The sequence below is a fragment of the Homarus americanus genome, unplaced genomic scaffold (assembly GCF_018991925.1).
Source record: "Homarus americanus isolate GMGI-L3 unplaced genomic scaffold, GMGI_Hamer_2.0 scaffold34360, whole genome shotgun sequence".
NCBI classification, from domain to species: Eukaryota; Metazoa; Arthropoda; class Malacostraca; order Decapoda; family Nephropidae; genus Homarus; species Homarus americanus.
In genome coordinates, this window is record NW_024739403.1 from 3,324,367 (window position 1) to 3,574,900 (window position 250,534).

Genomic DNA, 250,534 nt, shown 5'->3' on the forward strand with positions numbered 1-250,534 from the left:
GAGTGGACAACTACGTCATCAACATGGCGGCAAACAAACGCTATCATTGATGCGCTCGGACGCTTCCCGCAAAATTTCCGTTATTTAAGAGAATCCAGACGTTATTATCGAAAATGGGTATCCCTTGTAACTTACCGTTATTGTCGAAAACGTTATTGTGGAAGTCGTTATTGGTGAGAGCCTACTGTATTAATAAAGGAAGAAATTGCCCAACTATATAAAAATAGACCGGATTTTGCACAAAATCAAACCTTAATGTTAGATGTCAATATGAGATGCACAGAAATTAAAAAGAGGTTTAACATCAATGATCCCTTTCTTAAAAATAGTCTCTTTTCTTAATCCCCAGAAAGCTCTATATCCAATGATTCCAAGAACATCATTGTCAGACTTGATTGAATTGGTACCAAGGATATTTAATGGAACCCTTCAGGAGTTAAAGGATCAGTGGCAAAGGCTATGCTAGGAGACAATAGATGATGAAACAAAAAGTTTGAATATTTAAAAATTTTAAAAGAAAGTAATGAAAATGAAAGGTGATGATAGGAACCTTAAATATGATGTAATTGAAAGATTTGCGTTGGACGTCTTGCATTGCCAACGTCTAACGCAGAAAGACTATTTTCAAAATTGAACCTTACCAAAACAAAGCGTAGAAGCTCCTTGCAAATGCAAAACGTATTGCCCTTATCACTATGGAAGAATATGCTCAGTGTAAAGGAGTCGTGTGAATATCAATATCGCGGATGTACTTCAACTGATTGATGTAATTAATAAATAAATACTGATTTTTACATATTTATATGTATTCATTAAACAACATTAATTCAATTATTGCAGGGGGGCAGATCCAGGAATATCAAAAGGGGGGTTCAAGAAGTTGTGGGTGGGTGAACATGGCAAACACAGTGCGACCACCCAGCTGGGGAGAGTTTTTTTAAATCTGCCTAATATCATGGACATTTTGAGGGCATGTGTGCTTGATATTTGGAAATATTATGAAGTTAATAGTAATTACATTTCACTATACAAAAATGCCTGAAGACATTACTGCAATACTGCCCCTGCATTGCGTTTTCTCTTTGCATTTTATTGGACGTGTGTATAGTGCTCAAAATATCGAAGTTATACCTCGTCATTTTAAAGTTTTGTACAAAGAACTACTAATTACTTTCAAGAAAACTCGATTGGATACAGACAGTCGGATGAGTGGCAGCCCTGACTTGGTCTACGTGGAGAAAGTCTTGTGAGACTTCTTGGTGCTTGGGTACTGTTACATGTGGTTGAAAATTATGGAGAGGCAAGGCAAGTGTCCATACGGTAGGGCAGTTTAGTGGATAAGAGCAAGCAAGGGACCACTAGGTGGTCCTTGCTCTCCACCTAGTGAGATACAGGGGAAACTTTTGCCTGTAGTCAGCTTATACTGGGCAGTAAAGCTCGAGTTATGACGTTAATGTGTCCTCCAATATGCGGTGTAAGGTGAATTGTCATATAGTGAATCATTAATTACCATTAAAATAAAGCAATGATAATGAGATGTGTTCCCTAGTGTGTCTTTTTCACATATTTTGGGTGGCTTCTTACCCCCCTTTTTCTGCAGAACAGTAAGATTATTGGAAAATAAAATTTATACTATACGTATACAGTACTATAATGTTTTTAGAATATAATTCAATTTGTTTTCGTGATAAAGAACTCAATTGTAAGTGGAAGCCCAGAGTATGAATGAATGCAAAAACAAATCTTCACTTTTTTTTATTAAGAATACAAAACATTCATTATTGTTTATTACTAAATGTCTATACAGGCATACCCCAATAACCCCTGAATGGGGTCCTGAATATTGCATTCATTTGCTGATTTTTATAATGCTATGGTATATTGCTTTCTTCTGTTTTGGCAGTATGTTGTCATTACTTAGGCCTGCTTCACATGAGGATTTTTGTCTCACGCGTGTTCAGATGGGCGTGTTTTTCCCACTTCAGTTCTCCTGCACCTGAGAAAAACAATCACAGGCACTTCCAGCCCCTACCAGAGATGCACCACAACTGACATGTGGGAAAAACATGCTCATCTGAAGTACTCCGTTGCCATATGAATAATTCTAGAATGCTCAATGTGTTTTTTCATGCCACGGTTTAGAAGTACACTCGTTGGATGAGCGTCTCCCATGTGTGCTTAGTGTGAATGGTTCCACTGAACTCCATTAATTTCTAAACCAACACACCCGGAAAAAATATGCTTGTATGAAGCGGGCCTTTAGGGAGCCATTTGGTTTTTCAGTCAACAAACTGGGCCAGCATACCTATTACTATACTTCTATACATCACTTCCACCTTCTTTTTCCTGAGCCACTCATTTCCTTCAAACCGTCATTTTCCTGATCTTAGTTTTCCGCTGATACTTGTTCAAATGCATTGATATCTATAAAATTATTAGCACAACTATTATTCTTCAAAAGAAGGCTCAGATTTTTTTGAGATATTCATTTTTTATATTGCAAATATTTTTGCATTTTTTAAGATAAATATTCTGTCAATAATATATCTCGCAACATATGAAAAATAAAAGTGCTTACTTTTATAGATCTTAGCTTTATCATTTCCTTGGTTTTTGTTTCATTGAATTCGGTGAATAAATGGCTGAGTAATATAACTTGGCATTTAAAGTAAACATAGTTTTGAGTAATGGCCTCCCAAAGTTTTTCATGTTTCCTACCCTTTGTACAGTTCAGTACATGTACAGTCTTGTTCAAGATTCTTCGAACACTGCTGGAGGCAGCTAGCAACTCAAGGCTGTTTGTTTACTATAGTAAGTAGTAAAAATTATGAATAAATGTAAAAGTGATCAGTGATTGGTTACGTAGTTCCCCGTTGCTTAATTTAATGGTTGGGCTTTGTTGTTTCGTATTATATTATACTATAGTAAACAAACGGCCTTGAGTTGCCAGTTGTCTCCAGCAGTGTTCGAAGAATCTTGAACAAGACTGTACATGGTTATATTTTGAATGCATTTCACATGTTTTATTTTGCTTACACCAAGAATAGTCGACAAAACCATCAGATGCTTATTTTATGTAATGGTCCTTTAAATAAAAGTACAATATAATAATAAATATGTCGAATAACACAAAAGAAAAATAAAAAAAAAGTAGAAGAAATATATACCACTGCAAAGCCAACACCCCTCACCCCAATTTAGAAGTTTGTAAGCATTCTCAAGGTTATTTACATAAACTTAAAAAAAAAATATTAGCTCTAAAAAAAAAAACTGGCCATGCATTAGCAAGAAGACATACACGGCATTTTAGGTACAGTAGGCCTAGCAGGCAGTAATGCCCATGGGACCCACTTTCACGGTCCTGCTTAACAAGTGAGGTACATTCCTGAAAAAACTTTGTTTGTTGAATTACCATTCAGCGGGTCCCAGTTTCCCCACAAGATCTCGTGTTAAAAGTTGGGATTCTTTCCAGTCAAAATAAATTTGGACCCAAAACTCCATGGTATAAATGTAGATGCATTCTAGCCCAAAGAATTTCAACCCAGCAATCACTCGCTACCACACCAGCGACCTATCACAGGGTCATGATACTAGAAGAAATGAAAGGAGGAAAGACAGAAGGGATGATATGGTGACTTTAAAAAAATGAGAATGGGAAAAATCTCATCCTTAGGATAATATGGCAATAAAGAATATGTGTGGTGCTGGGAGGGGAGCATCTTGAAGTACAGTAGTCGCTGTGATGACGAACCTATCACAAACTTATTAATGAATTCGTGTTTACCAGTGCATTCTTAAATTCATAATTTTATTGGCGTGGAAGCAGCACGAGTGAACTGCATATCGAAGATGAATGTCTGTTTAAATCACAGTGCCCTGTGGTTGTGACAGCCTGCAGGAAACATAAAAGTGCATAATTATACAGTAATATCGGCAATTTACCTCATATAATACAGGTAGCTGTACTTTACTGTACAAGGGTAATTTAATTTACCTTTAGTATATCCTAAATATTCACAAGTGCTGCACAGTAATTACAGTACATTCATTCTTTGAGCTGTTGCCAATGTATACAATGTTAATCATGCACCTTACCACCCACTGCTAGTCAGACCACAAAACTACGAGATGATCCAGTTTTTCCAAATTTTAGAAACAAAATGTGAAAGCACGAATCTAAAGGTATCTTCTTATTTTTTATCTGTATGTGCTAATTACGGTAACTTAGAGCTGAAGTTATGAAAGATGAACAGGTATGACAACAATCATCTCGGAAGCAAAACCATTTTTAATAGTAAGCACTTTGGACCTATGATGACAAGTAACAGATATTGCAGGATAAAATGCACAAAAATCTCAAGATACATTGTTTACAGCACAAAAGCCAAACAAACACTGATGCAGGTGCATAACTACAGTTACAGTATTGTACTACTGTATACAGTATAGCTACAGAAGATGGTGCTTTGGTTCACTTCTTTACATCATAATTACAATGCACACAAAACAAGTACAAAATAATGAATGAGTTGTCGGTTCTGAGTAAACACAAGAAATACACTCTGCCACGTTCGTAGAGTGATACGGCAAATATAATTTGTAATAAAAGTTTAAAGTCCTGCTATAATAGTTGAGATAAATTTATTTCTTTAGAAACAGGACCGCCATTTGCAATGACGTCACCAGTTTCCCTGCTAACAACGTTCTCCAACAAACTCAACGCTGCAGCCGTAGGTAGTACAAAGGATGTCCTCTTCAGACCCCCAAATGCCACATTCAAGTACTTAATCCCATAGTTAGAATCTTAAGGTTCCCCAGATGACCAAAACCAAAAATAATATCAATATTGTTTGGAATGTTTATACTATGAAATTTGTAATAGGGACAGCTAATATCCATTGAATTAGTTTACAGTGATCCCTCGGTTAACGAGCGCCTCGGTTAACAATTACCTTCCATAAGATTCTTAACTTCAGTTAACGAGCATTCCCTCGATTAACGAATTCCTTACGAGCGCCCCTCAACATGTTTTAGCTTGCACACTAGCTGTCATATTAGTCCGCCAATACAGTAATCGGTTCTAGGGCTTAAATTCCTTACTCTTTTGGTAAATATCAAGAAGTTTGTACTATTCAATAATTTTAAAAGTCTTATATTAAAATTTTTAGTCATTTTAACAATTATTTAACATAATTTAAGTACAGTACAGGGAAACTAGTTTTTAGCGCGCCAAACAGCCTGTCAACACACCATACAGGCGTCAGTCTGTGTCTTTTCAGTGGAGGTAACATCTTGTTTCAGACTCTCTTCAACATAAATGCTTTTTTTCTGTGTTTCCAGTCAAATTATTGGCCATTTTGAAATTTATTTTACATATTGACAATATATAATGCAGTGCAGTGTTGATTTAAAGAAAATAATCTTGAATTACACCAAGTGAACTAAAATGTTATGGGTGAAATGGCACCATGGGGTGACTTCTCTTCCACCCCCAATGCCTTCTCTTCTCCCTTCTCCACCCCCATTCTAATTCCCATCATCATCATCCAGGAGCCTTCTACATACACACCTCAAAGTAAGTGTAATTTATTACCTTTTTTGTTGACTTTAGGCAATTTTCGGTGAGCTGGAACCAATTACCCAAAAACCCATTGAAACAATGGTTTCAGTTAACGAGCAACCTTTTAGAACGAATTGTGCTCGTTAACCGAGGGACCACTGTATGTGCTTAGTAATATTTATATATTCAATATGGCATTACTGTGTTGCACAGTAAAGCACAATTAATTATCTAATAATATTTACTTACAGAGCCGATCAACTGAGAAGGTTGGACACCTACTTCCAGGGCTCATCAAAGCAGATGAAAGAAATTTACCAAAAGTACATGTCTTTATGATTGTAGAGTATTATCAAGAACTATGCCATCCAGCTATGAAGCACATTAAATTATATCTGTGCGGGGAGATATGATAGAAGTATTCAAGTGGGTGAAAGGAATCAATAAAGGTGATATAGGTAAAGTTCTTATAATATCCGAGCAAGATAGGACTCGGAACAACGGATTCAAGTTGGATAAGTTTAGGTTTAGGAGGGAGATAGGAAGGAACTGGTTTACAAATAGGGTGGTGGACGAGTGGAACAAGCTTAGCAACCTTGTAGTAAGTGCTGGAACGCTGGAAAGTTTCAAAGGGAGGCTGGATAGGTTCATGGATGATAGAGAGTGGTAGTAACTCTCGACATGAGCTGCCATGCACAGGCCAACCGGCCTATTGCAGACTCCTTATTTTCTTATGTTCTTATGATCATCTCAAACCCATCCCCTGGTCATGGTCATTCCTAGTCCTTCTACAACATTAAATATAAACATCAGTGACGAAAACTTACATTTTCCAGACATGAAATAGAGAACAGTGGTGAAAACTTCCATGTTGGAGTTATCGGTCTTTTGCATCATTTTAGCACCCAGCAAGTAAATACAAACGATGATACTTGAGCAGTAATTTATTTTACCCTAAATATAAGGTATGCCTGTGTATATCAACATTGTACATGGCCACAAGTCCTGTATTTCTGCTGGTAACAACACATTCACCACAGCTGGCTTCCTCCAGGCCCCTGCTCGGCTGCCATCCTGTGACGTCACAACCAATCCCAGAGCTTTTCGCAGTCACGTGACTTTTTATCTACTTTAACCCTTATTTTTTACACTTTTTGGTCCAATTTATTTAAAAATATCATTACCATAGCAAATTTAAGAGTTTTCTTTACCCATTGACTTGCCATCTTATGAAAAAATTCCAATCGACAACTCGTCCATTGTCAACATGGTACGTATTTTCATTTTCAGTAACCTAAATTTTTACCCAGAATAAATAAAATAGACGGTAAAGTAATAATACTGTACTGTAAAATATTGTATAAAGTGCTGACTTGTTACTCTGCCATGACAAGTAGTCTGAATGACGAATATGTGTGATATAAACTGAATAATAGCAAAGTGTTCCTTGTTTATGAGCAACAAATATGTGAAATGATAAATAAAAGGAAGATGAATACAGTGTAATGTTGATCACCACTTCCTCAGGTACAACAGGAGGAATTATTGTGTTGTAATTGTGATTTACTGCAGTTACAATACCCAAATTTGACTTGGGGTGTTTTGTGCTGAGCTGAATAGGTCGTGTATGTTTTACTGTTATATGCTGAGAGCTGATTACTACCCTGTTCCTCCTGTACCATCCAAAGGCCAAACTAGTCAACCTGTTTATTCCAGAGAGGAGGCTACTCATGTTATCCCTTTAACCTACTCATGCATTATGACGCAAATGATGTCAAATCATTAGGTAGCACTACAGCTCCTCCCCGACTTACGACGGGGTTAGGGACCCAAATCTAGGTCGTAAGTCGAAAATGCTTAAATAATACATAGAAAATCTAATATGGGTGTCTCTTTTTCTTCTCAGCACCACAAAACTCTCACATTTAAGCTTGCCAGCCATTTTAAAGTGAATTACAAACGAAAATTTTGTCAGTACACAGCGCAATCACTGACGTTGGGACTCGAAAATACGTAATTTGACAAAATTTTGGTAGGACTGAGGCAGGTCGTAAGTGTGGGTGGTCGTAAGTCGAGTAGGTCGTAAGTCGGGGAGGAGCTGTATTTGCATTGCTGTCATGAATTGCGTCATTAAACTTTAAAAAAATTGCCCCCAAAACGTTTTCAAGATAATTGTAAAAAATTTTCGTGCATCATAGATAATTGCATGATTTTGCAGGGAAGCTTCCAGTACTTTCTGGAAGCTTCCCTTGCATGGGTGGAGTTTCACTGTCCATCAGTTTCCTCCTTTTAGCCATGCTGGTAGGTTGCACTTGTCTCTTTCCTCTTCCACCCTCCCTGCAATTATCATAATTTTAAACCCACCATTGGAAAGCTCCTAAAATTCTACTTCTATAACTATATAATTCATTGGTAGGTTTGTGAGATATGATGCTGGGAACACAAATATTTTTTTCTTTCCCTGGAGTGAAAAATATCTTATTTTTTCTGTTTATGTTAAAGCCAAGTGATGTATAATCATGCAAAAAAACAACAACTGTTTCTTGTGGGATAAATTGACCACAGGAAGAAAATGATCAGACCTCATGGTGTGGTCATGGAAGTTTAAAAAGTTATTGCGTGCGTGATTTAATTGGGAAAATATCCCTCTTTCCACACCCTTGATTTCTCATTTCTTTTCTAAAAAGACTTGAGGTTGACCATGTTTGGAGTTTCTCCACATATTTCAGCAACAATTGAAGCATTTTTTGAAGATTAAGTTTGTTAGGTTATCTGTTTAATAAATCAAATGATTACTACTGTCTCAGAATATAAAACATGGATGAGGGTTGTCTGTACAGGCATCCTCAAACATGAAACTAGAAGAAAGGAAGCGAAGAAAGGCAGAAAAGATGCTATGGACACAATAAAAAACTGAGAATGGCAAAACTTATCTAAAGGGTAGTATGGTGTTTGAACGTTTTTGTATTAGGCCTGTAGGTACAATTGAGGTAAAAAAAAGGTGGCCAGAGAGAATCACCACCAATGGAAGATAGGGAGACTTCTCACGATAGTGCTTCCATGAGTGGCTAAGGACAGTAGTCCATTACACTGGATTGGCATATTAACAATTGATTGCCAAGCAGTTAATGGTTCTTTGTATTCATGCAATAAGGTGGTTCCTCGGCCAACGAACACAATTCGTTCCACAGAGTCGTTTGTTAACCGAATCTATTATTTCAATGGGATATTGGGTAATTGGTTCCAACTCACAGAAAAAGTATACAGACAAAGTACTGTATACCAGTAATAGAATATACAAAACATTAAACATAAACTAAATACTGTACTGTACTGTACAGTATACTGTACAATAATAAATAAAAAACAATAGAATACTGTATTTTAACTTACTTTGAGGTGTGTATGTCGTATTCCCGGCAGCTTTGTTACATGTCAAACAGCTGATTGTAGAGGCAGTCGATGATGACATGCCATATTCTTTACAGAGTGCAATGGTTCTAATGCCTTCTTCGAGTTTCATAATAATTTCTGCACTGTATATTATCAATATGTGAACTAAATTTCAGAATGATCAATAATTTTAATGTAAAAATGCAAAAATATTCAAGAGACCAACAAACTGGATGTTCACTCCACTGTAAACAGAGTTAAACTGAGAAGTGTTGTTGGGTGATTCAATCAGCTGATTGGCACACAAAAACTGTTCCCTGTTCTGTATATATTATCAATATGTTAACTAAATTTCAGAATGACCAATAATTTTAATATAAAAAATGCAGAAATATTCAAGATACCAACTTTCTTGATATTTACTCCACTGGAATTGAATGTAAACATAGAACTGATTACTGTATTGGTGGACTGGCCGATGAGCTGATCAGCTGATGCGCACAACAAAACGTGTTTGTCGTAAGGAATTCGTTAATTGAAGTTTTGTACGTTAATCGAACTGAAAATCCTTATGGGAGCTAATTCGTCAACCGAAATTTCGTTAATTGAACCGTTCGTTAGCCGAGGGACCACTGTATTTAGGTTTGTGTAGTATTTTGAAGACAAAGTGAAAATTGTCATTTCAGTACAGAAAAAGTAATAAATTTGATGTCAAAATGTAAAAGGTGATTTTCATGTATATATCTGGTCCTGGAAGGGCTAAGTGAGTTTTAGCCCCTCTAACTATTAGATATTTTTTTATCTTCCAAGAAACAAGGTGACTAAGTTATGTGATGTGGATCTCTTTAATGATATTAGATTATTGTAAGTTTTACCTCATGATATTTACTATGATAGATTGGCCTCGGTGTCCTTGGTTCTATGACTTAGATGCTGATGCTATCATACATACGAAGTTAACTACATTTATTTGATTATTTATGTCAGCAGATATGTTAAACATGTAATAATTTAATACAGTATTACCCCGCTTTACGCGGTTTCACTTAACGCGATTTCTCATATACGCGGTGCCTCGCCAGAACCGAACTTTCACTTAACGCGGTTCATCTACTCATATACGCGGGAAACGGCGCGGGCACGATGCGCACAAGGTCGCCCAGTCATCAAAACATTACCGAGTTCTTCACCCGCCACCCACCACAGCCGGCCCAAGTCAGTGATAGTGATAATTATAGTGAGGATATGGACTTTGAGGGGTTTGACAAAGAGGCTCTGCAAGCCTCTGTGGTGGATAGTGATACAATTGATACAAGTGATACAGGTGAGGGCCAATAATTATCTGCCCTCTGCCTCGGAACCAACCCCCCATCCCCGTGTGCCCAGCCATCTTTTCTACTAATGTAAGTGTTAAAAAACCTAATATTATTGATATTTCTCTTAATTATTAATTGTGTGTGCATACCATCATAAAGTTAAGATAATATTTTTACTACAACATAGTTGTGTGTCGTCAAAAAGTGGAGTTTGGGGGTCGGGCCAGTCTCTATTGGAATTAATCCCATATGTTCTGTTGTTCATTTAACGCGGTTTTCACTTAACGCGGTACCCTGTGGGTTCAATTGACCGCGTAAAGCGGGGTACAACTGTATATAGCTTTGTTTTACCTCCTCTCATGGGAATAGCTTGTTTCTCTTTCAGAACCTGTGCCAAGTGAAGGTTTTCTTAGTTTAAGTGTCTCCATAATGTTTGCTCATGTCTTGCCAGTATTGTAAGTTTAATCCTTGTCATTTGTATCCCTTTTTTTTTGTATATATCACACAACTGTACATGTGAAATTTGTTTTTATTACAGACCCTGTGAATTATTTTTTAAGTTTTAAGTATGTGTTTACAGTTTTTTAAGGTTACCCAATCTTTTAAAATAGTCATATGGCAGAAATTTGGGCTTTTGATTGAATGCTAAAATATTCTTACTCACATGGTACAATCTATACTATTTACTGTTATTTCATGAAGAAATCTTTATTGGCCATATGATGTAACTATCTATAAAAGTTATACTGTAGGTTATTCAGGTTATGTAATATGGGTATAATTAATTCAGAACTAAGATAACTTTATATTGTTTGCTTTGTTGTAAATTTTTTTGGGAAAAAATTAAGTTATAGGCATATAGCATTTATTCACTATCAGTTGATAGGTGCTGCTATAATTAAATTAAAATTATGACATTGAAAAACCTTAAAATAAAAATGTTATAACTTTTACCAATCATTTTGAACTGAAACAACCTGGTGGGGGGAGAACTGATATTTGTGTTCATTGTTTGTGTTAATGCTATGCTTATTTTATTTGTGGATGTTACAAGTATTTGGATTATGAGATTACAGGTGTTGATTGTTATACGATTAATCAGTTTTATGATAGTCGCGGCCACTGATTTTTTTGCAAAATGTGCGTTTGTCTGCTAGTAAGGAAAACAAATGAACATTGGTGACGTTTTTGGAATGTTACATCACTCCTCTACCTATCAGGAATACAGTAATTCTGAATTTTCTTATTATGACAATATAACATAAAATTGTAAAGTAAGAAAAATGCAAAAATGCAACATGCTTTCCAGACATTTCCAAATTTACACTGCTCACTTCAGTCACAAAAACAGACTAGAAGCACTTCAGTCACAAAAAAAGAACAAAAGCACTTTACAATCACAAAAAAATGAGTACAATCTGAACATTAGTGATGTCCTATAACTGTACGGGAAAAAAACACCGATGATAACAAAAACAATGATAGAGGCCAACTCTGCTCACATCATGTTCAGAACAACAGAGGCAAAGCAGTTTACAGTAACAAAAAACAGCAAAAATCACTTCAGTCACCAAAACAGAGTTCAATGTCAATGTTAGTGATGTCCTCTCAATGTATGGTAAAATAAACAAAATAAACACTGATGAAAAGTACAGTAATAAACCCTCGATAACTCGGCACATGTGGAGCTCTGGCCTTGCCGAGTTATCCCAAATTCTGACTTAATGATGCACTCCCCCCTCCTACCAAAAAATAAAAAAATAAATAAAAGATGATCGGCCCATATATATGTACGGTACATGTAATTACTAAATGTAAAAAGTAACACTTACCAGCACCGCAGGCAAAGAATGAAGCATCATAGTAGGAGACACAGATGCATGGTAGGTGACACAGAGGCATGGTAGGTGACACAGAGGCATGTTAGGTGATGCAGAGATTTTCCCATATAATTTTATATATCTCGGCATTTCCCGAGTTATACTAATACATTCCGAGACCATATCCATGCCGAGTTATCGAGGGTTTATTGTAACAACACCGAATACTGACCGATAATCGTTGAACTACACGGTCACGGGCAGATTCAATCACTATGGAACAATGCGCTGAACTGTAGTGTACCAATTGGCCACATGGCGGCGCGCAGATAGATAACGCTGCAGCTGACAAGTGCACTGAGAAATGCATTCCACATTCCGTGACGGCCGGATGATGACCATTGTTCATGCGGATTGTTTACATCGTAAATAGGGGATGGTCTTAATACATCACCATCATTAAAGCTGAATATTTTAAATAAGGAGATCATAAATTTGGGGATACCTCCACAAAAAAGGAAATTGCATTTTGACAAATGGTAGGAACATTGTCACTGATAGTTCCATATATTCCCTTCATGTGGCCAACATACCCAGTGTGTTTCAGTTAAGAGAAAGCTTGTTAATGGATAACTACTGTAAGAAGCTCATGAGTGAGCAGTCAGAACATTGCCTAAATGGAAATTTGAACAAGATCATAAATGAAATGAATACTTAAATGATAATTTAATTAGTTTTAACCAATTATTGAAACTCTTGATGAAAGTGAGAAATCATGAGGCAACACCAATGATACAGTACAGTACTTCACAGTCAACATTTCTGATACAAAAACTTTGAACTGATGTCGATTTAATTGAATTAATCAACTACAGTACCTGTAGTTTAAAGTTCAATTTTCAAACATCTAATGTACTTCTGCAAACTAGGTATTATCATGGCAGACACCCAATACATTAAAATTCTAAAAGTAGGTAAACATTTAGTAATTGTACAAAATAAATTTTTCAATACTAATTCGTATCAAAGAATTTAGGACTTAAGGAGAAAGTTGTGTAGTGTTGTAGGTTGGCCAGTTTGTGGGAGCTTCAGGGATGGTAGTGAGGGGGATCACTCGTAAAATATATTACTACTGTAAACATAAATCAAATCTAATTCCCCTCAAAAAAGTATTTAAGACTTTCTGTACAACATGGGATTGAGGAAATAAGTGAAATAATATTCAGGGCATATTTTATTAATTTCTTTTAGGTTAACAAACTGGGAAAACATCACAGGTATGGAATAAATTTCTTCACCTTTTAGCTAAGTATGATGTTGATCTACCCTGCAGTATGATTATTGTGCCTACTGTAAAGAAGTACAAACTGTTCACCCACACAAACACAATTATGCCTTATATAAAAAAAAAAAAAAAAATATATATATACAGGGTATATATACAGTATATATATATATATATATATATATATATATATATATATATATATATATATATATATATATATATATATATATATATATATATATATATATATATATATATATATATATATATATATATATATATATATATATATATATATATACAGTTGAATTACTTATCTGTAGGCCATCATATTAAAAACTAAAAATGAAGTCAAAAGTGTTCTTCACTGTTTCATCTGATTAATTTCCTATACCTCTTTCAGAACACAAGTGTAAATATAAAACACCTGTATTTACCTATGTACTGTATTATCTTTATCATTCAGTTACCAGTCATTATCTGTCCTCTATAAAGCAGAGATAAGAAAGTCAATACAAACCTAACTGTACACTACCAGTAACTGGTCTACAAATGAAAAAGGGTGTTGTGTAATGTGTAAGAGCCTGAGCCAAAGTACAGTATCTTATAAATTTTTTACTTGAGAATCCAACATCCAAGGTAGAGTGAAGTTAACCATTTCCTTGAGGCTAAAAGTGTTATAAATAGAAAGTGTGTTGCTTCAATACACAAGGACATTATTAAATAAAAACAATGGTTCTGTACCTTAGATAATGAATTAGATTCAATTACAGCAGATACATCACCCATTAACGAATACAGTACTTATCATACATAGTTAATAAATAAAAAAGGAAAAAATAATACTGAGTAAAAGAGAAATGGAAAGGTTGGTGGTTTTAAATATTTTGCAGGTGTGGTAAATTTAGACAGGTTGGGAAGGCAAACAAATTTGGTGACAATGACGAATTAATGATTCTTGATGAGCATTTTCAAAAATAACTTGTGAATAATGTTGTATATAGATGTAGAAGAACTGATGGATCAGTGCATGGCACTGAAATGTATGTGTTCAATAATAATAAAACTTAGAGCAGATATATTACATTAGTCTTTGTATATTGTGGGCTATACAGTAGATAGCTGGGGTTTCAAGATAAGGAATGTTCAAGGACTCAAAGAGGGTAACTTAGAAACTGTTGCAAGATAAGGTGCTAAAAATAATTATGTTTGAAGAGTTTGACTAGATGACATTTTACTGAGATCAGTTATGTAAATCATAAAGACTTTCCAAAGAGCAGAATGGGAATATACTCTATGCTGAATGTGAGATTGGCTATACTGTACTGTACAGTATACTGTAGTAAGAACTTGTCAGAAAGTTTTATTTTAAAGAATATTCTCGGAGTGAAACCACATACAGTAAAACCCTCTCAATCCGGATTTCCACTTTATCTGGACTGGCAAACCAATCCGGGCTAATTTCTGTTAATTTGGATTGAGTCCAGATTAACATGAAATAGTCCAGATCTACCCACATGGTGGAAAAAAAAAAAATAAAATAAATAAATAAAATAAATAAATAAATAAATAGATAAATAAATAAAATCATCATCACCAACCTGCAGTATAATATATATAATTCTTGTACAGTACATGCTGGACATACAGTATTTACGATAAAGTTGGTGATGTTGCTGATGGTTGAATTTTTCAAGGCACATTTCTCCGTCAAAGCTTTTGCAGGCACCTTTCTCATGATCTTCCAGAATTGCTAACTTGTCCTTCAAGCTAAACTCCTTTCTGGCACTCTTCTGACCTCCTTTTGAAGTTTCTTGCCTTTGGAAGCCAAGGTAATTAGTCCAAAAAGTCACAAATAATCCACAGGAGTTAAGAGATGCACAAACGAGGGCTATAGCAGCATGACTGGCTTGTAAACAAAGCGGCTGGGGCTGGTGTTCGTGTGCGCCAGACGGCAATCAAGATTTTTCTCGGTTAATCTAGACTTTATCTGGATTAAATAAACCCCCTCGTAATTGCTTAATATGGACAGGATTCTCTCCAATTAGTCTGGATTAAGAGGGCATTACTTATATTGTACAGTACAGTAAAGGATAAAAGTAATTTTGAGTGTTTCATTTAACAATCCTAGCAAACCTATCTTGCAACCACCAAAATTCTAGTCTTATAGGGTTCATTGTCAGCAGACTTTAACATCATGTGGGGGGTACAATTCGGATCTATATACTGTACTGTACTGTATTTGGTCCACTTTATCAGCTTTCAGAAGTTATAAGTGTTTTGATGTGTACTGTGCCTCAAAAACCACTGGAGAAAAAACTACTGCACTGTCAATAAATATTTAGTGATGTGCTTTTTTCTGTATTGTTGATCAACAGTTAAACTCCAGAAAGTATAGCATTCAGTAAATACTGTACATCCATTTCTTAATTCTAATAACATGGCAGAATATTAGTGCATAATCTTTTACCTTTCTTTGCCAACATAAATAATTATATAATTTGTGAATGGAACTTTATTTAATGACTCTTAATTAATCCATCATCCAACTTCTCATAGGAGCAAGGGTTTATATGTAACTTAGTAAAGTGAACTGAGCAATTGTGCTGAATGGATACAAGCTGATCATTCAAAGATAAATAACTAATATTGAGTAAAAAAGATATGATATATGAGAATGGATGGCGCACACATACGCACCTAACTTACCCATTAAAATTAAGACTAATTAGATTAAAGCTAATTAGGACTGGGTAGGAGCAAAACTATCAGTACAGTCAGTTACTAATATGTGCTACAAGTGTTGTAATTTAAAAATTTTCTGGTAAATTCTTAATTGAATACAAGCTTGAGCATCATTTACTGTATAGAAAATATATTGAGAACATCTGAATTAAGCAAAAAAATTGAGGAGCAAATTTTATTTTTATATCTTTACACACTGGATAATTCATAGGCTGGCAAAATTTTTATGAAATAAAAATAGTGTGTTTTGCTATTTTTCATCAGGAGAACTCCAAGTGGAAATGCAGCAAGAAAATTAATTCTTTAAAGAAAATACCAGTAGGTCGACTTCATTTATCAAATATCAGCTTGACTGTAAAAATGTAAAGCCAATCGTGATTTTTTTCTTTTACCATATCGTAAGACGATTACAGTAAATATAGAGCATCCAAGTGCTGTCTCAGTTGACGAGGAGAGTAATATACAGTATATAACCCTTAAATTGATGTTAGTTGTAGGGATGGCAACCAACATCAATAGATGTTTCAAGTTCCTTGCAATCTAGTTGTGAATCACTTGTTAGATGTCTTACAGCTTATTAAAGTTTTATTCCAAGGAATCTGGTGTGATTGGGGGAGGATAATATATTTGTCAAAATCAAGCTAGTGAAATCTAATTCCACTCAACAAGTTAGGTCATGGGACATGGAGTTTAACCTTTTAGACCTGTCTGGCTATACTTGAGCTGCTCGAGACTTGGGACAAGTACTGTACTGTAATAAAAAAGTGGGTTATAATTTGCAATATAAGTGACGTATTCTGAATTTTACGTCACCCCTTTCCTTATTAAGAATAATTCAGAATTTTCTAATTATGAAATTTTTTTACATCAAACACTTAATAAATATTTAGAAAATTAATTTATAAGATATTTTTATTAATTTCCTTATCTAAACTATTGTGTATTATGAATTTATGTGTGACAGTGATATTTATATAAAAATACTGCTTTTGACTGTTAAATGATTCTGCTTGCTGAAAGACAATCAGTAAAATTCTTAATATACTTCTCGAAGTACAGAAAGATATACAGTACTGGACATTATAATTTGCAACAACTATGTATCTTATAAGCAGAATAACTAAAATAAAATTTATTATACCAATACCGTATTTTTTTACAAACTATATTACGATCACCAGAGAAAATGTACAGAATTGTGACGTCACATAGGTCCACAGAATAATGGCAGCCTTGGTACAGCAGTGACCATAAAGAGCGCATTATTTTCAACATGTATCTTGTCATTTGCAATTACAGGTGTTGACTGTTATACGATGGGGTTAGGGACCTCAAAGTGATGGATCGCATGTTGATATTACCAACTTATAGGGAAAAATAATTTCTGTTCCTGAGACCCTGAAGAGCCCAAACAAGTTTTATATCCTGCTGCTATATTGATTTACATTATGTTTAAATAACTCAAATACAGCATTTTATAATTAGATACAAAAATTAATAAATTTATACAAATTGAAAACATAAAAACAATGAATTTACACAAACTAAAGACATAAAAACAATAAATTTATACAAAATAAAGATTTATTTTTATTTACCTTACATGATGTACGTGTACAGTAGTAAGTTGCGATCCTCCAGCTGTCACTGTAAGTAATTTCGGGTAGACATACGTAATTTTCTTCAATTATGTTAAGCTTTGTGTTACATGCACAGACAATCTTTCATACTGAATGTCCAAAAAATAAAAATTAAAATGAATAAATAATTATTATAAGGTCAAAAACATAAAGGGAATACGATAAACATTTCTTATAAGCGCAGGACTTATCAGAGAGAGGGTATAGACATACTAAAGTTCCTTATTTTTGTTTACTGTTGTAAGCACACAAAAAGCTTTCATACAGAATGAAAAAATAAATAAATAAAATAAGGTCAAAACATAAAGAAAATAAAAATTTCTTCTGCTCCTGGGAGTTAGTGTGGATCGTAGGAGGGGAAGGGAGGAACGAGAGGAGGGTGGTGCATTGGGATCTCGGCCCCCCCCTACCAGGCCAAGCTGAGCTGTGTTATTGTTATGTTTCAGCTCATAATTTGGGATTGATATACGTATTTTTTGTTCAATTATTTTTGTTACTGTTACACGCACAATTGTTCATACAGAATGTGCAAAAATTCATTGTAAGGTCAAACACATAATGGGAATAAGCATTGATTACATGTGTGTGTGTGTGTGTGTGGGGGGGGGGGGACTTTTGACATATAGCAGGGGATCCTGTGTGTAGTGACAAGATTGTCAAATGGCAACATTTTTTTCTTTTCCTTTATTTATTCCTCACATTTACTGGTACAATATACAGTATAGTCTTCATTTACGCGGTCAATTGAACCCGTGAAGGTCCGTGTAACATGAGAAACGCGTAAACGAAATAACAGAACATATGGGATTAATTGAAATAGAGACTGGGCCGACCCCCAAACTACACTTTTTCCGACACAATACGTACGTTGTAGTAAAAATAACATCTTAATTTTATGATGGTATTCACACACAATTAATATTTAAGAGAAATATCAATAATATTAGGTTTTTTAACACTTACGTTAGTAGAAAAGATGGCTGGGCACACGGGGCAGAGGGCAGATTATTGGCCCTCACCTGTATCAACTGTATCACTATCTGCCACAGAGGCTTGCAGGGCCTCTTTGTCAAACCCCTCAAAGTCCATATCCTCACTATCACTGACTTGGGCCGGCTGTGGTGGGTGGCGGGTGAAGAACTCGGTAATGTTTTGTTGACTAGGCGACCTTGTGCGCACCCTGCCTGCGCCGCTTCCTGCGTAAATGATGGAATGAACCGTGTAAATAAAAATTGTCGGTCTGGCAAGGTGCATCGTAAATGACCAAACGCGTAAATTGAGATTATACTGTATACTATTTTAAGTACAAAGAATAGCTTTTTCCACACACAAACCATTCTCTGGGTGATGTGACACAGTTCAACTGCTTAACCTAAAAGTCACCGTGTAGGAAAAGCTTCCGGGTAGCAACCATTGTAAAACTGATCTTAGTCATCGCATAGCGGTAAATGGTGTTAATTTTTTAACATCATAAAAGTGATCGATCATCTATAGATCCATCGTATAACGGTCATTACCTGTAATTCCAACTATTTTAAAGCGAGGTTCATCTTGTTGAATTTAACAAAATTAATGAGAAAAACTTACATCTTATTGAAATGACACTTATATACATACACACAGAAAATTATGCATGCTCAAATACACCAACCCATGTACAGTACACACACACTCACATTTACTCAACGTTTTTAATCAACCCCAATCTCATACACAATATCTATACTGTACTGAAAAAAAAATGTACCCCAGTACATTATATATTTTATAGCCATCATTTGTCTTGATTAACAGCTCCCACAACTGACTAACAACAATTGCATCCTTTTCTAAGTTTACCATTGATGATACTACCGTAATTTTTGACAGATGTATTGTAATTTACCTATTAAATTTGGGCTCTATAACTAACTATAGCTTACCGGTATAGAGCAATTCACCAGGTTTGATGTTTAATGCATAATGTCATCCATGATCATCATTCACAGGAGACAGGATCCACAGTAATACACAGAACCCCAAAAAAATAAAAAGATGTGGATTATTGAGTCAGAACAGGAAAAGGAAATAATTTCTTTATCAAGTTTATTTAAGTGATTTTTTCCAACCTCTTTTACTATAATTAGGTGGTGGTTCATAAAACAAGAGGGTCGTCCAAAAGTGAGGTGCTATAAACATTCACAAACCTCAGCATGAATTAAGGATTAAGGATTTTAGATACTGTATATCTTTCTCTTTCGGGGTTTTGTTACCCAAAATTGTCATACAAAATATGCTAACGACGTTATTCTCACTATAGCTAACACCATTCAGCTTGGTTGATGAATCAACTGAGGCTCTAATTGCCTCTGTTGGGGGCCTACTGGCGGTGGACTTAGCTGAAAGATCCTAAAATGACCCACTATCCTATAAAATCTGTAATTGAGGTAACAGAATCTCAGTTCACATGTGAACTTCAAATTTTCAGAAACTAACAAAGAATGTGAAGCAAGTTAGAGACAGTATGAATGTGACTTACAGGGCACATTAACATTTAAATCCAAAAAAAGTGGGAATTTACTCACTTTAAGTTTACTTATGAGCCAAAAATTACGGTAACATATAGTTCCTTTGTTTCATTTACCTATAATATACAGAATGAGTATTGTCTGTCATGAACAACTACTAACACTTCAATGCATGGTTCTTACAAGTTAATCACAAACAAAATTACAAACAAATACTTATGTACATTTATGTCTTGATACAAAAAATTCCATTATTTACAAATACAATAACCAACAGCAAAAACAACATGACAACATATCTCACTATGAGTGTGATGGGAGATATTTACAGTTGCGTGAAGGTCTGTGCCAACCCTAACTGCATCACAATACTGTACAGTCATATTCCATTTACATTAATTCATATCAGTACATTTGGTCACGAAATTCTCTTCCAATCATGAGAGAAAATTTTCACTTAAATTATTTTATCTTACTTGTAGTTACATAATGTACAAATGCTTAATTATGTCAAGGGCATGTGAATTATCCCCCCAAAAAGTAAAAAAAATTATAATTAAGTTGAAATTCTCATAGAGGTATAATCAACTAGATTATATCAATCATACAGATAAAACCATTAATGATCTGCTGAGGATGAACAGTAACAAGTATTTTCTCAGACCACAACTTTAAAATAAAAGAGCAATAACAATGCAGTAATGATAATGGACACAATCTGGGAATGTAGGCTGTAATGCTCAAGTAACATACTGTACTGTAATACATCTCAAACCTTCTCCTAAACTGGCTACAGTATATGAATATTATAATATTCATTCCAAAAACAAAACAGTATAAATAAAGCCTAAATACTCAAACTCATAAGTAGTCACTGTCCTCAACACGGACAGTAGCATGCATTGTAAAAATAAAATATACAATTTTGAGAACTGTGTAAGAAAGTGGAAAAGTATATGAAGATAGAAGTGTTGGATGAAACAACTTATCAAAGTAAACTGTTGCAAAGCTTTCAAGCGGTAATAAACCTTAATTCACTATGTCTAACACCATGAATTGGAGAAGAAGATATCCCTAGAATTTTCTTCATTCTAGCCTCTGATAATTCCTTTTTCTAAGATTTAGCATACCTGTTCCATTAAATACAGTACCGTATATTTAATTGGGATTGGAATACTGTATTGCCGAAGTTTCGAATGGCTGGGTAAAAAGAACCCAGAGTTCACATACTGTACAGTATCTGAACATAGGATTCTCACTAAAAATATATAACCCTTACATACCATACACTTGGTGCATATCAGCCAACAGTACAAGATGTAATGGGAAATTATGCTTGGAGAACACTCTGTAATATTGGTCAAACTTTTTGGTTCAAAATTGGCCATAATGAGTAGAATACTGAAATTATATACAGGTTACTAGTACTTTAAGGACACAGCAATAGTGTAAAATACACCCAAGAATCCTGTGCCTTGTCTTTATCTGGCTCTCAAGATTTTTTTGAAATTAGAAATAATTCACATGATAGTTCAGTAACCAACAACCTGAAGACTCCCGTATGGTTACAAGCATCCAATTATTTGTGGATATAAATGAGCACTGAAATATGATGTGGACTATCTTGGCCACAAAAACACGCTTTTATTACCACCCTAACCCTAAACTTTATATGAACCCATCCATTATCAGAGAATGATTCATGTTATGAGTAAAGTTAAAAGAGAAAGAACATTTTGTATGACTGATACTAAGAACATTTATTGTGTAGGAGAAGTAATTACAGAAATGTAACACTTAAAATTTAATAACTGCTTGTATAAAAGATTTATATCTGATATTCTAAAAAAACTAAAAACAAAAACAAAACTGATCCAGCCAAATTCCTCAGGGTAAAGTGACTACCATTAGCTTAAATATAATCTCTGGTAGCTCATAAAGTGGCTTCTTGCCAGTAATGTTGTCATCTTGGTTACTGTGGCTGGTCATCTACCATACTTGGTGTCCATAGACGCACTATGTAGGCAGCATCACCACTGGTCCTGCAGGGGGCTACAGGTGTGTCTGTGAAGAAAGTGGTAATGTTACAGTACTGTATCTGGAAAGTAAAGGAATGTGGTAGTGTAATGGGCAGTTTTTAAAAAAATATAAGAAATAATTCTAGCAGTATCACTTAAGTACAGTATTGGCTCTTCTCTTAAGATTCTATTACAGCAGTGGTTCCCAAATACAGGGTCGCAACCCCAAATGGGGTTGCAAGATACATCATAAGGGGTCGCATAGAGGTCATGGGGTGTTTTTTCTTTTTGTCCAGATGTCAAGGACTGAAGGCTGTGGCCGACAGGTGCGGTCTCAATAATTCAGGACCATAAATTATTGTCAAAGGATTAATGCAGTTACTTACCTTGTGTCAGATCAGGCTGGCTCTGATGACACGTTTCACAATAGAAGTTCCACACTCCTACCTCTGAACTGTTCTTAGCTCAGTTCACTCTGTACTTCCCATAGATGCAGACAGAAAATGGCAGCAAATTTCAATGATAGATTCCATGAATTGCTTACTGTGTCTTCTGATTTTGTTCAGTTTCCGTTGAAGACATGTAAAACAGTGTGCCTCGTTTACACTCAAAATGTCAGAATTACAGGATGACAACGAGACAAGGGTGAGTTTAGATGTCTATGATAACATAGCAAAGTTCTGGATCACTTTATCAAAGAGACCTTCAGTATAGTTAAAATTGAGCTATCAAGGTTCTGATACAATTTGGAACAATCTAAGTCTGTGAGGCAGCTTTCTCTGTTAATGGTGTACAGGTATATAATTATTTTTTACCGTAACTGAATTTCAAACGTCAACTTGGAAGATCGAATGTTATATTACCTAACCTCATATACCCCGATGTATAGAAAATTAATTAAATGATGATCTACATATGGGAGACAGATATGAAATATGAGCACAGTTGTAGCATACGACATATGATAGTTGTAACTTAGAAAATAGCATGTTATGGTGTTTAACCCTTAGGCTTTAGGTCACGTCATATGATGTGCATCTGTAAACCTTCAGGTCACGTCATATGAAGTGCAGCTGTAGACCTGCGGGCCATGTCATATTGACGTTTTGATCTTTCATGGTCCTTATTTGAATAAAAAGGGTGGGCTTGGCTAGATTATGTTGCCAAGTAGGTATTTATCTTTCACTCACTCACACATGAGAGCTTCACAATCTCTTCTCAGCTTTTATGATGTAGGAATCTAGCCCTTGGACTTGACTCACTTCACCACATGTTTCTACCCTCAACCCCCAGCACAAGTCTGGTACCGTGATCAATTACTGGAGCAGTAATAATTATTGTTAATAGAGTAAATAGTAATAACATAGTAAAACAAGTGTCCTATACCTTATACTACTGTACCTACAAATTAGTGTTGTTTACCTCGTTACACTTGCGTCACACATAACGCCACCTCACAAACATCCTAGCACTGTGTTGCTAACCTGTGGTAAAGACATGTGTTTACTTCCTGTTTATATAATGCATGGCCAGTTCCTGAATATACCTATGGTGGGGGAGGGGGGTGGATGCCGACCATAGCCAGAAGCCTAGGGATTACTCACATGATTATAACCCCACTTAATAGAAAATTTATTAAATAATAATGCATGCATGTCACATATGAATTATGACCGATGTGACTTGTACTAAAATTTAATAAAAAGATGATGCACACATATCACAAACAAAAGATGAAAGACTTGTAACACACAAAATTTTATGTTATGTTGGGAACAGACCCATTATCTGCCTCAGTGCAGGAGGCAATGATATTGGCCGGTGTAGAAGTGAGGAGCTTCTTGATAAGTTCAAGACAGCTATAAAACGTATTAGGTCGAAGGGAGGGATCCCTATCATATGTGGTGTCCTGCCTAGGAGAAGAATTGGCAATGAATGGTTGTCAAGGGCAGTTGGTGTCAACGGCCGTCTTGACAGATATTACAAGTCAATATCAGTCCCATTCATTAACAACTGGGACAACTTCTACGGCAGAAGGGACCCTTATGCATCTGTCTAGGGATAGGTTGGCAACCCTGGCTGGCTCTCTCGAAAGGGCAGTTCAAAAGATGTCGAAGTCTTTAAACTGCTAGGAGAACATATAAGCACGGGGATGGAGGAGACTGCAGTGGGAGCGGGTAAACAAAGTGAAAAGGTTACAGGGAAATAGTGCTAGGAATTATGACAAAACTAAATTAGGCAGAGTTAAAACCGTGACAAAGAGGGGACTCGGAACACGACTAACTTAAATGTCTACTACGCAAGCAGTAGAGGTATGAGAAACAAAATGGATAAAATCAGGGAGTTGGTATGTACCGAAAAAATCTATTTAATAACATTCACCGAAACATGGATAAACTTACTCGCGAGAGTTACCTGTCGAATACCAAATTGCAGGTTACAAATTATTCCTTACTGATAGGCAGATTAGGAAAGGAGGCAGAGTATCAATCTATGTCAGGGCTAATCTGAAGTGTGAAATAAATACGGAAATAAAAACTGAGCAGAATACAGAACCAATTTGGATAGAATTAATCGATGGTAGGGAAAAATTAATCACAGGAGTAATATATAGACCTCCTAATCTTGATAGAATTAATGAGCGACTTATTTGGGATTAAATGCGCAGGGCTTCCATACATAGCAAAGTCTGTATAGTAGGTGACTTTAACTTTAGCCAAATAGATTGGATTGACCTTACGGGTAACTCAGAATCAGAGGATTTTCTTGAAACAATCCAGGACTGTTTCCTAAGCCAACACATAACCGAACCCACCCGGGGTAATAATATACTCGACTTAGTTCTGTCAAACAGAGAAAGCCTCATTAGTAATGTTGAGGTAGGGAACGAACTTGCTAACAGCGATCACAAAGAAATTAGATTCCAGTTAAAATTTCAGGGCAGACGCAAGGAAAATTCCACTAAAGTCCAGATTTCAGAAGGGCAAACTTTGATAGTTTGAAGAGGCAGCTGAAAAGGGGTATCACACTTGGGGGGTGAATTACATGACCTCACATGAGGTGACCTCACACAATGTACCCACAGAGGGCGACCTCACCTTACCTGGAGACCTGACGGTTGAGGATAACCTGATAACGAGATCTGAGGTTGACGAGTTCCACAACAATTTAAATAATGAGTTGCTTAATGCATAAAGGCAAAACATACCATACAGAAAACTCAGATCAAACAACAATGACCCTAAATGGATAAATAATTATTTAAAGAATATTATTGGACACAGGAAGGCTACAGGTAGGAGAATAAATCATGGTGAAGTTTACCTCCGAGATTATTCTAAGGTATTGGCCAGTAGGGTAAAGACCGAGATAAGAAAAGCAAAGAGGAATAATGAACTGAAGGTAGCAAGGGAAGCGAAGTCAAACCCCAAGGGATTCTATCAAATGTATCAAACTAAAACACGAGAAAAGATTGGACCAATACAGTCAGATACCAATGAGCTAACTGATAACGACGGAGAAATGAGCAATAATCTGAATAAATATTTTTCAACAGTTTTCACCACCGAAAATTTAAACATGATACCCGAGACACTGACTGTATACAGAGATAGTGAAAAAAATAAATTAAGCGAGATAGTAATGACTAGTAACGATGTTAGTAAGCAAATAGACAAACTAAAGCCTAATAAGTTACCAGGTCCCAATGAGATATTTGCCAGAGTATTAAAGGAATGTAAGGAAGAGCTTAGTATGCCCTTAGCAAAGTTGTTTAACATGTCCTTAAAAATGGGTGTGGTACCAGAATCCTGGAGGATAGCAAATGTAATACTGATTTTCAAGAAGGGAGATAGATCACTATCCTCTAACTATCGTCCAATCAGTCTAACATCAATTGTAGGCAAATTACTGGAAGCAATCATTTCAAACTATTCGAAATCACCTGGAGAAGCACAAGTTGATCAATAATTCCCAACATGGCTTCACAAGTGGGCGTTCATGTCTAACTAATCTATTAACACTCTTTTCATCCGTTTTCGAATCAGTGGGTGAGGGACACAATTATGATGAGGTATATCTCGACTTCAACAAAGCCTTTGACAGAGTCCCCCACGAAAGACTAATAAGAAAAGTGGAGGCTCACGGCATTAAAGGAGATATTCTAAAATGGATTAGGGCGTGGCTACAGGACAGGAAACAGCGAGTGAGCTTCAACGGCACTAAATCCGATTGGAGCAACGTCACTAGTGGAGCTCCCCAAGGCTCAGTACTTGAACCATTATTATCTAATACTGCATATACATAAACGACATAGATATCGGCGTAGACAGCAACATAAGAAAATTTGCTGATGACACTAAAATAGGGCGTGTAATTAAATCTGATGAGGACTCCACAAAACTACAAGAAGATCTAAACAAATTTTTCGAATGGTCTGAAAAATGGCAGATGAAATTCAATGTGGAAAATGTAAAGTACTCAGTATAGGAGATGTAAACAGGGAAACCAGATACCAGATGAACAACAAAGTTATTGAGAAATCCAATTGCAAGAAAAATTTAGGAGTAATGATAAGAAGGAATCTTAAGCCAAGTAAACAATGTGTATTTGCTCAAAACAAGGCTAATAAAGTACTTGGGTCCATACAAAGGAGTGTGAGTTACAAGACTAGCGAGATCATCCTAAAACTATATCTTGCGCTTGTGAGACGTCACTTGGATTACGCAGTTCAATTCTGGTCACCGTATTACAGAATGGATATAGAATCCTTGGAAAGAATTCAGAGGAGAATGACAAGACTAATCCCAGGCATTAGGAACCTTGAGTACAGAGACAGGTTAAAGCATCTTAATTTGCACTCCCTCGAGAGACGTAGAGTGAGAGGCGATATGATAGAGGTGTATAAATGGAAGTCAGGGCTGAACAAAGGGGACATTTCAAAGGTACTCAAACTATCCAACCAGGAGCGAACTCGTAACACTGGTTTTAAATTAGACAAATTTAAATCTAGGCGCGAAATAAGTAAACATTGGTTTGGAAATAGAGTACCGGTAGTGGACAAGTGGGACAAGTTACCAAATATCATCATTAACTCAAATACGCTGGATAGCTTCAAACATAGGTTGGATGGATATATGAGCAATAGGGATTGGGTGTAAATGGGACTACCCAGTATGGGCCAATAGGCCTGCTGCAGTTTCCTCCATTCTTATGTTCTTATGTATACTGTATTAACCAATAAAAAAAAGGCAAAACTTTTACAATATTAATTTTTAAGCATTCCTACTGAACAATTTGGCAAAGTAAAACCACATTTTTCAGCACAGTAAATGGTAATGACTAAATTTTGTTATTTGCCAAATAATTTATTTTGACAAAATAAAATCATATCTTTAATTTTACTCCTATGATTAAATAACAAATTAGGCCTTGGATATTTTCCCTGTTCCAAAATATGGAAAACAAATAAAAGTAACTCTATATCAAGTTATAACTTTTGTATTTTATTTATTGACAAGAGTGAAGAATGTGGTCTCTTGCAGCACAAACATGCAAGAAATTCTGAAGACAAAGAGCACTTAAAACCAAAGAAAATGTGACACTCACCAGGTGTAGACTGATACTGTATGGCGGCATCAACGAGAGATGGGGAAAAGGACAATCCTAATTTCCCTTTACGAACTAAAACATTTCAATATTTAATATATTGTCTGTTGATAAACATATACAGACATGTACAGATGTATGAATGTTTCCTGTGTGTGGGCAGCATGTACTGTACATATTATTACAATACCGTATTGGATAAAGTCATAGGCTGGAATAAATCAGTACAGTACTGTACGTACAGTACACAATTTCCTTAGGTCCAAAGTCAAATACAGTATTACAGTAAATATAAACCATATTTCAGATGATTTTGTTTAACTACGTATTTCATCACTAGTATTTCATGGGGCTTTAACCGTTAGCTACACTATTTGCGTCGAAGACCATGAGGGGTTGAGATTTCCAACCATGGCCAGCATTAAATGTTTTATTTAATATATTTACTTTATTACAGTATTTTACTTTATTACAAGAGTGCTTATAGTTTGTATGTGATATATATGTTGAAATGGGATTGGGGGCAGTAGTGTATAGATTGTGGAATGCATTTCTATTTTTCTAAATACAGTAAATTGGTACAGTATTTCTTTTATGATATTTCACGTTATATATAAATATACAGTACTGTATATATATATATATATATATATATATATATATATATATATATATATATATATATATATATATATATATATATATATATATATATATATATATATATATATAATTTATATATATATCCCCCCATATTTATGTAAGGGTTCTGTTCCTGAAAAACTAACTGTAGACTGAGGGATAACAGTACAGTAGTACTGTAGTTATACAGTATAACTGTATAGTATTCTCTGAAATATGAATTAAAAGAGCAACAGATCAACAGCAACAGTGGAGGAAAGTGAAGCTGATCTGTTGTAAACTGCTCAGTTACTATATCCAAACCTGCCACAGCTATAACCTCGACTTGACCACAAATAATATTTGCAGTAGTAATGCATTTACTGTACTGTATCAGTTTCTTGTGCTTGTACAGTCCAAAACACTTACAAGCCACACAGACTGGCACCCTCAAAATTCCTAACCGGCAACTTCGCTGGGTTCATCCCTTCCTCACCTCCTGAAACATACAAACCAGGCAATAAATTGGTGGCCAGCCAAGGTATAAAGTCAACGCTTATCCTCGAATATATTACCATGGATAGGTTTTAGGAACGGAAGGAAAATAAAAATTTTCAAATTATTTAATCATGCTAAAATGTTTAAGAGTAAGTGTTGACTTTATACCTTGGCTGACCACCAATTAATTGCCTGGTTTGTATGTTTCAGGAGGTGAGGAAGGGATGGACCCAGCGAAGTTGCCGGTTAGGAATTTTGAGGCTGCCAGTCTATGTGGCTTATACAGCAAGTGGAGTGGACTGTACAGTACCAATATTTTGGTTTGCAATAAATACGAGATAAATGATCAAATTTGCTGCCATTTTAGGAATTCCTTGGTCATTTCCTTTACAATAACAATGAATACGAGGTCAAAATTTCCAGCTATACGAGGATTGTTCTTGTGGAATAGTATCAAATTTTGCTGCTGAATCAGCTAAATACAGTTCGATCATTTATTCATGGTCACAGTACACTGAATACCAACACTCACTTATAAACAGGTTCGAGTAGTGGGTCAGTAATTTTTTTCTCCATTGGCATCGTGACCCTCAAGCTTAATTACAAAAGCTGAAAGAGAAGACTTCTTTTTCTTGATGTATGAACATGTCAAATATAAAAAAAAAATCCTAGTTACACATTCAAGAACAGCTGAGTAAAACATGAGCAAAAAGGAATAAAAACATGTGGACTTAACCGGGTGAAGGTGACTGAGTACAAGCTCGTGGGTTATGACACAGCATGCACATCATAATATAGAAGTTACATGCACTCACATTTTCTTGCATTTTGTATGTATAGTGGTCCCTCGGTTAACGAACACGATTCGTTCCACAGAGTCGTTTGTTAACCGAAAATTTCGTTAACCGAATCCATTGTTTCAATAGGATATTGGGTAATTGGTTCCAGCTCACAGAAAAATGCATACAATGCAAAAAAAAAAAAAAAATGCAGTAAAGTACACTTACTTTGAGGTGTGTATGTAGAAGGTTCCTGGTTGATGATGATGATGGGAATTAGAAGTGGAGATGGAGGAGAAGGGAGAAGAGAAGGAAGTGGGGATGGAAGAGAAATCACCATTCAGGGGACCCATGCTTGATGCAGCAATTTTCACCAATAAAATTTTAAGTTCACTAGGTGTAATTCAAGATTATTTTATTTAAATCAACACTGCACTGCACTATATATTATCAATATGTTAACTAAATTTCAGAATGACCAATACTTTTAATGTATAAATGCAAAAAAATATTCAAGACATCAACAAAATCGATGTTCGCTCCACTGTCAACAAAGCCAAACTAATGCCTGGTGGCTGAGTCAAGCGGCTGATGGGCACACAAAAAACTAGTTCCCTGTACTGCATATATTATAAATATGTTAACTAAATTTTAAAATGACTAATAATTTTAATATGAAAAATGCGCAAATATTAAAGAGCACAACTTTCTTGATATTTACTCCACTGGAAACGAATGTAAACATAGAACAGATTACTGAATTGGCAGACTAGCCCATCAGCTGAAATTTAGTTAACATATTGATAATATATAGCGCAGTGAAGTGTTGATTTAAATAAAATTATCTTGAATTACACCTAGTGAACTTAAAATTTTATTGGTGAAATTACTGCATCAAGCATGGGTCCCCTGAAAGGTGATTTCTCTTCCATTCCCATTTCCTTCTCTTCTCCCTTCTCCTCCACCTCCACTTCTAATTCCCATCATCATCAACCAGGAACCTTCTACATAGACACCTCAAAGTAAGTGTACTTTACTGCATTTTTTTTTACTTTGTATGCACTTTTCTGTGAGCTGGAACCAATTACCCAATATCCCATTGAAACAATGGATTCAGTTAACAAACGACTCTGTGGAATGAATTGTGTTCGTTAACCACATTATTGCTATAAGAGAGAGAGAGAGAGAGAGAGATATTCCTTTACAAAGTACGATCAAAGTAAACAAACTACAGCAATAGCCTTTAAGGTATGCCACCATAAAATCCAGTTATAAAAATAGCTGCCCTTTGGCTATCAAATAATAATAGCTTCCAGTAATAACAAATGCATCATAATTAATATAAAAAATTTATCCTAGTCACAATGCTTGTAATGGACCATGACTACAAACAAGTGATATTTTACACAGAGAAATGCAATTCCTAAATTTGAAGTACTCTGTAGTGTGTAAATATTACACACCTGTACCAGCCAACTAATAAATTCATACAAGATTTTAAATTATTTGCATATTAGATACCCATTTATGTCAATCATCCACAGTTTTTTGGTTATTTTAGCACAATTAATAAATCTATTGACTATTGACAGTCCAAAATAGCCTATCTGCAGCAAATACCCATTGAATGCCTATGAAACGGTGAGGATTATGACCAATCAAGTGAAGTGTAAAAAAACAGTCACATCAGCTTTGTCAATCTGCAATGAAACCAAGACACTGTTTGATTGATATTAGAATACAGTACTGTACACATATTGTACTATACTTCCCAAACATTATGTACCTCAGGCTTACAGACTCTCCTACATTTGTACAATATGAACAATTTATGTAGAATAGTTAAATATACTTTCAGAAATATAAGAGGCTCGATCAATATGAACGTACAGTACCTACAAACCAGAGCCACTAATGAAAGCAATGGTCTGAAGAGTAATTATCTTGGTGTGAATGACCCTAATCTCATAATACTGTAGTGTTAGTTCACTACCTAAGTATACACTGAGTTTTCTCATGTGATATCACTTCCAAAGCTGTAACTATATAAAGAAACGGGTATGGGACCGTTTATCTGGCATCCTGGTATTCGGAACACTGCAAAAACCGGTTATGTTCGGTTACAAATTATTTAAAATGAGCGTCAAACGTCATTCCTGGGCCGACCAAGGATATTTCCAACCATTCCCCCTGTGAGCTATATGTAATGAAAAAAATAAATAATAATCATCATAAGGTATAAAGTATTTTTCAACTCGTAATTTTGGGTAGATAAAAGTAATTTTTATAATTATTTTTTACCCATTTACATGGACAAACAATGCTACTGCACAACAGTACAGAAAGTACAAAATAAATAATTATCATGAGGTATAAAGTTTTATGTATCTATGGGTTTACATCCGTGAAGCTAGGTGGGTCCGTGGTGGAGATCATTGTATTGCTAAGGTGATTATCAGGGACAACTGCAAATCAGTTTGAACACTAACTTGTATCATTTTTGCTCTCTTTATGCTTTCATTATTACTGTATTATTTATGTGCTTTTGTTATTGCTGTTTATGTGCCTACAATTAAAATTTTTAATGTTACAATGTACAGTAGAGTTAAAGCTACCTTTAAGGGTAGATATAGTGATCTGAACAGAGGCTTCACACTCGGTTATAGATGGTTTACTTATGTCTTAGGCCTGGCACTCCAAATTTTATAAAAAACCTATCCTGCAACCTCTAGGTCACAAGCAAGCTGTATAAATGGTCCCATACCTGTATTTCTGGTGCATGTGTGGTCTACATAGCCTCACTTATGTACTGAGAAGTGAAGGAGTTCCACAGAAATTGTGTATTATTGAGGCTTATTAGTTTTGTTAAGTAAGATAACACACAGTACTTTAAGTGTCACCATGATGTTTTTATTTCTTTAAGTATCACTATACAGTAACATCTTTACAGCATATTTCTTTCACTTTTGGGAGAAAAATTACCGTTCCTGAGTATTTCTATGACAGCGGTTTTAACACCGAGATTTAAACAGAAAAAACACATCATCACCATCTTGTGTGTAATTTGTAAGCTTTGGCATCTATTAATTGACTGGGTTGAGAAACATAAATGTCCTTCCTGTGAATTATGTTGCAAATAAAATACTTTGAATGATGCAGAGTGGAATGATGATAATTTTACTGTGGGGGTGATGGAATATTTTCAAGGTTAAGTAATGTGGGTTATTAATATGTATGTATGTGTGTGTGTGTGTGTGTGTGTGTGTGTGTGTGTGTGTGTGTGTGTGTGTGTGTTGAATTCAGGTTTTTTTGTGTTTCTAGTTGAGCACTACATGGTGTTACTTATCCATAAAAAACTGATGACATGCAAAAGGTCTATTTCCAACATCTGTGGATAATTGAGCATATACAGTATATATAATTCCCCAATCCTACAAGTTTCACAAGATTGTTAGATAATGGCAAAGTTAAATACAGTTATCTAACTACATTCCAAATGAACCACCCACTAGTCATATCCTCCTACCCTTTGCATAATCCCAAAAGATCTTCGCAATTTTAAATTTTCTTAAAAAATTGTATGCTGTGGTCACTTTCCACAATATACAGATGACATGGTAATCATCCGGGGAGTGTCCTGCTTATTCAAACTGACACGTTACCTACATGCCTACAAAAGTTATCTAATGAACATAATTGCCTATTTTTATATTTCAGATACAGATACTGTACCATGGTTCTAGAAAGAAAAAATATTGATCATACAAGAATATTAAGACAATATTTAGCAATAACAGTCATTAAAGTTTCCATAAAATATAATAAAAACTTTTACACAACAGCAAATGCAAACTATAGACACAGTTATATAAAAACACACAGCTTTAAGCACAAATAAAGACAAGGCCATATAATACAAGAGTCAATGTGCACCTCCCACAAACCTACATGTTGCCTGTTGTTCCACTCATTAAAGTAACCTACATTTTACTTTCTAGGGTCTGAGTTTGGCTAAAAAGTAGTCTTATCACAAAATTTTCAACTTCTACAATTCAATGTTCATTTGATGCCCTTGAACCCAGCCATCCATAAACACAAGTCACACTAGAGTTCCTGATTTACTGAGATCATGTAAATGTAAGAGGTATTAAAGTGTTTGGGCAAATTCACTTAGACGATCCCATAACACACTCAATATGACAAGAGATATAAGGACTCACAATATTCATGTCACTTTTCCTGATGAGGTTTAATGTTGGTTGACTTCATAATTTAGGACTAATGTAAAGGTAAACATAACACAATAAAGGATGGTACGGCATACTGTGATCAAGATAAGAAAAAATACTTTGCATTGCCAATGATTTGTTGTTCTTTGAGACCATCACCATAAGGATGATAAATTTAGTAAAATAGTAAAATGCAAAACTGATTCAAGTACAAATACCTTCTTTCAGAAAAAACACATACTGTACCCAGTAAACCAGATTTTTCACAATCTAAACTTAATTTTTTCCAATCTTGCCATTAATAATAATAACAATACACCTGTAATACTGTAATAACAAAACAACCTTCATCCAGATTTTCAGATATAGTATAGTTCTTCTTTCCCCTTATAACCACTAATAAAATATTAAAAATTTTAGTTCCTATAATTTTCTTGAGACTGTCTCAAAGAACAACAACCATATCTACTCAGTGATTTTATGTATTTATACATAACCCAACAAGTGGGCTCAGGGGAGGTGCACAGATAACCCCTCATCAAAGACTTAAACTTAGTGTCCTAGCAAAGCCTTTAACAACATTTGCATAATCGTAAAATAATAGCAAAAACTCCATCACAACAATGCGTTGGCTAGCTATGCACATGACAATCTTGCACACACAAAGCTGAGTAGGCAGGAGCACAAAGACGGGGAGGCGAGTCAGGTTGATGGACATGCATGTGCACACACAGTTGGGTAGGTGGCGCAGTTGGACAAACAGGCATGCGTACACACAACACGCAGTGACCAGTGTGAAGTGCAAGACGAATCACCAGAGATTTGAGCTGAAGGCACTCAGTGTGATTATGAATTGTATCCCTGTAAGGTGCTATTAGGGCTATTAAAGAAACTCTATCTACACTTTACTAAAGTGCTCTAAGCAGATACTCTCAAACAAATACTGATTGTGTTTAACAAAAAAGAAAGAAAATAAAAAAGAAGGTATTTTGGCAACTCTGTGTTTAAAATGTATAAGAAATTATTAAACTATATTCTTACTATGTTTACTTGTACTGTACTTTGCATAGCTAAAATTTAATGTTACTATAATTATGATTGCATATGTGACTACAATATCTCTAGTTAAGGACTGAATTTAACATTACCAATATGGTAAATAAATAAATAATAAAAAATGAGGAAGAGTAAAGGATGAATATGTTAGCCTCTATAATGTAGCCTCAGTGATCGAAGAAACAGCAACTACATAATATAAAGATAAGCAACCAACAGATTAAAACCACAAGTAAACTGTGATGGGATATGAGAGCTCAACTCATTTCTGGCCTTTATAACAAGTACACAAGAGGCCTTAACGAGTTGATTTGTCATGTGATTGAACACTTCATATTCTGCTCTCCATCTACTGATTATGCTATCTTATTGAGACAATAATTGAGCCCTTCCATGTGTGTTCGACATCCATGAGATGTTTGTACCTCACACATACTCCAGTGACTCGTCATGCACTTCCATGGTCAGGGTGAAGTGGGTATACGAACTCTGGCGCTTGTGCAGTCGCTTCTGTAAAATAATAAGTACCATAGTGATATTCATGGGCAACAAATCTTGTGGTAGCCATTATCCCTTCCTTACCACAAGCTCTAACAGCTCCAGTTAGCATGATTTATTATCATCATCTATGGATATGCCAGTTCACCAATGCAGTAAGGAATGGGTTAAGTTCCTTATTAAGTTCACTGCACCATTCAAAATTTATAATTATGCAGTAAATAAAAATCAACAATCTTTATCAGCAAGAATCTAAAAAAATCAAACAAAAATAGAAAGACAGAGCAACATAATATTTAGCACAAAAAACGAAAACAAACACAGTACAGTACAGTATTCACTCAAAACAGATTTCAGATTCAAGAAAAAATCATAAATACAGGGTGTCCCCCAAAATAATGTACACACTGTTTTACACATTCTTATGGAGATAACATAAATGCCTGTACAGTATTACAGTACAACAATAACATTGTCCCCACACATCAGTAAGGAGGGACTATGAAAGGTAGTGTGGGTACAGTAATTTTTTTTCTGAAACACCCTGTATGTGATGTAAAAATAAAATTTACAAAATTAAATATATTTACATATCCTTCAACAAGCTTGTTATAAGAGGGTGAACTAGGGAAATCTCCATACACCCCAGCACCTACTTGTCAGGGCTTTATCTAAAAATGGAGGTTGTGTTACGCAATCTAGATCACACCAGTTCTCATGAGTGACAGCATAATGGCACTAAGTGTACAGTACAGGTACTCCTCAACTTACGACCACCCGGAAATACGACCGCCGCAGTCGTACCAAAATTTTGTCAAATTACGTATTTTTGAGTCCCGGCGTTAGTGATTGCGCTATGTACTGACAAAATTTTCGTTTGTAATTCTCTTTAAAATGGCTGGCAAGCATAAAAGTGAGAGTTTCATGGTGCTGAGAAGAAAAAGAGACATCCATTTTAGATTTTCTATGTATTATTTTCGCATTTTCGACTTACGACCAATTCGACTTACAACCTGGAATTGGGTCCCTAACCCTGTCCTAAGTCGGGGACTGTCTGTACAGGGTACCTAATAACATTCACTCTCTAATTACAAACGGTAGTGATTTATTTAAGCTAGTTTCTTGTAGAGTAATTAAAATATGTACAGTACAAATGGTAGATTAAAGTGTGAAATCCCATTTTATGATAAGAGAAATGAATCACCTGTGATATCCATATCTGCCTTTAACGAGAGGACTTATTTTATATTTAAAGGCAGGATACATTATCTTGGCAGACAAGCTCAAGTAACATTTTTCCCTATAAATACCATAACATTTTCCAATACAAAACAGTCAAATCACTGTCAAAGACTTAATTCCCCTTTGATTCTGTAATTAACTAGTCCAATGATGCTAAAAGTCAGGGCTCAAGAAACTTTCAATTCCTGCCAATTTATAATTCCACCAAGGAAGGAGGAGGGGAATCCAGGTCACTAGTTTCTTCCCTTCACTTACAAATTAGAAATTTCTCACTTCAATCCTTTCTTTATGATCTGTTCATCATTAATAAGTAAACCTACAAGATTCTAAACCATTAAGGAGCACAAAGGAGCAGCTCTTGTGATGATACAACCTACTGCATACACTTCAATTAACCCATTAAGTGTCCCTGCCGCTTTAAAACGGTAGGACGGCATCGGCACAACAGCGTCACTGCCGTTTTTAATCGCTGTTGTATTTACGAACATTCCGCACTCTCTAGTATCATCTCGCAGCCTAAATAAGCGAAAATAAGACTAATTCCAACTTCAGAGCTGGCCTCCCTGCCTAATCCCATATTTATTCCTCCCTTGTTCACTGTCACCTTGACACCAAGACACTAACATACCACAGTACATAACTAAGAGATCCCAACAACTTTTAATCAAGTGTCTTTCCATTGCAACATATTTTTTTTGTATCTAACTTACAGAAAACATCATATTGTTTTGGCGACGTGAGGTAGAGTGTAGCGACACGTGTAGAGGGTAGAGGTGTTGTCATTACTCATATGTTATTTTTTGATCAAGTGTTTACGTAAATAATTTGTTATACAGTGGGGTATGCTATAACGAACGGATCCTACTACGAATATTCCTATAACGAACGGTTTTACCTATAAAATTGAGATTGCTATAACGAACGAAACTCCTACAACGAACATTATTTAGAAAAAAAAATTCTTTTTTTTCTTTTTTTTTTTTACTAATTTATTGTTTTTTTATTACAAGTATTAATGATGTTCTTTATTTCAGGGGTTTAGATGCTTATTTATGCACTTTTTTACAATTTTATATTATATTTTTCAGTGTTAAGTGGTTGTATTTGGGGGCCTGGAACGAATTAATCCTATAACGAACGAATGCTATAACGAACAAGGTTCTAGAACCAATTAGATTCGTTATAGCATACCCCACTGTATTTTCATTTGTTATTAAATCAATAAAAATAAATAAAATTTATGGAAGTAGATAGAAAACATTGAAATAAAATCCAATTTATTGAAAGAAAAAAGAAGCATTGTTTATGTTCAGAGTGGCCAGACAGTCGAGGCCCGTTGTTGATGTCACGTGGTCCTTGTTATTCTATTTAAAAATATTCATCATGGCAAAATAAATTAGCAAATCCTTCTAATTTTATATTTATTACATAGTTTTCTATGAACATGCACGTAATGAGAGGAAATAAATAAAATATTTATGAATGCAAAATAAAGACAATTTTACATTCATATTTGGCTTGCTTGCCGAGAGGCTCTGGGGAATTCCCCTCGACACACGTACACAATTGATGCATAGTGGGAAGTTTAAATGCTTAACGTGCAATATTATAAAAATTTTCTGTCTTTTGACAACAAAATACACCATTATGACTCCACCCCCAAAAATGGGTTAACAGCCGACTCAACAAAATGGGATAAAATGGCCATGTTAGACCTCTGGGCAATTTAAAACAAGGGCATTTGCAATCACCATGGAATAAAGTCTAGAATTGTAGTGCACTGGGTGGCTGCGTGGTGGCACACAGGTAGACCACAGCTGACAAGTGCAGTGAGAGATGCGTTCCATATTCCGTGCATTAGCGGTTTTGGCCGGACGATGACCATTGTCAGGCCAAAATTAGGGGGTTGGTCTCGATACATCACCAATGTCCGAGCTGCTGGTATGTAATTGGACATAAATGAACCCATTCAGAGAGCTTTCAACTTCTAAAATAGACTATGTTTAATGTTTTATTTTAAGTACAGCAGTACATATAACTTTCTTAATAATTTTATTTAAGAAGTAAAACAAACATTCAACTGAGTTTCTGTGAGTGCGAGGCAAATCTTGATATATTCCCGATAGACCTTAGGTAATTCAGCACATCTGGATAACCTAGGACCCTGGGAGCTGAATAATCCTTAAAATTGGTTCAGTCATGGACCCAAGGGATATGGATTTGAGGGTCTATACCTGGAAATACACACATGTATGTATGCATGCATGCATATAACCTCCTCATGTGGTAATGATTGATAATATTTATAGAGAATATTTTCTGGGTAGTAAAAAATCTTGTCCATCCACACTTCTCTTTACTTCAATTTAGCTTCTACCATTTTACAAACAAATTGATTAACCACAAGACAAACATGGTCTCAGACAATGTATATAACAGGACAAACTTGACATCTACACAAACAATATTTCCACATATTCTTATAAAAACAAAACATGGCCAAAACAGTATCAATACACCGACCCATAAGCAGTATCCTATTGGTCTATTCCTCACTTGAAATAATAATGATAAAGATTCTTGACAACATTTCAGTTAATTTGCATATTCCAGAGAAGATTTTGGGCAAAGCATTAAATGAGGCTGACTAATTTATGATTGTTTTCAAGCACTCATGTCCTAATTTCGTAAGGAAACAATGAGAGGGAGAGAAAAAGAGAAAACTTTCATTATAAGCTGGAGATAGGATACAGAAAGTGTGGATCCAGTTGAGAGGACAAGGATAACTATAGCCATACTTTAACATAATGGCTACCTGCTAGGCAAAATGTATGCGGCAGTTAATGGTTTCAAGGTGAGGGTCTCGGTTGAATTTTATGGCTGTAGAGAGACACAACAGGCTTGAAATACAGATTGGAAAGTTTTGTGGTGATTCAAATATTACGGCAAATGCAACCGGCAATCCTCTCACGTTGAACCTTCATAGAGAACGTAAGATTTACCTAAACAACAAGCAGACCTAAAAAGTTCTTCCATTTATGATATGATGATGACTAGGACTCAATGTTCACAAGTTACCAGTTTCAGTAACTAGTAAATTTTTTTCTGATATCTCTCGTTCATTAATACAGTATAATGGTTTTAAGGTTTAGATAATAGAACTTAAGCAATTTTGAGATGCATCTTTGAATTGTTTTTTTATTTAATGTTTCTTAGTGATCATAATGATTAGCTACAGAAGCCACTTATGGTTTCAAATAAAATATACAAAAAGTATTCAGTATAAAAGTAATACACAACTGATTCTGTAACACACTACCGCTGTCTACATTAGCAATGGACATCTCGAGCACTCTTGGTTATTGAATATATCTAAAATTGGACAATGATGGACATAACCATTTACAAATGACATTTAAAAGCTACACTACTTTACATAAACTATGATACTGTTTGAAAGTAATATTGGCAACAATACCAATAGACTTAAATATCACCAGTAAAAATATGCAAAAAAATGCACTGTTCTAATTTTCAAATAATCTTTAAAACAAGAATCTGTAAAATAAGATTCTGCAACATTCACTAGTAAATACTTTTTTACATAAGGCTAGTAAATTAGCATTCACTGATACTTCTTATCAGTAACATCTTATTAATCTCAATACTGTGTTAATGTGTGGAGGAATCAGTGGGATCATTAGCTACTCATTGTAAAAGAAACTTCCCACTTTGTTCAGAGACAGACTTCAAAACTTCATATCCTGTTCACACAAAACTAGTGTAAATCTTTGTACAGTTGGTTTATTTGGCTGACACACTTTATTGAAGAAGCCTGAAATTTGTATGTGATCTTGGCTGCATTTGTATATGTGATTTCATTTCCTTCTTCTTGTGATACTGATGCACACTGTACGTCACCAAACTTGAGTTTGCTTGTTGTGTTACCAAACTTCACTGGTACAGTATATGTTTTTTCTTGCAGTATTACCACACCTCCCATGTCATATAACCTCATTCTATTACAGTTTTATTTTATAATAAACCAGAGTAAGAACTCCAAAAATGGACTAAAATAATTCTGTAATCAGTTCTTAATACTGCAGTTACAAATTCTAAATGAATATCAAATCTGGTTCTAATATATTCCAACAACATAAAGACTTCTGTGCTTAAAACATATGAAAATTTAGATAAAATTCATCTCAAATGTATAATTAAATCTAACAAAAGCAAACATAATCAATTAGTACAACAAAATGAGGTTAATGAGCACTTCAAGTAAGGTTGTACTGATAGCACCTGAGGAGAGGTGGGGGCAGCATGGTGGGGTTGAGGTGGACTATGCTAAGTTCCCTGTACCTCCCCAGCATCCTAAATCTTAATACAGAGTAATGAGATCCATGCATTCTTTATGACTTTGTGCCCTAGTTCTGATATCTTTCATGTTATAAGAAAAGTACATTGCCTTTATAAAATTTTGGGACTGAACTAAATAAACAATACTTCCATTCATGAAACAAGGAACAAACACTTTATTTTACTAATAAAGTGGTGGGTTTTCATGTCACGTGCTGCAAGTGATTTTCATTAAGAACAAAATTCATATTTTAAAAAACTTTGCCAACTGCCCCGTCATGAGATCTGACTGTATATGAGCAATGAGTAGGTAGATTAAAAAACACTAACTATTTCAATGATCTCAAGAGGTAGATCCATCCATATTTCTAAGCAACAATTATCTTCCTTATTAAGAAAAATAAAAAGCTTGTCTATTACTGTAGACAAAAATATCTTGAAATACTGGGTACTGCATTTATTTAATTTACTAAGTTCTTCTTACTAAAATAATTGCTTTTATTTATATGCTATAAACACTAGTTTGAATTTTCCCATTTATGACTTACTGGTATAGTTCTGTTATTTACTATGTAGCATTTTTAAAGTGAAAGTTAATTATTATATAGTACTTCTTCATTTTTCAACCTTAAAAGTGTATAAGTCCAAAATGTGAATTGAAATTGAAATACAGTACATTTGCCTTACAAGGTACCCAATAAGTAATTTCCACTTGGTAACCTCTAAACATGGTACAGTACTGTTCTTTATTTCACTCCAGTAAAGTATATGTATAACCATTACACCTCTCCCTTGCTTTGCACAGACTTGATCTTGCACAGTTTTTTCTAATACCAAAATTTACTGTGTAAAAGGGGTGATTTGCACATATATATGGGTAGAAGAGCTATGTTTGAGCACTGGCCTGTGCCAAATTTAAATTATAAACCTAACTAAGTACTGAGGGATGTGTGGTGCATCCTGAAAGCACAAATACCAGATGTATGATGCACTCACACACTGTCCTTAATACCCACACAGCTTTTATAGCATCAAGTGGTCCCATACTCATTCAAAAGTTCATTAGCAAGGTGTTTTACTATTTTCTATATACAGTAGTCATATAATGGCAACATTCAAACATCCTGCCAGTACTCCTCCTCAGCAAGGTATCCCGGCAAGAAACCCAAGATTATGTTTAGGTTACAGTGTACATTTTTTTTGACAACTTGATAAGAGAAGAACTTGCTGATAGTTTGTGTTCAATGTAAATGAGTAAAGGAAACATTTAATCACAAGGTGAGCTTAAAAAAACGAATACGGTCATCCAAACAACCCCAGTAGCTGCAAAGATAATGTTAAGGATACGGAACCTACAGTCGGAGAAGATGTTGTGGGTAAGTGTAGAAAAAACACATAGGAACTGGCTCCAGCTACAACTGGATGAGGTTTACTGTGAGTACTGGTGAGCACTTATAATTAATAATCATATCTTGATGTTGGACACCGCATAATGTCTTAGTACATGTAATATGAAATAAGTTTTATGTAATTATCTAAGATAATATAAATAGTAGGTACCATAAAGGGAGTGGGGAGTAGAATGTAATCCTCCATTTACTTTGCTCAGAAGGCATCCTCAGTGCAAAGCGATGGGTAGGGTATGTGACATTAGTACGTATGGAATAATCTCAATTTTCAATGTTTTCAATTTGACATTTGGTAGATGAGTAATAACCTGCATCTATCTGAGCAACACTCTGAAAAGTTTGAGTATTTAGAAACATTTTCCCCAAATTATGATTAAATGACACAACCAACCGAACTAAAGGTGGAGATGACCAGGTTAAACAGTGATTTATGAAAAGGTACCAGTAGCCAACTTACACACTGGATTAGCAACTACAGTACTAAGGTATTCAATATGGACTGTAATAGATATTCACCCAGGTAATTTGCTTCATAGTTACTGGACATGTCGCTATGAATATACTAACCACATTTCAATTAAACTTGTATGTGTCCTTACTCACATCCATTTGCAATTACCAGTTCTGATTCACGTTAGAAATGTGATAAAATAGACAAACCATTTTGATATACGTACTGTACAACCAAAAATTATTGATGACAACAATCACTACAAAAGTGAACTTCATAATTTATGTTCAGTCAATAGATATAACTGCATGGTTTACTGGCCACCCTAAAGAACAAAAAGTAGATTTTTTATTCTACCAGACAACTGGGCCATGCCAAATTTAGTTTCAAACAAAAGTGATGAGCAAGAGTGTTCAAATAGACTTTATTAGCAAGGAATGGCTGTTTATTTAATTAAGCAAGAACTGTATCCTCAATACTTAAAAGTCATGCCTGCCTATTGCAGTGTAAAATATTCATGCAATGGCATATTTTTAAATGAAAAATGTATGGAGTCAGGTGGTACATGACTTGAAAAATGTTCAATCAAGCTTTCTTCATATTTTAACAAGTGAACTCCTCAAAAAATGAATAAAAAATTTAGTTCAAAGGAAAAAGTCTGGATAGCATTACAAATAAGCAAATCTAATTTCATCAAACATAATGTATATAGTTTTATGCCACCAGTGGTAATTAATTTTCATGGTTTGAAATGCAAAATCTATTAACATATTAACAGCTTTAAAATGCTTTATTATTTCATATTCAAAGTCCTAGATGGTAACATCTTTTTAAGAAACTAACCAATAAGTTTGTTTTTCTTGTCAATATTCTTGCTACTCAATTACTACACACATTAATGTATGCTGTGAACACACACAACTATTCTGGGAGAAGTGTTGAAGGTTGGTGATCGGTCTACCTGGTGGACTGTATGGAGGGGCATAGAAACCAGCTTTGAGGGAGATGGATTCTGCTGGTTTAGATTGTATTAACATGGAAAACTATGTCGTATTAGAGAGGGAACGATTTTTTTGTTAGAAAGAGAAAAACCCAATTATTATTATTCTGATAAGTGATGTGACACTACAGTATATTTAAAGTATGTAGTTACATTCATAGTAATTTGGCCTCTCAAAGAACATGAGACATTACATTTTCTTTATACTTTCTGACATGAATAGTTACTCACTCACAAGACACTTTCAGTACAGCCTGAAGTTGATAACTTTAAAAATGCTTAAAATTTTTTTTATAGAGATAAGAGCCAAAGTCAAGGTTAAGACAAGTTGTTACATGTAGTGTACAGTACAGTCAACCCTCGCTTTACGCGGTCCCACTTTACGTGTTTCCACGTTTACGCGGTACCCTGCCGAAACCGGAATGCTTACTTTCCGCGGTGTGTGTACCCTTTTACGCGGAGAGCGGCGCGAGCAGGGTGCACACAAGGTCGCCCAGTCATCAAAACATTACCGAGTTCTTCACCCGCCACCCACCACAGCCGGCCCAAGTCAGTGATAGTGATAATGATAGCGAGGATATGGACTTATATGGACTTTGAGGGGTTTGACAAAGAGGCCCTGCAAGCCTCTGTGGTGGATAGTGATACAATTGATACAAGTGATACAGGTGAGGGCCAATAATCTGCCCTCTGCCTCGGAACCAACCCCCCATCCCGGTGTGCCCAGCCATCTTTTCTACTAATGTAAGTGTTAAAAAACCTAATATTATTGATATTTCTCTTAATTATTAATTGTGTGTGCATACCATCATAAAATTAAGAAGTTATTTTTACTACAACGTAGGTATTGTGTCTGAAAAAGTGGAGTTTGGGGGTCGGCCCGGTCTCTATTTCAATTAATCCCATATGTTATGTTGTTCACTTTACGCGTTTCTCACTTTACGCGGGCCGCAGTGGGTTCAATTGACCGCGTAAAGTGAGGGTTCACTGTATTTGAAATGCAATTGAGTTATCAATCCAACCACTTGGCCAATCTCATTTTTCAATACTGTACTGCCAAAAATTTTCCTTATCTTATTACTTTACTTCGGGTGCCATTCATTACTTCTGTCCTATATCAACATTTTCAGTGACTAAATTTTATCTATGAAAACTCTACTGTAATGAAATTCATAACCTGTGACTTCACCTCATACTGTATTTAGTAAATCTTCTTATTTGCTTGAAAAAAATAATAATGATCCACAATTCTTGTTACATTAATGCCACCACCAACTGGGTTACTGTACAGTGGTCCTTTTGGAAGAATGAAATAGTGACTAACTGCCTTTATTAATTCCCATAATAAAACCAGATTCTGGTATAGATAACAAAATGTGTATGAAAACTAGAGCCACAAATCTGTTACTTGAGGTTTAAAGCACTGAATATTAGAATATAGTCTCCAACAAAAAATTTATAAAAAATAAATAAATAAATAAATAAATTGTTAGGTGTTTCAGATGTTTTTTCCCAACTCCATAATAATAATAATAATATTGATTGATGATAATAACAATTACAATAATATAATTAATGATGACAAAAATAATAAAAAATAATAAATTTAAATAATTCTTTGCTGTAAGCGTGACCCATCCATTGGAATCTGATCAAATTTAATACTAATTTATGTATTTGTACAGTACGCAAAAAAATTATTGCGTTGTTTTCCGTACCTTTCATTGTGGAACACAGGAAGAAATGTTTAGAAACCCGGATATGCCAACCCAACACATACCATGAGTGGCTGATGTGTGTGTGTGTGTGTATATATATATATATATATATATATATATATATATATATATATATATATATATATATATATATATATATATATATATATATATATATATATATATATATATATATATATATATATATATCATATCATATCACCAGTGCACTGAATTTTTAGTGGTTTACTACAAACTTTTTGTGTTGTGATGGCTTCTCCTACCCCATCAATGTCTCATGATTCTATGTCTCTATACAGGGCCGTCCCTAGGAGGGTGCGGGGCCTGGGGCAACTCAGCCACTGTGGGGCCCCAGATTATGCGGTCAGAGGAACCCACCCCCACCAACCCCCATGGGACTGTCGCTATGGATGGTAAGGTCACGGTTGCGATGGTGGCATAAGCCATCAGGTCAGATTAACCAGTCAACAGGTAATGTGTCCGAGGTCACTGGGTCTAGTGCTGGGCCCAGCGGGGCCCCGGGCGGCCGCCCCTCCTAAAGGATGGGCCTGTCTCTATAGTAATATTAACTTTGTACAGTTAACATTAAGTATAGTATATGAAGTGAAGAAAAAAAACATATACAGTAACTAATGTTCAAGCCATAAGTAGAAATCATTACTATCCAGTTTAAAATTTAAGTGCCAAACAATTAACATACTGTACTGTAAAAGTGCCTCAAACTAAATTGTACCTGAACATCACAGTGAGTCAACCATCTACAGTGTTTTATGTAAAGTATATACCTGTATTGTCTTTAATGGGGGTGCTGTACTGTATAGTGATCAGCCTCTTATGGTGTATGTTTCATCAAAAAGTATAACATATTAAATAATAGAAAAAAATATGATACATAATTTGTAATTTAACTTCAAAATAAAAGGACAAACTTTATCAGAAGGTACGTAATCTCTTCCCTAACCATTCATCCCCTCCCGTCGTGAAGGCCAGCTTTCGACCTGACTATTATTGTATCATAATTATTATATTCTACTGTGATCAGCCTCTTATGGTGCATGATTCATCACAAATAATATAAAATTTTCAAAAACAGAAAAACTATAATACATAATTTGTATTTTCACTTGAGAATAAAAAGATGCAGTGTATCGAAGGTGACATCTCACTTTATCTTCTCTCCCTCCTCCCTCCCACCTAACACAAAAAAAAAAAAAATTATGAGAGAAGCCATTTATTTATGATGAGAAGCAAAATATTGAATCCTGTAAACATTATCATTTTCATTATAAAATATGGTAAGGGAAACCTAGACATGATAGAACTCACTTTATGAGGAATGAGGATTTGAGTCATGACTTCCCAAACGCAGGTGTCCACAGTTGGCTGTATTACTCGAGTAACCATATAAAACAGGATTATGGGTATGGGACATCAACATAGAGAGGGAAAAACAAGCAAAAATTCAATGAACACTTCGTGTACATGTTGGCAGGCCTGCTGAATCTAAAATTTTTCCGCTAGCAGTTTTCAAAATCTCTTGGGGATATTTTTCATACACCCTTAATGGCATAAACAGTGGCTCACAAAATGGATACATTTGGTGGTGATGAAGTGCAGCAGGGGTAGGTGTATGTGTGTGTGTGTGTGTGTGTGTGTGTGTGTGTGCGCGCACACACACACATGCATGCATTCATTGGGGGGGAGGGGGGGGGACTTTTACCTTCACGATTTTGTGTAAACAAAATAAGTTGGCGGAGGTACGAAGTACCAATCATAAAAATTTTATTTTAAAGAAAAATAACAAAATATGATTTTTTTTTGTAGATTGCATTTAAAATACTTTTCCAATGTATTACAAGATCAAAATTCATGAAAGACCGCACACTACGAAAAAAGCGGTATTATTCGAGTGAACGCAAGACCAGTTTGCTCTCTTAAGATACACGAGATGACTTATGTTACGTTTCCAAGATCCCAGAATCTAGCACACTTAAATTGCATTGTGCATATGGTCTTAGTTAAGACAGATGACTTAAGTGATTTAAGTAAGTTAGTGCATCTGGTCCCTGGTTGGTGACACACTCCTATCCAGTACACATGGAAAAACACTTCTACTATTTATACTACGGATGAACAATTTACAGTATGAAACTGTCATATCAGAGAAAACAGTTAACGACAACCAGACTTATATCTGATTTTCCGGAAACAGTCCAGATAAGCAGGGTTACATTCAGACCACCATGGATTCACTTTTTTCGGACCTTCACATTTTCCAGATTGGGGTCTGCCTCAATTAGTCCGGTTTATCGAGGTTCTGTTCATATATACTGCATATGAACCCTGACTGGCCCAAAATGAACAATAAAGATGTTAACATTTCAATTATGCACATTACAATAAGAAACCATGGGGGAATGTTAGCTTAACAAGACATTAAATGATAGTGAACACATTTAACAATATAACAAAGCCTCTAACCACATTCACCAAAAATTTACTTACTGGTCATCTCCACTTCTCCAAGCGTTGACAACTGAATGCCAAGACCACCCCCCCCCAAAAAAATAATAAATAAAAAAATAAAATAAATATATAAAAATAAATAAATTAAATAAATAAATAATGCAACTTTGGCTATAAAGTAACTGAGACAGTCATAATGAACATTTAGTATTTGAGGTGCTTAAGAAAGATACAAATACAAAAGCAAACAGCAACCATGGGAAAAAGTGTAAGGTCTGTGGGGGTGTCCGGACCCTCAACATGGGGGTATAGCAAGATCAAAGACTACGAAAATATATATACAGTGGGGTATGCTATAACGAATCTAATTGGTTCTAGAACCTTGTTCGTTATAGCATTCGTTCGTTATAGGATTAATCCGTTCCAGGCCCCCAAATACAACCACTTAACACTGAAAAATATAATATAAAATTGTAAAAATTGTAAAAAAGTGCATAAAGATGCATCTAAACCCCTGAAATAAAGAATATCATTAATATTTGTAATAAAAAAACAATAAATTAGAAAAAAAAAACTTAAATAATGTTCGTTGTAGGAGTTTCGTTCGTTATAGCATTCTCAATTTTATAGGTAAAACCGTTCGTTATAGGAATATTCGTAGTAGAATCCATTCGTTATAGCATACCCCACTGTAATATGAAAGAGAACCAAGTTAATTTTATAATAAAAAAAAACTACAAGGAATTATGGTAAGTCTTGTTATATTAAAACCCCAAAGTTGGCTTTAAATCTGCATAACATATGCAGACAAATTGACAGCTGGTGAACACAGAAAGCCTCTGTTGTAATAAATTCAAGAGGTTAGTTCATTTTATTCAGGTAAACCTGGTCTTCAATACCTTACCAATAAAGTCCATAACAAACCAATATAAGAGGACAAATTAAAATTTTGTGGATAAACCAATGGCAGCACTTCACAGGTGACTGGGATCAATTGTGATCACCAGTTACTAAGGCAAGAAAGTGGAATCCTTTGTTGAAAGATGTTAGTCTTAAAGACCTATAATTTCATTTCTATCGAGCATCAGTAAGTAGCTATGGGCGAACCCTGAGGTTGTTAAAAGCAAAACTTTGTGCCTCGTGGCCTATTTCTTTTGAAATAGGTGGTGCTGATTCTTTAGATGCAGGACCCATATCTAATGAATATTTCTCATATATCCACAACATAAAAGAGAGCATCTGAAATGGTTGCTGACCTTGTGGAGAGGATGCATTTTGTGTGCGACAATGAAGAGTAAATGGAGGCATTAGTCATTTATGAAGACTCAACTTTGTGTGCAAAGAGAATGGACATGAAGCAGTTTCATAAAGTGGAAGACTCATTTCCTTTCTTCTGTCATGCTGAACATGAGACGCGGATGCACAGGAACATTTTGTTAAGGCCAATATACTTGATCTACCCACTGTAAACAAAGATAAAATATGGGATAACATACATAAAACAGCTCAGAAAGAGGGTCACTGCATCATATTTTAGCAAAACCAAATGACAGAATTCTTTGGTAAACACCTGTAGCTTAAGTTGTTTCACACCGAATAACACAAAATTAAGCTATTGCCAAAGAAAATTTGAATACTCCGCATATGCCAAGTTACATGAGAATATATAAATTGTCATTAAGCAAATAATTTGTAATAATAAGATACCTAAAACCTTACTTTATGCCACTACCCACATTTTGTGGAATGACAATCCCCAGACAAGGATTTAGCTTAGTTTGGGGCCTTGACAAAAAATTTAAAAGTTCAGTCCACAGTGGACTACATACCACCTCACTAACTTGTCTGGCCATGGAACCTAACTCATCTCACTTGGATTGGGAGTTCATAGCATAACCAAATGAGCTATTACTTAGTTAAAATATATACTTATACTGCAGACCCAAAAAAGAAATAGCAATGTAACCTATGTAGGTTAATTAAAGGAAGCAAATTTGCTTACACCACGTGAGAACTTTCAGGATGGAAGAAAACAAAAGACCCCCCCCCCACAAAAAACAAAAATCAACAACTTGAACAATAAGTCAAATTTGACTATAATAATAATGTGGCAGCATTAGAAATGTTGCATACTCATCCTTTTCCAAACTTCACCCAAGGTTCAATCTACACAATTCTGAGTGTTTATTAATCATCAACCAATATAACTAACCTTTCTTAACAGTCCTCTAGGTGTACGCCACTCTTTACTATGATAATCTATGGTTGTGTACAGTGCCGGATTAACCATGAGGCACTTGAGGCACTGGCCTCAGGCCCCCCGACTCCAAGGGGCCCCCAAATCCAAACATTCTCGAAGTTGAAGCGTATAAAACATGAACTTTGTTCAACGATGTCCTAGCAACGTCTCAATTTTCTGTCTCTTATGAACATTGAATGTGTTATTTGCAGAAGCTTAATATTGATGAAATCATTGATAAATTTGGGTATATTTTGTTCTTGTTATATACTGTATATACCCGGTATATACCTTGAGGGTAGGGGGCCCCAAGTTGATCTGTGCCTCAGGCCCCTATTAAACTTTATCCAGCCCTGGTTGTGTAAAATATACATAAAAAAAAAAAATGGGGTTTGGCATTGGAGGATGGTCTAGTTCAAAGCAACATATTAATTAAAGTGTATGGGTTAATGGGTAATTATAAATAAATGATCAAGAGAAGTGATTCTTATGTCCCCCAATAATGTTAACAGTGTATAAAGAGTTCTAAACCAACATAGGGGTACAGTAATATTGCATCTGCAGGTTTTTAACATTGTGTTATGTACAGCTCACTCACCATCATGCCCCTCTATCTTCTATCCCATGTTAACATAATCGAAGAGTGCCGATAAGCAGTTATTCTCACGTACTGTACTGCACAAAAGAATAATTGACCTCTTGACTAGTCTGTGTATACCAAATTTTTGCTTTCTTAGCAACCATTAAAATTCAAAGGTCACAGGTAGTTGGTTGCTTAATGAAATAGCAATTAATGATAGATTTTTTTTCTTTTTTCAAATGCTTAATACAGTACAGTAAACAGATTCACTTAGCAACCACCTACCTATCACACCCAACAAATTTAAAAAGTTGATACAGAAGTCAAGAGTGGGCAGAGTTGGTATATCAATTCTTTATTGCCCTGGGGTTACTAGTCCAATAGTAGGAGAAATGTCCTCTTAAGACATTATTCTTTATCAGAAGCATTTATACCTTTAAAAATGTTTCACAGCCACGTCTATGGCTGTGAGTATACGGGAAAATCACTATATACTTTTTCACAGAAAAAGCTCGTAATTAAGCTACCAGTTGAACAAAACCTGTTTGAAAATACAAAACAAGACATTTACCTCACCTCGAACTTGAGACTTACACACTATCAGACAAGCTGCTTGCATATGCCATTACAGAATTTGTAATCAGTCCCTCATATTTCAAGAGAAAGACTTTCCCACAGACATACTTGGTACAGAGCTTCAACTTTAACAATCAGATGCACATCATACACGCTCTCTTTCAGTTTTATGTCTTTCTCAATACAATACAAAAATACAAACATTCTTTGACACATTGCATGAGTACATATTTGTACAAGCAACATTCATACATTTTCAAACATAAATGAATCATGTTTATAATCATCTAGATGCATCAAATTTCTGTACTTTTTTATATTTTTTCATCAATAAGCCACTTTCCACCTGAGTGGTGACACACCCTTCTGACTAAAACCATGTGAAGTAATAATAAAAATAATATAAAAACTAATATTGTGAACATTAAAGTCACACACACTTGTATCAATATTCATACATGCGCGCACACACAAAAGCAAATTGTCATGGATTTGATTCCTGACCGGAGTGAGGGACTGGGTTCTCTCCTTATGCAATAGATAAGTACACTTTTGAGTGTGCTTGCCAAAGGTGAAACAATCCTTGGGTGAAATAGCATCCCGCCAAGGCAGTGAAGTAACCCACAAGTTGCTGAATCACATGAATCAAAGAGAACAGAAACAGACTTGTATGTCTTTTTGACTGTAAGCAATCATGTGAGGGATTCAGCTGAAACATACTACACATATGCACACATAAAACATATCCTCAACTTGCTTCATGCACTCCTGAACACATCATCCTTAAGCCATTCAGTACATTCCTTTGTAACAACTTTTTCTCCTTTTTGTGTTGTACTTGGTATTCAGTGACCAAGTTTAAAGCAACAAGAAAATGTAATGTATTTCCTTTATTTCACAAAACTTTATGTATCACAAGCCTGTACTTGTCTATTATCTTCTATACACATTGGGAAGCCTAACTTTCACATAGTTCTCTACTTGTCAGCATTAATCAAAAGCTAGTTGTACAAAATTATCATAATATAAATAATAGCAATATTTTAATAAAAACCTAAGGATTTATGCTACGTCTACAGGAATTCCGCAAGTTGGGTGGCTATAACAATTTGTTGTGCAAGCCATTTGTGTGGCATTCATTTATCAAAAGAAAATATACAGTCTTTTATACGATTTTCTTATTCCAAACAGCATCCTCAGGTGAAGGACTTCAGAGCTCTTGGTATATCTCAAAGGACAATATGGATCTGTGGTTACTCTTCTGTATATGAGATCAACAACTTACTTTCCTTAAGTGTCTTTTTATATTTGGTACATAATACTTATGACCCAAACAGAAGCATTTTATACAAACTATATCCAAAGATATTTGTAGAGGTTGGGCATATTAACAATAATCTACATCTCCTTAATGATGAGGAGAAAACCCAAATAACACTCACCACTCGACACTGAGCATACCAGTTTGTGGCAAAGAAACACAAGGGTCGTAAACATAGTTGCTACTCTGGCTACTTACAGTTATCCTATCCGACACGGATATGTACGAGAACACAGCTTAGATACAGTACACTGAGATGCAACTTGTTTCATACAGTACAGCTCTATGATAAAAGCTGGCAGTCAATACGTAGTTGTGAAGAGATGGGCAAACTGAGTGTGATGGCTATTTTAAAAAGCTTACAAGCTCTTGCATTTTGTATGACATTTTTGCACGATACTCGGTCTATACTCCAAATAACTTAAGTCAAGAAAAACTACAGGTATTAAAGAACATGTAAGCACAAAGACACAACCATGGAATATTGTAGTAATTCCTCATTATGGTGGAAAAGTTCTTTGTCATTACTTGTCTCACACCACTCTCTGAGGTTCCTATTCCCTTGATCCACCACCATACACTAAAGAGGAGCAAAGATAACAGATTGACAGACTTAGAGCATTCACTACTCCCTACCATAATTAGGTGGATTTCAAGAATCTTGTGGATTTTCCCCAATTAAAATGCAGTAAAGGAAGTATACTTTCTAATGATACAGTACTATATATTTCTTGCATTACACAGTAATATTCCCACTTTGGTTTGACCCATAAGAAACTGCTATAGCAGGAACGGGCTTACTAGAGTGAAAATTTTAAGAGATCACTACTGGGAAAACTGTATAACTTCAAAACTGATAATGTTCTGTGAAATATTTAAACAGGAAAGCTGTGATCAATTTAAACAACATATCATCACTTGACTGTCATTTCAGTGCTCACATCTTTAGCTTTTTTGCAGGTTGTCTTTAATGTTTAGGCCAGGATTTTTTAAATGATACACTCTACACACACATCTTCTTTTGACACCTTGCCTAGGTGTCCATCATATGTTTGTAAGGCTAAGACCTATAACAGTATCAAAAAGCCCTTTGTTTAATATTTATAGAAAGTAAAATACTATGGTATTAGCTTAAAATGCTGATCCTTTATATACAAGATAAATGTTTTGGAGGACATAAATGTCAGACATCCATAAAAATTTAAGTTATAGGCTTATTGTTACAGTAAATTACATAGTAAGTTTTAATACAGTACAGGGTACTTTATAAAAAAATAAATAAAAAGCTTACATAAAAAAATCGAACACGGTTGCTGTTCCACTACTTCCATGATTGTGTCTTCTATTAATTTTCTCTTTTCATAAAATATGAGTCACTTGAATTGTCTTGGACATGAAACAAAAGAGAAAAGGAAAAATCCTACCATCTCCATATCATACAATAAGTTTACTATCACACAAGAGCCCAAAACTATAGCACGTCATACACCAATCTCTTCACATTTGTAACAGACACAGTACCACAGAGACGTACAAAGAAGCACACGGGAACGTTTATGGAAAAGGCTGACTGGAAAGGAGACTCTTTTACAAAATTGTGAGCTTGAGCTCCAAAAAATATTAACCACAATATTATACATTAAGAACTATAACCTTCAACCACTTGTAATATCATACTGTACAATAACAAGAGTGGCAATAAATGGAAGGTACCTTTTATGGCATTACAAAATCTCAAATTTTTTTTCAAGTGTACTGTATGTCATTAGTATCCAACCAACTCGCTGGCCTCTTGTTTATCTTTCAAAGTGAGAGAGAGAGAGATAGCAAGGGTAAGCATGAGTGTGTGTATTAATGTTTTGATGCTCTGAAGCCTAAATAAGTTTCTTCAAGTATTCTCTAGTGCTCATAATGTTAACTTTCTTCAAAATGAAGCTCGCAATACCTCACTAAAGGTAAACTGATATTATAATACAGTGTAATTCAGTCCATATTAAAGTACCTTACATCATGCCAAATACAATATCAACTGCATATAAATAACATGAAAAATATTCAACGTAATGCAGAGCTTCCTTTCTTACCTTTATAGGCCATCATTGTAAACCAAACTACAGGTATACTAAAATAAAGTGCAGATAACAACTAGTCCTAACATCTAAATTTCTTAAACAACTGCTTTGCATTTTCCAAATATTATGCATTGGTTCAGTTCTGTAGCACATGCTGAAAGCACAAAATGATTCCCTATTGTTGGGTTTTGATCATGAAGAAGTAAGACTTCTCTTCATCAGACAAAACAGCTGTAAATCTTAAGGCTGGGATACTGTCCCTTTGTCACGAGTTTCCAATAATCAATATATGGAGCACTTCCAAATATTACACTTTATTTCCCAGGAATTAAATGCTATCAAGGACTCACCAATCACTTCCTACTGCTACAGATCATAATCAATGGTCTGAATTCTTTAAGAAGCACCCTAAAGCCATGAGCGGCTCAGTACGGTCATGGCAAATGATCAACACTTGAAAATAATAATCAGTGCTACAGTATATTGTTTTGGTGTATGTAATGTCAGTAAACCAATTCATGTATTCAACACTGGCAAAGGCTATGAGTATTAGATGATTTTGAAGGTGATCCCACAGAATTCAGTTCAGTGATCTCAAGATCTACAAATTTCTTGTCACAAATATAAAGCACGCAACAAGTAAATCATGTAGATGGAAGAGGAAGAGAAGAAGACTGAGAGAGAGGAGGAGGGGGACACTACTGTGGCCCATAGAGGTGTGTATGCTAGTCACCAGTTTCTAGCCCTTGGAGGAGTGTAACTGTGACATGGAAGCCTGGTACAAGCTCACTGCAATGTAAAAATGGGGTATATTAATAACCAGCTCTTGCTACTTATTGTGGGAGTTTAAGACTGATCTACATAAAAAAGGCATGGTTGTCAATCAGCACAAATCGACTAATGACTCAATAATATGGTTAAATTTAAGCCACACATACAATTTACTAGCTAAAATATATTACAAAATGACAGGATGTTATTAATCTTTATATCTACAAGTCAGAGATGATACTTATGACCATTCTACATAATGACATGATTTATAGAGTTCTTTTTAGAGAGAAAATTGTCCCCATTTGAAATACTTTATCAAAACTTAAAAAAAATTCAGTCCCTATCCTATACAGTGTATTAATGAAATCAAACTTTACCGTAATAACTATTTTTTTAGATCTCACAATTTGGAATAATACAGTTCCTCTGGGTGTGTCGTATCAATACAGTCAACTGATATTTCTGTAACCTTAAAGCGTCAATACTGTCTACCTCTTATTAGGATAAAGGTCCTTATGAAATACCATCTGACACACATATTGTATTGCCGTTAATTTCAAAATTGTAAGACAGCATTCTATTGACTTTTTAAGACTATACCTCCTTCATTATCAAAGACTTCCGTCATAATAAATCTATACTATACTATATAGGTATTTTATCCTTATGTGGTGATTCTCATCCATTAATAGATTAGGTGAGGTTAGGTTAGCTTATTGACATAATTAATCGTCTACTTTTTTGTTTATTTATTTTTTTTATTTCCGATATATCTTTCTAATCCCAAATTGAATTAGTTTATCAAACTTTTTATTCAACAACTTATTTATCTCATGCTATCTATAACTCTATTCACCACCTGTCCTATCTCTGTGAGCAGAATAAGGTGGCACACCAAGTGTCTTCACTAAACATTTATGTAATCATTCGCATGCTGTTTTAATATTTACGATCTAAACGCAGTGCTTGTCACCTGTGATTTCTGCGTTGTGGTTTAGCTATGAAGAAAGAATGCATGAAAAGAACATGGGGTACCAAATGAAGAATGAATAAGGAGGAAAGTAAAACTGAAGCATGAAAAGATCGTGAGATACATTATGAAAAAATAAGAGAGAAGGAAAATACCAAGGGGGGAAAAAAAGGAAAGGCATACTTAAGCAGCAACTAAAAACATTGTTCTGATATGCAATTTTTAAAGATCACTGTGAAACTTAAGTGTGTAGCAGATGGATCACCTAATGATGATGCACTGTGAAATTATATACAGCTGTAGAAAGGAATCATAGAATATCTGTTGAGCAACTGAGGAGTGACTGGTCAAATGGTCCCTAACATAATCTGAACATTAGGATTGAGACTCAAGTCCTAATTGGTCTCAACCTGATGGTCTGGTAACATTAGACTATGTTGAGGCCCAACTGACCTGCAACCAATTGAGGATAACTTGTCATTCACCTAGACACCTTACAAGAAAATTTCAGAAGGTAAAACAGGTTATGGTGGTGGAATTACAGACATGATCTGATACAATGACATTCTAATGCTACAAACTTCCTAAAGCACTATAATAAATATGAAGTAATAGAGCAAACACATGCAATTTTGCACTCTATAACCACAGGTACATAATAACCGAAAAGAGGAATACAATAAAGCAATTACACCCTCTTGGCTAATTTATGTTTGCAAAAAGCTGACTACTATAACTAATCAAGGCTAAAGTGCAACAGAAATTTTTTTAAGCATCACAGCAAAACTAAAGAAATTTGGGGATACACAGTAAAACACACAAAAAACACAAGAACCATCCTCTGTACAACTGTGGCATACATTGAATAAAACAAGCTAAATGCATGTTTATTCCACAGTTGAGAACACAACTGCAAGCAAACAGTTTATATGTTTATAACAACTGCCAAGGAAACTGTCAGTATCTGTGACAACCTATACAATGACAGCATGTTGTTGCCAGCATCCTGGCTCAAGGCCTCAGTTGTTACCTAGCCAGCTTAATTTTTAATTCTGGACATCTTTCAACACATCTTAACTACAAGCAACCAAAACTTTTGTTTGTGTTTATAGCTTTCCCACAAGTTAATTCTTTCAGAAATATAACATGAAAAGCTTAGAATTTAAGCCTCATACGTACTAGGCAAGTAATGATTATATTAGGTTCATAGAGTACAGTACACTACAGTAGTAATAGGCATTCTGGCACAATGTCATTCCTAGGATTTCTCATGATCCTGCAGATATAACAAAGAAGTTAATTTGTTTCCTGTTTTATCTCAAACTTTCACAATGATGTTGTGGGTCAATGGCTTGATGACACAAAAATTACATCTTCTGCCATATGACTCAGCATGGAATTGAACCATTGCCATCCATCTATACGACAGACTACACTACCATGATAGGCAAGCCTATTTTTGTTTTCATTACCTTGCCTCAGGCACAGATAGTTTGTACAGCACCATTCAATAATTTCCAAAGTGGTTGTATTTTTACCTTAATATAAAAAATATTAATAACTCAAGTCTTCACACCCTTTTCCTGATACTGGTAAATATTCTACAACTGTGCAGGATAAAAATATTATCCATATTCCAGGAAATGATGAGATTAGATTGGGATAAAAATGTACCTTTTAACAAGACCTTTTACAGTGTGGCAGATTACCTGGTCTGGAAGCAAAATTTTCTTCTTTATAATTATTCAAGTTCCAGGGACTCTACTCCTGGACCACCAATGCTGAGAGATTCCAAGGTCAGGAACCACAAGGTAAGGTGAGTATAATATGAGAGCCACCAGGGGTCAGGTCAAACAGTATTTGAGAAGATGATTACAAAAATGACCACTGATTGATTAATTAAAAAAAATGACCCAAACCACACTTTTCAGCTGGGGCAATGAAATTTTTTTTTTTTTTTTGCATTATTATTTTACCTAAATGGTTGTTAACAATACAAGGTTTAGTGAGCTTAAATAGGGGACTGACTCTGGGATCACTAATATAAATCCTTGATCAAGTCTTCATTTTTCATGTAGCAGTGTACTGAAAGAAACATTACACATCCGAGTCATCAAACACAACTGTGCTGTACTTCCATCACACTTCCCAGTTCCACGATTTTTTTTTTTTTACTGGTCTCATTTACCTTTCAAAGAACCACACACACACACACACCCACCGCTTTGAAGTTCAACCAGAAAAACCTAATTCTTCACAACAAAAAATAAAAAAAGAACTACATCAACTAAATACAGTATCTCATACTTACACACAGGGACAATATACCAAGTAATCAATTCTCTCTCTCTGGGCACGATAGATCACCTTTTCCATGACTGGCAAGACCTTAGGCACTGAATGTGGCTGAAGCAGATGATCCTCACCCTTGAGTCTTTCCCAGTAATCTACCATCCTCCTCTTATTGAATGTTGCACAGGATATTTGTATACATTACTTTTTTTTTTGAGATCAAGCTGGTGGCTACATGTGAAGAAGGGAGGGAGTTGTTCAAGAGCACAACATTTTTCTTGGAATAGTTCCCTAAAATTTTTCCATAATATGTATGTATGTATGTATGTATGTATGTATGTATGTGTGTGTGTGTGTGTGTGTGTGTGTGTGTGTTTCTTAGAGAATAGGTTCATGTACATTTTTATAATCTAATAATAATACTGTAATAACAATAAAATAATATTAATAATAGTAATAATAATAAGAGTAGTAGTAGTAGTAGTAGTAACTCTGCCTCAGGGGAACGAGAGCTTCTGCCCCAACTCCGACAACTGCTGCAGATACTGACTATGAGGCTACTGTCACTGAATGTCGCATAGATCTGCGGCTCAACTAATTTAACACAGATAGGATAGCTTCTTATGTATTAGGATATTTAATATTAAGGTAATTAAATGGTGGCGAAGGTGTGGCTATTGGGGGAGGCTGGAGGCCACGTTTAAAAGAAAAAGAAAAAAAAAGTAGTAGTAGTAGCAATAATAATAATAATAATAATAATAATAATAATAATAATAATAATAATAATAATAATAATAATAACAACAACACTGTATACTAACAATTACAATAACAAAAATAATAATAATAATAATACTGTATACAGTTTATAATAATACTGTACTGCATTAACCCTTAAACCCCGGATGACATTCCTCGACATCCTTAGTTTCTCGGCATAGTTTGAATGCTCAGGCGGGAAGAAGTACTTTGCATTGGATATTTATTTACTTGGCAACTCAACTCGCACGTAATCTTTGTCTCGAGTCTAGTGGTCCAGTTACCTGCCCTTATCATGATGGATGCATGTCCTTTGGCATCTTGTGACCCACCTCAAACCCCTCCACACCCTCAGTAGTAATGCTATTCATCAAGAGTTGCTTGATTTGAGTGGCATTGATATAGAATTGGGTGATGAAGACAAACCCAGATAATGTTGAGTTTGTCGAGGCGGCCAGTGGTGTTTACAGTGATACAGACAATGGATTTCTCTTTTTAGTATCAACAGTGTTGGGATACTCAAGCAAAATCCATTGTCAAATCTACTGAATAAATTTTATTTGTGTCCCCCACAATTTTGTTTACTGTACTATCATAACTTGCAATACCTTTACTGTACTGCATTAGGTTACGTTACAAGTGATGCTATTCATTTATTACCTTCATTTACAAAATTATCCTTGCGTAGAAACCAGTCCGATTATGTTGAGATAGGTAATGATTTGACCTAATATGAACTAACTTCCATAAGTTAAAAGAAATAATACAAAAACTTATTCCTATTGGGCAAAAACTTCTGCTGTGTTTTAAAGCTTAATTATCTTATTATTCCTAATTAGCATAAATCACACACACACACAAAAGATGTACTGTACTGTACTCCCTCTTTATCGACGGGGGTTACGTTCTGTAGACGGCAGTCGATAAAGAAACCGTCGATACCGTGATGGTTACGTAATTTTTCTAACTATTATTAGCATATGTTGAATAAATGTACCTTTAAGCATTAATGCGTTTCCTTTACACATAACCTTAAATAATAGTGTATAAATAATAATATAATAAGTGGACAAAAATACTAGCAAACTTACGATTTCATTTATTGAAGTGAACATCGGTCCTTACAGTAAACAAAACAGTGTACAGTACAGTAAAAGTCCAAAAATCCGGATGCCCAAGGCAAATTGTTTACCATTTATTATTACAACACTTTACACTGAAACGCGGGTAGTTTCAACAAAAATATTGTATATTTCCATTCAAGTATTTATTCAAGTCAATTAGGAGGGAATATTATTGTAATACAACAGTTTTTTAACTAAACCATTCGAAAAGTGATTACGGTAACATCTTTTGAACGAAAGAAAGCGAGTCATTGTTTTCGTCACGATTTTATCCCACTTTCCACTTTAATACGTACGTCATTTCAACAAAAATATTACATTTCCGTGAATGTATTATATCAAGCACAGTATGAATAGAATATCATTGTAATATAACAGAATTTTAACCGAAAACTATTAAAAAAACGAGTAACATCTCAAGAACATCGGAAGCTTAGGTAAAGTCTTTTGTTTCCGTCATGTATTTTATCTTATTTTACATTGAAATACATCACGTTTCAGCAAAACTACTATTTATTTCCGAGAATATATTCATTCAGGCGCAGTTTAGGTAAAATATACGTGTGATGTAATAATTTTTTAACTGAAAACGATTCGAAAAACACGTGCCCTCTAGCCCTGTTCAAGGAGAGGACTGGGAGAAGCTGTTTGGTGCTGCAGACGATGACAAGGAAAATGATTTTGATGGATTTTAATGAAAATATTCAGAAATATGGTATCGTAATATTTATTCAAGTCAATTAGGATATTATTGTAATACAATAGTTTTTTAACTAAACCATTCGAAAAGTGATTACGGTAACATCTTTTGAACGAAAGAAAGCGCAAGTCATTGTTTTCGTCACGATTTGATCCCACTTTCCACTGTAATACGTACGTCATTTTAGCAAAAATATTACATTTCCGTGAATGTATTATATCAAGCACAGTATGAATAGAATATCATTGTAATATAACAGAATTTTAACCGAAAACTATTAAAAAAACGAATAACATCTCAAGAACATCGGAAGCTTAGGTAAAGTCTTTTGTTTTCGTCATGTATTTTATCCTATTTTACATTGAAATACATCACGTTTCAGCAAAACTACTATTTATTTCCGAGAATATATTCATTCAGGCGCAGTTTAGGTAAAATATACGTGTGATGTAATAATTTTTTAACTGAAAACGATTCGAAAAACACGTACCCTCTAGCCCTGTTCAAGGAGAGGACTGGGAGAAGCTGTTTGGTGCCAAAATAAAAATCCGGCTAAATAATCCGTCGATAATCGAAACCGTCGATAAAAAATCCGTCGATAAAGAGGGAGTACTGTACTGTAGTAGAAAGATTAAATACAGGTAGACATGATCTAAGACGAGTTTTTTCTATTCTGCACAAAAGCTGTCCCTATAAATATGGAGCTGGGCTCAGAGGAACAATGCCTCATATGCACTACGAACCTTTCTGAGGTGGCACGCAAAGACCAAATTAAAAATAAAATACATCTTGCACATTTACAGCACTCATCCTGTCTAACTGCATATATGACCTTCAGGGTCAGTCCATCAGTTATTACTGGGTAGCTTTCTAATGTAAAAATGTCTCACTACAGTGTGGGAAAAAATAACTTGTACGTACTGACAAAAAATATATCGAAAAACTCATTTATTCTATTGCTTTCATATTTTGGTTGTTGTGGAGGACAGGAAGCACACGAGACATTGATTATATCAAATACTGTACTAGCAAGACAAAGAATACATATAAATGCAAAAAACTATTATGCACATACCTGTGAAGCTTCAAGGAACACAGTGGCAGGCAAGCAGATAACAGCATACTTGAGAGGAATTAATTACTTACCATCTCCGTTTCATGGAAGTTGATGTTGTCGGTTGACTCTTGAGTAGTGTTAAGACTGCGTACTGGAGTAGTGGGACACCCTGTAAGGCCAGTGAGATGTTAGTATTTTATTTGATCCTTCCGTAACATGTGACTTACATGCTACAGGTAAATATTAGTAAATGAACAAACATCTTTCAATCCATAATATTTATGGAAATATTTACGGGCAGAAACACACATCACTGTGCCACTTTTTTTGCCAATGAAATACATATACAGTATATGACAACATTCCACTTTTTATATAAAATACAAATAAGGTAATCAAACCGAGTTCTCGGTGCTTGATTACTGTACTAGCAGTACTCAGGGCCCCTGACATTGGACATTCAGTTAAGACCACCTTCTCATTGGATATATATACTGTACTCTTCCTGGCAAACACATCAGTGAAAAATAATCTTTTTCAATCACACTGTTTTAATATTTCTATTATAATTTTGCAAAAAAATGGTGTTGCAATGGAGAACAACCATGAGAACTCACAATACAAAGATCAACACTGGTCAAAAGAGAAACTTCCTGTAAATATATCCCAACATTAAACATTACTACTGGTACAAAATAGGTGTTTCACTATCTTCAATTAACACAACAACGAAAAATCATGTTTCCAAAGGTTTCGTTTACATCAGCAATAAAACAATGATTTCTGATGGTAAAGAGTAATAGAGTGAAAAACAATTTGATTTGCAACCACTGTTTATAGAATCACATGAAAATATCAAACTTATGGTACTTTAGTGTTTGTAGTTTTTTTCATGAATACTGTACTGTTTGTTAAAATTTACACTCATAAACACTTAGAAAAAAAAAAAAAAAATCAGGGATATGCGAGACATTACCCTAATAAGTTTTATCATTTTTCCCTGACACTGACAGATTTTGTCACGAAACTGCATAATGGGCTTTCTTTTACACATTCTAAATATTATGTCAACTCAAGTTTCCCCCATTGTATTCTTCAGCATTTATATTCTAATAAATGCAAGGAGTAAACTTGCACAAAATTTATTACTATTTTTCATAATGCCAATAACGCAGATATGAACTACACTTTGACCTCGACAATTTCTCATATTGAATTAGAATCACTCTTGTCCATGCATGGGCTTGGGATGATACTGTTTAAGTAATTTATTAAGTACTGCATAGGCTGAATCATACTAACTATAAGAAGATTTTGTTTTTGCTTTCTTTACCTTTTTCAAGCCTTTTCCCAACTTAATGCAAGCGACCTGAAACAAAAGTAAATGCAGTGCATATATACACACACATTTTCCCTTCATATTTTGTCATCCATCTTTTCTTCCTGCTGTTAGAGATCTTCTGTTATGGTACTACCCAAGTCTTACACAACACCTGTATCAGTCATCTGTAGAACATCATCCCCAAGATAGACAGATGCCATATTCTCTACTCATCATTCATGCCCACTGCTACCTGTTGGAGATTCATTCCCTAATTTTCAAGTGCATCTTTTATCCCATCCTTCCATCTCCATCTTGGTCTTACTTTCTACCCACTATTGTCCCTCGGTGATTTATAGTTGTACTATACAGTGACCCCTCGGTTAACGAACTCAATCCGTTCCAGAAGGTAGTTCGTTAACCGAAACCATTGTTTCAATGGGTTTTTGGGTAATTGGTTCCAGCTCACCGAAAATTTCCTAAATTCAACAAAAATGGTAGAAAAGTTCACTTACTTTGAGGTGTGTATGTAGAAGACTCCTGGATGATGATGATGGAAATTAGAATGGGGGTGGAGGAGAAGGAAGAAGAGAAGGCATTGGGGTGGAAGAGAAGTCACCCCATGGCACCATTTCACCCATAAAATTTTAGTTCTCTTGGTGTATTTCAAGATTATTTTCTTTAAATCAACACTGTACTGCATTATATATTGTCAATATGTAAAATATATTTCAAAATGACCATTAATTTGCTTGGAAACACAGGAAAAAGCGTTTAGTTGAAGAGAGTCTCAAGCAAGATGTTACTCCAGTGAAAACAGAGAGAGACTAACGCCTGTTTGCTGTGTTAAGAGGCTGGATGCCGCATTAAACTAGTCACTTTACCTTCAATTATGTTCAATCATTGTTAAAATGACTAAAAAATTGAATATTAAACTTTTAAAATTATTGAATAGTATAAACTTCTTGATATTTACTAAAACAGTAAGGAATTTAAGCCCTAGAACCGATTAATGTATTGGCGGACTGATACTAAAGCTGGTTACCCGGTCAGTGCAAGCGAAAACATGTTGAGGTCGGTTCGTAAGAAATTCGTTAACCGAATTTTTGTTCGTTAACCGAATTGAAGATCCTTATGGAAGGCAGTTCGTTAACCGAAATTTCGTTAACCGAGGCGTTCGTTAAACGAGGGGTCACTGTACATTCTTTTTTACCAATCTTTCAATTTCCATAACACCTGATCTGCTCTCTGCCCCACACTTCTTTCACTTCCACTGTCTGCTCTCTTTTGCATTTCTTTTTCCCTTACATACAGTACTGTCCCCAAGCATAGAATTTCTTTCACTTCTAACTTGTTCCCTCCTTATTCATCCAGTCTACATTTTATAATCATGCACAGTACTTATGTTACGTCAACAGTCCCCTCCATACATCCATAACTATGATTCCTTGTACACTGATTTTTCTCCATACATTTCTCAGTCCACCAATTATTTTGTTTTTTCCCTTTTGCTACGCTGTGCTTCATCACTCATTGTTCTGTTTGCTGATACTGTACACTCACTCCTCAATACAGATATTCATGTTTAGCTTTGTAAAATTTTTAACATCCTTTCTTGTTTAACGATGGTAAATTTTCGACTCGGAGGAAAATTCGGGAGGGAAGTCGGAAAAACTGGGGATTCTGTGTTCCAAGTGTGCATCAATACAATACTATAATGTGGATTAGAAATAAGAAAATAGAAAATAAAACTATAATATATGAAAAATGAAGAGCATGGGTGTGTATGTGTGGGAAGTGACATAACAATTACCTGCTGTCCAGAGGCCACAACCCAATTTATCCAGCTCAGTAGGTCCCAGTACTTAACTTTACAGTTTAGGAAGTGATGGCAGTTGAGTGCAGTGTCTGCTGCACTACCGCCATGTTTACCAAAAGCTTAGAATACATTGTTCTGTATCCACACTGACCCTATGGAGCCCACTTAAGTTAAAATAATATATGGCTAAATGATTAGTTAGTATACAATATTAAGAGTAAAACATTAATAACGTAATAATGTAAAATCAGTCAGTAGTTAGAAAATTACAATAAACTGACCCAACATAAAATGGGCAAATTATTGAAATAAAAATCAGTTTGATACAATACAAAACTGAGAATTATAAAGTCCTAACATTAAAACAACTACAAAGCAAAAATATTATACTGTAAAATGTACTATACTGTACAATCAAAGTGTTAGGAGTGCTGTACAAGCTAGAGATACAGATGGACTTGAGATATACAAAACAACTGACAGCTGTAAATGTTTTATTAAAGTTCAGAAAAATTTTATTAAAAGACTTAAGGAAAATTAAACTAAAACATCTTTCATATAATGTACCATAAAGAAAATTATCAGCCAATGTGAACAAGCAATTGCATTGCTGTACAGTAGTTGAACTGCCCACTTTCTCTTTATCTTGTTTTTTTATTACAGGTATGAAGACAATTCTTACCGCTAATTTCTTTTCAATGACTGGTCACGTGTAAAAAAAAATTGTCTCGGGTAAATTCAAAACAACCAAACAAAAAATGCTTATGAAACTGAAAAAATAAAGCTTGCATGTAACCTTCAGCAATGCACCTTTTTAACTTGGGTAAGTTTTTTCATGCCAGTCTCACCCTTAGTATACTGTACTGTCTCCATCCACTGTTCACAAGCAATGAGAATTAGTTGACTCATTTAGTGGTGTTTTGGTACTAACTGCTAAATTATGCATGCTTAACCTCATTGTTATGGTCAATCCATACAAGAAGGAAGCCTCAGCTGAACAACTCAACTACAGTTGTACAATTATTCACACATTAGCTGATAATTTTCCTTTAAGATGTGTAAATTATTTTGCTTAATCCTTGAATTTACCTTTTATGAACTTTTACACAAAATTTTAACAGTTAATTGTCTTGTGAATCTCAAATTTATCTACGTATATCTCAGGCATACTTCACAAACACTTCGATTGCATGCATTTTATACTTCAATACAGTATTTTAATTTTGTAACTCTTGTTTTAACATTAGGTTACTTTTACAGTCAATTATTTATTGAAAATTTCATAATTTTCTTAATTTATGTTAACCATTTTATTATGAGTTTCTAAATTTAACCGACTGATTTCATATCATTTCATATCTTAGTACTACTCTACTGCAATAATGCATACAAACATACATATTCATAATTTTTTGCCATATACAGGTACAGTACTGTACTCTAGTATTCAAGGGCATATCCACAAGAAGAAGAAAAAAAAAAAAAAAAAAAAAAAAAAAAAAAGGAGGGGGAGCCCAAGAAGTTATGGGTAGGGGAACATGGTGAGCACAGCAAGCCCGTCCAGCTGTTTTTGCTTTGTTTTTTTCTCTGGGGGGTAGGGTACCACCACCCACTCAAATTATTATTATTTTTTTTAATCTGACCAGTATCATAAGCATTTTGAGGCCATGTGCACTTGATATTAAGAGATATTTTGTCGACCTGTGATGTAATAGTTAGCATGCTCGCCTTGCAAGCGAGTGGACCCAGTTTTGATCCCGGGGCAGGGTGAAACTATGGGCAAGTTTCTTTACACCATTTGCCGCTGTCTACCCAGCAGTAATTGGGACCTGGACGTTAAATCGATTTGCGGATCATGTTCCTGGGTAATGGTTAGCCAGTGCAGTTGGCGAGTTGTACGGTCTTCTCAGACTATTCCGTGAAACTGGATCATGCAGTTCGTTAACTTTGGGTGTGATTGTTGTGTTGGCGACAGCTTCTACATGCCTAAGTGGCCCTTGGGCCAGCCATCCTTGTTACATGAGGGGCAACCATTATTATTATTCTTATTCTTATTATTATTACTATTCAGAGGTCAATAGTAAATATTTTTTTACTATACAAAAATGCCTGAGTACAATAATGCATTAAAGAAAAAGTATTAGAATTTTCTGATGAAAAAAAAGGGGGGGGCTGGATCCGACCCTTCACCTTAAAAGAAAATAAACAAGTATGTGTACAGTAGAACGTCGATTTAAAGCGATTCAATTTAAGATTATTGATTTAAAGCAACACCCACAATTAAGGACAATGATTTAATTTAAAGCAAATCTTTCTTATTTTGCACGAGTCAATCTGAAGCATCATATTTTAAAATTCGCGCCTAATGTTTCTCTGGGCAAGCTACACAGTCCTAAGGGCAAAGCTGTACTGAAGATGTACTCAAAATAATGTACTAAATGATTACTAAAATTTTTGTCTTATGCAAACTATAACATGATTATATTCAAATCAATCATTATCTTATAAGAATTCCAGCATTGTAAATTATATTCTCCCCGGTCACTTCCGTGACATTTTATAAACAAAAAATAAAAACTCAATCTAAAGGACATAAATAAACAAATAAATACAGTGAACCCTCACTTTACGCGGTCAATTGAACCCACGGCGGCCCGCGTAAAGTGAACAACATAACATATGGGATTAATTGAAATAGAGACCGGGCCGACCCCCAAACTCCACTTTTTCAGACACAATACCTACGTTGTAGTAAAAATAACTTCTTAATTTTATGATGGTATGCACACACAATTAATAATTAAGAGAAATATCAATAATGGAGTTTTTAACTTACATTAGTAGAAAAGATGGCTGGCTGCAGGATAGGGGCTGATTCGAGCAGAGGCAGATTATTGGCCCTCACCTGTATCACTTGTATCAATTGTATCACTATCCACCACAGAGGCTTGCAGGGCCTCTTTGTCAAACCCCTCAAAGTCCATAAAGTCCATATCCATACTATCACTATCACTGACTTGGGCCGGCTGTGGTGGGTGGCGGGTGAAGAACTCGGTAATGTTTTGATGACTGGGCGACCTTGTGCGCACCCTGCTCGCGCCGCTCTCCGCGTAAAAGGGTACACACACCGCGGAAAGTGAGCATTCCGTGTTCGGCAGGGTACCGAGTAAACGTGGAAACGCGTAAAGTGGGACCGCGTAAAGCGAGGGTTGACTGTACTTTACTAGACCTTCGGCACCAACTGTCAAACATGTCACTGTCACCTCCCCTTCCTCCCTCTCTGCCAGGTTTGGTGGTTATACAGTAGGCTTTAAGTTTTTATCTTATATAATATCACAGACTAAAGTTAGGAGAATATAATTTGCATTGCTAGAATCCTTGCAAGACAGCGAATGATTTGAATTTAAACGTCATATATTTTGCACAAAAGATAAAAAAATTTGCCATTTGTAATTAGAACTAAAATTTGTATGTCTAATGCGAACTATAGCACGTATATATTCAAACTAATCACTAGCTTATAAGAATTCCAGCAATGTTAATTATATTCTCCCAGGTCAGTTCAGTGACATTTTACAGTATAAGAGAAAAACTTCAAGTCACACTTCAGGACATAAATAAATAAGCACTAGACCTTGGCATCAACTGTCAAACATATTACCTCACCTCCCTCCCTCCCATCTTCCCAGCCAGTAAACAGGCCATTTTGCATCCCTTAATTTTAGCTGTGTTGATTTATGGGTGTTTCTTTTCACATAATACTACAGAAAACAATGTTTTGTTTTTTTTCTAGGAGATGGGCTGATGTGCATCTGGGTAGACTGTCAATCTTTTTAGTATTTTGTGTTTCTCTCAACGTCTCAAGTACCAAGATAATTATTTCATTGAAACAACACTTCGATTTAGTGCGAATTTGGTTTAAAGCGACCTCTCTTGGAACGTATCTCGCTGCATCTCGCGTTATATCGACGTTCTACTGTACCATCACAAGCTCATTTAATTTATGCAATAGTTTTTTCCACATTCAGCATTGAGGATGAAATATAATCTAAAAAAAAAGTACAGTATATTCATCACAGCAGAAATACTGTGGAATCGCAATAATTTGCGGGTTAGGTACCAGAAGATAATGAATTATCAAATCGTGATTTAAAGTTTAACTGATTTTAAATGGAAATAATTATTTTGGTTCCAAAGTCCAAAAAATGCCCATAAACTGTTCCAAAACTGCTTTAATAAACACTAAACACTGTACATAATACCCCCAAAAAATACAGTAACACGTAGATATTGTACAAAAAGTTGCTCTACATTATTTAAAAAGTTCCTTCCCTTCTCATAATCATCCTGTGGATTACGCCAACTGTACACCATCGAGACAGGCAGGTGCCGGGCTGGCTGTGACCATGGGGTTGAGTGTGGGATTTTTTTTTTTTTTTTAATTTGATTACCACATTTTACGGTATATCAGCCTGCATCATGTATGTGAAGTTGTGGTCTCCCATAGGCTAATGAATCCTCCAGTTGCTGTTTCCAGAAGGCTAAATTCTACCAAACAAAATGCCTGAATTAAAAATACGTTACTGCTCGGGAGTTGGCAGATGTAGCGTCCCCGCTGGTCTGCATTGCTATGCCGGAGCAGGGAGTGTCTATGCAAATGGCGATTATGTTAAACCTTCATTTGGCTTTTCAGTAATAGTTTTAGCTACACTTGTTTTTCATCTAGATTGTATATAAAAGTTGTTTGAAGTAGCAATATTGTTAAATATAATAAGGTAGCCTCAAAGAAAATTATATATATATATATATATATATATATATATATATATATATATATATATATATATATATATATATATATATATATATATATATATATATATATATATATATATATATATATATATATATATATACTGTATATATAATGTGTGTTTGTACAACATAAGTGAACACAATGGTTCAAATGCCAGCCAACTCTTCCTTTAAACCCTAACCTGGACTGCCCAGCACCGACTGGAGAGGGATAAAGCAATTTGATAGCTCAGGCACCAGAAATCAAAACAGCTGAGGAATCAGAAAACAAGTTACAGTACATCCACTCATATTCTAGTGGGGAATCATGCTTTGAGGTACAATAGGCATGGTCTTACTGGTGGCTCTAAATACACGTTCTCGAGCACAGACTGGTACTGTACCAGCAGTTCATTTGGGTCTTGTGTGGCTTAGGGTCTACAATGATGGTAAGGCAATACTTTTGAAGAGTATACAAACATAGCTTAAAGGGTTGGTCTATTTTCAGTTGTTTTTGAAAAGTCCTAACCATCAAATCCTTTTATAACACAAAGTGCATTCTGAGTAACTTTTGTTGTATGAACCTTTGAATAATATAATGTAAAGTGCCTGACACAACCTATAATTACAATGAGTAATAACATATGCTATATCATAAGTGCACGGCAGCATATTTTCATAAATGTCTGAGATGAGAAGTATTCCAGTTTACAAGGTCTTATCTGCAGAACCTAATAATCCATAGTAGGGTCTCTCATGCAGTTTACACCACAAGGTCTTTAATTATTCATTCATACACAATTCTTACTTGCTGTGGAGGCCTGGGTGTATACCACTACTATCATCATTAGGTTCTTATGTTTTTACTTATTTTTCCTGTTCCAACTCATATGATTGTTGTATTAGTGTTAAAAGTTGTGTGAGGCAAGTTGTGCCCTTCCAACCTTTACTCTCTAACATGGCAGTAACTTGTGCCTGTACTATAAGCACTACAACAATACATACCAGGGTTTCAAACAAACATCTTTAAGAAAATGTTAAGGTTTTTAAAAAAGTTGGAATAAGCATTCTAAGAAGTTCCATGATGTCATGGTTGCAAACCTAAGCCATGAGAAAGTCAAAATGCAATAGAGAGAGAGTAATGCAAGCAGATTCTTCAAACCTGGGTGGTGGAGTCATGCTGGAACCTTAAAACACCATGGATCATTTACCAACATCTAAATTGAATAAAAAATTAATGTGTTATCTACCAAGATATTTTGAGACTCCAGAAACTTGTAGGGAACCAACCCAGCAGTGTAAAGGAAAGGTGAAGGCCTTAAGGACTATAGGAGATTTACCAAAAGCCTTGTATTAACCAGGAAATGAAGCATAACAAACTCTCTGAACAACAAGTTGCAATAAGTTCCCTAATTGCACTAATATCACACCTCCCCTTCCATTCTAACTCAGGTGAACATTTAAATTATTTCAGTATGTATTTCTTTTTATAAAATTATTACAGGATTTCAAAATTTGATGTTGCTATAATCTGAGAGTTAGCTATGCTACAAAACCTGAAGGAGTAAATAATGCTTGTAAGCAAATAAAACCTAAATAAATTGAAGATCTGATAGAAAAATGCAATGACAGAAGAATCAAATGAATAAGGTTAGAGCACATAAGGTAGGCAGAGGAGGAAAGGTGAAAAAGGATAATGGGAAGTGCAGCAAGGGCAGTGAAGCAATACCAAGCATACCTAAATCTCCACTAGAGGAGGACTCGGTAAAGCTGGGGGTTCCCTCGGTCCAGGTAGGGGTACTACCCTCTACTGAGAGCGGGGGAGTCCAGGTGAGGGTACGGACCATTGGTGTTGACCCCACGCTAGAGTCCACACTCAGCGTTGATCGCGAGTCTGTCCGAGGCTCCAGGTGCACGTCACTCACGCTGCGTACACAACACCGTCACCTGTTAGTCCACCATGCCCAGACAGCAACACCCACACTCACACAGTGTAGTGACTTTCTGCCTCACTTCTACTGTCACACTAAATAAAATTGATGATGCCATTTCCAGCTCAGAATATGACTTGTGACAGCAGACATGAGACAGGAAAGATGGTTCAGTAATTAGAAAACAAGATGTTAACAAACATGAAGAGCCCAATGCATACACCACATATCCTACTGTCGTGCTTAGTTAATTGGTCAAAGTAGATAGGAGGCCTTAGTATTAGTAGTTATTATCATATCATGCTACATACCCAAGGAAGCAGCTGTGACCGTCTGCCCACTTCATTTTCAAATTAATCGAGAGGGAAATTGAAGTTGTTTATTAAGAATGATTAGTCTATAACTATATAATTTTCTTAAATGAAGAATATATATCAACACTACCTTGGTAATTTTTATCCGACTAGGATACCTCAAATGAATAATATGAAATTAAAAAGAAACTATATTTGAGTAATAGTTTAAAAAACTATTCATCTATTGCATTTTGATCAAGAAATTGGTGCTCGTAAGACAAGTTCTCATTACCTGTCATACATTTTCCTGTAAAAGCTGTGGAATACGACTACAAATATATCTAACAGCTTAAAATTTCCTCTTCATTTAAATTTTCTATGAATGTCTCCTATCTATAAATACAATAATGACTATTGCATGGAGGAATAAATATAATTCTTCTCCACAGTAAAATTGACAATAAGAAAACTAGATGAAGGATGACCATGTTTGTAAGATACCTTATACCTGGAATACATCAACTTAAGTTACAGAATCTTACGTATGAAATTCCAGACTTTAACCAAACCAGAAAAATTAGCCTGTAGGATACATTACATGTGTCCAATGCCTACAATCACTCTTGGGTGTGTTATTCAATAAATTTAAAGTTGGTGAGCAAGAGCACCCACCTCGGAGATCAAGTGGCCAAACAAACGTTGAACATTTTGTAAACAAAAAAAGAAATGTTTCTGATTGTTATTTATACTGTAATTTCTTTTCATTACAAACATATTGCAAATTTGAACAATATCTTATTTTTTTTAATATGTTCCTATCCTTTAGAAACATTTCTGAAATTCATTATCATATATATAAAAAGGTGAGGTACAGTACTGTAGTCTCAATCTGCTAAAGAAGAAGAATTAATGCAAGACACCAGAGGACTTGCTAAGATAAGAGATACAGTACTTGTACATATAAATGCTGTACAATGGTTCACATTGCTGTAGTACTGCTTGTCTTATCTCCTACATATTATAAAAAAAGTCCAATTCCTCCATTTTTTCTTCTCATCTCCTATTTACCTGCATCATCTCACATGCTGAAAAACATCCACTTTGTAAGCATTTTACACTTCACTTTCTGATAATTCTGCAGAGGGCATTGACATCATTTAACAAACATTCACTTCTTATCAACATATTGTCAGCATTGCTTATGGTTCTACAATGTCAGAATTTGCAAAGGTTTAGTATTTTGGAACAAATATTCCCATACTCTGATAACACCAAAAAATATCAATGGCATACTTTATTAAATATAAGACTGAATATTAGTCACTAGGTGCAGTGATAGAGTACTGTAATAATACATACATCAGACAACCAAAAAGCTGCTTTGTGTTCTAAATACACAGACTGTTTACTATTAGGAGAAAAACCTTTAAACAGTGAAAACAATATTCCAGGTATAGGGACCTTCAACTTGTGCTTTTTTATAAACAGTGTTTGTTGAATCACTTTGAAACTCCTCTTTTACCGAGTTTCATAAATACACAGTTCAATATATGTACAAAACTCTAAGTATGTTTCATATTTTTTTTTAGATAATAATAATAAAAGAAAAAACATCATTATTCTGCACTATGAAGGATTCGCAAGCCATTAATGATTTTTGTTATAAAAAGAAAAGAATAAAGTGCTGGTGTCAATGTGGTGGTTATCCCATTTAACAGAATTCAGAACTGTTATTTACAATTCTGCTTTCTATTTCTAAAATATAACTTTTCAAGTCAGTTTTTCTTGGACTGATCATCAATGACTTGTGTTAATAGAGCAGAATATATACTGTGTGTATATATATATATATATATATATATATATATATATATATATATATATATATATATATATATATAGAGAGAGAGAGAGAGAGAGAGAACATGATTATATGAGACTATCTAAAGCAGTAACATACAGTACATAAAAACATATAGTTTCACACAAGTCTAATAAAACAACATGATATGAACCTAAATACTGTAAGCAATCACAAAATAGGCAACTGTATGAACAAAAAGGTCATACACAAAACATAAAAAACATACCACAACCAATTGGGTGACCACAAAATCAATCATAAAGAAAAAAAAAAAGGAAAAATTGTAAAACAAAATAAAATGCATTAGCACCTCATCGTAAATGTGGGAGGGTGAACACACACTACACAGAGCCCAACACTGATATGGTTAAGGATACTACAGTAAAGATTTGTCTTGGATCTTCTTGCTTTTAAAATAGTCACATTAGTACGGCATTACTGGTGTCTGGTTATATACTTACACAGCGATTAACTAAAACTAAATACTTTACTGCCTTTTTTCAGTGCAAAAAAACTATACTCAAACTAAAATAAGTTGAGAGGGGATGCTGTACACTTGAAAAATCACTTATATTGCCAAGATAATAAAAAATATGAATATTATCACCTAAAATTATGGTTATGTTATATTTTCAACATACTGTATTGATGGGAGGACCAAGAAGAGGTTGGAGAAGAAAATAAAAAGTGGGGAAAATGTAAGTACTACTGTACTGTAGTTTTATCTTCAATTTAGAGCCAATTCAAATACAAGGGAAACATTCATGTAGTATGGATCCCCATTCACATGTATGATCGGGCATCATATATGTATACTGTATACGTATATGAAAACTTTACAGCTCAAATTAATAATATGGCTGATTTTAAAATTTTAGAGTTAACAATTACTATAGGAACATACAATTCTAAAGCCTTAATAAAACAAAAAATGAAGGAGTCTAAGATATATGTAAGTAAACATAATTGAAGAATATTAATACATCATTAGTAAACTTTGCGACGTAATATGGCGAAAGAAATATACGGATACACCTTAAAAATTTAATCTACACACAACTACATTTGAAGTGAAGAAATTTTGAAGGAAGAGTATCAACTGGGACTAATATTTATTGAAAGGAAACACACTAATGCTTGTTTTAGGTACTGTATTTAAATTAATTACTCTGGGTAGGATCTTTAATGTAAGATAAATATAATTGTCAATTAAGCATGTACAGTAGTTGAAACCATTATGAGAACAAGATCCGGTTCTGGGGACATTTTCTAAGCAAAAGTAAGATTAAAAATGATACTGTTGCTGAATAATGGTGCACAACTCCCCCCACTGCACCATAAAGAAGTCCAAATGGCCATAACTCTGGAGAATGATGACAGACTATGCTGATTACCAAGTTTTTTGTGATGAACTCCTGTGATAGGTTTTGAATAAATCTATCAATATTTATTTGAATTCTCATATTCACAACACTAAGACCAACAGACGGACGAAAGCACGGATGGACAGGTGCACGGGCGGACAAGTGCATGGGCAGAAAGCATGCATTCCTATCCCTATTATACGACAACAATGGACAAAAAGTCTTTCAGTAAGTAGGTGCTAAAATGTCCAATCATTTAATGAGAGAATAGTAGACACCCTAAGTAGGAGTAGTCTGCTTACTAACACAGCGGCAGAAGCTACAGGAACTACCTGAATCTAAGGGTGATTCTGAACTGCTGCATTCCTTTCAAAAGGTTGTTTATATTACAGTAATTATATTTAAGAATTATTTACCAGCTGTGTGTGTAAGACAAGCACTAGAAATACAGAACTAAATCTATATTTTAGCTCTCCCTGTATGTTGTAAATACAACCAACATCGAACATCAACTGTACAAGTTTTTTTTTTCACTCTACAGAATAACTAATAAATGAGCTTAATAAAGCAGCAAAAGATAAATAATAAAAATTATTTGCAAATTTAGCTCACAGGTAAAGTAGTCATTATCCTCTCTAATACTGAAAAGTTTGTTCATGCCAGGCAAAGTGCACAAACCCAAAAATTGTGAGGGATCACTACCTTACAGCGGTGGATTTTATCTCCTTATAGCTAACAAGCACGGGTTCAGTGACACTTTGGGGGTCCTCTGCAAGGCCCTTAAAGCGCAACTTTTGACCCTTTCTGAGAAAAGAAAAACCAGGGGGATGGTTTGCATGACGACCAACACCAATCACAAAAGCTGGAGCAGTAATCATTGTCACACGTACCCTGGAGTTAACCCCAATATTAATCAAACCACACAGATTGTAGGAAAATGCCATATTCCCAATACAAAATACAAAAAGAGATAAATAAAGCTTAACAAACAATATGAATAGTGCATTGAAACTTGGACAGTGGGGAGGAATTGTCTACAGTGAGGAATAAATAATACTACAGGGATGCAGGGAACTTGACCTCAAGCAGATAGTGAAAGGTGCACTTGTAAAATATTGATTTTATGTCCAGTATAATCTGATTCTGCAATGATTGAGAATATAGCATAATGCCAAGCAGTATATGTCCATAAAGTGATAATTTGCCTCGTAAACACCTGGTAATACTAGTGAATGTATAAGAAGTTGCAAGTGACAATAAAGTAACCTAGATCAATATTTACATACAGTAATATCCACCAATATGTCTAAAGAGCACAAAAGCATGATGTTGTTTTACTTTGGATATACTGTGTAAAACAACCCACCACGAACTTCAAAATGAATTAATAATACACTGTACTCATCAGAATAATAGGCTGGGAATCAGAAGAAAAAAAATCATGCAAATACAGTATAGTAAATAAATATATATCGAACCAAAATTTTATCAAAGTTTTCAAAGTGGATAAAATTCTTGAGGGAGATGAACGAGACAAGGATGTGTTAGCACGAATGACTTTTTCAACCCAATCAAACTCTTTAAAATACTTGTACGAATAAGAGATATGTTAGCTTCATCTCCCCAATGATACTAAGTTAAGTCTCTACAATAGTTAAAGTTGTTACCACATGCTTGCACAACCAATATTATTTTCATATTCATAACTTTTACAAAGACAACCATTAAAGCTTCTGTTAAAGCCTTTGCCCTAAGCTCAGGACACTCACATTCAATAGGATTATTCACTAAGAAATAAAAGCCACAAAAAGCTATATTTTGAGCATATACATAATGCACAAGAAATACAGCTAAATAAAATGCAATAAATTTCTGAACAAATTATAACATATCCATTCTTGAAAACACATAGATAGCACTGAGATGCAATATGTATCTGCTTCAGTTATACATTTCTTTGCAGCCTTAAATAAAAACTTAAAGTGCTTCACACCACACCAATAATCATCCATACACTTTCACTTCATTTCACTTTCTACAACTCCCGATCATCACATAATATTGTTTACTGTTTCTCTTATTCATTTTTTCACCTTTTGTGCATTTCTCTCCTGTACTGTAAATCTGGTCTCTTTCTCAAAAATTCATTCTTAGCTTTCTCCGTCCATCACTGCACAATGAACATACAATATAACCATCACTTTCCTATCAGCTTTAATATAAATCTCACAGCTGATATGTATTCTAGAGCTGATGAAATAAAATTCTCTAACTTCTCTATTCTGTTCATATCTTTTTAGTTTTTAGAATGTTAAAAACCTCTTTTGACATTTAAAAAAAAAGGACAAGTCTAACAAAAACTTTTGCACAAGGTATCTACATAAAACTCCTACTCACACAATACAACCAAACATACACATACGTACATAACCTGGAATAAACTTTAAAAACTAAAAAAAACTATGATATAAATTAAAGTATGCAGTATAGTGTGCTACACTACTGAATGTGACTCTGAACAGGGTAAATGCCATTCGTTAACATTCCAACCTTATATTTGGCAAAGTATCTACAAATTTCTTTGCCTTGGCTCAGGCAATTAACCTGAAACAACACTGCAAATTTAAGTACAGTACTACTGTACCAATAATAATATAAAAACCTAATTAATTTTCTATCAATCCTTCAGGTGTGGTATCCAAACATAATGACACACATAAAATCTCAGCAAATACAATTACCATCCATCTGTATGCCTTCAAAAGTTTAAGATCATTTTAGAAGCATTAAATATTTACCCAATGACTTTGCATTTGGGTCTGGCATTTACTCAAGATAGTAAATGTACAGCAAATTATTGCATAACAAAATAATTATTTAAAACAAAAGTTACTTCAGCAAAAAAATCAATTAGCATACACTAAATGCAGTCAGTAACAAGACAGCAACTGTGTTTTAAATACATACAAATTCAAATAAAAAATCCATAAATGTAACTTTTCCCATTAAATGGCCATAGTTAAACCACGAAATGATATATGAAGCTTCACACTAACAGTATCAACATCATCTTAGCAACCTTTCCAGCCAACATACTATGTGAGAAGTGGCAGTCACACAATCCATCCCTTTAATTAATCTTGCAATATCAATAAAAAAAAAGCATAGATTCAAAGATATTACTCCAGATAAGCAACTGGTTTACTAATATTCAGATAAATCCTATTTTTTTCTATTGGTTACATGTATCCAATAAAAGTTGTATTTCAATGTTGCAAATTACCATACTTTACAGCATATAAGACAAAAAATTTTGTCTGAAAAATGGCTAAAATAAATTAGTCTGCATCCTATATGTGAACTTGCAGTCTCCCGTAAGCTAATGAATCCCCCAGTTGCTGTCTCCAGTAGGCAGTGTGGGAGGGGGGAGTATTGCTAAGGAGTCAATGGAGGTAGCGTCCCTGCTGGTCTGCGTTGTTATGGTGAAGCAGGGAATGTATGCAAATGGCGATTGTGTTAACCCACTTATTGGTATTATTTTATTCATTCCTCACATTTCCTGGTACTGTACTATATATATTGTTTTAAGAAAACTATGGCTACAGGAGGGAAACACACACACACAAAAAATCCTAAATACTCCCTGCTGAAATGAGAGGTGCGTCTTATATGCGGTAAAATACGGCAAGCACAGTATTGACTTATTTCTTCAAATTTGTCCTGTTATCAAGTGAATAAAACTTGTATATTTTGTAAGTTCTAAAAAAAAAAAATAAATAAAAAAAAAATAAAATAAAAAAAATAAAATAAATGATATGCTATTCATAGAGGGTTACCTTACCACCCTATTATTGTAATGAAAAATAAATATATTCCAAAAGCAAGTTCTATTAGCACTACACAGAATCTACCAAATTCAAGGACAAGATTTTATTGTAAATAATATGAGAGAGAGAGAGAGAGAGAGAGAGAGAGAGAGAGAGAGAGAGACACTCTCTCTCTCATGGATGTGTGTGTGTGTGTGCCAAGAACAATAATGACTCTCCCTCCTTTCATCATTTATTTTATCCATCTGTTTACTAATACACGATCTGCTATAGTTCCCCCCTTCAAACAAGGCCCGAAGATACAGCCAATCTCACCACATTAATGTGTCTCAAATACAATCTATCTCATTAGAATTTCTGACTTGTGTGAAGTGCCCATAGCCTCTATCTGACCATACCCTTTTAAGGTGCCCATTTCTCAGTCAATTCTACCATCAACATTTTATACCCTTCACCTACCTACCACCTACAAAATGTTGGAACTTTTTATTAAATGTTCACAGATAATTAAATTGTTTAAAGAAAAAAAAAAGGAAATATACAAAGCTCACTAAGATCTCTGACCATTCGGCTGGGTTTCAAGACACTATTTCCCAAAATAATCAACTCGCACATTAATGACACAGTTAACTTAATAACCACAATGAAATAAAAGTGAAGGGAGATTTTTCATGTGTTACCATCTTGGGCTGCAGAGTGGGGCTGCTTACATATTAGAACCAAATAAGAGAATTATTCCTCTTCATTATAATAAAGGCAGTAATTCACATACAGACTACATAAGAACAAAACAGTAATTACAATTTATTTTTACAGGAGGCACAACAATAAAGCTCTGCATAATCATATACTGTACTACATTACCTTTTATAATTGTTTAAATAGTAAAGATTATACAAACTGCCAATGAATGCCACTCAAAATTAAGCTATTGTTGTAAATGTTACTATACTGTACAGCATAAGGCAGCTGGAAAGCGATGTTGGTAAACTACTGATCTTTATTTTACATTATGAGATAAAATTCTAGGAAAATATTAAGAAATTACAAGGCACATCATGATGAAAGCAACGTAGCTAATGGTGGAATACTGTACATGCTTACCTGACAACATCAGTTCGATCTTCTTGGATTGCAACTGTGGTGACGTGTGTGTGCGATGACCGTACTTGAACCCGCGGAGATGAAGTGCTGACCATCATACTGCCCGTTGCCCCAGAAGCAGCATCCCATGGAGGTGGAGGAGTGGAGCTTAAAGGTGGATGGCCTGCTGAACTCCCTCCACCACTCACAGTAACTACACCGCGGCCACTACCTACGTGTCCCGGAAACAGCCGCATGTTAAGGAACTATCACTACGGGTTGCTGTCAAAGCCAGACTAAAGCAACTGGAGGGAATATCAAATTTAATAAAAAGGGAATTATACAACTACAGAACAAATTGCTTTAGCTATCTTTTGCCTCCTAGGGTCTTTATATATAATGGAAATTGTTGTTAAGATATCTCTCCATTAAAGTTAATCTTCATTAAAACAAATTATCTGTACTTTTTGGATTACTGATTAAATACCATTACATTTTCACATCACATCCTACTGAAAAAACAAAACAAAAAAAGCCTTGCTACAGAGTACAACTGTATAATAATAATAATAATAATAAAATAATAAAAATATAATGAATGCCTAAATAAGCAAGTATCTTTAAAACTACCTAAACAAACAGAACTTGGAAGACAAAATCATACCAAGATAAAAGGTAATGCATTAAGAAAGCCACAACACAGTTGACAGAGCACAATACTGTATACAGATATGGATGATGGCATGCAACATAACACACACACAAAAAAAAAAATTAGATTTCAGTGTAAAATGTTCTATGCATCACTTGGCTTGGCTGAGGCTGATCATCTGCATTATTACTATGGTGCCTGCGTAAGTCTTCAAGTAAGCCTGGTGAGGACATGTGACGTAATGAAGACTGTAATTCAGAGTTCAGAGAAGATTTCCGGCCTAAGTTTGCATCAGAGGTCATACCAAGCTGTCCAGTTGACTGATGTTTCACTGGAGAAGGAGTGTGAGAAGGTGAGTATGGCATTTGAGAATGTGATCCTCCGAACTGAGAGGGGGAATACGAGTTTCCATAAGATGAATGGGACAGATGGTCTTTAAAAGGTGAAGGAGATCTTGATCTTCCCAAGTACATGGTAAGAGCATGTTCAATATAGGCTTCCTCTTCAGCTGATGGTCTATCTACTAATGAATTTCTTTTCAGATTTTCTCCTTCCACTTGAAGTCTCTCAGTACCAGCAAAGGAATTTCTTGAAAGTGGCTTCATGTTTCCTGGAAAAAGTCGAGTCATATCTGTGTTATTGTACAGTTGGAGTTCTTGAGCCTTACCCCAACACTTTCTACCCCGAGCCACACTCTCTTGTAATGATTCCTTGGAAATAATATTATTTACTTGGGATGAAGGTGGCTTGGAAATAGCCCCGTTAATACTTGTAACTGATTCAGACAAACTATCATCAGGTAGCCTTGATTGCGATAACAATGGTATGGGAGAAAACGTTTCCCCCAATGTCAGATTTCTGTTAAGTTTGGAATGATGGGCTGCTATTTGTTCAGCAGTGTGAGAACAACTAGAAAAACTGTGCTTTGGGCTTGTCCTTGACAAGCACAGTGAAGTTTTGTTTATCACGGAATGAGATGATGGGGAGTTACCAGTAGATGTAATATGGGTATCTGGTAACACAAATTCACATTTATTTTGTTCAACAGAAGATTGGCGACTTAGGCAGGAAGGTCTGTAAGAATGAATGTGGGAATGCTGATGAGAAGGACTGAGACCCTCATCATAAGAAGGATGAGTGGAAGAAGTACTGGTGGGTGTGCCTGGTCGAGATGCTGTCTTGATGACATCATATATTCCACGCATAGCATGAATGGCAACTCCAGCATTGGTACGACGAAAAGCTCGTTTATGGGGAGTATCATCAGGCGTGGCACCGCCTGAATGCATAGGGGATAAAGCCAATACATCTTCAGTTGGCACTTGCCATACATAGTGTTGTCTTTCATAAGGGTGAGCATGCAGTATTGGCATCATGCAATCTTTATCTAATCTACACATACTGTCTGCATGCCAGATGTTATATCCAGTCATGCCAATACTAGGACTACACAGATGCGAAAAACGAGGGCTGCCTCCAGCAAAACGTGGGCTCGGAGGCATAGTGAGGTAAGCAACTCCACCTCGAGCAAGTGAGAATGAAGAGGAGGTAGAGGTGGTCTGGGTAGTTCCACCCCGAGGTGAGCGCGGAGGCACCGGCGGAGGCACACGACCACGGCCAGAGTGAGGTCGGTCTTGAAGCACGGCCGGAAGGTTGATCGGCGTGGAGGGTGTGCCTGATCCTAAGGCAGATGCAGCAGCAGAGCCTCCCCCTCCTGCTGTTACTGCTCCAGACACACTACCCGAGGCTGCCCCAGCTACTGCAGACGGAGTGCTGGTGACCGTGGTTGTGGCTCCCGAGCCTCCTGTAGCCATGGATAAGGAGATAGCCACCTCACCACTCTCACCGGGCCGGTCCTCAGCACTAACACTGCCACCTGCAAGCACCACGCACCACACCCATCACACACCCACCTGCTCATGCCTACTACACACTACACGCCCCAATTCGTAAACAGAAACACAAGGAAGAAGAGAGGTTCCAGACATTGTTAATGTATTCTAATGAGAACCAATGTGACACTTTAATTTAGAATTGCGACAGAATAATAAAATCAGCAAGATGATATGGTTAACTTTCTTAATGGAAAATGAATGTCAATTAAAGATTCTCAAACTAAAGTCCAAAACAGTAGTAGAGGAAGCTAATATAAGAATTTTTTTAAATATTGTAGATATAAATTTAGGGGTGACTGAAACGACTTCAAACACTAGCGTCCAATATCTTTCAATGTGGGCGAGCAGTCATTAAAGCTTAGCTCACTTAAGCAAAGATAAAGTGAATTTTTTTTTTATATGACGCATTGAAATCCTTGTGGAAGCTAAGAAGTTATTTTGAATATCAGTAATGTATGTACTGTACAAGTTGAATAGCAATATGAGTAAGACGAGTATGCTGGTATTTCTGTTTGTTGCCTTGGCCCTTCCTTATTGCTTCCCCCAATTATCATCAACTATTCTCCCATATTACTTTTCCACTTTGGTATTTCTCTACCCCTTGACCTAACCCACATCATGATTGGCGTGTAGTGAAAGTAATAAGATTTTTTACCATTTATACATTTGCTGAATCATGTCAGTCCAAAATTTATTCCATTCTTACCATCTATGTCCTTTTGATTCTTTTCATAACTGATGCCATTTGTACATTAGCTCTTTCACACACAATAATCTCTCCTCCTTATATCTCTTCCATACCACGCCCACTGACACTCATTTAGCAAATACGCTCTTTCATTCTGTTCTTCACATTATTAAAAACTAAACTCATCAATGGAAAATGGAGCACATAATGTGGGTTTTAGAAATGTAAACCCAAAGACAACAATAAAATTGGAGTAGCTTGTAAAACATGTCTCCACTGGTGCAAAAAAATTAATCAAACAGCTTGAAAATCCAATCAGTTAATCCTAAGATACATATAAAGAAGCCTACAATATCTTATTACTGTACTGTACTCTACTTCTTGTAATTCTGTAAACAAACACAAGAGACAGGAAAGGGTGTACATACATGTGCAAATACATCCTTACATGTGTAGTACTGTACTGTAGAGACATCAAGTGATTCACATGAAATATTACTAGAGACTGTGTGCAAAGGATATAGACTGTCTGTGAAAATGTACCAGGGAATACATGTCTCTCTGGGGGATCAATTCAATGTAAAAATTTTGTGTTTAAGTAACAATGTAGATATCCAATGACTCCTAAAGTTACATTAAATATATATTATATTGAAGACAGAAATGGATTTTCTTAAAAAATTATTTGTTAGTTTTGTTATCACTACACTAATTATCAGGAAGTGTTTTATTATTTCTTATAATTTACTTATGTGGAGTCTGTTTAGTCTCTTGAAGCTGGGAAAGGAGTAAGGTTGACCAAATTTCTTTCTTTTATATTTTTAACTAAATATCCTACCTCACAAATCAAAATTTCCTGATATACTCAACTGATTTTCCTTGAAATGTTAATTTCTTCAGATGAATTTCAAGAAACTGGAATAACCATAATCTTTATAGAAGATGGAAAATATTCAGAAAAACTGAACAATGCACATCAGTAAGTTGCTTTGTCTATCGCACAACTTAGTATAACCTTTGACTATACTGTACATGGCTTACTATTAGTTTTTCACATCTCTTTATTCAAATTTAGAATTACTTAGCAATTCAAGTACAGATTAAGGTATAAAGTACATGTACAGTAATTCACACCTGGTGCCAGTACAGTATTATAATATTGCTGCCTTAACCCATCAAAGGTATGTCTTCAAGAATTTTGTATTTTCGTTACAAACCCGTTATACTGTGGCTTTTAATTTAAGCTTAATTGTGCGAGCGTAAAGTTTTACCAAATCATCTGTCTAGATATTGAGACTAAACCACAATAGTCTAGCACTCCATGTCCCACTTATTAGAAAAAGACAATGAACTAAAGAGGTTTGAATTTGAATAAAAATTATTTGTTAATGAAACCAATATATCACCATAGAATAGTGTCTGATATAAACAAAAGTTAAGTAGGACCTTTGCTGGGATGAAGCACCAGGTAAATGAGATGTGATAAGCATACATATTTCATTTTGTATCCTATTCTCCTGTCATCATGTGTACAGTAATTTATCATTCACTGCATTTAACTCTTAATTAATCATATCTATTTGAGAATATGTAACAGTATTCAGTTCTCTAGTACTATAACTAACCTGAAAGGGGACATTACCAAGGTACTCAGACTATCCAACCAGGAGCGAACTCGTAACAATGGTTTTAAATTAGACAAATTTACATTTAGGTGCGAAATAGGTAAACATTGGTTTGGAAATAGAGTTGTAGTCGAGTGGAACAAGTTACCAAATATCATCATTAACTCGAATACGCTGGATAGCTTCAAACATAGGTTGGATGGATATATGAGCAATAGGGGTTGAGTGTAAATGGGACTGCCCAGTATGGGCCAATAGGCCTGCTGCAGTTTCCTCCATTCTTATGTTGATCAGTACTCAGCTATAAATTTACATATCTGAAGATTTTGGACTTTAAGGAAGTTATAGCGACTAGGTCTGTTAGTGTACCTAACTTGATCTTCTGGACTGAGGATGTAGAGCAGTAAATGTACAACAATTAGTCAGAAAAATGTTAGTATACTGGCAAAGGGATTTAGCATTTAAGGGTAAGAGTTGTGAGGAGGTTCTAATTTTTTATGTCACGTTAAAGGTTTTGTTAACATTTGTACATACAGTACTGTAGTTTTAGAGGAATTTGGTCAGAATTTTTTTTTTTATGAATAGTATCTTAATTTTCAATCATTCTTTAATCAAAATTTGCATAATTAATTTCAACATGTGCATACATTTTCTCTACCAAAAACTTCAATTTCAATAAGAATTTACAATTGATAGTTTATCACTTAGTATCAAAATGCTGTACTGGAAACACTTGTGCAATTATAAATTAAAATTTTTGTTGTTGTGTTCAAAGTACAGTATTAGGAATCAGGTTACTAGAAGTTGTCATGACAAATTTAGTAATGGTTTCAGTGGGCTATATGCACTTGCAGAGTTTTCTCAACTATAAAACTTTTATTCCTCACATGGCCGATCTTACTACAAATGACGTTTTTCACATCAGTCTTTTAGTATCTGGCTGGATACACATACCAAGGAAAGAAGGAGACATCAATGTAGAGAGAGAGGGAATTCCTAGAAATCTCAAATGTAAGCATCCTATGTCACACAAAAGCTCCCAATGACTCAACATAAAATTAGCAAAACATCTGTGGAGGGAATGAGTTTAACATTAGTAATTAAAAGAAAAATAACATAAAAGGAAATACTACTACACCACCATTTCTCTTGATACAGCAGTCACTTAACACTGTAGCTATATAATGTAGAGTTAACATGTACTGTATGTGCTTATCAGAGATACAGTATATGGTATATATGTATATTCAGCCAGAACCAATAAACAGATGCTGCAGCAATCTGGTGTAGTTGATACCAGCAGTTAAGAAGAAAAAGGAACCTCAGAGTGAAACTTGATCACAATGATGACTTCAAGGAACACATTCCACTTTAAAGTGTTATATTACTTGTCACTCATTCAAAATGCTCAAACTTCTCCAAATTAAGACATACCAAGGCAGTTGCTAACATAGCATCATTACTTTTAGAAATGCAGTAAGAGAGAAGCAAAGTGGACATCCCTCCACCACATTCACATAATTCTAATTCATACAAATAGCCTTATACAAAAGCCTTAAGACAGCAAATGCTTATATAACTTCCTACTATAAAGAAAACATAATAAACCTCCTGCCAGAATTAATGTTGAAATATTTACATTCTTACCACACACATTAATTAAATATTTACAGAGATAACACTATTTATAAAGCAGTTACTGAAATGTACTATTAAGACTCACCTGGCAATCTTCCACCTGACCCTGAAATAAAAACAGTTTCAATCAGTCTCATTGTAGTATATCACATAGTTGGCTTTTTTAATAATGACTAGCTTTTCAGAATGAAGCAAATGTATCTGGAAAACACATTAAAATCTTTTCAAAGAGCACAAGATTTATGTTTTTCATATTTATACAAAAAGAATAAACCTAGGCTTTAATACATAAAATCATGAAGATACTAATATAAACTACAGCACATCAAGTATTCATGTGAGAAAACTCTTGGATTGAGAAAAATAAAAAGTCATAATTCCACTACACACACACACAGTAAATGCAGCAATAAAACTCTTACATCCTATCTGGAAGAAATTGTGTAATCCACTGTTTAAGGCACACAACTTAAGGGCACACAGGAAACCCCAATACTGGACCAAGAAAAGGACAACTACTCAAGCTCAGTGATCAAGACAAGTAGGTCACACATTTAGTTCATCCAGCAATTCAGCAGGTTGAAATTCAAAGATGTGCGAGTGTGTTTTAAGTAGTGTACCACTGCAATAGCCTGCAATGCCCTTGCAGTCTAGTACAGGACGACATAAATATATATAATAAAATAATCTATTGGTTATGAAATGAGGTCTCAAATCCTTTTATGAACTTTTTTTTCTTGGAACAGTCCAACATTAGTGATGATAAATTGTTGTCTAATATTTCTCTCTTTTTTTTTCTAATTACAAATTACTATGAATTATTTGAAATAAAATAAAGCAAAACCCAAGCATATGAATCCTGAAATGAAAAGAAAACCAACAAAAATAGAAAACAAGAATCACAGTAAAAAAAACTATTGAAACCCCAATAAATCCATGACAAGGAAAGCTTCTACAGCAAAACATAAATATACCACAGGTGGATACATAACACTGTGGACATTTACACTGGGGATACTATTCCAGCTTTTCTTAGGGAATCATATCTTACAGTACTTTCTCTAGTACAGTATTACAGTATTCTCTTTAATCAGGGTAAAAGCTGAAGTGCAAAAAATAAGACAATATCACTGCCAGTATGTCCCAGGAACCAATATAACTGGTGACAGATAAATACCACAATACATATTCTTAAGCAACCAATCAGATAACAAAGGCTGGAAATAACACAGTTTAATGACTAAAATGGAGAAAAAAAAACAGCCTTAGCTGCAGGGATAGTAAATACAATGCATATATGGATGTATGAACTAGATGTAAGTACAGTATACAGTAGACCTGCAGGAGAGGTGACACTCCAAAGAATATAATGATTTCTAACTGTAAACCTTATTCAATAGGAGCTCTACTTTCCTACATATAATTCTGATTAAAAAATATATAAAACTGTAGGGCAATCACTCTTCAATAAGTATACTATATAAAAGGGGTAGTCGTATTTTACACATAATTCAATGACAATAACACAGAAGCAGAGTCCCATAGACACAAAGGATCACTCAAGTGTACATTTAGAATAAAGCTTCAGAGACTGGGGATCAGGGTTATGGACTAACAGATTACATACTTCTGCTTCGAACGCTCGCACTTCTCTTACTGCGAACAGATGATCCTTGAAGAAAGAAAGTACAGAAATGAATTTTGAGTTCATCGTCACTATTAATGACAGATGAAATGTTGTGCCGAGATTAAAAATATTTTCATTGTCTGAAAGTATTATTTTTGTTGGTAACACCTGAATGAGCAGTGTGGATATCAAAACAGTATGTGCCTTGATGAATACAGTAGTCACATACTAATTCCCAACCCAACCAAACCAAAACTAAGCAATGGGATAGGGGTCCACTTCAAATTGGCTAGAACCTAACCTAAATAGCCTCAATACTAATGGACCCCAATCATGAAGGGCCTCAATCATAAAGTTTTAATTAGGGTTGGATGGAGAGACCAGTCAGATGGAGGCTCATGTGAACGGCACCCATGTAAGTGTAACAACTTAAGTAGCAAATCTAAAACCAACATCAAAACCTTAAGTAGGACACATATATGAAAGCTTAAGGGGACCAGTTAATTATGGAAGAATATCAATTTCATTCATCTGTCTACTGTAGTTCAGTTTGTTTCCTTTTTTGAAACTTGTGCAACCCCTTTCCTACTTTGATAGTGAGTGGCCAAATTCAAGACCAACAAACACTGCCATTCAGTGACATTTCTACATTCTTGTTGCCATAAGAGATGTGTTCTGCTGTGGTGCTTCTCTTCCACAACAAGGTACTGAGGTCTCCTATCAGAAGACTTCTAATCGATAAGTAAAAACAATGTTAACCACAAAATGCTACTCATTTTAGGATTTTTCCCTGCAACTGGTTCCCTTCTTCGCTTCTTTTCATCATGCATGACACATCCCCATTAAGAGGTCTACCATTAACTTTAATACTGTACTTCAATTTACCTTGATAAAAGTGTTAGATACACCAATTATGCTAATGCAGTTACTTGTTTTTGTCTTGTATCATGGGTTATGATGTAAAAACCTGTGTATGACGGTCACTGCATTCAGTAGCATGCAGGTGCAAGGTTGGGAAGATGCGAGCAGTGTACACCCTTATTCCTTTACTGATAGTCCCTTTGCACAGGTAAATTGTTCCGCATGAAGGCAACCATAGCATTTGTTTGATAAATACCAATAAATTGAATAATATAAAGTCCGCACCTGTACGGTAAATTAAGGCCTCATTTTACATACTATATAACACTGAGAATCCAGTATGGGAAGAATATAAACTCTTACTCTACATGAGCACTTGGGCTGTTCAGTCCAAACAGGACCAGTTAATCACACAACCACCTCATTCAGTTATCCGCAACCTCGCCCACTAACAAGACCACCCGTTATCGCAATATGATTCCTCAGTTCGTGGCAGGAGCAACTGAAACAAACCTTCTCATAATGGAAGATTTCTATCAATACAAAGTATAGCCAACCAGTTGTGATATGGTTTCCGGTGTATTGTTGTTTTTCTCAATTAAGGCAATACCTCCTGTATGTTTTAGTTTGTTCTGGTTTTAGTTTTGTACCTGTACTTAGGTCTCCCATCATTTCTACTGGTTGTAAATTGCAAAGCTATGTTACTTTGAAAATTTTTGCGGAAAGTAAAGTTTAGAATAATGTTTCATCTTTCTTGTATATTACCTGTACATTATTACCCCGCTTTACACGGTTTCACTTTCCGCGATTTCTCATTTACGCGGTACCTTGCCACAACCACAACCGGACTTTCACTTTCCGTGGTGCATCTACTCATATACGCGGTGAAGTATAATTTTTTTTTTTTTTTAGCTCATAAAATTCATACAAATTACCCGGCCAGAATATAATTTGCATTGCTAGAATTCTTACAATATGATCATTTTGAATATAAACATCATGGATTTTGCATAGACATACAAATTTTAGATCTAATGTAATAATTTGGTTTACACAAAGCAAATATTTTATCCTTTGTGCAGAATATATGAAGTTTACATTAAAAATATTCCCTGACCTGCAAGGAATACAGAAATGTCAATTATATTATCCTAACTTTAGTCTGAGGTATTATATATTACTAAATGTTAAAATCTAGTGGTTTCACCCAAACATTTCTCAGAGAGGTAGGAGCTAGTGAGCTGGGAAGAGGGGGGGGGATTTGAGTCCATTATTTGAATGGACATTAACTTGGAGACTGTATTTCTCTTAAATATTAATTGTGTGAGCATACCATCATAAAATTTAGATGTTATTTTTATTACAACATAGGTATTGTGTAGGAAAAAGTGGAGTTTGGGGGTCGGGCCAGTCTCTCTTGGAATTAATCCCATTTGTTCTGTTGTTCACTTTACGCGGTTTTCACTTTCCGCGGTACCCTGTGGGTTCAATTGACCGCGTAAATCGGGGTACTACTGTATTTTTTTTAATATTTTGTCTTTTTTCTAGGCTCTAATAATGGAAAATTATTTTCCGAGACATTGAGACATTAGTGAATAAAGAAATCTAACATAATCAAGAAGTTTGTGACTATGATTTCCATGGAACAAATCAGTTACTCAAACAATTATTTGGATACAGGAGACTTTACTATACAGTACTGTACTCGGAAAACAAAACCTTCGTTATGCCAGACTTTTCGCTGTTTGGACCATCCAAAGAATAACTAGTCCAGCAGACCAATGTAGTATTGCACCTCAGAAATTGTATCTTAACAAGAGTAAAACCTTGACATTATCCTGCATAAAACTTAATATTATCCTACTTAAAACTTGACAGTATCCTTCACCAAGCTTGACACCAACTTGATTTTATCCTACTAGAAACAAGATATTATACCAAGTAAAAACTTATCATTATCATACAATAATTTAGATTATTCTACTTAAAAACTTAAAATGTTCCAGCTAATATCTGTCAATACAAGCAAACCTCGAGATACTGTACGATATCCTGAGGTGGGATATTCCGCTTTAATGATGGTTATGTAAATTAAGATCATCTCACTATATACGATCAAAACTACTCGCTTTATCGATATCCATTGAATAGCCATCGATATCCATTGGTTGGAAAAAAAAAGAATTTTCAAGAGTGCAAACTATAGGTTGTATATACTGTACTCAAATTAATTGCGGTCAGGCAAGGATTCCAGCAATGTAAATTATATTTTTCCATGTCAAGTCAGTGACATTTTATAAGGAAAGGATATTTAGCCCTCTGCACCACGCACCTCTACCTTCACTTGCCAGCCTACCCACGCGATGCCACACGGCCAACCTGTGCACTACAGCCCTCCCCTTAATTCTTTGTCGATCATAAACCCGCCATCGCACGGCTACACAATTATCGGCCAACATTGTTCATTGTACTTATCATCGGTGATATTTTCTGTGTTTTTGTGACTGTAAGGTGCGACGACTCTGTTGTTTTGAAAATGTAAGCAGTGTTGACCGCTATCCTTGTTTTCGTTATCATCATTCGCTCTGTTTTTGTGAGTGTGAAGTGTAACTTTGAAAATGCCGGGGAAGGCCAAGGCATCCAAGACAACTGTGTCTCTGAGGTGAAGTTTGACATTGTTAAGCAGCATGAGACTCCTCAGAGACTGTGTGGGAGTCAAAGTTACATCTCCATTCCACCTACAAGAATCCCCTTAGCCTCGAAGGGGACATGTGACGATGACCAGACTTGTCAAATATGATGTGACGAGTGTTGTTTAATTGTTTTGTACTGATAGTTGTATTGTAGGAATTGTTTTGTCGGTGATACATGTGTGTTTGCGGATTGGCTGGGAATATATCCCATTGAACCCCATGTTATAATGCTCCCTATTTACGATAATTCGCCTAGCGATGGGTTTTTCAGGAACGTAACTCCAGCGTATCTTGAGGTTTACCTCTATCTTCTTCAAAACTTGGCTATCATCAGACTTAAAACTGTAAATTGCCTTAATCAAAATTTGACCTTATTCTACTTAAAAGTTGGCATTAATTTAAAAAATAACCTTAAATTATACTTAAAATTGGCATTATCCTATATAAAACTTAGACTTTAGATTACTTGTAAACTTGTTATTATCTTAATTAAAACTGAATTTTTTTTACTAAAAACTTCACATAATCCTATTTGTCACTGAAACACCTTTTCTTTTTTCCTCTGATTTCTCACAGTAACTTTTTATTTACAAATTGTGTGTTCCAATGTAACAGTTGTCAAACCAACATGTACCATCTGCAGCACCTACATTAGTACAGAATCAGTGCCCATGTGTTGGAGACTATGATCAAGTACCTGCTTGAAATGTAGGAAACAATAATCATAACACAAAAAAGGAAACAGTGATTTACTTCAGTGTGTGTTAGTTAAGAGATGATGACCAGTGTTATGTATATAATAGTTCCCCTTCATCCTTATCTCACTTCTACCTTCTGTCACCAATAGATATGAAGCCACTATCACCAGCTAAGAAAATTCAAACATTTTTGCTCTGAAACTATCTACAAGTAACCCAATTTATACCATGCTGTTAAACAAACACAGTTAATAGAATTCTTCCTCAAAAGTGAAGTGAAAACCTTAATTACAAAAACAACCAGTTTCTGAAGGGAGAAACAATCCAATTCCTCAACATGACATTGCAACTAACAAACACTAGCCTCATGGACTAGTTAACCCTTGTAATTTATGTAAACATATTTAACATTACAACTTGAACATCACTGCCAATGCATCTCTTAATTATTTCTATCAGCCTAACATATGCAGACAGTATAGGATATTACCATCAACATGGTATCATCAGGGCCACCAATAGCTGGCCAGGTCCCTGGGGAAAGATAAATCTTTGGCCCCCTTTATAGATACAGTATATTGATTAATATTTATACACCCTTACCCCCCCCCCCCCATCCCAGAGGCCCGGCATTTATCCAACCTTCCTCATCCTCTCGGTGGCCCTGGGTATTATTACTGTGCTTATAGAAATAAAACAATTATTATTACAAATATCTTCTTCACATTACACTCAAGAGACCTCAGGAATCCTTAGGCAGATGAAAATGTTGCAGGATTTTGTTGAGTTTAGAGAACTGATGCACTTCTACAAAGCAATAAATCTACAGTTTACATTAAGTTGAGGCTTCCTGAGGTTATAATTACTACCACTACTTACTACATTGAAGCAATTACTAAGGTAGTCAAATAAAATCTCTACTTTATTAAACAAATAAAGAGTGTTTATTAGTCTCGATAGTATTATCCAATCAAATGTAACTGAACCAAATATCTTACTCTTTTATAACTCTGAACTGCTACAACCATGCAAAATCTCAGTCACTCACCAACAGCAACAAACTAAAAAGGCTAAATATTACCTTCTTGACTGTCATGCCCTTCAGCTGAATGCTCAGGGTCAGTCTGGGACATGGGCCGCAACATACGAAGGGATGTGCCTCTCCGCCGTGATGGCGAGTGTCTCAAAGCTGCAAAGCAAATACCAAAGCAAGGGTAATAGGAGTCTAGAGGCAGTACTGTAGTAGCAGTATAATGTATGCTCTAAAAGTACAATGTTTATTTACAGTAGAGAAATAATCAGGAAGATTATCCATAAATATCAAAGTTCAAAGAATAAGAATTGCAAATCTATATCAAGAGCAATTAATATGTAACAATCATTATTTTTGCTGATTATAATAGCAAAAAGCATTATTATGAACAGCTTCTGATTATAAAATATTTGTACAGATTACCTAGAAAGAAGAATGCAAATGCACAAATGACAATAAATGTCCATTTCAACCATCTTACTGTACATCTAAATCATTACTTCGTACTTACTAATCAAATCTACCTAAAAACAATCTGAACACTATTTTTCCTTCATAGAAAAACTCAAGTGATAGAACCAGAGAAATTATAAATTTCAATATTAGGCAACATTATCAATATGGTACAATGCAGTACAACATGATACTCTTGAAGTTAGCAAGGTTAGTATCAATGGAGTGACTAAGTGAGACAACAAAATACTCCACCAATAACCATGCACATTGGTGGTTCACCATTCCTGATCAGTTCTAGGTGTTTAACTCTGGTTCTGTCACCTCTCTACCTACGACGGCACGCTAATGACCGCTGACTACACCAATGTTACAGTGAACAGGATTACACAACCAGCAGTATATTCACATAAACCCAGAACAAAATTACAGACCTCTAAATATATTATGCAGCATGCAAGAAATGTGGTGCTGATGGTTTCACATGCAATCTGCCAAAGGCAAATATTGACCGAGCATATTTCAACACATCAAAACAACATAGTATCTCTACCTCCGTGTCAAGGCTATGACTCAAGTACAGTATATTAAAATATAGAACCACTGGATTAATGGGTACATTATCATTTTAATTTATGTTTACAGGGTGTACAAGTAAATACTGCAGAGAGGAAAGAACTAGATACAAAATCAGACGACTGAAGTTATAAACAGGTACGGAGAAAAATAATAACTTAAAATATATGTAGTACTAAAAAAATAACTTATTGGTGAAGCTTATCATTGGTAAAACAAATGGCACAGAAGAGACAGCAGTAGCTTTTAAGCAAACAGTGAAAAAAAACGGAACAAAAGTAATGCATCAGTTCAGTATTTTATACTATAATGAAGCACATACACGCCAACTACTTTTTTTTTTTCTTTTTTTTTTTTGGCCACAGAGACACAAGGACAACTGGCAGATTGTACTGGAGGGAATGTAAACTGTTTATACATAACAATCAGAATCTTTAAAAGGATAATGGTCTCACATAAAGATGGGGTAACTGTAGATGTGTTACTCTGAAATGCTAATTGGATGCAAGTAAAATACAAAATTCATTAGATAAAGATGCACTAAAATTGTTTTGATGATAAAAGTGGAATTCACAAGATTTTACTCCTAAAATTAAGGAAAAATATCACAATATTGACCTACATGAAAGTATTTATGCTCTTTGAATTACAATAATGACAAAAATTTGAGGTTTAGGAAAGCTAGAAAAATAAAAAAAACTTTATCTATGACTAGCATTTACTGAATTATATTATTAATTTTCTAAAATTTCTAAAGATGACCTGAATGGAGATGAAAGAGATAGCATTAAAAAAGCAAGCCTTAAAGAATGTAGATCAAAACCATTAAAGTTTGATGATAAAACTGTATCGGTAAATTACAGTACCAAAATACGAATTATAAAAAAGGTATAGATGTATGTAAGGGGGTTATTTGTTATGTTATACAGCATGATGAGGCAGCAGCACAAAGAGTTACACAAGACAATGTGTAGACAACTTTAGGGAGGCCCAAAGCAAGTTTGGCAGGATTGAGTTAACATACGTCTCAGCTACTGAAGCTCAGATACACAGAGGCAGATCAACATGGAAAGTACTGTGCAGTGATCAGCCCTCAAACATGACACTACACTCAAGTCAATCCCTACAGGTGACACATAAAGCAGGGTAGACCAAGTAAGAAAAACCTAAACTGGGCAAACCCATACAAATAAAAGTCTGTGGCTGCATATATTATAAGAGAATAAAAGAGCAACTATCTAAGAAAACTGTCATTCACATGCAAATACTGCATACCAGATGTGCTTACAGACTTATAATGCTGCAAAGAAATATTTCATTTTTTATTACATAACATTAATCACCATACATACTCTATTCAAAATCCATGCCATACCACAAAGCGACCAATACAACTGAACTGGTGGATGAAGGAGCCACCATAATCCCTCTACCTTCCACAATACCAAAAAAACAGAAGTAACAACGTAACAACACGTGATGCGTGAAGGTGCACTTCTTTTGTTTCTAATCCTGATCTCCATGTGAGCTGTGTCATCAGACTGGGTACTGTAGCAGGTAATGTTGTGTGGGTGGCAGATGTGGCATGCACATTCCCTGTATCCAGAGTACAAAAAAGGGACCCTGGACACACACCTTGTACTTGTATCTTTCACAAAATCATCTGAACCAAAGGACAGTCTGTGAACTACTTCACCCTTTTTCTGTTTTTCAAAGAGCCAAATTGACTTCTGACTTAAATACTAAATTAGATAAGAGAAGAATATAAACAATACAGTATTGGGATTTTTAATACATTCAGCAAGCTAATTTGATTATTCTATACAAAGCATTAAATAACCCTTATTTTTATACAAAGTTATTTGACTGCTGTCCTCAGTTTGGTCATTCAACTACGTGTCTTTGCATTATTTAAATAAAATATAGTACATAACATCTTTGGAATACTGTATGGCCCCCCTTGAAAACCATCAAAACAGGTGAATTCTAAAAAGTAGTTGGGATGCAAGCTTACAAGCATGTTGGACAGCTTTCAAATTTGTGAAACATAAGGCTGAAGGAAGAGAGCATACAAACCCACACTACATGAAGCAAGGATGACATGCAACGAAAGATCAACATAACATTTATACAGCACACAAGCCAAGCCTGTAGTGGAACATGATCAACAGCAAGTTGATAAAGTCAAAGATAATTACATACTAACACAACAACTGGTATACAAATGATATCTGAGGTCCACTGTCCATCATTATCAGAGGAAGCAGGTTAGTAATAAATTTCCTCTGGCAGTTGAGATATTTGATAAGATACAAGTATTTTACGTCCTAAGCATATCATTACACAACACAACTTGTGCATCTGCAATTTAAATCTCATTTATCATATATAAAATGACAACACATGCAAGATCCTCCCCTACATATCCAGGGGGTCCCCGAGTTATGAATGTTCAACTTACAAACACCCTCTGTGAGGCTCGGCAGCAGGTGGGGAGTAATGCGTCACCCAGCCATGTGCCTTGAGGGCGTGTCAGTACGCCTTACCCTCACCTCAGTTATGTGTGTGATCAAGATGCGAACTGTTGTTTTTTGCTTATTAACTTTATTTTTCTGCCCTCCTCATGGCTCCCACACACAAACCTGATGGCCTTCAGTCGGAACAATCGGAACAATTTTGAAAGACAAACTCTGGTTTTATTAGTACTGTACCTGACAATGCACCTGGCCATCCTGCATTTTTAGATGATGTTCATCCAAACATTAAGTTTCATCCCAATAAAGCCTCTGTTACTCCTGTTCGCACTTTATAAAGAAGCAACAGAAATTTTATACAAAGCAATACCTCATCTGGGGTTGGGTGTAGGTGTTTTTCTCAATTGATTATTTTACGATATTTTATTAACCCAGTACCACAACTTTTATAAGTTTCTCATGTAACAATGGTACGTGCACTGCCTTCTCATGGCTAACAAGTGCCCATGTGCTATGATAATTTTATACTCAATATACCCCTAAACTTTTTTTTTTTTTTATCTTTACATTACCATACAGTATACATAAGGCACACTAGCAAACTGTAATGACTTTTCTGCAAATTCTGTTTTTACACACATATAACAATGACGTAGCGCTCAATTGTGTAAGAGGTGATCGATGTATTTTGGCGTGGTAAAAATGTAACACTAGTACGTAGGGCACTTTTATTACTTATTATGGTTATTTTTATGCCTTTATCATGATTTATGTGTCATACTTGGGTACACACAAACTTAGTATAAAACCGTGGATGATGTAAACGACATATATATGTGAAACAATTGATGTATCATATCATGAATATTTCTGCCTATATTTGTTAGCGATGTACATGTGAAATGACGTAAACCTGTAAGACATATAGTGAGGACCCCCTGTGTTCACATTATCATTATTATTTTAATTTTGATATTGCCTCTTCCAGCAGGTAATAACCATGAGTTGCCGTCACTGCTATGAAAAGGTAAACTGCCATGTATTACTGTCAGACATCATCATATTCTCAAGCCAGTTCCATACTCTGGGGTATGCTATAACGAATCTAATTGGTTCTAGAACCTTGTTCGTTATAGGATTAATGCGTTCCAGGCCCCCAAATACAACCACTAAACACTGAAAAATACAATATAAAATTGTAAAACATGCATAAATATGCATCTAAACCCCTGAAATAAAGAATATCATTAATACTTGTAATAAAAAAAACAATAAATTAGTATAAAAAAAAAAAAAAAAAAAACCATGTTCGTTGTAGGAGTTTCGTTCGTTATAGCATTGTCAATTTTATAGGTAAAACCGTTCGTTATAGGAATATTCGTAGTAGAATCCGTTCGTTATAGCATACCCCACTGTATACAGTACGTTAACAGATGCATTCTACGATGATGTCTCTTTTCTAGAATACAGCCCTATGACTTCAAACTGGCTTACCCCCGTCATATCACAGTAAACAGCACCAACCATCAGCAACAAATCCATAACAGTACAGTACTGTAATTGTAAAGCCAAGAATCCTAATATAAAGTTAAATATTACATAAGTAATTTATAAGTGGTTCAGTGACCTAACTGATCCCTGCTGGATTACAGTTTACTTCAACATTTTGACTGAGAGCAAATTTACTTTCACGATGATCAGTGTCCGAAGTTCAGATAATATACATTGCCCTTGCATGATCAATTTATCATTTAATCATTTAATCATAGCATCAGGTTCCACTTAAATTAAGAGACAAAAGCTTAAACATACATGACATGACAAACAGGGACTGTCTTGTCCATCACATGAGGCAGAGAAGGCGTGCTCACCCAGGATGCAGAGACGAGATTAGACATATTTTTGACATGTTCTAAAACAACAATACACCATGCAACATGAACTAAAATATAATAAAATATTTATTCCAAAGTCCTAAATTTAGAAAACAGGACAACTTACATACTGTACAATGTAATAAAATAAAACTACATGCAAGAGAGTCCAACTTAAATAAAGTATAATAAAACTCAAATAGAACACCTGTTTCAACACCAGCCTCCTTCAAAAACAATGTTATATGCAAAATTTGCACTAATAGTTATTTACAATTACATTCCATAATAAAACTTTGGTTGAGTTTTATGAATGAGTAGTGAAAACCATTACTGTACAGGCCAACATGCCCCTTCCTACTTAAGATGAGCTGATGAAGATGGTCAGCACATGAAAAGAGCTTGTTTATTTCTATTAATACAGTAGTGTACAGTACATAAAATGTAATTGTAGTTTTCACATTAGCATAAATATGTAAACCCTTCTAGTCAAAGATCAAGAGTAACATATAAATATATATATAAAAGCATGTATTTCCTATCTATATCTTAAAGCTCAGTTCACTTGACAGATATCCACTGTCATGTTATGACGGTGTTATACGATTGCCCCTACAAAACCAACCTATTTTTTCCCAAGTGCAATCATCTTCATATTTGTTTTACTATGCAAAATCCAACTTAGTAGAAATACCATTTACTTATGGGCACCTTGTAAAAAGTTCTCACTGTTTGATAAAAGCTTCTGCTCTTATTATACCATTCAACTTGACATTATTTTCCCATCCTCTCTCCTATAATAATGTGACATCCCTTCTCTGATCAGTATACAGTACAGTATTTTATATATATATATATATATATATATATATATATATATATATATATATATATATATATATATATATTTAGTGGGTCCCTTATTTGTGACCTGACCTGACTAATCACGTCGCCCCCTTCTCTTAAGCTCTACGTGTGTTGGTGTGGGGATTAGTGGATGACATCATTATGACCTGACCTCATGTTCAATAAGGTCACCCTGTATATTCAAACCTCTCTCTGTCCATGTAATCCAGTTGCCTCTGAAGATGTCTTGAATAAAGACGAAAGCTAAGCTGCTCCGTTGTTTCCCTTTTCCCGTGTGATTTTATCAAGATGTATATATATATATATATATATATATATATATATATATATATATATATATATATATATATATATATATATATATATATATATATATATATATATATATATATATATATATATATATATATATATATATATATATATATATATATAGCTATTATTAGGACACAAAATACACCACTATCATACCAGACATAATTTTCAATAGCTGTTTAACATACAGTACCTTGATTCATAAATAAAGAAGCTTTTTTTATGAGATATACTTGAATAACCATCTCTCTCTCTTCTGGACTCTACTAAGAACTTTATATCATAAAGAAATGGTTTGGTGTGTTTACTTAATATTTAAACAGAGCAACAGGCAGTTCTAAACAACTGATCACAAGCATGTGTGATTGATTATTTGAAATAGGATGGCACTTGTAAATGAGCACACAGTGTCCAGAACATTTAACAAAAGTTTTTATGTCTAGATCACCAAAAAAAATTGAACATAAGTGAGCATCAAATAAACAAAAGAAAGTATTCAACACGGTTTAAAATAATATCCAAGAATCTACATCAGAACAAGATGCTGTCATGAGCTCAACTTGCGACATTTATATCTAGATGATACGACACATATGACATCAGGGAAGACCTAAAGATTATCTAATGATGCAAGACAAATGGGAAAAGACGTCCACATACACACGAGCCGGCTGTTCACCTCACTATATGATCATGCAAAGCACAGCAAGAAATGTATAAACTACATAATGTATACTACGTATTCTCCTACAGTAATAGTTTGGGTGGAAGAAGTCACGTGTTTTTCTGATATATATATATATATATATATATATATATATATATATATATATATATATATATATATATATATATATATATATATATATATATATATATATATATATATATATTATATATATATATATATATAATGGGTTGGGCATGGTATAACGCGAGGGATGATAAAACATGATACACGTGAAGATAAGATGTAAATGTAAATGATAATATGAAGTGGATCAAAGATATAGTGGAAAAAAATTGAGTTTGAAAAATATATATAACAATGCGGCATACCAATTAATGACAAAAAAAAGCAAGAAGAAATGACGAAAGGAAAAGTATAGAGTAGATGATAATAAAGAAATAAACTGGTGAGAAAATGAAGAACAGGATAGTGGAAAACAAATAATATAAGGCAGCAGAAAAGATAGGGCATTCAAGACACACGCATACACACACACACACACTGAAAAAATACAAAAGATCAATATATGGAAACACACACACAAACTTTGTTAAGTTACTCTGAGAAACACCCAGTGGAAAAGACAGATATTAAGGAGTGACTGGAGAAGACAAGATCAAATGACTAAGAAGAAAACATGATAAAAAAGTAAGATTATTGACCTGCAAAACACATAGTAAAGAAAAGGTAAACAATTATATCCCAATGTAAGGAAAGTGTGTAAAATAAGGGATGGTTGAAACCGAAGAAGAAAACTGCAAAATAAATGATGCCAGACATAGTAAAATGAAATTATCTTAAAAAGGATTAAAAGAGGGATAAAGTCAGGGCTAGATGAAACTGAGGACATCTGATGGAGGGGAAGGAAAAGTATAAAAGCATAGAGGGAGACTTAAAATGTATACATCCATACATCATAAGCACCATAATGAATGATAAGAAAGAGTGATAACAGTATATTATAATAAGAGGCAGGAAAGAAATAAAAAGTCAAGCAATGTAGGAGAGGAGAAGGGGGTGGGGTGGGGGGCTCAGAGATGATAAAGGGGCTATGGAGATGAAATGTAGAAGTGTCAGAGATGTGGGTCATCATACCTATGTAGCTGGAGACCAGATTTCGGAATTTGCGGTGGCCGCCTTTGATTTCTGGAAGGTCCACTAGTGGTAAGAGACCAACCACCCAACCAACCAATGAACGGGAGGGAGCACAACAGAGCAAGCAAAACAACAGTGTATGTTAGTTAGAGAACCCCTGCAGGCACCGACACAACGGCTTGTTACTCATGTTGCAGTTCTTGGTTGTCGCCACAGACAGCAACAAGCCAAGCCAATCTGAGCCCCGAGTCAAAGGTGCAAACAGGCTGTGTTCTTCCCAAAAGTTGGCACCACAAATACGAGAGAAGCAATGTAGATCTCTCCCACAATCTCCCTCTACAAGAGCCTCTAAAATGGCAGACTGTGTTCTACTTACTGTCTTACTTTGAGTGCCTTCTAGTTTAAATTAATGTTTCAATGTCACCAATCATCAACCTTGACAACATTCTGTGGCTCAATCCTTCAATGAGGACTCAAAAGATTTAAAGACTGTTTAATTTATCAAGTGACCATATGCACTCAAATATCTCAGAGTAAAGCAATGATATTTTTAACTTTAAATTTTATGTAGATTCTAAACTATTGGAAAAAGATGCCAAACACATAGTTTTCTTCATTATCATATGATGAGCTGTCATATATAAGACAAAATTTTTTGGATTGTTTATACAGTTACAAGCAAACACAGTCTCCCATCATGGCCTTCTACACTTTAATATCCTATTTACATGTTAACATCCAGAATTTTATTAGTTTTCTCCAAACTTACATCAAGATGAACTTCTATTATTTGAGACACATATACATATATGACACAAGTTTCCTTTACTAGCACAGCCTATGATAAGCACTGTTAAAAGCCTTATCCTACTTTCACATAGTTCAACATATTTCCGTCTAATCTCCTACCATCACTCACCTTTCAGTAAAATTTCTACAACTGAAAACATGTTGCAGTCTCAAAATGAACACTAAAATCAAAATATATATTATTTATTAACGGAGTATATTTCATGAAGTTATGAGATTTGATATATTCTACTATCTTAGACACAAGAAATTTTATGAATAGCACACACCTTGGGCAAATTTATTTAACAGTGTATTAGTTCACCAGAACTATCTGCTGCCCATTAACAAAAACAAAAATTGATACAACTTAAATGAGCCAAATCGATATCCTCACACCCGTGTGTAAGGAAAGACAACGAAAACACCTCAATTTGCAAGGACAGTTCGGCCTGTTCTTACTCACGCTCTAACAACAAAGAATAAACAAGAACAAAACCTGTGGGACAAAAACATAAAAACAAAGCAGTGCAAGAAATATCCAGAGGCTAAACGTGAAACAGAGCATGGACGGTGAGAAACCGATGAGTCTACAAATGCGTCCCGGGCAACATGAAAACATAATACATATGTGACGTGAAAAGACAATCTAAGGCCTCAGTTAGCGTTCTGAGCTTAGTACTTTCCCGATAAAAGGAATTAAAAATATGGAAGAAGGAAAGCCTTGCCCATGAACCAACCAATGCTTCAAATTGCCAGTCACATCACACAGACACAAGCATGAGAAAGAAAAGGCCACAGTCAATCTATGATACAGCACTGCCAACAGGTCTTCAGTAAAACAACATCTATCCCAAGTGTGCAACATTGACCCCATCAGCATTTTGGGAGAATCAATTAAGGTTTCATAAAGGAACTTTACTTACTTTCTCTCAAAGTATTCAACAAAATCACTCTGTATCTCAAGTTTTCAGGCTAAGTGTAAATCTGAACTTTTATTAGGTGCTCTGAAATACTCAGATGAAAAGTTTTACTAAAATCTAGAAATAATTCAGTAAGGTAAACTTATAAACTTCAAGGGAGATGAATTTCTACAAAGTGCAGCAAACAAAATGATCACATTTCTTTAAGTTTTGAGGTAGGCCAATTGCTAAGCTGATTAACAGTTAAAAGAACACATTTAATTAACAAACGTGATACTTCATTCAATAAGGTAGAATTAAAAATATTAATTTTATACCTTCAATTAATCCATAGTTTAGCATCCATATAATGATATTATGACTGGGACCTCTTTCATTAAATAATAATACCAGCTTCTTAGTTAACACAATTATGATAAAGTTTCAAATATAAAGATAAGAGAAGCATATTGTTCAGTGTATAGCTAGCAAATTTATGAAGTATTCCATTAACTTCTAAGTAATAATACATCCCTTCAAAAGGAAGGTCAGAGGTATGAGTGACACCTTTTCTCTTCTTGCAGAAGCAGCTTTCATCAAGTCAAACAAAGTACGTCTCAAAATATCAAAATTGCCCCACATCTTCCATTGGAAACAAAGAGGATATTACTAGAAAACTGAACAGATATCTGCATGTGTAAGACAACCTCCTTGCCTGTTTAGTCCTAAATAGTATCCAGGACATTGAGTTTCAGGGAAAATACACCAGGAAAAATAAGTTCCAGTAGATCTACATCCCCTGCCAAACATGGACCACAAAATGAAACAAAACTGGCCATGACTCCCCTAAATAAGGAGAGAAAATACTTCACAAGGCCGACAAATAGCTGAGGCAAACCTACAATCAAGACTAGCTCAGTTTTTTCTTGAGAAACTGCATTCATAACAATGATGAATAGATGGACAAAAATCATTTCCAGGCTCCTACCTGTAATGTAGCAGGTCAGAATGAGAGTGGTGGGGGCAAACATATTCTTGATTTGATCACAGCCATTTACATGAGAAGGTGATTTTTTCCCCTCAGATGTTCTCTCTCTTACAATTGCTTTGATCATGATCAATGTTTCACTAAGATCTCACTTAAAGGGAGACAGTCAAAAATGTTTACACAGTAATGAAGAGAAGCTAACCATGTTAAAACCAATTAACTGCAAATCATACACTACAGTTATTAATCTTTATGCCTCAGTTATTCTAATACTGTATACAATGAAGTTGACAGTAAGGGTCCAGGATCTCCTGTTGCCGCAAAGACAAAGATGGTGACAACTCTCCAGACTGCCAAGTAGAAATACACACTACTATCAAGCATGCACACTCGAGAAGTTGTTGGGTGACACCTACATACTAGTTTCACCATTATGTATTTCTATTTATCTGAACCATCACATTCAAGAGGTGATAAAATGCATTTTGCACAAAAGATTGTATGGGCAAATATTGCAACAGAGAATAATAATAAAACAGGCTGATATTGGTGTACATATACTTGAATAACATCATCTAAAAAAATTTGTTTTATCTCTACATCTAATTGTTAACTCTATTATATCTTAATAGTATGGAAGAGGGAGGGTTAGAACACAGTGGAATGGAATAAGGTTGGATAAAACTGGTTGGAATGGAATAGGGTAGCATGTAACAGGATTGGATCGCAGGATAGTATGAAACAGGGCGAGATGTGTCACGACCACTACTGAATAAATCTCTTCTCAGCAGATGTAACAGGATAGAATGGAAAAGGCTGGGTGAATAGGATACGATGGAAGAGGGTGGTTTGGAAAAGGGTGGGATGGACCAGCCCTTCTTCACTCCAAATTCCTTATCTATCTTCGTCAATTATCCTGATCTTTATACTGCAGCATTAGTTCCTCATTCCAATACTCTTCATGTAATCAGCTCTTCTTTGGACACTAATTTACACATCCAGATTGAAGAACTGGAACAAGCAACAATTCACACATCCTTTTGTCACTCTCCATGTTTAATTTATCTGATTTACCAAAGGTTTCTTAGGCACCTCCATTACTTCATCCTGTTAATCTTGATTGATAATGACCCCAAATATATTAAGTAATCGATCAATTGAAGTTCCTCTACATACTCTTTACACAGTCTCATTCAGTGTAACATCTTCTTCCTTATGTCACCAGAATAATTTACCACTCTGCCTAACTCATTTACAAGCTGGTACAACATGTGCCATCATCCATTCTTAGGTACATTACACATTTCTACAAAAATATTTGCCACAAATTCTCCTCCCATCCTTCCTCAAGCCATATTAAAGTTCAAGGGGCCATGAATCCCTCAAAATATGGATCATGTTACTGAACACATCTGAGATGCTGTTTGTAACTGTGTACCAAGTTTGGTTAAAAATTATTACCATTTCATTAGGTTATTGAGTTCATACAGTTGGAGGCAGGTATACACAGGGATAATGATCACCTCTATATCCTCCTTCATCAAACTGTCTGGGCAAATTAATAATAGAATTCTAAAGTTTCTGATGACCTTGATCTCCTTGACACCAAAATACATAACCAAAACCCACCAAAGAAGGCCAATGACTGGAAGAGGAAAATGCTGACCAAGCAGGTGAAAGGTATTTACAGCCACACTTGATGTAGTTTGTTTATCCAACAATAAATTGAAAACTATCTGGATAAACTTTACACACCACAACAAACAATGTCTGACCATGACCCTATTGTCAAGTTCCAAAATGTTGTAGCAAAGTTGATAACCATCAGTTTCCTAAATAAAAGGTAGATTGTCAGGTGGCTTTCCCATGCTGTGTGTGAAAAACTGAAACTGGACATCCTGGATAACATCTGGGAACACAACAAGTGAGGTTTGTGTACCAATGCTTGTTTATATTTTAAAAAAAATTTCAATTTGTTACCATAAAGAACTCTGGTCCAAATTTAGCCTTTAGGACAAACTATGACTATATTGTGATCAAAACTGTTGCAAGAAAGAAAAAAGTTAAGCAATTCAATTCAAATGAATATGCACATATGTTAGTTAGCATCATAGAAAGAGCAAGCAATTAAAATTTATTTCTGGTTAGTTTACTCAAATGTTAATGCATTAACACACCACAATATTTTACTAATTAAATTTAAGCAGAAGATTTGAACACAGTAATCTGAGCAAAGAGTAAAATCTAATCTGCCTTCAATGATAACCAATGGAAACAAACATAGCAGAATAAGATTATCCAAGATAATAAAGTAATCATTACAACACATGACAAACCAAAGCTAAAATTATTACTCTCATGACAAATCTGGATAAGCATGATCAGCATGGGTGAGACTAAATCTTGCCATATACTTGATGATTAGCAGAAAAAGCCCTGGCATGAGAATCCTCTATGATTACTCTGGTTAAATCTTCCATCTGCAGTGAAGATGATTAACTGCAATTAGGGCAAACAGTCTCCGTAATGATAAGTTCTTTAGCTTCAAGTCCCAATAAGGAGTATTCGTCGAGCTCTAGGCAAATCCTCAAACTTTAGAAAATAAGTTACTTACGCAGGACTTGGGATCTGCTGCTGCACTAACTTGTAAGCATTGGGATTATGTCTTTGTACTCGGGGTTAATGCACACACTATCCACAATATACTTCAGATGATGTGAAAAGGATATGAACATCTTTGAACATCTCTAAGATACTTCCTATACAATGTATCTTTAATAACTTACGTGATGGGATTCTCTTGAAGACAGTGTGTTCCATGAACTTTAAGAACCTCTGAGCATAGAAGGTTGGTCGATGAACTGATATAGTATCCTGTAACAAGGTGACACATTAGAATTGGGACACTTCACAATGAAAAATAGTGAAACTTTATAAAAACTTCATAATGTAACCTGTATATGTACAAGACATTATTTCTTAAACCTGTAAGGTTATGTTATTCTTCACAATGAAATTTAAAGTACAATACAGTACTGTATACTGTACCTCATATGTTTTATTTCATAACATGGTTACTAATTAAATTATTATTTTTAGTTGATTAAAAATGCATGCAAAGGGAAGAAATGAGCATGTTACAAGGTTTTCAGAATATTGGAATGATTAAAAAGGGAAAGAATGTGATGGAATTATGATCTGAGCTTTAATTTACAAGCAATAAGAAAGCCTAACATGGGCTCAGGAAGACAATATAGAAATATGAAATGGGTATATGATGAAATCTTTCAAAAGTGCAGTCATCAGCGAGGGCTCTGTACGAGTCACCTTACTGTTCAGTGGAAGAAAATATAAATGATTTTGTCATGTTTGAAGAGATGAGGGAACAAGACAGAGGAGTGATATATACAGTATATATACAGCTAGACCCCGACTTACGACTGCTTCGACTTACGACCGCCGCAGTTGTGACCATTTTTTTTTTAAATGACGCACGCATTTTCTATACCGAAACGTTTCCAGCTAATGTAGTCTCCATGTATAATTAGAAAATTATGGGGGCCCCATGTGCATTCAGGTGACTCCATTAAAGGTAAGTGCTCAGTCACACTGTATCCATTCCTCATTATGTATTACTTTCACTGTACTGTATCCATTCCTCATTATTTATTACTTTTACTGTACTGTATTTCATTGTAGATTTTTAATTTAATTTTTTTTTTTATCTATGTCGGACTTACGACCATTCGGACTTACGACCTGGATTTGGGTCCCTAACCCCGTCATAAGTCGGGGTCTAGCTGTATATGGATGGCGTGGTATGGAAAATTGCTATTACTATATTTTCTATCAATTATGACACCACCTCCAAAATTAAAGAATCTGAATCCTAGTTTCATTATCACACAGATGGGAAATTTTTATATTTTAGTTTACAATCCAAATTAGATGATTCAAGAAAGTATATAATAAGCTTACCTCTTGAATGCTAAAATATGACAAGCTCTTTGTACTCACCCCATCATGGATCATTGACTTGAATGTGTGTTCAAGTTTTTTCTTTAAACGAAAACTTTGAAGAATATCAATGATTCCCAAGAAGAGTAATAAACGCTCTCCTTTTGCATTCCTTGCAGGAATACCTCCAGGCCTGTAAAATGTGCACACAATGAGATTACTTTTGCAAGAAAACTTTGAATACTTGGTGATGTCAAATCATGGTTTGAAAACTAAACTGGCAATGAAACCGAAAAGCTTAAAGAAATACTATTGCATTAAATATTATATGAGGGTATATCAAAGAAACTATAAAAGGACTGTTACACATGTCAAAAACTGGTAACCATCTGTAGAGAGAGAGAGAGAGAGATTGTAGTTGGTATTGGCATACCCTACTACAACAATTGTGAATCTTACAATTATTGAAAAAAAATTCAATTAAAAAGGGCAGGGAGAAATTAAACATGCATTTTTGTCAAATCAATTCAATGAGGCATCCCCTTGCCAAATACTGTAGATACTTTACACAGGATGATTTGAACTGATGGAGGTTATATAACATAATCACTTTGTGGCTAAGGTTTTGGTAGGCAGAGGTTCTGCAAAGCAAAATTTCAACAGAGAAATTGTGAGCCCATTCAAGTGCTCTTGAAGGCAAACTGAGGGAGTGCACTGGTGGGATTATTGAGCGTAGTTGTTCAGAACTATGAATGGGAATATCTTTAGTACCAGGAAAGCAACGAGCTATCCACACAAATGTGCAATGATGAAAAATTTCTGGTAATATGATCTTTAATGGTTGGTTAGCTTTTTTTTTTTCCCACCACATATTCTGGGAGACGGTGTGTTCCAACACAGATTAAAACAAAAATACCATTATTTAAGAAAAAATTTTCACTAGATTCCAAATTCCAATTACTTATGGCAAATATGAAAATGAGTAACACCCCTTTCTCCTCCAAACCTTGACAATAAACTGGGTGCTGCCATGTTTTCATCACCATTATTCCTATTTTGAAAGAGGAAAGTGGTCTCTATTCCAAAACATCTTGATAAGCACTGCCCATTAATCACAGTGTGAGATGAGGTGTCTGTGGGTCCTCGGTGAATTTGTAAGATGTATTTGATTTGTGGAAGATAAAAATAAGAAGCAAATGTATGTTAATATCCACAAATGTGAGTGATGGGAGAGTGTACATTTTTGTTGTCATAACTGCAGGGACACCAAGCCTCAGTGTCTTCCATCAGAAAAGTGCCAAGTCAGTGATACAGTACCTCTAAACTTTGTCTTCCAGCAGTCAATGCTACTTATTCAGGTACAGGTATCACTGTAAATATCAGAATATTTGTCTAATAAAACTAAAATATCTAGGTAATCATAAAGAATAAAATATCTAGTACAGTACAGTACTATATTACCTCTTTTTATGAAAACAAGGCAACTCCATCAATATCATGTCTACTATAGATGAAGCCTGGACGCTAATGATATGTATGCAGCAGTACCATGGTGAGGAGTCATAGAGGGAGAGGAGCTTGATGGCTTGTCAGAGAAGACAAAATATCAATAATCATCCATGACATAACAATAAATTCACCAATTAATTTGCTGTGAAATAAAGAATCGTGAAACTAATGGCTCGAATACAACAGGAGTTTACTACATTTTCCAATTTCACAAACCATCAAGTTAACTTACGGGACTTGATCTTCCTCATCTATAGGATCGGAATCTGCCTGTATAGATTCCATGGCTGTTGAGTGAGCCACTAGCTTGTGTCTGTTGATGGATCGTGAGCGGGTAAGACTGGACCCTTCAGCACCTTCTCCACTCCCATCTTCCGCTGTACCTCCGTCACCACCATTTAACCTTCTCTCTTTTTCTTGCTGAACACGAAAAATATCAGAGTTTACACATAAAGGCCATGACGAGCAAAAGCACAATAGCAAGAAAAGCATTGAAATAGTTATATGCAGTATACATGTTTACAGTAAGACCTCACAAATTCACACTCCAGAATACAGAGGGTGAAGGTAGATAATTTGATCAAAAGGAGTCAAATTTACATGTGGAAAGATAATTCAAAGAACAAAATAATTCTTTTCCCTCAGTCTTTCAAACTATAAAACAAGGTGGCTCCAATCATGAGTAAGCCTAACCTCTCCCTTCATTCCCTGTCAATCTTATAGTTTTAATGATGTAACAACTGCACTCAGCTACATATAGAATACTAAAAAATACTACAATAGGACTAACTAAAAAAAAATAATATACATATAAATAATAATCCTTGCTCCATTAAGGGTATAGTATCTGCCGGGCCAAAGACTACTGTGCCAGGTTTCAGGTGCTTCAAAAATATTTAGCTAAATAAAGTTCTTGCTACTAAAGGTGCAAAACTTCCCTGGTACACACTGGCAAAGACCCAGAGGATTTAACTGTAGATTACAATTATGGATAAACACTGAATATTAAACATACCTGAAATCTTGTTGTGATACATCTAATTACTGTAACAAGTTCGTTTAAAATCCATTAATATTTGTTCAAGTTATTGTGTTGTAGAGAAGAACAAATGCACACACTCACAGGGACATAGAGAACATGCCTGCCAATTATATAATCTATTATGGGAATGGAGATAAATACCAATCACCGTTGAGCTGTACAATTAAATAATATAGATGACACTTACTGCTTTCTTCTTTGCTGCCTGGTCTAAATTGTGAATGCCCACCAACAAAGAGTAATCCATGATCTTGAATGATGTTAATACCTGCAAGAAATAAAGAAAGTTACATTGAATTCAACACCTATTATCTCTTTAGCTACATCCATTATGTAACCTCATAATACCCTACAGCATAACTTGTACTAAGTACAATAAAACAATAATTACCCTACAATCCCTGGCAATAGTGTTGATGAGAGCCTTGTAGGTTTCAGCCTCCAAAAGGATGCCATCAGGATGATGTTCCATAAAGTCTAGATCCTTAAACGTGGGTGAGTCTTTGCTACGCTCGTACTTACTCGCCTGTAAATAAAAAAAAATGTGATCACTAAAACATCTAACTATACATGTACAGTTTATAAGTATCCAATTTGTTTTGGTCACCTAACAAATATATAATGTATCACCATAGAATAAACTACAGAATCAAATGTTCTTTAATATTTTTGTTTTCAATTTTTAGTACCCGGTATGAATTTTGCAAACACTATTTTTTTAACCTTCAGCAAAAACATAAGCTGATGCAGTAAAGACATCCCCATCCATGAAAAGCAAGTGAAAAGAGTACAGTACATATGATCACCAAGTTCACTCACAAAACACAACAGTACAGTACATGTTTATACACAACTGTAAAGTATTTGGATTAAAATAATGGCCTCTAATGAAAACTTGCATTTACCCATGGACTTTTTTATTGCTTACTTTTATCTCTGAAAATTAATTAATAGAAAATTAACTTAACATGGCATCTAAACATGAAATAATGAAACAAAATAATACTGACATCAAGAGACCAATAAAAAACAGTAAGCTTCATGAGATATATTTTAGAATACAAATACACAACAGTACTGAACCAATGGGAATTTGGATGACAAACAAATTAGTCATCAGCTGCATCATCTTGAGTGGATCAAAACCATTTCTCAATGAGTGAGTCAAGACTAACATTCACAGCACTGAGTAATATAAGTTATGACTCACCTTCCTCTTGTAGGTGGAGCCCTTCAGATCGTACCTCTGGTGCATCTTTATTGATGACGGCAGCAAATTGTTCATAGTTATTAACCTAATATTCTTGGCATTACACTGAAACATACAAAAAATAAAACAAAAGTATTAGTAAAAGATTTTACAAATACAGTAATACTCCAGATTCCCAGGTATTTGATGAACAAATTAAGATAGAAAATGAAGAGTTTTTTGTGTAATAAACAAAGAATTAGAGACCACATGGACACCAACACTAAAAAAAAAAAAAATGAAAAATAAAATAAAATAAATAAATAAAAATAAATATAAATAAATAAAGGGGATCAAGTAGTGTCTCAAAGGTTTACCAAAATGAAGATAAGAAGATAATGTCTGTAAGCAAGGATTGGGTCATCCAAATGAAGATGAGGGAAATAATCAGTAGCTATTAAAGACGACTATAGTTCTCTAGTGTAACACATACGAGAAAAATAAAAAGTTAAGGATGCCACAGGCAACAGGATGAACAAACAGATCAAATGGAAAGTAGAATACAGAAAATATAAAGAGAAAATATGAGCACTTACGAGCCGAAGTTGGCTTGGTTGGCTTGTCGTGAGGAGGATGCATTCATGAGTACAGTACGATAATTCATATTTCGTACCAAAATCACCTTGTGTACCAATTGACAATAAAGGCGGTTCAAAATGATCAGATTTTGAAAAAATTGGTTGTCTATTTTTTACATTGTCCTTTTACATAACAGAAACCTCTAAAGAAAACTGAAATGCATGATACCCCTTTACTAACAATCACATGTATCAACTTTTCAAATCTAAGTTTTTACAACTGTCGGCATGGAAACCAGAGTTACCAAGGAAGCCAAACAAAGGTCAGTCTTAGCAAAGTTATCATAAGGAATACCCACTGTAAGCTTCAAAAGCCAAGGCTCCATGGTTCATAAGCCAAAGAAAGACCGAGGGTTGAGACACACATACAGGACCTACAGGAATATTGAGATCCAATGTAAAATGGAGCAATATTTAAAAATGCTTTTCCAGGAATCTGTATGTGCCAGTTTTAGAAATTTATACCATTCCATCCACAGAGACTGATAGATGTTCATTTCTAGTTTGCCTTTAGATGTTGTTTTTGTATTCTCTGAAAGCTTTAAATCCACTGAAAAGGGAACTGAATCACCCCAGAAGAAATTTGCTAAATAAATTGTTGGGAAATGAAAAAGATACCTTTGGGTACCCTTGATTTCCTCTCCAGAGATTAAAATTTTTCTTCGTAACAGGAAATTCCAATCCAGATAAGAGATATGAGCTTCTGCTTTGAGCTGTTGTTATAAGTAAAAAATGTCTTCACACATGGGTGTGAGAAATGAAACTGTTGCTTGAGAGGACAACTATGAATTATAATAAGGAACACCTGCATCAAGTTTAACTAAAATTCAGCCAAATTGTTCATAAGGTGAATACTGAGAAATGGATGATCAACAGAGGGTGCACAAGACATAGATCATTTACATAAAACCACTTGGCATTTCCCAATGTAAGATAAAATCAATGAGACTGAATTATTTAACTGTGAAGTTTAAGTAAACCATTGAACATAAAAGAAAAAAAAGTGATTTGGAACAGTAAATTATCTAAAGTTAAGGTAATACTGCATGTTAAAATTCACAAAATCAATAGTGTTAGAAAGCACAAATTGTTAATAAAAAATCCACTCCACGATGGCAAAAACTTATGAAAGAATCTCTCAAAAGGAAGCTCAACTGTAAAATTAAAACTTCATCTTCCTTTCATTTACATGCTGCAGTACACACCAAAACTTCATAAACGGGGGAATGGAAAAATTGGTTAGTCCGAGGCCTTTCATAAAACTGCCGAGATATAAACCTCATTGCCTAAAAACCGCATCATGGTTTACTATAGTGATGCAGGAGCTATTTTGATGCAAGTAATTATTATTATTTTTTTTTTTTTGGTGTTACACATAAGTTACAGTAACAACCTTTAATCTTGAGTGTAACATCCCTCAGACAAATGTGAAGGGCAAATAGAAGGTCCCAATTAATGAGCTCTTATACCGAGAAGAATACCCTCCCCCGGTGTATAAAATATGAGCATAAAAAAACTGATCAATCACCTGAGGCACAACACATTACCCTTTCAGTAACAACTCATGATTACTTTTTTCTTCCCAAGTTTGTATTCCACTCAATAGACCATATGGCTCAATATGCCCATGGAAGCACTAGACTGTGGGAGTAGTAAAGAGACTCCACAAGTGATGGTTATTTGATGATTAACGACACTCTAATTCATATTACAGCTTGAGCAGCCATCAATGAAAAACAAAAGATTCAACAATTGATGTTACCAGAGTGCAATAATTAAATACTATTATATCAGTAATGTATATTGAAATACATACTACGTACTAGCAGTCAACCAGAATTCAAGAATAAAAAAATATGAAATTATTTTTGGGTGAAAATACTGTCAAAGTATGAAGGCAGATTTAACTATAATGAATGCCTACTACACCTATCTGAGGCTTCCACTGGGCACACATTTCAATGGATACAACAATAATGAAGAGAAAGAACAGTTGACTTGCACATGCAACTCAAAAGGGGAGATGTATCATCTCAAAAATGCAGTAAAAGAAAGTCAAGCTGAACCTACTTAAGAATTGGTCTCGGCCATGAACAAGCAGGAAGAGGGAGCACAAGTTTCCAAATATGAGATGCAAATTTTTTTTTATTTGTAACAGTCATTTTCACCCTTTACAAATGCAAAATAAGTTCATCACAAGCTTCCAGACCGTTCCCATGCTTGATACAAATTACATGAGGGTCCCCTGGTAGTGGTAACTTAATATGAAAGCGATAATCACTGATAGATAAATCATTTACAGGCAACAAGGGTTCTCTGTGGCCAAAGTCATAAATCTGACTGATAATCTGATGGCGAGTCCTTGAGTAGTAGGCAGTATGAGGTACAGTAAATCTCATCATCCTTTACTTTCTACTAATGTGTGTCCAGTGTGAGCCTTATAAGAAACTGATTGGGTAGTCAGGTAAAAATTTGACCTGATACTTGTACTAAATTCAGAGTCAGATTTAATGTTAGTACCTATCTGTGGGCACAAAGCAAAATATAGTACAAACCAGTACATATACAATACTATAGAGTGTACAAAAATTCAGAAAACACACAATATTTAAGAAGGAGATCATTTCTACCTCTCTAAACTCAAATAAACTATAATCTTCCAAGAAAATAATAAAAATGTTGTGATGTGGGAGGATTTTGTAATAAGTGACATAATTAAATAATTTCTTTCTCTGGTTGCATTCATAATCTACTGAAACCTTTTGTCTTTAACTCATGAAGAAATTCAGGAGGATTTATGTGCAGTACTGAGAAAGAATTAAACAATTATACCATAGTGGTACATATGCTTTAGTAAGGACAAATCATACTAATGAAAAAATAAACACGGCATGTCAATCTAGAATCATATCTGGAGCACATTACCAACTCTATACCCTAAAGTACAAGAGCAAACTGTAATGGCGAAAGCAGTGCTGAGAAGGTCCTAACATTGGTAATATGAAATAATGTGTCAAAAAGGTGAGGGTTACCTTTGGTTTAAATACAGCAAATGGGATAAATAAACATAACAAAGTTGGTTGAGAACACTAGAAAAGTAGTGTACAGTACTGTATATGGAAAACAGAAAAAAAGGTGAACAGGAAAAACAGTAAATAGACAGGAAAAAGTATATAGACAGGAAAAAACTATATAGAGAACAGTTGAAAAGTACACATACACAGAAAGAAGAGAAATAAATACAGAACAGGACACAAGTTATACAGAACAAGAGGAAATTACATAGAAAACAAAAGAGTGCTACATAAAGAGACTTAAAAATAATCCCTATATGATGGACAGTGTGCATGAAGTTTGAGAATATGTGGTGGCCAGGCCTCTTGGTCAGATGTAGTATAGTGAGAATTTTGTAAAAATTATAAGAACCATCACGAGGCACAACACTACTCCTACACTTGTGCTTCCTTCCATGGGCACAATATTATCAATGATCCATTCCAGTGTGCAGTACAATACAGGGTGTCCACAAAGTCACTGTTCTGATTTCAAACATATTTTATGTGCAAACAGCATAAGATATTGAAATGCAGTTTTGTGAAGTTGCTTAGGTGAAAAACAAAACACTGCATTTCAATATTTTATGCTGTTTGCACAAAATATATGTTTGAAATCAAAACAGAACTTTATGGACACCCTGTATTTTAATTCCATTTTTCCTTTATTTATTAATAAATCTTACTAAACAGTTTAACTACAATCAAAGGTCCAGTCAAATGAAGCCCTTGGCCAAGGAATGAACATACAAACAGTAAGAATTTCTTTATCCTGTGCCTTCAGGAGTGCAGTGATATCAATAAGAACAGATAGGACTCCCACAAAAACAAAGTAATAAAAATCCACATAGGAATATAAAAGTCCTCAGAAGCTAAACTCTTCTACAGCTATTGTAGCCAAAATTATATTTGGTCCAGTCATAATTAGACTGCTCAATTTTGTCTACCTTATAATGGTGATCTGGATGACATTTCAACACACCGCAAAGTTTGGTTGCAGATTGCTTTAAAGAAAAATGATAAATGAGCTAAAATAAACCTTTGACAACTATTGTAACAACTGTGTTACTCATAATGATAATGAAACAAACACAAAAGGAACTGCATATTAGGGACAGGCATAGCCACAAGATATGACAAATATACTGTACAGTCTTAGGATACCAGCACCAGATGAAGTACTAAAACTGTCCACCTTACCTGATAATTATATAAGCCGAAAAACTTTGGTAATAACGTTCTAGGATTCTGGTTCAGATTCTGAAAAGATTATAAAATAAAAATATATAAATAAAAAAATATTGAAAAATGCATGCAACTTCACAATACATATACTGTATAACATAACCTTTCTGGAAGGATAATTTATGGCTCTAAGTTTGTCTAGTTAGAGCACAATGAAATATTTTTTTAAACCTCTCTTGTCATATTGCATGATAGGCAGAACCAAGAGCACCTGTGGAGCCTCTCTTACCTTCCTGTCATCCATTCACTCTTACTGCTTGCCTATATCCCTGTACTCTACTCCACTGTTTCCCAGATGACCATCATCCTTCCACCTCCACCTTGGTCTACTCCTCTCCTGCCTATTATCAACCTCTGAATTATATAAACATTTTACTAAAATTTCACCTCCCTTTCTCTCAAGATGTCCATACCACTTGATTAGACCCTGATCTGCTCTCTGCCCAAAATTTCTTTCACTTCTACATCATGAACTTCCTTTATTTCTTATTCACTGTTTCCTTTTTACCCTATTCTGCTACACTTGCCTTATATTAATTCAGATTAGCATTTAACTGTTTCCCATTTATCCAATACATTTTCAATGCTACCCATGCCACTTTTAATACACTCTATCATATGCTTTTTATAAACCTCCCAAAATTACAAAAATAATCTCAACTCTCATCCAGAAATTGTCCATTCATATTCTTTAATAAAAAACTTGATTCACAAATCCTCATTCTTTTCTGAACTAACACAACTCTTCCCCTCATACACTGCTCTCATGCCCATGTAACCTGTTCCCATCAAATACAGTAGAAAACCTACCATATAGTATCCTGGCAACAACTTTTGGAGGAAGTCGGCTTCCTTGTGCTGCACAGTCTTGATGATGAACTCGTCATCATTGGTGAGGTAAAAGATGCTGCCACTCGCCCCAGGGTTGCTAAGTTCTCGCAGAGGCTCCGTGCACAATGATACCTGTTGGGTGGGATGGTTTTCAAACGTAAATACAATATACTGTATATTGTACAGTACTTGGATCTCATTTGAAGTAACATTAATTTCATTTAAACTAAAATACTAAAACTTTAAGGAAATCTGAGCCTAAAGGTCCTTTATAAAATTTACACTTAAGCATTGCTAGCCCAGTAATTATGACTTAAAGCAAAGAATTAATGATGTTTTATCCATGGATTGTTGATATAACATTGCCATACCTAAGCATGTTTACAATGGAAATTAATTACTATGTCAGGTTAAGTGTTGCAGTTTTTAAAACAATTTACTCTGTTTTCATATACTGTACCACTTCCTAAAACACTGTACAGTATTGTTATTGACTGGGATGGTGTAGTTAAAAATGAAGTAGACAGGCCGGATTTTGAACAATCATAAACAAATGACCCCCTAAGCATGGAGAAACATCTGAAGTGCAGGAATAACAGTACAGGGTAATAATAATAATAAAAATAATAATAATAATAGAGATAAATAATCCTTTCTAACAAAGTTATTTTAGTATACAACATCAGGAAATTAAAATATTATAAGTAAAAGTGATTATTGTACATGTACCACATTTCAGTAGATGGAAGCAAAAACTGAACATAAGTATTTTAATGCAAGGAAAGTTCTAACAAACTTTAAAGATAAAATCAAGAGTAAGATATACAAAACTTTTTTTTTTTTTACTCATTTGTCATAGGACTAGAATACTGTACACATACAATCTACTGTATTAATAGGAATCTTAACTTTATGATTACAGATGTGAGGTCAGGCATCAACAAGGTTGGAGTTAACTAATGCATTGAACCTTACCTAAAGTCAGAAAACTGATGCGCTGGCGTTGATTGAGAACCAGCAGAAGCAAAGAATATAGTTTCTACCACATAAAAGTCTTGAATTAAAACATCTAGATCAGGTTTACCCGCCAAGCTCCCCACCGCCTGCTGGATCCCCAGCTGAATAGACCCCATCAACTGGGAAGTCCCAATCTGTGGGGTGGATTATTGCTTATTAATACCCAGTACATCTTGATGTTAATTATGGTCTTGTCTTACCCAAGTTAATCTAATGTGAGTGTTTAAGAGGAATGATTCTGTTGCTAAATGGACCCTGGGACTTACTGGCAATAATGTAATGATTAAAGGTTCTCTAGCAACTTATTTGATATATAAATGCCTATGCCTACCCGTAACTACTTTTCTACCCACAAGCTGTAGTCTACAACTTCTTAAATTTGATGACATCTGAATACTGTATATTGTACTTGTTACAGCTCATAAAAGTACAGACAACACACAAATATTTCACTTCTGCCACCAAAGAGTAATTTAATAGAAACATATAACTGTGGTAATAAAAGGTTCTAACAACATTATACATAGTACAGTGCTGTTCTGTATACTGTCCTTACAAGGGAAGTTTTGTCCTTGTTCTTTATCTGTACCTAGCTATAGATCCATACTTACTGTTAGATGTCTGATTAAAGTTACTGAATCTGAACCTCAATACTGTACAGTCTTTGGTATGTCACTGAAACCTGCAGCACTCTCCAGTACAGTACATTGCTGTATTTCTGATCACAAAGCACCCCAAATGCTTATGTTGTGCAGATCCATGTTGTTCATAATTCCAGCTACAGTATAGTATTGCACTGTAATGTACAGTGAGTCTCTGATAATCAAATTGATTTTATAATTTTATGTATTTTACAGCCTATGGCCTCTAGTGGAAAAATGCTAAATAACTGTACTACAATATTCTTGAAGAAATATTTCATTATTATTCCTTACTCTGTATATACGTACAGTACCATCTTTCTTGCAAAACAATAATTGTTAATACTTTGTACAACAGAAGTTCACAGTAACATTCTTGTAGTTCTTACACAAATTAACAGTAAAATTATTCATTTACACTATTCTATTACAGTCCTGTATAGTACAGTATTGTATGTCTATCTACTCAAATGAATTTGTTTCCTGTATCTTAAAGGAATTGCTCTTACTACAGCAAAGTACTGTATTTATTAATGAGTAGCTATTCCCTATTTACTACTGTACTGTATTAGCCCTTGTCGGCCATATTCAGTACTCAACACACACACTACTAATGATCCTTTCTTGGGAACCTCAATCAAGTGATGAATGGTTGAACCAAGCCAATAGGACATACCATCAAAAGGCTGCTAAATCCTTGTAATTACATTTTGAACATCAATATCCATCATCAGAATTAAGTTAAGGAGCATTTTCTCATTTCTTACCTTCTTGTATGTGACCACACCACCTTCTCCAACTCTTCTGTGGCCAATCTTCTTCTCCTTGTCCCGAAAGGTGTCATAACGGGAAGGGCCGGGGTGTAGTTTGGGGGTTTGGGCTGTGGGCGTTTTAATGCCCCCATCCTGACCCGCATTTTGTGCTGCTGCGATCTGTAAAATTAATCATGAGTGAGTTACATCTTTTAATAACATTGTGACCACAACACTGATAGCTATATGTTAAAAAAATACAGTATGTACAGTAACAGTATATAAACATAACCTACAAAAAAAGGTGCATAAACAGGCCTAATACTGTTCTGTACTGTAATATACAAATACCTATAATCAGAATATATTTAAATATAAAATATTACCTGTACTGTATGAGAGAACACAGGAAAACAAGACCGCTATGTTCACCCACCAGCTAATCCCTTGAATAAGATACCAACCAACTGAGTGTTATGAGTTAGCTCAAAGAGTAAAATACCAGTACCCCTCGAGTCCAAGTCTTAACCACGGAAGTATTCAGGTTTAACCTCTTGAATACAGTCAGGGGTGAGTCATACATGAAGGGGTTACGTACAGTTGAATAAACTTAAGTGGGCTATATATTATACACAAACATTTGATGAATGTTTCTCATATGAAAAATCCCTTTACTGGTGTTGAAATGATAATATTTATCTAGTGTGAGATAGAGCATATCTGAGGTTGATAAGAAAGGAATGTTCACCTCAGCTTACTCACTCCTCTGCCCGACCTGACCTGACCGTGACTCTACTCCTTAAAGGGTTACATTATAACAAACATTATTTGTACGTAGCTAACATGAGTTTGTTGTAACTAACACGAGTCAGTTATAACTAATACATTCTAGCTGTAACTAATACAGATGCAATTAACACAACTTATCTGTATCTGACAACTGTAACTGACAGCCTAACTATCTGACACAACACAACCTAACTCTGACACAACTTACCTGTAATTAACACAATTTACTTATTATTGTTATAACTACAGTACTGTATTAACAATTAAGACAATTATAGTACTATAAACAAATTGATTACATTAACACATCTTCCCATAGATATAATTACACATCATAGTTATTTTAATTAATATGCATTTGTTGGAATTAGCATCACTTAATCGTAGTTAATACGACTTAGGCGAAATTCAGAACTTTAATGAAACTACAGGTACTTGGCTTGGTTGAAAATGACAAGATGTGGCGGAAACTAACGACAGAGTTGAAACTAACAAGAATCAGTTGATAATTAAATGACTAAGCTAAAACACTACCAAGAATTTTTAAAAGTAAAATGACATTACCAAAACTAACAAACTCAAAGCACAAGTAGAGTCTACCTGGGACACACTGTGACGCTGGGCTCATAATGAACACAATGGACATTTTACTGACACTCTACTGAACAATGAACTGGACGTTTTTTTATTTCTATAACAAATAAACAGCAAGAGTTATTTCAACAGTTACACACAAATGACCCAGAAAAGTCATCACTGCAATAGCGCTATTAAAATATGGACATCATTTTACCCATGACATGAACGTTTGATATTTTGACTGACAAAATATTAGAGGCAACTACAAAATGTGATTCAATTCAATGATATACAGTATATATATATATATATATATATATATATATATATATATATATATATATATATATATATATATATATATATATATATATATATATATATATATATATATATATATATATATATATATATATATATATATATATATATATATATATATATAATTTTTAAAGCTACTACACTGTATTCGTCAAGGCAGGGCAGAGGCACAAGTACACCTTACTTTCCTTGAACAATGAATCATCTCCCACTAAAATAGTGAATTAAAGTTAATTTATCAGTACAGTGTATAAGAAAAACAAGTACGTAGTTGTAGCTTCAATGTACGCTGCCCCTCCTAAGCCATAAGAAAGGCCAAAGCACTTGGTCATTATTTTGTCCAAATTTCAGCTCCCGAGCGCAAAAAGTTCCTGAAATATCGCCCTGCCAAACACACAGTTAAACTAACTGAGCAACTACTCGGTAAGCTCCTTTCGGGAAGAGAGATAGAGAGAGGGGGGGAGGGGGTACACTATCGCATCCACAGTTCTCACTAAGGAGAAGATTCAGTAGAAGGATCGGATGAAGTGGGCATAAACTTAGTTGAAGTTGGTATGACGCGCCCTACTCTGTACTTATCACGGCGGCCATGATAACAGAGCGTTAACACAGCCTACTGCAATACCTTGCTGCGGTTGCTTGTACATACACCCATCAAAAAAGGTATCATGACCCTCGAGTCCCATGGAAATTGTAATAAGGAAGTCGTCTAACGAGGTGATGTCACTGTTTTCAGTAAGATTAGTTCAAACAGCGGTATCTGACAACTTTGCGGGAGCCCATCAAGTGACAGTAATGACCACTGACGGGACTGACCGGTGGATACTGGACACTGGGATCACGTCATTGGAGTAAGATGGAATATTAAGGAACTACCGAGCCCAAATTTCTCGCTACCTAATTTGTTTCTGGAATTGCCTCACAGATTTGCAGGTAAAAGGCTTCAAGGCGGGTAGCAAGAACTGTATCCTAATCTCATGCTTGAAAAAGGAAGAAAATTCGGGTAGGAAAAAAATAAAAAGGGCAGCCAATCGGAAATGATACAGCAACAGAATCCGATAACACTTATTATTGTGTAGAATATTCTTCATGTGGCTTATTTCCTTGTTTAGAAGTTGCTTTATTTTTAAAACAATATGAAAGGCGTTTGTTAGCCTAAAACTATCATTAGTTGAATAAGGTTTCATAGAAGTTAGCAATTTAGCCAAATTTTACTTTTCTTTTCAACCATAAAAAATGGCCGTTTTATTCTTGGGCACTAAATAATACAATGCCTTCAGAGTATAAATCACAATTAATTTTCTTATAATTACGAGGGGAAGAGGTATCAAAAGGCGTTTATTTAAACATACAGTTTGTCTAAAGATCAAAAAATTATTTTGTGAACGTTTTCCGCCTCCATCGAGGTTGTGAATACGGAATAAAGTACATTTGTTTACATATTCATTAAAGGTATGGCATAAACGTATGAATATTATTTTAATTCATATTTTTCATTAGATATTCATTTCAGCTTAACACAATTAATGTATACCTTTTAATTTTGACGTCCAATTATATCTCCACAAATTATTCCTGAATGTCCACGAGCTATCGATAACCTCATTATTTCGTTTCAAAATTTACGTACTCGAATTTTAACTACACGATTTGTTTTTACAAACTTCTTATGAAAAACTGCTTTAGCGTTTATTAATTAACTTGTTACTATTATACAGAATTGTGTTCCACCTCGAAAAATAAAAGCAAAAATACAGCGTTTTGTAGTTAACAGATATCATTATGATTAAAAATGTCTGGAAGTGTTATTCATTTAGACAACTGTAAACTGTACGTACTATTGTTTACTAACATCAACCACTATTGTTTACTAACATCAACCACTATTGTTTACTTACATCAACCACTATTGTTTACTCACATCAACCACTAATGTTTACTCACATCAACCACTATTGTTTACTTACATCAACCACTATTGTTTACTTACATCAACCACTATTGTTTACTAACATCAACCACTATTGTTTACTAACATCAACCACTATTGTTTACTTACATCAACCGCTATTGTTTACTCACATCAACCACTAATGTTTACTCACATCAACCACTATTGTTTACTAACATCAACCGCTATTGTTTACTCACATCAACCACTATTGTTTACTAACATCAACCACTATTGTTTACTAACATCAACCACTATTGTTTACTCACATCAACCGCTATTGTTTACTAACATCAACCACTATTGTTTACTAACATCAACCACTATTGTTTACTTACATCAACCACTATTGTTTACTAACATCAACCACTATTGTTTACTAACATCAACCACTATTGTTTACTCACATCAACCACTATTGTTTACTCACATCAACCACTATTGCTTACTTACATCAACTGGTGGTGGACGAGGTTTGGTGTCTTTCGTTTCTTTAGAATTATCTTTAGGGCTGCCATCTGTAGCTCCTCCATCTGTGGACAGAAGAGAACAGTCATCAACGTGTAAACGGACATCATCACACTGTAAACAATATAATTCTCTAACAGACATCAACACACGGTAAACAATACTCCGTTCACTAATAAATCCCTCCTAAACACACCCAATATAATTATGTCATTATAAGACATCATGACACATACATACCGACAGACCAAACATGTGTCATTATACTACATCATAACACACACACACAAACATGACATTAAACCAAACTTTTCTTACCTGGGTAAAAAAAAATAAATAAAAAGATGAACAAAAGTAAAAATATAACAGATAAAGACAAGATAAAACAGTCCCGACATTGAAAGGGGATTTAGCGACTCTCCAAGACGTCACAGAACTTCCTTGACACTGAGAAAACTTGCCCAGAAATTCTTTGATTGAGTAAAAAAGAAAAACAAAAAGCAATTAGAAAATTATATTACTCATTATAACAAATTCCGTCATAGTATTAGGGGAAAAAAATGAAAATTCCTTAAGACTGACAAAACACGCTAAAAAAACCCAATCTTAAACAGACAAGTAAAACAATCTTTAACAATGACAAAAACAAGTAAAAAAATTATTAACAGACCATGAAAAAATAACAGACAGACTGACAACAACAAATCCCCAACAGACTACGGTAAACAACGAGAAAAAATATACACCTTAAGCACAGACAAAGTTGCCATAGTACAGACACCTCTCTCCCTAGCTGCGGCGACATGACTTTCCCTTTCCAACAGCAATAAAAAATAAATTCCTCAGCCAGATGACAGCTTGACGCATCGAGAGTTGAATCAGTAGTCGAGGCGTCACTTGTCAGGCCGATAACTTATCGGGGGTGGGAGGAGGGGAGATGGAGAGGTAAAGGGAGGAAAGGAGGGAAAAGAAGGAAGGAGAGGGCGAGAGGAAAAAGGGGGGGGGGGGAGGGAGGGAGGGTGACAAAATTTCAATAATACTGTAATAATATTGTAGCTCAGATTCACCCATTTCAATATCCTCGACCCCTGTCCCATGTCGACCACAAGTGCCTATTCTACACCTTAATCGACCAGAGGTAAACTATTCGATGGGTAATGGATAACAACTGTCGAGTATTCATCACAGCAACATGCGGTGATCTCTGTCTATGATCTTACAGGTTATCAGAGGAGCGAGTTGAAGATAACGCTAAGTCTTAAATCTGTGAAAAAAAAAATTGTAGCGGTTGGTTAGGTTAGGAAATTTACGTGTATCAAGTAAGACGCATGACACACGACGATACCAACAACGATCACAGTACCACCACCACCACTGATCATACTTGGTGCTCTAAGTCGCACACTCTATTCCATAACTCAATCTTCTTAAGGCGCCACTTTACCTTTCCATCATACAGAGAGCGTGACGGTGCATCTGTCATGTGCTGCCACCCCACACACACTTCTCAACCCCCCACACCCCCCCCTTATTTATTCTCTATTACTGTACATTTACTATCGGTAATTTTTCTGTCTACATAGGAGCTTCAGTTTCAGTAGCAGTGGTGGGGGAGGGGTGGGGAGGGGGAGGGGATGGAGGAGAGGGGAAGGGGATGGAGGAGTGGTGGGGAGGGGGAGGGATGATGGAGAGGGGAAGGGATGGAGGAGAGGGGAAGGGATGGAGGAGGAGGAGATGGGGGGGTGGGAAATGGGGGAGGGAGGGGGGGAGAGGTTAGGATGGGAAGATCAACACGAGCTCCTCCTACCTTACCTGACGTGCCGTAATACCTTGTCTCATCTAATCTCAATGCCAAGTCAACTTTTATCATTCGTGTTTTTTTCTTTTTCTCCAGAACCAAATTCGACCACGAGAACCACTGATCTAATATTAATGTCTATCATCCGTTAATTATATACAATAGTCATTAACCCAAAATCAATATCCACGTATTATTGTTACTGATAAAGGTCTCTTGATTATTAACCACGGGAATTGGACATTTATCTGGGGTTATTTATACTGTGCATGGACGTCCATTTGGTGTCATCTTGTCAGGGCTCCACCTTAATCACTGTCTACCTGGGGTCACTGCTTTATCCTGCCTGGCCACGCTCACAGCACGAACTGGCGCAAATCTGAATCTGAAATCTGAACTGGGACAACAAACGTGTAGGCAATGACCCCCAATAACACTAACCACCAAAACAGTGATGTTATTTGCCACTCGAGTATCAAATGCAAAACTAAAATGTCGGCAGCCTCATTATTTCCTATGAGTATCTAAAGTAAGTAATGAAGTTAGTTAATTAGTTGAAAAGAAAAGTTATCACCTGTATCCAAGTTGTTATTGTACAGTATATGGTTGAGGTAAAGGGACCTAACCAGGAAAACGTCAACACTAACACGACCAGAAATAATATTACTGAAGCACCAATCATGAGACATATCAAGGGACGGTGTGTACTGTTGTATAATGACAAGTGTATACGGCTCCCTTCAAACGATAATGCGAAATAAACAAATCGTGTATGTCGCCAAAACTGAGTAACTCAAAATTTTACGTGCTTCAAATGGTAAATGTCCACTGCTATTCTACTGTAATGTGCATGTTAGTCGGGCTGTAGTTGGCTCTTGCCTTATGTGTCTACGAAACCTTTCACATGATGATACAATATGCATAAAAAACCTTTTTACTGCGCATACTTTCACTGCCCTGACCTATCTATCTACACGCTCCTGGTATGACCACCCCAGACCACCAAGTCGGTGCGGGGTGAGCGGGACCCCCAGGTGAGGCACTACTGTCCACTTGACACCAATACCTGTGTGGGAAACCTTACGGTCAGAGCTGCTGTCATTACTTAATGCTATTTAAATCTGTGATCTTCATTTACAGCTGCTTAGCATCACAACATTTATGTACTACTAACACAGATACGTGATACTCTCTATGTACGCTGTTGGTGTACTTGTAATGTCTATGTACACTGTTCGTTAACTTGTACTATCCATCTATGTAGCTACACTGTTGGTATGCCTCCAATGGCTGTATACAGTTGTGGACAAAATTCCCAGAACACTCGGCAACAACTGGGTCATACGTGATTGGTTTACATTAAGTAACTTTGCTTTTCGTCACATATGTCAGAATCACACAATGGAAAGACTGCCGAGTGTCCAGGGAAATTTGTCCCCATCTATACATTATGAACCAATACCAACCTGAATGACCACGACTTTACTGATTTTATCTATCTATCTATTATCAGACCCCAGGAGTGTGGCAGGGAGGGGAGGTACTGGTGACCACTTCCCTCACCTCACTCTCAATTTGTTTAATGGCTCGGTGGGTGGTGGTGTTGTGGGTGGCAGGAAAGGGTGACCAACACTCACCAACACCAGCCAGCCTCGACATGACGGTAACTCTGACACTTCTGCAGATGCTGGTGACCTGATTTACACACACACACACACACGCACACACGCACACACACACACACGCACACACACACACACACACACACACACACACACACACACACACACACACACACACACACACACACACACACACACACACACACACACACACACACACACACACACACACACACACACACACACACACACACACACACACACACTTCATCCTTGACCGCCGAAGGGTCAAGACGTACCTGGCGCTCCTCTCGGAGCAGCCAGGTCAACTGTTAAGTTGGCCCATACCAACTCCCTCCCCTGAACCCTCCTCCCCACCGGAATATCAACAAGTTCACGCCAGAAGTTACTATTTCATTTAGGAAAGAAATGGAACCAGTGTTAAACAGAGGTGAACAGTGCTTAAGTCAGTGAGAAAAACTCAACAGTAACAGTGGTACCCAAGTTGACCTTTCACACAGTGAGGTCCCAGGTACCCAGTGATAACGGCCCGTGAGACCCAACTACCAGCGATGTGTTAATCCGTCTACGATAGGAAGGCCTGGAACCACACCTCACTCATATAACACCATCTGTGAGGGAATTACTACACCACGTGAGGCCCCGAATAACACCATATGTGAAGGAGTTACTACACAACGTGAGGCCCCTCATAACACCATCTGTGAGGGAATTACTACACCACGTGAGGCCCTTCATAACACCATCTGTGAGGGAATTACTACACCACGAGAGGCCCCTCATAACACCATCTGTGAGGGAATTACTACACCACGTGAGGCCCCTCATAACATCATCTGTGAGGAATTTACTACACCACGTGAGGCCCCTCATAACACCATCTGTGAGGGAACTACTACGCCACGTGAGGTCCCTCCTAACACCATCTGGGAGGGAACTACTACACCACGTGAGGTCCCTCCTAACACCATCTGGGAGGGAACTACTACACCACGTGAGGCCCCTCATAACATCATCTGTGAGGGAATTACTACACCACATCAGGTCCCTCACAACACCATCTGTGAGGGAACTACTACACCACGTTTTGCTGTTCCCTACATTAATCTGTATGTTCACTGTATGTTCCTTTACCTTTCTCTAATGAAGGCTTTGTTAAACCACCAATGTATGTAATAAGTCATTTATGTCCAGTATATATTTTCAGCCTTCAGGCTGCGAACTTTCAATAAACCGTTATTATTATTATTATTATTATTATTATTACACACACACACACACACACGCACCTACCTTCCCGATTATATCACCGTCCGCTTCCGGTTCACCTGGCATAAACCTCTTCGTTTTAAGACACCCTTGTTTATCCATTAATTTCATTCTTCTTCTTACACACCCGGAAAGTTCAATTCGACTTCCTTTCTTTCTCCAAAATCCCCATCCTTTCACATTCGCCCCCATCCTCATTCACGCCCCCATCCTCCCACCACTTCTCCCATTCGTCCCCATCCTTCCATTCACGCCCCATCCTCCCATACCCTCATCCTCCCACGGCCCCATCCTCCATACACCCCATCCCCCCATACAAGCCCTCATCCTCCCATAGCCCCCATCCTCCCCACACGCCCCCATCCTCCCATACCGCCCTCATCCTCCCATACACGCCTCATCCTCCTTACACGCCCCATCCTTCTCGCCCCCATCCTTCCCCACACGCCCTCATCCTCCCATACACCCCCCATCCTCCCATTCCACCCTCCCCTTCCCACAGTACCCCACCTCTCCTCAACCCTCCCACACCAACACTTCTTCAAGCTGCTGCAAGTGACCCACTCAACACTGTCCTCCTCCCTCCAACACTGTCTCCATTACCGCACCCACCCACACCATATTACCTCCAGACCCCCCCCACCTTACCTCCCGACGCCCCCCTTCTACCCCCACAACATACACCTCTCCCAGACACCACAACACAGGCAGCCTGCATGACACCCCCCACACCATGATATCCTCCCCCCACCATGATATCCTCCCCCCTACCATTATGACACCCCACACCATGATATCTCCCCACTACCATTATGACACCACACCATGATACCTCCACCCCATCATCATTACGGCCCCACACCATGTTCCTCTTCCCACCATTATGACACCCCACACTTCCCTTCTCCCCACCATGCCCCCACCTCCCCACCATTACCACATCACACTCGCAACAACCAACACCACACTGGCAGCACCCTTACCTAGACGAAACCTTTTGGGGGAAAACACTGGTGGAGGGGAAGGGACATCTCCTGGGCCTTGCTAAACCCTGATCTAGGTGGTGGCTCACGGTCATATACCCCCCAGTTCAGTACCGGGGTGCCCATATTAGGTTACAACTCAACTTACTGTACCAAAGCCTCCTGACGCTTACACACCTTCCCTGCCCTGGTCTATTGGGTCTCTCTAACCAGGAAGTTGTTTTCTGAAGTCTCTTGAATCGTTTTCCTGACCTGTGTGTCGTCTCCCTGACCTCTGAGTCGTTCCCCTGACCTGTGAGTCGCCCCCTTGACCTGTGGGTCGTCCCATTGACCTGTGTGTCCTTCCCTTGACCTGTGAGTCGTCCTTTTAGTCTGAGTCGTCCTTTTAACCCCTGAGTCGTCTTCCTAATCTGAGAGTCGTTCCCCTCACCCGTAAGTCGTCTTCCTAATCTGGTCGTTCCTGTGAGTCGTCCTTCTGACCTGTGAGTCGTCCTTCTAACCTGTGAGTCGTTTTCCTAATCTGTGAGTCGTTCCCCTGACCTGTACAGTCGTCCTGCCCAGACCTCCCCCACCTCACCGTGGTGGTGGTGGTGGTGGTGGTGGGGCCCTGGGCTACAATCTTCTGAGAAAGGATCAATGTTGGGTTGGCTGCCCCCAGAAGGCACTGCCATCAAGCCCCCCTCAACCCCCCTCCCCAGCACTAGACGTGACCCCTCTCCTCACCCACAACACCACGCCTCATAACACTCCAAAACACACACACACACACACGTCGCTTACTCACGGGTCTACTCTGCTGGGGTGAGTCCCTCCCAAACCCACCCCTCTCCTCCTTACACAAGCTTGCAGGTCGATATGTTCTCACTGCCCCCCTCTCCCTTCTGTCTTCTCCTTCTACCCACATTCCCCCATCCTGTCTGTTTCCTCCTCGTCCTCTCCCTTTTCCTCCCTGTCTCCTTCTCTCTCTCCCCCCCTCCTCCTCCTCCTCTCTTTCTTCCTCCCTGTCTTTTCTTCCTCACCTTCTTCTGCCCCTTCCCCTTCACCCTGTTTCCTTGTTCCCATCCCCTTCTTCTACCTCCTCTTTCCCTTTCCTTTCCTCTCTTCTACTCCCCCTTTGTTTATTCCTCTATTTCCTGCCCTCATTTATTTCTCCATCTCACCGAGATCGTCTCCTTTTCCTAGCCTTGTTCTCCTTTCTTCCTCTAAACCATCCCCATTGTCTTCCCCTCTGCCTATACCCTCTCCTTGCCCTGCCCCTATCAGCACAGAAGCCAGCTAGCGGAAGCAGGAAGTGTCACCCCACCCTTCACACAGTTATCTTAAGGAATGATTTATGCTCTGGCTTATACTGTGTGTATTTTCTTCTGATAAACTGGAATAACAAGACAATACCCAGTTATCTTCTTTAATAGCAGTAGTGAAAAAATGGCTTCGGTTATAAAAAAAACAACAACAAAATCAATAACAAAAACTAACACAATAAAAATAACAACATTAATCATAAGTAACAATAACAAGAATCATAATAATAAAGCAACAAATAATAAAAATAATAGTTATCCCTAGGTACACGTTCTTAGTGATGAGTGACGTCATCCTGGGCGGCTAGACATTTCAGCCAGTAAACAAACATGACGTGCAGCTAGAGACGATAATCCCTTGTAAGTTAACGGAAGTTCAACCTTATCGCGGCAACAACCCGATATCGTGAGGCAAAACATTGCGCCGCTATTGGGACATTAAAAACTTGAAGGCATAACATGAGTACAACACCCATAGCCTTCCGATATACCGTAGTGTTAACACCTTGAGTACGACATTAACCCTGAGTACAATGCCTTTTCCCATTCCATTTCATCTCATCCCCCCATCTCTTCCCCATTCCATCTCATCCCCTCCCATTAATTAACATTCCCTCCCACTCCTTACCCATTCCATCTCATCCCTTCCCATTAATTAACATTCCCTCCCATCTCTTCCCCATTCCATCTCATCCCCTCCCATCCATTTACATCCACTCCCATCTCTTCCCCATTCCATCTCATCCCCATTCCATCTCATCCCCTCCCATCCATTAACATTCACTCTTATCCCTTCCCCATTCCACCCCCTCCCCTCCCACACGACCTAGCTCTTCCCCCACAACGCCTGGGTCATAACGCGCTCCACCGCCACCAGCCGCCGCTCCCCTGATTGCTGCTACTGTTGCTGTTATTTGTTGCTACTGCCGCTCCCTGTTGCTGCTATCTGTTGCTACTGCCGCTCCCCTGACTGCTGCCACCGTTGTTCCATGTCGCTGCTACCGCTGCTGTTAACTGTTGCTGTTAACTGTTGCTGCTATCTGTTGCTACTGCCGCTCCCCTGACTTCCGCCACTGTTGCTCCATGTTGCTACTGCCGCTCCCTGTTGCTTCTGTTAGTACTCCTACTCATGTTGCTGCTACTACTCCCTGCTGTTACTGCTGAATCCAATGTATAGAGCAGTGGGAAGGACGTGCCACGAATACTGATCATCTGATTACCTCCAGTTATGTGTATGTAGGAAAGTTCTCATCTGAGGGAGGGAGAGTAGCAGCACCCCCCAGCAGTGCCACTACCTCTACTGTAACTTTCAGAGCTACCTTACACTACACTACACTTACACTATAGCAACACACTGCTCTTTTATCGTAGTTCATACATTAATTCTAAAACCCATATAAAAATTGACATGTTAGGTTAGATTAAGTACCCATTTACAGCAGGGTGGACTAGGGGGAGTGCAACAGATACGAACCAGCGATCCTGCAAACATGAGGCGAGAGCTGAATCCACCCACCCACCCACCCGCCGTACCTCTGTATTTGTGTGGTAATGTTGCCCAAAGACTTTAAGATAGATAAGAGGACCCCACCCACTTCTCCCCCCTCCTCTCTCCCTCTCTTCTCTTCCCTCCCTCTCTCATCACTCCCTACGACTTTAAGTTTCCTATCAAGTTAACTCCAGGTGGAAAAACATACTCCACATGACCTCAAATATTTACTTCTAGTTTCATATTAGATTCAAGGCCCCCCCACCCCCCATTATAACTCACTGATGAAAAAGGTTAGTCTATCTTTAGCCTCATTAACATGTTAGAAAACTGCAACATTTAACAGGTTAACCCTACACATACCTGTTAACCCTACACATACCTGCCAAAAAGTACCAGACTCCCACTATTCCTCTATAGCCTGCAAAACTGTCGAGAGTACAAACACACCATCACATCTGTACAAACACAGCACCACACATCCTTATATTCTACCCAAACACCATGACTGTTACACACACACACACACACGTCCCTCACACGCTCCTATATCTGACTCACTGTACTGTCCTTCACCATGCCTGGAAAAACCCAACCATGACTACCATCAACCATTCTACTGTACCATGGAGAGTCAGTCAGTCAGTCCCCCACACACACACCAGGCCTTCGCATCATTCCCAAACATCGACTACCTCACCAACACATCATTAAGCACCCTAATCCAAGACATCTTCCTGAGACTTCGTTGTCAACCTCAAAACGGATTTATGTGACGGAAACACCTCATTGGTCAGCGATACAAGGACCTATCTTTAGCACTTACGTTGCCACCACGTCACCACACTGAGGCCTGAAGATTTTTAACTTTGATTTACAAGGTTAGGGCAAGTCTCTTCAGGGTGGACTGAGTGAGGGAGGAAAACAGTGTGAGGGGGAGGTGGGTAAACAGTGTGGGTGGAGGAGGGGGGGTGAAGTGAAGGCAGTGTGAGGGGGGAGGGGGGAACTACGTACAACTTACAGTGCGTGATGAGTAAGACAGCGGAATGCACGAGGTGAAACAGGGTAAATGAGACAGCAATGGGGTGCTGATGATGAGTCAGTGATGGGTATCAGTAATAGGTGCCAGGGAGTGCCAATATAGAATGGACCCGTAGTGCACAACAAGCGTCGACCACCACCATCCGTACACACCGTCAGATAGGAAGCATCGCCTCGTTACCTGCAGCTTCCGGTGGCGGCGGTGGTGGTGGTAAATTATCAAGGTCATTATCACAACACCCTCCTGCAGCTGCTGATGTCCTCTCCTGTGCTGTGCCCTGTTGCTACTGCCGAGGCTGTTGATGTTCCTTCATTTGCTGGATTGCTGCTGCTCTGTGTACCACTGTTTATTGGCGTACCGTAAGACCACTGGTATACATCTGCCTGTGACCATATTATAATCGGTTCCGGTACTGTGCTGGACCGGTATACTCACGTCACTGTTTATTGGCGCTGGTCCACACTATCTACAGGCGCGGCGCTGGACCATTTGTTTATTTACATCACGTTTATTCTGGCGGCGGGTTAAGTCTTGACACCAAGTTCTATCTAGTAGTGTGACTCTGTGCCAGTATTGATGTCTGGCTCTGACTCAGCAGGCCGGGGAGGGGGGGGGGTGTTGAAGGTGACACTGACGCCTACCTTGTCAGCTGTGTTGGTGGTGTTGTTATTTTGGTAGGTTTAAAGGACGGTAAGTAGGTTTAAGGGAAGGTAAGTAGGTTTAAGGGAAGGTAGGTAGGTTTAAAGGAAGATAGGCAGGTCAGTTTAAATGAAGGTAAAGAGGTGGGTGGGTTAAAAGGAACACAGGGAGGTTGGGTTAGATCGGATGAAAGTCGCGATAATTTCTCTTTTGGCAGCAAGCAACAAGGCTAGGAAGGGTTCACACATATTCTACTTGGGTTCATACAAAGGAATGTTAGTTACAAGACGAGTGATGTTATCCTAAAACTATATCTTGCGCTTGTTCAGTTCTGGTCACCATACTAAAGAATGGATATCGAAACTCTAGAAACCATACAGAGGAAGATGCCAAGACTTATCCCGGGCATTAGGAACCTTGAGTACGGAGACAGGTTAAAGCATCTTAATTTGCACTCCCTCCAGAGACGTTAAGTGAGGGGCGATATGATCGAGGTGTATAAATGGAAGTCAGGGCTAAACAAAGGTGATATAACAAAGGTACTCAAATTATCCAACCAACCAGGAGCGAACTCGTAACAATGGTTTTAAATTAGACACATTTAGATTTAGGCGCGAGATAGGTAAACACTGGTTGAGAAACAGAGTAGTGGATGAGTGGAACAAGTTACCAAACAACATCATTAACTCGAATACGCTGGATAGCTTCATATATAGGTTGGATGGGTATATGAGCGATAGGGGTTGGGTGTAAACGGGACTGTCTATAGCCAATAGGCCCGCTGCAGTCTAACGTTCTTATGCACTGTACACACACACAAACAACGCCCCATAATCCCGTGACAACAAAAATAAAATAAATAAATACATTAATAATTAAACTACTCTCCACATTTCATCATAACACACAAACATCACTACAGTATCTTATTAAAACTATGTATAATTCAAAGATTTAAAAACAAAAAAATTATAGAGATTATAAACTTTTAAAACTACTTAACATATTTTACCCCACTAAAAAGTTACACACTAACTTTTAATTTTTTTATTACTTTATATTGTAGAAACATTTTAACATGATGCATTGGGGTTTGTTCACCACAATAGTACACGACGGTGGAGGAGGTGAAGCTGACGATGGCTAATGGAGGGTAGTGGTAGTAGTAGTAGTGGTGGTAGTAGTAGTGGTGGTAGTAGTAGTGGTGGTAGTAGTAGTAGTGGTAGTAGTAGTAGTAATTTTACGGTAATAAAATGGCGGCGAAGGTGTGGCTATTGGGGGGAGGGAGGCCACGTAAAAAAAAATAGTTGTAGTAGTAGTTGCTGGTTTGTGTGTGGTGCTGTTGTTGATGTTGACGGTAACTAACCTAACTCCCACACCCTTCCCACACGGTCCCACCACCCCCACATTCTCCCCACCTGACCTCTGTCCTCGGGCCATTCTAGGGCGTCAATACTCCCACACGCTCACGGCTCCACTGTTGTCAATACTTCCACCACCACACTACCTCTACTACTACCACCACGCTGTCCCTGCCTCTACTACTACCACCACCACCACCACGCTGTCCCCGTCTCCTCCTTTGTCTTTCTCAAGTGTCCCCTGTTGGTGTCCCTGTATGTACCTCACACTGGTCTGTATCGCCACCTTCATTATGACTGTCAGTGTATGTATCCTCCTCTGTCTGTATGATGCAGTAATCTTGCCGTCACGTACCAACACTGACCCAGCCCATGACCCATATCAAAACAGTGACAGGGAAGCCATTATAACAGGTACGGGATAATTACAGGTACATTATTGCCCATATAGTACCATGACCAGGCTAACGGCACCGCCTCACCTAACGAGTAGATGCTCCACACACCTGCCTCGGACCTTGTGATTACCTGAGCACGCGTCACCCTGGGCACTCTACCTGCACCACTAAGAGGAACCCCCCCCTAATTAACCCCCACCCCCCTCCACACGTACATTAATAATCCTCACCTGGCGGCCACAACAGTAAACAATAATAAACACAAACAAGTACACGAACACTCCCAGGCCACCTAACACGCTAACAGACAACCAGACAACCTGATGCGGGGTAAACGAGCTGTTGTTAAAAGATGGGTGGGATGTCATCGTCGTCGTCATGAGGAAAAGTACTCAGCCACAAGACTCTCCCCCTATGTCGAGGTGTCTGTCACTCGGGTGGTCGGTGTGAGGCCCAAACTTCTTTAAGCAGTGAGCGACGGCTGGTGTGTTGAGTGTCTTGTCATAAGTTAGGCTCTGTCACTTGAGTCGTTACGAGGTGCCTGACCCCCACGTGTGCCGTTCACTCTCCTCCTCCCAGTGTAGTGCAAAGTGTCTCGTGCTGTTGATATTTTTTGTTAGTTTACTTTATTGTTAAAACTGAATATTTTTGCTGTTGACATCATTCACTTGTGTTTGTGTTAAGTGTGTTTATGCATATCTTCAGAGTGTCTTCAGTTACGTAGGTTTTTCTTATAGTAGTGTTATCTCCATAGTCGTACCGGGTCGTCCTGTGTTGCGTGTACCATAACACTCTATACTGGTCGTGCTCTCCCCCCCCCACCTCTACCCTAGGCTACATGGTCGTGGAGGGGGTGACCACTCTTCTTACAACCTAACCTAACCAACCACATCCTCCCTTTAAACCACTCCTTTACTCTCCCCCCCTTCCAAAACCCAGACAACACAGCAACAAAACACACACAAACACACTCACATCCACTAAACATAAACATAAAAATTCACAAAACACACAAAAAGAGGCTGGGAATTTCCCTCTCAGTGGCAGCCAACTAACCTGGTCTCCGAGTCGGCAATTTTCTGTGTTTTTTCCGGGGTAAATTACAGAGTTTCTGGAGCGGTGTGTGTGTGTGTGTGTGTGTGTGTTAAGAAGTGAAGGGAGCGGTGTGTGTGTGTGTAAGAAGTGAGGGGGCGGTGTGTGTGTGTGTGTGTGTGTGTGTGTGTGTGTGTGTTAAGAAGTGAGGGGGCGGTGCACTGGGTGTGTCTGCGCGTGTGTGTAGGTGTGCAGAACTCCTCCTCCCTCCCCCCACACTTCCTGCCGACCTTGGAAGGGGAGGGGACATGAGGAAGGAAGCAACGATACATGACCTCTCTACCTCAACCAACACCATTACCACCAAGTCGTCGTGAGGACAAAAACACCCCGAGGAGCCTGTTGTAGCTGTCTCTCCATTATCGTACTGCCGGCGCGTGTTTCCCCCACACCGTCTTCCTTGATAACTACTGTAGGTTTTGTCCTCCTCCTCCTCCTCCTTGTCACCGGATCTATTATTCTGGGGATTATGTGAATATTTCTCTGATAAATGCGAACACACACGTGAACACACACGTGAACACACACACACACACACACACACACACACACACACACACACACACACACACACACACACCGATAATACTGTAGAACCACCGAAAAATATGTCGCCAAAAACACACGGGGCGCCCTGAACCAAACCCAACCTGTTGCCACTACACACCCATAACCTCCTGCAACACTACCACTACACTTGAAGCCTTACCAGTTGATCACCTACGCTAATACAGGGTGTCCGTAAATGACTACCCTAAAAACAGTATGCTAGCATGCTTTGATCGGGGTAATCATTTATGGACACCCTGCATTACTACTACATCTTGAGAATAAATTGGGACTCCACGAAACAAAGGTGAATGAGAATTGTTTTTCTTGCCAGACGATGACAGAAGAGGACAGAGAACCACCTTAACGACGCCATAAAACATGTTCCCTCTTCTTCTCCCTGCAGCCTCCATTAACAGTGTCTTAGTCAACGGGTCTGGAACACGTTGGTCACGGGTGGCCTGACCGGATGCAGGTCAAATGAATCATGTATATAAATCATAACAGGCACCAGTTTTAATAGCCCCTAACCTAATTTAACCCACCAATTAGAGCAAAGACTCACCAGAATGGAGACTTAACACGCCTGGGTCCTAGCCTTGTAATCTGGGGCCTACCAAGACAGGACCCCATTTTCCCAGTAGTCAAGTAAACAACACAATTCCTCTCGAGTACCTTCCAGCGTGTCCCCTCCTTCAGACCGTCTCCCGTGAGTGTAACGAGATCCCGGGCGTCAGCTGGACACCACAAACATCCCTCCTCAGATCCCGTCCCCCGAAATAAAGAAAATGTACAGTAGATAGTGAGAGTAATTTCCTATAACTGATCTGAACGACGCTGATGTGATCCAAAACACACCTCCACGACCTCGGCAACACGTTACTACACCCCCACACCCTACAGGCCAATATCAACACCGTCACACATAAGAACTTCCACCTGTGGGTTGTTCTCAGTTCTTTACCTCGACAAAACCATCAGATATTCGACCCATGACGTATCTTGTAATGACCTCGACCTTGAAGTACCTTAGTCATGCACATTCGTTGGATTATTAACTCGTCTTGTGTGCCGCAATGACTCCTTCCACCTCCCCGTCCCCCACGTCATCAGCGTTTTTCTACTGCTTCTCTTCATTTTTTTTCATTTCCTCTTCTCCCTTCCCCTCCTCTATTCTTCCTTCAGTACACTAATCCTTCATCGCCTTCCCTCCCAAATTTCCATCGTTGTTCTCTTCCTCGTCTTCCATTTCCTCCTCATTGGTACTTTATCTCCTCCTCCTCTTCCTCACCCCCCCGGCACCGTTATCAGTTTCCGATGACTGTAGAGACACCCTAGCCGACTGGTTATCTCACTGTGACCATTAAAATGTAATTGCCAGCATAATCCAATCCGCCGCGATCACTTATCTTAATTACTGTATAAATTTCCCCCGACGCAAATGTCCTCGTCATAACCTATAGGCCGGGGGATCAGAATGGGCCCCTTACCGAATCCAACCAGAGTTCATGAGGACTGTGGTCAATCTAGACTTAATCTTCAATCCTAATGATATGGTTAGATTAGGTTAAGAGAGTACAGAGCTTTAAAGACTTGAGTAGAGACAGGTAAAAGCATCTTAATTTGCACTCCCTTGAGAGACGTAGAGTGAGGGGCGATATGATAGAGGTGTATAAATGGAAGTCAGGGCTGAACAAAGGGGACATTACAAAGGTACTCAAACTATCCAATCAGGAGCGAACTCGTAACAATGGTTTTAAATTAGACAAATTTAGATTTAGGCGCGAAATAGGTAAACACTGGTTTGGGAATAGAGTAGTGGACGAATGGAACAAGTTACCAAACATCATCATTAACTCGAATACGCTGGATAGCTTTAAACAGGTTGGATGGATATATGAGCAATAGGGGTTGGGTATAAATGGGACTGCCCAGTATGGGCCAATAGGCCCGCTGCAGTTTCCTCCATTCTTATGCACGCACGCACGCACACACACACACACACACACACACACCACACACACACACACACACACACACACACACACACACACACACACACACACACACACACACACACACACACACACACACACACACACACACACACACACACACACACACACACACACACACACACACTACTTTACGTAAGCCCTCTCGTGCCAGGCCTGAGATGAGCCGGCTACAGATGCCTCAACACTTCCAGTTCTGAATAAAAATGATCGGACAGGTTTTTTGAGAGCACCCATCTTTGTGACATTGGATTTAGGTTGGGTAAAATACGTCCACCACCTTCTCACATCTCCAAGCGGGTGGGACATACCTAAGAGCCGTTACACCGGGTGCGATGCTGTGGATGGAAAGCCACGTGGCTTTATATTCCTTCTGTTGTTTTTCAGTGAGGCTGCTCAGACCGGATGCGATGCTATGCAGCCAACGTCGCAGACGTAAGCAACGTACCTTTCCGGATTTTTCTCGACGTGGCTTCCATCATGCAAGCGCACTAGAGCGTTTTGGGAGTCTGCTGTCACAGCCTGGGTTTTTATTCCATTTATGAGTGCAATAGAGTAAGTAATTTCACTTAATTGTTAAGTTCAACTTAGTATACGGAGAAAAAAGTAATAGTAATATAATATATTAGTATTACGTCTATTTATTATGCTAATAAAATAATACTCAATATAAATTTGTTATGAATAATTAAAACACATGATGTATGGTCAATGGAAAGAATATACATTAGTAAAATTTAGTTGTCAATAACTCCTTCCCCTTCTAAATTATATGACTTGTCATATACAGTATAGGCCTAATTATAATTTAATATCTGTTCGGACAAACGCCAACATCGAGGACACCAATCATGAAGATGATGGTGAAGATAATTTCTCAACAACAGGTGAAACAACTGCACAAACAACTGAAATGCAGGCACAAATGCCTGCTTCCGCATCCACTTCAAACAAAGCAGATACCTGTTAGGCTCACGAAATAAAGGAACCCCAGTGATGTGGATACGGGACTCACTCCAACAAATCAATTGATAATGGCCAAGGTTCCGGATTTCCACAAGCATATCACAATTTAGGTTAAATGTAGCGTAATATTAATAAACTTTTCATGCAGGTATATTTTCGGTTTAACTTACCTGAAGGTAATGGCCAGCCTTTCCTTGGGGCTTATGGACTGCCTATAGTTTGTATCTTGATATCATTTCAATCATTAATACAACTTCACTGAACTGAGCGGGGGACAGTCTAAAATAGTGTCTAAATTTTTCTTCTTCATCGGAAAGGTTGGTCTCTTCACATTCTTAGAGATGGCTAGAGTGAGCAATAATAGTTCCCTTTAAGACCACTGTGCAATGCCTTCCATGGATGCAACGGCTTCAACGGGTCTATGAGAATCTATCTTTGGGTCGTCGCTATGGAATTAACCGCCGCGTGGAATAACTTATCACACCTCCAGTTAGTGGGGAAAACATCTGACGTTTGAGTCTTTGAATATCCGGGTCGTGGTGTTTAGCGTGAGTGAGTGAGTGTGGAAATGTGTGTGTGTGTGGGGGGTCGCGAGTACAGTACCAGGTATTATGAGCATCATAAGCGCTAGCTTCGTAATTATCAGTTGAATCTGTACCACTCCGGATGTTCCACTGTAGCTATACACAATACAATACAATAAAGGGATACAATTCTGAAATACAATCATCACCACCATCGTCAGCTATACAATACCACAAGCTGTAACAACACCAACGGTTCAGTTTCTGACAAAATCGAGGAACTACACAAAACCTCCCTCAACTTCTCGGTCCCAACTGGCCACCCCGAGCCGGATATGTCACTCACCAGGGAGTTTACCTGGACTTGGCTTCAGGGGATAAGAGATGGAGGGATGTGGGGTGGGGAGGGGTTGGGCAGGGTCGAGCCATGGTCTACCTAGACTCCCCATTGCACTACCACAGTGACGGCCGCCCTCAGGGACCTGTCAGAGGGCTTGTGTAAGTTGAGTGCCACGTTACCCGGAGTGTACTGTATGTGTGTTGGTCTTCTGAGCAAACTGTAAAATCCTTCTCCACAGTTTACACATTTTTTCATTATTTAGGGAAAAGTTAAAGAGGCTCACATAAGCTGCACTCTTATAAACTAAAAGCCTTCGATACAAAACAAGATGGCAGTGTGATGGACAGCACTGCACTTGACCGTCGTCCATACCCGAACTGTAATGTTAGGTTACCCACTGACAGCTGAGTGAACAGGGCGGTGCCAAGGATGCGAACCAGCGACCCTGAGGATAAAAGGCGAAGGGTGAATCCACTAGACCACCGAAACCCCCCTCTAAACTATTCAAGTCCGTAATAAAACATGAGCGGTGTAGAAGTTAACACATGATGAACAAATTCCACCACAAACAAAACACAACACAACATTTCCTTATTTATCATTACAAAACAAAAGCAGTAAGCAAAACACAAGCCGCCGCCGACCTACAACAACAAACCCCCAATACGATAACAACATAAGATGCTTATCCCTTTACCTGTGTTATCTCAGGCACCAATCATCACTTATCACTCAAATATTCAGAAGAGGTTATGGATTAGTTTTACAGGTACAGGTGTGTGGGGATGGGGGTGGTGAGATGGGGTGGTGAGATGGGGGTGGTGAGGGTTTGTGAGGTGTGGGGAAAGGTGGAGAAAGAGGTGATGATCATGTGAGGGTATGAAGATGAGTGGGGGTAGGAAGTGAGGTATGAGGTTTGCAGGTGAGGTACAGGTAGAGTGGGAGGTGGTGGTGAGGTGAGGATATAGGTAGTGAGAGATATAGGTGGTGGTGAGGTGAGTGTGAGGGTGAGGATACAGGTGAGTGAGGTACAGGTCCGTGTAAGCGCCGCTAAAACCAACAACAATTCACCTCTGGTTGGTATGTGAGACTGGAACCCGGTGAGGCTGCTCCTCCAGCCCCTTGGCCTCAACTGGTACCCCCATGTCTGCCACCGCCGCCACGTCTCCACCACTACCACCGCCCCCACGTCTACCACCACCACTCCCCCACATCTGCCACCACCACCACGCCCCACGTCTGCCATGCCCCCCCACGTCTGCCACCACCACGCCCCACGTCTGCCACCACCACGCCCCCCGTCTGACGCCCTCACGTCCTGACACCACCACCCCACTTCTGCCATCACCGCCCGTCTGCCACCACCACGCCCCCACGTCTGCCACCACCACGCCCCCCACGTCTGACACCACCACGCCCCACGTCTGACACCACCACGCCACCACGTCTGACACCACCACGCCACCACGTCTGACACCACCACGCCCCCCCACGTCTGACACCACCACGCCCCCACGTCTGCCACCACCAGCCCCCACGTCTGCGCCACCACCAACGCCGCAACGCCCCCACGTCTGTCACCACCACTTCTGCCACAACCACGCCCCACGTCTGCCCCACCATCGCCGTAACGCCCCACTTCTGCCACCACCCACCTTGGCCTCCAACTTGTACACTCAACTCAAACTGGTTAAATGGACGACACTTGAGAGACAACCTTACAAGTGCAACGAGCGAACACTGTCTTCCAGCACCCCACCTTCCACCACTCGTTATCTTCTCTTGTTCCTCCTTTATTCCCCTGTCCCTCCTCCCCATCCTTCATCTTCCAGCATTCTCCTCCTCTTTACATCCCTGTGTGTGTGCGTGTGTTCACTCGTACGTCCGTCCATCAGGGATATAACACAGGACAACACCCACCCAACTCTACCTAACACGCACGCACTCGCACGGACACGCACACACACACGCACGTCAAGGAAGCCAGACTTATCACCCTGTTATTATCCTCTACAGTCGCCTGAATTAAAGTAGACGGCAGCCAGACTCTAAAGGCGGGAGGGAGGGGGAGACACACGACGGACGGACGGAAGAAAGAAAGAAAGAAAGAAAGAAAGAAAGGAACGGGGAGAGAGAGAGAGAGAGAAAAAAATGCGCTCACGGACAAGGAATATAATGTGACGAGGAAAAAATAGAAATAATAAATCTCTAACTTAACCAGAAACTAAAGAACGAAATAAGCAACGGGGTGCAGGGTAACCTAGTCTGGGTGGGCGGTGTTGGTGTGGTATGGCGGGCAGGAGCGTGGCGGTGTGGAGTATTGATCGAGCTGGGGCACCCCATGAGGCTATCCTCCAACCCCCCTTCCAGCCCAGCCGCCCAACCCCCCTCCCAGCCCAAAGCCCCGCTACTATACCGACCGTCTTGCCCCACGCACCACACCTACACTATATACCCTGGCTGGCACAATACACCCTGCACCATTACCCAACATGCACACCACACGTATACTATATCCTGATGTACTAAACACACACACACACACACACACACACACACACACACACACACACACACACACACACACACACACACACACACACACACACACACACACACACACACACACACACACACACACACACACACTATACCTCGACACTTGTGGCAGCACTAATCACAACCACTATTAAAAGTCCCTTACCAGAAGACAGAGACAAGTATAACGTCTTGAATTTTGGGGTTGGTTAGGTTAGGTTATTAAGATCAAGAAAGAGTAGCACAAGTGTATAATTTTAGAAGAACAAACACCCAGATATTGTACCCGAATCTCCCCTCCTAAACGACTACACACGAACGCAAGACTTGGAATGCCTCGGTCGATAATGATGTACAGAAACAAGGAATAACACTATGAGACGTTACCTCATAGAGTATTGCTTTGCAGAGGACCCCCAACGGAGTGAGCGGGCCAGGGGGAAATATTATCATAAGGGTCAGACAGACAGCCATTTGCGAGATCCTATTTAAATGGTTGACAAATGGACTGTGGGTGGTGTGGTGTGGAGACCTAGGGTGCGTGAGGAAATGTCTCTCAGTGGGACAGTCAGTCAGTCAAGAGAGATGTTCACTGGGAAAAAAGAAACGCAGCTTAAGAAGAGCAGAGCGGTTCAGTATGGAATACCATATCCACACACACACACACACACACACACACACACACACACACACACACACACACACACACACACACACACACACACACACACACACACACACACACACACACACACACACACACGAGGGCAAACTATCCCCAAGTGTGTAACAACAGTCTGTCTCAACCTGTTGCCGGAACAACATGTGGGGTGGAGGGGCGTGTGTTAATGAGCCTCACATTATAAAGTCAGTTTTACAGGGAGACAACCAACACACATAACAGGTCCCTCACTACCTCACCTTACCCCTGGCTTGTGGCTCGTAATAACCAAGCCTCGAACTTCATGTCTGGGTAAGCTTGGGGCCAATTTAACTAGGGGCCCATTTGACTGGGGGCCATTTGACTGAGACCCATTTGACTGGTCTTCACAATCCCGATGCCCTCCCCCCCACCCCTCTCCGCAGGGTTCGAGAGACCTCAAGCTTCCCCCAGGCGACACTAATTGCATTATACTGGTTAAGCAACTGTGCATAAATTTACGCTACAAGGTTAAAATCCACCACATTCCACAACACCCTGGCGCACACGACCTAATTTCCGGGGGCCATGACTTCCACCGTGACCACTCCTGACCTGACCTCGATTTCTCCAAAGGTTCTAAGATAAAAGAAAATAAGTAAATCGAGTAACTGGACCTAGGAAGAACACGTCTAACTAAACAACGCATTGATGTAACTCGCACGGAGGAAAATGACGTACGTTCAAGTGTGGCGTTGAAAGAGCACATCGTGACTCCACCGTAAAAAGACGAAGGATTCTTACATTTATCTGAATCACAACAAAAAATAAATAAATAAAAATCGTAGAGAATCTGTATCCGTCCTTGCCTCCTCTCCGTCTCTCACTTTACCTATCTCGGCTATTTCCTCCCTTGATATATATGTAAACATTTTCCAGCCTGGTAGTGAAGCGTTCATCACACCTCCCCGCCACCCACTCCTTCCCCTGAGCGACTCCTAACTATCGTGGAAATATTATTATTATTATTGTTTTTTGTTATTGTTGTCGGACATTTCCAGAGCCTCTATTTCCATCCACCTGCATACAGTTCATCACCTCTTCTGTCAACACACACAGTACAGTACATACAATAGTAAACGCCTCTATACTACGTTCCTATAGGGCTTAGTTTCCCCTCTTATCTCTCTGACCATAAACACGCACACACACTTACTGACAGGATCTACAAATATTTCCTTTTTTCATGACTACGAATAAAAGTATAACATGAGATATATGAATACAAGTGAAGAACATTTGATTATTAAATTAATAAAAAAAAAAATAATAATAATCACAATAGTAATAACAATATATTCCCATAATAAACACACTATTTCTAATGGAATTTGTGATGTATTTTTGGATATAATCGTCCATGTGGGAATCATCTTTGGGAATCGCCTTTATGGGAATCGTCTTTTAGGAATCGTCTTTTTTGGGGAATCGTCTTTTAGGAATCGTCTTTTTGGGGTATCGTCATTTAGGAATCTTCTTTTTGGGGTATCGTCTTTTTGGGGAATAGTCATTTTGGGGCTCGTCCAAGTGGGATGACAAACACCACACAGAAAGGACGATCGTTCACCATAACTTATTTAAATAAATCTCGGACTAGCACTTTGTACTTCACTACCAATGTGTTCCTCCTCCTACCCCAAAATCTCCATCAGTTTAATCAGAATATCTTGCGTCATATAAACCTATAGAGATATATATGCCTGGTACTGTCTCTCCCTCCACCAATTATATGACAGCTACATCACAACCAACCAATCACCAACTGGAAAGACAAGTCAAAGAGCAACAACCAACCAATCACCAACGAGAAAGAACAAGTAAAAGAGTAACAACCAACCATTCACCAACTGCCTAAAAAAAAAAAAAAAAATATGAAAGCTTTTACCTCGACCTGTGACCTCCATTTATCTCACCTGAAGGTCTTGATTCTTGTCTGCTGGCCCTTAAAACACTAACACAGCTCAGTCTACCTCCCCTGAAAACTTCTTCCCGCTGGTGAACACACACACACACACACACACACACACACACACACAGAGAGAGAGAGGAATTGAAATGATACCTCACACCCCCACCACCCCCTCACCTTAACAAGACCGGCGAGTTTGTCTGCAATTTTCGCCAACACGTTTCCCAAGTGTCGAGAAAGATACGTAGAATACAAGGTGTTTTTTTTTTCTTCCCCCGGATCTGAACAGTATCAACCTGGCACTTCCCTAACACCACCAAGAATCAATTGTTCACACGAGTTAGTGATGGTATATTGTACACATAAAACAACAACTGATAAGAGGATCTATTAAAAAAGTGACAATCTATGAACTGTAATAATGTAAACAAACTCAAACCTATCATCTGCATAGGGGATACCTAGCTAAACAATGAATGTCTGTCTATCTGTCTGTCTGTATGTGCCTGTCTTTTACACACACACACACAAAGCAGAACGTGATAAAAACACTCAAGGCCATCCACTCGCTGCGAGGGGGGTGTGAGATACAAACACCGAAATATGTTTTTGATGTCTCGCTCGTCTCGTGTTGTCTGGTGAAGAGCTGTCATGTTAACACCAGCGGCCTGTACAGTATAACGCTTCACTGTCTATGTAACTCAAGCACACACACAGACTACACATTCATACATTCAACCTAGAAAGATCCCGACGAACAAATATAATACAGTCTACAGTCAGTCTTATATCGTCATGTACCCATTACCTCTTCCTTCTCGCCCACAATGTAACCATGACGTAGAGTGTAAACAAACAACCCAAACGTCCGTAGACCAAATATAAATTAAACGATGCAAAAAAAAAAACCACGAAACCTGACAACTAAATAAATATATGAATGAATAAATAAATAAATAAATAAATACAGCATTTGTCAACATTTCTCCTCCATCTCCTCAACCCTCCCTCCCGGACAGAGAGAGGTGCCCTAAGAGCTATATATACTGGCTAACACACCACTCCCCCCCTCTCTCACTACCTCGCCTCTACACTCGTCCACTGTACAGCACCAGTCCCCATTATCCTGCAGGCGTAGAAGTGTGTCACCAGGCGCCCTCCCTCCTTGGTAACGTGATGTACTCCTCTGCCTGCTTGACTGGGATGGTCGCCTCTGTTTAGCACGTCTCACACAGCCTACACAAGGGCCCCACTATACCATGATAAAACTGAGGTGGTAGAGTCATCGTTACCATAGACAGGTTAAGAGAGAGGTTGTACACGTGTCTTTGTGGAGGTGCGGTAATATCACTGGCAGACCTAAAATAACATTAGGTTTTTCACTGTCGACACAACATGATAACTTATACAATAACATCTACACACAGCGCTTCCCTCCCCACCCTTTCCCCACCACTCTCATCTTCCTCACTATGATCTTGATCTTAGGCCAAAAAACTGATGAAACGTTTGTGATTTTTACTCAAGATGTTTCCCTGTCTGTATGTCAAGTTTCACAAAAATAGGTCCATTACTTCTTGGGATGTTTTATTGCAATATACTTCTTCCTTATTGATCTATTAAAATTACCTCACTTTTTTTTTTGACAAATTTTCTTGGCTTGGACGTCGTGAACAAGACTCTGCCGTCAAACAAGTTACCAGGTTGGAATCCATCCCCCACGTGGTCCAGCCGAGTTGCGATCAATATCTGCCCACACCCACCACTTTGTGTTCCGCAGAGGCAGTCAACTTTAAAAGAAGAATAACCCAGCTATCTCTGTAGTGGCAGGTACCGCCCGTGTTGCTAATAGCGCAGAGTGACGCCCGCCACAGGGGTGGAGTGACGGTATCTCTCCTGTCACTGTGGTGGAGTGAGAGCATTGTGCCATTGTATGTGGTGTGGGATAGCACAATCATGCCCCGGCCTCCCACCCACACCACTATGTTACAACACTTGTAGAATGTCAGAGAAATAAAATGACGGTGACTTGTCTCAACAAGTCTGAAATCCTCCCACACGTGAGTGGAGTGACACCTAACACCAGCCAGGTAAATTGACCGAACACCTTCATGCCACTGCCGCGCCGCCCTGGGTGTGGAATAGCGCTATCATCGCCCGGGACGCCAGTGCACTCTCTACCCCCTCCAGCCAGCCACCACTTATCCCACTTTAAAAAAAAAAAAGACTGGTGCCGAGCGACGGGTCAATAATGGGATAAACCGGAAGTGTTCCTGAAGTTTTGTCACACTGTGAAGACCTCAACCAATGACACACACACACACACACACACACACACACACACACACACACAAACACACACACACACAAACACACACACACACTATTCATATATAAAATAATCACATAACATCACATAACAAACAGACACACATGCAGACGTACAAAAACCACGTGCCATATACAAGCAACGAAAACATATCAAGAATGAAAAAAAGAAACACCAAACATACACTAAAAGAAACATACATTATACACTTACAGTAAACATACCATACACCCAAAACAAGTATTAATCATTCACATACAAAACAAACTCACACCATACAGTCATACACAAACAAGACAAACAACACACACACACACCACGTTTTGTGACACTGAGGCTAACAATATGTATACACCCAGTCCACCATATGTGCACAAGTACACCACCCTAATACGCACACACACACACATACTTACATAAATACAAATCAAACATACATGCCTATGCACCGATAAAAACACGCCCAGAATTAGACACAGCAGATAGAAACCCACAAAATGTGTACACACACACACACACACACACACACCTACTCGGACACACACACGCCTACACGCTAACGCACACTTCCTTCAAGGGTTCGGCTGGTAGCGGGTCGATGTGGACGACACTCCTGCCAGCCACTCACACGCCACCCTGCCCACGCCACCCTGCCCGAGCCCTCACACGCCACCCTGCCCGCGCCCTCACACGCCACCATGCCCGCGCCCTCACACGCCACCATGCCCGCGCCCTCACACACCACCATGCCCGCGCCCTCACACGCCCAGCCATACACTATGTTTTGGACTATGAGTAGACAGAACCTTTTAGGGACAACCCAAGCTGAGTCAATCCCATTATAAAGACCTAAACACAATACCTCCCATGCAGGTGTGTGAATAACAAAGTGTGTGGCCAGGTATATTGCCTCACACTGCTGTACTCACGCAGGTGTGCTGAAGTCAACCTCTATGTACAGAACTAAACACACAACGTATACTGGAAACACACTGTAATATTCACTGCCATAATAACCTCACCACTGGGGACTGTTATACACGCCCTTTGTGACCCCGACGCTGTAATCCTGTTGCGTTGCCGCTCACAGAATGAGTATGGGGTGCGCAATGCCCATTACACAACACCCATGCCCATTACACAACACCCACGCCTATTAGACACCACCCACGCCCACTACACAACACCCACGCCTATTACACAACACCCACGCCCATTACACAACACCCACGCCCCTCACATGCCCTCTGCTTTTACCCCCCCTATGCCTATATCCATTCCACCTCCCTAAGTGTGTGTGTGTGTGTGAGTAAAACGCCACTTCTCTCTCTCTCTCTCTCAACTTTAAACCGATCATCACCTCCCTCACACGACCACCTCGAGGCCTGACACTCCTGTACGATACACCCTTTTTTTTATCCGGCCTCTGTGTTTTTTTTCCGCAGCCGCCGCCACCTTCTATTCCTGGCGTTAGTCCTACACACACACACACACACACACACACACACACACACACACACACCTCAACCCTTCCCAAACACACACCCCACCCCTAGCTTTCTCCCTCCTCCCCTACAAACACAAACTCCCCTTCCCTCACCCCTGCACGAACAGCCTTCCCTCCCCGACAACAACATCCCTTTTACCTCCTACAAACACCCTCCCTTTTCTCCCCTCTCCCACCCTGACAATACCCTCCCTTTTCTCCCCACAAACACCCTCTCCCCTTCCACACATGTATATCTCGCAACAGTGGTGAAACTCCCCCTCCCCCCACTCTCATTGTCTCTCTTGGGGCGTTCCTCCTCCTCTTTTACCTTCTCTCTCTCTCTCTCTTCCTTAACCTAATTATTCATCCATGTACATCTCCTGTCTACTTGTCCTGCCTTTTGTTTATCTTTATGTTTTACGGTTTGTATTTCTCATCATCCCCTTATTCCTGTCGGTCATTTCTCTCTCTCTCTCTCTTGTTTTCATTAATTTGTACTCTTCTCTTATTACAATTTATCTCTATCACCTTTTTCGTTCGTTTTAACTTGCTTGCTTCTCTATTCTATTACAGTTTATCATTACCGCCTTATTCAGAGAGAGAGATGGGGGCCAAAATAGGACTAAGCGTTACTGACAAAAGGTGGTCTTTCCCGTAAACACGAATTCCGACCCATACCTGGCAGTCGACCATCACTACCGCCTCGACACCCGTAGACGGACGGCGGACGGTACAGACAGACGAAGGAAGGAAGGAAGGAAGACAGGATAAGGAAGGAAGACAGATCTGTTGTTCCCAGGAGAGAGAAATACCTGTCTGACAGCCCGTCCTCAATACTGCCTCCTGAGACTCGAACACGTGTAGACGGTAGATAGACAAGTAGACGGTAAAGAGATGGGAATATAGACCGAACTGACAGACGCTTTATTTCCACCTTCACCGTTGATAAGGGGGAAGGAGGAAGGCAGGAGTGGAAGGGGGGAGGAGTGGAAGGGGGAAGGAGTGGGGGAAGGAGTGGAAGGGGAAGAAGTAGAGGGGAGGGAGGGAGTGGAAGAGAACGGATTAGAGTGAGGGAGGAGTGGAAGGGGGAGAGGATGGTATGAATGAGAGAAACGAGGAAAAGGAAGATGGTGGGGCTGAGAGACGAAGGGGGAGATGGACGGAAGGAAGGAAGGAGAGGAAAGTAGAGGTGGTGAGGCAGAGAGACAGGGTGAGGGAGGTAAGTGGTAGTAACAAGGAAGAGGGAGTTAAGTGGTAGTAGTGAGGGAGATAAGTGATCCCTACCACCACCAATACCTCACTACCACCACTTCCCCAGGTCATAAACTTCGCCTTTTATCCTCGAAAACTGACTCCTACCACCGTTAAAACCACCACTACCACCCCCTACTACCACCACACCATCAGGGGGGGAGATCTGCCACAGCTCTAATATCTACCCTTAACTAAAACAATAAACCATTATAGTCTTCCTTAAGTGTGAATTATGTAAACAACAGCATTAAAGGTTTAGATTAACACCCAGGAGGACAACATGCGTCATAGAGCAGCCAACTCATGATCATGGTGGCACACTGTAAGGGTCTCTCTCTCTCTCTCTCTCTCTCTCTCTCTCTCTCTCTCGACTATGCTACCAGTACCTTCCCTTCCTCACTCCTGCCCGCCTCACCCACCGCCCCCAACTCAGCTCCTCCTCTGCCGTTGGCTTAGCCACGACTTCCTGACGAGGTCCATTTGTCTACCAGCCTCGACAAAGCCTGCCTGAGGGTGGAGGCTCCTGCCGCTGCTGTGTCCCATCCCTGTTATTACCGCCTGATCTGAGACGAGTTCACTGACATATTGATTTATCCCGAGGGAGAGAGAGAGAGAGAGAGAGAGAGAGAGAGAGAGAGAGAGAGAGAGAGAGAGAGAGATACATTGTAAACTGAGATACTAGTATGTGCGCCCATTTCCAGTGAATAATAATAATAATAATAATAATAATAATAATAATAATAATAATAAATTCTTCTTCTTCTTCTTCTTCACCAATGTTATTATATGTTTTAAAATTCTTATCATTATTCTCTTATCACCAAGAACACTACCATCATCACCATTAATACAAACTATCACCATCATTACCACACACTAAATCACTACACTCCAGGAGCAGGACCCACAAAAGCCAGGCAGGAAATACACACCCCATCCCCCACCTCCGCTCCAGTTCGTGTCCAATGCCGGTACCTTCACGGCTGACTCATCAATTGAGGACAGGTCGACTCCTAATTGCCTGCAGTACTAACAAAAAGTACATAAACAAACAAACAAACAAACAAACAAATAACACACACACACACACAAATAACACACACACACACACACACACACACACACACACACACACTTGACACTCAGTTCACCCTTCAAAGCTCAACCTCTTGTCCTCAAAGTGTTATACCCTTAAATCCATAAATCTGTCCTCAAGGGGTTAAAGCTTAAAACATCGTCCTCCAAGAGTTAAAGCTTAAAATATCGTCCTCCAAAAGTTAAAACTTAAAACATCGTCCTCCAAAAGTTAAAACTTAAAACATCGTCCTCCAAGAGTTAAAGCTTAAAACATCGTCCCATAAGAATTAAAGCTTAAAACATCGTCAAAAGGATAAAACCTACATCGTCGTCCTCTACGAGTTAAAGCTTAAAAACCACTACACTGGTATTACTCCTCAGTACATTATATTAACGTTACACCTTTACCTTTTAAGTGTACGTGTTGTATTACCTTCACTATGGCCGTAACTACAGCCGTGTGATGTAGTCGGAACCAAGAGACTTTATGTAGAAATACCAACTTTAGTTTTAGGGGGATATATAAAGACACACGTAGCTACTGTAACTTTGGCTGTAACCTTAATATAAAACACGTAGCTACTGTCACTCAGGCTGTAACCTAAATATAAAACACGTAGCTACTGTAACTTTGGCTGTAACCTAAATATAAAACACGAAGCTACTGTCACTCAGGCTGTAACCTTAATATAAAACACGTAGCTACAGTAACTCAGGCTGTAACCTTAATATAAAACACGTAGCTACAGTAACTCAGGCTGTAACCTTAATATAAAACACGTAGCTACAGTAACTCAGGCTGTAACCTTAATATAAACAGGAAACTATATAACTATTACTCACCTGTGCCATATATAAACATACAGCGCCTTTGATTTGGTAACAAAAATGTGTCATAAATCTACAGGGTGTCTCAGAAATGTGTCACAAATCGACAGGGTGTCAGAAATGTTGGCCAATGTTTTCTTCGCCTCCAATCTACAGGGTGTCCCATAAATGTTGTGCTAAATAACTTTTTTTTCTTTTAATTGTCATGCCTTGTACAGGAACCGCGCACACCCCCCCCCACACACACACACAGAGCTGCAGTGGGCTATATACAGTAAGTACTTGTGGGAGGATACATTAATATAATCCTTCGGCCTGACTCCCTCACCTCACTTAACTCTCCCTCCTCTACCTCTCCCATACCTTACCTCACTCTCTACCTCTCTCTCCTCTACCTCTCCCATTCCTTACCTCACTCTCTACCTCTCCCATACCCCACCCCCACCCCCACCTCTCCCCATTCCCCACCCCCACCTCTACCCTCCCATACCCACCTAACTCTCACCTCCCATTCCCCACCTCACCTCTACCCTCTCCCATTCCCCACTCCCCACTCCCCACCCTCCCATTCCCCACCCTCACTCTCACCTCTCCCCACTCTCCCTTTACTCCACTCCTCTCCCACCCTTCCCCACCTCTCCCTCACCCTCCCCCTCACCCTACACTCCTATGCTCCAACCTCACCCTGCTCCTGTAATCAACAACCATCAATCTACGCCCTTACCTCTCCCTACTCTCAAGTGCTTCATCCTCTTACTCCTCGCCCCCCCCCTACCTCCCTTAATTTCCTCTGCTCACTTCTCCATGATCTCTCCCTCTCCCTCCTTTGCCTCTCTTATCACCCTCTCAACTACTCTCCCTCTCGCCTACCTTCCTTTATCACCCCTTATCTTACTTTCCCTTCCTTATCTTTCCCTCTTCCGTCCTCTACCTTCCCTTATCACCCCCTCCCCTTCTCTACCCTTAAAAACTCTCCCATTCTCCCTCACCTGTACTCTCCCTGTGCCTCGCCTCTCACATCACTACCTGGGCGGAAAACGACACTTCATCAGCTCTCACCTGTAAAGAAACAAAAAATACATTAGCATTACTTTTTATTGTCACAGGGCGAGTGAGTGAGTGAGTGAGTGAGTACCTAACCCACCCAATATAAATTTAACAAGAGGTCAGCGAGTACAGTGTGTGTGTGTGTGTGTGTGTGTACCTCCTTATGTACCCAGAGTGAGTATAAACCAGTGAAAGTCTGGCCGACGAGCATCCCCACGCCCCCTCCCCAGTCCATGAAGGTCCCTTGTACCAGGTGTTGTGAGGCTGCTACACGCCCTTACTGCACTGTAGAGCAGCTTGTGGCTTAACACCCTCCTCCTCCCCCATGCACACCCATAAGGACGGAATTTTGATGGCAACTCGAAGGTTATCTCTTGTATGACGCTAGCATCTGTGATTCAGTGGTTCATAACCCCTGGGAGGTGAATCACTTGAAGCTAAAACGACTCTAATTGACGACGAGGGTTTGAGTACGAGGGTTTGAGTAGAGTGTTTGAGTACGAGGGTTTGAGTACGAGGGTTTAAGTACGGGGAGGGGAGGACAAGATACAAAAACACTAAACCTCAAAACATTAACTCTTATTATTTATTAAAACCGGTTCATGAAATTCAGTCATCCCCCTCCCCTACCCTACCTTCCCCAATCACCCCCTCCCCTACCGTCCCTCATCACCCCTCTCCCCTCCCCTATCTTCCCTTATCACCCCCTCCTCTATCTTCCCTCATCACCCCCTCCTCTATCTTCCCTCAACACCCCTCTCCCTTCCCCTACCTAATCACCCCTATCCCCTACCCTATCTTCCCTTATCACCCCCTCCCCTCCCCTACCTTCCCTTATCACCCCCTCCCCTCCCCTACCTTATCACCCCAGTACAGTATGTTCCCGGCGGCCGTAGGTGACGTCACGGTGATGGGGTGTATACCGAGTAACAGGTTTAACACGGGGAGTTAATGACCTGTCTCACCTGCCGGGGCTGTGTGGCGCTACTCCCACGGCTCACCAGGTCAATACCCACCAGGTCACGGCCCACCAAGTCAATAACAGCATCAGGTGAACTTCCACCGGGCGAACAGCCGCCAGGTCAACACCTACCAGGTCACCAACAGCCACCAGGTCAACAGCCACCAGGTCACCACCAACCATATAAAATTGAACAACAACATACTGAGATGACTGTATTCAGATACTCGAGTGTGTTTGAGTACGCCATTCCATCGTACAGAAACGTCATAATACTATCTACTGTAAGTACATCAAAGGTCGGTATTGATACATTGGTTTCAGGTGGACAGTCACACTACTACCTGTCTGACATGAATTTTCATCCGGTGTGTGTTAAGGGCGTTTGGCCGCCGCTCTGACCAAAACACTGTACCATAACCGACCAGCCTCTCCCTACACCATTGATGCAGGACGGCAGCGACACACTAACGAGTCAACAATGAGGGGAAACAAGGCTGTCAGATATCTTTCAAGCTTATAATAGTTACGAATAATAAGACGATTGTCGCGAGGAAAAAAACTCGTAAGGTAAATTTTATACACAGTAGCATTTTTTTTTACTTTTTTTCATTTTTTTTTGCGTGTAAGCGTTTAACAAGAATCAAGAGAAATCCAAACCTGAAGACTACGGTACAAGTAAAACCCAATTTACAGTTAAGCATTATGGCGATTATTATGTAACACCAACACTTACAAACACAAAAATAAACTAAGGTAAGTATTCCCCGGTGACGCCCACGGCACACCACCACAACAGCCACACTATTTGTAAACAAGCCAGCGCCGCCATTGTTGAGGGTGAGGGAGGGGATGTGGGAGGGAGGGAGGGAGAGGATGTGGAAGGGAGGGAGGTGGGGATGTGGGAGGGAAGGAGAAGGTGGGGATGTGGGAGGGAGGGAAGGAATGGGAGGGAGGGAGAGGAGGAGGGAGGGAGGGGCGGTTTTCCCATTAGGCGTCACATATTTAAGCACGTGGGCTGGCTGCCCTGCAAACTTCCTACTCACTCCAGTGGCTCATCTCTTGTATAAAGGAGAGAGAGAGAGAGAGGAGAGAGAGAGAGAGAGAGAGAGAGAGAGAGAGAGAGAGAGAGAGAGAGAGAGAGAGAGAGACAGAGAGAGAGACAGGAGAGAGAGAGAGACAGAGAGAGACAGAGACAGAGACAGAGACAGAGAGAGAGAGAGAGAGAGAGAGAGAGAGAGAGAGAGAGAGAGAGAGAGAGAGAGAGAGAGAGAGAGGTATCAATACGAACAATAGGTAATAAACAAACACAACAAAAACCAAATAATCGACACAAACAACAACAGGAACAGCACAAGCAACGAATTGAAGAAGTGGCGAGAAAACAGGAGGAGGAGGATAAAGGAAAGGAAGAGGATAGAGAGGGAAGAGGTAAGGAAGATAAATAGAAATGAGGGGGTGGGGATAACGGAGAAGAAGAGGGGGTAGGGGGGGATAAATAGAAAAGGAAGAGGAGGTAGGCAGAGGAGGATAATAGAAAAGGGGAGGAGGAGGATGAACGGGAAGGGGGGGGAGGTAGGAAGGATAAATAGAAAGGGAGGAGAAAGAGAGAGTGATCGTTGAAGCAGAAAGGATAAGAGGACATAGGGAGGATAGGATAAAAGAGGAGGAAAGGCAGGAAGGATAAGAGGAGGGGGTAGGGAGGTTAAGAGAAGGATAAGAGGAGGAGGAAGTGGCAGGGAGGAAGAAGAAGAGAAGGAGGAGGAAGTGGCAGGGAGGAAGAGGAGGAGGAAGGAGGGGAGGTTGATGAAAGGTTAGTGAGGGTGTGGCGCCAACACACTCACCCGACCGCGAGACTTAGGTACCATGACACACACACACACACACACACACACACACACACACACACACACACACACCATCAGGAAGCAGTATAGTACAAGACCAAAAGGACGGTGCCAATGTAACATATCCAGTAACCTAACCTAACCTAATTGGATACGCAAGCCCCGTCACCATTTATCGAGACGAAAAATACACTAAGAATTACGGTAAAGGCTATGTTGTGTGTGTGTGTGTGTGTGTGTCAAAAAGACTACTTTATCACAAATCAAAAAGATTAAAACACACCTGATAGAGAACGTGTCATTTAATTAGGAAACAAAAGTAGATTGTGGGGGAGGGGATGTGGTGGGGGGAGGGATGTGGTGAGGTGAGGGATGGGTGGTGGGGGATGGGATGTGGTGGGGAGGAATGTGTGGTGGGGAGGTGAGGGGATGTGGTGGGGGATGGGAGGGGGGAGAGGATGTGGTGGGGGATGGATGGGTGGTGGGGAGGTGAGGGGATGTGTGGTGGGGGAGGGGATGTAGAGGTGGAGGGGATGGGTGGTGGGGATGGGATGTGGTGGGGGAGGGGATGTGTGGTGGGGGAGGGAAGGGTGAGGTGAGGGATGTGTGGTGGGGGATGGGATGGGTGGATGGGACGAGATAAACAAACAAAACCTAACAACAGATGGAAGAGACTATAAGAGTAAGCAGGATCATCAAAGGCAGGGAGTACTTTAAGCGTGCTACAAGGTCGGGGGGAGAGGGGGAGAAGGGGGGATAAGGGAGGGAAGGGGGGAATATGGGGATACCACTAGGAGGAACGCTGCCAGTTTAAAAAAACTGCCGTAATACAAAGTTGAATGGACCGGCCCAGGATCAAGGCCCAAGTTTAATTAAACGAGTCAGTAGTTCAATTTGAGGAAGCCAAGTCACGGCCTTCTTACAACAACCAGCCAGCCAGCCAGCCAGTACACAACAACCAGCCAGCCAGCCAGTACACGACAGCGTTTACCTTATGGATTATAGCACGACCATTAACTTCCCTCCCTTCCTCCCTAGCGAATGACGTCACGCTTCCACGAACGGTTCCTTTTACACTGCGGGAATTATGGATAATCTTTGTGGGTGGAGGTGCACTTTCCCCAGCAGGCAATAACTTTAGGTGGGGGATGTGGCGGTATTCGGGGGACCTACTTCCTCCTGATAACTCCTGACTACAGCACATCCTCAGAGCGAGCCGCGTCTTACCATTAATATCCTCGAAACTGGAGACGTAATAAAAATGTCCGTAACGAGGTCACTTAAGCTTAAAAAATAAAGTACAAGAAGAAACACACCATAACCAGAACTACAATTACACACAGTGACTGCTTTAACTTGATACATTGCATTACACCATACGTTAATATTAAGAGAAATTTAACGCCAATAATATATGGAAAACATCCTCTCACCGTCAGTTTGTCTGGTAATGTGAACGTTAATAGTACGGACCTAACCTAACCTAACGTCTGAGCGCTGAATCTCTGTCCTGTATGGCAGTGAAAAGTGACATTACCCACATGAATCTGACCGACGTATAAGTATGTATGTGTGCGTGTGTGTATATATATGTACATGTATATGTGTATGTATATATGTATATGTATGTATATGTGTGTGTGTGTGTGTACATATATGTATATGGACTGTCAATGAATATGATACATCTCTTTGTGTACGAACCTCTGTCCTGCATGGCAGTGAACAGTGACATTACCCATATGAATCTGACCTCTATACATTTATAGCTGTTAATGAATATGATGTATTTCTTTGTGTATGAACCTTTGTCCTGCGTGGCAGTGAGAAGTGATACCACCCTCAGTGTCAAGACCTGACTGAATTACTCAGAATAGGCAAACTGTACTGCAAGCTCTGCCAATAAATTTGTTAAACTAAAAGCTGCCTTATTTACGGGGCAGCCAGACCAAGACCCAAAAAGGAAAGAGAACGATATATTTTTCCGGAGCCACGGATGTTGGCTCCCCAGCCGGTTACCAAGGTAGTAGAGCCCCCGAAAAAAAAATCGCCCACCATTAAGGAGTGTGCCCATCCAACCACAAAAAACACGTGAAGGAAAGGGGAAGGAAGGAGCAGGAAGGGAGTGTAAGGAGGACGAATGAGGAAGGAGTAGGAACGAGTAAGAAGAGTCAGGAAAGGAAGGGGGAGAAGAAAAGGAAGAAGATGAGGAGGAGGAGGAGGAGGAGGAGGAGGAAGAAGCGGCTTTTAATTAATTCTCAGCCATGGCATCTGGGAACTAATTAAGTGTGTAAACAACAGGGAAACGCATGGTGACGGGGGAGGGGCACTGGGCGAGGACACAAGGTGGAGTGAGGCAAGTGAGACAAGGAATTCGTGGGGATGAAGCAAGGAAGAGACAAGAGAGGGGCAGGGGGGAGAACACTGGACGAGGACACAAAGGTGGTGTGAAGCAAGGAGGAGAGATCAGGGAGTAGGGCAAGTGAGTCAAGGAATTGGTGGAGGTGAAGGGTGGTTGAGGCGAGGGAGGCAAGGATGAAGTAAGTATACGAGTTTAAGGATCTGAAAGAGAATGACACAACAAGGTGGAGGTGGGAAGGGGAGAGGCGAATGAGTCAAGTAATTGATGGGGTGACGCAAGGAGGAGGAAGAAGAAGAGGAGGAGAAGGAGGAGGAGGGAGACTGGGGTGAGTTAAGAATTAAAGTGAAGAGGAGGAAGACAACAAGATGGCGGGGAGGAAGAAGACAACAAGACGGTGGGAGGGAGGAAGACAACACGAGTATGAGGGAGCTTCAGGTCCAGTTTGTGAGGGAGCAAGGAAGGAAGGAATGAATGAATGAATGAATGAGTGAGTGAGTGAGTGGAGTGAGTGAGGTGAGTGAGTGAGGTGAGTCAGTGGAGTGAGTGAGGTGAGTGAGTGAGGTGAGTGAGTGTTTATCCTGAGAGGTGAGGCTAATAACGCCGCCTCACGTGTAGCAGTTCACTCATCTCACACACCAAGAATTACGTAACTTTTGACTCCAAGCTGGATAGGGAGTAGAACCATGTCTATCCCCTTTCTTCATAAACAACTATTGAAATGCGTGGTGTGGTTAGGTTAGGTGTGAGGGACTAAGGGCCCACACTCGTGTCATCTCAGAATGGTTGGTATTCCTGGTTGAGAAGTGACGCTCAATATTTCGTCATAATATCTTCCTGGTCTTGATAACATTTACAGGTGAAAAGAAGTAATATAATTTACAAAAAAACTTTCCCAATGTTCAGATTTCACGATCCTTTTGTCATATTGCTTGACCTTTAGAGCGTCTGGAAACTTTTTTTTTTGTGGCGAGTTGTACCTAGTGAATATGTCAAGCATAGGGGCCCCCGACAGGAAACGGGAGGACAGCCAGTACACCAGCGGGGCCCTCCACCAACATGGATCACCCCCACAGGCGTCTCCACCACCTACTCTACACACCTAAACCTTATACAGTCTGCTTCATTTTTCTTGTTTTCTTTTATAAAGTTAAGCGGAGTGTTATTTAGATGACTCTGTTCCTTTCTCCCCTCCACACACAAACACAGTCACACACGCCTCTCCCATCCCACCTACCCTATCCCACTTAACCTACTGCCCCCGATTTCCATGCCCTCCACTCCACCTACCTTCCAGCAGCCTCCCTCCCATTTATACTCCCTACCTATGAATCCCTCCACACCCTCCCATTCTCCAGTCCCCTTCCCTCCCCCAAAATCCCCTCCAATGTTATATCACACACTTGAGTTTAAATCAAGGTTGAACACCACTGCAATGACTTCGGGGTAAAACACCTGACCTGACACCCTATTAACCTCGCCCCAAACACCATTAACACACACACACACACACACACCACAACTCGTGGTAATAGTGTGTGGCGCCTCTGACACGCCATCCAGGGAGAGTAACATTTTGGCGGCATGTATTAAAAAAAATCATTAAGGCAGAACCAGTGGAGGATACTTGGAAGAGAAAAATTTTGGGATTTACAAACAACAGCAACAACCCAATGAGGTGATGAGGCTGTCGCTCCCTAACTCAGCACGAGGCAGGACTACTACTGTATCAGCACGCGTAGGAGGGCCCAAGAGAAGACACCAAGTAAACATACCTCCTCACTATCACTATTTTGGAGTTAAGAGGAGCTGGCTGACGTTGGCATATCCGGCCCACTACTTGCGTCCGTCACTCGTCTGTATATCCGGCGCCGGCAACCGTAATATCCTCACTCAACCTTCACCACCACCACCACCACACGTAACCTTGACTGCCTCACGCTTATTGCCTAGTATTCAAGTTATAATTAACCAGATAATTCATCACACGTTTCTTCAAGTATACAGATATATCTACCAACTCACTCACTCACTCACTCACATTCAACTAACTCATTCAACTCACTCACAGGTCCAGCCAGTAATACAACACAACCCTCAGCCATACAAGAACCTTCCATTCCTTACAGATGTTTATTATTAACAAACAACCATTCACGTCATCCCCCCACGAAAAACCTGTAAGGCAGCGTGTATACATTTGTAAAGAGACACTCTGTATATATAGCTTTGTACAAGGGGGCAATGTATTGTAGGTTCGTGAAGGTAATATGGGTACTAACCAAACACAACCAAGCCTAGCCTAACACAACCAAACCTAACCTAATCTAACCTAACCAAACCCAACCAAACCTAACCACACTGAACTGCATTAGAAACTGTAAACTGCTTCAGGTGTAATGAATCATTAGTTCAAGGGTAAGAGTAAACGGTGAATGTTTTAATCCGTTATGAAGGATCCTACAACACTACTGTAGCTTGAGCACCTCTTCGTGATACCTGAGGGAGGTGTCACAGAGGCCACCACACAGCACTAGTTGGGCCCAGGCAACAACTTCCCCTCGGCCGGGAAGGACCAATACCGGACGTGTTGGCCCACTGTCATTCAGAGGTTCCTCCCGGACCTTCCAACGCCTCTCACTATCAAGACGTTTATCAGTTTATCTATCTATCCATCTATATCCCTATTCGTTTATCTATCCAACGGTTTACCCATTGACTACTAATCTGTTCACCCTCTCCCCCTCATCACACACACAGTTTCTCCATCAACACACAGTATAGATAAAACCACATAAAATAATAAAACAATAAATAAATACGCCAATTTTCTTTGAACCCACAAAGAAATGAAAACAACAACAACAATAGAAATAAATAAAAACTTTACATAAACACTAAAGATATAAACAACAACAATATGTAAACACTAAGGCACCAAGGGACCCACAGGTAATGAGGAATAAGGGGAAGGGGAAGTAAGGGAAAGGGGGGAGGAAGAAAGGGGGAGGAGGAAGAGAAGGAGGGAGGGGTTGAGCAAGCAGAGAAGGGTTCATAAGGAAAGAGGGGGAAGTAATAAGGAATAAAAGAATATGACCAGAACAAATGAGGCAAGGCAGCGGGAGAGAGAGGGAGGCGACGAAGCGGGGGAAGGGAGGGAGGTCGAGGAGAAAGCAGGGAAGAGGGGAAGAGGGCGAGGAAAAAAAGGGAGAGAGAAGGCAGGGGAGAAGATGAGAAGTAGAGGGAGAGAAAGGGATGGTAGGGAGTGTGAAAAATAACGAGTGGGGGGTAAAGAAAATAAAAGGGATTGGGAGAGAAATAAAAGGAGAAACATAAAGGGAGAAAGGGAGTTAACAAAGGGAGACGAGGGAGGGTAGAGAGTGTGAGGTGTAATTAGTGGCGGTACACCTCCCAAACTTTCTACATTAGTGAGGCGCTCGACTCCTGCCTGTCTCCCTGTCCGTCCCTACCTACCCTCCCCTCACCTCACCCCAGCCAGCCCTGTAATGCAACCTTGCCCCCAAAACACACACTCCCCTATTTCCTCTCGCTTCCCCTACCCTCCCCCCCTTCCCCTCCCTTCATCCTCCTTCCCCTTGTATTCCTACCTCCCCTCTCCCTTTCCTTCCCTACTCTCCTCCCCCTACCTCGCCTTCGTCACCCAGCACTGTAACTGGTGGCAGGAGAGAACAGCCAGCCAAGGTCACTGTAAGATCGGCCGCTGCTCCTCCTGACTCCCTCAACCTCACTCACGCACTCAATCAACCTCACTCACGCACTCAATCGCCCTCACTCAGGCACTCTACACATCTATAATGCCTTCTGAATCTAACCCCCCCCCCTTCTCTCCTCTTATCTGTGCAATATATAATTACTGAGAGAGAGAGAGAGAGAGAGAGAGAGAGAGAGAGAGAGAGAGAGAGAGAGAGAGAGAGAGAGAGAGAGAGAGAGAGAGAGAGAGAGAGAGAGAGAGAGAGAGAGAGATGGTGTCAACAAGTTCGTGATTACAACGTCCTCAGTGCAGCATTTCCTCACCTGTGCTTGAAGCTCTACACTCCACTCAACTTAATTAAAAAAATTTACCTTCAATTTATTATTATTATTATTATTATTATTATTATTATTATTATTATTATTATTGCTGTTAATTCCATCATAACAATAATTAATCATTTATCTTTACTAACACTAGGAGTAGTAATAATAATCCGGTATTATCAACAGTATTATGATCATTATCTATCATCATCATTTTCAAATTACACAGAAAACAATAATTAGTCATATCATCAAAAATACTAATTAGTCCGGATTAACCTAACTTGACGTAAAGGCTGGACTATTTATCGTTTCCAACACCGATGAGTCACTCCCATCGGAACAAGTCCCCCTCATTACCCCGGCGAGAGCTACCCCGGGTTGTTCCTTTAATTGTGGAGGGGCAACTTACCACGACGCGACACATGGCGGGGAAAGGAACAGGAACAACAACAACAACAACAACAACAACAACAACAACAACAAGACAGACATTTGGTCATTCTTCATCTTCGTGTGAGCATGAGAGGTGGAATTTAATAGCAAGGGGGAGGTACAGTAGGGGTAAAACAGCAGTAGTAGTTAAAGGGGCAATGAAACAGCAGCAGTAGTTCAAGGGGCAATGAAACAGTAGCAGTAGTTTAAGGGGGCAATAAAACATCAGAAGTAGATAAAGGGCAATAAAACGAAATAGTCAAAGGAAGCAATAAATGGACAACATAAGCAACAAGGAACAGCAACAGTAAGCAGAAAAAAGATGAACGAAAACAGATAAAGTCGTGACAACAAAAGCAGATAGACACAACAACACAAGCAACAAAAGCCACAATAACAACAGCTGGAATGGTTTGGCAACAACGACCATAGAAGCAGCAACAAAAAACTCAACAATTGAAGCAGCACTAATAACACCCAGCACCAACCACCATTACTGAGTGAAACCATATGATGGTGAGAATACACACAGGAAGAGATACGTCAACACTCTCTCTCTCACACACACACACACACACACACACACACACACACACACACTCACTCTCTCTCTCTCTCTCTCTCTCTCTCTCTCTCTCTCTCTCTCTCTCTCTCTCTCTCTCGGCGTATCCAACTTGGTGACATGGTGTAACATTAGGAGGGGGCGTCAACAGCAGTAGGAATCACCTGTGTGGCGGGGTGCAAAGGGAGAGGGGATCCTACGGGAGGGGGTAATGGGGTACAATACTGGTGAGGATTGGGTAGTATGGAGGAGGAGGAGGAGGATGGGGTGTACATTGTATGTGTTGGGGGAGAGGATAAGGAGCAAAGGGAGAGGAAGGGGAGAGTCGAACAGGACATACAATATGGCTTCCATCCTCCCTACCCCCCACACACACTAAGTAGCAGAGTGAACAAAACTAACTAAATATAAAGTGTGCGGCCAGACATAATATGGTCACTCATTCCAACATTTTTTTTAGAATTGGAAAAATAGTGACAGATCCAAGCACTTTATACCTAATGGCAAGATAGCTTATGTATTAAAATTGTATCCACAGTTTTGTATCTAGTAGCTAAGAAATAAACTTGTGTAATACGTGACTAAACAAACTGTGACCTCTGCTATGTAATCGGGTTTTTTTATGCTACCGCTCACAGAGAAGTATGGGGGTGCACAATAAACTAGTTGCTCCCTGCTACACAAATTAATTTCCTAAGCTGGGTAAATTCCGGGTATACTCCTCTTCATATCGTGTGTTCTGTGACGATAAGAAAAGAAGAGAGAGAGAGAAAGGAAGAAAGAAAAGAAAGAGAAAGGAAGAAAGGAAGAGAAAGAAAGGACGTAGATGGAGATGGGGAGAAGTGAAGTAGAAAACAAACGAGGAGGAAATTAGAAACATTCTCACGCACACTTATCGAGTTGGTGGCGGCGGTGTGGTAAGGGGCGGATCAAACTGGTCACCACCACTCACTCCGCAGGGATTACCTTACCCCCACACACACACATCCTGTCACTTTATGTAACTTGACGATAAAACCCATGGCCCTTCAGGCACTTAAACCCTTAAATGCAGGAATCAAGAAGGCAAGCATGAATTCCGCATGCTTCCCTATTGGGCGCTGTAAACGCTTCTGCGCTTCGCCTTGACCATGATGCAAAGGGGTGCCCAATAAACTAGCCCCCTCGTGGGACAAATATGAAGAAAAAAATACTTTAAACCTAATTATATAAACCAAATTATGTAGTGTTCCTATTTCTTTGCAGACCTTTACTGCATCGCCTTAATAATAAATGCTTTCATATAAGAATTAGTGTGCCCTATAATTCAAGAAATAAATACGGAATTATCCCGGCATTTTCTGTACTTGACGGGAAAATGCCGACTTTTCCTAGTATCTGTAGGTAACTGTATGACTCGGCACCATCGGGTAGTAAAGTTAAATAATTTCCTAGTCTTCCCCGGAAACAGCTCCAGGCAGTGTGGTGAGTCACTTCAAGACCCCGGCGAGAACCTGTACCCACCCTAAGGCGTCTGGTTGTCACCTCGTCTACTAATACACACAACGAGAACTAACTACTACAAGATGAACGTTCACTCACTCACCTCACCTCACCTCACCTAACCTAACCTAACCTAACCTAACCTAACCTTCCCATACCTCGACCTCCAGCACCAACACCGAACTAACACTGCACGCCCTCTTAACTGCCTAATTATATAACAGGAGCAAATAACGTTAAATAGTTAGGTGACGTCATGATCCACAACCACGAGTAATTAACCCAACCACGCGGACGGAAGCGTTTATCACTGACTATTTTAAGGGCAGGGGTCAGGGAGGGAGGGAGGGAGGAGGGAGGGAGGAGGAGATGTGGGATACAGATAGGGAGAGAGAAGGAAGGAAGAAAGCAGGGAAGATGGATGAAAAGAGGACGGAAGTAGGGAGGGAGAGGAGGAGAAGCAGGTAAGGACGGAAGAAAGGAGGACGGAAATAGAAGGAGGGAGGGAAAAGGGAGAAAGGAGATGGGAAGAAGGAATGAAGAGAGGGAGTTTCAGATGTCACTGGGGGTGTTGACAGTGTTGCTGGGGGTGGGTGGGGAGGGAGTAATGAACACCTCGTACCTGCGTGAAGCTCCAGGCCCTGCTCTCTCAGACTAGTTGTAACGAAGTATCACAACAAGGAATAAGACGATGGTGAGGGGAGAGAGAGAGAGAGAGAGAGAGGAACAACAGTCTGTCTGGATGTAACAGATTAATATAGTGTGGGCGTGAGTGAGTGAGTGAAAGGAGGGAGTGAAGGAGGAAGGGAGAGGAAAAAATGAGAATATGGGGTGTAGCTGTCTAGAAAAAACGAGACAGAGAGAGAGAGAGATAATAATGGAGGAGGAGGTGAAATACGAACAAAAGGGTTAGGTGGTGGTAAGAGACGTAGAAAGGGAGGTAATAGGGGAGGAAGAAGGTAATAACGAACAGAGAATGAGGAGGGTGTACGGAACAAAGGAGAAGGGAGAAGACAGACACTGTGTGAGAGGGACACACACACACACACACACACACACACACACACACACACACACACACACACACCACCGCCAAGGTAAAGTCCAGGTGAATCCTACAAGTGTTGCCCCACGCCTCTGACGCCTTCAGGCTTCACCTCCCCCTCTCTCTCTCCTGCTTATCTCCCCCCCCCTCTCTCTCTCTCTCCTCCCTCCCTCCCTCACTCCCCCCTCTCTCCTTCCTCCTCACCCCCCCCCCCCCCCCTCCTCTCTCTCTCTCCCCTTCCCTCCCTCTCCTCTCCTCTCCTCTCCCCTCCCTCTCCATCTCTCTCTCTCCTGCTCAGCTCTCCATCTCTCCTACTTGCCCCTTTCCTCCTGCTTGTCACCTTCTCCCCCTCCCTTCCCTCCTCGTCTCCCTATCTCCTGCTCGTCTCTTTCTCCTGCTTCCCTCCCTCACTGCTTATCTCCCACATTCACAAGGCAAAATCAACCCGACTTCCACCACCAGAAAAATCAATCACCAAGACGCCAATCAATCATCAGGACGCCAATCAATCAATTAATCACCAAGACGCCAATCAATCAATCAGTCAGTCAATCAACCAATCAATCAATCAATCAGGACACCAATCTTTCAATCACCAGAAAGACGCCAATCAACCAATCAATCAGCAGGACACTAATCAACCAATCACCAGGACACCAACCAATCACTAAGCTCCACCAATCACTCAGACGACATCACGCAATATGAAAATTAATTAACAAGACACAAAAGTTCCCATCTTGGTGACACGTAAACTGCGGTAAATGTGACAGCTGGTTTTCTCTATAGGCTATTTCACCGGGCTGTGCTGTACGGTTCTATCTGCAGTACTTCGCGAAAGGAGAATGTATGTATGTATGTATGTATGTATGTATGTATGTATGTATGTATGTATGTATGTATGTCTTTTAAACATCTCGACAGCAGCACTCGAGCACGACATAAATAACAGCCCTTATTATATACTGGGAGGTCAAAGGTCAAGGTCACCACTTCCTACTTGACTCTCCCCCCCCCCCCATGAGCTGGCAGCAGTCTGGTTATTTCCGTATCATTGATAACATAACATCCCTTATCTCAACGAATAATTTACCCCTCTGAAAAAAAAAATTCTAATTTGGTTTATTTTCATTCCTGTTGGTATATATTTCATTACTGTTATGGTGTGCGAAAGATACGTTTAATTTAAAAGGAGACGCCAAGGAGAGTTATTTTAGAGTTATTTTTGTTTAGATATAATTATAACGAGTTAACTCTTTCATGTTTTATTATTGTTATTACTTTTGTTGTTATCTGATTTATTTTGAACTTTTATTATAATGAGTATTTGTAACGTGTGTATCTACAAGACGTTCAAACACAGTTCCTCCTACAGTGCCTGTGTATCCTCCCACAGTACCTCCACCTCCTCCCCGCACTGCCAGTAAGTGGTAGTGAAAGTGGCCAGGAATCTTTAGTAGAGCGACCCGACTGACCACTTCTTGTACCATTATATAACACTCATGAGAGGCTCTCCTGAACCCTCTCTTCCTTTCTTCCAATGCGTCAACCAGCTCTATGAATACCCAGCTTGACCGCCTCACTCACACAACAGACTGCCCCCGAGGAACTTGTTTACACGCCTCAGTCAGGTATTAGAGATGTGTATTATCAAAAGTGACACCAACCAACACACTTCCTCAGCCAGATAGATGAGTGAGGCAACAGTAGACCAGATCAACACAACACTCGTCCACCAGTTGACGCAGAGGCCAACACATCACAGCTTGTTGTGCCATCAGGTGAAACACATCAACACCACAATCAGCTAGGAAGGTGTGAGTGTCAGTTGTTATCGAGTAATAGAACCCAAGGTGACCTAGCGTGGGCAGGCAGGAGGCAATGATGCTCTCTCTCTCTCTCTCTCTCTCTCTCTGACCTTACCAACGAAGGACACAGAACAATGTGCTGAATATACAAACATGACCTATTTCTTTCTCTCTTTTTTAATTGTAAACGCACAATCATGGCCACCCAAACACACAATCAGACAGATGAGTGTGTGTGTGAGTGAGTGAGTGTGTGTGTGAGTGAGTGTGTGTGTGTGTGTGTGTGTGTGTGTGTGTGTGTGTGTGTGTGTGTGTGTGTGTGTGTGAAAATCAGAAAATCACAATATTCATTAACTGTTTTGTAGTGGACATGCCCCCCCCCCTTCAGCAGAAACAGATGCACCTTAGCTGAAACACACACACACACACACACACACACAATGTAACGTGAGACCCAAATGGCACAGGTACACCTTAATTATCATTGTTAATACTATCATTTACCATCGGATTCACTGTTACCATAATTATCATCAATACGCACCTCCCTGTTTCTTTCCGATTTGCCATGCATGCAAAAATAAACACACACACACACACACACACACACGTTCGCATGTCTTGCACAAACATACGTATCAGTGCACAAACATTATCTTTTACACGAGTAGCTTCTTAGAACACACACCTTTCACTTATACTCTGCCAGGGAACCCCAAATCCCCCCCCGGCGAGTGTTAGTTACATCTGACCAACATCTATGACGTAAATCCGTAATGTGTGAGACAGTTTTAACCTCATCAACAACAACAATAATAGCAATAACACTAATTGGGTAACAACAATAATGACAATAATAATAGTAACTAGAATAACAATAAAAATAACAATAACAACTAAATAATAACTAACAATAACAAAAACAACAACAATAATAATAATAATAATAATAATAATAATAATAATAATAATAATAACAATAATAAAAATAATAATACCCGTTGTAGCTACTCAAATCAAGTCACATGAAAATTAAATTAATAATGTCATAAATCAGGTTCACACTTCCTGTACAATAAGAGAAGAAACTGATTTCATTATCCAGTTCCGTCGCGTATCTGACCAGAGGAGACAGCGACTTCCTCTTAAGTCACAGTACAATGGTTGAGTCACAGTATAATGGTTGAGTCACAGTGTAATGGTTGAGTCACAGTATAATGGTTGAGTCATAGTATAATGGTTGAGTCACAGTATAGTGGTCGAGTCACTGCAGTAGCTAATATTCGCAATGCAGCAAGAAGCACGGAGACAGCAATGCAGACAGGTCGTGTGTGTGTGTGTGCGTGTGGTAGTCACGTTGCAGGCAGGTTGCAGCGGATTGGTGGGGGGGAGAGGCAGTGAAAGTGCAGTAACCACAGCTGACAGTGAGAGTTTACAGTGAGCGCAGGTACAGATACGGAAGATCACGGCGGGGTGCTTATGGCGGCAGGTAAGGGGCGGTGGGAGTGGGTGAGGGGCGGTGAGAGTGTGGGTGAGGGGCGGTGAGAGTGTGGGTGAGGGGCGGTGAGAGTGGGTGAGGGCGGTGAGTATGGGTGAGGGGGCGGTGAGGTGTGGGTGAGGGGCGGTGAGTGTGGGTGAGGGCGGTGAGTGTGGGTGAGAGGTATGGGTGAGGGGCGGTGAGAGTATGGGTGAGGGCGGTGTGAGTATGGGTGAGGGGCGGTGAGGTGGGTGAGGGGGGTGAGTGGGTGAGGGCGGTGAGAGTGGGTGATAACATAGGTGAGGAGCGATGAGAGGGGACGACGTGGGGGTGGTGAGAGTGATTAGGGAGTGGTGAGAGTGACCGGGGTGAGGTGAGAATGACCGGGCTGAGGTGAGAATGACCAGGGTGAGGTGAGAGTGACCGGGGTGAGGTGAGAATGACCGGGCTGAGGTGAGAATGACCAGGGTGAGGTGAGAGTGACTAGGGTGCGGGGGAGAGGCGATGGTGAGGGGCTGGTGTAGGAGTGAGTGAGTTGGTGAAGGGGTTAGTGAGAGACCGGCTGACTCACCAACTCTTAGGGGTGACTCCACACTCACAGCCGTCCACCATCAACCAGGTCTCTCAGAAAGACGTGGTTAAGTTAAAACTGTTTCTTATAAGAGAGAGAGAGAGAGGGGGGGATACAATTTTAAAATGGATTGCAACTGAATCATCTACGACTTACCAAGGTAGAGGGGGGGGGGGTGTGTTGAGGACCAGGATTCATTAAGTTCTACACCACTCCTCAACTCTGCCTCTCCTAAGGTCATTATTTTCCATCTCTTACTTGCTATAATACCTTTTCCTTCCCACTTCTAAACCTGTCCTCCTCCTCCTCCACATACCCTTCCCTACTCTACCACCCTCTCCTCCTCCTCGTCGTCTATCTCCTCCCTCACGTGGTACACGATCAGGTCGTTGGCAGGAGGCCAGACCTGCAGATCATTCCTTGGGTCGGGAAAGCAGGGCGACGCGTGCAAGACTGGGTGGCCGGCACGTGGCCTTGAGCACTCACTGGTTGTGGGGGAACTACCACACTCACATTCTCTCTCCTTAGGGGAAAAAGGAGAGAACCCCCACACGACGGATCACAGCAGAAGATAACAAGAGGACGGAGGTAAATTGATAATTACAACACAGGTCCACATACACGTGGTGTTGTGTGGTAAGATGCCTGATGCCCGGTCGTGTTGTTTGTTATTATGCAACCTTCACTGTTCTGTACAGTACCTTCACAGTAACCGGTGGTGGCCAGATCAAAGCCTCACATTACTCATCAGGAGTGTACCTGGAATTGACTACAGTGAGGGGGGGGGGTGTCTCTCTACCCCCTCCATACACTTAATACAGTCCAGCTGCCAACTAGACAAAGCTGTCTTCACCGTCAGGTCAACCAAGAGGTCTGTGTTATAATATGAATAAACTTATCTAAAACTGAGAGGAATGACGTATTGGATAATCCAGTTACCAGCAGTGTAGACAATCAGGCGGAGGAGGAGCCCTTCACTTACCAATACAGTGAATTTGCCCCGGGAGATCAACCATCCGGATTCTCAAGGACTTGCAAGTTAAATTTGTCCTGGAAGTGGGGATGTCAGTACGCCTCCAATTAATAGGAGAGAGGCTTTGTGACACCCACCCAATACCGGCCACCATCTGTTCTCTCGTAACTTAGAGGAGGACACTCTCATTAATAAAGATTTCTACATATAATGTGACATTACTTATAAACCAGATCATTATGTAGGAGACAACCCGAGAACACTTCCCACCCGCTGAGAAGTAACAACATGGCGGCGTCTGGTAAGATTGGACAAACTCTCTCTACAGCTCCGTGAACAACTACACCACAATTTACCAACACCCTGAGAACTGAGACCCAGGCAGGAAGTATGAATCAGAGACTGGACCTGTGACAAACAAGTAACATTGTGACAGGAATAATAACAATAAAAGGTTGTTCCCAGTGTCCCCCAGCAGAGGCCAGTCAACCACCCACCACCATTATTGCCTCATGCACGGAATAATACCAACAGCTTGAAGACGTGTTCTGACTCAACGAAGACGGCCTCTCTACCCACAATATATAAGATCGGTTACCGGTGACGTGACGACACGGAACCACAAGAATAAGGAATCGAAACTCAAGTGGATTCCCGGTTCCATATTCCATAAACCCCCTTTCCATGGCTCCATATTCCATAAATACTCCCCCTCCCCCCTATAGATAATATATTCATCTTTTTTGTTTTAAACACAACATCTAGTTAGGTTAGATTAAATTAATTTAACTTAGGTACACTTGGAATAGTTAAGCTAAGGAAGGTCCAACTAGGTTAGGTTAGGTTATAGACTAGGTTTAAAGTCGTCCAATATTTCAGCGCCATTGTTGGTACTTTAAAAAAAATAAAAATTCATGAAAAAACTTGGACTTCAGAAACACTTTTAAATAACAAATATATTGGTAATACACTCAACATTTCGCAGCATCTCGTGACGTCCCGCAACATCTCGTGACGTCTCGCAACATCTCGTGACGTCTCGCAACATCTCGTGACGTCAGATGAGGAAATCCTTGGTAATTCACGTTAACTCCTACTGCATTTAAGAAGTGAGGGAAGACGTCGTAATAACAGAGAGAAGAGAAGAGAAGAGAAGCGACAGTTTCCGCCCCCACCCCACCTTCGTACCTACCGCTGCAAGATACCAAGGCTGTACAGTATGTCAGCTGGGCGGGTTAGTTGGAGGGGGGAAGTCCACACCGTCTCCACCCCCACCAACACCTCCACCCCCACCAATATTACCGGACCTTATACCGCCTCCACGACCACCAATAAGTAATATTTTACCTGAACCGCTGCCAAAATCACAACCACAATCATTAACATAATAATCTGACGTTGCCACAATAAAAAAAAACATCACCGCCACCACAACATCAATAACCGCCACCACAAAATCAATAACATCCACCAACACTACAACAACATCAATAACCACACCAACCACCTCCACAACACCAATAACCGCCACCGCCACCAGTTCCACCACATACCAGACTAGACACTGCCAGTTACACCACCACCACACTTACATAACAACAATGAGGAAAAGAAAATCATCATAATCATCATATAGTATTACCACAAGCCTCACCATCATTACAAGAACACTATTATCACCATTACCATTATAATTATTACCTTCGACGCCCTCACCATCAGCATCATCATCATCACAGGAAGATCAATACCACCATTTTTAGCATTATAGTCATCCTCACTATCTCCATCTGTCTCGCCATCACCAGTCCCTTATCACCATCACCAGTCCCTTATCACCATCACCACCGTGAGATCACCAGCACTGCGACAACATATCATCAGGTGTAAACATTGACACGTGAAGGTCAGGGCTTAGTCATCAGCTGGCGCTCAGGTGCGCTCCACCACCCAGCCGCTGCAGCAACCAACCCGACCCTACAAACGCCAGGTATCTTGCACCCCCCCACCCCTCCTACCTACCCACACACACACACACACTGACTGACAAAAGAAAGAACATGTCAGAGTGCCTTTATCAATGTACAACGATAAAGTGACAGCCAACAACAGTTCTAACACAGCTGCACCTAAGGGGAAACTCTCTCACTCACTCACTCACTCTCTCACTCTCTCACTCTCTCTCTCTCTCTCTCTCTCTCTCAGGAGCAAAAGTAACAGCAGCAACAGTACCAGAGGCAGGAACAACCTAAGTAGAGACAAAAAGTCGTAGTAGTAGACGGACAATACTGGCAAGGATCTACGTACCTGACCTTTACATCACCCCATTCCTCCTCCCCCGCACCGGTTACAACACACACACACACACACACAATCCCCATCCTCCCCATTATATAGTCTTTGTCACGAGAGAGAGAGAGAGCAAGGAGGAGTTATCGACAACGAAGGGAAGGACTAGTCATTGGCGGAAAGGTTAAATTAGACCAGGAAAAGGGGTAGAAAAAACACAGGAAGTGGATATATATGCCAACTGATATGTGAGAGAGAGAGAGAGAGAGAGAGAGAGAGAGAGAGAGGAACTGAAGGAGGAGGAGGAGGAAGATGACAAAATACCACCATGAAGAAACTAATCGACCGGCCGTGATACAACCGACTCAAGTATTAAGTATATTAGGAAAAGAAAAACAGAAAATATGACACAACCCCCTCCCCCCTCCCCCCCAAAAGCGGGAAGAGTTCAGATAAGTATAATCGTCACGTTTCTCTCTTCACGCAATAGTTCCCCCTGAGACCAAAGACACAGGATGAAACAGGAAGATAAAATCGCTAAGAGGTGAAAACATACAGTGGCAAAGGGGGGTATAATTTGGGTCATCAATGAGTTTTGGCAGCTAGAGCATCTTGTTTACGTGCCCAAAACCGCCACCATTAAGACGACACCCGTGGCAGCAGTGAGTTGCCTGATCAAGACCACGACCGAGAAGGTTGATTAACATTGAAATAAATAAACAAATAAAAAATAAATGAAAATAACCTTTGTGTGAAATTTAGATGATAATGAAATCTTTTATATTATTAGTGAATATCTTTATTATGTTGAGGCTTGCATTATCCAGTACTGATGTAAATGCTTCGAGTCCTACAAGTGAGAGAAGAGCTTCACCAGAGGTAAGCTACACCGTGATCCTGGTAGGCTACAGAAGAGTGATGGAGGAGGGTTGTGTGCCCGAGGCCTCTCACTGGAGTTATGAGGACGCTAAACCTACAGCTTCTAGGGTAATAAGAGGTCATAACTCTACAGGAAGAGGTGGCGAACCCTTCCTACAAATTCCAACCAAAAGAAGACCTATATATACTGTACGTGTGTGTGTATGTGACAGACAGCTGTAAGTAAATAAAAACGATATAACTCTTAAAGGTTCAAGGTCATGGGGCTTCTAACTCTTAACACATAAGCTCTGAGGATTACAGATGCCAACAACAAAATCCCCTTAGGTAAAGGAGTATTAACTTCACAGATGTCGGGGGGCAAATACCTTGAACCCTGGAAGAGAAGACGAAGGGAATCCCGAAGCTGTGTGCCTATCTCACTGTGTGTGTGTGTGTGTGTGTGTGTGTGTGTGTGTGTGCATCATGTCAGACAAGTGAGTGGCAACCCGTGTGTGAGTGTGTCACAATCCGCCTTATGATCCAGCCCTCCTTTAGTGGGGAGGTGGGGAAAGAGGAAGAATGGGGGAAAAGAGGAAGGAAGGGGGAAAAGGAAGGAAGGGGAAGAAGAAGGGGGAAGAAGAAGAAGGGGGGAAGAAGAAGGGGAAGAAGAAGAAGAAGAAGGGGGAAGAAGAAAGGGGAAGAAGAAGAAGGAGGAAAAGAAGAAGTGAGGGAGAGGAAGAAGGGGAGGAAAGGGATGAAGGTGGAAGAAGAAATAAGAAGAAGGAAAGAGGAAAGAGAAGGGGAAAGAAGGAATGTATACCAAGTTAAGTGAGGTGGGTGGGAGAGGGGGGGAGCACGGGGGGGGGTTAAAGGACAGGGAGGGAAGAGATATCCATGAAGGTTATTTCAGCTGAGCAAGAGCCTCAGATTCACGGAGCAGGAAGTCATGAGCTCAAAGTGTACCGGCAAGAGGAAGACAACTTCAGTGTCATGCAACCCATCAGGGAAGAAAGAGATCAAGAGGGAGTATATTTTAGAAAACTGGATTGTTGCGTGTGTAGAGGAAGAGGAGTAGCGGCCATTAAGTAAGGACTAAAACATGCGGAGTAAATGGTTCAGTAAACATCAAAAGCCACGGTGCAACATCACATCAAATGACATGTCAGTATTTTAAAACAGGTTAAACAACATCCACCACAACCAGTCTGCGTCTTGCTGCGGCCACCACAACACGCCATAACCAGAGCTAAATCGCTGCACAGCAACCAAAATCCTTCTAAATGGGTGTGGCAAGGAGAGGGGAGGGACAGTGTTGCACGCGGATTGCATGCAGGTGGGAGGGAAGCAGACTAGCAGTGTCGGCGTCTGGGTGTGAGTCAGACGTCTGCATGGCACCACCACCACTACAGGTCAGGCACCAGCTGGGGCTCCCTCCCTCCGCGCGCCAAGCAAACATTGATAAAACTCACTCAACCGACCCACCAATTGGCTTTCCGCACTCACACCTGGCTCGCTCTCCCTCCCTCCCCACCACACGCCCTCTGCCTCACCCACTTCACTTTCTCTCACTCTACCACCCTGATGGCCCCCTTCCTCATTGGTGCCGATAGGACAATTGTTGCGACACGCCTCCATTGATCTTGAAATCACGAATGACGTCACCATGACGTAGATAGCACCCAACATGTCCCACTACTTCCTGGTGTTGATTCCAGGGCGCCCCACCAACCCTCGCCACCCAGTCTACGTCTCGGAGACCACGTTTCCCGGGCGATGACCTGGCCTGCAACTCGCCAGCAGCCAGCAATAGTCCACGACTCGGAACCAAACCTGAATTTTCATACTAAAACTATAGTTCTGAACAGGTCTAAGTTGGGTTACATTAGGGATGGGACTGGTAAGGTTAGGTTAAGTTCCGGGTCCGGTAACTAGTGCAAGATGGTATAACCACTAGAGCCAGGATGGTCACGGACCTTGTTAAAAAAAAAACTTGTCCAATTCCCGTTTGACGACCTCGACTGTCTCCCATCATTGTTTCTTCGTGTTGACTGGTGAAGTTTGGGGTCGCGGAAGTTAACACCAAAGTCTCTTCATAGTGTCGTTAAGGGCCCAACTTAACCATTAAGATTTAGGGCTATGGCTCACGGCTAATGTAGGTTGGGGCCCACTTGACCTGCACCTCACTGTTTGGGTTGATCTTGCACCTCCTCCCGCGTCCCTGACACCTGAGTCACTGCCGTTGTCTCCACATTAAGGACCCAGGGCTCACATCTTAAAGGTTGGGACCCTGAACATTACTCTGAGACACAGCCCACAACGCCATATTAAAGCACACAAAATTAACAAACAAAACCACTGTGTATCCTGACCCCCGCACCTTCAGGTAGCTCCTCTCTCTCTAGCTTCTGGTACCTTCTCCACCTCAGACGCTACACCTCGCTCACAATCTTTTTCTCACGTTGACATTTTTTCAGGGCCACAAGACTGCTCACGTGCCGCACCTGCCACTCATAACGGTACACACACACTGCTCCCTGGTATTGTGTGTGTGTGTGTGTGTGTGTGTGTGTGGTGGGGTGGGGGAGGGGGCATCAACCGCCCTACAGTTGACAATACAGTTTTCAGGAAGACCACCATCACCTCACCTACATAAACGACTTTTGTTTTTTTGCGTAAAAGACTTATTATTATTGCGTTAAGTAAATATTTAATTATAATACTCTGTGAGATCTCTTGCTGATGCAGGAGCGGAGAGCCACGACCTAAATGACTACACACCATGAGTTTTATTTGTCAGGAAGGCAGAGTTAAGGAGGCGCCGAGGGTTGGGTTATGCCGTACTTGACAAAACAAACATCCATCCAATACAAACAAAACAAAAACATCATAAAGTAACGGCGTGTATTTATGTACTCCACCAACATTATATATAAACAATGAAGAAAATAATCCCCCCAAAATTATATATAAACGAGGAATAAGTTAAAATAAATAACCAAATAAATAAATACTGGTATATAAAGTCACTAACAAAAAATTGACACAAGGAAGAAACCTGAATAACTAACGTAAAGGTAACAAGGTACAGAAGCACTTATAAGGTGAGGGGATAACAACCACCTCGTGACGTCATCAGCTGTAGAAGGGGGAAGGGGGGGAGGAGAAAGATCAACAAGTCCCTCCACCCTCACCAACATTCGCGGGTACGACGGTGTGCAGTGTAAGGTGTAATTATTTTCTTTTACCTTCACCACATTCACTCACCCACACACACACACAAATATTTCTCTCTCTCTCTCTCTCTCTCTCTCTCTCTCTCTCTCTCACCTAATCCACTATAACAAGGCCATCGTCGTATAAGTGGCCCACAAATTTACATACAAACGCAACAAGCCGGAAATACCGTACAAGCGAGTGTCCAATATTCCCCAACGGACAGGAAATAAAATCATACCTCAGGCAACACCACACGAGCCATCACCCGACTCTTAAGGGGGAAAAAAAAACCTGAAATGACCGCCAGTGAGAATAAGTCAGTCAGGAAGGACAAGCATAAGACTGCCGACGCAACCAAAGGAGCACTAGAGTATGTTAAGGGGCAGGGGCACTAGAGTATGTTAAGGGGCAGGGGCACTAGAGTATGTTAAGGGCAGGGGCACTAGAGTATGTCTAGGGCAGAGGCACTAGAGTATGTTAAGGGGCAGGGGCACTAGAGTATGTTAAGGGCAGGGGCACTAGAGTATGTTAGGGGCAGGCACTAGAGTATGTTAAGTAGACACTAGAGTATGTTAAGGAGACAGGGAAGGGCACGACAGGGACGGACAGGGGCAGGGAGAGACAGGGCATGGCACAATCACCCGCATACCTGGTGCATTAAAGCGTTTTTACCCAGAGTCTACACGTGCCACACCCACCATCACTTACCCTCGTTGCCAGTGACACACCACACTGTCACACCATCTCTCCCACGACAACACCCTGCCACTAACACCCCTCCCCGACAACACCCTGCCACACAACACCCTGCCACTAACCCCCTCCCCACGACAACACCCTGCCACTAACACACACCTCCCCGACAACACCCTGCCACTAACACCCCCCTCCCCCACTACACACCCTGCCACTGACAATGCATGGAGCCACACCCCCGACTAGCCACACCCCTGGTCTGATGGACTCCCCTCCGTTGGCGTCAGGAGCGGGGAGGAGGCGTGGTCTCCTACAGCTGCAGTGTGTGTGTGTGTGTGCGTGTGTGCACACACCACCACTGCCATCATCAACACCACCTTCACCACAACCATCACCAACAGCACCACCGCCTACACAACAGCACCAGCAGCACTCAACGCCGGCAGCAGAACCAGCAGTAGCATTCAACAGCTAAAAAAAACACACTAACGGCAAACAAAAACAAAGCAGCAGCAGTAACAAAACTACTGGTACTCACAGTAACGGGCGGGGGCAGCAACAACTGAAGGAGAGAGGGAGGGCAGGGGCAGCAGCTCAGGGAGTGGGGTGGGGGAGGGAGGGCAACAGGAGAGGGGGAAGAGAGGACAGCAGTAGTAGAAGCAGCAGCTGAGGGAGGACAGCGCCAGGGCTCGTCACCACGTGGGTCGGCGGCGCCCAAGGAGATTTCTCCGAGAGATCAATAGTTTAAGGAACACAGCGACAACCACCATCAACTGTTGCCCTCATTACCACTCCCTTCCTTCCACCCTCACTCACTCCTGTTTCACGTTACCTTCTTACTCACTCTCTCTCGCACTCCTGTTACTGCCACGTTACCTTCTTACTTAACCAGTAGCTACTTACACCACCAGTCACTGCTCATTTTCTTACTCAACCAGACGATACGTAAGTAACTTTTATATTTAACCAATTACTAACTACCAAATAACTGCTCAACCATTCTTACAGTCCACCACACTAATAGTCAACCATTCTTACAGTCCACCACACTAATAGTCAACCATTCTTACAGTCCACCACACTAATAGTCAATCAATATTTACATGTATGACGTCATTATTTACATGTGTGACGTCATAATACTATCTACACACACACATGACGCCATGCATTGTTTACATATGAAACAACAGACTGGGAACAACGCCCCCTCCCCCCCCCCTGAGCTTTGACCCATTTTCTGACACAGGTGTGGTTTAAACTCACCTTTGACCTTATTCTCTATATCTAGAAGCCATCCACAGGTGGTCAGTGACGTCTCATTCCCTTTATTATACTTTACGGAGTTATTTCTGTCTCGTTGAAGAGAGAGAGAGAGAGAGAGAGAGAGAGAGAGAGAGAGAGAGAGAGAGAGAGAGCCATTAACTCATTCACACACACACACTGATCAGCCACAGAGGAATGTTAACTACACTCAAGGCTTTCTGTCCAGCTATTAAGACCAATTTCTGAGACACCCCCCTGCTCCTCCTGACCCTCCAGGAGTCTTTGAAGTCGAGGGAAAATGAACTCCCCACAAACAACATATTTAGGCCAAGTATCCAGATTATTAGAAGTTCGTATATCGATTTCTTCCTCGTAATTACTGCTGTATAAATGAGACGCACCTTAACTAGCTTTACCTTTACAAATGCACAACCCAAAAGTACTCAGCGATAAGATTCTCAATAGACTCGTAGGTTATTTTAAATCCCCCTCGTAAGTAACCTGACTGGCTCACAAGTTTCTACAGTAAGAAAGTAAGCGGACTGGCTCACAGCTTTGTACAGTAAGTAAGCTGGCTGACTGGCTCACTCAAGTTAATACCTTCCCCCCCCCCAACCAAAAAAAAAAGAGAAAAAATAAAAAAAATAAATCACATCGATATTGGGTTAAATGGCATTAAAACTACAGAGAGACTACTTAATAGGTGTGTGTGTGCGCGAGTTTAAAGATCAATGTGACCTTCACTGCATATACCACCTCCGTTTAGCATTGATTACCTTATTAGTTACGTGGACAAAAAAAATATTGAATAGAAAATCTTTGTGAAGCCTGACCCAGTGAGATGAATTGAATCAAGGGAGAAGGAGGGAGGAGGAGGAGGAGGAAGGAGGAGGGGGAGGAAGGGGGGAGGAGGGGGAGGAAGGGGAGGAGGGGAGGAAGAGAGGGAGAGGGGGAGGAGGGGAGGGGAGGAGAGGGGAGGGGAGGAGGGGGGGAGGAGGAGGGGAAGAAGGGGAGGGGGGAGGGGAGGAAGGAGGGGAGGAGGAAGGGGAGGAAGGAGGGAGGAAGGAGAGGGAGGAAGGAGAGGGAGGAAGAAGGAGGGGGAGGAAGGAAGAGGAGGAAGGAAGGAAAGAGGAAGAGGAGGGAGAGGAAGCCGAACAAAATAGAAGAAGAAAGATTACGAAGATGACCAAGCACAATCCCCCGAGAGAGAGAGAGAGAGAGAGAGAGAGAGAGAGAGAGAGGAACTGATAATGCAGAATAATATACCGGTAATATTAACAAGAGGTCAGAGTGCGACGGAACACAATAAAAAGACCCGTTACCACGTTTGACCCCACCTTAAACTATAGTGAGTGACCTTGACACACACACACACACACACACACACACACACACACAGTGATAAGACTTTCATGTGGTTTCGTCAAAATATCTGCGTGTAAACAAACCAAAGTTCATTGAGACTCAGACACCCCATCAATCTGCCCACCCTTCTCTACCCCTATCAATCCCTGCCCACCCTCCTCTTCCCTACCCAACCCTACCTCAATAGCCCTAATAAACGTGTCCAGACCCCCCCCCCTATTCCCTGCCCCACCCATCTACCATCCTCCCCCGTACACTATATCCATTTTGTTTTTGGAGGGATCAAGACACAATCACAATAGCCCGTCTTACATGAGAGATGTGTGTGTTGTAACAGGGGAACGAGAGGCTTTAATAGGGATGATAACAACGCCCTTTATCACTTACGTAACAGTACAACACAGTCACACCACTTATCTTGCGTCCCGCCACCCAGCTTCCACAGAGAGAGAGAGTCTGATTCTGGCACTACTTTATACAGCTAAAAACGATACCTATACTGGACTTCAGTGTTCCTACTACTACTACTACTACTACTACTACTACGACTACTACTACTATTCTACTTACAAAAGACAGTTTATTTATTGTTTACCTCTACTTTCTTCACCATCATCATCATTATTATCACCAATATCATTGTCATCACCAACATCATCGTCTTCACCATCATCATCCCATCACCCATACGTAAGTGGTATAAAACTACCCTACGACCCCTCGTTCTCTGAAAACCAAAAATCACCTGGTGGAGGTCACTGAGTATGGGGGGAGGAGGGAGGGTGGGGGATGGGAAGGAATGGAGCTCCTTCACCACCACACTGGGAAAACTCTCTCTCTCTCTCTCTCTCTCTCTCTCTCTCTCTCTCTCCTCTCTCTCTCTCTCTCTCTCTCTCTCCTCTCTCTCTCTCTCTCTCTCTCTCTCTCTCTCCTGAGTCACATGATCCTATTTAACTCTTCAACATCTGTCTTAATCCTAAAAAATACTCAATTTGTGGCATGACTCATTAAAACCCTGAATCACGGTTGAACGTTATAATTACAGATAACTAATGATTCGCAGCACATAATTCATTCAACACATTCACTAATTGAGAGCAGCGACCCACCACCACCACCCACTCGATCAAAACAGCTGACAATTGCAGGAGGAGAATTAGCCCAACACAGGATGGTGGGCGAGGAACACTGACGCTACAGAACCTCCTCCCAGACCAGGTAAATTAAGGAAGGTTGATGAGCGGCCCTAGATGATGCTCTTTACCTGCCTTGTACACCTGGGCGTGACTCAAGAGGATGTTACTGCTGCTGGTTTACAAGTATGCTATCGGTAAAATGCTGAGGAAAACTGATGTCTACCAGAATAAAACAGTCATCAATATTACAGTCGAGTTTAACAAGGTCACGTTTGTTCTGATAATACAGCTCAATCGTTCAGCCTTTATCTTGCTGAGAGTTCAAGTTTATTTTGCCTGCTAGAACTGATTACAAGAGTACTGTAATCAACGGCCAAACAGAGAAGAACCTCAAGCACAGAGGAATATTTGGTAAATGAGAAGACAACGTTAATAAGGAAAGAACAATCAGCAAGATTAGTATGGCGACACTCTATAGCCTATGCGTGTTTTGTGTTCCAGTTTTATTCCCATTTACACACATTAATTACCTACAACAAATATGGCACACCTAATTAGAGTAAGTTATTGAACGAAACGATAAAGACGACACATTGTACACTATGTAAATTTGGGGTATACAAGGTAGCAGTGTAACTTGTGTCCATTTATAAAACAGTAAAATAGAATAATAATCTAATTTCACACATATCATACATAAACAAATAGAACACCCTAATGGCCACACAGCTAGCGGTACTTAGCTTGGTAAGGTTATCAGACGTTTCCCAGGAATAAACTTCTAACCCAACCCTACAAGTTCCTCTGGTCGTTAAGTAAAGACGCCTGGACAAGAGTTAATGCGAGAGAATACATAATAAGGTCATTTTCACACCTTTGTTTACCATTATCGAGCGTCGTTACCAAACACCAGGTGGCGGAGGTTGGGTTTCTCGTCTATGATTTTACATAATAAAGCAAAATTCAGAGACGCGGCCACGAAGAGAGGGAATGAGGGAGGAGTGAGGGAGGGAGGGAGCCACAAAGAACCACGAAACTACGAAGGTAACCAGAGCAGACATCATATCGCAGCACCACGAAGGAGTGTCTACAAAAGTCAACTACGATATCCCAGGTGTGGTCGTGTTGAAGACAGCGCCAACATACCTGAAACTTTAACAATCAGTATTGGAGCTAAAAAAAAAAAACGATATTTTAACACTTGGCCAAAAAAAAAACATCAAGTCTATGTAAAAATAATAATAAAAAATGTTTGAAGATGTGGGTGTAATGTGGTAAACTTAACAGGGGTAATGATCCCAGGTGTGTGTGTGGGGGTAATCAGCTGGGTCTCGATAATGACCTGTGGACGAGACAGAGTAAGTGGGAGTCGGTACCTGTATAATGTATATACATTATATCTTCCACACACACACACCCACACACACACACACACACACACACACACACCTGCCTCTTGCAACAACTCTCATACCAGGAAAAAACCCCAGGCAACAAGAAGCAAAGCAAGACAGTGGTTTAAATATTTTGTGAGTTGAAACACTTACTTCAGTCTCTGTATGAGCTGTTGGCTACAGGTTGAAGATCATCACTAGACCATATGAGTCGTGCTTTTTTCCTACGTAAGATTTTTCATACAGCTGACGACCGTGTGATGGAGGGGAGGAGAATATACGAAGTGTCTAGGCTATATTTTTATCATGCAGAGAGACGAGCGTGACATTCCTCTCTCTCTCTCTCTCTTACCCAGCCCCATCACCCTCCAACACTGATACGCATGACACCACCTCCCTCCAATACCTCCCTGACATTTACAATTCCTCCCCATCTCTCTCTCCTCCATCACCGGTGACACTACTCCCTCCTACTTCTCACCGTCCACCTCCGCTCCTTCATTCGTTCATTCACTTTCCAAACCCATCATTCCTTCCCCTCTCTCGATCTTAATTTTCTTTCTCCTTTCCACCGACTCCTCCACCTTTCTCTCTCCCTTCTCTACCTTCCCTCCCCTCCTCTGTCTCTCATCTCCACCTCCCCTCACTCCTTCTGTCAGTCTTTCCCACTATTCCCTCCCTTCCTCCTCTCCACCTTCCCTCCCTTCCTCCGTCTTTCTTTCCCCTCCTTCTGTCTCTCCTTTCCACCTTCCCTTCCCTCCCCTCTCCTCACCCTCTTCACCCTCCCTTCCTCCCTCCCTCTCTCTCCACCTCTCCTCCTCCCCCCCCTCTCACCCCTCCACACCTCCCTTCCACCCTCCCTCTCTCCACCCACCCTTCCTCCCCCTCTCCCTCCCTCTCCACCTTCCCTTCCTCCCTCTCACTCCTCTTCACCCTCCCTTCCCCCTCTCACTCCCTCTCCACCTACCCTCCTCCCCCCTCTCTCTCCTCTCCACCTTCCCTTCTCCCCTCTCTCTCTCTCTCTCCACCTTCCCTTCCTTCCCCTCTCTCCTTCTCCACCTCCTCTCTCTCCTCTCCACCTTCCTCCTCTCCGTCAGTGCTGCCGCCCGTCTCCCTCAGATCGATCCCACTAAGACTTTATTCGACCTGCTGCCACTGCCGCTAAATGTATCCGTCCGCCCCCTCACACAACCTTACGTCCTGAGGCAGAGAAGGGGCAGGTGAGATGGAAGGCAGGGGCAGGGGTGAGATGGAAGGGCAGGGGCAGGGTGAGAGGGAAGGGGCAGGGCAGGGGTGAGAGGGAAGGGCAGGAAGGAGAGGAAAGGGGCATGGCGAGAGAAAAGGGCAGGGTGAGAGAAAAGGCAAGATGAGAGAGGAAAGGCAGGACGGGAGGGAAAGGGCAGGAGTGAGAGAAAAGGCAGGAGTTTTGCATTTAAATTCTAATAGTATGGGCTTTCTTAACACTCGTTGTAGGTGTAGGAGTCTGAAGAATCAACAGCACTGTTTTTGTTTCCGGAGGAGGAGGAGGAGGAGGAACACGACAGTAAGACAGGAAAGAAAAAATTAAGATAATAAGATAAGGGACCGTGAGCCTCATGAGTCTGAAAGCAGTGTGTGTAGACCAAGCTTTCTAATAGTACACAAGGAGGCAGTGGAGGCCGCCTTCACCTCGCCATATGTAAAGTTAGATAACGATTTCACAGCTGGGAGAAGCAACGACCCTCAGGACAAGAAGTGTCAAGTAATATCGCGGAAGTGTAAACAAGATGACAACACAAGAACGACGGATAGTGTCCAGGATAGTGTAGTGAAGCGTCATCATCCCAACCACTTCAATTCCCTGGAGGACTTTTTCCACCCACCCACCAACCACCACCATCCCTCTCCAGATGTAGGCAATCTCACATACGCTCTTTTCCTTCCCATTCAGATAATTGAAACTGTGATACCTAGTGAAGAAAAAAGAAAAACAAAAATCGCATTGAGAGCCTAGAAGGAAAACACTTCACTTCCACCCATAAACACCACCAATGTGATGTTTACTTATGAATGCAGCCACGGGTCACAGGTCATTATGAGAGCGAGATCAATAAGAGGAATCTACAGGTGGGTGGGCGGGTGAAACACGGATATTCCCCCATACTCATCCTCACCCGACAGACGTATAGCTTGGGTTCCACATCACTGCCAAATCACCCTATACAACCCGGCCTCATAACATATCCCCTCACCACCTGGCCTCAAGGCACATCCCCACATGGCCTCAAAACACATCCCCTCACCACCTCATGGCCTCATAACACATCCCCACACCACCTCATGGCCTCATAACACATCCCCACACCACCTCATGGCCTCATAACACATCCCCACACCACCTCATGGCCTCATAACACATCCCCACACCACCTCATGGCCTCATAACACATCCCCACACCACCTAGTTCTTCAGCCTCAAAACACACAGCCAATGTTTACACTCCGTGCTTCTCCATCACTCTCACCATCACCTCTCATCCCCCCTCGTCCCTTTCCACGACCCCGAAGTTCAGCTTGTGTGGTTACTGCCTGACAACAAACACCAACCACACACTGCACCAAGTCAACCATGCTGCGATACACATACTGTAGAGCTTCCAACGTCAATACAAGACTCTAGTTAGACCTTAGCACAGTACAGTACACTCACAGTAGAGGCCGCGAGTGAGTGAGGAGTTGAAACGAATCTCAACAAACCTTGAAAGTCGACGGCAGAGACTGAAACGAACCCTGGAAACCTAGCGGCAAGGGATGGGTCTGAAACACTATACCCAAGGCCCCACTAGGGATGATGCCAACGAAACCCGAACCCTAACACGGATTTTCAAAAACGAACCCTCATGGAAGCCAACGACAGAGAGGGTTGAAATGAATCTTGGTAGACCGGAAAAAAGATGATATTACAACACCGGTACAACAGCCTTGGCTCTCCCGGCTAAGTCAAGTTCTCATAACTATTAACATGACTCCGCTATTGTAGTGTTATCTAATATACAAAATAATCCACTCAGCATAATAGAAGGTTGATTATTGTAATAGCTAGCGGAAGAAACCTTGAATCTTAACAATAATGACCACTACTGATAATAGCGAAATAGGAGAATGGGACAGTGGCTTAATCATATGGCCAGCCAGTCCCAATACATCAAGGCAACATCGTGACAATAATGGCCCAGTACCACCACAACAGAGCCCAGTACCACCACAACAGAGCCCAGTACCACCACAACAGAGCCCAGTAACACCACAACAGAGCCCAGTAACACCACAACAGAAGCCCAGTACCACCACAACAGAGCCCAGTACCACCACAACAGAGCCCAGTCAACAGAGCCCAGTAACACCACAACAGAGCCCAGTACCACCACAACAGAGCCCAGTACCACCACAACAGAGCCCAGTATCACCACAACAGAGCCCAGTACCACCACAACAGAGCAGCACAACAGAGCCCAGTACCACCACAACAGAGCCCAGTACCACCACAACCCAGCACAACAGAGCCCAGTACCACCACAACAGAGCCCAGTATCACCACAACAGAGCCCAGTACCACCACAACAGAGCCCAGTATCACCACAACAGAGCCCAGTACCACCACAACAGAGCCCAGTACCACCACAACAGAGCCAGTACCACCACAACAGAGCCCAGTACCACCACAACAGAGCCCAGTACCACCACAACAGAGCCCAGTACCACCACAACAGAGCCCAGTATCACCACAACAGAGCCCAGTATCACCACAACAGAGCCCAGTATCACCACAACAGAGCCCAGTACCACCACAACAGAGCCCAGTACCACCACAACAGAGCCCAGTCATCACCACCACAACAGAGCCCAGTACCACCACAACAGAGCCCAGTACCACCACAACAGAGCCCAGTACCACCACAACAGAGCCCAGTATCACCACAACAGAGCCCAGTACCACCACAACAGAGCCCAGTACCACCACAGTACCACCACAACAGAGCCCAGTACCACCACAACAGAGCCCAGTATCACCACAACAGAGCCCAGTACCACCACAACAGAGCCCAGTACCACCACAACAGAGCCCAGTACCACCACAACAGAGCCCAGTATCACCACAACAGAGCCCAGTACCACCACAACAGAGGAAAAGAAAAAAGTCGAGAGTTGTGGCGGGAAGAAACACAATTCTGTCGCCAACTAAAGCAGTCTAAGGGGGTCCAGGAAATCCCACATCGTTACAACCCTGACTGATGTGGCCCCCGAGATAGTGTGGTGTCGCTGTTATAGATAATGGGGAATTCAGTGCTATACCTTGTTGCTGGTAACTGGGGTGATGATGGTGGTGGTTTGTGGTGATGATGGTGGTGATGATGATGATAATGATGGAGGTGGTGATGGTTTGTGATGATAATGGCAATGATGATGATGGTGTTATTTTGCATGTTTATGTATGTATGTATGTATGTATGTATGTATGTATGTATGTATGTATGTATGTATGTACTGTATACGTGATCGCGTGAAGAACAAAACTAGACCATCTGATCTAGCCAGCGTGTACGACCGACCACCACATTATGCGATAACACTCCTGCAGCACCGGATACGTCGAAACCTCTCCTCCTCCCAGCAGTGTCACCCCCCCCCCCCCAAGGTCTCTTCTCAGTGGTGGTCTCCTATGTGCCAGAAAAAAACACAGATACAGAGTGGATAATAATAACAATATTAACATGGCTGAGCCAGTTGAGAACCTGAGCTCTCCTGTAGGCACCTGATATATATTATACATTAATCTCAAGGAAGTATTATGTAACATTTAGGATCTTCTGGAATAGTACAATAGCCTGGTGGTAATAAGAACATCTCATAATTTTACCACGGTTATCACTTCAATATTTATTTTATTTATTTATCTATCTATTATTCACTCATTGTCTTCAGTTTATCCACCCTGCGTCGTAACCTAAGTCAGTCAGTCAGTTAGTTACCCTCACATCATGAGGGATACAATTAAAGAATAAACCTTTATTAGTCATCCAAGTCTTTTATGCATCCACCGCCCCCCGTTACCAATGAGGGTGACGGGCGTAAAATTCACAATGAGGGGGAAGTTAAGGGCGGTTCTCCTGTTGGGGGCGGGCGGCTCACTGGTTTATACTAGTGAGGGGTGCCTGGACGTGTCAACACGTCTGTTTGAGTGCCACGACGTCTCAAGGGTGGAACACACACACACACACACACACACACACACACACACACACACACACACACACACTCGTCATTCTCTGAGTTATCAAAGCTTATTACGTCAGCCTATATGGTTCTCAAAGCTTACTGCCTCAGCCTACAGGATTCTTGAAGCTTATCAGCTTACAGGAGTCTGAAAGCTTACTACGTCTGCCTATGTTTACCCATTGGATATATGCTTCTGTATTTACATTAACCAGAACAAAAAGCATCAACCTTTGGTGAGTCGGTCACAGTGTGTTCTCACACCTTCACATAGGGCGATATATTTTTTCTGGAAAAAATCTAACCTAACCTAGACCAACAGGCTGTAAAACTCTTAACACACACACACACACACACACACACACCTTCGGCTGAGCCTTTGGAACTTAACACCAGGTAAGCTCTTGGCGTAGTAAACGGGATAAGTGAACTCCATAGGCATGACTGCACTTTCGGGAGTCCTGAGGGAGGCATGGCATGTCATCATTGAGCTGTGGTGTGTGTGTGTGTGTGTGTGTGGAGGATCGACTACGTCACGGCCACCCGTCGCACTGCCTTACATAGGTGAGGCTACAAGCACTCGCTCTCTACATGGTAACTTGTACATGCCACCGCCTTGAATTGTTTACAGGGCGGCCGGTAGGTGGGTAGCCAGTGATTGGGTGGGTGGCCAGTGATTGGGTAGGTAGGTGGGTGGGTGGGTGGCTACTAGGTCTAGGTGGATGGGTGGGTGGCTACTAGGTCTGGGGGTGGGTGGCTACTAGGTATAGGTGGGTGGGTGGGTGGCTACTAGGTATAGGGTGGGTGGGTGGCTACTAGGTATAGGTGGGTGGGTAGGTGGCTACTAGGTATAGGTGGGTGGGTGGCTACTAGGTATAGGTGGGTGGGTGGGTGGCTACTAGGTATAGGTGGGTGGGTGGCTACTAGGTATAGGTGGGTGGGTGGCAACTAGGTATAGGTGGGTGGGTGGCAACTAGGTATAGGTGGGTGGGTGGCAACTAGGTATAGGTGGGTTGCCTAGGTGGGTGTGGCAACTAGGTATAGGGGGTGGGTGGCAACTAGGTCTATGTGGTTTGGTGGCTGGTGAGAGAGAGGATATGACTGGTTAAATGGGCCCCAGTCCTCACAGGCGCCAATCTAACTTAACCTAACCTACCTTAACCGGCAAAGGACAATTTTAATCACCAGGTAAAGTTGGAAGACAGTGGTTGGGTTATCAGTCTGTGGGTAAGTGGGTGGGTGGATAAGTGGGCGGGTATGTGGGCGGCCCGTGGAGATGTCCGTACCTGTGGGCGTCCTACCACCACCCGGGGGAGGGATGTGCCAGTTAACCAGCCTGGGGCAAGCGGGCGGAGGGGCGGGTTACTGGGTGGGTGGTGAGAGCGTCAAAAGGTGGGTAGGCAGAGGTGAGTGTGTCAATGGGCGGACGGGCGGACGAGCGACCAGTGTGTGCAACAGTTAAATGACCTTGCACGGGCGGGCGGGCGGACACAATGGGCCGTGTTGGCACTAAGGGGAGGGTGGCCTGACGTACACTCACACCACCCACACACACTCTCACTCACACTGCACTCAATACCGCGGGAGCGAATGACACGGCGAGTGCACAGCTTGAGTATAGAGGAGAGGTGTGTGTGTGTGTGTGTGTGTGTGTGTGTGTGTGCATCTCAACCTTGACCCACACAAACAATACCAAGACAAAGGCCAGATAAGGAGCTCTCCACACACACACACGCCACCACAATAGGTAAACACGAGCAACTGAGCTCACTCTACAATCAGAGGCAGCCAGCACCAACCAACCTTCTAATTCCACTCAAGTGTAATGGATGCACTCACGTCATTCTTAATAGCAGCAGCAATAATAATAATAATAATAATAATAATAATAATAATAATAATAATAATAATAATAATAATAATAATAATAATAATTATAATAATAATAATAATAATAATAATAATAATAATAATAATAATAATAATAATGACAGTAGTAAAAAAAAAACAATGGTGAAAAAACAATAGTAACATCTACTTTAAATAGACTAAAATCATTAATGAAAATGAAACAAAAATTATTTAACAAGGACACACAATTAACATGTAGCAGACAAGCGCAAGGCGTTTAACAACACTCACTCCGCGGCGCCTGGAAATGCCCAACCAAGTCTTCCCTTACTGAAGAATTTCCCCTCCACGTGGTTAGGATAGGTTAAGTTAGTGCCGCCTTACCTAACAAAATTCATTAATATAAATCACTTTCTAGACCCAGTAAAGGTCAATCACGCTCAACAACTGCAGATTCCCCTGAAAATTTATCTACTTGAATAAATGGACGGACACACAACATGTAGTCCTTAATGGCAGTAGAGGGGTCATAATATTGTACAGAAGCCTAACGATATCAACATAACACACACAAAATACATGTATATATACGTGCACATACTGTAAGCAGAGTAACATGTAAAATACGAGTTTATCTTCTGTAATTATCAAACCACAAACACAATGTAATCAACCACGAATGAGGCTAATGAATCAACACTTCATGATAACACTCAACAAGTACTCCTATTGTTGGTACAGGCTAGTGGCCAAAGGTTGTCATAACACACACACACACACACACACACAGTCTAATACAAATCCCATCTCTTTGACACACAGCAAGTCGTCCCACTGTCCTTCTGCCATACCAGGACACCGGGTCATTATCACCCCCACCCAAACACCTACTGAGCCAACCCTACTACACTCAGTGCCTCTCCCCTCCTCATCAACCCAGTGGCCTTTCCCTAGCCTTCTACATACGCTCCACTAATTAGATTGTGGGGGGAGGCATGTGAAGAGAGGGGGAGGCGGGTGAGTGAGGGGAAGGCGGGTGAGAGGGGGAAGGCGGGTGAAGGAAGGTGGGTGAGGGGGGAAGGCGGGTGAGGGGGAAGGTAGGTGAGAGGGGGAAGGCGGGTGAGAGGGGTGAAGGTGGGTGAGAGGGGTGAAGGTGGGTGAGAGGGGGAAAGGCGGGTGAGTGGTATACCTTCATCTGGACGGCCTCCATCTACACCCAGGCACGATAGGTTACGTCACTGCTCCCCCTCCCCTCGACTCACTTTCCAATCTCCTGCCTTACTCAGCTGTTTCTCACTCTCCCTCACCACTCACTCTCCTTACCACTCCTCATTTTCCTCCTCACCCTCAAACTGCTCCTTCTCCCCACCACCAATCGCTCACACACTCTCACCATCACCCTCTCCCCCACCATCCTAACTCTCCCCACCACTCCAACAGAAGTCATCACACACCCAGACGCCCCTACAAAAGACGGTGACAGGCGGTGCCATCAAGTCATCTCTCCTCTTAACTGACTGCTTGATGCCTCCTACAGTTCTCAACACTTCCTCACACTTGTCAGCGCAGTTCCCAGGTGCCGGTTATGCCAACTATGTGACTGCCATGGTTAACCTGTTGCCATAGGCGTTAATACTGTGGCTAGTAAGTGATTGCCTGTTGCCATAACCATTACTTGTTTAAGGTTGCCACGGTTATCCTGCTGCCATAACCGGTAATATTGCGGCTGGCATGGGTAGACAGTTACCATGTCCTTTTGCACGTCCTCTTCTCGTGGTCATGAGCGTTGCCTGCCTGACTGGGTACTCTCCCAAGATAATCGGCGGCTCGTAAACCTAAAGCCCCGCGAGTAACCTCAGACCGGGTTAGATTAGATAGGAAAATTATCTGACTCTCAACCCCTGGGTAATGTGGCTGTGTCGACTGCCAGTCAGCTGAGGTCCTGCCCACCACACACACACACACCAACCAATCTATCGACACACAAAGACGATTCACACCAATCTTCTACCAGCCTCACTTCTTTCCCAATTCCCGATCCCGATTCAGTAGCCACCTGTCATCCCCCCCCACCTCCCTTCATTACCCCTACCAGCAACACCCCCCCATCCCCTTAAAGTAACACCAACACGTTTGAAAAGTAACACACACACACACACAGAGAGAGAGAGAGAGAGAGAGAGAGAGAGAGAAAATCCCAACACAGTAGGAAAGAATTAAGCAACATTTTCCTTAAGGAGTCACTAACACTTCCAAGAGTTATCAATTGCAAGTAACGAGTCGAGAGATTATTAATTATAAGTACAGTATCCTGCCCCAAAAGTGACCAATTCTAAGTAACTAATCAAAATATAATTACCTGTACTTAACGCCTTCAAAGAAAATATAATTCTAAGTTATATATAAAAAAAAGCCATAAGCAACAGCGTCAGTGCATTACCCAACATTACTACTGTGTGAGAACTACTGCAGCAGGAGCAGCCGCCAGCATCAGCAGGAGCAGCAGGCGGCCCACAGGTGCACACCAACACCATCATTTACCTGCAAGAGAGGAAACCACAGTTATGCCTCAATAAGTAGGAACGCCAAGAGACGCCACGCACGCACGCACACACCACGTCAAGTCCCTCATAACACCATCTGAGGGAACTACTACACCACGTGAGGCCCCTCATAACACCATCAGCGAGGGAATTACTACACCACGCCAGGTCCCTCATAACACCATCTGAGGGAACTACTACACCACGTGAGTTCCTCATAACACCATCTGGGAGGGAGTTACTACACTACGAGTTTGCTGTTCAATACCTACATTAATCTGTATGTTCACTGTATGTTCCTTTACCTTTCTCTAATGAAGGCTTTTGTTAAACCACCAATGTATGTAATAAGTCATTTATGTCCAATGTATATTTTCAGCCTTCGGGCTGCAGAATTTTTTCAATAAACCGTTAATTATTATTATTATTATTATTATTATTATTATTATTATTATTATTATTACACACACACACACACACACACACACACACACACACACACACACACACACACACACACAGGTGGCAAGGAGAAATCTAACTAATGATACGTAAAGGACCGTGAACCTAAAGCAGTACTGCATTCTGTTGGTAAAATAGGTAAACATGGTAATAAGGTTCGTATTATCATCTAGGAGCGTAAAGTAACGGGACAAATGAGATTATCCGAACACCTTATTCCTCGTGTACTGTACTGTGTGTGAGGCAACTATTTTAAGAGTATACAGCTCGAGTTTGGCCATCCAATAGCGTGTGTTAAGAGGAAGGATGACCAAAGTTAATCCCGGGGTATTAAGAACCTCGAGTATAGATTAAAATAACTCCTGGGAGACGTAGAGTTAAGGGGGAGGGGTACGACTGACGTGTATAAAACAAATAAAAGTGATATAATTAAGGGATGTTACAACTTAGAATATAACTGAAGGACAAGTGTGTGTTGTCAGGCGTTTGTTGGCACGTGTGTGGTGGGGGCACGTATATTACCCTTCTACTGCAGGTGCTGTGAGCTATTACCACCACCACACCTGTGTTACTGTGAGTGTAGGTAAGGAAGCTTTAGTGGACAGAGTAAGGGAGGGGGGGTGAGAGATAATGAGTGGGAGGAGAGGAAGACAAGAAGAGGGGGAGGGGGGGAAAGAGTAAAGGAAAGAGAGGTTGGTATAAAATAGATGAGAGAGAGAGAGAGAGAGAGAGGATGGCTCGGCTGCAAGTCACGCCAAGTAACGGGTCTACCGCATACCTTACCCACCTCCATCTACTTCTTCATATACCCACCTTAAACAATCACCTTACCCACCTATAACATCCATCAACCCACATACAACACCCACCTAGAGGCTGTATATCCACATATAGACCCATCAATACACCGAGACCTTGCAACACACACACAGCCACGTCATGTCAAGGAGCCGAGATGAGCCCCCGGGAACACACAGTCTCAGGTAATCTCCGGGTACAGACAGCAGCTCTCATACCGACGAAGGAGGAACCTGAAGAAAAACCCACACCTGACTCCTCCTCCTGTGAGAGAGAGAGAGATTAAAAGGATATTTGTTCCCTCAAATACATGAAGGGGGTCACAGGGTCAGGTAAATAAGGGTCAACAGGTCACACACAAGGGGACCCCCCACCCGATATCATCATGAGGAGGGGGGGTGATGACGATCAACGAAAACAAGATCACCAGCAAGCACACACGCATGGGGGGAGGGGGGCACCAGCTTCACAATCATCTCAGAAACAAAGTAAAACAGAGCGGGCAGAAAAAAAAAACATTAACAGGAACAATTAATTTATCTCCTTCTCTCTCCAATATAAACTTCTCATTCTCTCGCCTGTGTCTACCTCAGATCTCTCCCTCTCTTCTCTTAACTGTTTGTTTGCCCGGGGTATATGTTCTCTCTAAAATCAGTAGTGTGTGTGTGTGTGTGTGTGTGTGTGTGTGTGTGTGTGTGTGTGTGAGTGTGTGTGTGTGTGTGTGTGTGTGTGTGTGTGTGTGTGTGTGTGTGTCCTCCCAGAAATGATGATCCCAGCCAGATCAATAAGACCGAGGTGATGGCAGTGTTTGCAGTCACGAGAGAGAGAGAGAGAGACAGCTTTAACCTCACCACAACACGATCACGAACCATTTAACCCCAAATCTGCCAGGTCAACCGATCAACCCAGCCCCTGATAACACACTCAACCAATCAGCCTTTAGAACCACCAATACCATCAACCAGACCCAAGCAATTCAACCAATTAGTATGTAATCCCAATCACCACAAGCGGAACAAGAAGCCAAGGTCAATTTTGGAAGCCACCCCAGCTGTCACCCCCAGAACCAAGGCCACCCCCAGCTGTCACCCAGAACCAAGCCACACACCCCAGCTGTCAACCCAGAACCAAGACCAGCTGTCAACCCAGAACCACACACACCAGCTGTCAACCCAGAACCAGGCTACACCCCCAGCTGTCACCCAGAACCAAGCCACACACCCCAGCTGTCAACCCAGAACCAAGCCACACCACCAGCTCTCAACCCAGAACCAGGCTACACCCCCAGCTGTCACCCAGAACCAAGCCACACACCCCAGCTGTCAACCCAGAACCAAGCCACACCACCAGCTCTCAACCCAGAACCAGGCTACACCCCCAGCTGTCACCCAGAACCAAGCCACTCCTTATCACCGTTTCTTGGGGACATCAAGTTCTCATTATCAACCCCCCCCCCCCATCACGACGCCATCCTAGGTTAGGTTAAAGTCAATAGCCTTGCCTCCAAACACCAAGTCAATACCCTTGCCTCCCTCTGCATGCCTGGTGGCGTCCCTGTGCTTGTTAGGTATGCTGTACACACACAAATATCAGACGTGTTGCGTCTAGATCGTCATCTGTTTGACTGACAATAATCGGCACTAAATCAGGAAGAGGTCGACTGACGGTGCTACATTATCACTCTGGGCCCCGTGATTGTATGTACAACACTACATCTTCATTTGCCCAAGGGTTGTCTAGTCCTCTCTCGAAGGTCAACACGTCTGGAGGCCCGGGTACTTGCTTGGGTAACTTATTCCACGCGTCCACAACACACGGGGTAGAACTGTACCTCAGGGGAACATGGCCTTGGTGATGCTCGCGTGTTTTATAAACTAACCAAACATTAACAAATACTAAGGTTATAAATACTAAGTTAATTTTTTTTAAGTTGTAGCGCATGTACACAAACCTGACCGAGGATGTATTTCTCTAAGGGGGTGTGGCACTAACTATAATCTCTCTCTCTCTCTCTCTCTCTCTCAGTATGGCACAGCAACACTTAGAACATAAGCTTGGCACGACAACCGCCCAAATACCAACACCAACGACCTACACACACCCATTCTTCCAAACACACACACACACACACGCAGAACTTTTTCAATAAACCGTTAATAATTATTATTATTATTATTATTATTACACACACACACACACACACACACACACACACATGCCAGCAGCTGTGTACTCTGGCCCCAAAACAAACATGTAAACATTCCGTCTTACCTAACCAGTTGTTGCTAATAATGATCACACACTCTTATTATCATTACTTGTTACCGAAATGTTAAGAGGCATGTTGAAATATTCTCATCACCATCACCACTACCTTCACCACCTTCACCAGCACTATCAACACCACCACCACCTTCATCACTAGCAATACCACCAACACCAGTATCTCCACCATATTTACCACCATTTCCACCACAACCATCAACCACATCACCACAACTACCACCACCATGTAAATATGCAAAACTCGGATTTAAAAAAAACAAGCATTGCCGGCAAGGTCTCTGACATACATTGCATTGCGTAAATAACACTGTTTACATGAGCAAACTTATGAAAGCACGGCTCATACGGTAAACAAAGAGAGAGAGAGAGAGAGAGAGAGAGAGAGAGAGAGAGAGAGAGAGAGAGAGACAGAGAGAGAGAGAGAGAGAGAGAGAGAGAGAGACAGACGGTGAATCGTGGTAGGAAACTTTATGTGCCTCAACCTAATCAAACCTGACCTCGCCTTACCCAACCTAACCAGACAACACATTTACGGTCACCTGACTTTAAAAGTAAACACCTATTCACTACCACTAACCTACACCACAAGACCCCCAAGTAGCGGCCGATTACAACACACGTCCTTATCACCAGCACCCACTCACATCACATCAAGGGCACAAACGTACACATCAGGGCTCTCTGTGTCGATGAAGATAGTTTCTGTCTCCCCCATACACGAGTCAACAGCAGCTTGAATTACTGTCCTTATAACGATAGACAAACAGGCAGAGGATAAAAGGTTTTTGTGAAGATAGAGTTCGAGCTAATCAAATGGTATATCGTCGTCCCCCATGAAGGTAAAAACTATCTAGGCACAGATGTAAGGTCCATATAGGAACATACGAATGAAGGAAACTGCTGACTTAATTGGTATATATTAAACTGAGGGTAAAATTATCTAGAAATAGGCATAATATCGTCCCTATAACGATGATATAACCCAGGAAAAAAAATGAATTTCTGTGGCATAAAAGGAAAAAAAATTGCCACGAGTTGACGAGAGAAGCCTCCATCGGTGTATGCTTGAAACGCCAGCTCGGTGACCACTACCCATGACCCCTCCATGTACAGTAGCTAAAACAACTATCTGTGCAGGTGGGGGATCGATATGCTCCGAAATTTTACGTGTGACTAGCGACAGAAAGTATGCACAGATAGTAGTTTTAGCTACTGTACGTTGAGCGAGTGACCTGCACCTCTCACCATCTGGACAGAAAAATAAACTAATAGACTTAACGGGAACAACAACACAACTCTGGTGTCTGTGTTTGAAGGTGACAAACCAGAGTTAGACAGACTACAAAAAATAACTATTATAGCCGAGAATAATTGACCACAAGCTGCGTCACGCCTCACCTGGAAGGAAATATACAGTGCCGGTACAGTATATTCCACGAGTTGATATCTTATAACTGTACTTTTCTCCTTGTGTGTGTGTGTGTGTGTGTGTGTGTGTGCGTGTGTGTGCGTGATCCCAAAATGATCCCCCTTCAAGTGTTGTTTATTCCTCACTATCACCATGCACCTCTCTCTCTCTCTCTCTCTCTCTCTCTCTCTCTCTCTCTCCAATAGGTTCTACCCCATCACGACTACTCCCTAACACCAATGAGCACGATGCCTTTCTACTGGGTATTATGAATCCACCATTGAGTAAGTTATCTTTTAACCCCTTGAGTACGACGACTTAACCCCTTGAAGCACAATATTTAATCCCTTATGCATATTTATCATATCCCCTTGAGTACGATGGCTCCTTGAGTACAATAACACTGTACTCGTGAGATTAAGTCATCGTACTCAAGGGGGTTTAAAAGATAACCCCACGAATTACAACAGGATAAAATAGATAGATGGATGGATGGATAGATAGATAGATAGAGAGAGATAGATAGATAGATATAGATAGATAGATAGATATAGATAGATAAATACATACATAAACTGGCAACTACAAAGGCGAACCAAAACACCACCACCTTCTCTAAAACGACAAAGTTAGCCCAGCCAAGTCAGTGCCCACAGCGCCAGCCAAGACGGTCTCCGGGTGTTGGTAATTTCCTTCACAATAGAGGCGAGAAAGTTCCCTCCCTCAACTCCTCACCGTGACTCACTCATCTCTCACCACCACCACCTGCTCCTCCACCAACATGACTCACCACCATAACCAAGAGGTGTTTGTTTATCTTCATCCACCAAACTCACCATCTGTCACCCCAACAATATCAACTTTATTTTTTCTTCACATTTTTTTTCTTCTCCAGGTTTCTCGGTCATGCTTGTGTGGTTGAATAGTTTGAGTGGATAGTTTGCCATACACCTGTAACTTATGCTCATGAATTAAGAGTCTACTATCAAATGGTTAACTATTTTATTACTTTAAGGGCTGCTACATGTCAATTTAAACTACTTGGCCTCCAATCATCTCCCTGAAGACAGCCGAGCCTCATCGCCGTCACACGTGGACAGCTAGTTGGTGGTGGGAGGAAGAAGCAGGTCTCCCACAAGTACTGACTGACCCAAATAACTTGTCAAGGTCGCCACACAAACGGGCCGCTAACATCTCCCCCTTCAGGAGCGTTTACCTCGCGTCGATTATGGGGTTTCTTCCTCCCTTCCCTTCAAAGCTCCGTCCACAAACAAGCTTACACGATGACAACTTGTGGCACCACCCTATTTGCCCACTACATGCACCACCACCACCATCTGCTTCATCAGAATCCCCCAGAACAAATGTCAAGTTCTCTATTAAGGCTGTAAGGCACTGTATGTCAACGTGTACATTGGTGTTCACTCCCCTACCCAATGGCGGTATGACCCATCTTTGTATAACACTGCTTCTCAGCCACTACACTCGGGCAGCGTGACCAGGCCGCAGTATACAGTAACTAACACAGCTCCTCCTGGTCTCCTAGTTTCCCAATGAAGATTCTCACAAGATACAGAATGTCAGCACACCCATCGACGAGGGTCCATCGCTCTCACCGATCACGAAAAACTTGAAAATAAAAATACTTGTTTACTTCTCGAGCGGATATTACACATCTACACACCAACACCACCACTACCAAATTATATAGGTGAAAATTGGGTTTGTATTTTTTTTAAGTGCAACACACACACACACACACTGATTCCACCAACTACGAAGATAAGAAATAAAACAAAACTAATTATAAGATACCAGCTCGGGTGATTTAGCACACATCCAGCACCAAAGCCACATTACCCCCCCACCTATACTCTCATACAACAAATCATAAAAAAAACACAATGGACAACAGTAGACGAATACCGTATAACAAACTGGGCATCATCAACGAGGCCAAATTTATATATAATTAAGCCGTTTCCTCACATCTATTTATATAAGAGGAATGTCATATAACAGTAAGTCAGAATGTTAAGTATAACCCAGAACCAATTTATCACACAAACCGAGATAAATATAGGAAGAGTTTCATAATGCCCACAGGTTGACGACGTGTAGGGAAGATAGGGAGTTTTTTTTTTTTAGTTTAAAAAATTTATTGACAAAGCTTGGAGTACAGTTTGTCTATTCTGACTCCTGAGTAATTCAGTCAGGTCTTGACACTGAGGGTGGTATCACTTCTCACTGCCACGCAGGACAGAGGTTCATACACAAAGGAATAGATCATATTCATTAACAGTATATATAGGTCAGAGTCATGTGGGTGATGCCACTGTTCACTGCCATGCAGGTCAGTGGTTCGTATACATCGGACGTCATATTTACATTTTAGGGAGAATCAATATTATTCTAGAGGTAGCAAAATTATCTTCCTCACCGCTGGAGAAACTCTTCGGGCAATTTGCGGTTGACACATGCCACTATCATCGTCATCACCACCACCATCAACATCACCAGTTCACCACCATCACCTCGTGCCTACTGATGGTTTTGTTCTTCGTCACCACCACCACCTTCATCAATTTTCTGTTTTTAATCACATATCTTATTTTCTGTTCAATTTCACAGTCCATATCTCTTCATTTCTAGGCCTTCTACCCCCCACATCGAGAGTATCCTGAAAGGGGGGGGGGGGGAGTGCGGCCGATTCCTGAGGACAAACTCTCTATGTCCTTGCCAATAAAATCTCGCCCACCCATCTCCCCCCCTAACCTAACCTAACCCACCATCTTCTACCTGCCCTGTCCCTGATGTCGAGATAAGAAACTCAAGCCACTGTTTACGTGTCTATCTAATATATCTTTACTTCTCTCCTACATTCTCCCTTAGAGAGAGAGAGAGAGCAGATACTAACATACAGGCAACATTTACGTCAACGACCGTGGGTGGGTGGGGGTGGGTGGGCGTGACGGCCGCTTATAAGACGCTTTCCTACCACCACTATCACCACACCTACCACCATCGCCACAACTTTTACCAAAACTACTACAGCCACCACCACCAACACTACACCAACACTACACCACCACATAACTTAACCTTAAAATACTAACACATCCTAACCTAACTTAACCTTAAAACACTAAATTAACCTAACCTTAAAACCCTAACCTAACCTTAAAACACTAACCCCTAAAAGAAACTCCTTAAAACTCACAAAATTAAAATGTTACTTAAAAAAATAAATAAACGAACTGGTCAAATTTACACAAGTGGACCTTTAAAACATGATACACGTCGCCATTAAGGAGGAGGCATCTTTAAAAACAAAATAAACACATTAGCCCGTTAAAGAGGCACCGTGAACACACACACACACACATGGGGTATACACATTGCCTCTCTCTCTCTCTCTCTCTCTCTCTCTCTCTCTCTCTCTCTCTCTCTCTCTCTCTCACACACACCGACACAAACACAGGCAGACACACCCCCACACACACCTACACTCAGTCACAATTAGATACAGGTTAGGCTAGGCGAGGCAGTCTCTGGTTACATAAACTAGTGTGTCTTGCCTGGGGAGGGGCGGGGAGAGGTACCAGCCCTGACCGTAGGTGTGTTTCTGGCCCTCTGCTCAGTGAAAAAAATACCACCGCCGGACAATTTCCCGTTGGTAAAAATCCTACCACCAGAATGATAAGAGTGGATCAACGCTCACCAGTAACAACAATAATAATAATAATAATAATAATAATAATAATAATAATAATAATAATAATAATAATGATAATAATAAAAGCAAAAGCAGTGATAGTAGTAATAATAATGATGACGATAACAATAACATCTGTAATAACCATGATAAAATGTGATAACGATAATAAGAAAAGAAAAATCAAGAAAAAAAGGAAAGAAGAACAATAACAGAAGTCTCCAATAACATCAAGAACAATAACAAAAAATTAAATATAAATCAAAATAAAAAACAACAACACATACTACTACTAACAACAATAACACTACTACTAAACAACAACACTACTACTACTACCAATAAGTAACAATACCAACACAATAACCGTACAATCTGGTTCTCCAACGTAAAACACAATCTATATTCACCTCATGAACACGTCCTGCGCTCCAGTAAACACAACCCACTACCTCCCTCCCTTATCCCCCCCCCCTCCTCCTCTCTCTCTCTCTCTCTCTGTGTCAAATAACGGAGAAATATCTTCAGGGCTTATAATACTGTATACTGTTTAAAATGTTTTATTGAATGTGTCCGGGTTACAGTCTCTCTCTCTCTCTCTCTCTCTCTCTCTCTCTCTCTCTCTGATTGATGTGGCCGTGGTGATGAGGGGATGAGTGACATGGGAGTGGTGATGAGGGGATGAGTGACGTAGGCGTGGTGACTGACGTGGGCGTGGAGTTAGTAGGACTTACTTAGGCTTGAGGGACGGGAAGGGAGGGAGGAAGGAGGGGGGGGGGATAGCAAAGTGGTCGAGCCTAGCGGTATCGAGTGCAGTAACCACACAGCCACAGACACTTGACCAACACCCCTCACGAGAGAGAGAGAGAGAGCCTGAACGATACTATCCGCCGGCAAACACTGATTACACCCATTGTATATAGCCAGCTGGTGGACTTAATACAGAGAATACAAAAAATTCCTCCTCCTTATTCACACAATTTCAGACTTTTTATTTTCTGAAACTTAAGACTTTCCACAATACATACAGTGGCTGTGGCATGACTTGCAATTACTGACCACATCGTAAAAATGTTAACAGGTGGGCCACTACAGTATGGTTCCTCAGTGGGTCACGGTGACGTTTAAACTAACAACTCTCCATTAATTAGTGACGGGCGAACGGTGACAAATTCCGTAAAAACAAATAAATAAATAAATAAAACCTCCCTCCGTCCCAACTTGTATCAAATGCTTAAGATAAAATATTAAAATACTGATGGACATATTACTTGAAGTTATTTTATCTGTATAATTTCTACCGGCAACGGAACAATACCGGCGTGTAGTCCTAGCACCTCTTATCCTCAACAAGTTTACCAGTAACACCGGTTATATGAAACATCAACCAGTACCCTTATCCTAACTACACACTAGAATACCAAAAGATGATGTTTATTATTTCAACATTCTAAACAGTAACCTTAAACTCTATCTCATAACCCAACCATAAGTGAGGGAAAGTTTTACTCCCAGGTTAACTTCTACGGGTTATCTCTGAGTAATCACTGCGTCTCGTTAATCACCTGATCATATAATTACTCTTATCACCATCATTACTCAACGTTGAGGCTATGATCTTAACAGTTATCCACCCAACCACAGCGTCAGGTCACACCTAGAAGTGGGATCATCAACACTTCCAGTATAAGAGAACCAACAGAGTAATATAACACTATAACCCCAACACAATAACATATACTTGACCCGTGAACTTTGACCTTGGATTGATGGGGCAAATAATTTTAACTTGACTGTACTAAGCAGTAACCTATAAAGAGCGCTTCAAAATTCAGCTAAAATCAGGGCCAATAAAACACATACAACTTCCGCCTTGGACACTGCTAATAATACACCCAGGTTGGCACTGTGGCCATTGTCTATATGCAAATGATGTGACAGGTAAACACACCATAAGTGCCAAAGACCAGTAACGATAATTATAAATACGGCAGACCGCCTCCTTCACCCCCTCATTTTTAACGGAGACAATCAAACTGTTAATAGCTACAAGTAGTGATGGTGCCCTTAGCCTACGACCCTTACGGCACGGCGTCCTCAACACCCTTTCACGCCTCGCCAAAGCACTTCATTTTATTTTTCTAGATCTTCCTCAAAGGCGAATGAGTTTGTAATAATAGTAAGGGAAAACAATGTTCCAAGGACAGAGAAAACAAATATATTAGTAGCCGAAGTTTGTGTACGTATATTAGTGTGTGTGTGTGTGTGTAGTAACTTCTGGGTGTCAGGAAGGGAAGTCCTATAGGCGTGAAGAACAAGTTTTACACCTAAGAGGAGGAACCGGTGTAGGGAGGACAAATCCGTGGCCTGAGAGAGAGAGAGATATTCATATGAGCGACGCAAATTTCCCTTCTTTCTTTTTACAGGACGTTACATTCACGACGGCAGGGAGCTCTCCAACCCGACGCTCATACCTGAAGGAGTTGGTTAACCTGACCATGAAATAAAAGAAAATAGTACACAGTATATAAAGGCGAACTAGTGTTACCAGTACCTGTGTTACCAGTGTTACAAGGTGAGTGTTGACGTCCATCTTGAACTGTTGTAAGCTATGTTAGTGGTCAAGACTCGCTATATATTATTACAAAAACTGGTTACATTATGTGGATCACTTGAAGATTAATCCCCCCCCCCCCCGCTTACTTCACCCCAAAGATTAACCATCCTAACCAAACCAAACAAACTCATCTAAACATATGATAACCTAACTTAAGCTACTACAACCTAACCTAACCCCTACTCAGGCAGCATTCGGGTGTTCCATCATCAAATGAAATAAGCTGAGGAGATAATGTTCAGGTGATAATGCGTGTCACCCTGTAGTAGACGATAACTAGGTAGTAGAAGATAACTCGGTAGAAGATAACTCGGTAGAAGATAACTCGGTAGAAGATAACTCGGTAGAAGATAACTCGGTAGAAGATAACTCGTAGAAGATAACTCGGTAGAAGATAACTCGGTAGAAGATAACTCGGTTGAAGATAACTCGGTTGAAGATAACTCGGTAGAAAATCAAGGAGGCATAGCAGCAGCCAAACCCTGATAGAAGATAGTCCCAGTGTTAGGTTCGTTGGTTGGTTGGCAAAAGCCTTTTATTGAAAGCCCAGGTCATAAAAGCGATATTGGAAACCATTACAGAAACAAAATTCAGGATTTTCTGCCCGACAACGATTGTTGCCCGCAAAACATTATTGGAAAAATATGAAAGAAACACACATGACTTATTTTTCCAAAGACAGCGATTTTTTTCTTTTGAACTTAAGATTAAACTACAAGTCACTACAGCTGCTCTACTACCACAACAAACTACTATCACAACAAACTGTCTCCAAGGAACACAAAACACGAAAATAGTGACTTGAGCAGAAACACAAATAAACTTATGGGTCAAACTACGACACGAGGGAGAGTAGCGAAGGGGGGCGAAGATGGAACAAGAGATGGAAGGGGGACAGTACAAAGAAAGAACATTTAACAGAGGAGGGAGGGGAGACGAAAGATGGACAAGGAGGGGGTGGAGTAAGAGAAGGGGAGAGGAGGAGTATAGAAGTATGCAGGGAGGAGAGCGGGGGAGCGACAACATGGAGGGGTTCCCACAGCGGCTATGTTAACACGCCCCAACCACGACCAGGGTCCGCACCTCACACACACACACAGTCAGTCCTATACACTCAACCACGGTCACATACATAAACAATCACAAGCACAATCAGCCACATACACAAACAATCACAAACACACACAATCAGCCATATACACTCCTGATCAGACGACATTCACATACAGTCCCACATATACAACCGAAGTCACGTTCTCTCTCTCTCTCTCTCACACACGATTAATATACCACCCCCCCCCCCACACCAGTGTTTACCTCACTTTAAAACTTGACATCACTATAAAGGGTTGGCCTTTTCCACACCGCAGGAGGGGACATCACTGAACCAGACGACCCACACAAGACACAGCGGCTCAATATAGTTCTTTCTTTCAGATCAACGTTTGAGAATTCTGACTCTTGAATAAATTTACCTCTCAGCTCATCCATATTAACGGGAGGGAGGAGAGGGCCAGAAATCTAAACTTATATTCAATAAAACTCTCTAATCCCACTCACTCAAAACCCCTCTCTACCTTACCATCACAACACCCTCACCATCAACCTACAATCAAATACCAGTAGCTTCTATTTACACACACACTGCTAGTACGGACCTCCAAGAGCAATACGGTACGTGAGCTTCCCTTTACTCTTCCATAGTTGATGAGCACCCCCCTACACCGTCGTCCAATGCCTCGTTTTGCCTGGGCTAAATTTCACCTGTGGCCAGAACCTTTACTTTGCATAATCGCTCTGGGCCCCAAGCACAGCAGTCAACGTAGAGAGGCTGTCATCACCCTGGGGAAACTACCACAGCAGCTATCATCCAGCCCCCGCCAAACACGGCCTCTCCTCACCCCTCCACCATCACCCTAGACACAGCCTATCCTCACCCTTCATCAGCACTCTATAGTTTACCCCTCCCACACCCTTCACATTATCTCCATTAGCACGCGCGCACGCACGCACACACACACACACACACACTTCTCCAGAGCCAACACGTTTTTCTCTCTTGACAATCACGGCACAGGGCCAAATTATATACTCGGGAAGAAGAGGATTCCTTTGACGGACGACCAAAATAGAAAACAGAAAGGGGGCTGTGAAGAAAGCATGTAGACAAGGCCAAGAAAAAACTGATGACGTAAAATTAGAAGGAGAAAGATATATAACAAGATTAAGAATAGAAAAAAAAGTTTATTCTGAAGGAGTAGAAACAGTGAAAAACTTATGTACCGATAAGAAGATAACAAGAGTAAAGAGAAAGGTCAGAAGAAAAGTATAAGTGATTTTAACAAAAACAGGAGACAAAAAAAGGTGTTCAAGCCCTTGCCTGGGTGCCTCCTCCCCTCGACCAACCAGAGTTTAGTTAACCAGCTCGTATCCGGAATGACACCATAGGTAGCCTCGTAGCCAAGGTCAGGTTCTACAGCGAGGGGTACTACATGGCTTCCCACCCTCCCTATTCATCAGCCTACCTACCTCACTCCCTACCTACCTACATCACTCCCTACCTACCTAACTTACTCCTGAACAAGTAGACACATCGGTACAGCTACCACACATTCTGTACCATTTCCAGTTCATTATCGTCCATTCGATCACCTGAAGATTAATCATCCTAACTCTAACCTAAACCCCCTAGGTAGGAATAGGGTGATTAATCATCAGGTAATACAATCCAGTTATTCAAATTCTCTTCTTCATGTTTAAACGAATCATGAGAACAAAAACAGAAGAAGGATCTACTAATTTGCTGAAATAATCCCACAAACACACACCCATGTAGAAGGTCAAACCGTTCGTACATGTTACAAGGAAAATCTCCTACTATCAACTGACCTGATCAGTAGCTCACATGAAGCTAAGGTCAACTACACCCATCCTAACCACGAGAACGTCAAGAATGCAAGGTGTAGGTCAACCACACCCAACTATGACACTCTGAGTAGGTAACTACACAAGGTACAGGTCAACCAGGAATGTGACACACATATTGTATCTCCCCCAGCACGGTCAAGGCTACCGTAACGGGATATAAATTCCAAGTTTGTTGTGTATACAGTAATTTCTAGTACTGTACAGTACAGAATATGAATTCCCAATACTGTATGTTATAAAGAAATGTCGAGTTTCTTGACATGCTCTTAGTTAAATCCAGTTTACTCTTTTGGGAAACTCCAGGTAAAATAGCAGGTATCCATTATCTTACCTTGTGAGGTGAAAATCCATAGAAAGTTGTAGTGTATATATAAACTTTATCATGATCTTTAAGTCGGTATTCTGTAAAATCCCCAGAGATTAAATCTTTACTGAAAAATTTGTGGTAAATATCACATGTTGTTTGCAAGTCATTACCAACACGACCTTAGTTATATCACTAAACCTGCTTCTCGTAAATGTAGCCAGTGTTTACGAGAAGACTGTCAACCACACCCTTCCCTTGAAACTACTGTACTGTACATGTAAATGGGGGTGCCAGTGCCACGGAACATGATGCTACTCTCTTACAACTTCAGCATAAAAACTAACAAAAGACAGACAGGCCACTGCCAGCCCTCATTTGCTAGGGATCATAAAATACATTAGCTGGATTTCGACAAAAACTCTCAACCTCATTGTATTCATATCTTGTATAAAATCTGAAATACAATACTGTACTGTGCAGCACCTAGAACTGTACAGTACATTGATCTATTTTTACTAAATTTATGTATTTTTCCTGTGTACAGTACTTCCAACCAGGTTGCGGTTCTAAACACCATAAGATTCTTCACTATAGTATTATCTTTTAAGGTGGGGTTCAGAGGTTTCCAAAGATAGGTGAAAGTGGATTCCATAGCCCACACAGTCCATTGGGGACAGTGTGGATAGCACAAGTTTCTTGGCACACACAGAGCAAATATATGTGGCAATGCACGTGAATGTCTTCCCTTCCCTAAATGTAAGTACTGTTTGGAGGCAATTCATAGTCAAGTGGACTAAGCAGTGGGTCCCCTGACCTTAAGCACAGGAAGTGAAACAACAGAAGACACCAGATGGCGACGTGAAAAAAGGGAAATTCCGCAATTACTAACTAGTGCCCTAGAAACAATGTTCTTGGGTGCCCAGTGTGTGTCTCCACCCCTTTGCCATAACATAGAGGGTCAATAATAAAAATCAGGTGACATACAGCACTGTACATCAAGTAATGGGTGACTTGTCATTTTCTTTGATGTCAGGTCAATGTTGATCCCTAGATATGAATTACAAGTACAGACCATAACAATTCCCAGCAAAACACAGCATTAGTACTACAAGCTATGTGGAGTCCAAATTACAAAATAAAGAGTATGTATGGCACTATCAGTAAAATTGATGGGTCCTCTTCAAGCAAATGAATTACCCACTGAGGTCATCATGTACTCCTAACCTATTAAGTCACTTTTGAGTCACTTGAGATCAATGTGGTGTACAAGAAGGTCATCTGCCACCACTAAGCCCACCTGTGTCCTCTAGGGGTAATTATGAGCACCTGTTTCTTATATGGTATCATTGTGAGCTCTTGTTAGTTACCGGTATGTGAATGTCATTATGATCACCTGGAGTTATTATGAACACCTGTCAGTTAGGTAGCGCTAATACTGTACTGTATTTAGCACATTGTAGTTCCTTTGGGTCAATCTGGCATTTGAGAGATGTCAAGGATAGTTATGAACATGCACAAAACACCTGGTGTTATTATAGGAACTTGTGTAATACTGTGTGTGCCAACACAAAAAAGACTTTTGAGACGTGATAATAAGTATGAAAAATCCTTTCACTGGTTCAAAAGTTGTAGAGCCGGTACACTCCTTTGACCTTTAACCCCAAAATATGACCACGAGCTTCATGACAGGGACCTGGGAGTTGTTTGTTACACATTTTTTTTACATTCTTTGTGTGAAGTAACAAAATTGTATCACAAGTTCATAATTTAACCCTTTCAATGTGATTTCCACACTTCTCATTCTATTCTGGCTATACTGCTAAACAATTTTATTCAGCTTAGGGAAATTTCCTGCAACGAAAGGGATAATAGCAGAACTGAAATGCAAATAATTTGTGAGTTTCCTATCATGGAGTGACCTACATTGCCTGACCTGAACCTGACCTTCATGACCCTCTGCTGGTTCAAAAGTAATAAAACAGAGCAAAGAAAAGAAGGATGGGACAAAGCACCAACTAAATACTCCTCATCTTTCAGAAAGTTTATTGTTTATTAAATTAGGAAGCATAATTTTGTTTATAAAAATTTTCAACAATGTCCATTTTGGACACTTTTGACTAACTGCAAACATACCATACCTCTTTTCAAATTTACACTGCCAGCCATACAATCTTACAAAAATACTCTGCAAACACTTTCCTGCAAACAACATTCTGCCAAAACTTAACCTAACCTAATTGCAAATGAGCAAGTTTTTTCCCCACTGCAACAAAGGACAATTGCCCATTGGTCTTCAAGAGAAACATTGTGTGCAGTTATTAAAAATAGCATTAAGGAAAAGCACCAGTTTATTATAGGTTTGCAGCCACATAAATGATTTTATTAAGTACAATACTGTACTATACAGTATATGACAATCCATATAAATAACACTACAGCATCAAATATTGTACTGTGATATTTGCAACCGCCCACATAAATGGTCGTAAGTAAACAGAAGATATACGACTAATTGACCACCCACATACAGTGCAGTATTACTTTAGATAATGAATAAAGTACCTGCAACATAGGCATTAGCCACTATGAAAAAGTGAGTGGGTCTCAAAGGCATGACTACCCATTAAGGACAGTGTGGATACAGCACACTGTACAGTATACAAAACCTTCAGTACATATGGAGGCAGCATGGCTGATACTGTACTGCACTTGACTAAATCCACTCCCCCAACTTCAAAATTTAGGTATCCATTTCCAAATGGCTGAAAGGGAGTGCCAGGGATTAATCCATTGACCAGTGGAATCGGATATGAGTGCTGTATCTGGTCAACCACTTCACTCCTTCTATCATTTATATTAACTAGGCTGAAAATACCAATACTGTTCCCTTACGTATCCATGTTTTAGTGTAACGGCTACAATCAATATTGTACAGATGCTGTGGCCTCTGTCTAAAGTCCACTCATATTATAAAACACACTACAATACAGTAAGGTACTACTGTATTAAAAAAATTTCACTTTAATTATGTCTAAGGTAACACTGGCAACAAAACATGATCATACAGAGTACAGTATACATCAAAACTGCTTGCTACAACATATGCCTCTTGCAGACAAAGAGACCTCTGTCTAGAGACAGCCTAATATGTGAATTACAGTCGGCTAACATCGACCATGAAGGGCTTCACGCTGCCCCACATACTCAGTCTTCATACAAAATACACCACACACACAAACACACTGAAATGTAATATAAACAACATACTGTGTTCTCGAATATGCTCCCACACTGAACTTATTTCTGAAGCATAAGTCCCCAGATCTAGAACTAAACACACTGTTTACCATTCCATGGAAAAAACTTATTACGTAGCCTGTATATGTATCAAGAACCAGACCCAACCTCAGTACAGTACTTGATCATTGATTTGGCAGTTATATAAGTGGTTACTGGTAGTTTAATTTATAATACAAATGAATTATCATTATGATTAAATTTTTCAAGAATCACACCAATTTAGGCTATTCTATGACAGAAGTCAACAAATTTAGATATTGTCTCTTTTTCTCTGACCATACTGTATAGAGTTAAATTTCCAAGACTTGAAGATAAATTAATATTCCTTGGTAACCCGAGTAAAAAAAAAAGAAAAAAAAAAAAGGCAACTCCCAAATGCCAACTGCTATGGTATAATTGAGTATGACAAAAAGAATACCCTACATGCAACTCCACAGAACTTAACATACTGTACTGTATTATGGCCTTCAGTTAACTTTGAACATTCTATCTTCAATATTTGCAAGTGCTTAACCCATTCTAGTGTTCATAAGTTTCATAACTTATGATCTTTACCCACTTATTAAAATATTTGCCACAGAAAAAAATATTAAGGACTGAGAATACACCTGGCACATTTTTATATACGGTAACTACAGTACAATAGTGTGTTCTAAGATGCGACAGACTAGCTTCATAACACAACCAAGGCTTCTCATATTAACAACACCATCATCCTCAACATGGGTTTACATAATTTTTAAAACCTTGCAATAGATGTCAATAAATTACAGTGCTCATAATCAATGACAATGAAATAATACACTCAGTATCATATAACAATGCATTAAGTTTTTACATAACTAAGCTTTATCCCCACGCATTTTGTTTGCTTTGTAAGGTAAAATATCTTATGAACACTTTGATATTCAGATAGTGTAAACCAGGGGTTTTCAAACTATGGGTCCCGACCCTTCAGTGGGTCGCGAAATAAATAAATTGGGTCGCAAAATAAAAATGGGTCGCGAAAAAAAATAAAAAAATAAATAAAATGGGTCGCAAAAATAAACAAGAAAATAAAAATAAATGCACCATAATTTAGTCTAGGAAGCGACTGCAAGGAGAGCAGTGTTTGTCTTTGATTTACTCATTTCATATCATTACACTTAGGTTTAATGGGTCGCAATTCAAATTGTTGTTCTGGCTGTGGGTCGCAGTAAAAAAAGTTTGAAAAACACTGGTGTAAACGTTAATAAGTCTCGGCACATCCAGTTGGGCCGTATTCCACTCATTCCTTATCAAGCAATTAATTAAATAAAAACACTACCAGTGATGTTGGCAAGCAAAGCCCTATTTGTTGAGACAAATGATAACACCTCCTGTCATTGGTGGACACACATCAGATGCAATCAATTAAAACTGCTCTGTAAATGTAGCTTCACTGTTAACTATGTACAGTAGTACTCGTGTTTTCTCATCTTTATTAATAGGTTGCTGTTTTTCCATCATGCCAATTGACGATCCATTAACCCTTCGGACACTAAAATGATATATGGCAATACTGTATGAATTTAGCAAAAACATGACTTCTGGTGCTCCGGAGTACACTAGTCAAATTTGGACTCGAGCATTCAGTCACCGATAGCTACGGTATTTGGGAGAGTTACTTCAGGAACCCGAGCTCATTATTTCTTCTTCTTTTTTTTTTTGCCATATATCATTTAGTGTCTTGGGTTAATGGTTCATGTTCAAGGAATATGAATTCACCTAGAGTTGCTAATCCTCTCTCTACCTGAGGTGTGAGCCCCAAACTCTGAAGTGTGAATTCGAAGCATTCTCTAGTGAGCGGGGAGGAAGAGGAGAGGTGTTTCAGGGTACGTACGTACGTACGTGTGTGTGGTGGGGGGGGGGGGATATTGGGGATGAGGATGGATACAGTATATCAGTTGGGATATTACAATGCAACATAACAATTTGGCAATACCGATGGGATTTTCTCAGCTGAGTGTAATCCTCTAGCTCTAGCCAGATGAAAATACAGTACAGTACACTTGCTCCAAAGGTATCTTTATGGAGGGGTCTAACAAATGTTAAACTGAACACTGATTCCTGTTGTCTCAGTAGGGTTGTCACAATACTTCGACTGTTGTGTTGCTGTATATTGTCTCACACAATATCCTAAAGATATACTTTGGAGTGAGTGCACAGTTTATCATTTATATTGCACATAACGTTCATAATGCAAATAAATTTGTGAGGTTTCAAAGAGTATCCGCTTAATGCGGAGTCATGATTGATGGAAGGCATGTCATGTGTTCACCGAGTTCTGATTCCCTGGGAAAATAGCATATTAACTGTTTAAATGCTCAAAATAAAGTAATGAGGTAACAAGAGGTCCAAAAAATTAAATAAGAAGTAAGAGTACCGATAATTGTTTGAAATGATACTCTAGTAAAAGCAAGTGTACCAAGAAAAAAAGTTACTTTCAAATAACAAATGCTGTTTGAGCTCACTAATGAAGTACCTTTAATAAGTTAACATCCACCTTTGGATTTGGGCTCTATACAGGTACTTTAGTCAAAGACAAAAGTCATGCCTTTGTTCTCACCGATGATCACGTACATCTAACAAAACCATATCAAAAGCCATCCCACGACTACATCCTGGCAGTTGGAAAGTCGGAATCCAACTGCTCTGATGATATAATGAAGTGAGCGCCGAATGTTTGCCATTCATGAGATGTTTTCACCAATTTTCTGGTCATGACTTTTGTCTTTGACTGTATAGTCTTTACAGTACATTAAAACAAAAGTTGTGAAAATTTATTGTTCAATATATATTGTATTTGCTTTACCCAGGCCCTATTCATTTTCTTTTTTATCAAATAAAAGTTGTCCTTATTCAATAGTTGTTGAGATCTACGTCCACAAAATAAAATTTTTGATATGACCTAACCAAACAAGAAAATGACATGCCCAACACACTTGCTAGTTGGATTTGATGTGTGAATTTGTGGAAACAAATTTCAACAAATCTCGACAATTACAAAAGGTTTTCTTCACTGAAGCTCAAGAAAAATTATGACAAACAAGACTACAAACAAAAGCTCTATACAACCTCTAACTTCACCAACCAAACAATATTAAGTTTAACAATAGTTGCATAGTTTGTCTACTGTCAGTAACTACTGTATTTTGGCATCGTAGCCTCTATGACGTATCGGAACAGTATGTTGATGACAGGACCAAGACCTCTTACTACTGTACTGATTCCGAATTAAAATGGAATTTGACTGAATTCACATTTTTTTCCTTAAACCTTCAAGATTTGGATAATTGTAAGAAAGGGTTATGTTACCACTTGTAACCCCTGGAATTTTGTTTATACTGTAAACTTTTGTCACTTTAATGTACAGTACAGTACAGTATAGTACTTGTAGTTCATGGTTCTGGTGTTGGATTCAGTAAAATTTTCATGCAATTTTAAAATTATTCAGCCTGTATACAGTACTGTATAAGCTATGGTATGCAGGTACCATGATATATAATTCAGCATGCACATATATATAATCCAGGTATAAAATGCAAGTGTACAGTACAAAAAAAGTATCGTACCATACCTAGAGAGTGCAAGACTAATACCATGGAGCACTGACTCTTGTTAAACAGCAACCAGGGAAATTTTCTTTGAGAGAACATCCTTCTAACCTCTGCAATTTTCGTTATTTTGCTTTGGCGATTTTTTTGCACTAAACTTCAATCTATGTCAACAAGCTACCTCCTGGTAACACCATACTAATTTGTTCAATACAGTATAATATTGTACAGTATATGATTTGCTAGAATGCTTGGCCCGGTCTAGTCAATAGTGTCTACCATCATCTGACACCTCTCCAGCCCCACTCAGGCCAAGCAAGACCAAAACCTACAACTCCAGCCCCCAAATTAGAAGACCTCATAGGACTCCCACTGTCTCCAGCCTCTCCTGTCTCCCCAGAGGCTGTGTGGGAGTCAGAATGACGTCTCCACTCCACCTAAAAAGAGTCCCCTCAGCCTCGAAGGGAACATGTGATGATGGCCAGGCTTGTTTTTAATAATGTGGCGAGCATTTATTTTTTCGGTGATACTGTACATGTGTACCACTAAACCCCAGGTTATAATGAACTCGATTTACGATGGAGTTTTCAGGAACGTATCCCCATAAATCGAGGTTTACGTGTACTCAGGTTATTATTTTAGGTTACCGCATGTTTGCTAAATTGATGCAGTACAGTATAGGTTAGGTATGAAAAGGTTGCAGGGACGAGTTCGGCTGGTTGTTGGGAAGTGCATGTCAACAGATGCAGTGGGTGATGAAACATATTTACACTGTACTATTAAAAAAAAAATAATAATAAATTAAGAGTTACAATTCCTCCACCACATTTGGGATATTTCTGAAATAAAAAAGATTTTCCTTCTAGTGAAAATTTTCTTAAAGTTACTGGTTAACACGAGTCAGTGTTGCAGCGTATTACAGTGTGGGCAGACAAGCTATGCTAAACAGTAATGCAATTCAACCAAGAAGTGCCAAGAGAACCATTGAATGTTCATTTCCAGTATGGTCCTTTGCTTAGGGTCATGTTCAATAATAATAATAATAATAATAAAAATAATAATAATAATAATAATAATAATAATAATAATAATAATAATAATAATAATAATAATAACAATAATAATAGGAAATTATGTCAGTGCAGTAAAAAGCTAATACAGTATGTAGCTTTTGTATATATTTTTTTCAATTATATTGGCCTTATTTTTCAATATGGTAGTGGATACAGGTACGGCAGTCATACACCCAAAATCACACGAGCTTTGTACACGAAGAAAATAATTTACCATAAATAAGCTTCTGAAAAATCTGCCATTGTCGGCACATGTTGTCGTCTGCTCTTTGTTTATAAGCGAGCGTACTCTGACATCCATAAAAGAAGCGACCTTATACCAGGGCGCTTCTACAAAGTTGCTTTCTTTGGAACCAGATATAAAATTGGTATTACTGTATTATTGTTTTGGTTTTCCAGCAAATTTTAGGATTTTAAGTTACCACCGTCTGAGAAAGGTTTAGGTAGGTTAGGTTGAAACTATGTTTTTCTGATGGTTTTTGATGTGTTTTGAACGATTCTAACCTACTTCCAAATGGGTGGATGGCTGAAACAATAATTTTACCATAAAAATACTGTAAGTGTAATTTTGTTTAATATGACTGGAGGTCTGGGGGCAGAACTCCCTGGCTAGGAAGTTAGGTAGTTTTCTTTGGTTGGTTAGGTTAGGTTCTATTAGGTTCTGTGCATTGCCGTATCGTTTTTATTACTCAGTATCATTCAAAGAACATCTGTGGAAAAAATGAATGAAATTGAACAACGCGTTCTTGTGTTAGCAATCTGTTCCAGGATTATCTCGAGAAATAAACACTGCCATATGCAGGACTAATATTTCCAGTCATGACATTATCATCACCTTCAGCCTTGACCTGTCAAGAACGAATGCCGGACAAATAGCAGAAGTAAAGGTCCATAACCAAACATGTAACCAGTGCCTAATAAGTTGCAAATATTACTGACATGAATCTGAACTTCCTTAGAATCAAATAAAAAATACAAGTGTGTAACAGCATCATGTCAGTTGGTGACATTTGACCATCTGTAAAACTACAACCTAACGATCAAAACACTAGAATTCTCTACTTAGATCACACTGGTTTCACCTGGCAGCGGAAGGGAACTTTAAAATTGTACATCATTTTCAGCTGATAATTGTTTTTCCTAATGCCATCCACCTGTTTCACTCATGAGAATTACCGTTTTGTAAATCTGTAAGAAAGAAATGGTGAAACCTAAAATTAAGACCACCAAAGAGCTTCAGCATTACCAAAACCGTATCAATAATAATTTACCAAACTTATGTGGAAATTTCATCATAATTATTGATTACTGTGTTGGTATCAATATCTGACTTCATTCATACCATCATATCTAAACTACTGGTGAGAGCAAATCATGGCACAGAAATCTGTTGTCTAATGTGACAGTTGTTGCAATAAAAAATAAAAAAAAATATAAAATCTAGCAGGAATGTACACACCAAATCTTTACCGGTGTTTCTGTTAATGATGAGAAAAAGTACTGATCATGATTTTTCTATTAAGATCCTGAAAATTTATGAGAAAAGAGGATAATTGGTGAGGACAGCATGGCATCATAACACTACTTGGCCTCAGTTATTGGCTCAGGTTCAAAAGCTATTAAATGTCAACCACCGAATGGGGGGGAATCTGCCGCAACCTGAGTGGCGGAAACCTACATGACTTATGCAGTGATTTCCTGAATAATTTGACGTGTCATGATCGGTGGTTGACAGACATGAGAGCGTCTTAACAGTGCCAAGACCCACCTTCTCCCGCTGCCTTCAAGTTGTCTACATCGTTGCTCTGGACATCGGTATCGGCCATTTTGACTCATTAGTGAAGAGAAAGGCGATAGATTTCACAGTAGTCAAGCACTACACCACTTATAACACCTTTAGCTTTACATAATATACTATCACAGCAATTTGGGCTAGGCTAAATCACAGAACAGGCCCAGAGTGCCGCTGACAGAACACTTTCACGACCTTAGACGGAGGTTGACTGAGGGTCCGGCCGACGGGGGTGTGCGCCTGCGCCCCGTCGACCATAGAGGGCAGCACCGCCTCACAGAAGACTTAACCCCAGGGGAGACTACTTTACTTACATGGACTAGAAGAAAAGTCACTATGTATAGATAAATATATATCTATTCACTAAAATTCTGATTTCACATTGAGTCGGTTTGCACATAGGTAGTGCAAGTATGCGAACAATGACGAATGGAAAATCGGTTCAATCAAGGACAGTCCAAGACTGTGGCCAAAAGATTATTTCCATAGGGGTCCTTAATAAATATGTAACTCACATCTATATTAAATATAGAAACTTATATTTTAGTAATAGTGAGTATTTAAATTGTATCATTAAACTATAAATTCAATATACTAATTTGGGTTTGACTTAATTATTTCGTACAATCGTTAATGTTAGTAGTTAAGTCCCAGTTTGTTAAAATATTACTTTAGCCTCTACTTTATTTGTTAGCTCACTAGCAGGTCGACCTACTGAACAGTTCTCTGTTACACGCTATTGGCAAGTACTGGGCGTGTACGGGCTCATGAATGTACCTAAACAGTGATCAACGTTTGTCAAGTTAAGAGTTAAGGAGCTCACACTTGGTACAATCACAACATTCTGTAGTAGGTTATTCAGAGTTCTCAATTCTTACTCTTTGTCTTACTCTAAAGAAGTTAGCTCTGACAGCGTTCTGTATAGTTGCTTCTTTAATTAAAGGTTATAAAATCTAGTGGGGGCATTCACTAATTCCAGATATACCCATTCGACAGAGCCTAGAGGGGGCCAGTGGCAGATTTGGGGTGGGGTCCCAGTGGTTCCTTTCCAGACTCAACGTTTACTTACTTTTTCCTTCATAGTCCTGTATATTATCTACTGTACCGGTAATTTAGAAAATTTTATATTTTGTTTCATACTTTTAAATATTGATGTTCATAACATACTATCAATATTAATAAGGTCATCAGAAAATCAATTGCATTGATGGTGTGTATCATTTAAGCACTTTTAACGTCATGAAGATATATATTGAACATTGGGGTCCCCTGAGGGCGGGGGCTCGGCGCAAATTGCCCCCGTTATCCCCCCCCCCCCTCTGGGAAGCTCTGTTTGAGGTACTTATTAAACTTACATTAAGTCTGCTCTTTTCCCATAGTCCAATCGACTGTCTACAGTACGTACAGCTGCACTGTTCATGTACCAGCACTATGTACATTGCATGTCACTACTGTCTGTACACACTGAACATATACCTACAATGTGTATTTACATGCTGAGTATTTATTATCTGAACTGGGTAACTAAAACTGTTCCAATATTCTTGGCAAGTGAGACGTCTGTGTGCCAGTATCAGTTCGGTAGTCCTCATTTGAATGTTCTCAATCAGTTGCCTATCTCTGGCATATCTCCGAGGACAAGCAGAATTGCAATGCAGCTATATTAAAGATGGACTATTTAAATATGTATAGGATCTTCGTATTAATCCAACTAGGTTATTAGCAAGGTTCATCTTGTTCACAAATGATCCAAGAACTTCACTTACCATAAGCACAGTTATTTCTCAAAATTAGTTTCAGCTTGGGAAATTTCTTCATTATGTCTCGTTGGGACTATGGTACGTTTCCTTACTATTAGTATGCCAAAGTGCAACCTCCTGCCCCTCACAAAGGTAGCGCCATGGCGCTGGTCACGGGTACACAAAGATTTCATACCATTAATAAATTTTCTAAGTTTCTCCTTTTGATTTAACGTTGTTTTCAACGTTGATATTACTAAACCTTTTTTGACCATGAATCAATTATTTAAGTACTGCTGTTCTGAATCAATTCTGTTTTTTTTTATTCTAGAGATTTGATAAATTATGGTTTTAGCGACTTGGACTTCCCTTGGTTGAAGTGTCTTACGGTATACATGGTTTACATACCCGTATTATGTTCATGTAAAGTAATGTGAACTTATATGATTTTACTGAAGACATATTTCCATAGGCTAGATATCTAATTACCTATAATAAGAAAAGCCACACCTAAATAGATTCCACAGGCAATGTTTCAATGGAAGTAAAGTATGTTCCTTGTATAGACGTCTTGTTTCTAAAGTATTACCTTATTCTTATTAAGTTTGTCTAAGGTACGCATGCTTTATACAGAAAACGCTTATCTTCCAAGGGAAACTTTTCGATTCCGGTTGAAACAATGGGTGAAGAATATGAGGAATATTCATATTCAGCATGTTTGTTTTGAAGAAACTTTTCTTTCAAGTGATCCCTTTGATTTTATTCAAGATATACAATTCTTTGCCAGTGATCGGCTCGTTAGCCGCTTGAGCGGTCGGTCACGTCTCTGTTACGTACTGGGCATGTACTACTGGTTCCTAAATGTATCTGTACCTGCTTCAGTGTTGGCCAAGTCTGGTCTTGAAAGAGCTCACACTCGATGCCGCCACAGCAATCTCTGGCGGACTCTTCCAAGAGTTCACAATTCTCACTCCGAAAAAGCTTGCCCTCGCAGCTTTCTGGACTTGCTGCTTCTTCATCCTTGAGCTGTAACCTCTAGTGGGGTGGGCGTCTGCCAGCTCCAGGTATGGACACTCGACTGAGTAGTGCCCTATGAGATGTTTATACACTTCAATTAGGCCACCCCTTGCCCGTCCATAGTATAAGCTAGGCAGTTGCAGGCGCTCTAATCTCTGGGAAACTTAGGTACCGTAGTGCAGGCACCAGTCTGGTGACCCTCCTTTGGGCATTTTCAACCATTGGACAGTCTCTAGCATATATCGGGGACCAGACGGAGAAGCACATCACTCTTGAAGATTGTCTATCCTAACAAACTGAAAGACCTTCTTATAAGACCTACTTGTTTATTTGATTTATTCACCTTTTTTACACAATGGCCCGAGAGCTCCAGTTCGCTGTCAACATACACACCCAGGTCCGTTTCATATTCGGTCTCTATTAATGCTGTTTTTCGTCTCATGGGACATGATACGTCTCCTTACTGTTGGTACGACCAAGGTGCATCCTCTTACACTTCGTAGCATTAAATTCTTTTTGTAACTCTTCACATTCTGTTTGGTTCTTAATTTCCCTGAATAACTTGGCATGGTCCGCAAATATTTGTATGGAGGAGTGTATAGCTTCTGGCATGTCATTTATGAAACAAACAACAAAAGGTCCTAGTACACTGCCCTGTGGTACTCCGCTTGTCACGGGTACACATAACAATTTCATACCATTAATCACCATTAATCACCAAGTCGTGTCATAGGTGCCACAGAGACTTTAAATTTTATTTTATGTTGATTGTGTGCTTGCTCAAGGACTGAAACTGTGCCTACAATACACCATTCACAGGGAGATACAGTGTACGCAGTCGCAGACGACAACTCCATAGGCAACAGAGAGTAGCTAAGTACTTTTTTCTCTCTTTATTTTCTTTGAAATAGGTGTAGATCTATACACAGTCTGCACCCCCCCCCCCCCACAACAACAACAACCATGAGTTTGGTATGTGATTACTGCAGGGAGACGTCGAATATGGAGGATGCAGGCCTAACTAATGCAACGTTTAGGAAGTTACTAACTGCCGTAAAGCTTGATGGCTGTTGCTGGTATTGCCCTGGCTGCATAGTCAAGGTGAATGAAGCGATTGCAATCCATAAGGGAACGAGTTCTCTAGGGACGAAAATAGATGAAGCAGGAGCCCTGCTGGTTGACAAACTGGAGCAAGTTGAGAAAGAGATCCTTGCTAAGACTGAGGAAGTAGCTAATAGAATGGAGGTGGTTGCTAAGAGGAGCTATGCTGACGTATTAGGAGGGCCACGGGTGGGGGGGGCGGAGAGTAATGCAGAATCAGTACAGGTTCTACAGCAGATTGGGACTCTGAAAAAGTGTGTCGAAGAAATGAAAATTAACGGACCTACTGTTAGGGGAGAGGAGGAACACCAGGAACGGCTCCAGCGCAGGAACAATGTAATAGTTTTTGGAGTCCCAGAGAGCCAGGCAGAGGGAACTGTGAGTAAGGAAACACACGACAAGGTGCTGTTTCAAAATATTTGCACAGAGGTTCTGAAGATTCCAGCAACCCCTCAGGATGTGAGGAGACTGGGACAAAAGCAGGGGGTTAAGCCTCGCCCCCTCAGGATCACACTAGGGAGTGAGGAGGAAAAATGGCAAGTTATCCGGCAGGCAAAAAACTTAGCAAGGAGCGAGGCATTTCGAGATGTATTTATTCACCCAGACCGCACGGTAATGCAGAGGGAACAGCACAAGAAGCTCCTGCTGGACTTGAAGCAGAAGAGGGAGGAGTCGAGAAGGAACGGGGACAGGTGCACATGGGTTATACTCAGGGGGAGGGTAGTGGAAACAAGTGTGCCGACACAGGGCCAGGGGGCAGCAGTGCACCCTCCACCCACTCAACCCCCCACCCGGGAGGCGGCACCGGCTCAGCCTACCGGACAGGAGGGAACGAGCGCCGTGTAAACAATGAAATTTTTAACCACACCCTGCAAAATACAGTGTACTTAGCAAATGCTGCAGCTTCTGAGAATGTGGGTGGAGCGGGTTTATTACTAAGAGCAGAGACGTTACCGAGAACAAATTCTGGCTTGAATGTCATGTACACTAATACCGACACGTTCCTTGATAAGAGGGAGGAGTTTGAAACACTACTAAGAGTACACCAACCAGATATTGTAGGAGTTGTAGAACTGTTGTACAAGAACAGGAGAATCGACCCAGAGGAATGTGAGTTCAGTATTGCTGGATATGACTCATTTACGAACCTAACTCAAGAATCCTGCAGGAGGGGTGTGGTTATCTACGCTAGGCAAGACCTTAGAGCCAGCCAGGCGAGGGTACAGGGAGAGGATGTCTTTGAAGAGTCCAAGTGGTGTAAAATTAAATTAAAGGGAGGGGACTTACTTATCGTCGGGTGTATCTACAGATCCCCGAACTGTGGCCCACTAAATCAAAGGAACTTAAGAACCTTAATAAACAATGCGGCGATGCTCAACCCCAGCCACCTCCTTATCATGGGGGACTTTAACTATGGCGACATCGACTGGAGAAACGAGTCAACCCCGAATGACTTGAATAATCCTGCTACTCTTTTTGTAGAAACTCTGAGAGATAATTTTCTGTTCCAACATGTGAGAGACCCGACACATTACAGAGGGGAACAAACACCCAAGCCACTTGACCTCATCATAACAAACGAGGAGGGTATGGTGGCCAAACTGGAACACCTTGCCCCAGTTGGCACCAGTCACCATACAGTGTTGTCATTCAGATTTAACTGTTACCTAGTTCAAGATAAGGCCAGGCCAAGGTGCAAATATTACAAGGGAAATTACAATGGGATGAGGGAAGAGATGAGGGGTATCAACTGGCCTGACTTATTAAGGTACAAGAACGCAGACACTACGCTGAATATCATAACTAGTAAAATGACCCATTTGATCGATAAATATATACCCAAGACCAAACCCAGTGCTTCTAGGAATACGAGGGGATCCCTACACATGAACCATGCGGCGGTCGACAAAATTAAGAAGAAAACCCAGAAATTCAAGACGTGGGTTGGGTCAAACGATGAGCAAGACAGGAGGATGTATGCAAGAGCCAGAAACCAAGCAAAGATAGAGTGTAGGAGGGCTGAAAAGGAGTTCCAAAGGCTGGTTGCACGCGAGGTCAAGTCAAACCCAAAGGCGTTTTACCGCTATGCAAAGTCGAAATTGAAAACGCGAGTAGGAGTATCAGACCTGAGGCTTGAAGATGGTAGTTACGCAGATTCTGACCAGGATAAAGCTGAGGCATTGAACAGCTTCTTTTCCTCAGTGTTCACAAGAGAGGATGCAACTAACCTTCCTGCGTTTGAGGACAGACGGTTCGACACAGCACTGACCCACATTGTGTTCACAGAAGAGGGTATTAGAAATAAACTGTCCAGGCTAAAGGTCCATAAGAGTCCTGGACCTGACATGGTGCATCCTAGAGTGCTAAGGGAGCTGTGCAACGAGCTTGCAGAGCCCCTGAAGATTCTGTTTTGTAAATGCCTGGATGAACAAATGGTCCCCAGTGAATGGAAAGTGGCTTATGTGAGTCCTATCTTCAAGAAGGGCGATAGGCACTCCACGAACAACTATAGACCGGTGAGCCTGACCAGCATAATATGTAAAGTACTTGAGAGTATTATCAGAGATGCAGCGATGGAACATCTACTACGAAACAACCTTGTAAAAGATTGCCAACACGGTTTTATGCCGGGGCGCTCTTGCTTGACACAATTGCTCAAGGTATTGGATATTTGGACCCATATTCTAGAACGGGGTGGTAATATCGACAATATTTACCTAGATTTTGCCAAGGCTTTCGACAGTGTACCCCACGAAAGGCTGAAAATCAAACTGGAAGGGTACGGAATTCGGGGAAATGTCCTAGCGTGGATAGAAGACTTTCTACATGACCGCAAGCAATGTGTGGTGATTAATGGCACGAAATCGTCATCTGTACCTGTAACAAGTGGGGTACCGCAGGGTAGTGTATTGGGCCCGCTGTTGTTTGTTTGTTTCATAAATGATATGCCTGACGTTGTACACTCCTCCATACAAATGTTTGCCGATGACGCCAAGTTATTTCGGGAAATTAAGAACCAAGCGGACTGTGAAGAGCTGCAGAAGGACCTCTGTGGGCTCCAGGAATGGTCGAAGGAATGGCTGCTGAGATTCAATGTCACGAAGTGTAAGAGGATGCACCTGGGGCGTACCAACGGTAAGGAGGCGTACCATATGTCCCAACGGGATGAAGAAAATGTACTAGTTGAGACTGTGTGTGAGAAGGACCTAGGTGTGTATGTTGACAATGAGCTGAAGTTCTCGGGCCATTGTGAGAAGAAGGTAAATCAGGCAAATAAATTATTGGGTCTTATAAGAAGGTCGTTCAGATATCTAGACGGTCCGTCCCTCGTGACGATCTTCAGGAGTGAAGTGCTTCCCCATCTGGAGTACTGTCACCCCATCTGGTCCCCGAGATATGCTAGGGACTGTCAGTTGGTTGAAAATGTTCAAAGGAGGGCCACCAAGCTGGTGCCTGCACTTCGGCATCTCAGCTACCCTGCGAGATTGGAGCGCCTGAACTTGCCTAGCTTATACTACAGACGGGCAAGGGGGGACCTAGTTGAGGTTTATAAGCATCTCAGGGGGCACTACTCAGTTGAGTGTCCTTACTTGGAGCTGGCGGACGCTCGCCCCACAAGGGGTCACAGCTCAAGATTGAAGAAGCCGCAAGTCCGGAAAACCGTGAGGGCAAACTTTTTCGGAGTGAGGGTTGTAAACTCTTGGAACAATCTACCAGAAAGTGTTGTGACGGCACCGAGTGTGAGCTCTTTCAAGAGAAGACTTGACCAACACTGGAGCGGGTTCAGGTACATTCAGGAGCCGGTGCATGCCCAGTATTTGCCAACAGTGCGTGACAGAGACGTGACCGATCGCCCGGGCGGCTAGCGAGCCGACCTTTTGGTGAAGAATATAAAGGAAAAGAGTCGTGACCGATCGCCCAAGCGGCTAACAAGCCGATCAGTGGCGAAGAGGATAAAAGTAAAATAAAAGTATGAAGAAAGTCCCCGATCCACGTTAGGACACTTCACCGAATCCCTTTAATTCTCAGCCTTTCATGGGGTACACTGTCGAAAACCTTGGCAAAATCTAAGTATGTATTGCAGATATTGTTACCCTGTTCCAGGATTTGAGTCCAAACATCAAGTACCTTGAGTAATTGTGTCAAACAGAAGCATTCCGGAATAAAACCGTGTTGGTAGTGTTTTACAATGTTTCGTAGTACTGTAGTTCCACTATGGCATCTTTTACGATGCTCTCTAGTACTTTACACACTATGCTGTTCTGGTTCACTGGTCTAAAATTATAATTATTCGTGTAGTAACGCTCACTCTTATTGAATATGACTCACATTAGCCAATTTCTAGGCATTGGGGACCTTTTGTTCATCCAAGCATTTGCAGAACAGGATCTTCAGGGGCTCAGCAAGCTCGTTGCACAACTCTCTTAGCACTCTGGGATGCACCGTGTCAGGGCCAGGACTATTATGAACCTTAAGTTTTGACAATTTATTTCTGAAAACCTCTTCTGAGAGCACAATGTGGGTCAGTGCTGTGTCATACCGCCTTTCCTCAAATGCAGGAAGATTGTTCGCACCCTCTCTTGTGAACACCGAGGAAAAGAATTTGTTCAACGTCTCCGCCTTGTCCTGGTCTGAATCTGCGTAACTATCATCTCCAAGCTTCAGATCTGATATGCCTACTCGCGTTTTTAATTTCGATTTCACGTAGCGGTACAAAAGCCTTTGGGTTTGACTTGACCTCGTTTGCAATCTGCCTTTGGAACTCTTTTTCAGCCCTTCTACACTCTGACTTTGCTTGGTTCTTGGCTCAAGGTATCAACTTTCATGTCATCCAGGCGCTGCTAGATGACCGGAAAGGGCGCTTACGTTGCTCATCATGTTCGTGTTCCCTTTATGATATGTACATTAAAAGTGCGTTTCACTTGCCAATTTTTATTTCTCCAAGAGTGGAAATTATCAGAGATCAACAAACAACGTTGCTACAAACTAACCCTAGACCTCATTTGCAAAATTCGAGTGAACAGAATATAATAATGATGCTTATACAGTATAACTGAAGGTAAAACTAATACTAGTAATAATTCTTTTACTGTACAAGTGAATGTAAGACAAACTAATAATAATCCTAATAAGTAAGCATGAAAAAGTGTACATTAATTTTTTTCTCGCCAAAAAAGGAAAAAAGAAAAACACTTTAGGAGAAGTTTTCCACTAATAACAAAAGATTCCTTAAGTAAACATAATTCGTACCTATAAGGTATTCACTTCATGAAATTACATGAACATACCTCAGACTTTTTTAACATAACGTGACTTTATGGCCTTTATTGGCTGTGCTTGGAACTGAAAAAAATGTGTACCTTTGTTGAGTCTTATCCCATAACCAGAAAGACATTTAAAGGCGTGTGTACATGTTAATTAAGTGTGAAAACTTGTTGTGTATGTTATTTCTGTGCTCTTGTGTAGTTCCATGTACACATCCTCTCATGGGTGTACACATGTGTTTGAATATGGTTAAGAGTATAAAATAACAAACTCATTGAGTTTATTTGCAGTAGTTACATTTGCCTTAATATTCCTTATACTTTGTTTATCCCTTTGACATATTGCAAGGAAGGCAATACTGGTTTAACCCAGGAGAACATTGAGGTGCTCCTGCCAGAGTCTTCAGGAGGTGGCGGCAGCAAGTGTGGCAGCCGGAGAGGGCCTCTGTGAAGTTGGCACTGCCGAGGTCAAGTTTACTGCAGGTGCAACGAACTCACTTCCCTTAGACGTATTTGTGAGTGGAGAGGCGAGCGTGTGGATGTTCCAGACGCTGCGTTTACCATCCAGAGAACATAAAGGAGGTGGATGGCCATTGGTAAGAGCATGAGCGAGGCAGGAGTGGGCGTGGTGGTGACGAAGGTCTCTTCCGGTGACATACTCAAGGAAGCGCCTCAGGAGAAGGATATGACTCTGCTGGGCCGTCCACAGTGTCAGGAAGTCCTCCAGCACGTGGTGGATGCGAGTGGGACGCGGCAGAATTAACTTACCCCACTTACTCATCATCTCAGATTCTGTAAAAAGAAATTAAGTTTTAAAGGAACCGGAAAACTTCACATTAAGAATGCTTGCAATAACAGTTATATACAGTATATCAGTCAGTAATCAGAACATTTCAACCTGACATTGTAATTTATTTATACATAGGATCAGCTTAAGTTTATTTTTCAGACAGTTTGGCATTAAAAATATTTTACATAGTTAATGCAGTCCTGACCCTTGATATCTCCCTCCAATACACCGAATATCTGAAGTAATAGCAGATGTTCCAAAGACACTTCACTAAATAGGTAACAAAAAATGAACCTAAGTAAAGGAAGGTGTACTCACAGAAGGATTATAGTGATAGCAGTTATTCCATGGAGGAAGCAATTACCTGTTGGGATCTTCTTGTAATAGTAGAAGACGGGGTGCAGGAAGTTGGAGCGATGGGCCTCAGCTGGGTCACCTATGGCTCTGCCTATTTTGAAAGTGTCCTTGTCGGGGCCAGAGAAATCGGGGCCGTATTCCATGAGAACCACTATCACCTCCCCAACCTTCCGTCCTGTCAGCTCCTCTAGGCGTGACAGCAACTGCACCGGGAACTCCTCCAAAAATTCAAAAGTCTGACCTCCACTGCAAGAAATGACAATAAATTAGACGGGCACTGGAGAAGGGAAAGAGTAAATGGAATTCTACTTAATATAAATATCAAGAAAAACCGACTCTTGTGCACTTCATGAAAGTCTATATTGATATAGTATATATCAGTATATATTGATATACTGGAGATACTGCTGTGCAAAAGGAATCCATAAGGAGGTGAAGAATCATTGATTCTTCTTTAAACTATGTTGACATGAAATTAACATTCTGTCACCAAAGGAAAATTATGAACAAATTTCATTCATGAGAGAGAAGTCAGAAACAATATTAGGACATGTCCGTGTTAGCCATCAACAACATCTTACTCGCTCAGGAGGACGATATCAGATAAGACACCAAACATCTGGTAGGTAGCGGAGGCTTCGTTGATGCGGCGCACCAGCACATTGAGCAGATCACGAGTCGAGTAAGACTTCACAGGCCACCGTTGACCCTCGAGACGCCACTCCAGCAGGCGATGTAGAGAACGTACTGGAGAGGACATGGAACACTTGATACAACACAGTACAACTCAGTGGAAATGGAATAATTTTCATGGTAAGGAGATAAAAATACTTAGAGAATGATGAGTTAGTAGTGGAAGGTATAACTAAATATGGATACGGGAGAACAATAAATGATGTGCCAAACTACAGGGAATAGGTAAAAGAGGGGTATAAAGCACAGTTATTTTGTAGCGTATATGAGAATAAACTAATTTATTATTGTCACAAGAAGAGAACAGGAAATAACGTAACAGCAAGAAACATTTTGATACTACTATAATAACTGAACTAGTGTAATCTGTTAAACACAAAGATTAACATATGTGAAGCAACTCAAAACACGGAAAATGTTTGTATTTCTTGAGGAACATAACCTACTTAAAGAAGAGCCCGATAATTTCTTTCCCAAGAGAGACATTAAGGAAAAGAAGTACCATAAAAAAATAAGTTGAGGATGAAGTCACACAATAGTAAGTAAGAGAAAGCTACCATGAGACTTCCTAGCATACCGTAGTAAACGAAAAGGTGAAAAACTGTGGCATAGAATCACAGGCGTGGATGATTCTCACCTGTGTACCGAAATCCATGGATGAAGCCACCGGCAGACTTGCGGTAGTCGAGGGAGTGAGTGATGGTGCCAGCAAAGAAGAGTCCAGGTACGTTCTGGGCCTCGTAAGTGTGTTTGATCCCTGGGAACTTGGACTTCTTTGTCGACCGCCCGGGAAGAGTAGAACTGCAGAGGAAAAGTGGCTTAGTCAGATGTTGGGGGTGGGGAAGTGGTTTAAGAGGGGGTCCTGGGGATAAGGGCAGTGGTTTAAAATGTGGTCCTGGGGGTGGGGCAGTGGTTTAAGAGGGGGTCCTGGGGATGGGGCAGTGGTTTAAAATGTGGTCCTGGGGATGGGGCAGTGGTTTAAATGGGGGTTACAGTATTTGGAATGGCTAGGGGATTTCAGTGGATAATGAGAGAAGTGGTATTGTTTGTTATAATTTGATAACGAGGAAACAAGATAACTTACTTCTCGAAAATGGAGAAGTCGAAGTTGAAGCCGAGGCAGCGAATGACGTGGTCGTAGCCTTCCCTCAGTGAGAAGTTGTCGAAGTCACTCTCCGTGGTGACCTCCTCTCCAAGTTCTAATAAACCACAACAGAGACGTTCAGGTGAGTAAATGGCCAAGTACAAAGGCAGACAAGGTTGATGTTGTTGGTAGGTATGTGGTTTAGGAACTAATGTAGTAATTAGGCTAATAAACAAACAGGTAAGTTAAATTAAGATTGATATATAAACAGGAAGGTATTATTGGCAGCCATGAAAATTTATGGTGCCTAAAGAAGGTTGACAGAGGGGAAGACCCATGAAAAGACAATGCCAACGTACAGTAAAAGCCAACAGTATTAAGGTTGGAATGCATCCCGCTGAGCTGTGGATGGGGGTAGCAACACGAGAGGGCAGAGATAATCAACGTTTATCTTTGGCAGAGGAAGGATGCTGGTGGTTTGTTTACTCCCTCACCTTCCTTTACTGCTCCTAACGAGTTTGTCCTTCACAGGTCTAACGTCGGTGAGGAAGTATACCTGAGTGCTCTCAATACCAGTGAAGTGGAAGTTATCAAAACTGTAACTCTGATTATTAACTTTGCAATTCAAATTCTCTCTGGCTACGATTCATATAACCTTACTGAATTTACGGTTTTAAATCATATACTTTAATATTTAGTCCCGATAAATATTCGTGTTCATGGTACAGTACATCGTTGTTTATTTTGCTATATATTGTTGATGATTGTTACTGCAATAAACGAGACATTAGTAAATAGAGTAAGTTTCAAGATGTTCACCATTATTCAAGCCTTGGTGTTACTATGACTTAATAAACTAAACTTTCCTAGTAAGGTTTCCATTGCTGGAGTACACACTAGCTGCCGAATACTGTCCGGGCACCTTACCGCATTCTTCCTTGTCTGTCACACTTCTTTCTTTATTCTAGACACACACAGCCCCGGCATTATTAAAGTACCAAGTTTCTCTAGGATTTCGATAGGATGTCCTTCCATCATTCCTACAGTCCACACCCCCCCTCCCTTGGGATGCGTAGGATCCTCCTCTCGCATTCATTTTTATCGTCCTGAGCTTTCCTACAGCCTCCCTCTGTAGCCAGCATTTCTCTTCTTCCTGGACGTTTTCTTATTTCTCTTCCTCTTCCTCCTCCTCTCGTCACTTTTCCTAATTCTTCTCCCCACTCCCTTTATTTTTCTTACCTTTGCCCCAGTCCCCTCATTTTCATCCTTGTCTCCTCATTCTCATCTGTTCTCTACCTTACCTCTAACATCCTCCAACATCCTTCGCTCTCCCTCCTCCTTACGTTTATCTCTTCTGTTATTCTTCCTTTGCCATCCTCTTATTCATCATCCTTATTTTTTCTCCGTCCCTTCATATTTCCTCCTCATTTCCCCTCCTCGCCTCTACCTTTATCTCTTCCTCCTTCCTTAAGCTCTCCCTTCACTCCCTTATTTCTGTTTCTTTCTCTTCCTTTCCATTCCTCAACCCTCCTCTTCCTTCCACTTTGTTATTCCGGTTTCTCCCTTTTCTCATTCCTCAAATTTCTTCCTTACTCCTTCTATCATCCCCTCATTCCTCATCCTGTTTCCTCATCCCTCCTTCATCTTCAACATTCTAAGTCCTTCCCTTTTCAACCACCTTCCACTACCTCTCCTCCTCCACCTTCTACCACTACCTCACCTCTCCACCTTCCTCCACTACCTAACCTCTTCTCCTCCACCTTCCTCCACTACCTCACCTCTCCTCCTTCACTACCTCACCTCTCCTCCTTCACTACGTCACCTCTCCTCCTTCACTACGTCATCTCTCCTCTACCTTTTACCACGACCTCATCTCGTCTCCTCCACCTAACACTACCCCACCTCGCCTCCTCACCTTTCTTCGCCAGTACGTATTTGCGGGATTCAGCGTCCCAGGGGAACTGAACGAAGATGCGGCCGTCACGACGTTCCAACACCATGTCCTCTACAGCCGCCTCCAGCAGTCCATCCAGGGATTTGAGCTGATACGTGTCCAGGAGTCCGTTGTTGATGGCTCTGTGGAACATTGGAACAGTGTACAATGGTGGGGGGTAACATGGTATAGTGGTAAGGCGAGGCAGGTACAAGGATGGTGTGGTGAGGGAAGTACAGTGTTTCAATGGTGACAGGAGGTACAATGTGGTGTGGGGAGGGTCAACAAGTGCCAAATGACTCTGGGTTAGGTTAGGTTAGGTTGCTGTACTCAGCAGTGTTATGTTAACTTAAAGAGAGAGAGAGAGAGAGAGAGAGAGAGAGAGAGAGAGAGAGAGAGAGAGAGAGAGAGAGAGAGAGAGAGAGAGAGAGAGAGAGAGAGTGTTGGGTACGAAAACACTTTCAGTTTCAAACAAAGGTCAAGTGAATATTCTACATACTGCATTACAGCGTACACACACACACACACACACATACGAGAGTGATTTTTTTAATCCGTGGTCTCAGAGCCCATAAAGATCATATAATTATATTATCCGAAGAATAAAGAAACACGAGTATATATTTCTTTGTTTTTTTTGAGGGGGAGAGCAAAAGATGTTATTGATTTTCATATTAAAATTAGACGAGAAAACTTATTTCTTAAAACGTCCCCCCCCCACAGAAAGGAATCCCGTATTTTGAAACGGAAAACCTGGCAACCTTACTTTAGGTCTGCAGCTGGTCGTGGGAGCTGGAGACCATAACACTGAGGGGTGTGTTACGTGTACTGCAGCCGACAGGAGGCATTGGTGGAGGCGGTAGGTGCTGGTCTAATATGCCTGTTAAGATAATTTTAAGAGTGTTTGATCTTCTGAAGGAAAGTTGACAGTTTGTGAATGTAGTAGCTGTTCCTGGAGATCAGGTGTCAATATCATGAAAAAAAACCCCACTTGCTTGGCACATGTTTACGTAACTCTGCGGTGGTGACGAGGTGACTGATTTAGAGTGTCTGGTGGGTGAGTGAGGCGGGACAGACTGGCTGGGGTGAGCACGTAGTACAACACGTATCCACAAAATCACACCAGGTCATCATGACAGAGGAAATCGACGCCTCCACGTTCATTCGTTCGAAGGTGGTGAAAGAGTTAATATCCATCAATATGGTAACTTTCTGGAACAATTTGCCACGCTTCAGAGACGGCAATAACGTTGGCTGTAACTGATTTGACAACAATTAAGATATGTGACTGTACCATATTCAAGAAACGACCTGTCTGGTGTGGGTTCTCGTGGTCTCCGAGCAGAGGTGAGAGCCTTGATGGGTTTCTGTACATGACGGCACTTGTCTGCGATCACGAGCATGGAATAAGCTCACTGATTTTGGTAATTCAATAACCCTGTTGCTAGGATATCCATATCCTCGCTTTTAACTGAACTGAATGTGCCGGGAGTATTTCAATGGTGTATGTATAACTCTAGGCGTAAACACAAGCTGTTGGTAACAGTCGACCGCGACCCTAGGCCCGCCACTGTCCCTACCAGGGCCAGAAATACAACGCTCGCTCTTGATAATCGTTCTAATTCTCGCTTGTTTTCCTTGGATCATACTTCTGGATCACAGTTTGCTAAAAAAAATAAATGGATTTATCATATAAATTGTTTGCTGGGATAGGTTAACTAACTACATATGTTAGGTCAATGATAGTTTATCTTAAGTCAGTACAGTGCAAGTATGTTAAATTAACTTGATGTTAAGTAGAGAACACGTATAAGTTACCTAAGGTCGCCGACGTAGTGAGTGTTCCAGGAGAGTCTGGTCCGTGACCTCGACACCATGTGGACGGTGCTGGTGCTGCCGTAGATGGAGTCGGCGGTCTCGAACGCTGCGTTACCTGACGAAGGGTCAAGTTAGGCTTAGTAAAGGGAGACAGTACGATGATAAATTGAGGAAGATAATTATAGTTAGACCTGAGGCTTTCTGTGACAAGATGTGACAATGCCTGTTCTGTATGCACTTAAGTGTACAATAACTATCTATTGACACCACTAATGATTCACGACACTCCTGCCTACACTCAATAGTATTTGTAAAGTAACTAACTTATATGTTCAGACTTTCATCAAAGTTTGCTTCAGTAACACGTCCTTAACTTTTGGGATGTTTTTACATTTCAGTTTATTTCGAACAAAGTGAAATTACAACACTGAACACCAGAAAATATTTGCCTTGTGCCTCATTATATACAACCTTCCTATGTATATTGATGTATGAATCTGTAGTACTTAATGTCTGTATACAACAAGACTCTGAACAGACAATATAACAGTGGTGCAAGTTTACTTTAACAACTACTGTACTCCTCAACTTACCCCTGCCAAGGATGAGCACACTCTTGCCCTCGAAGTAGGTGGGGTCATTCTCCACGTCCTCGTAACCTTGTACCAGCTCTGACCCGGGGAAGGTCGGGGAGTTGGGCATACTAAGTCCCGTAGCCACAATGACATACCTGTGGAAGACGTCAACATGGGTTAGGTTAGGTCACCTGGCATGACGAGGATTATGTCAGGCCACACGCGGAACGAGGACACAGGTCGATATTAATTATCTACCTTATCAATAATAACGACAAAGTTGACATAAACAGTCATTTCTATTAGTTGATGTCCAAATCAGCTCGCCAGTTACAGAGATTAAATTGCGTTAATTGATACAGTGTTAGTTTGAAGAGTTGACAGCTAAAAAATAGTTCATACCGTGATTCAGTCAACTCTCGAGTGCAAAGGTAATACATGTCAAAATATTTAATAACTGTTTGGTGAATAGATGGCTGAATTCATAAACGGATTTACAGTTCTACATTTACTACGGTGTTTCATTGCTAAAATTTTTTAATACTGCGTAGGACTGTAATCAGATTTCAAGCACTACACATCGACCGGGGTAATTATGTAGGAGGGAATATATATTTATTCTGGAAACTACGGACGACAGTACCAACTTTATGATGGCTGCTGCTGGACAGGAAGCACAATTTCATGTCAGGATTTGATTTTTTTTTAAGAATAAACACTCATAGTTACCTGCAGAAGAAAGGATCGTTCACGAGCAAGCCTCACTTACCAAACAATTGGGTAATCATAATTTACCTCACGATTGGAGAGTCTTCACTCCATGCTGAGCTACGAGAGAGAGAGAGAGAGAGAGAGAAAAAAACTTTTTTGAGATACTGTACAGGTGTGGATAGTTACTTGCAGGTGTAGGGTCGGTTGTGTTGGTCGCGCATGGTGAAGTAGCCTCCTGGACGCTGGCCTGAGCCTGGCATGCGCCGCAGCCGCTGCACCGCCGTGTTGTACTGCACCCGCAGCCCCAGGCGAACCGTGTACTCGTTCAGATAACGCACCATCGTGTCCGCCTGCGGGAAGTCAGGGTGGATTTAAACACACACACACAGATTTTCCGTAATATTTTAAAAACAAATTATATATTTTCAAAAAGTTTATGAAGTCTTCCAATAAATTTATTCACAAAAAAGAAAAGACAGAGAAAGTGAAGAAAAAATCCATGTCTCCGAGGATATGAATATTAAAATGACGATTTGTTCCTTCATACCAACACACGGGGATTCTGCGAGTTCTGACTTACTGTACCTCCAGGAGAGAAAGAACTCTGTGAGAAGTACCTGAAGAAAGGAGAACTTACCTCTTGGGTGAGAAAGTACAGGGCGTCTCTCATAGGCAACACATCATGGAAAAAATTATAATATCTCTCCTTCAGGTAAGATAATAGAGACAAATCAACGAAGATTTGCCGACGAGAACCAATAAAATGGCCACTGACGAATCTCACACCCCCTTACATGAAAAAGGGACTTACCTCGGGGAAGAAATCGGCGGAGAAGTGCTTGTAGAGGAGGGAGGGATCGTCAGACAGGAGGGAGTTCCAGTCATGTCTTAAGTTGAACTCCTGGTTGCTCCTGCCGGTGTAGCGCTTGTTGATGCTGATGAGGCGGCGGTTGCGAGGGTACGTGCTGAAGAAACTACCTGTAGGAGGACGACACACACCTGGGGTTAGTGGTGCAGAGAGAGAGAGAGAGAGACTCGACCACACTACCCCTAAAGGTATTGACCTAAACTGCAATATTCTCCGCCAGGATGGATGATATTACCTGAGAGTGCGGCGGTGGGTGATGAAGGTGGTGGTGGTGGTGGTGATGGGTGGTGTTGATGAGTGATGGTGATGGGTGGTGGTGATGGTGGTGATGGTGGTGTGGTGGTGATGGGTGGTGGTGATGGGTGATGGTGATGGGTGATGGTGATGGGTGGTGGTGATGGGTGGTGGTGATGGGTGATGGTGTGGTGGTGATGGGTGGTGATGGGTGGTGGTGGTGGGTGGTGGTGATGGGTGATGGTGATGGGTGATGGTGGTGGTGGTGGTGATGGGTGATGAAGGTGGTGGTGGTGGTGGTAATGGGTGGTGTTGATGAGTGATGGTGATGGGTGGTGGTGATGGTGGTGGTGATGGGTGGTGGTGGTGGTGATGGGTGGTGGTGATGGGTGGTGATGGGTGGTGGTGGTGGTGATGGGTGGTGGTGATGGGTGGTGGTGATGGGTGGTGGTGATGAGTGATGGTGATGGGTGGTGGTGATGGGTGATGGTGATGGGTGGTGGTGATGGTTGAAGGTGATGGGTCCGTGATAGTGGGCGGAGGCAAGTGATAGGTGGGTAGTGGGCGGCATGTTTGTGTGGGCTGTGGATTATGAGTAGCCGTTGGGCGACATATGATGGGCGGGTAGTGGGCTGTAGATGGTGGATTAGGCGGTAAAAAGAGGCGCAGCTGGATGGTAGACACCCTGGCCTGCCGTACGTGTGATATCCCAAAGTCATCACCTGGTCGCTCCACTTGACGGTATTGGTCACACACAGACACAGAGAGAGAAAGATACCTGTGGTCTCAACTCTGGTCTTCGGACGAGTGGGAGACAGACCCTCCACTGATATACTTCTGGGTGTGTTTATATCATGCTGTTGAGTATACTGCAGTGATGTGATCGCCAACACTGCGTGGGTTATGTGTGTACCACATACTTAATGGCTTGTATCTTTTTCAATTTAATGAGACGAGTGAATAAAATATATTTACTTTATTTATCTATTTGTTGGGGTCAATATTAAATCAAACTCGTTTATCATATCCAGGTATTTTTTTTCTATACAGTTAAAACGAGAAGTATTTATAACACTTGAGAAATAACAACATATTCACACTGAGCCGGAGCACTAGAGGTGGACACAGTAACAGATTGACCAGTGGTAGATCTTGGTCTGCTGCCACAACTGATGAAGAGTCGCATCTATTGACATAGTCATCTTGCCTAAGAAATGTGAGAAGCAACCCAGGAAATCCCTACGTATGGTCAACTTTAGCCTGAACACAAACTGAAACCAACTGATAATTCCCTCCCATCGACGTGAGAATTGGTAAATAAATTTTTGGTTTCGAGAAAAATCCGAGAACTGGAGAAAATGTACATTGTGTTCACCAGCAGGAGAGACACTACTGATGTACGTCCGTGCTTGATGCTGAAGTGTGTACTGAATACGGCTGTAGCTCTTGTGTACCAGCTCACTCACCCGTGTCATGTAGAAAAAAAAATGTCACACAGCCACTTTTAGTCGACAGTAAACCAAGTCACATTACGTGTCGTGGTCAACCAGGAGACGTCAGGTAGGTTCCTGGCCACTCAGAGACAACAAGAACATTCATACACAGCTTCATTAATTGAGAATTTAAAATGGGTCTATTTATACACACACACACACACACACACACACACACACACATACAGACATCTGGAGGAAGTAAGACGCATTCTGGTTACACATCGTTCTATGTTAAGGCAAAAATGAAGTAGGTGATAAAGTTCTTAAGGTCAACAGTAATGTAAACAAAGAGTAATCTGGCGAGGCGGTGAGCCGGGCCAGGTCAGTCAGTAGAGAACTAAAACAGCCCAACAGCGAATGTCGGTGATAGTGACGTGTACAGCTGATGGTGAGTGAGGCTATGTCGTCTTTAGTTATACTTTACGGAAACCAGGGTAAGGTCTAGTCACTTTTACCATGAAATATTTCCTTTTCGTTTGGTGTCCCACTGTCACCAGCGTCATCACCGGCATTTCTTAACATTTTAGTGGGAATATTATCCACACCCACACAGCCACCCACACATAGCCACCCACACACGCTACAGTCTTCCTATATTGTCTCACACAGCCAAATACCCAAACTAAACCCGAGGACCTGAGCACAAAGTTGGAGTTAGGGGAAAGAGAATAAATAGAGACAGAAGAGAAAACCAATTTACTAAGGTAAAATTTGTAGCTATGTCAGCCAGCTCTATGAATACTAATCCTTGCTGCCTTCCTCACTCATTGACAAGAATTGCTGGTGAGAGCCAGTGGGAGTGTTTGCTGCTGGGTGTACGATTCTTTTCGTTGCAAATTTACTCTTATAGACGATGGCGAATTACTCAATATTAACGAGTTTTTTTATTATATGGATTTATGTAATAATAATAATAATAATAATAATAATAATAATAATAATAATAATAATAATAATAATAATAATCAATACAATATCTTCAAACTTTATACGAATATTAGTAAACTTGTACGTAATAATTGTGTTTGTAAGGCTAAGAGTGGTGAAGATTATCACAATTGTAAGGGAATAAGGACATATGAAGCTTCTAGATTCGCCCTTGTTGCGTAGCCGAGGCTCTTAAATGCGTTCTCACATCTGACTTAAATGGCCTAGTTACTCTTTCTTACAAGTCATTAACGGGAAGTGAGCGCATGAACCGTTGAAAATCCGTCTTTGTAGTGTAGCTTATAATGAACCGGCAAGACACGTTCTCACACTTGTTATAGAAGTGTACGAACGCACGAACCACTGAGAATCCAACTGTGTCGTAGTTTAAATGAAACCAGTTAGAACCCGTCTCACATATTATCCAGTTGAGACAAAAATTTGAAGGTCCCAAAACATTAAAGAATTTATCTGTGTCTTGAACCAGTCAGACGAGTTCTCACATCTCCGGCTGGTGCACCGTAAGAGACCCGCGACCCCAGTTTGGTGAATGAGGCCTGGCCAGAGATCCACTCAGCCAAATGTTGCTCCGAAGAGATGGGATTAGAACTCCATCTTGCTGGCGGTTCTTTTAAAAAGGTTGAGCGGCTCTACCAGGCACGGCTCAGGAGAGGTCCAAAAACCCTCTTTTATGCGGTCTTATACGAGATTAAGAAACATAATCTGGTTAAAGGGATTTATTACACGCGCTGCAAAAGGTTCTGGAGTGGTATCATGCACCGATCCATACGTTCAAGAGTGGGTGGTCATTGGTGGGCGGCGGCGGCGGCAGGTTTGGGTGGTAAAGAGGGGCAGCGAGAGACAGGCAGCCAACCAGAACATTAACTGTCCACAACGACGAATGAAGGAAGGAAAAGAAAACGAAAAATAAATTTCTTACCACTCAATTCCTCGCTATGTAAACAATTCCTACCCACCACCTCCCCAACACCCGATCTATAAGCCATCTTACGACGTATACAAGAATCTCCAGTAATTTTCTTCAACGTTCCAGGGATGCTACACGACCTTTCCAGTCACTACCAATCAGAGCGGGGACGACTCCTTCAAGGGACTACCAGGCAGGGTGAGGGGACGACTCCTTTAAGGGACTACCAGGCAGGGTGAGGGGACGACTCCTTTAAGGGACTACCAGGCAGGGTGAGGGGACGACTCCTTCAAGGGACTACCAGGCAGGGTGAGGGGACGACTCCTTCAAGGGACTACCAGGCAGGGTGAGGGACGACTGCTTCAAGGGACTACCAGGCAAGGCGGGGGGATGACTCCAAGGACTACCAGGCAGGGTGAGGGGACGACTCCTTCAAGGGACTACCAGGCAGGGTGAGGGGACGACTCCTTCAAGGGGCTACCAGGCAGGGTGAGGGGACGACTCCTTCAAGGACTACCAGGCAGGGTGAGGGACGACCCAAGGGACTACCATGCAAGGTGAGGGGACGACTCCTTCAAGGGACTACAAGGCAGGTGAGGGGACGACTCTTTAGGGACTACAATGCAAGGTGAGGGGACGACTTCAAGGGACTGCCAGGCAGAGTAAGGGACGACTCTTCAAGGGACTACCAGGCAAGGCGAGGATGACCAAGGGACTACCAGGCAGGGTGAGGGACGACCTTCAAGGGACTGCCAGGCAGGGTGAGGGACGACTCCTTCAAGGGACTACCAGGCAGGGTGAGGGACGACCTTCAAGGGGACTGCCAGGCAGGGTAAAGGACGACTCCTTCAAGGGACTACCAGGCAAAGGGAGGATGACTCCAAGGGACTGCCAGGCAGGGTGAGGGGACGACTCCAAGGGACTACCAGGCAGGGTGAGGGGACGACTCTTCAAGGACTGCCAGGCAGGGTGAGGAGACGACCTTTCAAGGACTACCAGGCAGGGTGAGGACGACTCCTTCAGGGACTACCAGGCAGGTGAGGGACGACTCCTTCAAGGGACTATAAGGCAGGGTGAGGGGACGACTCTTTAAGGGACTACCATGCAGGGTGAGGGGACGACTCCTTCAAGGGACTACCAGGCAGGGTGAGGGGACGACTCCTTCAAGGGACTGCCAGGCAGGGTGAGGGGACGACTCCTTCAAGGGACTACCAGGCAGGGTGAGGGGACGACTCCTTCAAGGGACTACCAGGCAGGGTGAGGGAACGACTCCTTCAAGGGACTGCCAGGCAGGGTGAGGGGACGACTCCTTCAAGAGACTACCAGGCAGGGTGAGGGGACGAGTCTTTTAAGGAATAATGTTTTTTCTCAAGATTAATTCAGTGCAGTAAAACAAGTGTGTTCAGGCCCACATTATTCTTTGTTTCAAGATCTTAATAAAAAAATAATGAAACACGTCTATAGTTGCAAAGTGTTGGTACATATTTTGAGCTTAATTCTGACAAATTCTAGACTTTAAATATTATATTTTAGGTTATATTTTGACAAACCTTAAATAACCAATAACGAAAAAATCCCTGGTCACCACTTTTGGAGAGAGAGAGAGAGAGAGAGAGAGAGAGAGAGAGAGAGAGAGAGAGAGAGACTTACCCCAGCTAACATCTTGTTGTGTTCCGGGACACTGAAGGCAGAGTAGCTGTCAGCAGGTAATTCCTAATCCCTATTCTTGGAGGTCTTGCCATCATTCCCTCCTACCTACTTCCCTTACTCTTTGTATTCTTAGATTTCCCTCGGTCATTCCTCAACCACTCTTTCTCACACAGGTTTTCGCTTCCAATTAACTCTCATCCTTATCGATCACCTTTCTTCCTAGAGCCAATACACACTCCCCATTCCATACCGTCTAGAATATACCACTATCTCGTTTCTCCTCCTTCCCTCTCTCTCCCTTTCTACCAAATTACGTGACTATCTGTTCCTGTTGGCATGCTTCTCTGTCTGTCCCTCTCTACCACCATTTCCCCTGACTGAACACCTCTATTAACGACTACACAATAACAATACTTCAATAATCATTCAGGATAATCTACCAAAGGCTGACAGAAATATTTATCTGGACAGTGAATGGCGAGCAAACCCAGCGAGGTATGGCTGACCGGACAGAGAGACAGACAGACAGACAGACACCCCTACACTCTACACAGGGCTTAATCCAATACACAATCTCCACTATACTTACACATTTATAAAGATGTATGGATAATATTGAGACTTATTGATCATGGTAGGTATAAATTGATTAATACGGGTATGTAGAGATATATTACCTTAAGATGTTAACTATATGTATAACGGCTTTAAATCTTAAGGTATGGGTAATATGGATAAGTTACCATTATTCCTGCATAACATTTATATAGATACGGATAATATAAGTAACCTAACCCCGCTTCACCTAAACATTAACCACCCCTAACACTATTTAAGGTGGGGGTAGGTTAGGTTAGAATTAGGGTGGTTAATTTTCAGGTGATCCAAATGCTTTAAAAGTTGTCTAATATATACATAAAATTATCCTACTTTCGAATATATTCTTAAACTGTTTTCCCGCCCCACAAAATAATCTTTGTTATCCACACACACACACACACACACACACATACATACACACACACACACATACACACATCCTCCTGCCCTGTGCGGATTCTTGATTGTCGTTGGATCTAACCTAACCTAATCCACCTGTGACGTACATAACAAATGACAGCACCACTAAGATAAATAATGAACAAGGTGATACAGAGTTTATGTACACGCAACGTATGTGGTATGTGTATATTGCAATCACTGTACACACACACACACACACACACACATATTATGTACCTATTTTTACACCAGTATGCAAGTTAATAAAGAGAACTTTGTTTCAGTGTAATATAATTTATCAAATCAATTGCCTATCAAATAATCTACAGATACTACACTAATGAAGTATAGGGTTAGCATATAGCATTAGTTAGTACAAATATCACCTGACGCGGGAAATCCCGGGGAATATCATGGTTTGTCCCAGAATCCCGGGATGCTAAGAAACCCCCAAAACAGGAAACCCTAGTTTTGATCCCTCGGGTGGTTAAGCAATTGCTGTACCTCCGGCAACACCCAGTAAGCTGCCGGAGATCGTAAACTTTGCCCACAAGTTAGTTATTTCTTTAAAAACATTAATGCCTGCTTTAATTCCTCCTTTACATAATTCTTCCTACGCAGGATACGAAGATTAAACAAAAATCATAGTGAGGCGCGCGTGTGTGTGTGGGGGGACCCATGAGCTCACCTCACATGAAAGTTTAAATTGAGTTTCTCACACCAGAACAGAATGACTGATGACGTCACAGATCATTCTGGCGGGCAAAAAGAAAAACGTCAGAGAGTGAGATTTAGATTAGTGAAATAAAAGGTCAGTTGTTCTGGGTGAAGATTTCCGACTTGGTTATTTCCCCATGGTAATAGTTTTTTGTAGAACTAATAAAAATATGCTGGAAATACTGATGACTGTTCGTTATCCCCCCTTGTCTCAACTTCCTGTTTACCATTACTTCTTTACACAATTAAGAGGATAAAATATAACCCATTCCTTTGACTAAAAAAGACAAATTGAACAACATGAGGAGGCTACTGGGCCACTACGGCCATAATGACTCAGAGTTGACGACCACCAGTCTAATTTTTTTTTATTGGACACTCCCCTACATCCTTGTGTAAGGTGAAGCGCAGAAGCGTTTACAGCGCCCAACAGGGAAGCATGCTAAGTTCATGCTTGCCTTTATGTCTCATGAGTTAAGGGCGTAGAAACCTGAAGAGTCAAGGGCATAGAAGCCTGGAGAGTCAATGGTTTATGTCATCAAGTTATTGGAAGCTCCAACAACTTGTCCCTGAATACGAATTCGCAACTTTCGATTTACACCAGGTACCTACTTTACTGCTAGGTGAACAGGGACTAATGGGGGCTAGGAAGTATGTCCAAACAACTTCCATCGGCCCGGGAATCGAACCCGTGACATCTCGCTTGCGAAGGCAAGAGCGGTACCACTCTACCACCAGCACCCCCTCACCAGTCTAATGTAAACACAAACGAGAACACAAGAACAAACGCAAATAAGTAGAATAAGTTTCATTTTGAGAGAGAGAGAGAGAGAGAGAGAGAGAGAGAGAGAGAGAGAGAGAGAGGATCAAGTGGCCTCGTAACCCCTGGGGACGGTGATACACCTCCCCCCTCCCCCCGGTAGACTATCAACACACCTTCGTTCGTGGAAGGAGCGTGACGTCACCAGTTTACAGGACCCCGTGGCTCAGCAGACAGTATAGTATTCCTGGTAAATATAATAGTTATTTACCTTAGGTTGAATTAAGACATCACAAGAAATACAGTTCTTGTATAGAGTGAAAATGTGACTAAGACTACGTTAATTACACCGTGATTGATGGGGGAGGGGGGAGGGTCAATGAATAAATTGTGGGTACAACAGGAGTATAAGCTAGTTAAGGGAGCCACTGTAGTTAGGGCCATTTAGAGCTGTAAGGTGACAACGAGAGTAGCAGTGGAGTTAGAAGGCCATTTAATAGACAGGAGAAGGGTGGCCACTTAACAGATGAAGGACAGGGCCATTTGGTAATCTCACAAAGAGAGAGTTACTACAGAGCCGATGTATAAGATTAAGTAAAGAATTGGTCACTTCACCGTCCAACAAGTGTGCAGGCAGAGGCATTCATTCACACCTCGGATGTATAAAAATGAAACCATTGATTGGTTAAGTGAGGAAGGAGGAGCCTTTATTTAGCAGGATTAATGGATCAAGTTGTGAAATTATTGAAAAGATGGACAAAGAAATGGGTGTAGCAATTAAGGGGGAAGGAAGGAAGGAAGGAAGGAAGGAAGGAAGGAAGGAAGGAGGGAGAGAGGGAGGGAGGGAGGGAGGGAAGGAGAGAGAGAGAGAGAGAGAGAGAGAGAGAGAGAGAGAGAGAGAGAGAGAGAGAGAGAGAGCACCAGCCTCCCTCCACCTCCTCATGTATTTTGGTATTCTTACAGTCCACAACAACATTCCAAAATAGTCATCAGAGACGCGTTGGGCGACACACGTCAAAATTATCTGCTCGAAAAAACAGGGCGGGAAACCATGACAGCTTCATCTGGAGGAGGAAAAGAAGGTCGGTAGATAAGGTTCCTCGATACAGCACACCTACGCCATCATCACCTGGACCATCATCGTTGCTTCTTCATTAATTACAGGTGTCAGTAATGGTCGCCCGGTAGGAGGAATGTTCGGTTAGGTGAATCAAGTGTTGTGATGGGGAGGTCTCTGGGTGATGTACTCTGGTCTAGTAACATACACACACTGAAGAGAGCATAACGTACTTCTAAAACTGACGAGAACTAGCGGCATTAAAACAGCTGGATTAACGGTGAACAACAATAACTCTCCAGCTACGGCTCTCAGGACCTGCAGAGGCTGACGAAGCTGTTTACACACAAAGTAGGTTATCGTGACGTCATTGTTATTATGTACAAAAAGGTGGTAGAGAGTCAGTCAGATTAGCAACCTGGAACTTGGTCAAAAATTTTGTGATACCACATGGCAGCAGGACCTACCTGAACAATATATGCATATGAGCGTGTAGCCATTTGTACATTTTACGCAACTAAGTCAAGTTTGATTTACGTATAACGCAAATTATCTACAAATATAAAAATGCAAAAAACCCAGTTTATTGACACATTATAGAAGTCCTGTGTTCTACACAACGAAAACATGTCGCCCACGGCAGGTGATGAGCTACAGCAGCGAGGCAGAACACCATAACGAAGCTGTCAACACAACCTCATGAAAAGTTGTCAACACAGTTTATATTACACCAGGAGACAAGATGTTTGGATGTGTTGGCCTTTCTACTTAACCCTACACATTCAGCAATGAGAGAGAGAGAGAGAGAGAGAGAATTATCGCAGATTAGATGGGAGGAGTCGGCCGACCAGTGTAGGCCAGCCATCACTGGTAACACATCTCATGGTCCATTTCTTGAATATAAATGTATTTGTGTGGTTCAATTACACATGGACGCAAGCACACACGTACACACACGCGCTCGCCTAAACACACACATTTATTTATAAAGATAAATCGTTTCATTGTTATCTTAAGAGCGTGTAAGCCCTCAGCCCTCCTCCCTGCTCCGGTTACTTATCTGCCAGTACGCTTCAGTGCCTCCTAACCTCCGCTCTCCTCTCTTCAATCGTCTTCTCCCCACTCGCTTTCTCCACACGACGCTATCATCCACCTACGCTCGCAGCTGCTCCTCTTCCCCCTTCCCCTGCGATTACAGCTCTTCCTCTTCTCCTTCCTAAACTCCCACTGTCGTCCTCCACAGCCACAAGACTCCAGTTATCGTCCACGCACCACGAGACAAAATTGTTCCCCTACTTTCGTCTTACTGAGACTAGAGGTAAATGGTTGTCTCCAGTACGGCAGTACCACTTACTATATGACGACTGAGAGGAAGCAAGTTCATCTTTGAAGAAAACTCTCCAGGAGGGCGGTGATCCGGCCAAACCTTTAGGTTCTTCAGGTCCTCAGAAGACGCCGCTCCGAGCTCATGTCCTTCACGTATCTACATCCTATTAGTGCCAATCTTCAGTGCACACACCTCGAAATCGTCGAGACTCAGCTTAACTTTCTCCCAGTCTCCAGCTTTTTTTCCATACCCTCCACCTTTCTTCCTGCCTCCTCTTTCTTTCCCCCTCCCTCCTTTCTTCTAATCGTAATTTACCCTCTAGTCATCCCCCATAAGCGGGTATGAGTCACGGGGGCGTACATGTTAAAAAGGTAAATGGCAGAGATTTCGAGATGATCCCAACATTCTATGTCGCAACGCGGGGAGACTCTCATGTCAGTCTGGTTGTAAGGGAGACTTTTGACGAGGCCGACGTAGACTAAAGTTGGATAAGGTCGTCCTGTTAGAGGATGTCACTCGGTGGGTCACAGCCTCTTGACCTTTTTCTCATTTTTCCTTGCGGATATTTCGTAGCTCCCACGGCATGTTAAGGTGAGGTCAAGTTTGGTTAGATAAAGCTATGTTAAGTTAGTTTAGTTAGGCCTGGTTAAGTTAGGTTGCGTTAAATCACGTTATGATACGCTGGGAGATATCAGACAAGTGTCGTGGTCAAATCTCTTCACAGGGGTGTATCCTTGACAAAGTCTGACTTAACGACTACTCAGAACTTGGCTTTACTGGCCAACCAGAGTTGCCTTGCGAGAGGTTACAGCCTCAAGAGTTATCAGTAAAGAACACTCTCAGAGCCAACTTATTTGAAATAGGCTTCGTGAACTCTTAGAACAACCTGACAGATTGTTGTGACAGCTCCATTACGGTCACGTTTGATAAACACTAAATTCAAGCCAAGTACTTGCCAACAACGTAACAGAAGTGACGGACAGTCTGGCCAGCTATATTAAGCAGAGGACAGAGAGATTATCAACCAACTCACGGCCTGAGCTACGTATCACACAGGGCGAGGCAGTAAAGGTTCATCTCCCACAAAAACTATTGACACTTTCTGCAGTTACCTGGTTCGTGTCAATGTAATTCCTGACACGTGTGACCAGTTAGTGCCAATATCTTAAACTTGACACAGTTAGGTGGCGATAAAAGCTTCAATTACTGTTCTTTTTACTCCAAAACACAAATAATGATAACATGGTCTACTTCCCTAAAATAACATAACCTAACTTACCTGGTGCTCAAGTCAGGTTATTTTTTCATTTTTGTTATTAAAGTAAGTCTAAAGTCAATTAATCTCTCGTAGCTTTATTTCTCTGTAACTTGTGCCATAACTGATGAAGGAAGTCCAAATAATAACCTTTTCTTTCTTCCTTCCTTCTTTCTTTCTTCTATCCTTCCATACTTCCACTCACCCTCCCTCCTTCCTCTCTTCTTCATTCCTTACTTGCCTCCACCCACTATCCCTCTTACGGGTTTTCTTCCTGTCTACCTTTCCATCATCCTCACTTTCCTTCCTTCCCCCTCCATTCTTTCCTTCACCATAGACACACACACCCATACACACCTCCTCTGGTTCTATCGATAAGAATAAAAGATTTTTCCTTCAAGTCAGTCTATAAAAATCCATCACATATTAAGGTTATTTTTAAAGGAAAACTTTCAGGAAAATTCCTCCAAACTAATTCTATTACAGTTCACTTATACTCGATAGAGGGAACGTTTATGGATTTCAAAGGTGGAGTGATGCTGTGTTGGCGCCTTAATGAGAGAGAGAGAGAGAGAGAGAGAGAGAGAGAGAGAGAGAGAGAGAGAGAGAGAGAGAGAGTGCGTGTGTGTATAAAAGGAGTGTGCGCAAGCGTGTGTATGTACAGAAGACGTTTACACCGTGGCCATGGGGTCTCTAGAAAACAGTGTGATACCTACTGGAAGGATAAGTGGGTTCCATAGGCCTGTGGTTTTATTATTTTTTTTATAAACTTTGTGCAAAACCATTTTTCATATCACATAAAACAAGTTAGCGAGACAAGTAGTTAACATTAACACTATAATAGATTCACGTGACACTAAGGACCTCACTCATGATCCTAACCTAACCACACCTGCGTCAGCACCTTGGTATAAACTCGAAGACTATATAAGACGGGAAAGCGTCTACCATTATCAATAAAAAAAACGTGAGCCACTAAGCTCCGATCAACGCCATCTATTGGCAACGCGGCTAACTAAACCGCCATCTATTGGCAACGCGGCTAACTAAACCGCCATCTATTGACAACGCGGCTAACTAAACCGCCATCTATTGGCAACGCGGCTAACTAAAAGCCCGGGGCGCGTGAGGGTAGCGTGTCCATGTTTCCATGGTAACCAGCGGAGTGAGCTGATATTACCTTGACGTCTTTGCCTTGACTTTGCTTTGACACATGCACACACAGACATATAATATCATACAGTAAATTCTATATGATCAATGACATATAGCAACGTGAAAACGTGAAGCACAAGCTCAGGGCAATCTGTTTTTGTACGTGTGCATACGGCACATGGGTGATGGTGACGCCCACTCATGGTTAAATGTCCCGGTCTTCGTGTAAACAAACAGACGACGTACAGACGACCCGCTCCTTGCACACACCAACGCCTTCTGTTAATCCTGCGGCCAACTATATGCTATGTGGCTTACGTAGTTTTCACCTTGCTTTTCCGTCTTTCT

The 250,534-nt window shown here is 40.0% G+C and overlaps 2 protein-coding genes and 1 long non-coding RNA gene across 4 annotated transcripts in view; all 3 read right to left on the minus strand.

The window, feature by feature from the left end:
- Nucleotides 1–19,706: 19,706 nt before the first annotated feature.
- Nucleotides 19,707–29,935, minus strand: LOC121874532. The gene is made up of 3 exons (XR_006090440.1): nucleotides 29,546–29,935; nucleotides 27,895–27,969; nucleotides 19,707–22,333 (listed from the first exon to the last, which is right to left on the minus strand). It is a non-coding gene; the product is annotated as an uncharacterized LOC121874532 (long non-coding RNA).
- A 2,745-nt stretch (nucleotides 29,936–32,680) lies between these two features.
- Nucleotides 32,681–219,762, minus strand: LOC121874613. The gene is made up of 23 exons (XM_042378841.1): nucleotides 219,705–219,762; nucleotides 125,445–125,524; nucleotides 121,367–121,531; nucleotides 119,985–120,092; nucleotides 118,921–119,073; nucleotides 118,066–118,125; nucleotides 113,196–113,300; nucleotides 112,377–112,511; nucleotides 112,173–112,253; nucleotides 111,176–111,363; nucleotides 109,495–109,627; nucleotides 108,264–108,351; nucleotides 102,799–102,861; nucleotides 95,899–95,937; nucleotides 94,463–94,570; nucleotides 89,130–89,174; nucleotides 87,588–87,608; nucleotides 83,179–83,532; nucleotides 81,026–81,236; nucleotides 76,797–76,898; nucleotides 72,378–72,565; nucleotides 62,795–62,874; nucleotides 32,681–35,587 (listed from the first exon to the last, which is right to left on the minus strand). Exons 1-23 carry the CDS (start codon nucleotides 219,760–219,762, stop codon nucleotides 35,504–35,506), a joined length of 2,649 nt encoding a protein of 882 aa, XP_042234775.1. The 3' UTR covers nucleotides 32,681–35,503.
- An 8,739-nt stretch (nucleotides 219,763–228,501) lies between these two features.
- The window catches only part of LOC121874533 (FAD-dependent oxidoreductase domain-containing protein 2-like), an 82,616-nt gene continuing 60,583 nt past the window's right edge, over nucleotides 228,502–250,534 (minus strand). For both annotated transcript variants that reach the window (XM_042378700.1, XM_042378701.1), the window contains 10 exons: nucleotides 237,622–237,788; nucleotides 236,997–237,160; nucleotides 236,118–236,254; nucleotides 235,525–235,639; nucleotides 233,689–233,849; nucleotides 231,774–231,888; nucleotides 231,327–231,490; nucleotides 230,578–230,743; nucleotides 230,004–230,242; nucleotides 228,502–229,641 (listed from right to left, as the gene is read on the minus strand). In XM_042378700.1, the coding sequence (XP_042234634.1) occupies nucleotides 229,253–229,641; nucleotides 230,004–230,242; nucleotides 230,578–230,743; nucleotides 231,327–231,490; nucleotides 231,774–231,888; nucleotides 233,689–233,849; nucleotides 235,525–235,639; nucleotides 236,118–236,254; nucleotides 236,997–237,160; nucleotides 237,622–237,788 (1,817 nt within the window). In that variant the 3' untranslated portion in view covers nucleotides 228,502–229,252. The remainder of the gene's footprint in view (nucleotides 229,642–230,003; nucleotides 230,243–230,577; nucleotides 230,744–231,326; nucleotides 231,491–231,773; nucleotides 231,889–233,688; nucleotides 233,850–235,524; nucleotides 235,640–236,117; nucleotides 236,255–236,996; nucleotides 237,161–237,621; nucleotides 237,789–250,534) is intronic.

What these genes read in the sequence shown, in the direction of transcription:
- LOC121874613 (XM_042378841.1), bottom strand. Translation starts at nt 219,762, where the DNA reads ATGGCCGATACCGATGTCCAGAGCAACGATGTAGACAACTTGAAGGCA. An exon ending in CTTGAAGGCAGCGGGAGAAG is followed by an intron (nt 125,525 to 219,704) that starts GTGGGTCTTGGC and finishes TTCTGTCCACAG; the next exon opens with ATGGAGGAGCTACAGATGGC. An exon ending in TCGGCTTATATAATTATCAG is followed by an intron (nt 113,301 to 118,065) that starts GTAAGGTGGACA and finishes TGTATGTTTCAG; the next exon opens with TGTAATGCCAAGAATATTAG.